General features: G+C 43.6%; 3 protein-coding genes across 6 annotated transcripts; 2 read left to right on the top strand and 1 right to left on the bottom strand.

Moving 5' to 3' along the window:
- Nucleotides 1-54,774: 54,774 nt before the first annotated feature.
- NCKAP1L (NCK associated protein 1 like) lies at nt 54,775-170,855 on the bottom strand. 2 transcript variants are annotated; one of them, XM_069970248.1, is made up of 31 exons: nt 170,674-170,855; nt 164,296-164,406; nt 161,197-161,289; nt 154,777-154,833; nt 153,251-153,393; nt 153,007-153,097; nt 150,795-150,932; nt 149,382-149,430; nt 148,602-148,758; nt 146,556-146,612; nt 144,624-144,720; nt 144,428-144,537; nt 142,747-142,879; nt 141,883-141,964; nt 139,191-139,249; nt 137,726-137,871; nt 136,626-136,758; nt 134,774-134,893; nt 134,230-134,369; nt 133,272-133,403; nt 129,877-130,095; nt 128,714-128,850; nt 118,577-118,674; nt 111,142-111,235; nt 108,676-108,758; nt 107,543-107,623; nt 84,070-84,163; nt 80,685-80,801; nt 79,179-79,288; nt 70,705-70,794; nt 54,775-55,869 (listed from the first exon to the last, which is right to left on the bottom strand). In XM_069970248.1, the coding sequence occupies exons 1-31, from the start codon at nt 170,773-170,775 to the stop codon at nt 55,750-55,752; spliced, it is 3,393 nt and encodes a 1,130-aa protein (XP_069826349.1). In that variant the 5' UTR covers nt 170,776-170,855; the 3' UTR covers nt 54,775-55,749. The 2 variants fall into 2 exon arrangements, with proteins under 2 accessions (XP_069826349.1, XP_069826350.1); XM_069970249.1 differs by lacking the exon at nt 170,674-170,855 and adding an exon at nt 166,684-166,766.
- On the top strand, nt 166,776-187,104 carry LOC138792618 (gametocyte-specific factor 1-like). Of its 3 annotated transcripts, none has more exons than XM_069970251.1 (12): nt 166,776-166,920; nt 177,093-177,190; nt 178,709-178,835; nt 180,477-180,551; nt 180,640-180,739; nt 180,927-181,012; nt 183,622-183,696; nt 183,812-183,911; nt 183,992-184,077; nt 184,597-184,657; nt 185,385-185,438; nt 187,038-187,104. In XM_069970251.1, the coding sequence occupies exons 2-11, from the start codon at nt 177,098-177,100 to the stop codon at nt 185,398-185,400; spliced, it is 819 nt and encodes a 272-aa protein (XP_069826352.1). In that variant the 5' UTR covers nt 166,776-166,920; nt 177,093-177,097; the 3' UTR covers nt 185,401-185,438; nt 187,038-187,104. The 3 variants fall into 3 exon arrangements, with proteins under 3 accessions (XP_069826352.1, XP_069826351.1, XP_069826354.1); XM_069970250.1 differs by lacking the exon at nt 166,776-166,920 and adding an exon at nt 170,719-170,870; XM_069970253.1 differs by lacking the exon at nt 166,776-166,920 and adding an exon at nt 175,993-176,077.
- Nucleotides 187,105-196,802: 9,698 nt separating this feature from the next.
- Nucleotides 196,803-252,150, top strand: LOC138792616 (gametocyte-specific factor 1-like). The gene is made up of 10 exons (XM_069970247.1): nt 196,803-196,888; nt 215,800-215,888; nt 216,714-216,843; nt 218,056-218,153; nt 219,026-219,152; nt 219,496-219,576; nt 220,657-220,714; nt 234,000-234,088; nt 247,658-247,682; nt 249,047-252,150. Exons 2-9 carry the CDS (start codon nt 215,808-215,810, stop codon nt 247,669-247,671), a joined length of 678 nt encoding a protein of 225 aa, XP_069826348.1. The 5' UTR covers nt 196,803-196,888; nt 215,800-215,807; the 3' UTR covers nt 247,672-247,682; nt 249,047-252,150.
- The last annotated feature ends 36,208 nt before the right edge of the window (nt 252,151-288,358 follow it).

Here is a 288,358-nt window from a genome sequence, read left to right as displayed (position 1 = left end):
CAGCCAGTATGTTTTATTTATGCTTCTCACTATGTTCAGTCTCAAATTAGAGATAAAAGCTATTTAAAACATCCTTGTTACAGTGATTTATAAGGTAATTCTCCTGGAAAAGACTTGTCTAGGATAGAAGAGAAATGGTCAGCATGTTTAATGATAAATTTCATCATCTCATACTTAGCCAGGGAAACGTGGAGATTACATGACAGTATAGAGAGAATATGTGCTACTATTTGGTGGGGTTACACACTGTAAGATGAAAGCAAAAGGAGATTTGGGCCAGTGAACCTGCTGATATCAGCCAGCCGCTCTTTACCTTAGGATTGCAGGGCCGTTCTTCATATTCCTGTGGGGTCCGGTATTGTGCAGGTTTTTGATAATTGCCATATGCTAATTAGCGTGTTCGGAGCATTTTATGGGGTTCCCCATGCTCCCGGAGCACCCGCTCAGCCCGCCTAGCCTGCCCCCTCCCGGCCTGCCCTCTATGCATATTCATATATGAATAGTTAGGCCGCTTGTTAGTGCGCATGTGCAGGGAGCAGCCTGTAACAAGCAGCCTAACTATGCATATATGAATATGCATAGTGGGCGGGCCGAGCCGGTAAACGGGGAGTGCCACAAATGCTTCGAACCCACTAATTAGCATATCAGCAATTATCAATAACCTGCACAATACCGGACCCCACAGGAATATGTAGAATGGCCCTGCATCCTAAGGTAAATAGCGGCTGGCTGATATCAGCAGATTTACTGGCCCAAACCTGCTGATAGTGCCACTTTAATTAAAGTCTACATATAAAAAAAAAAAGTACTTCCGTAATTGCAACATTGGAATTACTGTTTTGTTTTTTTTGTTTTTTGTTGTTTGTTTTTTTACAATGTGAGAGGAGACAGCAGCTTTTCTTCAGACTTTCATGGAACACATCATAAGATTTTAAAGTTGTCTACTTTCTATAACTGTTTTACAGCCATCTTTTAAATTGCTTTATAGCATGTGAATCCAGCCTTAAGCTATGTTCCCACACAGTATATTTGCTCAGTACTTTGCAAACAAAACCAAGAGTGGATTGAAAACGCAGAAAGGCTGTGTTCACACACTGTTGAAATTGAGTGGGTGGCCGCCATTTAACGCCAATTAACATCTGTTATTTCAAAACAACGTCCATTGTTTGACGTTAACGATAATCATTTGCCATTTAATGGAGGCCATCCAGTCAATTTCAACCGTGTGTGAATATAACTTTTCTGTGTTTTCATCCACTCCTGGTTTTGGTTAAAAAATACTGAGCAAAAATACTGTGTGTGAACATAGGCTAAATGAGTAAATTGGAGGAGGCAGAACTCCCAAGATATACTGTGGGGTTGATTTATCACTCATTTCAGAGGTATCCTGAACCCATGCGTCAAGGCCTATACTGACCAGCAAGCAGCTAACTCTCTCTGCATCTGATGGCAGATTGGGCAGTACTGTGCAGCCCTACAGACGATCTCAATCACAGGACAATAAAACGTCCCCTTCTTTATCTACAAGCTGCTCCAGATGTTTCCTGCTCATACAGATAAATGCAACTGCAAGTCCAATTCTGAGATATCTTAAAAAAAAACAAAAAAAAAACATGAGGCTGTTGCTTGCTTACAGAACCATTTTTTCCATTATTTGTTTGAGACACATTTAAAGGGAACATTTAAAAAAAAAAAAACTTTTCATCAAGATCCGAGCAACTTAATATACACAATTACAGTATATTGTTTGTAACCAAATACATTTTTGTTGTAACACATCACACTCTCACACTCTCTCCCCTTTCCCAATGTGTCATATTCAATTAAGAGCCTTTTGACAGAAAATGAATCTAGTAGTTGCAATGTGAATTGCAGACCGTGAAGAAGACACTTTACATATAGGGACTGTTGGGATATTGTAACTATTTTGTGTCATATTGGAACTGCAGTGGTGAGGGATCAGGGCAAGTGAGTATGGTTTAATTGTTATTTTTAAAAGGAAACTAATAGCAGGTTACAAGACTCTAACCTGCTGTTATGTTCCCATAGGGCACAGAATGTTAAGAATGAATGTCATTTTCTTACCTTCATCCTCACCACTGTATTAAGTAAATCTTCACTTTAATCAATATGAAAATTAAGCATTTTGGTGGACTAGGGTCCATTCTCAGTACAGCGATCTGCCCCTCCTCCTCTGTAGAATAAACAACATAGTCACTATAGAGCGCTGCTTCAATAGCCATAAGGGGGGCAGGCCGGACAATTTCCCTCATCCTTAGCATCCTGCTTTAGTTTCCCTTTAACACTTACATTCTTACCGCATGTCCTGTCAGGAGAGGTCTTCACTAGGGACAATGACAAGGAAATGCACCACTACCTGTAATACATAGCCTTTCCAGGCTTGGCTGCTTTACCAGAAAGACATTTTTCTAGAAATGTCTTGTGTAACTACATGAAGAATAAATATCTGACACTCTGCTGTGGTTACATTAATAATATAGAAATAGTTGCAGGAGCTTGCCCCAGTAATTTTTAGGGAAGCCAAGATCGAGAGCTAGAGTTGTACACAAGAAAATAGAAGCCTGAGTCAAGGCCCAAGACAAAATGACAGATGGGCAAAGGTTGGTATATGGAGGATGGACTCAACAGGTATACTTAAGATTGTAACTAAAACTATACATCTGCATTAGTATCTTGTTCAGATTCCATGATGTTTAACATAAAAAAAAAAACTGCAAGGTAGAGTGATGCGGCACTGATGCGTGATGGTAGGCACAACATAAGTGTGAACATAGCCTTAAAATATTAGGCTATGTTCACACTACGTAAAACTAAGGCCGTAGTTCTCGCCGCAGAACTACGGCCGTAGTTTTGCGGGGTGGAACATAGCCTTATTTTCAATGGGATCCCGGCCGGAGCACACACAAATCGTATACGCTCCGGCCGGGATCCCATGCGGCGCCAGAAAAAACTGACATGTCCGTTTTCTGTGGCCGGAATTCAGTGAATTCCCTGGAGCGCAACTATGCACCCGGGATCGAAGGCATCGCACTGGGGTGAGCGGCTTTCGGACCGAAAATCGTAAAGTTCCGCTCATCTCTACTAGTGATGTCATACAGGGACATTGTCCCTTTGATTACATATACTAGTTCAGTATTGTTGAGGTGGTCACAATTGGGCTCTGGGCAGTTAGTCATTATGACAGGTTGTAATTTTTAGTAAATAATTGTTATTCTCTGTATAATTAAAATGTTAGACCTTAGGTTATTTTCTTCATTCCATTCTGTCAATATGAAGTGAATACAGAACTATACGGCCAGATAATATATATATGTATAAACAAATTTGTTGCAAAGAAATTTTGGTGTGTCGTTGATTCTATGAATTGACTTTGGCCTACCCAGCCTTCAAAGGTCACCCAACATAAAGCGCTAAAAAATTACTACCATGCTTCCACGAAGACAACCTCATAGAGGCCAAAATGCTTCAGTCACCAAAGGTTTAATATGTGTGAAAGGAAAGCACATTACTGTCCGACATGCCACATTCTATGCCGCTAATGGATGGAGCACAATTGGTCTTCGTTATCATTGCATAGTGGTTTCTGTTCATATTACTATGTTCAATGTCAGCGTGCTATTGAGAGGGGATCTCACCGCAGGGCACTTTGCTGTTCATCTTCATGACACGTTAACATTTGCTTATCAAGTGATGTCACCGAAGGGGCACATTGCTTTCCTCATTCAGTGTTCCATGTCAGTGTTTGAAGAAATGATGATACCGCCATAAAGCCATGGGCGATTAATCTTTGTGATAGGTTAGTATTTAATTATCTACATATGCTACAAAAGGGACATGGTATTATCAGTAAGTTTTGTGACAGGTTAGGCAATGTTCACATGTAGCAGATTATATTAACCATAGAAATTAATAGCACAATCTGTATGCGTTACCTGTAGGTTTTGTACAGTTCCCTTGCACACTTGAAACAGGTTTATTTTCTGCAGACAATTTTCATGATAAATCCATCTTGGGCTATGTTCGCATACAGTATTTTTGCTCAGTAATTTACAACCAACAACAGGAGTGGATTGAAAACTCATAAAAAGGCTATGTTCACACACCGTTGTTTTGAAATAACGGCCATCATTGACTGCCATATGACTGGACAAATAGTGAACATGCTCATCATTCACGACCTGCTTTTGTAAAATACGTTGTTTTATTCTTAGTAAAAATTACCATCGTATTTAGCTTTTGTTTGACTGTGTGTGAACCTAACTCTAAGGTATTGTCACAAAAGGGCACACAGAAGGTAGTTGTCTAGTGATGTCACATTCCATTTGATGACATCACAATAAGCTACTGAATAGTTAATCACTGTGACAGGTTAATATTTACTTATCTAGTGTCACACGTGGCTATCTCTGTGCTCAGGTCTATCGAAATCAGTCTTCCTCAGATAAATTATACATCGTTCAAAGCTAGATTATTTATAACCCTTAATTTATCAATAGATAAGCATATAATCTGCTGTTACTCCCTCTTATATTAGGCAATCCATAATTTCACTATTCTAATTGTAAATTGATCCCTTTCCTACAGAATACTAATGTCTAAATTGCCTTCCTCTACATGTAAAGCATGTTTCTTGGTCATCAGTTCTTGGAATGAATGAAGTCAGTGCCATCCCTTTGTATAGACCACATATAGATGTATGCATGTTAGATCACTTGTAAGGCGTCTGGTTTCCAACAAGCATGATTTTCCTATCCTCTTATTGTAAGAAAACCTTGCACGTTATTTAATAATCTTTGCTACTGAATCCTCCCCATCTCTGCAGTAAACTGAATCCTGTATTCAAGGTCTTACAAGGATTAATGGAGGACAATCTTACATTGAAATTACAGTTTTTTATGCCTCTTTTTTACGCCTCTTTAATACACCTTAAAATCCTTTGTAGCTGCTAACTGATATTGAGAAGTAGCTCGTTTTTAAACTATTCTGTATAGCTATTTTTTTTGTTTAACATGCAGCAGTACTTTTATCAACATTAAATTTCATCTGTCATGTTTTTGCTGACAGTCAAGCAGTGATTAAAATAAACGTCAACTAGATGTTCGATGTCAGTATTTAATTAAATGGTGATCTCACAGCTAGATTTTAGTTGTTGTTTCTGAAAAGTTTAACTTTATTTCCCCAGTGAAGGGCCCAGAAAGAAATAAAGGTCTTTGGAATGCAACAAACCACTATGCAATTAGGTATGCGGCAGATTAATATGTAATTGTCAAATGATGACATCAATGGGGCATATTACTGTCTAGTCTAGTATTCTATTTTAACCCCTCGCCTATGCAACCATAGTTGACCTCATTGACCTGGCCATTTTTCATTCTTGCATTTTCCTTTTTTCCTCCTACACGGCTGGTTGGGGCATTGTTTTTTGCACCACAAGTTGCACCTCTAGTTTCTATTACTATCATATTTGTTTTTGTTTTATTATCTGCAATCCTGTCACTTTTTTCCTCTTTTACGCCATTCACCATATGAGAATAGTATTTTATAATGGGAAAGGAGGGTGATTTTAACTTCTACCGGGCTGTGTCATATATTTTATTTCTTTTTATAATTGACATTCTTTTTACACTTTTTATGTCCCTCTAGGGGACTACTGCATCCATTCATTCATAGGCAGAAAGAGAGAGAGCACCTCCTATTGGTCAGTAATAAATACATGGCATACATAAAACCTTAACCCATTACTCACTTCAGCTTTGCAATACATAGACATATAGAAAACACTGACACCTAGTGGCGAACATTTAGAATACCTCACCACCACTTAAAGATCACCACCAGGTACAGTACATCCTCTTTAATCTGAACCTACGGATCGAACAGTGCCGTCACAGGGAAGCCAGTGCCACGGTCCATTTTTCGGACCACGGCCCAGTTCCCGTGCACGGCGCCGTTCTATGCACCGGAACCGGCCGGTGCTCAAGCACTGGAGGCCGGCCGAGCCACCCCCAGTGGGAGGGAATTCCCTCACCTCTATGACGTGGCTCCATTTATTCTAAGGGAGCTGCGTCATACAGGGGAGGGAATTCCGTCCCACTGGCGGCGGGCCGGCCTACCTCCAGTGCTTGAGCACTGGCCGGTACCGATGCATAGAACGCTGCCGTGCCCGGGAACCGGGCCGCGGTCCGAAAAACTGGTGGTACATCCTCTTTAACCTGAGAGAAAAGGATTTTTGACAGGTGCACAGGAGAGACAAAAACACCTGTAGTGGGATGCCAGAATTTTTCTATGGACACTAGAGCAAAATTCACATTTGCATTGTAAATAATTTCCTACTTATTTCACTCCTACAGTCCCCCTGCCTATATTTCAGCGTTATGTCACTTCTTTTATGTTATGGAACATCAATGGATCTTCAAGGAGGGGCATATTCATTAAAATTCAGTTCAGGGAAGACAAAGAGTGCTGCACCTCACACCTATGACTGAAACTAGTGCCCCTAGGCTAAATAAAAAACACATCAGAATTTTGTGTATGAATTGATCAAGCCATACTGCCCCATGTACCATCGTGCAGGTATCTGATACACATGGGTCCCTACACTAAGTCCACACCGTGCCAGTCAGTGGCTACCAACCCCGCAGGCGTGCATAGTCAGGGATTGGGGGCCATGGGACGGCCCTGCGACCCCCATGCCACAGGACCAGACCCAAAAACACCACACCAGAACCCGGCCAGCACCGCTGGCGGAGAAGGTCGCCCCAAACAGCACAAGTCTGGATGAGGTATTGCGCTCACCATAGCTGCTGCAGACAGAATGGGAAAAGACAGGAGGGATTAAAACCATGTGCAGCGCTCTTTTTCTTCTGTGAACCTCATTAAAATTCAGTGTATAAAACATCTGATTCCTGGAATGCTCAGGAGAGTTAAACATGTTCCTCCTAGCTTTGAGAATGTAGTTTCCATCAATAAAATCTTTTATTATATAGTAATGAAGCTTGAAATAATTGGGTGACATTAAGGAACCTCCAAATTTGTAATAAAGAATGCAGAAGGACATTTATGAGAAACTGAGAAAACTTTTTGTTACCGTCAGTGGGTATGTCTTTACATGTAGAGTAATTCCTAAGTGACAGGATCTAAGCTCACCTCCAGGCAGCTGCAGGAAAGCATAAAGATGTTTATGTAAAAAAGATCACATTACCACAATGATCTAAGGTACGGTGCTCTATGGCCTATAAATTAGTGATTAGTTAAAGACATGGCATATTGATGCATTTACTAGTAGTGAGTAGTGAGTTCACACACAGTTCAATGGCTGCTTATGTAGTAACAAGGAGTGCACCCTAAAGAGTGCAATGTTGTCAAAAGCATACAGCACAGGGAGAAAGCTGATTAGGTGTTTTTTTTTTGTTTTTGTTTTTTGTTTGTTTGTTTTAGACCCATTTAGTAGTACAGTGAACATCCAGATCCATAAGAGTTCTCCTTCTTGAAACAGGTTCCGCTAAGTGTTGAAGTTGTTCTGAGGGAATATTGGCTGATGCAGACAGGATAGCTTCTTGTAGTTGCTGCAAATATAATACAGTAAGGTGCATTGTCCCGCTGACAGCGTCTTTCTGAGTAAAACAGGCGGAAATCCGCGCAGAGACCCCGCTCGGAATCCAGCCTGCCTCAGCGTGTCAATGGGATGCCTCACGCGCCTCTGCTCAAAGAATTGACATGTCAATTATTTTAGCGGAGAGCAGAGGCACGCGAGGCATCCTATTGACACACTGAGGCAGGCGGGATTCCGAGGCTCTGCGCGGAATTCCGCTTGTTTTACTCAGTGTGAACAGACACTTACTGTCTAAACTTCTATCCATAGGTTTCAGAGTAGCCAAGATGTGTCAAGAAAACATTGCCCACCCTATTACATCACCTCCCATACTTCATACACCCTCCCATCAGCATGGCGTAACATTAATTGGACATCAGCATTGTATTGGGCTGCCGTTTACTCGACTGTACACCAACTTATTTTTAAAACTGTTCTTGATATCCTACTCTTTCATCAATGAGTTTTTATATGTACATTCTCCATTGATAATATAACGCATTTTATAAGTATATTAAACAACAGGGTTGCTATTTGTTTTAACCAAGAATTAGGATGGAAAATGTTCACACATAGATCTATTAAAAGCTATCTTTTGCTGTACATCAAGATAGAAGTACGTGCCAGCTAGGACTAATGTCTATTCTCAGTGACAGCATGACATCAGGTCTGAATATTGGCAAGCTATGCTTTGGTTACGTTATAAGTACATTATGTAAAAGTGTGTTATGCCATTGAGTTACGAAAGATGTATAGATTAGGGATGAGCAAGTAGTAAAATATTTGAAAGCTTGAAATTCGATTAAAATAGACTGTGATGCTTAAAAATTCAATTAAATATCGAAACCCATTGAAGCCAATGGAAGATAAATGCTTGTTTCTTGGAAACCTAAATGACAACTTGGAGGTCACCAAGTCCATAATGACACCTCAGACATTGATGCCAACACCTTTGGAATGCAACTGGGAAAGCAGGGGAAGCGTGCCTGGGTGTATCTAACACGCCAAAGTCGCATTATTGCGCCACTATCACGCCTCCCAAAGACAGCGTAACCTCTCTTTAAAGGGGGGAAAAAACCTTCTTTCCTTTACATTAGCGTGAACAGAAAGCCAAATTGTAATAAAAAGAAAAATGTTCCTGCACCTCTTTAAATAGCGTTGCCTATGACAACCACAGATGACATAGGCAAGGAGGAAATCAAATAGCAACCACCGCTAACTGTCATGTTGTTTGTGTTTTGTGTGATGTGGTCGGACACCTTATAAAGAGATGTGGGTCTAGTGGAAGCCATGTAAAAATTGAATTGTAGGCCTTGAGGTGAGCTCTTCAAAATTTGTGTTTCACATATGGCGGCAGGCGATACATAACACATTTAAAATTTTTGTTTAAACCTTGCGCAGAGCCCAACAAACTGTTTTGCAACAATTTGTATGTAACAGGAACTAAACTAAACGCTGGCATATATAGTATGCTTGTAAAGCATTACGCAGAGTGCAATAAGGTGTCTTGCAACAATTTAAATGTAACATGAAATAGGCCAACACAAGTGTTTACATGAGAGTTTTAAACTGCCTACCTGTCTGTCTACTGTAAGTAGCTGATGTCCTGGTAGTCTTCGCATTGTATGGACGGAACTATATGTTGTGCTGTGTAGTAGCCCTAACAAGGGCTTTGGGGGTCTTGTCTGCCTAAAATCTGTGTAAATCCTTTCTGTCCCTACTCCATGATCTCTACCTTAACTTGTCCTGAAACAATTAGAATGTAGGAGCAAATAGATCCAATAAAGCCTATTCTTCACAATAAACAGCAGCTGCCTGTCTGTGAGAATAAGCAGCTGATGTGCTGGTAGCTGACCTATTCACTGTCTATTAAGAGCTTTATATGCTGTGCTGTGTAGTATCCCTACCCACAATCAGCTAAAATCCTCACTGTTCCTACTCCAGGATGTCTCCCTTACTAGGTTTAACATGGCACCTGATGACGAGCAGGAAAAGCCAAGTTCTTATAGTTTGGAGGTCACATAAGTAAGCCTTCCAATAATTGTAGACACTGTTCTCGATATGCCTATGTTAGGCATGTCCAAAGTCCGGTTCCGAACTTTTACGGCCCCCCCAGGTATCCAGCAGCAGCAGATACCTTTGCCACTGCCGCTCTAGTGCACGGAAAAGGAAAGCCGAAATCTTGCGATGTCCGAGATTTCGGCTTTCCTTTTTCGTGCACTAGAGTAGGCCCCGTTCCCACTGAGCAAAGCTAGCGGAATTCCGCAACGGAATTGTCCGCCGCGGAATGCCGTTAGCCTCCCGCTCATAATGGGAGTCTATGGGAGGCATGTTCATTCTTCAGCACGTACAGAGCAGGAGCGCGCCTCTCATAGACTCCCATTATGAGCGGGAGGCTAACGGCATTCCACGGCGGACAATTCCGTCGTGGAATTCCGCTAGCTTTGCTCAGTGGGAACGGGGCCTTAGGCAGATTGATTAAACACCTGTTTAGATTTGTCATACAAGTCATAAAATAAAAAGTATGCAGTTTTCAATAAACTTTGTAAAAATAAAGTTTATTTGCATTCATTTTAATGGTCCAAAGAATGTCAAGCAAAATGGTCGGCCCTCGCACATGTTCACTTCATCAAATTTGGCACTCTTCGAAAAAAGTTTGGACATGCCTGGCCTATGTGCTCCTAGGGCCTGTCACACCCTCTCTGCATAGTTATTGGCTAGAAAAAAATGCTAAGCATGGTGGGAGAAGTAACTAATTTTTACTGCATTTTCGCTTGGATGCTTGATTGAAAACGAATATAGTGCAATATTCGATCGAATAGCTACTTGATCAAGTACTACTCACTCATCTCTCAGTGATTACTGTGTTTAGTTGGTTGATTTGTCATTGCCCCAACTAGCCAGAATCCTGCTCCACACTGACGAGGGGCACATACCCCGAAATGCCTGCCTTGGCAAGCCCTTGTCATGATCGCAATGCTCGCACCTTGAGTTAGACGTTGACAAAAAAGGGGCCACCTTGTTGTTTCCCTATTTATGTTCCAATACTCGCAACCGAGTGGGACTTAAGGGGCTACCTATCAGGGTGGTGTGGTGCTCTCCCCATCATGGAGGCGCCCGTGGCAAAAGGCTAGATATATCTGGCTATCCCGTGTTTTGAGACTTGCAACCGAGGCTTCACGGACTCTTGTTATGCATATTTAAATTTTGGGGGGCATCAGTGGAGACTCTTGATTGAGTACTTCATTGGAATTTTGTCACTGATCTCCTTGGGTTCAGTGATTACTGTGTTTTGTTGATTGATTTGTCATTGCCCCAACTAGCCAGAATCCTGCTCCACACTGATGAGGGGTAAATACAGTACCCCAAAACAGCTGTCTGTGGATGGATGCCGACCTTGGCAAGCCCTTGTCATGATCGCAGTACTCGCACCTTGAGTTAGACGTTGACAAAAAGGAGCCACCTTGTTGTTTCACTATTTATGTTCCAATAGTCGCAACCGAGTGGGACTTAAGAGGCTACCTATCAGCGTGGTGTGGCGCTCTTCCCATCATGGAGGCACCCCGCGGCAACAGGATAGAGATATCTGGCTATTCCCGTGTTTTGAGATTCGCAACCGAGGCTCCACGGACTCTTGTTTTGCATATTTTCATGTCATCAGAAATGCTATGTATTTCATGTCAGCATTATATTTTTTTAAGAATATAATGAGGGTGACATATTCTTCCTTCATACCGAAATTCTTTGGTGGACAACAATTACATTAACCATGTCACTTCTGGTTCTCATATCAACTGTGCAACCCATCAAATGCAATGGTTTGAGTATTATACAGGCAAACTGGGTCTGGTAATGTGGGCTAAGATTGTTGCATTTGTTATGCTTACAAGCCAACATGTTAATCTGTCAGATAAAGAGAAACCAGAGAGTTATTCAGATTAGAAAGGGATTTGAATGTAATGTCAGATTAAAATATCAATTCAATAGAGGGCAATTTGTCTGTGAAATGTTCTGAGCATGTAAATCTCTTTTACTTTTGTGCTCCAAGCCCGTTCAGCCTTATAAATCAGATTATAGAAATTGCAATGCTATTTTTTATGTTTGTAAGATAAGACCATAACCATAACCATTACCCCTAGTGAACTATGAAACCATTCCCTTACCTGAAAGGTCACTCTGGTTATTTATCCTGAACTGACCATAAAATATGTACAAGAGCCCTGACTTAAGAAGACAGTTCATTGCATATGATGGTTGCTAAAAATTGCAATATGATTAAATACTGTATGCCACCTACAGCAAATGAAGGCTATTACAGATGAGCAAACCTCAAGCATGCTATGGCAAAGTTTTTCAGGACTCCCTATGGTGGCATCCAACTTCTGTAGCCGTAAAGCATTCGGGTTCAGAAAGTGTTGTTTAAACCGAACAGTTTGACAGATCCGCCTCATACTATTCCTATGATATGCATCATCCCTGTCCTATGAGATCACTGTTTATACTACTCATGGACTGTAACATCCCAGACATCAATGCTCTAATTCTCTTTGTAATGTGGCTTTACATAATACTGTTAAATTATTGTGTGCACACATCACTGTATTGTGACATCAATGGCCTCATTATTCCTCTATTATGATAACACTATGCATTATTTGTGTACTGCAATACAGTATCCCTATACTGTAACATCATTTTTCGAGATGAGCGAACCGGTTCAGCCGGTATGGGATCCGGGTCGGATTTTCCAAAAAGTCTGAGTCCAATCGGATTAGTTTTTTTGGAAGTCCGCAACAATTTTTTTTTCTTGCTTTCTAAAATGGCAGCCGCCATTTTAGAAAGCAGGAAGTGTTCCGGGCGGGAAAAGCGCTTTCCCATGATGCCTAGACCACATCCAATCGGCAGGGATGTTGCACTAGCCCCTGTGATGTCGGTATTGCTTTAAGAGGAGCGTTCACATGACCGCATGAGGCAGTGTGCTGAGAGACAGGAAGGAGACTGTTACTAGTGCACACAGCTCGTCAGTGACAAAACGCTGCTGCTGCACGCTGCTGTGCTGAGAAGATATTCATTAAACGCAAAGCCAAAAACGATTATTAGGAAAGCGGAGAGGAGAAACATAGAGTGATTGAAAGAGAAAAATAGAGAGGGTGAAAGTTGGATCGGCAGATAGATAGATAGATAGATAGATAGATTAGGCATAGGAGAGCAAAGGGTGCACAGAACAAAAACGCCAGAAAGAAAATAGAAACCAGAAAAGAGTTTTCTCAACCTTAGTGTCAAATATACCTCTAGTGCATGTCTGTAAAATAGAAAAAAGTGCTACACAGATATCCAAGTACTATAGTGGCACCCTTGCGAGAGTGTATATGACATATGTGGTTTCCTGAGACACAAATATATTGTCACCATTTGTGACCTTTTTCCTGCATAGACCCTGTAATGGTGAATATTGAAGTCTAAAAAAAAAAATTTACTTTGAGATATTGAAAAGATAATGATGTTACTGACATGTAGAGCCCTAAATTCAATCAAATACACTACCCCCGTATCATATAGATGCTTTAAACTATGAAATCCGAAGAAATCCAAAATCCGGTCAGAACGAACTTTTAAAAAAAATCCGGAAGTCCGGTCGGAACGAACTTTTGAGAAGTTTGCTCATCTCTAATCATTTTGTGCCCTATACCTGTCCTGCTAAATCACTGTATGCATGATTCTTGCATTAACCCTATACTTTGATAACATTGTGTGCATTACATTATCCAAGAAAAGAATTAGGTTTTCAAATTAGCTAACCAATGACAGATAACCGGCCCACAAGAGACAGCACAGTGATCACATGCAGTGGCGGTCTTTGGCACCAAGCACCCCAAGCGATCGCTTGGGGCCCCCAACATCCAAGGGGGCCCCCATGCCCCGCTCTTGTGCTCAAGACGGCTGGACAGGGCCGCTGCCCCGCTCGCTCATAGTTACATGCAGCAGCACTGACAGGGCGGGAACCATTGGCTCCCTTCCTGTCAGTCACTCTTGTGGCCGCAGGAAGTGTTTTCCCTGCGGTCACAAGTGGCCGCTTTGTCCTTGTGGTGCCGGTGCTCCAGTGACATCACTGGAGCATCGGCGCCAGGACAAGGGGAGCACGGCCTCTTGTGATCACAGGGAAAACCCTTCCTGCCACAAGAGTGAAGAGAAGAGGAGACGCCCGGACCCAGGTGAGTATAAGTGTTTGTTTTATTGTGTTATATACTATATGGGAGGGGGAGCACACAGGGGTCTGTTTAACTGGGGGAGCGCACATCGGGGGTCTATATAAATGGGGTGAGCACACAGGGGGGCTATATAACAGGTGGAGCACACAGGGGGGGCTATATATAACTGGGGGAGCACACAGGGGGGCTATAGACTACTGGGGCTTCACAGAGGGGTCTATATACTACTGGGGGCAGCACACAGGGGGTCTATATACTACTTGGGGCAGCAGAATGGGGTCTATATACAACTTGGAGAGCACACAGGAGTTCTATATTCAAGTGGGGGAGCACACTGGGGGCTATATACTACTGGGGGAGCACACAGGGGGTCTATATCCAACTGGGGCAGCACACAGGAGGTCTATATACTTCTGGGGGACCACACGGGGGGGGCTATATATAACTGGGTGAACACACAGGGGTCTATATACTACTGGGGGAAGCACACAAGGGGTATATACTACTGGGGGGCAGGACACAAGGGGTATATACTATTGGGGGCTGCACACGAGGAGTATATATTACTGGCGGTAGTGCACGAGGGGTATATACTACTGGGGGCAGCACACAGCGGTCTATTGTTGTGGAGCGTGTGTTGAGGGGGGGGGGGCCAGACATAACTTCGCTTGGGGCCCCAGAAATGCCAAGACCGCCCCTGATCACATGACCCCTGCTGCATGGCTGCAGCAGTTGACTGAGTTTCAGGGGGCTGGCTGAGGTGCAGGGGGGTGCAGCAGCAACGGGGGCTGAGGGGGGGGGAGGTTGTGCGTGTACCATACTCACCGGCAGCTGCAGGAGAAAGCACTTTTTTTTGGGTCCCATGGATAGGGGACAAGTATTTTTAAGTCGGCAAACCCCTTTAATGTAAAAAGCCATTTAAATTTGGCCAGGATACACCTGCCTGTGAATCCTTCTTCTCCATCTAGTGAGAGTGATTGACAGATTTTCCTCAGTTTGCATACAGGGACAGCTATCATTTACTGTATGTGTGGGATAAGGAGGACTTACAGGGTTTTTTTTTATATAAGTCCTGGCAGAACATACAGTAAAAGGCAAAAATCTATGTAAAAAATAGAAAATTATATTTCCTCCAGCTGATCATTTTCTCCTCTATTTTATGCTGCTCTCATATAGGGAAGTATAGGAATCCTGAGAGGTTCACTTTCAAGAAAACTTACAGTAGTGAACATCTTTTATCCCTGGAACCTACCCCATGCCCCCCTCTCAAGGTTTTGTTTGTGTATTTGGAGGGGGAGGGTGGATTTTTTTTTCCTGAAAATGAGAATTGGTGATCTAGGACGGAACTAGTCGCAGTGCTGTATCTTGGGAATAGGAGGTTTTTTGCTGTAGAAGTTTTCATTTTTCATTTATTATAAAAGAATAGAACTGTCTAATAGAGGCGAGAAAGGAAATGTCAAATCAGATATAGCGGCTGATTTGGGTTCTTAGAACTACAAGTTTAATAAATGACCACAGCCGTGACAAGAAATTATCATCCTCACATCACATTTCCTTCAATTACACAGAATTATAAATTTTGACGCAATGGTTATCATGGTGGCATTTTGTGGCCGCATATGGTGAACTTTCTATAGACTTTGTCAGAAACAAATGAGAAAAAAAAAAGGAAAGAAAGCTATGCAAATCCTAACACTACAAGCAGGACACACAGTAGAGGTCCTATACCTATCAGAATAATAATGATATGGGAAAAAAACAAGTATTTGTCTGGAGCTTTATAATAAATGTAAACCACAGCAAGATCAATGATCAGAGCAAATGAAGTGCAGAAATTCTAGCTATAGTTCAGAGTTCAAGAATTATTATAATTCATAAATCAATTGTTATTAAAGAGGTTGTGTGCTTTGTACAATCTCTTTTAGAATAGCCCCTGTAATATAAGTTAATCACAGGTTGTTCTACTGCAGAGATCTCAGCAAGAGCAAGTGTGGTGTCATAGCAGGGGCAATAAAGAGCTCAATAGTCTGTTCATGTTATCTATAAATAGGTTATGTCCTAAATTGGTGAGTTCCCCTCCTGTCACCTTCCCCTTAACTTAACACAGTATTTGAAAATGAATTTTCCACATAAATTTCTAGACAACCCTAAGAAAATTGAAGCGATGAAGTGTACCTGTCACCATAAAAATCTTTTGACATGTTAGAGAGTTCAGACCCTGACCAATCAATAGAACAAGCGGCCGCTTTGTGGTCCGCTCCCCACTCTGTGTCAATGAAAAAAACGTGCCTCTGGTGGTACAGCGCAGTACAGGTCTTACTGCTGATGATGTTACAATTTACCTGACCCTCTTCTTTCCCCAGTAATTTTGAAGACCAGAAGTCAGAGCACTCTCAAAGAGATGCATTGGTGATAGGGATGGTACGAACCGAGTTCTGTTCGGGTTCGTACGAACCCGAACCCTCGGTAATGATTCCGGCTGTCTGCCCGCTCCGTGCAGTGGGTGGATCCAGCGGGAGGACCGCCTGGAAAACTGGGATACAGCCATAGCCATAGGCTGTATCCCAGTTTTCCAGGCGGTCCTCCCGCTGTATCCGCCCGCTGCACGGAGTGAGCAGACAGCGGGAATCGATGCCAAGCGTTCGGGTTCATCCAAACCCGAACCTTGGCGGGTTCGGACCATCCCTAATTGGTGATTCTGCGGAAGAAGTTATGTAGCCCTCAGTGGTACCTGAATTGTGCTGTAAGTATACATATCAGCCTGAAGTGGGAAGGGAATAAAAAAAATTGACTGGTTCTTTAAGTTTGTGATACTAAATTACAGGTGGAATCTAAAATTTCTGCTTTAGGCTATGTTCACACTATGTAAATCTACGGCCGTTGTTTTCACTTGGCCGGACATGTGCGCCTGAAACTGTAGTATAAACTGTTGTATATTTTGCTTCCTAGCTTGTTTCTGAGCAGAATGAAACAGGTCATTTATTTGGAATACTGCGCCCGGCCCAATAAACCACACAGAATTTTTTTTATTTCAAAATCAAGTTTAATTTTGCAGAAATAAGTATTCCGTGCACGGCCACATTGAAATCCACGGCCATAGTTGGAACTTTACCGGCCAGAAATAAATGACATGTTAATTTTTCACGGAACCTTGAAAACAACGGCCGTTATCTGATATGTAGTATGCATTGTACGACCGTAGTTCGTATATATTGCAGCCAAGGCATAAACCTCAAAACTACGGCCGTAGTTTTGCGGTTCGGACTACGGCCTTAGTTTTACGTAGTGTGAACATAGCCTTAAACAGTGGCAAGTCCTGATGCAGCCTGCAATTATTGATAAATTGCACATTCTTTTTGTTAGCCATGACCACCACCACTTTTGAATCACTGATATTTTGGGCCTACATTTGGTTTTAAGTGTCAAGTCTGGGTCCTGACAGCAAATCAGCTGTGGCTGGTAGCACCACGTGCTTTGACTCTGGGTGCTGAGGTGTTATGCAGCAGGGGGGCCTTTGGTGATTTGGATCTGTTTCACTTGTCACGGTGGCCAGAAGTGGGGTAACAAACCCTTAGACACATGGGCACTGGCACCTGTAAGGCACTGGAAGATGTGGTGGCCAAATAAGAACAGAGTTCAGTGCTTAAAGAAGCAGTTCACAAAAACTTACTATCCCCCCCCCCCCCCCCCACCTAGACGCTGGCCCGTATACTCACTGCAGCTGATCCGTGTCCCACTGCGCAGCTTCGTTCCGATCCTGCGGTACCGTTCAAATCCAGCGCACGCTGACTTCAGCCGCTGCTGTGACTCCTCGTCTGTGTCCTGTGATTGAATGCCAGAAGCAGGGCCAGCCTTAGGGGTGTGCGACCTGTGCAACCGCACAGGGCGCGTCACCCCATCAATCAAATGGGGCGCCGCAGGGTGAACCCAGCGGCGCCCCCTTTTAATGTCAGACAGGTTCAGAAGTATCTGGGACAGGCAGTATCAGGCAGCATCTCAGACGCTATGTCTGTATCGGAGGAGAGGAGCAGAGAGGAGAGAAGCGCCGGCTGCAGTGGAGCCTGCCCTAGGTGAGTTTATTTGTTTGTTTTTTTTTGTTTCTGATGTTCTATGGGGGCACTTCCATGGGCAGAACACAGGGAGGATTACTATGGGGAGCAAAATGGGGATATTACTATGGGGAGCACAGGGGGGATTACTATGGGGAGCAAAGAGGGATATTACTATGGGGAGCACAGTAGGGTATTACTATGGGGAGCGCAGGGGGGGATTACTATGGGGAGCACTGGGGGAATTACTATGGGGAGCACAGGGGGGATTACTATGGGGAGCACAGGGGGGGAATTACTATGGGGAGCACAGGGGGGGATTACTATGGGGAGCACAGGGGAAATTACTATGGGGGAGCATAGTGGGGGATTACTATGGGGAGCACAGGGGGGAATTACTATGGGGAGCACAAGGGGGATTACTATGAAGATGGCACAGAAGGGGGGGCACCTACTATATACGGGCTTCAAAGAGGGGTCAGACTACTATGTAGGGGCACAGGGGATCTAACTATTATATGTGCTGGAGCAAGGAGCCTAAAATGTTTCTCTGGCAGATTCTGGAGAGAGGATTCATGGCCAGGAGAGAACTGCAAGATGGTCCACGCAAAATGGAGGGAAAACGGAAAAATGAACGACTCTGGTCAGAGAAGACACCTCCTGTAAATCACTCGATGAACGGCACTCTCTTATAGGGTCTGTAGTGACAGTGGGGGAAAGGGGCCCCAAAAGCAAATTCCGTACAGGGCGCCATCTACCCTAAGGCCGGCCCTCGACGGAAGTCATGCGCATTCCATGTATGTTTTTGACCCATCAGCTTACACAAGAACAAAGAAGGAGATAGGAGGTGGGGAACAGAGCAAGCCAGCTGTGCTGGACCACACAGGTATCATTTCAGCAAGTACTGTAAGTTTGTATTTTGACCCCATATAAAATTACTTGTTTAATTCTAGACAAAACCCTCTAAGTTAGCCACACACAATATTATACTGATACCTATGATAGGACCTCCACCAAATATAATGCTTAGTTGCCACGATTCATACCAACTCAGGTACCATGTGTGAATGATATACTGTACACAGATGTGAAGTCTATTCGGTAAACACACCATATGTATGTCTTAAGTTTCCTACAGAGATACCATATGGAAGTTCTTCAATGTGTCATTGTACTGTATTAGGGTTTTTAATTTTAGTTTTAATGGAATTTAGCTGCAATAAAAATAAGAAAATGGAAACGCTACCATGTAATTCTCTGTTAATTTATAACCCGCTGCGGTGAAAATTCTATTCTATGTCTTTCAGGGAAATAGGAACAGAGAGGATCCTGTGCATTTATCAAAATCTGCCAGCTGTGAGAGTTTCCTTTGCTTCAAAGGCCACAGTTTTGTGCAGTAACATAAAGCGTGCGGCCTTTCCATGTGACCACTCTAATTAAATGGTTAAAGACAACATCTGACTGATAAAGGAATAAAGACGGATATTCCCATTGCCCCTGCATTATAAAGTTTGATCACACTTGGGTATTTTATTCCAGGAGCTGCTACCACAGAGATATGGTAATTGCTGCAAAGCCATCTGTTTTCTACTGTGATCAAAGCTTCCTGGTCTAAAAACAATCCAGGCTTTTCAATAAAGGGGGCTGAACCCAAATCATAAACTTATTATGAGAGGCAAATTATTTTTTGGCACAGCCCAATATAAAACATGGCTTTTAGCAGTGTGACAATTCATAGGAAAATGCTGGGGTGGAATGATGGATTATCAGGCTCAGGAATCATACAGTATTATTCCGAATGACTAATGGTCACAACAACCATCTAGTTATTCATCCAAATTTCTTTTGACATGAGTGGAGAACATCTGCTTGCAGCTACAAAGCAGGCTGAGGACCGTTGGATGCGACCAGGTTCTTGGCATAGGCATACCTATCTGTCTTATATTGTACAAAGTAACAAGACCCAATGAGCATTCTACTGATTAGGTATTGTATATATTGAATTTATTAAATATTTTTATAATATATCCTTTCAACTGGCATACTCGCTTTATCTAATCTATCTATCTATCTATCAATCATGCTGAGGATCGACTCCAGCCACCATATTGTCACTGTTATGCCATCAGTCACCCCCGACACTGGCTCTTGGTTTTAACTCTGCTCTTCTCTGGTCACTGCCATACTGCTAATTAATTCCATGTAATGCCTCCTCTGGCCTGTAAGATTCACTTGCACATTCTTTGCCATTTAAAGCGACTCTGTACCCACAATCTGACCCCCAAACCTGCGGATAGCTGCTTTTAATCCAAGATCTGTCCTGGGGTCCGCTCGGCAGGTTATGCAGTTACTTTCCTAAAAAACAACTTTCAAACTTGTAGCCCTGTGTTAAATTGACGTGGCCTAGAGTGACTATGTTCTAGGTTTGCACCACCCCTTAATCCCTCCTCCCCGCCCTCTTCATCATTAGCAATGCCCAGGGTAGCATTTTTCCTATTCATCACCTGTTTGAACACTGCACATGGGCTGGATTGTTAATGCACCTGTCCAGTGTTCACACAAGGCATGAATAGGAAAAATATTGCCCAGGGCATTTCTATTGATGAGGAGGGCGGAGAGGTGGTGCAAGGCTTGGGCACACACACTTTAGGCCACGCCAATTTGACACAGGGCTGCAAGTTTAAAAGTTGTTTTTTAGGACAATAACTGCATCACCTGCCAAATAGACCCCAGGACAGATCTTGGATTAAAAGCAGCAATCCAAAGGTACAAACGGTTTTGGGGGGGGGGGGTCAGATTGTGGGTACAGAGTCGCTTTAAAGGGGCAGTGCACATAAATCAGGACAGAATATCAGAATATTGCTTAAAAGGTTAGTGCGGCGCTCAGCAATTATTAACAGAATAACACACATTACAAAGTTATACAACTTTGTAATGTATGTTATGTCTGTGAATCGCCCCCTTCCCGTGTCCCCCCATATACATACCTGACGCATGTCGACCCCCGTCTTCTGTCGATGCAATCTTCGGGAGGCCAGCTAACTCGCTTCAGCCTGGTGTCAGGAAGTTATGTAGATTTGTATTTTACTTATTGAAAAATCTCAGGTCTTCTGGTACTTATCAGCTGCTGTGTGCCCCGCAGGAAGTAGAGTATTTTTACCAGTCTGACAGTGTGCTCTCTGCTGCTACCTCTGTCAGGAAATGTCCAAAACAGAAAAGGTTTTATATTAGGATTTGCTACTGCTCTGGACAGTTTCTGACATGGACAGAGGTGGTAGCAGTAAGCACTGTGTCAGATTGGAAAGAAAATATCACATCCTGCAGGGCATACAGCAGCTGATAAGTACTGGAAGACCAGAGATTTTTAAATAGAAGTAAAAGAAATCTTTTACCCCCATACACTTTGTACGAATGTCAGCTGAACCAGCCTATGTTTCCAGGTTTAGCCATTGGTATAAAGTATATGGAGGCCTCCCATGAATCAGGAAATGGTGTGCGGTCTTGTACACTTTGATCAAAATGTATTATGTTAGTATTGAATGTGCTGAGAAGCAAAGGATCAGTGCATAGCGTGTAGATGTGGGATCATGTCTATTTTTTTTCTCATAAAATTAATTTCTCAAGATGGCTCATCAGCATCAGAGGGGGCACCAATACCTGATACTCCCACGGATCATCTGTTTGCCACAGCCATGGCACCGCCATACACACTGAAACCCCTTAGAGGAAGATAATACATTGTGGCATAGGTGAGAATAATCCTTCAGCACCACACTTAGTATTGCACAAAGCACCTGTGATTACCCCACTTGGAGCCAATATGCAACATATGCTTCCTTATAGGGCTGTGGAGTGCATAGGGCCAAAACAAGACAGTCCAAATGAACAAATAGAGATAGGTGCTTGGCCAGAGGAAGTGCAATCTTTGCACAAAACAATTGTTGCATGAAGTTTTGTTCATTAATAAAGAAAAAGTTGCAATATTGTTGTGTGTGAAACTCTTCATCTCTTTTTGCTCATTTAGATAATACATTGTGTTGCGGCCATTCTAGGTTACTACAGCTTAGCCATGTTCAACATGGCTACTACACAACGCATGGAGCCATCTGCTCCTAGTTTTATTTCACATGCAAATCTAATCGGCAGGGGTGCTATGTGTTGGCACCGATCTGATATCGATGACCAATCTTAGGGTAGGTTATTGATACATTTTCCGCGAAAACCCCCTTCAATTTAAATAATATAAAATACAAGTGAGTGAAGCCTACTAGTCGCTGCATGTGTTCAATCCACATAAACAATCTAGCTGACACCTTTCTACAGTCCTTTCCATCTCGCAGGATTCACATCCTGAATATTGAATAACCCCCATATATCATCATTCTCTGTTGTTTATTCAATGTCACCCTGCTGCATTTCTCTGAAAAAAGATTTTATGAGTTTTATATATTACAGAGACAACTTTATTATTCTGCAGGGAGCGTATTGTCTGTTCCGGACATTGCTATTTGAGCAAAATATGATAAAAAAAGGACAGATGCTCCAAATCCCTGAACGTGTTCTGTACAGGATGGCAATGTGCTGCTGATCATTATGATGATGGCATTAGCCTACTGGAACATGTCTTCACGTTACATCTTAGTGAAGATGTTTACGCTTTTACAGACTTGGATCCTAATGATCACGGCTGGTAATTAACCTCACAATCCTTTTCCGGTATTTCGGTTTCCTAGCAACATTTGGAAACTTCCAGTGACTTCAGTGCTCCGCTCCTCTAGCTTCAGATTCCAATATCACGATTGTTATGTGTTGCATAGCAATAAAATCACCAAGGTAGTTAGGTACAAGGTAAAGGAATAAGATTTACTCTACTTACATCAAGATTTATTTCTTAGGAATGATTCATATGGAAGATGTTATTGTGGCCACATGTGAAGGGGTTTTAAAAGAAAATAAAAAAATACAACTCACCTCTCCTCGGGCCGGATCTTCAGTCTGCAGCAGCTTCTCCCTGCTGCTGCAGCAGGCGGCTCCTCTCTCCACTCTCAGGTCCTCAGCGGCGCGTCAGGGAAGTGACGTCACCGCTGGGGACCTGATGTAGGTGCCTGCAGACGTGACTGCGCGCGGCATGTCTGCGGCTCCTGAGGGATCACTGAGGCCAGGAAGAGACTGAGGGAATAGCGCGGCAGCCGCGGGCCGCCCACTCAATGGTGAGGAGGACCGGCCCGGGGGGCCCAGCCCGCCCCTGGTCTTTCCCGTTCTGCAGGGTAGGCGACTGCCACTGGGGCCCCCCATGAGTAATAGGCCCCCGGGCAGCCGCCTACCCTGCCCAATGGGAAAGACGGCCCTGGGCTCAGTTGCCCCTAGCAACCAATCAGATTCCACCTTTCATTTTCCAAATAGCCTGTGAGGAAAGAAGGGGGAATCTGATTGGTTGCTAGGGGCAACTGAGCCAGTTTTACTTTACACCTGTTTGATAAATCTCCCCCATTGTATACAAACTGGCACATATGAGACAAGTGAACAGGTCATGGCTCACCTGGTATGGTTGTGTGAACCGCAATGTAGAGCATATACACTGAATAGCACAAGTTGGCCACAGCTAGAGTAATACTGCCGTAACACTACCGGGTATGGAAAGTTACATAAGAAAAAAAGGAATGTTACTCCGCCGGCAATATATAAAAGAACAACTCTTTTATTAATCCACAGGAATAATAAAAGAGCTTTTTGTCATATACAGCCTGCACAGAGAAACTTGGCTTTTCTTCTCTTAACTTCCATAGCAAATGTAGAGCTTAGTGTGGTTACTTTTATAGGCAATTAACTTACAAAAACACCTAAGAGGCCTTTTCAGGACTAGTAGTCTGTCAGTATGACTAAAAACAAAAAGTCATACTCTTGTGGTCTGTTATCTTACAGGGAGAACTTTTTGGACAGAGCAGGTGTAGGACTTAGTGTGTGCTTAGCTAGGTACTAGTGATTAGCTTAAAAAAAAAAATAATTATATAGTTCGAATTTAAATGATAATTGTTTCGTGTGTATGCAGGCAACAATTGAAAAATTGTCCTTGTATTGTTGATTACATCTTTTGAGCTGAACCTAAAATCACTGTTAATAATGTGTAATTCCACATTCATTTACTAATTGTTCAGTGTAATTCCACATCATTCCTCCATTTGTGTACATTTCTGATTGGCTCTCAGACATGAGGAGACACATAGAACACTGTGATAGGTTTAGAAGAGGGTGGTGACTAGAGATGAGCGAACCTGACGGATTTCTGGTTCGTACGAACCAGATATCTCGACATCTGACTCCCGCTGTCTGCCGGCTCCGTGTAGTGGGTGGATACAGCATAATGAACGCCTAGAAAACTGGGATACAGCCTATGGCATACGCTGTATCCCAGTTTTCCAGGCGAGATTATGTGTACAGGGACACAAACACAGGTCTGGGAGGGCTCCGGTGAAAAGAACTGGTCTTGATGCTATGCTGTTATATTGGTCTGCATTTGTCTTCTTTTAAGGACCATACAATTGGAGGAAAAAAATCAATGTTACAAGAGACCACTAAAGGGTGTACTTGGTCTGCAACAATGTTTAATTCTGCATCCTGTTTTGAGTTCTACACCCCACATCAATACCATATTTAGAGTTTATTCTAAGCACGAGTTCTACATTTTGCTTTGCACGGTAAGAATCCATAACTATTATGTAAGTGGTGCTATGCCAGGTTTATCTTCCATCCACATATTGTCTACTGCAGGTCTTTATGCATTTTGAATGGCTAAAAACTTTCTAACATTTATTTCAACTTTAAAAGTTGCTTGAAGCAGCATCAGCATTTCTTAACATCTGTACCTATCCTGATATTATAACAAGAAATTACTTCTCGGCATGGCAACAATATAATCAGAATGCAAAGCTTCCTAACAATGATTTTTTTTTTTTTTTATCTTGAGGCTTAAGGAAAGGGATAGTATTAAGTTTTAAAAATATAACATTATTTCACTTTTTTTTTTTAATCTGTAAGAAACACTTTGCTTGATGTACATTTATGTCACTGTGTTTATGCTTATATAGCCAAAAATATTATGCTTTATAGCTCCTTTCATTACTTAACAGAATTCATTTGGGTCACAGCTTACAAACAACAGTTGGCCTTTCTGCTAAGCTAACAGAGGACCTGTGATGTCTTCAGCAAAATTCACTGCTGCACTGATAAATCAATTTTTTTTGTTCTTAGCCCCCCTTTTACTAATTACTGGCTTTGTAAATTCTGGCACTTCCAAGACTGTCAACTGGGCGGTCCCTACTGATCATTCCTCTAAGGGGAGAGTGATCATGTTCATGTTCTATTGAGAATTGAGCAGTGGTGACCATCTCCTTGATGGAAAAAGGTGGTTACTGTGAGCAGAAAGGAAATAATCAAAGTCCACACAGCAAGCAAAGAGTTAGGGTCCTATTACTACGCCCCGATCATTTTATTAAACGAGCGCCAATCTGCTAGATCGGCGGTCATTTAGTGGACCTATTACAAAGACCGATAATTTGGCAGTAAGGGCTGCATGGACATCGTTAGCCAATAGCTCCCTCTCTGTCAGTGCTGTCGCACGGTAACTGTATGTTACTGTACAGAGCGCAGCAGCGGGTGGGGGGGACCCTGAAGGGGCGCCATGGTTGGGTAAACAGATCACTTACCCATCCCGATGGCGTTCCCCCCTGACAGGCTGTATGTACTGGTCGCACATAGCAAAGGCCGGCCTGCTTGGGGGGCGCCTTTAACCAGTGGGCCTAGTGCAGATGCACCATTTGCACCCAACTGTATGGCATTGCGGTGCCACGGACGGGGCCACATGATTCTTTGCCCGCTCACTGTCAGTGAGTCAGTATACAGGCGCTCAGTATACAGGCATACTGAGCTGCAGCAGGGGTCTGGACAGCTGGCCTCCACAGTCCACGTTTGGACCACGGTCCGTCAGTTGAGCACCCCTGACCTACAGTATAGCAGTAGAGCTGTTTGTCAGCATTCAAAATGTCAGCCCCATCCAATAGTACAATATTGCATCCTCAGCAAAGACCATAGACATAAAGGTCTGTAAATTCCATCCTTGTTGTTTGTCTGACAAATAGAATAATTCTATGAGACAGTAGAAAGTTTTTGTTGTGCAAATTGCCAATGCTTCATCTTACATTTCTGCTTTGTATAAAAATGCCCAAAGGATTTAAAAAAAAAGAAAAAGAAATATTTTTCCCAGTTGACAGAATATGGGTCATTGTTAAAATACTTCTGAAACTATAATCATATTTGCATGGAAGGTAGTGCATTGTTTTGGGAATATACTGTAAAATTCCCATCATTAACAGAAAGCAATAGCCTACTTTGTACTTTATTTATTAAATCTAACTATTTCAGAAACTAACATGTTCACACTGTTTCCGGCCGTAGTGCGAACCACAAATATACGCACGTAGTTTTGAGGTTGATGCGTTCGCTTGAAAGTATACGATATACACCCACACAATGCACACTACATATGAGCTTACGGCCGGATCGTATGTGGCGCCGTGAAAAATGAACAAAACCATTGTTTGAGGACGGAAATGTTGAAACTCACGGCCGTGGATTTACATGCGGTCCCAAACGAAGTACTTATTTCAGCCAAAGTGAACTTGATTTTTCGATCCAAAAGGTTCTGTGTGGTTTACGGGGCTGGGTGAAGATTTCCAAGTAAATGACCTGTTTCAGATCGCTTCGAAACAAGCTAGGGAAGCATAACTGTACTACGGGCGTATGTTCGCGGTTCCTATGCATCCGGCCCAGGGCCGCTTTAACCAGAGGGCACATGGTGCACGTGCACCGGGCCCACTGGTTAAAGGGGCCCCCTGAGCAGGCCGGCCGTTGCTATGTGCGACCAATGCGGACGCACAGGGCTCCAGCCACCAGCCTGTCAGGGTGGAGCGCCATGGATGGGTAATCTACTTACCCATCCATGGCGCCCGCTGCTGTCTCCACCGCTTACAACTTGTATTAGAAGCAGCCAGTATATACAGTAACAGGCATCCCTGTGAATCGGCAGGAATACAAGGCTAGTTTTTTGCACACGATCTTCTCTTGCTGATAACTAAGCATTTAACATACCTCCCTAATCTCTGGCCTTGTAACAAGATTTGAAATCATTTTGGGGCTTAAAGTAAACTTTTCTAAATCTGAAGCTCTCTTCTATAATATCTTTGAATGCTCCAATTCCTCAGTCACTTTAATTTCTCTTTCCATTATAGCACATATTATTATAATAGCTAGCTGACGGCTATAAATGCAGCCGTAAATTCTCCTGGTTGGGTTACTTTAGAAAATCTTATTTTATAGCCATGGGCTATGTTCACACAACTAATAACAGCCATTATTTTACAATGACGGCCGTCAATAATGATCATGAACAATATTAACATATTGATCATTATGAAACAACATCATTTTGCCTAAAAAGACGGTGTGTAAACATAGCCTTAGGCTATGTTCTCACAAAAAGAAAATGACAGCCTTTCTAGACAGCCATCATTTTAGTGCCGAAAGAAAGCCGCCAATAATGATGATGAACATTATTTACTGCCATCTTTTGGCACTAAAATGATGGCCGTCCAGAAAGAAGGCTGTCATTTTTCTGTTGTGGGAACAAAGCCTTATGCTACGCTTGATTTGATGTGGACTGAAGACCTCATACCCCAGGTGGTTCATTTATTGGCCCTGCTTTGTCACTACTAACTTTTTCCTTGGAAGTCCATGAGATTTCAGGCATCCCTCCTAACTAAACCGGCTCTCCTCATGTGCTTTATAGGCAACCCCTCATTTGCACCTGGCCTTAAATGTGTTGCCTTTAACTGTTGGATAGAGAATAGAAACTTTACAAACTACAACTGTCTGGTAGACTATTCTCCACACAACAAATTGTTGAGAAATCTTCTCCACCTCCTGAGGTGTCCTTGAGATGTCAGGTATTTCATTTTGTCTCAATGCCCCTTTGCTTCAGTTGACAGCGACTACCATTGGACTCATATGTGAGTATCTCTAGATGACATCACTTGTTGCATAACTGTATCAAAGAACAATCAGAAATTTAATTTAGCAAAACATCACATAAAGGTTTACTTAGATCTCATTTTGCTTTAGAGGTTGTCGATTGGTTCCCATGCACATATATGGTGGACCTGTCCTTTAATTGCTTCTTTTAAGGATCAAGTAACAAGTTTAAAGTGACTGTACCACCAGACCTAGGCTGAAGCACTGGAGGCGGGCCGCCCCACCCGTAGTGGGAAGAAACCCCAGCCCCTCCATGACGTGACTCCATTAGAATCAAAGGAAACCTATCATAGAGGGGCTGGGGTTTCCTCCCACTAAGGGTGGGTCGGCCCGCCTCCAGTGCTTCAGCCTGGGCCTGGTGGTACAGTCACTTTAATCTCTAATGTCCTTGAAACTAAACTCCCAAAATTGCCAACAGTTCTGTTGTTTGATAACAAACCCACAAAATGTAAAAAAAAAAAACAGGACATATTGTGGCCCAACGGAAAGGATTTTGATTATACTTACTCAATTTATTTTTTGGAGTTTTGAGATTTTTGGTCTCCTCCATGGGACACTTTATTTTCTCTCTTTTTTTAGTGACCTGAAGTTTTCCCCTACTTATTTCTATAGTACTAAGGGCGAGGAGGGGGGTATTATGTGTTTTCTAAAACATTATACTATGTAACTTTTGTTTCTCAATAAAATTTTATGAAACTAAATTAATATTTTATCAGTGCCAGTGATGAAGGAGTGAACCTGACACTCTGAAACGCGTATGGCTAAACATTATGCTCCCACACATGTGTAAGAGCAAGTCCTGTACACCATTTTAACTATTGGGGCCCCATTCAACATATGCCATTTTCTCCAAACAAACAGCTGGTTATACCTGAATATTGCTGCATCAGAAACTGACAAAAAGAGGACGGTGAGAAAATCCAGAGCGCGGCCGCGCAGAGTGTGTGAACTGCTCCTGCCACTACACAAGAACGCATTGCCACAGGCTGGCCCTGATTGCTTCTGCTGCTGTATCTCCATCGGGACGGGTGAGAGGTGTCACAGACACCAGACGCTTTCTTTACTACTACACAACCTCCACCCTAGACAAATAAGCATGTGTCTGTAGAATGTACTTGGACTGGCACTGTGGTACTACAGATCCCAGCAATCCCAGTCATTCCAGTACTGGTATACTGACAAACACACTACAGATCCCAGCAATCCCAGCCATTTCAGTACCAGTATACTGACATACCACAGATACTCACCAGGCTCATGTCTCCGGAGCAGTTTTTGGCAGCAGCTTATGACTAAGAATCCTGCTAAAAATCTACAGTTTGTGATTTTCTACTGTTGGTTATAGACTATCTATGGATTGCTATCATTGTTGCTGATTGATACAAGGTTGCTACCTTGGGGAGCACAAACTGCCACAACTACGTGACTGCATCTGAACTACTGTACACAGCAAGCTCCGTGGCACATAGCTGCCTATTATATCTATAGCTACTCTGCCTATTGCTGTTCGGACATCACCCATTACAGACTTAACCCGCAGTGCTGGTATCCAAATATTCATTTATTTATTTTCCCGCCAGGGCCCATTATATGTGATTTATATATTCTAATTAAATCAGCATTTTATATTGTTATTTTATTATGTTTCAATACTATATCACATACGGCTGCTGTGACTTAGAGGACTATATAATTTTTGTTTACACTTCTTGGTACTCATATGCCACTATAGGTAGGGGCAGACTATATATTTTAACCTCAGTCATTTGCACTTAGACCTGTGAGCTGCACCACTTCTCCCCTTTCGTTCTAAAATTACTATTTTCCCCTCCCCATGACAAGCTATTCTCGTTCTAATGCCTCCTAGGTTCCGACGATTTCTGAACTTCTGGGCCCCCCTGATCACAGACATGAGGCCACCACAGCCAATAATTGGCTGCTATAGGTCACCATTGTGGCTAGTGATTACTTGCAGTGGTCAAATCCATGGCACCAGGAGGTGCAAAGACTGTTAGGACCCGGAGAGGGTCAAAAATGGGAGTTGTAGGAGGTGAGTATGACTTTTCATTATTCTACACTATTTTGACAGGTTTAAAAAATGTATGACCAGACAACTTTATTAAACAATAAACTTCTTGCACCCAAAAGTAGTAGTAAAGTAGTAAAAATACAGCTACAGTGCAAGCTTACTACACACAGCAAGGAGCAGGAGAATAAGTGACATGGGCATGTCTAGAGTCTCGTGGAGGGGGCCCGATCCCTGCATCCTGGATAAAAGTCACTCATATGGAAAAAGGGTAATGTGCTTGAAAAAGTTTGCAGGAACCCTGCCCTGGCTGGTGGCGTCTCACTGCTCATACAGTGTATGAAGCCATATGATACACAGTACTGCTCTCCAAATACTTGTGGTGTAATGTCGCTACAGGGTAGCATGAAGGTCATATTTGCATCAAATGCTTTTCAGAGAATCTATTCTCCTTCATCAGGATTGTCTGGGATCAGGGATAGTCTATCCATGCCTGCCACAGGTAGACTGTACCAGCAGATCAGTCATGGTTACATAGCTGGGATACCAATCAGGCCACCTCACCACTAGTGGCAACTGTTAAAACTGTTTAAATGCCACAATCGCTATTAATCAAGCCATGTAAAGAGTTAAATTCCACCTATGCTGTAAGACTATTTCATGGTTCGGGAAGGGCTTAAACAATACATTGTATGTACCCCCCCCCCCCCCAAAAAAAAAAAAAAAACTACAACTCATCCAACAAAATAAAACTCCTTACAGCTGTGTCGAAAGGGAAATAAAAGTTATAGTCCTTGGATTGTAGTGATGAAAAAAATGCTGGAAATAGGCTGGACATTAAAAAGGTGAAAATAATTGATGATTTTGAAATCTGTCTTTGAAAAGTTGACTTTCCCCATTTTCATAGTGTTTTCTGCTGACATCAGCCCATGTTAATGATAACATATTGTTCTACTGTGTCGCCTGTTTGGATAATTTCCTTAAGCTGCATAGTAACAGATGTGCGGTGAGCTTGCCTCTGTTCTCATGGCACCACTTTGGATCTGCCTCAAGTTTTTCTTTTTATCAGTATTCTATTTATTATCTCTTGCAATCAACTATTAAGATCATATATCAAAGAGTATATTATATTTTCAAAGGCACTTTCATGGCATAATGGATGGATATTATACATTGCATATGTTAGCTATGTGCACTGCCAACATGCACATGCTGCTACTAACATATGACGTCAGCATTTACCCTGAATGTCTCAATAGGAAGTCAAAATGGATTTACGCATCATTACCCAGCCCTTCTAACACACAGTGATTACTAGCATAGACGCCTCATTGTATATAATCATCTAGAGTTAATGTTTTACCCATTGTATAATATGATTCTCTGGGGAACGCTTTCTCTGTTTTTATGAACATACTTTATTAATTCACAAGGATACCACATATTGAAATACTTCCCACCCCTCATTCTATTACCAATATCAATCCCTAGAGTGTTATATGAGTTAACCTCAGAGCTTTCTCTCTTCAACTTGGCAATGCTTGCGGTAATGTAATTACAAGGAAAACCACTTAATCACTACAGTTTTTAGAAAGAGAAGTATATGTGAATGGAACTGCTCTTGGGTTTTTAATTTAACCCTTGGTTTCCTGCACCTGAGTCTGCTTCGAGATATTGTTTAGGTAAATGTGCTAATAATTTGGACACTAGGGGGCTTGTTTGCTGCAGATCTCTTACTTTGAGACCAATAATGAGAAGAAGAAAAAAAAACTTGTTATGAAGCAAGCACATCCCTTTGGTCAAAGATTCTTAGCCTTAGTCCCCTCAATAGATTTGGGTGGTGGGGCAGGGGGTATTGCGTTCTTGTGTCAAAATATGTACTGCAGTCTGAAATCTTATATTGATGACTAGTTTTCAAGGCAAGTTTTATTTATTATGTGCAACTTTTCTTTTGTAATTTTTTGCACAGATTTTTACCCACTCTGAGCAGTCTTGTATGTAAGCTTTGTGTGAACTCTCAGCATTTGATTGCCCGTGGATGAAGACGTTGAATGCAGCCCTAAGGCTGCCTGGAAAACGTGGATACAGTCATAAGTTTCCAGGACTCTCTAGGGCTGCATCCAGCAACTTTAGCCATAGTTACATTTCATTGCAGATTTTTTATTTTTGCTAATTTACTGCTAAAAAATTAGGTGTTAATGTAACATAGAAAATACATAGTAAATGGGAATAGTCAATAGTGACTGTTAAAAAAGACGTCTAGTCATGTGCGTCATATAAGGATTGTACCTTTGCTTTGCCCATAAAATATGCTATTGATTTAAACTCTATTGTAGATTAAATTGATCCAGATTCTCTAAGATTTATTTCAGTAAAAAAAAGTTTTCATATAAATGGTAGTTTTTCCTGCAATATTGCCCAGCCACTAATAAACTACTCATAAACCAAGCACCATTTGCAGTAAAGCTGCATGTCTACTGCAGGGAGGTCACTCTTTGGCCGCTATTAGTGTCTATGCCCACAAACCAATTGACACCACCTTTTCCTTCCCTATGTTTGTGGTTTATACAAGACGACTTTGTAAAGAAGACTGAAGTGTTCTTGTTTTTTTAACATTGTATCAATAGTCTTTACACTTATGTATAACCCATCTTGGAGCCACATAAAGTTCTGCTTTCAGAATGATAAAAGAAACAGACGTCTCTTACAAAAATCATCTAAATTGGTGCAATTTAATCGCTTTTACCTTCTAACAGACACATTGAGCAATAATTGCAGGCTGTCATCATAAAAACTGCTTTCACAATGCATCTCAACATTCCTGCTCACACCACATCCATAAAGACAACATGATTTCTTCAGCTGAAGTGTTTCAGTAAACCCTGTGTTACCTGGATGTTATACCTTCTTTACCTGCTATAGGGGGGATGGAGCTGCAGAGATGTAAATAGTTAAGTCTCAGTGAATGACACAAGATGTTTAATTGCTTTCTCTGAAGCATCTCACAAAACAGGTGAAGTTTGCAGGGCAGAGCTGCTAACACTTAGCCTCCAGACGGCTCATGTAAGTGGCCTGTATGGCAGCACATGCTTACATTATGAGACAGAATTCAGAGGTAGGAAATTATGAGCTACGAACCCCCCCCCCCCCACAGTTTTTTAGACTGTCTATTCATTGCATCTTAAAGCTATGATGCACACAACATACTTTTTATGAAAAGAACGACTGTTGTTTTCAATTTACACAATGGACGTTCTTTTCATAATGCAATGATTTGTATTGAGGTCAATGCTAAAAACAGCTGTTGTTTCACACAATGTATTGAACAATAGGCGCTGTTTGCTACAGCTGTCGAATTATGTCAATTATTTCTGGCCCTTGTCCATAGACTTCAATGCAATTTTTATTCCATTGCGAGTATATAACGCACCATCCCCCTTAACCCGTCGCAGCCTGGTGACTATTTTACCCATCCGCACTCCAGCTTGCTTCTGAGGCTCCCAGCTTCCTGGTGTCCCACTCAGCAGTGCGCTGTCCCCCCGCAACCAGTGATTTGCTTAGTGAAACGTCAGGGTGCATGGTTAAAGGGGTTTTCCAGCTTTTGTGACCGCAGCACTCGGCTCTTTCTGGTGGCTCCATAGAGAATAAATAGAGACATACCCACGGCTGTATTCAAAACAAAGGAGTTGGGGCCGATTTGAAGATCGCCGGGGGGTATGGAAGTCAGACGCCCGCTATCTCTTGCTTCACAGGATAGGGGACAAGTTTAGGCCCTATTACACCAAGTGATTATTGACTGTATCCTAAAAGGCAACAATCAGCCGACATGCAATGTCGGCAATCCTTGTCTTTCAACATGTTGAAAAAACTTTTAACGATAATGGCGGTCTGCTGGCAGTTGCTTCGTATAATAGGAGCGGCAACAGCACCGCCGCTATCTCCTCCTACAGCTCCAAGCACCCTATCCTCCTGCTCTTACCTGCTCGCTGTGGACACTTGTTATAGCACTGACAGTGAGCGAGGAACGAGGAGCAAGCAAGCCTTGATCTGACAGGTCGCCACTTACTTGCCCCTCACCATTGGTCTGTGTAATAGGGCATTTAGTTTTAGGTTGGAAAACCTCTTTAGGGTATATTTACACGGGCGGGCTCGCAGCGAGATTCTCGCTGCGAGCCCGGCAGGTCCTGGCAGTTCCCATACACTACATACTTGCTGCGGTCTAAACGACCGCAGCGAGTATGTAATTATACAGCCCTTAACCCCTTCTGCTCCCCCGCTGTAAGCATACTTTACCTGTCCTTGCTGCACGGGTCCAGCGTCCTGCTCTCCTGTCCGGCCAATTAGTGTGTTGCCCAGCCGCAGCCACTGATTGGCCGGGCTGGAGAGCAGGACGCCGGACCCCTGCAGCAAGGACAGGTAAAGTATGCTTACAGCGGGGGAGAAGAAGGGGTTAAGGGCGGTATAATTACATACTCGCTGCGGTCGTTTAGACCGCAGCAAGTATGTAGTGTATGGGAACTGCCAGGACCTGCCGGGCTAGCAGCGAGAATTAAGGAAAGCGAGAAATTAAGGAAAGATTAGGGTAGACAGCATTGTTTAGCCAGAATCTTCTGCTTAGGACTAACCTTACCCAATGAACATCCAACAGCATACAAAGCTCATCCGCACGTATATCAATCTTGCTGGAGCACAGCACTTTACCGATAAATTGCTGTGATTTATGGTTCATATGCTTAAGCAAAAGAGTATTGCAAAAGAGTATTTCCGTGACGCGACATTTTGGGGTCACCCCCTCACTCACCCATGAGAAAAGGGGATGACCCCAAAACGTTGCATCGCGGCAGAAAGGAATGCTCCCCCCGTAGCTTACATACTCAGTACAAGCCCGAAGCAGTCTAATGTGAAAAAATCATGAGAAATGAAAGCAAGAATAAATGAAATTTGAAGAAAACAAAATGTGAGTCAATACTCTTTTGCTTAAGCATATGAACCATAAGTCACAGCAATTTATCGGTAAAGTGCTCCAGCAAAATTGATATAAGTGAGGATGAGTAAGTAGGCTATGGAAAGCCGAAGTGACTGTAGAGCACACTCATTACAATACTTCATCAGAGACATTGGATATTTCATTCACACAGTATTATTTCCATATTGGGCATACAAAGCTCCACATTATAATATCCATTGAAAGTTCTTGCCATTCACATACAACAAAACCATTTTATTATTTGCCCACATTGGTATGATCTAATGGCCTGTGTTGCTATGATTATTATAGTTCTAGCTGTACGGTCTGAGCAGCATGTCTAGAACCCATCCCATCTATTGTAGACAAAGCGCATAACCCATTCATATGGCAATAACAATAATAATGTACAGTATCAAACATCAGATGTCCTGCTCAACCATAATCATGCCAAAAATCTTCAGTTTGAATACCTGCCCTAGTGGTGTCTTTGGATCCAGGGAGGTGCAGTGAACGCCCAGGAGCTTGTTGGGCCATGAGAATCCAATTCAAACAAAGAAAGGTTGAGAAGCACTCATTCCCTTAAAATCACAATCTTTTATTGATTCATGGGTACAGAATAGTCCACATAAAATACAGCGTGTAAAGCAACGTGTTTTGACGTGTTAGTCTTTATCAAGTATATACACAAATGATACTAAAACCAGAATTATATACAAAAAATAGCAGAGGTAGAGGAGTGTCAAACTAACTTACCCATGCCCTCCTTCCGTTTCATAGGTGGCAAGCAATACATTTTCCCACTTTAGTAGGAAACAAGTGTATCAGTCAGCTGAGTTGCTTTGTGCTTGCGCTGCTAAGGTCATGGAAGTCACCTTGAAACTAAAACATTAGAAATTAGTGCAGGTTGTCCTGCTGCAATGCAGCTACAGGGCGGTCACAAATACTTTGTAATGATTGCATCTTTCTTCCCAAGTTTCTGCTGTGAGATTCCTATCTCTCTAATGCAGCAAGGATACAGAAGGTCCTCTTTCATATGCAGTTTGAGTGCTTATGCCATCACACTTCATCAGAACGGATAGGCTGTCAATGTCATGGATAGATTTTATATGACTTTGTAAATACGCTAAGAAACTAAATGCAGTCCCTCCTGAATAATCACTTTCATTCCCCTACTCTGCCTGTTCATAAAGTATGGGGTACAGGAACGTGTTCTGTCTTACACTCCATGATTAGTAGCTCATTTGGCTACTCTTGGCCTAAAAGTGTTGCCTGTAGGTTATGGAACTGCCTTCTATTCTTTTTTCACTGCAAAAGTTCAACAACAAGTATAGATGTGGACTTTGGCCAGGGACCTTTGTATAACCCTAGGATTTAGTTATGCTCTGCTGGATGTTGTGGCCATCCTTAGCATGGTGCATGTTAAAGACTCAGATTTAGGAACATTCTAAACGTGACTGCCAAAAATAGGTATAAAAGACGGACATTTTTTAATCTAGTAACGTTTTCTATTAACCCTTTGAGGACCAGGCCCAAAATGACCCAGAGGACCGCGCAAATTTTGATCTTAGTGTTTCCGTTTTTCCCTCCTCCCTTTCTAAGAGCTCTAGCACTTTCAGTTTTCTATCTACAGGGCCATGTAAGTGCTTGTTTTTTACAGCAATAGTTGTACTGTGTAATGGCGTCTTTCATTTTACCATAACATGTATGATGGAACCCCAAATATATTATTTATGAAGATATAAATAGGAGAAATCATAAAAAAGAATGCAATATGGTAATTGCAATATGGGGGGTTCCTGTGTCTACGTAATGCACTATATGGTAAACGCGACATGATACTACTATTCTATAGATCAGTCCAAACACAACCATATGCAGGTTTACACAAAAAATGACACATTGGGTGTCATTTTTTCCACCATGATCTCTAGTTTTTATTAATACCATATTCGTGAAGATCGGACGTTTTGATCACTTTTTATAAAAATTTTTTATATATAATGTAACATCAAATCGGTAATCCGCACACTTTTTTCCCTCTTTTCGTGTACACTGTTCGCCGCTCGCAATGATGCTTGTTATATTTTAATAGATCGGACAATTACACATCCTACTGTATCGCAGCGTTTAAGGAGTTAATGACACACTGCAGCATGATCACTGCAGCCTGTCATTAACGGTGAGGTGCCAGCTGCTCACTGCAGCTGGCCCCCTACTGTACCTCCCATGAAACGCGCTCTGCTCTGGAGCGCGCGCTTCATAGCAGGAGAAACACCCAGGACGTACAGTTACGTTCAGGGTTGTCTGGTGACAGACTTCCATGGCGTAACTGTAACTCCAGGGTCGCCAAGGGGTTAAAGTATATGGAAAAGTGGCCATCAGGGCCCATATTGTATAAACAGGCATCTGTAATTCCAGTGTTGAAATTACAGATTTTTCTTATACGATGCGTGGACGGGTGGCGGTTTTTCCATGGACTTTAATAGAGCACATTATTAGATTTTAACAAATTGTGGATTTCTATACCTTTTTTTGACCGTAAACTTTATGTACCAGTGTAGATGAATGGTAACACTCTGCTTTCAGTTTACATAAATGTTTCCCAGTGGAATAGAACAATGCAGAGTTCTATGAAAATAAAATATATATTGTAGGACAGTTATTTTAAAATAAAGGAAAATAAAATATTTAAGGAGGTCCTCCAAGAAAAATAATTGATTGTCTATACACAGGATAAGTTATCAATAGTTGATCAGTACTTGTACTACAGATAGAAGGCGGCCAGGAGCAGTAGGCTCATACTCAGTGGCGGCACAGGGTTACTGCAGCCTTGGATCCCATTCAATTCAATAGGAGCCAAAGCTGAGGTAAAGCAGGGAGCCAATTGCTTCTGGCAATTTTAAGAATACAAAAGAGAACGGATTTTATTTGTTTTTTATGTTTAAAAATTATTAAAACTCACCTCAACAAATACGACTTTTTGAGTAAATATATATTGCTGCAAAAATCCTAGAATAAACTAGAATGCTTGAGTCGTTATGAGAAGAATGAGCAGAGATGCCAGATTCCAACAATCACCCAGTTTTTATCATCAGAACATTTATTGAAAGGCAACTGATAGCAAGGAATATGCAGTCTGGAAAAGTGGAAGTAATAGATAAGGGGTAGTAAGGAAGGGTGAGAACATCATCCATGTTGCCATAGTAAAATGTTCCCTCTTTTCACATCGCAGAAGTAGTCTAGGTCATGGGGTGGAGTGTTGGAAGGGAGGTTGATAAATAGGATATGGGTAGAATTAGGGGATGTTCACACTACGAAATAGGGGCCAAATTATAAGTGGAGTTTGTGTTGCAGACTTTGATTGAAATTCTCATTGATTTCATAGGATTCCATAGGATTTCTCATGCGCAATCCACCATCCGCCCAAAGAAGTAACATGTTAATTCTTTGGGCAGAGGAAATCCTTTGGAATCAATGAGACAGGCAGAATTTCAATTGGAGTCTGTGGCGCAAACCCCTCTTGAAATTCTGTGCCTTTTCCATAGTGTGAACATACCCTTAAATTGAATTTTTCAGGTAAAGGTAGGTCTTTATAATGTCAGACGTTTTATTGGTTATGTTTTTCTTCTTATTCGTTGTTACCTTTATCATTACACTGTCGTTTTCCTATTGTTATATCTTTACTATCTACATTTTGAAGCACTTTCTTTTCATAGAATCTGTGTACAACATTTAATCAGACTGGGCTGCCCTAGAGATCTGTGATGTATAGGATTAACTTGCTTGCATCTCTCGTTGTTTGTTTCGTTGTCTAATAACACTGTGACACAAATTCAGAAAATCTCATTATTCTTGATATTTACTGCCCTTCAGACTATTTAATGCACTTACAAACGCCCTGATGGAAGCAATGGTTGGTCACCCTCTGGCCCCTGTCTGATTCCATACAGTATATGCCTGTCATTCTCAGGAAAGAACCATTGCACATCATCACTGTATAGACTGATTCTTCACCAGCTAATCCTTCTTTATTACCTATTCTTTCACACTGGGAAACTAAGCCTGGATTATCTGTAATTAACACACCTCACTGTTCACCATTAAAACAATATTAAGCTTTACAAAGATTTGTAACACCTGAAGTATTCAGTCATTTATAGCAACTACTGTAATTCATATCACTTGCTCTATAAGGTACATAGGGAAAATCTATACTCCGCAAGTGGCAGTGCTGACCATTTTGCCATTTTTACATGCAGTTCAGCCCACATTCCAGACCACAGAGATCAGACAAGGACAATTTACATATCTCAATAAAACTAATATAAGTGGTTCAAAATTCTAAAAAAAAATGCCACATACTGTATACTAACTACTGCAGACACAGAATTATTATGTAGTACTTAGTAGAGCTCCTCTTCTTGTTATGATCTGCTGCAAATGTCTTCTGACGAACCCATGTGATACAGCAGCGACACGTGTCGGGTCTTTTCCACTGCACTGGTAATAGAAGAATACATGGCTATTGCTCTGTTACTTTAAATTTTCCATTTTACCAAGTTATCACCTATCTTAAAGCGTCACTGTCAGAAGGTTTGGGCTGTCCTATCTAAATGTAACCAAATCACAGTGAGGGGTGCAAAACATATTAAAATATGATGGTCCGTTATCTACCTATGTTGTGTATAGGCAGGTAACTGTCAATCGGCAGCTGGAGGAAGCGGGGAGGGGTGCAGCAAGAATCCTATGCTCTTGCATATTAGGAGAATGTCAGAACAGAATAATGTAAGTAATACACCGAACTGTTCAGCATTTCTGTCATTAGTTTACGCTGCCCTCATTTAAGACAGCATAAACCTAGAGATAGATTCCCTCTAAGGATAAGGACAGGCTCGGACTGGGCCACCGGGGAGCTGGGGGTTTCCCCGGGGGGCCCCTCCCCCTCCCTGCTTGTTGGTGGGCCCCTGCAGAGCAGCGTTAGGCAGAGCAGCCTTAGGTGTGTGCTGCTGTCATCTGACTGGGCCCTGGGTGATGTTTCCCAGCCAGATGACAGCAAGTTCCAGGGCCCCCTGATACAGGCAGATCCGTGGGCAGCTCTCCTAGGGCCCTCAGTGGGCCCCTGCACACTGGTTCTCCTCACCCTGCCATAGATGCTGTTGTCGGGATGTGCAGGAGCAGGAGGCTGCAGCTGTGACAGGAGCTCTGGCTGCTCTTCTCCTCACCAGCCTCCTGCTCCGACTAAAGGGAAAGAAGATCTTATCAGCAGCGCCCAGGAGGTCAGATGTGGCTGCTGAAGAGTCAGGCAGAGGTCAGTCAGCTCCCCCTCCCTCATCTGCTGTCCTGGGGTCCGAAGAGAAAAAGCTCCACAGGTATAGTGGTAATGGGAGGTGCAGGGTGACTATACTGTATGTGTGATGTGTGACTGACTCTGTAGTGTGTGTATATGGATATAATAGTGTGTGGTGTGCAGTGTGTGGGGGGGTGCAGTGTGTGTATATGGATATAATAGTGTGTGGGGTGCAGTGTGTGTATATGGATATAATAGTGTGGGGGGTGCAGTGTGTGTATATGGATATAATAGTGTGTGGGGTGCAGTGTGTGTATATGGATATAATAGTGTGTGGGGTGCAGTGTGGTGTATATGGATATAATAGTGTGTGGGGTGCAGTGTGTGTATATGGATATAATAGTGTGTGGGGTGCAGTGTGGTGTATATGGATATAATAGTGTGTGGGGTGCAGTGTGTGTATATAGATATAATAGTGTGTGGGGTGCAGTGTGTGTGTATATGGATATAATAGTGTGTGGGGTGCAGTGTGTGTATATGGATATAATAGTGTGTGGGGTGCAGTGTGTGTATATGGATATAATAGTGTGTGGGGTGCAGTGTGTGTATATAGATACAGTGTGTGGGGTGCAGTGTTTGTATATAGATATAATAGTGTGTGGGGGTGCAGTGTGTTTATGTGTGACGGAGTCTGCAGCGTGTGTATATAGGTATAAGGTGTGGGGGTGCAGTGTATATATATGTGTATGTGACTGAATCTGCAGCATGTGTATATAGGTATATGTTGTGGGGGTGCAGTGTATATATGTGAATGTGACTGACTCAGGGCCGTTTCTGCCATGAGGCGGAATGAGTATTCCGCCTCAGGCGGCAGATTCTGCGCCCCTGCAGGGGGCGGCAGACAGCAGCCCTGCGCCTGCAGCCGCTCACCTGTCCTGCCGCAGCCGTCCGGTCCCGCCGCCAACGCTTACCGCTGTCCCGCGCCGTCAGTCAGCAGCTGTCATCGCCCTCCAGCGAGTCGTGAGTGCCCGTGGTCAGCGGGGGCCGCGACTCTCTGGAGGGCGATGACAGCTGCTGACTGACGGCACTGGAGCGCGGAAAGGAACAGCGGTGGGACGGGACGGCTGCGGCAGGACAGGTGAGCGGCTGCAGGGTCGGGAGACAGCGGTGAGCGGGACGGGACGGCTGCTGCAGGACAGGTGAGTGGCTGCAGGGCCGGCCCGGGGGGGGGGGGTGCGGGGCGTCCAGGCGCGGGTGATTCGGTTACGGCGGGGGGGGGGGGGGGGGTGCGGGGGGTGCAGGCGCGGGTGATTCGGTTACGGTGGCGGGGGGGGGGGGGGGGGGGGGGTTGTCAGGCGGCAGAAACCCCAGAATCGGCCCTGGACTGACTGCAGTGTGTATATAGGTATAAGTTGTGGGATGCAGTGTATATATGTGTATGTATGACTGACTGCAGTGTGTATATAGGTATAAGGTGTGGGGGTGCAGTGTATATATGTGTATGTGTGACTGACCCTGCAGGGTGTGTGTATATAGGTATAATGTGTGGGGGTGCAGTGTATATATGTGTGTATGTGACTGACCCTGCAGTGTGTATATAGGTATAAGGTGTGGGGGTGCAGTGTATATATGTGTATGTATGACTGACTCTGCAGGGTGTGTATACAGGCATAATGTGTGTGGGGTGCAGAGGGTATATATGTGTATGTGTGACTGACTCTGCAGTGTGTATATAGGTATGTGTGTGGGTGCAGAGGGTATATATGTGTATGTGTGACTGACTCTGCAGGGTGTGCAGGGGCGGTCTTGGCATTTCTGGGGCCCCAAGCGAAGTTATGTCTGGGCCCCCCCCCTCGACACACGTTCCAAAACAATAGACCGCTGTGTGTCCCCCAGTAGTATATACCCCTTGTGCGCTACCGCCAGTAATATATACTCCTTGTGTGCTGCCCCCAATAGTATATACCCCCTGTGTCCTGCCCCCGGTAGTATATACCCCTTGTTTGCTTCCCTCAGTAGTATATAGACCCCCTGTGTGCCCCACCAGTATTATATAGACCCCTTGTGTGCTGCCCCAGTAGTATACAGACCCCATGTGTGCTCCCCAGTTATATATAGACCACCTGTGTGCCTCACAAGTAGTATATAGACCCCCTGTATGTTCCCCCAGTAGTATATAGCCCCCCTGCGTGCTCCCCCACTTGGATATAGACCTCCTGTGTGCTCTCCAAGTTGTATATAGACCCCATTCTGCTGCCCCAAGTAGTATATAGACCCCCTGTGTGCTGCCCCCAGTAGTATATAGACCCCTCTGTGAAGCCCCAGTAGTCTATAGCCCCCCCTGTGTGCTTCCCCTGTTATATAGCCCCCCTGTGTGCTCCCCCCATTTAGATAGACCCCCGATGTGCTCTCCCCCAGTTAAACAGACCCCTGTGTGCTCCCCCTCCCATATAGTATATAACACAATAAAACAAACACTTATACTCACCTGGGTCCGGGCGTCTCCTCTTCTCTTCACTCTTGTGGCCGCAGGAAGGGTTTTCCCTGCGATTACAAGAGGCCCCACTCCCCTTGTCCTGGCGCCGATGCTCCAGTGATGTCACTGGAGCGCCGGCACCACAAAGACAAAGCGACCACTTGTGACTGCAGGAAAAACCCTTCCTGCAGCCACAAGAGTGACTGACAGGAAGGGAGCCAATGCCCCCCGCCCTGTCAGTGCTGCTGCATGTAACTATGAGCGCTCATTACGAGTGCTCATAGTTCAGATGGCAGCAGCGAGTGGGGCAGAAGCCCTGTCCAGCGGTCTTGAGCACAAGAGCGGGGCGTGGGGGCCCCCCTGGATGTTGGGGGCCCCAAGCGATCGCTTGGGGTGCTTGGTGCCAAAGACCGCCACTGAGGGTGTGTATATAGGTATAATGTGTGTGGGTGCAGAGGGTATATATGTGTGCATGTGACTGACCCTGCAGTGTGTATATAGGTATAAGGTGTGGGGGTGCAGTGTATATATGTGTATGTATGACTGACTCTGCAGGGTGTGTATACAGGCATAATGTGTGTGGGGTGCAGAGGGTATATATGTGTATGTGACTGACTCTGCAGTGTGTATATAGGTATGTGTGTGGGTGCAGAGGGTATATATGTGTATGTGTGACTGACTCTGCAGGGTGTGTATATAGGTATAATGTGTGTGGGTGCAGAGGGTATATATGTGTGCATGTGACTGACCCTGCAGGGTGTGTATATAGGTATAGGGTGTGGGGGTGCAGTGTATATATGTGTATGTGTGACTGACTCTGCAGGGTGTGTATACAGGCATAATGTGTGTGGGGTGCAGAGGGTATATATGTGTATGTGACTGACTCTGCAGGGTGTGTATATAGGTATGTGTGTGGGTGCAGAGGGTATATATGTGTATGTGTGACTGACTCTGCAGGGTGTGTATATAGGTATAATGTGTGTGGGTGCAGAGGGTATATATGTGTGCATGTGACTGACCCTGCAGGGTGTGTATATAGGTATAGGGTGTGGGGGTGCAGTGTATATATGTGTATGTGTGACTGACCCTGCAGGGTGTGTATACAGGCATAATGTGTGTGGGGTGCAGAGGGTATATATGTGTATGTGTGACTGACTCTGCAGGGTGTGTATATACAGGTACATACAGCAATGTAGTGCTGGCCGATATATATATATATATATATATATATATATATATATATATATATGTACATACAGCAATGTAGTGCTGGCCTATACAAGCATATATGTACCATGCAGCCTACAAACAGGATACATATATGCTTTTATAGGCCAGCACTACATTGCTGTATTGGAGTAGTACATTGGTAATAACATTGGTCTTTTTTTTTTTATTTGGTCAGTAACAATGTGACTGTATGGTCATAATATAGCAACAAGATTATATATATGTAAAATATGTGTGTGTGTGTAATTTTTTTTTGTTCTATCCCCTATTAGTGCTATTAGTGCTGGGGTCACTTCCATACACTCAGCCATCACAGAGCTATTCTGTGTATTCTGGTCTCCCACTCAGCATCCAGTGTACAATGCACCCAGGATCCTCCTACTACAACAGCTGCAAACACTACAACTCCCAGCATTTACTGACAGCACACAGTCCTCAGGATATGGTGGGAGTTGTAGTATATCTGAATAGAAAATCCCCTAATATCTGGTGCTGTAGATTTATTGATGGATCTTCAGTTGTTAAAGGATTCTCCTCTCTGGAACTACAACTTCCAGTATACCCTGAGAGCTTCATAAGTGTAGGGCATTCTGAGAGTTGTAGTTTGACTAGTTGTGGACACGGATCAATCAGCATAGAATTGGGTCAGCACCAATGGTTCTTCATTGGTGGGCCCCCAGGATCATTTTCCCTGGTGGGCCCCAAGTAGCCAGTCCGACACTGGATAAGGATATTATTTATATGACTCCTGGCCCCACTTATTAGATGGTAAGACCCTTTAATGGGGTTGTCCAGAGAGCAGAAGATGGATGAAGTCTTCTGCTCCCCAACATTTAATCTGCCCTACGTGGGGTGACAGCCCATATTGTATCAGTCTTTACTGTTGTTTCTTACAGCATTTATTAGGCTATATTAATCTTCCACTACCTATGCTACTGAGCCACCTCCTCCCCGGTCCCCCCCAAAAATTGCCCCCACGCTGGATAACCCCTTTAAAGTTATGGCTGATGTGCATCACACAGGGCTCAAGGCCATTTTACTAATCTTTATAGTATTTCTATAGGTCCTTAGTGTATCCAGTTTGCATCCTGCTTTTAAGTTAATAACCAATTCTTTCACCTTGGGCATTGCCTATCTCTGGACTGACAATGTTACCACTACCTCATTGCTCGAGAATCTATTATCACGTGTAGAGTTAAGTCACAATATTCTAAGTGCTGGTAAAGTGCAATTGAACGGCTCTTCATTTTCTGCATGAGATATAGCAGAGGCCCTCTTTCCTCTCTGTGGCCGATGAACCTAACCATAGGGGGATGGGGATAAGAAACACTCAGCAAAGTGCTGTCACAAGAGCTTGGTATGGCACTAAAGTGGTTTTTGACTCTTCCTAATTACATCATTGACTAGAATAAATTATATAATCACATAATCACATCATTTAATGCACATGTAATTTCATACAAAAACTATTTTAGAACTCCCTGCCCTGTGGATCCCTGTGACTGTGGCTACAGGGGAAGCTGTGTTTCTTCATACTTAAAGTGTAACTGTCAAATTTTTTTTTATTGCAGAAATCAGTAGTATAAGCGATTTTAAGAAACTCTGTAATAGGTTTTATCAGCCAAAAAGCCTCCTTCTGTACTCAAGAAGCAATCTCCCAGCCTCCCCCCCTGACTTCTTATCTGTGCATTATCAGGCAAACACGTCTTCATTACAGAGAAGCCAGTGAAGACGGGCTCTGCTCTCTCCATTGTAAGCCTATGAAGGGGGAGGGGCTGAGGGAGATGAGGGAGCAGGAAGAGGTGACATGAAGGTCAGCTGTTTGTAGACTCTCTGGGCACCTAAAACGCTGGATTCTGGGGTCAGAAAGGTCAGTGCTTATCTATGAACTTACTGAGAGAAGATTGCAGGGTGTTGTGCTGTGCAGAAATCCTCCGTGCTCAGTCACTCCTAACAGCCCCTCCCCTCTCCATAGCCACATAAGGGAGACAGAAATCCTGCTTCATCTGATGTGAGGGGGGAGGCTGGGAGATTGCTTTTTCACTACAGAAGGAAACTCTTTTGGTTTATAAAACCTATTACAAAGTTTCTTAAAATCGCTTGTACTGTTGATAATTAATGTTTTTTTTTAAAAAAGACCCTGAAATGACAGCTTTAAATGGATGCAGTGCATATGGTAAGGGGGTGTAAAATGGTTTCAAGTCTTAGCTGATGCTGAATACTGACTGATCTTTGGAACAAAAGCCACAGTAACAGGTCTCCACCATTAGGGTGGGTTCACACGTAACAGAATAGCAGCCAATTCCCCTCCTGCCAATTTTTAATAGGATTACATACTTGCAGCGGAATTGTCATCCCGCTGTGAGTATGTAAAAGTCAGACTCCTTAACCCCCGTGGCCCCATGCATACATTACTGAGTCCGTACTCCGGCTTGCTTTGGGGGCTCCCGACATCTGGACGTCCTGCTCAGCCAATCAGTGTACTGCCCCGCCCCAACCACTGAACAGGACTGAGCAGGACGTCCAGATGCAGGGAGCTCCCAAAGCAAGCCAGAGCACATACCTGGTACTGTTTGTACTGGGCTGCAGGGGGTTAAGGGGACTGACTTTTACATACTCACAGTGGGATGACAATTTCTACATCAGATTTTCAATGTAAGTGCTACAGATCCGGATGAGGATTAACCCCACTGTAACCCCTTTTTCATATGGAATCTGCAATACACACATGACATTTTATTTGTTTATGTAGCAGATTTTACCAAGCAGCTTATGCGATTAAGTTGAACACATAGGGGGGATTTAAAGGAAAAGTTAAATTTTTTGGCGTAAAAGGGCCAGACGCAAATAAATTTATTAGTATAGTAAATGCCTTTTTTGCGAATGAATTTTCGTATATAGCCAATTTACACCCCTTGCATTGGGGGGGGGGGGGTACACAATTCATCATTTTTTGCTCTGAAAAAAAGGAAACATATACCTGCTCAGAACGCACATGGGATTTATGTAGAGGCAATTGACATCCCGCTGTGAGTATGTGAGTTAACTCCCCCGCCGCCCGCAGCCCTGCAGCCTGCCGCCAAGAGCATACATTACCTGCTTGGCGACGCGGCTGCATGTGAGGCTCCCAGCTCTGGTCCCGCTCAGCCAATCAGTGCTGCCGTGTGGCAGGCAGCGGGCTGTGAGTGGTTAACTCAATCCCGGATTTCGCTGCAAATTCGCAGAGTGAAATCCGCTGCGGATCCATTACGTGTGAAGGCACTCTTAGTGACATTTATTCCACTATTTTTAGCTGACATATATTTGCTTATAATGATCAGAAAAATTCCTTCCTAAATAGTTTTGAGAAGTGCCAAGAAAAAGGAACATAACTAGGAGATCTGCAATAATAAAACATCCTGAGACAAATCCGCCTAGGAAGTGGCGGTGGGACCACTTAAGGGAGACGCTGCAGGAGGACACCGGAGAAGTGCGGAGAGGTAAGCATACCTTCTTTATTATATTACATATAGTTATATTATATATATAGTTTTCCCATAATGGATTTATCCTTTAGGGGAAGTACAGTATGGAAAGCTGTTTATAACTCATGAAAACCATAAATACAAGTGTCAGCAGGCCACCAGGGATAACATCATCCCCAGTGAGTAGGAATCATCAGCCTATAAGTGCCTTTACCATGCTGACTCCCCAGGTTGGGTTATCTTGATATAATCCCATTCATCATTGTTGTGACAGCAATATCCATTCTCCACTACATTCAAACACTATATTCGCTCGACTAAATGTGTCTTGGGGCTCATGCATACTATCCATGACATGTCTGTAAAACCTCAACAGGCCTCTGATTTAATGTCTCATGCCACGTTTCATCTTTGTACTTTGTAGCATTGTGTCTAAGGTAAAATATACATTATATAATATATATATATATATATATATATATATATATATATATATATATATGAAGGAACTCATATTTTATCCCCAAATGCAGAAACTAGTTATACCTGCAGTACTGATATAATAAATATCCTTATGGCATCTTCCCCCATCACCTCAGAGCATGGGACGCTGTGCAGCGGCGAGTCTGCGTGCGTTCCAGCGGTCCATGCGTTTCACAGGTGGCCATCTTCTTCCGGTCCAGGAGGAAGCATCGCTGATTGGCTAAGCCCTGCTGTGACGTTCCTTGGACTTTCGGTTTCGCAGCGTGCAAGAGGTGTGGCCGCTCGATGAGGACGTCTCATTGGCAGGAGACCAGTTGACTCTTAGGGTCGGGGGTCAGTTAGCGCTGCACGAGGGGTGCAGTGTCCGTTACGGCCGGCAGCCATTTAAGTGCGGAGAGCGGGCAGTATGGCACCCTATGTGCTGGGCAGCCGGACGCTCTTCTGTTTAAGGTTTTTGGAACAGTGGGTGGGCAAAATGTGTGACTGGACTAAACTCAGGATGTTTACTGACTGTCTTTTGTTACAGATCTCAAGTCAGTCATCCACAGGGAAGAAGAGATCATGGAGAATGAGTGGAAAAGGCCTGACAAGAGTGGAGTTGGGATACAGATTTAAGTCTGTCTACCATCTGGACCCAGCAGAGTCTGAACTCTGGAGTAAACCGAGTCAAGTAGAGACAGCTGTAGCAAAGTTGTCAAAAGTCACCTTATTCCCAGCTGAGGACTCGTCCATTTTAAGAGATGCAATAGACAGAAAATCTGATGTCCTGCTGAAGAAAGCGCACTCTAGGGATGGGGGGTGCAGTGTCTGTCCGTACGCACAGCCGCGTGCCTTTCCACCGACTCCATAGACACCATTCTATGGGCTGGCGTATTCCGCAATCCGCCGAAAGAAGTGACATGTCACTTCTTTCGGCGGATAGCGGAATACGTCGGCCCAAATAATGGTGTCTATGGAGCCGGCGGAAAGGCGCGCGGACAGACAGCTGAATTCCACGGACATTATCGGCAAGAATTCCTTAGTATGAACCCACCCTAATGCAGAAGACTTCAACAAGGCAGCATTGTCTACTGTTCCAGTTCCTGCGGGTCTGGTTGAGCCAGTTGCGAAGGCAGATTAAGGAGAAGGTGCTTAGAGAGGACCTATTACAACAAGTTGCTAATCTAAAGACTGTAGCGGATTTTTTATGCAACTTTCCCATAGATGTATTAAAAATTTCTGCGAAAAATATGGAGCTGCTTAACTCCATAAGGCGTGCTATCTGGATAAAGCTGTGTTTCGGTGATGTGCCTTCAAAAGCCATGTTCTGCAGCCTACCATTTGAGCCAGGTAAGCTGATTGGCGCACAGCTGGAGAAGATCTTAGTACCAACCAAGAAGGGGAAAGGTCTATAGTTCCCACAGTCTTCTAAGAAAAAGCCTTTTAAGTTTTTTCATTCCAAAGGTAGGGACACCTTCAAGCGAAGGTCCTTCCAAAACAGAACTGATAAAAAGTTCAGGAAAGGATCTCAAGGCCGAGTCAAAGGCAAACAGAATGAAGGAGGAGCATCAAAAGCACAGTTCTGACGCCACACCTCCTCTTCAGCAGCTTCCTGTGGGGCGCAAGACTGCTAAAATACCTACCAGCCTGGGAAAAAGTCTCAACAGACCTCAGCCCTCACGTTAATTTAGCCCAACAATGTTATGGTCTCCATAGACCTGATAGAGGCATATATCAGAATCCCCATCCATTCAGAGTCCAGGAAGTACCTCAGAGTTGCAGTGCAAGATGACAAGACAGTCCATCATTACCAACTTCGTGCTTTGCCCTTCAAGTTAACATCCTCACCGAGAGTGTTCACGAAAGGGATAGGAGGCCTTGTGGCCCATCTGAGACTTCAGAACATCCAAATCGTGCCGTAATTGGACGACTGGCTCCTAGTAGCCCAGTCTTGTTCTCTTTTGATGAGTCAGCTACAGACAACGCTGCAGCGACTAGAGTCAGTGAGTTCTTAGGCTTTTGCATAGATTCGGCTCAGATGAGATTTTTCCTGTGGGCGGACAAGGTCGCCTCAATTCTGAGTCAGGTTCAACATCTGATTTAATCACCTCAGATTCCAATTCATCAAGCAATGAGTATATTGGGCCCTCTGACATCAGCGATTGAGGTGATACCCTGGGCAAAAGGAAGGATGAGGTTTCTGCAAAAAGAGATTCTCATGAGATGGAATAGAAGCACTACCTCATTAAAGATGCCTCTAGTTCTTTCCCACCACATCGGACAAGAACTTCGTTGGTGGCTCTCAGCCAAAAAGCTGACACAAGGAAACAGTTTCCTTCCAGTAGATCAAGTTGTTCTGACGACGGACGCATCAGCATTGGGCTGGGGTGCTCATCTGAATCATCTCTGGGTGCAGAGGATGTGTTCTCAGAAAGAGAAGAAACTTTCTTCAAATCTAAAAGAGTTAAAAGCAGTGAGACTAACACTTCTTTATTTTCCCCTCACCTGAGAAACAAGGAGGTCCTGCTTCATTTATACAACACTGTGACAGTGTTGTACTTGAACAAACAGGGCAGAACAGGAGCCCTGCATTGGAGAAGGAGTGTGCCCTTCTAATGAACTGGGCAGAGGCAACAGTTTGAAGTTTGTCAGCATTGCATATCAGAGGATGCTCGAATACTCTAGCCCATCAGCCAAGTCTGAGAACTCTAAACCCCATCAAATAGGAGCTGAACCACAAATATTACACACAACTCGTCTCCATTTGGGGAGAGCCACAATGGGACATGATGGCGACCAGGAAGAACCGCAAAGCAGTCAAATTCCCCTCAATAAATCTAAGAGATGCTCCAGACATTCTGGACACGTTTTCAGTCTCTTGGAAAGAGAAGTGGATCTACATTTACCCTCCAGTAGCTATTCTTCCGAAAGTGCTGAAGAAAATTATGCTAGACAAGCTGCAAGCTATACTCGTAGCACCGTTCTGGCCCAGAAGGGTGTGGTTCCCTCTTCTTCTGTGCCTCTCCAAGGGTGTCTATTGGAAGCTCCCCCTCTGCCAAGATCTACTGATTCAGGAAAGTCTTTTCCATCCTCAGTTATCACACCTACACCTGACGGTTTGGAGTTTGAGAGGAGAAAATTCAGACAGAGAGGCCTATCAGAGTCATAAACACACTCATTGCAGCAAGAAAAGATTCTACCAACCAAGTATACTCTAAGATCTGGAGGAGGTTAACAAGTTGGAGACAAGAGAACAATCACACAGTTATCACTCTTCCGACTTTAATGCAGTTCCTGCAAGATGGCTTCTTCAAAGATCTAAGAGCAAACACTCTACGAGTTCATATGACAGCTATCAACTCGTTTACAGATGGAGAATTTGCAGGCCATCCCCTTATAATCAGGTTCTTCAAAGCACTCAGAAAGTTAAGACCAGTAGTGAAACCGCCTGGATCATCATGGGACTTGACGACAGTGCTGAGGGGATTAGTAGAATCACCTTTTGAGCCATTAGCTCAGGTAGACCTGAAATGGCTGTCATGCAAAGTTATTTTCTTAGTGGCCATAACACTTAAGAGGCTGGGAGAGATGAAAGCCTTGTCTTCAAGAGAGATCTTCTTAAAGTTTGTGCCAGATGGCATGCTGCTGAGAACAGTGTCATTGTTCCTACCAAAAGTACCATCCACAGCAAATGTGAATAGAGAAGTGTTCCTGCAAAATTTCATGACCAATCCGTCATCAAAGGAAGAGCACAAATTACACACTCTGAATGTGGCCAGAGCACTAAAGTTTTACCTGCAAAGAATGAGTGACTTTCGTCAAGATGAAAACCTATTCCTAAAATTTGCCGGTTCCAATAAAGGAAGAAAGGCGTCAAAGGATACCTTAGCCCGCTGGCTAAAGTGTGCAATCCAGGAAGCATACAGAGTGCAAGGTGAAGATCCACCTACAGAATTGAGAGCGCACTCCACAAGGTCTACATCCGCGTCTTGGGCAGAGAGAGCGCAAGTACCAATTACAGAGATCTGTAATGCAGTTTCCTGGGCGTCTTCACCCACAAATTATGAACCACTACTGACTTGACCTACAGAGCAGAGGTCCAGCCTATAGCATGGCGGTCTTAAGTGCCGCAGCTGACCCACCCTTGGTAGCTAGTTAACTCTCTTCTGTGCTGCCAGAGGATAAAGTGGAAAGTGAAAATTTTACTCATGTAATTTTGTTTTCCCTGAGTCTGAAGGCAGCACATAAACACCCACCCTAAATAAAAAATGTAAGCATCACAGAGTCTAGTTATTTACACAAGATGGTGTGGGCATGAGTTTTTTAGGTGGGCGTTTCTATGTTAAGGATAGGAGGAGCTGAATAACCCTTCTGTGCAGCAAAAACACTATATCCGGTATAAATTAATTTTATCTGCTCAAAGTTCTCTTTGTTTGAAAATTTCAGCACATATACATGTACAGTTCCCTTTCAAGAAATAAACCTACCACCCAGTGTGTTGGTAGTAGCGCAAAGTCTTTCTTGACATCCGTACTGAACAATATTATAAGCTGCATAAATAAAAATGTTGACATTTTGGCATTTGCTTTAACATTTAGATAGTTCATCATCTGGAATTATACTACAAGCTCTGTAATTGATTTATAATAATTTCTACTCAGATGAGATCTAGTCCATTTATAATACTTTATAATAAAAAATACTAATTGTAATCATATTTTAATGGCAGCTAGAATGTGCAAATGTTAGGTGTTTTTATTCCTGACCAGTCTAAAATATTGTAAAAATCCAAAGCGTAAAAGATTTCCACGGGCATGCTTCATGTACCTATGACAATAATGGAAATCAGAGTTTCTCTCCCGAGATATCGTAGGTCATTTCTATTCTTGGGGAGAAGGCACTGTCAGACATTTTTCTCAGGTGTAATAGGAAAGAAAAAAAGATTTTTCATGCGCTGTTAACTTTAAACTTGATGCAAGTTTTCTATAGGGATATCTCTGTAAAGACTAACCCTTCCTTCTGCTGCCAAGCACATTCATTAATTCTTACATGACATAGAGCTCATAGAGGAAGGCTGGCAGGACGAGCATCAGCTTTGGGTTGGGATTCTTTATTGTTTTTGTTTAATCCCAAACATATTGCATTTCCAATCAAATATAAAACTGATTATCTACAAAGTGGAAATGATCAGTGCTTACTAGACCTTTGTGGTAAGCTGTTCAATAAAAATTTTTGTCATTCAGGCATTGCACTAAAGGTTGTCATACATTTTCAATAACTGTCAGCTGAATGTTTGTGTGTTTCCTTTGGGGAAGGGAGGGGGTAAACCGCTTCCAGACTACTCTGGCACCAGATTATCCCATCAAGAACCATAGAGCTGGGTGTTGAAAATCCATCATGCCTGATCCTTCTATCTATCAACATCATCAATCATTGGAGAGTCAGGAGGTCTCAGTTTTTAGTGTACAATCTTTGCAAAACAGTGTCCATGAGGACATATATGCAATATGCATTTTTGAGGAAACATCTGAAGGCTACTTATAGACTTAGGAGGCAGCAAAAGCTTTTTTTTTCTGTAGATGTGGATTTGATGGTAGATTTCTGCAGATATACTGCCATCTAAAGATGAGCCACATTTATTAAAGAATATGGGCCACTGTGATAAATCTGATATACTTGTGTAGTCTAAGATTTCACAAAGTATTGGACAGTATTAGTAAATCTGACCAACTGCGAATGTAAGAATCACTGAGAACAGCTTGTGATCAATTAGATACATTGGATCATCTGCCATGAGGCCACTTAAAGTTATTGCTTAAGGTGGCGCCCACTAAAGCTTTAAGGGGGGGAACAACAACAGACAGCACCCAGTGAACGGGGGTCAACCTGGCCCCCAGGTGCTGAGTCTGGCTCTTTAACTGTGAGTGCTCATAAGGAGCCATTGTGCAGTGCAGCAGAACCCAAAGCAGTGTTCCTTAGTGGCTAAAAGGGGAGATATGACAAACTAATTTTTCAAGTGTTGTCAAATTGTCCAACAATCTGGTGATTGACAGATCTGTTCATAAAGATGTTCTACAGCAGATGATATTGTTTCTCATTTGATAGTTCTTATTACACTTCTGAGATGAGTACGGTCTATTCATGATGTATACATCTGCACTAGTGTAATCACATTCCAGTGTAACTAATACAAAAAATATGTTGTGTTAACATAGCCTAAATGTCTGTGTGTCAGTGGTTTGTATCTGTATATATGTTAAAGATGCCTGCCTGTGTGTGTGTGTGTGTGTGTGTGTATCTGTCAGTGTGTGTGTTCAGGCATGGGTCCCCACCATATACTGTAAAAGTGTATGTAACACACCATGTGTGATGCTAGTATATCTAAGCCATACTTTGTAATACCAGTGCAGATAACCAGTGTTAAAAAGCCGGAAACATTGCAAAGGTGGAATTTTAGCACGTATAGATGTGCATAGTTTTATATGTGCGTCTCAGTAAAAGGAGGAATGTGGTGGTGTGATTTGCTTATGGAGGGCTCAGGCATGCACAGGGGTCCTATACAGTCTGTGTCCGTCCCATTATACATATAGATGTAGGCCATTATATCGCGATCAACTGAAATATAAAGTATGCAACAGTGTGAATAAATGGTAGGCCTTATCAAGTGCTTTATTTTATATCATGGTTATAATAGAAATTCCAAAATATTATGCAAAGGTGATTTAATAGGAATTCAGAAATAAAAATACATTGAAGGTGCAAAAAAAACCTGCTGAAAGCTCCCTGCAGCCGCGTACCTCATCTTTCCATCACCACTCGTCTTTTCTTAGCCGGTCCCTTTGAGTAATCAAAACAGAAATATGTACATGAACCATTAAGAGCACTGGGGGCATTCTTGCCCCCCCCCCCCCCCCCCCAGAGCACCATTTGGCTTTCCAACCACCTCCTTTGGTCAAGCCTACCTATGCCTATTCAATTATGCATAAGGAGGCCGATCTTTAGGTAGGCGTGACCGAAGGAGGTGGAGGGCGGGCCAAATGGTGCTCTGGAGGGCCAAGGATAGCCTCCAATGCTGCTAAAGGACTCCATATTTGTTTGATTAAAGTTATTCATTTGCATGATCCTGCAGTGGGTGATCCCCCCATTTATTGACAACCTTTCCCATATGACTGTGTAGCTGTCAATCACTGAGTAGGACCGCCAACTGGACTCATATGCCCAGAACGATCAAGGGCATAGTAAATAAAACACAAATTATATGGAATATTTTCTCATAAAACATATCAATCTGCTCAGCATCTCTTCCTCTATAACACTATGCCCCACATGTTAAATGTGACAGGTTCCCTTTAACTTATCTGCAGAATCCACATAAGAAAAAAGATTAAAAAACATTGAAAACAAATAAAGGTGGATTTTTACAGCTCATAAAATCATTGATCGTAGTAGTACTTTTCCTCAGTTACTCCAATATATATCATTTAGGACATGTAACTTTGTGTATTAGTTTTCAGTGAAGTGTCCAGAAAAACAAATGAGAGGACAGAAGAACAATGACAACTTTGGCATTTTAAAAGCAATGCAGCGTGTGATTTCCTATGGCTGCAGGCGACTATAATTGGCAGCCAGATCCTCCGTGCTTGTTCTGCAGTTATTATTTCGCCTTCGCTCTTGCTGAAAACACTGGTTTGGTTACTTTGTTATTAAAAGTGATAAAGAAAGAAATCTCACAGTGAGAATTATTGGGAAATGATAACATTATTCTTAGTATAGAATGAAGAATGTGGCCCCCGAGGCCTTGGTGATCATTGAAGGATCGACAACAGCTCGGCTCTATATGTTTGTCACTTGATGTATGTATATTTATATGGTAACTGGCACATCAGGAAGACATTATGGTGGGAAAGGTTCGATGGACTTCATGATAGGCATTCCTAAGCAACACATAAGGAAAACAGGATTCCAGCATGTCTACAGTGAGGAAGGAAGATTCTTCCACAATCTGAAATACAAGCAAACACAAAAGTAGTTAGACATAACAATGACATGTAATATCTTTGTAAGAACTCATTATGCTAAAGAATTTTCTAAAGCTTTTCTATTTTCTATTTACCTTCATAGAAAATCTATGAGAGCCGGTCACACATGGACATCTACATGGTCAGATCCTCTAAAAAATCCTACAGGTTGCTTATCTGTTTTGCTGCAAAGGGCACAGTCACTTTACTTTGTATTATGTTTGCGGTAATATTATACACCCCTACTTTTTAGTACAATTATTTTCTTAGTACTATTTTTTGCCCTAGGTGTGGTTAGTGAACTTTCATAGAGGTCATTCTATAGGTAATATGGCGCTGAGCTGATCTCCTGTATAGTTCTGATCATCCAATGTAAAGGTATAAAGATAAGCTACTCATCAATTTCTATCTGAGTGCAGTATAGTAAATATCAGCTCAGATCTACTTTTCCTGCATATACAGTAAGATCTGAATGGACAACTACTGTATATAACTATAATCCAGCCTAGACCAGAAAACTAGCCTTTTAGGAGAACAGCTAACCATACATATCTTGTGTGCCTAATAAAAAAATCCAGGCTTGGGTTTATTTAATTTACTGCTATAAAGGGAGAAAACACATGATCAGGTTGCATTGCAATTTCCAATACTGTAATGAAATTCTTTCATTACATACTACTAGAAACTGATCACACAGTTACAATCCATACTAGAAAGTGCAGTTACAATCCATAATGCAACCTGATCATGTGTATTCAGCCTAATCTTGGTAGAAATGAACCAGAACTTCCCTAGCTTTCCTATGATCCTTTATATTGCCACATACAATAATTGTCTGTATAAGTTAAAGTGCTACATCCATTTCTATGTTTCCCTTTACAACTTTGCTCCCGGCCACACAGCTGCACAGCTTGTAGCCTATTCAGGAAAAACCAGTGAAGGAGACATAGTGCTAAATCAGCTCTGTAGCTACATCATTCTCAGGACCAGTGAGGGTCCCAGAGGTCAAACATCCAGCAATTATAAAACAATGGTATCTCTTAGCCTCCTGGCAATATGCCATCACTTGGAAATACCCCTTTAGACACAAACAAAAATGTCCAACCAAGAAATCTGTTAAAATGAATGTATGTGTCTACATGGTTTACTGTAGGAAGACTTAAGGCCCTATTACATGGGATGATTATCGTGTGGAAAATCATTATATCATGCAGGCAACGATAGAAAAATCACTCATGTGTCATTGATCGTTGATTTAGACTCTAAATAAATTTTAGAGCTAATCCTAAAATCATCGTTAATCGTTCACTAATTCTTCGCTAATCGTTCAATGCAATTCCACATCGTTCATTCTTTTAAAGGGATCAGATGGAGTAAACGATCATAACTAATGACTATTGTTCTGTGTGTTATGATGAATGATCCCACATTGATAATAAACGATCTAGTTTACCATCGTTAACCGTTAAAAATCGATTTGTCTAATAGGACCCTTACAGTTTTGTGCAAAAGTTGTAGGCAGGTGTGGAAAAAAAAATGGTGCAGAGTAAGAAGCCTACAATCAGGGAATTTTTATTCTGCAGCAAGGACCCCAAACATACAGCCAAAGAAGAACAAGGAACCCTGGTAGAGATAATATGGCCCCACAGAACCCTAATCTCGGCATCATCAAATCCGTCTGCATTTACATGAAGGTAAAGATGAATTTGAGCAAGTCTACAGCTAAGAAGATCTGAGCTTAGTTCTCCAAGATGTTGGGAACAAGCTCCCTGCAGAGTTTCCTTAAAATCTGTGTGCAAGTTAAAGAAGAGATCTGACGGGGGGTAAAAAAAATCATTACGGGCAGGGGGTGGGGGAAAAATAAGACACTATGCTTACCGCTCCCAGTGCCAGCACTGTGCCGCATCACGGATCTCCCAGTCCCTGCCCAATGTCATCTTCTGCCCGGGTTCCATGTCACAGACTGCTGGGATTTAACCTGCTTAGCCAATCACTGTTTTCAGTGGTGTCCCGCCCCAGTCACTGAATGGCTGAGCAGGGCATCTGGTTGGTTCGGGTCATGACGCAGCCAGCGAGAAGCTCATAAGACAGCTGGCAGGGTCCAGTATTAGTATGTGTCTCTGCGCAGGCACTGAGACAGGTATCTTTATTTATTTTTTATTTACCCCCTGCCCGTAATGATTTTTTACTTCCCCGCCAGACTTCTCCTTTAAGTTAGGTTCACACTGCGTTTTTGCAGTCCATTTAACGTATTCGTTTAATGGAAAAAAACAGATGCATTTGTTTGCATCCGTTTCAATCTGTTTTTTCTATTGACTTCCAAAAAAAAACCTGATCAAAATGGATTGGGCTTTTTTTTTCTCATTCACTTTGCATTCTGTTTATTGATAAAATAAACTATTGACACTTTTATTTTAAAAGCATTCTTACTTTGAAGCATCTTTTCCTTACCTGCACAGTACTGTATATTTAAGTCATGTTCACACAATGTAAGTTTAGTATTAATCGCGGCTGTTGTAGCTGATTTGTGCGTACGCTATTTATTGATTAGCAGCCGCACAAGCCTTACAGGTCATACAATGGAGAGTGCGGCTCCGGCCGCAATCTCCATTGTCACATTGGTGCGCCCGCATCCCAATACAGCACAAATGAAGATCATCTGTTCTGCAGTACCGGTTGGGATGATCTTCACTGACACAGAACGTCCGGGTCACAGAACAGCCAATGTATCATGCTGTGTGAACCCCGCCTTATATTGTATGGAAGAAAATCAAGATGATCTGTAATGCAGACATATAATCCAAACTAAAGTTATTATGCAAGGACTACTGGTAACACTTCTTTACCCTTGAATTATGACAAACTCTGCTAAGTCACTCGGCACTCCTAAAACATTCTACTCAGCCATGAAAACTAAGCTTGTCATAAAGACACCATAGCGTTTTGCCGCGAAGAACTTGACACTTTAATGTGTTACACACCAATAAGTTGATGGTGTAATATTGTGCAGATAATATGGTTTCCTTGAACCGTACCACAAGGTTACAATAGAAAGTATATTGAAAAAAAAAAAAAAAAAAGTAGATAGGAACACATAACAGAAGTTTGACATGTGCTGGGAATACTGAGTAATGGAACAATGATCATTGCTACATGGACGAGAATGTGCTTAATATATAACCCCTGCTGTGTATTGATGAGAAGTTGCTTGCTATATTTCCCTCTGGACCATGCATAGTCCTCAGTAAATGGGTAATAAGAATTATCATGTGTCTACATAGACAGACAAATGAAGCAAGGGTTGGTAAATATATGTATTGATTTAGACAGCTTTGGTCACTTTCATCCCTACTGTGATAATATAGAGCTGCTCAGGAACAAGCCCAAACTTCATTACGTCTGTCACAGCGAGTGCACATCAGCGCTCTGTGCAGAGGAAAACCCTCATGGAATTAGCTACGTAATCCACTAAGCTGAGAAAATCTCACAGTGCAAACAGAAAATATCAAAATTGTTTAATATATTGGAAATTATTGGTTTTAATTTTTTAAACCTTTTCCAATTTTTTTTTTTTTATTAGTTTGATGTTTAGTGGTAATCTGTTATTAGGCTAAGATGACGTTTTACACCTAAGCTGTCTTCTCTAGGCTAAATGTGGGATCACGTTTACCTAACTGAAAAATATGGTTAGGCATAGATATAGGAAAAGAACCAATAACATGACCAAAAGGCATCCTGCAGCTGCTCTGCCCTCCTCTCTCTATAGTAATTCCGTCCCAGCTTTTCTTAGCTCAGACAGTTATATAATATCTAGGGTTAGCTTTAAAGTAAATCTGTGACCCCCCTGACTGCCCACTGAGCTGGCAGCACCATTGGATAGATAGAAATAAAAGTATTCAATACATATCTCACCTTTATTTAGGCTGGGGAAAGTGTCAAAGAGGTGGGGCTTATTGTTCTCTTGGCTCTAGGACTGCTACGCCTTACCATACTGTATGCCCGCCCCCTGTATAATCAGCCATGTCCACTCTGCATACAGCATAGTAAAGCATAGTGGTGCTAGGACCCAAGGAGTAATAGACTCTGCCTCTTTAAAAATATTCACAGCCCAAATACTTTCATTGATATCTAGCCAGCTGTGAAATCCGCTTAGTCAGGGGGTCACAGATTCGACTTAATGGAGTACTTAAAAAAATATAATTTTATATGCCCTATTACGTCATAAGGACATCATAGAGGATATCCATGGTTTACTACCCCCTCTACTAGCCAGAATGGATTGCCACTAATGTGCTAACATACCACAGCTCTTACTAGGCGGCTTACATAGGCAGAAACAGCTGACTGCTAAAATTTCCAGCGCAAGATGCACAATAAGCGATTGTATGTTGGGTCAGCTTTAACCTCAGAAAGGGTTGTCTTCACAAGTGTGTCTTTAAGAAATATAACTGCAAGTCACTTAAGAGGATTCTTCCTTAATAATACCCCTCTTTCCCCAGTGGCTCAATGTACTATAAAATGTTACTTTTATTCTTTTGGTTTAAAATTAGTGCAATTCACATTATTTCACGTTGCACTCATTTTAAACAAAAAGAATAAAAGTAACCTTTTATAGTACATTAAGCCACTGGGGAAAGAGAGGTATTATTGAGGAGGAATCCTCTTAAGTGACTTGCAGTTAATCTATACCTCCCGGGTAGGGCAAAGGTCCAATACTTTAATAAAACACCAGAGCAAATTGTGACATCACCAACTTTAATAAGTTCCAAGCAATAATAAAAATATGAATGTCTAAAAATATTTACAAACATATCAATGTCTGGAGTAACACAATTATTTGTTTAATTTTATACAGCATTATTGTGTTAAGACGGCCGGACACTGTGTTTTTTTGGTCCTGGATGACAATAAAGCTGTAGGCTTTGGGGTTATAACATGAAAACAACCTTTGTAGCTTTTCTGGGGCTCATATAAAATAGGGTCTAGGCAAATGTTTCCTTCATCAATTGTGGCATAAACTGCTGGACATTCCACCACGAGGCTACTGCAACATTATCGAGAAGGAATGGTGTCCGCGGAGGACCGCCCAGTGGTACCCATAAGTGTCAGAAGTGCTGACAGCAACTATAGAGGGGCAGCTATGCTCAAGTGGCCTTAGGTGGCCCGGTAAAACGACAGCCTTTGCAGATGGGCTGGACTGCAATTTTATACATGGTATATCCCTGTTAGCACTTTGTATATCCGCCAGAGACTTTTATGACTACCTTGATACTTTGAAGGATGTACAACACCAATGATATGCAATATTCTACATGAATCCCCCACCCCTCTATGACGCGGCTCCATTGATTCTAATGGAGGAGCGTTATAGAGGGGAGGGAATTCCCTCCTACTGGGGGCGGGCCGGCCCGCCTCCTGTGCTTCAGCCCCAGCCTTATACCCGTGCATAGAACGACGCCGTACACAGTAACCAGGCCATGGTTCAAAAAACGGACTGCGGCACCGGCTTCCCTGTGACGGCGCCATTCTATCCGTGGGTCAGATTAAAGAGGATGTACCTGATGGTATATCCTCTTTAAAGTTTTCTTGACAGACTATATTATCATGAGGCTCCATCTTGATAAGATTATTTCAATGTTTAGCTATTAAAGAGGTTCTCCGAAGGGATTTTTTTTTAATCAACCGATACCAGAAAGATATACAGATTTGTGGAGTATTCAGGAAGTGGTGTATTCTTTCCATCCAATTCGACACGGTGCTCGCTGCTGCCACCTCTGTCCCTGACAGGAACTGTCCAGTGTAGGAGAGGCTTTCTTTAGGGATTTGCTACTGCTTTGGACAATTCCTGACTAATATGGACAGAGGTGGCAGCAGGGAGCATTGTGCAAGTTTGGAAAGAATACATCACTTCCTGCAGGGCATAAAGCGGCTGGTAAGTCCTGGAAGACATGCATTTCCTAAATAGAAGAAATTTACAAATCTTTCTGATAACAGCTGAGTACCCCTGGTGAAATGAATGTGAATGTGAAAAAGCTGGAGTCAGAGGATTCCATAATTTTTGCTTGGAGTTGTGCACCACTATCTGTGCCTTGGCAATGTCTCAGAGTGCTCCATGGATTCTTATGCAATGCAAGTGTTGGGTGTCCCTAATTATAGTATATAATACTCTGCTCCTAATAAAATCTACATGTTATTTTCTTCAGCACAGCACATTTTCCTTCTGTCTCCTAGCAGCATCCTGGATACTCAGGAAGAAATGTCAGTGTGTTTTCATAAATCTGATTCATGTTTGATGCCATGAAGATTTTAACCTTCTCTTGTCAGAATACATTTACAGTAACTACTATGGTGAAAAAGGACAGGACATCTAGGTCATAAATCATGTCAGTTCGATGGTGATAAATTGTGAACAGTAGGGATATTTTGTAATATTGCCAAATGTGGGTAAAATGTGTTCCTGCTGTGCAGTCATTTTTATCCAGAGGAAACTTTTTGTCACTTAGACCCTATTTTGGGGTTTCTATCTTTTTCAGAAAAAATCAGGTCAGATAATCCATTACGGGCAGTGAGGCTTGACAACTATAAATTAATAAATGACCATCTTCAAGTCCCAGCAGTATGGCTAATATTCTAATAAGGTGATGGCAGGGGGTCTGGTATACCCTCTTTACAAAATGCAAGGGACATTGTATATGTGTACTGTAATACTCTTAGAAAGTACAGTGGTCCCTCATGTTACAATATTATTTGGTTCCAGGACGACCACAGTATGTAAAAAATATATATAAAAAATAAAATGAAGCCCCCTTACCTGGTGCCCAAAAGAGTAACTCATCCTGGCACAGGTAAAGAGCAGTACAGAATCTATAGTATCACATTGTACTGTAGAAAGACACTACAATCACTGCATGCACTTAGGCAATACTGGGGTTTTACCAGTAAAATTGCCACTTTTATTGGTCAAATCATCTAGTTGTGCTACAGATTCTGACTGTCTGTAGCATCGTATGTTGAGTCTGGTCTCAAGTTACGATGGCCCAGAAATGACCATTGTATGATGAAAATATTGTCAACTGAGGCCATTGTAACTTGAGGGATGACTGCATTGTCACCAGATGTGCACCAGATATGTCTTTCTGTTATTATGTGGCAGAAATTAAACTGGGATAGAGACTGATTCTCCTTGTCCAGCTAGTTGGGACTCTTTGGGACAATACAGTCATTGTTATTCTGCTAAAGAAGGCTCTTTAGGGCAATGGGGGAAAAAAGTGAAATAGCTGTCCTGTCTCTCTAGCACCACCTGTAGCTGTCTTTACATTGTCGGACATTAAAGGGGAACTTGGGCGCTAAATAAATATAGAAAATATTCTCACCCACCCCTGAAAGTACTGCAGTTTATTATTGCCATCATCTCCATTGTCACTGGCCTTGCTGCCATTTTGTAACAATGCATCACATAATATATTCCAAGACAGAGGCTTGAGGCTGGCCTAACTTCTATCTATTAGTTAGGCCAGCCCCCTGCAATATGAATGACTATAGGAGGGGTTATTCCCATCTAGGCACAAGGTAAAGTCATAGTTTGCTAATTTATATGCAGATGAACATCAATACTAAGATCAATAGTCACTCATAATATAATGAAAACTATCAAATAGAATGGCTCTGGGATTGTTTTGCTGCCAATGATGAGTGCCAAATGTAGAACATGTATACAGGGAGCAGTAATTTCTATACAGTACCTATAGGCTATAAAATTATTTTTGTACGTACACAGACACAGTCACATCTCCTGAGTATTTCTGTGAATCCACCTAGCGTTCATGTTTGCCATTTTCTGTATATTCTTGCCTGTAAAAACACAATGTTCTGGTGGACCGTTCCTCCGCATTGGGTTTTAGGGACTCTGGCAGGGAAAATTAAGGATCTTCTGCCTCTTACTATTTTCCTAAGCATGGCTGTGGGGGCTCGCACATTAGCTCTTAACTTGTGCTACCTCCTACAGTATCAGCGCTGTCCAGTCTCATTAATGGCACCGACCCTCTGCAGGCATTTGCATTTAAATTGCTTTTGCCTGTAAATCTCTATGCACTTCCCGAATATAAATCTGGAAAGCTAGAAGTGATATAGGAAAAGAAATTTTGAGTGGAAAGAGAAGACAAGGCATAAATCATTGGAGGAAAGAACAGAGAGCAAGTTGGTGTCACCACACAACAATAATTAATATATGAATGTTAATTAAAATACCGGCAATTGAATCTCTGACAAGTAAATTGATATATAACTTAAACAGTTGGTATGTTACATATTCTAAGTCCCCATGTCCTATCGTGACCAAACCCTCCTGGGAAGAACTACTTTTAAATTCTGATAGAGACATACATACGCATATACTTAAAGGGGTTGTCCGGCGAAAAAAAATTATTCACAGAATAACACACATTACAAAGTTATACAACTTTGTAATGTATGTTATGTCTGTGAATGGCCCCCTTCCCCGTGTTTCCCCCCACCCACGCTAGACCCGGAAGTGTGGTGCATTATACTCACCGCATGTCGTGTCGTCCACGGTCTCCGATCGTCAGCAGTGACGTCTTCTTCGGGAGCTTGGCGGATCTTCCCGAGTGCCGGCCGCCCTCTGCAGCGTCATCCGAAGCTCAGCCGCGATTGGCTGAGCATAACTGTGCTCAGCCAATCGCGGCTGAGCGGCTGATGACGCGGCCACGTCATCAGCTGCTCAGCCGCGATTGGCTGAGCACAGTTATGCTCAGCCAATCGCGGCTGAGCTTCGGATGACGCTGCAGAGGGCGGCCGGCACTCGGGAAGATCCGCCAAGCTCCCGAAGAAGACGTCACTGCTGACGATCGGAGACCGTGGTCGGCACGCGACAGGTAATGTATAGCGCACCACACTTCCGGGTACACGGGTGGGGGTGGTGGGACACGGGGAAGGGGGCCATTCACAGACATAACATACATTACAAAGTTGTATAACTTTGTAATGTGTGTTATTCTGTGAATAATTTTTTTTCGCCGGACAACCCCTTTAAGGTCATTCCTAAATAGGTACAAAAACAGAAACTCTTCAAAACTTTTCTTTACAAGCTTTTGAGAAAGTTGCAATTCTTAGAAAGTACAAGACAATTTGATAAAAAGTTTTCCTTCTCACCTCCTAAGATTCATAATATTTTTATTTTTCCACTGACAACCCTGTACTGTATAAAAGGTTATTGTAAAAGTTAAACTTTTTACTGACGTTTCATTTTACCACTTAAAGGAGAAGTTCAGGCAAAATGCATTTTTTAACATGTTATTACATAAGGAAAGTTAGACAAATTTCTAATCTACACTAATTATAGGAAATGCACATAAAGTAGATGAGACAGGCTTCAATCCCCCCCCCCCAAAAAAAAAAAAAACGTGACGTCACGAATCAGAGCAGGGCTGGGTGTAAATCCTTTGAAGCATCCAGCAGGGGGCGCAGTGTATAGAGAAATTACATAGTAAGAATAACTATATTGCAAGTGCCAACAGCCCTATCCACACCACATAGGATGCTTTATGGGAGAGGAGAGGGCGGGGACACACTGCATCACATGAGGATATGCACCTCCTCGCAGTGAGGTTTGGGGGGCACCTGGTGGAAGGGGGTGTTTGGGGGTAAGCTATGGGGTCCTTGGGGGGGGGCTCGGGTCTGAGGTCTGCTGACGTTGGGGGGCAGCCACACTACAGGTGCCAGCAGGCCCCCCGTGCGACAACAGACCCCATACCAGCACCCCCCCCCCCAAGGACCCCTGAGCTTACCCCAGCATACCCCCTTCCCCCGGGTGCCCCCCGAACCACACAGAGAGGAGGAGTATATCCTCCTGTGATGCGGCGTGTCTCCGTTCTCTCTCTCCTCTCCCGTACTGCACCTGGACAAGAGAGAGAAAGAGCAGGAAAATGCCGCATCACAGGAGGACATGCACCTCCTTGCAGTGTGGTTCGGGGGGCACCTGGTAGAAGGGGGTGTTTGGGGGTAAGCTATGGGGTACTTGGGGGGTGCTTCTCTGGGGTCTGCTATCACACAGGGGGACGGCGGGAGCAGCTGCACTACAAGTGCCAGCAGCCCCGTCCTATGAGCCATGGACGGGGGTGCTGGAACTTCTGATGGGGGTAGTTTAGGGGCCTTTAGGGGGTGGGGGTGTTCACTAGGGGGCTGCTGGCACGGGGGCAGCTGCACCACAAGTGCCAGCACCCCCATCCTTTGTGCCGTGGATGGGGCTGCTGGCACTTGTGATATAGTTATTTTTACTACGTAATTTCTCCATACACTGCACCTCCTGCTGGACGCTTCATAGGAATTACACCCAGCCCTGCTCTGATTCGTGACGTCACAGTTTTTTAGGAAAATTAAAGCCTGCCTGATCGTGTAAATTGAGGGAAATAGCACTTTATGTGCATTTCCCACAATTAGTTTATATTAGAAATTTGTATAACTTTCCTTATGTACAGTCATGTCCAAAAGTTTTGAGAATGATACAAATATAAATTTTTATAAAGTCTACTGCTTCCATTTTTAAAATGGCAATTTGCATATACTCCAGAATGTCATAAACAGTGATCAGCTTAACCCCTAGGCGACCTAGGACGTACCGGTACGTCCCGAAAGTCTGTCCCCACACGACCCTAGACGTACCGGTACGTCCTGAGCTATGAAGCGCGCTCCGTTAAAGCGTGTCACCGTTAATGACACGTTGCAGCGATTGCGATTGATTTATGTCTAGTCCTTTGTTTCTTTTTTTGGTCTACTGTGGTTCATATCTAAACATTTAGTGGCACCCCGTTTTCCTATTTATTTTTTGGTAGAGCCACCTGCTTTGTGTTTTCAGTCAGTCAACAATCTATAGCATCATCAAGAACTTCAAGGAGAGAGGCTCCATTGTTGCCAAAAAAGGCTCCAGGGCGCCCAAGAAAGACCAGCAAGCGCTAGGACCATCTCTTAATGGTGCGTTCACACCTACAGGATCTGCAGCTGATTTTCTGCAGCAGATTTCATTTAAATAACTGAACACAGCATCAAATCAGATCCTGTAGGTGTGAACGCACCCTAAGGGTACAAACCCACACACCGTATACACCACAGATACGCAACAAATACGCAGCAAATACGCAGCAGATTTGTTGGTACAGATTTGATGCTGTGTTCAGTTATTTAGACCTAATCTGCTGCGTATTTGCTGCGTATTTGCTGCGTGTTTGCTGCGTGTTTGCTGCGTATCGCAGCAGTAAATACGCTGCTTATACGGTGTGTGGGTTTATACCCTAAAAGTGTTTCACCTGCGGGATCGGCTACCAGCAGTGCAGAGCTTTCTCAGGAATGGCAGCAGGCAGGTGTGAGTGCATCTGCACGCACTGTAAGACGGAGACTCTTGGAGCAAGGCCTGGTCTCAAGGAGGGCAGCAAAGAAGCCACTTCTCTCCAGAAAAAACATCAGGGACAGACTGATATTCTGCAAAAGGTACAGGGAGTGGACTGCTGAGGACTGGGGTAAAGTCATTTTCTCTGATGAATCCCCTTTCCGATTGTTTGGGACATCTGGAAAACAGCTTATTAGGAGAAGATGAAGTGAGCGCTACCACTAGTCTTGGGTCATGCCAACTGTAAAGCATCCTGAAACCATTCATGTGTGGGGTTGCTTCTCAGCCAAGGGAATCGGCTCTCTCACAGTCTTGCCTAAAAACACAGCCATGAATAAAGAATAGTACCAAAATGTCCTCCAAGAGCAACTTCTCCCCACCGTGCAAGAGCAGTTTGGCGATCAACAATGCCTTTACCAGCATGATGGAGCACCTTGCCATAAAGCAAAGGTGGTAACTAAATGGCTCAGGGAACAAAACATAGAGATTTTGGCTCCATGGCTTGGAAACTCCCCAGATCCTAATTCCATTGAAAACTTGTGGTCAATCATCAAGAGACGGGTGGACAAACAAAAACCAACAAATTCTGACAAAATGCAAGCATTTATTGTGCAAGAATGGACGGCTATCAGTCAGGATTTGGTCCAGAAGTTGATTGAGAGCATGCCAGGGAGAATTGCAGAGGTCCTGAAGAAGAATGGTCAACACTGCAAATATTGACTTGCTGCATTAACTCATTCTAACTGTCAATATAAGCTTTTGTTACTCATAATATGATTGAAATTATATTTCTGTATGTGATAAAAACATCTGACAAGCACACATAAAAACCAGAGGGCAGCAGATCATTTGAAAATATAATATTTGTGTAATTCTCAAAACTTTTGGCCATGACTGTAATAACATATTAAAAATACATTTTGCCCGGAGTTGTCCTTTAACATACAGGGTTGGATCAAGTGCCTTTAGCTCGGTGTTCAGCTGAGCTGTCCATTGTGCTGAACACAAAGTTGGAGGCTCTGGATCCAATGGCTATAAACTTATGATAACTTTTGAACCACAAGAGATATTGCAAATCTGATGGTGATGGATTTCAGAGACAATAATATGCTACATGACAACCTTCCCATTGGAAAAATGTGCCCTTGATCCAAAATGGCGGCTTTTATAATGGCGGGCAGCCTAAAAGATACACTGCTTCACTCATCACTTACTAGGGAATTCAGGTATAACATTTTCTCTTTTGTTTCTAGAAAAAAGTCCTGAGACTTTTGACTCACTCTGTATTACAATGTCAATCAAATAATAATAATAATAATAATAATAATAATAATAATAATAATAATAATAATAATATTAATAATAAAAATCAACAACAACAACAACAACAATCTAATAATACAATTAATAATAATAAAAACAACAACAACAACATTGGGAAAAACAAACTGTGCACTGTGTTCTGATTTCTACTTTTTTTATTATTTCTATTTTTTTACCTTTAGAGCTACCTAGATGTGTGACTTTTTATAACTTTTTATAACATGTCTTTTTTGCTTACGCAGTTAATTTTGTTAGATCAATAACATTATATTTTAATAGTTCAGACAATTATACATGCAGCAGTACCAATTATTTTTTTCGTGTTTATATACCAGATCAGCGGCGGCTACTGCACCTCTGTTAATCTGGAAGTTGAGATCTCCATGGATACGGACACACCCTATGAGACCATAGTGCGCACGACCCCCACTGTATCAGAGTGGGGGGTCGAACGCATCACAGTTGAGTGATCGGTGTGATATTGGAGTGGCTGCCAATCTGCATGTTAAAACATTTTCTCCATAGGTCTTTTTTTTTTAATGTGTTTAGCTTTACCTCTACAGCCTCTTGAGTGTGCTGTATGAGTTCTTTTTTCTCGCTACACTCTCTACAAAGTACCTTGTATCTGTTCTATGTATGTACAAACTTTATGGGCTGCCCTCCAAAGATACCCCCCCCCCCCCTTCAGACTTAGGGCTTATTTCCATGTCCCCTAATTTGCTACAGAAGGGGAAGCCCTGTAATGGAGTGTTTCCCCGCCCGGTATGATGTATCAATCTCCAGGGCACTGTAGTGACACAGCAGCATGGCTCTGTCATTACACTGCGGTGGAGATTCAAAGAGTTTCCCTGCTCTCTGCATATTATTGATACATGATGCCGGGTGGGGAAACACTCTACAGGACTTCCTGTATTATACGGGATGTGTGTCAAAGCCCTAACTTATCTTTTCTCTCTCCAAGTAGCAGTTAAATTATAGAAAATTTTAAATGAAAACTATGTAAAAAATTGCTTCATTTTGCATAAAGGAACAAATAATTAAAATATAATAATAAAAAAAAATCAATGTAGGGGTGTCCATAGTCCTGACTATATATAATACACCTTCCTCACCCAGTTTGGGCATTTATGACTAGCAGACTGGCTAACGGCTTGCTAGACATTATGATTAATTGAGTGAGTTTAATAGTTCGCTACTGGTGAATTAAGGATAGAAATAGGTAATTCAGTACTTGTATAGTATTCTACGGCCTAGCATATCAGTCACTCGGGTGTAACAAATGGTAGTTAGAGATGAGCGAACCTCGAGCATGAGTCGATCCGAACCCGAACTTTCGTCATTTGATTTGCGGTGGCTGCTGAAGTTGGATAAAGCCCTAAGGCTATGTGGAAATCATGGATATAGTCATTGGCTGTATCCATGTTTTCCAGACAACCTTAGAGCTTTATCCAAGTTCAGCAGCTCCAGCTAATCAAATGCTGCACGATCGGGTTCGGATGGACTCAAACCCGAACCCGGTTCGCTCATCCCTAATGGTAGTCAATGGTCCTCCAAGTTTTGTAATGTGTGTACTATTACTGACGGGCAATGCCTTTTCTGTCTCTCTTTAGTGTATGTGCTAGGATAGTCTCCTGCTTTACACATTTGATATTCTTAGAGTGTCCCTTTATCATACATCTAGCCAATATATATTTGCCTACTTTATACTGAAAGTGTAGCTGTTGTTTTTTTAATAGGAGTCAATGGCAGACAAAAGCAGCTGTCTATGCGTATAATTGCAAATGCCTGGTTTGGCGGAGTATTTCTCGTGTGATGCAAACACTGTCTTATCTGAAAGACGATTCAGATGAGCAAAAGCATTTTCCTCCTGCCTATGTACCCGCTAATCCTATTATTACTGAGATGGTGCTTTCCCCTTGTGATTTTGTGAAAGTTAAAATAAAATAACCTAATCCTTTCCTCATTGGCGGAAAGCCAGTAAACAAACTCCCGGAGTGCCTTGTTGCTGTGACAGCCGCATGAAGCATCTTTACGGAAGATGTTATTGTAGATTAGCCACATACCCTGCCAATAGGGTGCAGGCAAGCTTAATACTTACAAGATGAAGGAGAAGTAAAACAGACTCTCGGTTCTTGTTTTTTACTTTGTCTGTGTCTTCCCCGAGGCGCAGCAGCATCCCTGATGCCATCTGAAACATGAACACACAAGAACAATGAAGGAAGACTGCAGTTCTCTGATCACTTAATAAGTGCCATTTAAGATTACTATTGTTATTATTATTATTAGTAGTAGTAATAGTATTATTATTATTATAATACATCCATTTTTATGGATAAGAATTTAATATTTGTAATTTAAGGTTATTTTTATCACAATTCACGTCTCTTTGTATAGTGAAAAGGAACATTCTAGATAGAACAAGTATTTCTTTATATAGTGGGAAGACGCTGGAGATGCTTGAAGCGGGCAAGTGCTCAGCAAAGGGGAAATAAAAGATGTAGAATTTCCTATTACTACATTGTTGAGTTGTGATTGTGAATCTAGAGCGAGCTGTTTATTTGGCTGCTTGTTTCAGCTGTTCAGTATTACTTCTGACTTCCCTATAAAACATTTTTTCAGTGGTGAGAGGGAAATAAGCAGCTGCCAGAGCCCTCAGGCAAAGGCTTATCTCCCACGGACATAGGATTAGCATGTTGGGATGGTTTCTCCTTTTCCCAAACATCTGCTGTCAGGGACTTCCCTCCGATGCAAGTTAGATTGTTGGCCAATCCTGCCATAATCTCCTAGAGCTGACAACAATGATCTAATGTGTATGGCCAGTAAGAGGTACACACATTTTAGAGAATAAAATTTCTATAGTAAGTCTACAGAAAGCCACATCATCAAATCTTCCCCAAATTAGTGGGATTTTAGTTGTGATTTCCCTCTGGAAATACTAGATTGTCAATAAAAGCAGTAGATTCATCTTACCAATCCTTTGCAAGTCTCTATTTTCCAACCTATAAGTGTTGACACATGTGAAACTTGCAGCCTGTGACTGCCTCAAGTGGTTACATGTTGAAACAGATTATCAGTGGAGGAAATAAAGGGATCAAAAAGGCCTCAACATGTGTCAGGAGATCACAAAGGCGAGTACACAGTTTTGTTTAAATTTGAAATAACTAATTGCATCAACAGATTTAACTGTGGATTCAAAGGCAATTTGTAACAAAATTCAATTTTCTCCATCCCTACTGAATTTAACCAAATAGAAAAATCTTTTACTATTTGGATACTTCTTTAACTACGCGTACCATGGTACGGATACAAAGGTTGGGGTGCCAGTTTACATATTTGATTCACTCTTGCTGAATTTAAAGGGGAAATACAAAACAAAAATTTATTATTTTTTCCCAATAAAATTTGGCATTCTGTAGATTTAAAACCACATGTAAAACTTCACTTGCTGCAGCACCATTTCTATCTCAAATTTGGGTGTGGTTTAACATAGGCTCCATTTACTTCAATGGAACGGAGTTATAAAAGTCCACCCAAGCTAGAGACTGGAGTGGTACTGTTTCTGAAAGAAAGCAGCCATGTTTTTCTAAGCCTGGATAACCCCTTTAAGCTTTTAAAGGGTACCTCTTATTGCCCAGCAGGATACCCTTTCATTTTTGCATTGTAATACACTTACAATGCAAGTCTATGGGGCTTCTGCAGTTCTGTATACCGCTCAATTTAGGGGTGGCCTACAGACCTGCCAGGGGGTTGAAAGTAAATCCTGCTGGGCAATCCAAATGAGAAGTACCCTTTAGCTTCCTGAATTGGTGACTATACCATGTATAACCATAGATCCAGTGAGAAGTTTACTAAGCAAATTAAACCAAAAAGATAGGTAAATATATTAGATTTTTATATTTCCAACCAGGCTGAGCAGATAACAAGTCAGGTTTTATTAATACAAAACTTCTTCGTGCACTTCATAGCCTACAGTAGCATTAGAACATCCACTGTTTCTAATTTAATACAAATAAGAGTAGTCATCCGCAAAAGTTAAATAGCTTTTACACTTTCTTATCATAGGGACATTAAAAGTATTTTCAAAATGTTTTGTAGCTAAAAAATAATAATCTGCTTGGCTTGTTACAAATGTCACAGAATCATTCACTCAAACACAATAATGCATGAATTAAGACGGAATTATTTCCCAAATAGAAAGCTTCTTCATGCAGAAAAAAAAGCCAGATTTTAGGCACAAATTATTGCCAGGAAATTTAATACAACTATTATTGTTCTGTCACTGTAATCAGAAATTCTAGCAGGAGATTAGAACGTGTCATAATTGATTCTCAGCTGTGAGCTTATTGTTTCATGGTAACTTGTCAGCGCAATATTTCTCTAGAAAAATAATATGTAAAAGGGAATTTAGCCGAATCAACTAGATTCAAAATATTAGCTGTGAATGAATCAATCAGCAATGATTAATGGCTAGGAAGGGCTTGTGTTCGGCATTCACTCAAATACTGTGAGACTACTTTTTTTTTTTCATCCACTAACCGGTTGTTCAAAATAAGTACAATGTAGGAGAGTTACTCAGCAAAACGCACAAGAAGTCTAGTATAAATTATGTAAAAAAAAAAGTGGTGTGTGCCTAATTTACTTATGTTAAGGTGGCCTGGCCATAATCCTTCTATAATTGATGGCCGAATGATCGTCTAGCCATCAGTTATCTCTCCTGTCTGGCCCCCATCTCCCCTTGCACATGACTTCTGCTTATCTCTCCCAGAAAAATTGGATCAGGCAGTGATTTTTCATCATCATGCCTGACCCTTATTAACACCAACATCCTCTGTTGGTGGACAGTTGGGGGGAGCCACATTCACCTTATTCTGACAGCCAAGCCTGCCGCTATTTAAGGGTATGGCCAATTAAAGAATAAGCTGTATGGGGGCCCTTTACCCCTTCTTTAGTAATGGAATGTATCAAAGTGATTGTGGGGCTATGAGGAATAATAAAATGCAACAAATTGTTGGTAGCATGCACCAAAGGATGGTTACACCTTCCATCTAACCTGCCAAATTTATCATGTAGCTTTGTGTCATTGTGACATTTGGCAAGTTTTGGCCTGACTAGTATAGTTTTATCCTGTCTAACTCCATTACTCTATTAATAAATCTGCCTCATTGTGTACAATAACATGTCTGATAATGGTATACTAGTGTTATGAATCTATATTTAAGGGGTACTCCGGCAAAAATCTTGTTCTTTCAAATCAACTGGTTTTATAAAGTTAAATAGATTTGTAATTTACTTCTAATTAAATATCTCAAGTCCAGTCCAAGTCCAATATCTTCCAGTACTTATTGGCTGCTGTATTTCCTGGAGGATGCAGTGGATTCTATCCAGTTTGACACAGTGCTCTCTGCTGCCACCTCTGTTCATGTCGGGAACTGTCCAGAGCAGTAGCAAATGCACATAGAAAACCTCTCCTGCTCTGGACAGTTCCTGACATGGCAGCAGAGAGCACTGTGCACATTGAAAAGAATGCACCACTTCCTGCAGAACATACAGCAGCTGATAACTATGTTAAAACTTGAGATTACAAATCTATATAACTTTCTGAAACCAATTGATTTGAAAGAAAGAGATTTTCACCAATTAAGCTATTTATAGGGGCACCATAAACTATAGTATGTAAAAACTATATTTATTTTAAAAGCCACTGACATAAATATTTATAATACTGCTAATATAATACAATGACAACTGTGACATCCATAATACACCCATAACAGTGCTCCTGTTTGAGTATCAGCCTCCATATTGTGTACCTCCATATTAGTGGCAGCCAGAGAATCTCCAAGTCCACACTTCCTTAAGACCCATTTGTACATGGATCGATTATCGCTAATGAGTGTTCCTAGAAACACTCAATTAGCCAATAATCAGCCAGTGTAAAAGTTTCAGATATCAGCCAATGAGCAAGCAAACGGGTGATTTGATATTTTGTGCAGCTAGTAAAATTTAATGTTATTGGATGCACATCTCTCTGTGTAAATGGGAGTTGTGTGGCCGATAACAATGAATGTTAATAGCCACACAAACAATACAGCAAACTATTTATCATGCCTTATAAAGGCACTGCAAGCGAGTGCCAATCTCACTGATCAGTGCTCATTTACATCTACACATGGCCACATGTAGAGCCATGTGAAAGGACCCTTACAGGGGCTAAGGGTGAAGAGTCACATATCCCTTACACCAGACGTGTCAAACTCAGGCCCTCCAGCTGTTACAAAACTACAATTCCCATCATGCCTGGACAAGTTACGTGTCTGAAAGCAAAAAAAAAAAAAAAAAAATTAAATCTCCAATTTCCATCCTTTTAGATGCTTAGCCCGATATTTAAAGTCAATACAATAAAAAAAAAAGACTCTATTTTTCCTTAACCCCTTGAGGACCGGCGAATTTCCATTTTTGCACTTTTGTTTTTTCTCCTAGTGTTTAAAAGGCCATAGCACTTGCAATTTTTCCCCTAGAGACCCTTATTTTTTGCACCACTAATTATACTTTGCAATAACAGGCTTAATCTTTGAATAAATAACGCTGCGAAACCAGAAAAAATTAAGTGTGTGGTGAAATTGAAAAAAAGAAGCATTTTTTTTTTTTATTTGGGGAGGTTACGTGTTTACGCGGTTTGCCCTAGGGTAAAACTGACTTGTTGTGCATGTTCCTTAAGTCAGTACGATTACAACGATATGTAACTTGTGTAACTATTATTTTATTTGATGGCTTTTAAAAAATTAAAACCTTTTTTAAAAAATAAATGTTCCTTAAAATTACTCTATTCCCATAGCACGATACCAAATATGTTTAATTGTTTATTTTTATTTATAAAATGGGAAAAGGGAAGTGATTCCAACTTTTATTAGTGGAGGGGATTTTTTTATTAAGAAAAAAACCTGGAGGACTTCTAGTATCACTACTCTGATCTCTCATTGAGATCTATGCAGCATAGATCGATGACATCAGTGTTCTATTTCTTTCAGCTGCTGCAGCTTAAAGGGGTAGTGCGGCGGTAAACAATTATTCACAGAATAACACACATTACAAAGTTATACAACTTTGTAATGTATGTTATGTCTGTGAATGGCCCCCTTCCCCGTGTCCCACCACCCCCGTCCGTGTACCCGGAAGTGTGGTGCGCTATACATTACCTGTCACGTGCCGACTCGTCTCCGATCTTCAGTCAGCGATGTCGTCTTCAGCCGAAACCCTCCGTCCGTCCTGAGTGCCGGCCGCCCTCTGCCGCGTCACTGTGCTCAGCCAATCGCGGCTGAGCAGCCGATGACGCGGTCGCGTCATCAGCTGCTCAGCCGTGATTGGCTGAGCCAAACTGTGCTCAGCCAATCGCGGCTGAGCATCTGATGACGCTGAAGAGGGCGGCCGGCACACAGGACGCCCGGAGGGATTCGGCCCGGCCGTCCGAAGACGACATCGCAGACTGAAGATCGGAGACGAGTTGGCACGTGACAGGTATGTATAGCGCACCACACTTCCGGGTACACGGGTGGGGGTGGTGGGACACGGGGAAGGGGGCCATTCACAGACATAACATACATTACAAAGTTGTATAACTTTGTAATGTGTGTTATTCTGTGAATAATTGTTTACCGCCGCACTACCCCTCTAAAGCAATAGAATGCCGAGACGGCATCTGTGCCATTATGGTGCAGACCCCAGCCTGGGACAGATTCCGTCACAGGAGGGCGATCCCTCCCACTAGACACCAGGGTTGTGGAAAATATGCATTTTAAATGAAGCTGTCAACTTTGATCAGACCTTGCCAGCTAATTGCCGCAGTCCAAGGCTGCAGATAGCACCCGTGATCGCAGTGGTTCAGAGCGGGGTCGCTGCACGGCCCCACTCTGAACGCCCTTAACGACGCAAGAGCGTACTTTTACGCCCTTGGTCGTTAAGGGGTTAACAAATGTGTTCTTGATCTTTTTTTTTACATTGGCCTAGCCAGATATCCCTGCAGGGAAGGACCTAGGCAAGGGGAGGCTCCAGTAAGGTGACCACCAAACCCACCATATTAAGTGGCCCTTTCCTAATAACATGTCTATATTCACTTTAGTCCTGTCAACATCAGCAAAGCTAATGTGCACTTTACATTCATTGTCCTAACATATGCATAGTAGGTATAACTGGTGTGAAAACACTGTCAAGATTTTTATGGTAATCTATTTGACTTAAGAAAATGAGTGTGCTCTGATGTGTGTGATGTGAGCTGTGTAATGTCGCCTTCATTTTCAGATGTGCATTTTTCCAGCTCATTAAGTCTGGTTTTGTGCAATTGTTTGTACAGAGGTTTATAAGAGTCCTCTGATAACACCATTTACTGTTCATATTCTTAGGGTGTCCTGCATTTTTAATGAGTCAATGGGTCTCTTGTATCACCATGAGTATGGCAGAATATAATAATGCAGTACAAGAATTCTCGGGGAGAGAAACAAAAACTGACTGGTTCTTTCACAGCTCTAACCGAGGTTGAGCTTATACTATATAGGTGTCAGATGTTCTGTTCGAGGCCTTTGTCACAGAGTCTTACCAAACAGAAAAAAATGCAGCATGCAGGTACTGTCAGCTAACAGAGTGACAGACAAGTGAGCCCTAAACTGGCACCCAGACCTGTCTCCCTACCTACTTACCACACTCTGCCCTTAATGGCAGCGGGTAACTTGGAGACGGTCCCTGTCCTGAGTAGGTGAAAACCCTGAATGAACACCACAAGACAGACAAAACACAATAGAAAAAAGTCGACTCTCCAGGTAATTACTGACAGGTAGCAGAGGTACTGAATCACAGGCAAAAGGCAATGTCAAAACTCAAGAAAAAGTCAGGACAGGCTGCAAACAAGAAAAGTCAGAAGGTCCGGCAAGGGGTCAGAAATAACAGAATAAATCACAAAGATAGGAGCGGGGTACTCTGTGTAGGGTATATACTGCAATAACCAGAAACTACTGCAGTCCCAAAGAACAACTTATAGTGAACGAAGAGACCGGGCCAGAACTAATTGGAACAGGGCATCTGGCATAGCTGTCAGTCAGTGAGCAGAGACATGGCTGAAATAAAGAAACTGGCTGGAAGATCTGTCAGTCACAGAGACAACCAAAACCAAACAAAGCCTAATTCCGAAGTTGCCAGAAGAACTCAGCCGGTGTGTCAGATGAAACCAATAAACTAACTAGAACTGCGTTCAGACTGGAGCCAAGACAAACACTAAATAAACACAGATCATGGCCAAAAGCGCAGCCTCAGTTGTATCCTGCCCATGTGCCTGATGACCGCGCCGACATCTGATCAGCTACATTCATAACAATGCAGCATTTTCTGTCCGGGCTAATCCTGTCAAGTGAACAGAGACCATAATGGTAAACTAATGGAGACCTTTAGAGTAAGTGGGGTCCATCAAGCTCCATTGGTATCCAGCATGCAGATAACTGACTAGCTCTGTTTGCCACTGCACAGAATCAGGGATTGTCCAGTATGGTGCAAATATAAATTTTTTGTGATTTTTTTTTCTTTTGGTCTGATACCATGTATTGTGACATATGTATCAGATCAATATACAGGCTGTGTCTAATAAATGACATTGACAAGGGACATTCATACATTCCTCCCATAATGCATGCCTTCAATCTGTGACAATTTTAAAGGGGTTGTCCAGGGAGCAGAAAACAGCTGAAACCTTTTCTGCTCCCCACCACTCATTTCTTGCAATTCCAAATCACAGAAGCAAGCCTGCAGAAACATGGAGGGGACAGACACATACTGTATCTCAATCATCAATATTGCAGTGACATCATGCAGCTCTTGGAGGGATCAGCATGTTCTCCTGTCCCCTCCACGTCTCGGAAGGCTCACTACCCAGATGTGGAATTGTTGAAAACAATTTCGAAGGAGCAGATGGCTTCAGCCAACTTTTGCTCCCTGGACAACCCCTTTAAGTGTTGTTCAACATTGTTGTGGTTTCACTGCAAAATCTTAAAGAGACATAAAACTTTACAGTGAAATAATGGAGTTCTGGAATCAGGAACCTCTATTAACTCAAAATGACCTAATACGCTATTTAATATGGGTTCCGTGAACCAGACAACTGCTGATGTATTGTCAATTAACTCATAATTCTTGAACTCCTGCAGCTTACACTACAGCCACTTCAGTAACTGCTGTATCTAGTGCTTAGCATAGAAGCTTTATTCCCAATCATTGATATGCCCTATCTATCGCAGTACACATTTCAGATGATTTTCAATCAATTATAAACTGACTTTATGCAAATTCCACTTACTCCTCCATTTCTGTATAGATACTAATCAGCAAATGAGGCATTCCTAATACATGTACAATAACCCTTTCTAGCCCACCTCTCTGCCATCCAACATGTGGTCAAACTGCTGGGTATTTTTACTAAATGAGCAAAAATTGGATCTTGAGAACATGCTCATCTAATAGATCAAATAAAGTGAACATTACTGTCATCCTTAATTGATAAGACTCAGTTTTCCAATAAGAAACTATGCTACTTACCAGTAAGAATTCCTTAAGATGGGTCTCGATGTTCTTATGGTAGAGAGTAAAAAAAGCAGCCGATACTTGAATAATGGCTTTGGCCAGGCAATGAATATTGTTATTATATCCTGCAAAGGTAAGTACAGCTCCGTAAGGTGTATTGTGCTTTGACAGTGATTATAATGTCATCTCTAGTAAGTAGCCTTAACATACAATAGACATGCTTAATTCCTGAGGGGGCGTGGCTTATGCCTTTAGGTTGGCCCATTGTGATAAGAGCGTAGGGCTTAGGCACTGATGATATTACGGAAGCACAGGGCCTACTGTGCCAATGTAGGCCTGGATATACGGCACTGTCCACCAACAATAACATTTTTAAAGCCCACTAAGACAAGAAATCCTTTATACAGAAACATATGAAATGTCAAAATATAAGCTTAAGAATAGTGCTGAGAAATCCTTGCATTAAAAGGGTTGGGCGACAATATCCTTAAATAAGACAACTGCGGACAAACTTTAGATCAAACAGTTGCAAATAAGCTTAGTGGTAACAATTAGAGATGAGCGAACCGGGTTCGGGATAGAGTCGATCCATATCCGAACGTTCGGTATTTGATTAGCGGGGGCTGCTGAACTTGGATAAAGCTGTAAGGTTGTCTGGAAAACATGGATACAGCCAATGACTATATCCATGATTTCCACATAGCCTTAGGGCTTTATCCAACTTCAGCAGCCACCGCTAATCAAATGCCGAAAGTTTGGGTTCGGATCGACCCTTGAGACATTAAATCTTATGGGTACAATATAAACAAGGTGGTAGTGTTACTTTCATCACCATCTGACTTAGGTACTGCACACACACAAGCCTCCAATAAGAATATATATCCATACAAGTCTCCAGGTCTCTGCCAATTTTGACCCTGCTTTCATGGGCTCTACTACCCACAGCTTTCCACCTGTCCCCCATCTGCTAGGTTCTATCACAGTTGCTGGATCTAGCTGCAGCCTCCGCTGGATATGAGCGTAACATTGCTTGCTTGCTCCATTCAGGCCAGACTACAGTCTCAGCAGACTCCACCAGATTTAACCCCTCAGGCCCTGTGTCCCACCTCACTTCTCTTACCCATGACACCTGTACGATGTGAAGCCTCTCCAGCCTTGAGTCCTCCGCCACTTCTCCCGATGAGCAAGACTACTCATTTTCCACCAACGCAACTGCAATGGGGCCCGGGCCCTGGCAGAGTGTGGCTTGCCTCCATGGTACCAGCTGCAATGCTGACAGTTGACCTCCCCAGCAGCATCCCAGATTGGCTCATTGTCTGTGAGAGGCTCTGACACACATAACCCGCTAGACTGTAGGATTCATGGGGCTCATACCATTTCTTCTATGGGGCCCCATGAATCCTAGTTACGCCCCAGCTCAAGGATACATCCTTAGTCCTTGTACAGCAAAAGGTTCTCTTTCATTACAGGCATATTAATAATTTAGGACAGTTTACTAACTGAGTTGAGAATCATCCTTACCATCATTTCGAATGTTGTAAACGGAAAGGAGATCATTAGCAAGAAGTGGGAGAGAGACGGCTATAAACACTTGAAGAAGACAGGCTAACTTGTATTCTTCCTCCAACGAAGAGCTTTCTGTTAAATAAAGAAGGTATATGAAATTGTTGGGGCACAATATCTTTTCTTATAAAGAAAACTAAAAGTAAACCTAAAAAGAAATGAAGGCAGTATATCTTTACATGATGTGGTAAAAAATAATGAAATGTCCTCCCCCATTCAGGTAAAGTAAGCAATCACATAATGCTTTTTTTGTTTGTTGTTCAGGTTGAGGAGATTGTCCAGTTTGGACAAACCTTTTCCCAGTACATGAGCATCTTTCTCCCATTTAAAACAAAAATGAAATGAATGTTTTATCTATAAATGTGTCTTTCCTAATTTTTTTTTTTATTATGGCTCAGTATATCCCATTATGTGTGAAACAAGATGACCAGCATAGAAAAAACATGATTTTGCAACCAATCAGATTCCACCTTTCATTTTTATAAGAATCTGTGAGGAAGGAAACGTGGAATCTGCCAATTCTACTTTACACCAGTTTGATAAATCTCCCCCTTAGTGCTTCTGATATGAATTGCATCCTGCAAAGGGATTTACTAGAATGTCTTGATATTCATGAAAAATTGGCATCCGTGGCTAAATTCAAAGAAACAACGGCCGCTGTTATTATATATTTATATATTTGTTATTAAACGGCGGTTGTCCAATGAAAATGGGCATCATTTTCATAGTATGCGAACACAATGTCTTTTTTGCTATTTCATTTCTTTTTAATGACCATCATTTTATGGTCGTTGAAAAAAAAATAAATTATGGCTGTGTTTTGGAACCAACATGACAGCTGAACAAAAAAGGCCACAAAACAGTAAAAAAGAACATAGCCTTAGTGTGATAACATCCTAAAGGCAGTTTACAAACTTGAACTAAACTCACAAGAAAACAAATTCTTTTACATGGAAAACAAGACACAATCAGTTTTGGAAAGTGTTAGACGAAAAAAGAAAAGAAAATTCAAAATAATGAGCATTAATTGCTGCTCTAGGCGCCTGCTAAGTAGGCATAGTGATGGACACTATGCATGTAATCACGCTGCAGCCTTTCCCTCGGCCCTTTAGGCTTGATTGACACCCTGTATGCTTTATTAGTCATGTTTGCATTATGTGTCCTAATGTTGATTGCTTTTTTTTTTTTTTCTTTCTTTCATATATGGGATTCTTCACCAATTTCTGTCATAGAAAATAGATGCATCTATTATTAGTTTGTACAGGGTACTGTGATTGTAAATATCATAGTTTTACATACCTCCCAACCGTCACGGATTTCGCGGGACAGTCCCGTTTTCGGGGTGCTGTCCCGCGGTCCCGGAACGGCCCCCAGTGTCCCGCATTATATGTGGCCCCAGCGGAAAAAACAATAAATCAGTAACTCACCTGTCCTCCGGTCCCAGCAGCTCCACTCCCGGCAGAGCGCGCACTCCCATCATCCTCCGGGGCGGGCAGCGGGGTACAGAGACACTGACTGTGCCGGAAGTGACCTGCAGCCTCTGTCATGAATCACTTCCGGTACAGTCAGTGTCTCTGTACCCCGCTGCCCGCCCCGGAGGATGACGGGAGTGCGCGCTCTGCCGGGAGAGAAGCTGCTGGGACCGGAGGACAGGTGAGTTACTGGTTTATTGTTTTTTCCGCTGGGGCCACACAAATGGGGGGTATTGGCTACTCTGTGGGGCACTATATGGGGGATTGGCTACTATGTGGGGCATATATGGGGGCATTGGCTACTATGTGGGGCATATATGGAGGATTGGCTACTATGTGGACACTATATGGGGGATTGGCTACTATATGGGGCATATATGGGGGCATTGGCTACTATGTGGGCACTCTATGGGGGTTTGGCTACTATGTGGGGCACTATAAGGGGGGATTGGCTACTATGTGGGCATATATGGGGGATTGGCTACTATGTGGGGCACTATATGGGGGACTGGATAATATGTGGGGCACTATATGGGGGCATTGGCTACTATGTGGGGCACTATATGGGGATTGGCTACTATGTGGGGCACTATATGAGGGGATTGGCTACTATGTGGGGCACTATATGGGGGATTGGCTACTATGTGGGGCACTATATGGGGATTGGCTACTATGTGGGCACTATATGGGGGGATTGGCTACTATGTGGGGTACTATATGGAGATTGGCTACTATGTGGGGCACTATATGGGGGCATTGGCTACTATGTGGGGCACTATATGGGGGCATTGGCTACTATGTGGGGCACTATATGGGGGCATTGGCTACTATGTGGGGCACTATATGGGGGCATAGGCTACTATGTGGGGCTCTATATGGGGGCATTGGGTACTATGTGGGGCACTATGTGGGGGATTCGATTCTATGTGGGGCACTATATGGGGGCACTATATGGGGGCATTGGATACTATGTGGGGCACTATAATGGGGGATTGGATACTATATAGGGCATTTTGGGCGGGATTGGATACTGTATAGGGCACTATTCAGTCAGCAGCATGTGGTGACTGTAGGGGAGTGGCTATGGAGGGTTGCTATGGGGGCGTGGCTATGGAGGGTTGCTATGGGGGCGTGGCTATGGAGGGTTGCTATGGGGGCGTGGCTATGGAGGGTCGCTATGGGGGCGTGGCTATGGGGACCGCGGCGCACATGTCCCTCTTTGCTCTTTGCAAAAGTTGGGAGGTATGGTTTTACTTTTCAAGGCAAATGCTGCAAATGTGTTTATATCAGTATTTTACATGCAGAAGAAAAAGGAGGATATCATGGAAGGTGCTGCATGCGGGTCTAAGAAGAATGAAGATTTATTTGCACTGAACGATGCGTTTCAAGATCGGAACTCTCTCTTACCTGCACTTACCTAAGGAAGACATTGTTCCAATCTTGAAATGCAATGATCCAGCGAGACTTCTCTGCCTGGCAAGGATCAGAGACAGCAGCAATGGGTATCCATCTACAGAAGGATCGCTAAGCTAAACCGGACTGTATACCTTTGAGCTAATACAGGTGTTTTGCCTTCGGTACAACTGTCCTTCTTTCACGATTTTACAACAATATATATCTTGCACATGAGCGCTTTCCCCTCATATTCTTGTATATCAGTATTTTGACCTATAGATATATATCACAATATCATCTTTGTCATTGCTTGCAGGCTTTCCAAATTATTCCATAAAAATGTTGGCCAAGTTCTCAAGAAATAGTTGGCAACCCTGCTGATGATGTACATACACAAGACACCAATTTCTGCATATCATGTATACACCATAATAACATTATGTGATTAGTGTTTACATAGACTGTCTTATAATTACCTGTTTTCATGTTTGACAGAGCTGCAACAAGGCTGGGATCAACATCACATGCGATACCCGCTGAGGCTGCCAACTCGAATATACTGAGGGTGACCTGGGAGAGAGAATGGACCATTTTACTGACCTATAAATGACATTTTATGCTTTATTGTCTCCCTGTTTAATAAAACTGTAATAATAATTCCAAAGTCAAAAACGAATAAATAAACCAAATTACGCAAATGCCCTTCCCCAGGAGGCTGTGAACTAATTGCCTGGTGGTAACCGCTGCAAACAGCTGGGGATGGAAAATCACACTGTGCCATTGTTTTTGCTCAAACATATAATAGGCTGGAATAACACGAGACTCAGTAAAACAGGTCAGTCTTTATGTGCCACATGGGGTTATTTTTTTTCCTCCTGCCTAGTGGAAAATTAGTTCATTACTATTAACTGCCAGCCCACATTCAATTACCCATTAATTCCTTACGACTGTGCACTTGTTCCTTAGTCCCTAAAGCAGCGATGCTGCAGAACTATGCCCATAAAGGACAATATAATGGAAAATAAGTGGGCTTTTCCGAGCAAGTAGTTATTTTATGTTCTGTATTATGTAAAAGCATTTTGCTTTGTTTTACAAGTAGGATCTAAAACCAAAGTGACTATATGGTTTCATAGACATAAGAAAATGTGGGGGAAGCATCATCACATGACTCATTCTGAAATAGCTCAGGCAGCTGCTATGGGGCCCGCCGCATCAGGGGGTCCCGTGGCCTACACCTGCAATACACTGGGCCCCTTGAGCCATCATAATTTAGAGTACCCAGTCGTCGAGCGGCCTCCTTGTGCTATAAATGTCCTCATGACAAGAACTTGCAGGTAAAGGTTATGACTACACATGACTGGTTTGTGGTCAGTTTGGGGGGGGGGGGGCAATCAACAATTTGCTATGGTGCCCAGCTATTTCTAAGTTATGCCCCAGGCAGGGGCGTAGCGAGGATTCACCGGGCCCCATAGCAAAACTTTTTAGGGGGCCCTCCTCCCCTACGCACAAAACAAAGCACTGCGCCTATAACATTGGGTCAGTTACACACTGCAGTACTTAAGGGGTTAAGCAGAAGGACAGAAGGACACACGCTCTTACCTTCTCCCCTGGGCCCACCTCCTGCACGGGCCCCATAGCAATTGCCTACCCTGCCTCTATGGTAGCTACGCCACTGGCCCCAGGTAGGCAAATACAGTCCAAGTCATGAGCGAAACCTGTTTCTCTCGGCCAGAGATTGGAGCTTAAGGAAAAACACGAAGGTCTTGGAATTGCCTAGTCAAAGCCATTCACTCTAACTGAGAATCTATGGCATGACTCGAAGACTTCTGGAGACCAATACAAGGTCCAACCATCTTAAGAACTTAGACGGAAGGACAAAGTTTAGATGTGCTACACTAAAAGAGATGTGTGTAAGAAGTTCTGACTTTAAGGTGGAGAATATTCATGCACATTTATTAAAGTGCTCTGTTTACTGTCTTCTAGCTCTTAAAATATGTTGTACAGTATCCATTTACCTTTTATACCTACCTGTAAAACAGTGTTAAAGAAAAAAAAAAGCTTAAGACAGGTCAGATATGGATTTAACTGATCAAACTTCCTACTTTAAACTATACAAGCAACACTTCTCATGCTGGGGTTCACCCTAGGTTTGTCACTAGATGACTGATACATTATATAGTTTCGTTGATTTTTTTTCAGTAGTTACTACTCCATGTCAAAAGAGACTTCACTCAGCTCCAGAAGGAAGCTTGTTGATATGTCTTGTCAGTTATTACTTAATACTCTCCCTATAAACTTCAGAAAAAAAGCTGCCAGTGCACATCTTCACTAGGGAACTTCTCCTCAAAGAAGATCAGCATAAGGCAAGACAAGCTGTTTAGTATTCCTTCAAACTCTAGACCTTGACAAGACATGTCTGCTATCTCTTAGTCATGTCAAGTTCTCTCTCTCAGTGCAACGCATCGCTAGGCAGCACGCAGCATGGTATCACACAATGCAGACTCTACAGACAAAATCCGTATGATTCTGCTGCCAAAAGACAAAGGTCCGGAACACTACAGCTGGACGTTCGGTTCTTTCCTCTGCGGATAGTATAAAATGTTGTTTTATAGCCACCGATTTGGCAAGCACCACTTCATGCCTGCTGTAATTAAAGAATGGGGTACGATATAAAGTCAAATGGTGGTCTCTGTTGGGGCCTGTGTAAATATGGAATTCATACAAGTTCTAATGAGCTATGTGTGTGCAAAACAAAAGTCAATGTGACTCTAAAATAAAGTCACATCGAAATAAAGAGTCAAGGAGACTTTTCCTAAATCTGTATTCTCATGGTGTCTGACTGTTTTTCCATTATCTCTTTACATCTTCAGATTACTCGCTGGAATAATTTTGCATGACATTATTTTTAACACATTGCAGTGTCATCTTATAACTATTTGTTGATAACGTCGAGATCAGTTGTTACTGGGATAATGCTCCTCATCCACATAACACTTGTGATCATGTAGAAGAATGCATTGACCTTGGATAATAAGTTTCCTAAAATGTCATTCTGTATACGAAAGGAAATACAAATGTCTGTAGCTGGTAAAAATGAATAGGTACTCAAAGTCTCAATCACTTGGTATAATGGAGACAGACATAGTGTAAACTGCATCACTGTTTAAAAATGGCACTGTATCAGTTGATTTAAAACATGGCAGATAATCATATAGTGTGCCTTGGTTTAAGAGTAACTTGGATTGAGACAGTTTTGCAAGAAGAGCTCACAGTTTTTCTAAATTGTAACTTGGTTTAAGAGCATTGCTTTGATATAAGAGCTCCCTGTACTGGACGGATAGGCAGGTGGGGAGGGGCATGGTCTGCATAGTGGGTTCTACAGCACTGTACTCTGACCCAGAAAGTCTTCCTCACCTTCCAAATAGCAGATCCACTTCAGGCTGGGGCTTGCATCAGGAGACAGGACTGTCTTCATTGCTGTAACCTCTCTTTCCCCTGACAGAGTGCTGCATTTATGTGCCCACATCTGGCCCGCTCATTCCTTCATGCTCCCTGCAGTCTCTGACAGCCCGTGTTCCTGCTATTATGTGCCTGCACTTACACTCAGCCATTCACACTGCTGCTATAATTTGCATGCTCTCACTCTCAGCTATACACACTGTTGCATTAATGTGCCTGCACTTACACTCAGTTATACACACTGCTGTTATAATGTGCCTGCACTCATACTCAGTTATACACACTGCTGTTATAATGTGCCTGCAATTACACTACTTTATAGAAAAGTTTGTCACTGTCCTGTACAGCTCTGTGATTCTCACTTCCTGATTGGTCTATGCTGAACACATCTCTTTCCTCATCCCTGTCATGTGACCACACAGACCTCTGACCGCAGCCCTGCTTCTCTATTCTAGCCTGTTGTACTACGCTACTGCATTATGGAAATCTGCATCTCCATTCTGTATCTACAAATTGCTGCTGTTTTTTTTCAGGTGTATGCACTTACTATATATTATACTCCACATTCTGATTGCTATACTGTACAGTGACTTATAAATAGAGATGAGCGAACCGGTTCGGCCGGTATGGGATCCGGTTCGGATTTTCCCAAAAATCCGAGTCCGATCGGATTCAGATTTTTGGAAATCCGCTCCGATTTTTTTATTTTTTTTCCCTGCCATTCTAGAAAGCAGGAAGTGTTCCAGGCGGGAAAAGCGCTTTCCCATGATGCCCGGAACACATCCAATCAGCAGGGTTCTTGTACTAGCCCACCCCCTGTGCTTTAAAAGGAGTGGTCACATGACTGCACCACGCAGTGTGTAGAGAGAGAGGGAAGAAGCAAGCTGCTGTTGTTGTGTAATACAGACTACTGAGAAGATATTGTGAGAAAGGAAAGATTAGGAAAGCGGAGAGGAGAAACATCTAGTGATTGAGAGAGAAATATAGAGAGGGCGAAAGATAGATAGATTAGGCATAGGACAGCAAAGGGTGCACGGAACCAAAACGTGCAGTACAGATATATCTGAAGTCCTATACTTCTCATAGTGTGTATATCACATCCATCTTATCCTGAGAGACTAAAATACCTGGTGCAGGTGTAAGCATTTTATCTTTAAAAAAGTGCTATATATATATATATATATATATATATATATACACACACACACACACAATTTCTATACTTGAACCCTTCTGATCGAAAGTGTGTATATCACATCCCATCCGTCTTATCCTGAGAGACAAAAATACCTGGTTCAGGTGTATAGCATTATATCTTTAAAAAAGTGCTATATATATATATATATATATATATATATATATATATATATATATAGACAATTTCTATACTTGTCCTATATATTACAAGTCCTATATATACAGTATATACAAGTCCTATATATTACAGAAAATACTGTTCTCATCTACCAAGTGTAGAAATCATAATTTGAATATAAAGTCATGGCACAGCGGCAGCAGGAAACCTCACAAAGCGTTTCAGGCAGAGGGCAGGGCAGAGAGCCTGGCTCAAGGAGGAGAAGAGGAAGTAGTGCAGGGAGAGGGTCGGTGGCAGGCCTGAGCTTCCTTTGTTACACCAGGGTCATGTCTACACGTCTAATTCCACAGTGCTGGAGTGGCTGGCTCACACTTCGACGTCCACAAAAATGAGTAGTGAGACAGCCAGCCAGGTATCTGTGGGTACCTTGGGCACGACCCTGACTTGGCACGGGCACGCAGCAATTCCCCCACGTCCTCCATCTGACATCCTCAGCAACATCCCGCTAACTTTTGACCCGCCGCCTGCAAGGGAACTGTTGGCGTCTATGAGCAGCGAACTGCTCTTTGATGAAGATGATCATGTGGGGGATGAGACAGGGGACAATCAAGTGCAGGGCATAGCTGTGTCTGAGGCAATATCAGAGCAGGCCCATGTTAGGCCTGGCAGGAGAGCAGTAGGCAGTAGACGAAAGAGGGCTGGGCAGGAGCCCGATGAGGATGATAGCATCATTCTGGAACAGGATGATGCTACATCGGATGTTACATGGGATCCACGGCAGGATTTTGCTTATTTGACGGATTCGTCAACCGGGAATCTGTCCGCCAGCAGGCCCGCCATAACTAAAAAGCAGACAGGCAGCAGTAGTCAACTAACAAGTCGGAAGCGTAGCCGGAACAAGCAGATGACCACTGGGGAACCCTCCTCCACTGCAGGTCCTAGTATTGTCAGCGCCTGCCCATCCTCGCAACCTGTCTGTACTAGACTCTACACCTCGCCTGTCTGGCAGTTTTCTAAAAAGTGGCCGGAGGATACCTATGTGGTCATCTGTCGCCTGTGCAACAGGCGCATTTAAAGAAGAAAGAGTTGCTATCATGGCACCAGCGCCATCGCTGCCCATATGAAGCGCCACCACCTTTACGCCTGGGAGAAACGGGGAGAAAGTGGGTCACAGCAGGCCCAGGCAGACCCGCGGTCAACAGCAGCAGGAAGCAGCAGTAGTCAGGGGGGCCTTTCACAGAGTCAGACCTCCTCTGTGGACGGGAGTGTGGCTTCACTCCCTTCTTCGGCTGGTGGCCCCTGTGTTGCTGTAGGCAGCCTGGCATCATGGAGTCCCTATACCGGAGGCAGGCATATGCACCCAGCAATCCCGAAGCAGTCAAGCTGAACGCCCACCTGGCCAAGTTGCTGGTGCTCCAGGCTCTGCCGTTTAAAGTTGTCGACTTGGCACCTTTCCGTGAACTGATGTCGTGTGCGGAGCCACGGTTGTAGGTGCCGAGTCGACACTACTTTTCCAACACAGCTATCCCGGCCATGTACAGCTATGTTTGCGAAAAGGTTGCTGACTCACTGAGCTATTCAGTGTTCCTCCCTTGTACCACTTGGGTGTAGCATGGAGGTGTCACGCTGTGCTGCATCTAGCCTGCCTGGGTGAAAGGAGACACACAGGGGAAGAGCTGCACCGCCTGCTTGAGACGGAAATTCTCTCGTCGCTGACTCCACGTTATCTTAAAGTTGGGATGGTGGTGAGTGACAATGGGAGCAACATTCTCTCCCCGCTGCGTCGAGGAGGTATGAGGCCCGCCCCATGTATGGAACATGTTTTAAACCTAATAGTTACACACTTTCTAAAGCCTTCATCCCCTTTACTGACTGTGCTGTCAATGGCTCGAAAGCTGTGTAACATTTTCAGCCATTCAAGTCGCTCTCACCACATCCTCCTCAACCTGCAGCGGAGGAATGGTCTTCCCAACCATCGTCTCATTTGCGATGTAGCCACGCGGTGGAACTCCACCCTCCACATGCTGGACCGTCTCTATGAGCAGAGGAAGGCCTTGACTGATTTCCTCTTGATACAGGCGGACACGGCGACTCCCCTGTGTAACCTGGAGCTCGGCCAGTGGCAGCTCATGTGTGACACCTGCCGCTTGCTACAACCCTTTGAGGAGGCCACCTTTCTGGTCAGTGGGCAAGACACAGGACTGAGCGCCATCATACCCATGCTTCATGTACTGGAGCTGATGTTGACGCGACTCAGTGGCGAGGGGGAAGAGGTCTTGCCACTGTCGCAGCCTGGGTCGCTGGTGGAAGGCTTGGCGGAAGAGGAGGGAGAGGAAGTTGAGGAGGAGGACCTGAACGCACAGGAACTTTTAGGGGAGACGGGTGGAGGAGAAGGAGATGAGCCTTCCTGCCATACCAGATGGGGGCCAGAGGAGGATATGCAGGGCTATGAGAAGGATGAGGAGGATGGAGGCAGTACCCATTGGCAGTATGCTGTGGAGACAGAGGCGGGGACTCCTTCCCACTCCCTGGTGGAAATGGCTAAGCGCATGTTGATATGCTTTCGGGCTGACCCACGCTTGCAAAGGATTCGTCAACGGGACGACTTCTGGCTGGCCACACTACTGGACCCACGGTATCGCAACAAGCTGTGTGAATTCATTCACCCTTCCCAATGGGAGGAAAAAATGAATTATTATAGAGAGCTGGGTGCACAGTTAGTGGCAGCCTTTGGAACACGGCACTCTCATTCACGCCATTCCCACCAGGGCCTTACCAGCAGCACTGCCTCCTCCACATCCTTCTTTAGCAGCTGGGGTGGCATGAGCAGCGGCACCAGTCTAAGCCTGATGTCCATGATGCACGCTTTCATGCAGCCACAGGCCGGGGTAACAGGAGCACCCACACAGCAGCAGGACATGGTGGCACACCTCAAACAGCGACGTCCCTGAACCCCCGGACTACTGGGTGGGAAAATTAGATGTCTGGCCATCCATGTTGACTACTGCTGTGCCTGCCCTTGCTTCCTTGTTGGCTACTGCTGGGCCTTAACTAGCATCCATGTTGACTACTGCTGTGCCTGCCCTTGCCTCCTTGTTGGCTGATGCTGGGCCTTAACTGGCATCCATGTTGACTACTGCTGTGCCCGCCCTTGCCTCCTTGTTGGCTACTGCTGGGCCTTAACTGGCATCTAGGTTGACTACTGGTGTGCCTGCCCTTGCCTCCTTGTTGGCCACTGCTGAGCCTTAACTGGCATCCAGGTTGACTACTGCTGTGCCTGCCCTTGCGTCAATGTTGGCTACTGCTGGCCCTTTATTGGCATCTAGGTTGACTACTGGTGTGCCTGCCCTTACCTCCTTGTTGGCTACTGTGGGGCCTTAACTGACATCCATGTTGACTACTGCTGTGCCTGCCCTTGCCTCCTTGTTGGCTACTGCTGGGCCTTAACTGGCATCTAGGTTGACTACTGGTGTGCCTGCCCTTGCCTCGTTGTTGGCTACTGCTGGGCCTTAACTGGCATCCAGGTTGACTACTGCTGTGCCTGCCCTTGCCTCCATGTTGGCTACTGTTGGGCCTTAACTGGCATCCAGGTTGACTACTGCTGTGCCTGCCCTTGCCTCCATCTTGACTACTGCTGGGACTTAAATGGCATCCATGTTGACTACTGCTGCTCCTGCCTGGCCTCCATGTTGGCTACTGCTGCTCTTGCTTGGCCTCCATGTTGGCTACTGCTGCTACTGCCTGGCCTCCATGTTGGCTACTGCTGATCCTGCCTGCCCTCCATGTTGACTACTGTTGCTCCTGCCTGGCCTCCATGTTGGCCACTGCTGCTCCTGCCTGGCCTCCATGTTGGCTACTGTTGCTCCTGCCTGTCCTTCATGATGGCTACTGCTGCTGCTCCTGCCTGGCCTCCATGTTGGCTACCGCTGATCCTGCCTGGCCTCCATGTTGGCTACTGCTGATCCTGCCTGCCCTCCATGTTGACTACTGTTGCTCCTGCCTGGCCTCCATGTTGGCTACTGCTGCTCCTGCCTGTCCTCCATGTTGGCTACTGTTGTTCCTGCCTGTCCTCCATGATGGCTACTGTTGCTCCTGCCTGCCCTCCATGTTGGCTACTGCTGCTCCTGCCTGGCCCCCTTGTTGGCTACTGCTGGGCCTTAACTGGCATCCAGTTTGACTACTGCTGTGCCTGCCCTTGCCTCCATGTTGACTACAGCTGCTCCTGCGTGGGTTCCATGTTGGCTGCCTTTTTAGTGGCAGCCTTTGGAACACGGCACTCTCATTCACGCCATTCCCACCAGGGCCTTACCAGCAGCACTGCCTCCTCCACATCCTTCTTTAGCAGCTGGGGTGGCATGAGCAGCGGCACCAGTCTAAGCCTGATGTCCATGATGCACGCTTTCATGCAGCCACAGGCCGGGGTAACAGGAGCACCCACACAGCAGCAGGACATGGTGGCACACCTCAAACAGCGACGTCCCTGAACCCCCGGACTACTGGGTGGGAAAATTAGATGTCTGGCCATCCATGTTGACTACTGCTGTGCCTGCCCTTGCTTCCTTGTTGGCTACTGCTGGGCCTTAACTAGCATCCATGTTGACTACTGCTGTGCCTGCCCTTGCCTCCTTGTTGGCTGATGCTGGGCCTTAACTGGCATCCATGTTGACTACTGCTGTGCCCGCCCTTGCCTCCTTGTTGGCTACTGCTGGGCCTTAACTGGCATCTAGGTTGACTACTGGTGTGCCTGCCCTTGCCTCCTTGTTGGCCACTGCTGAGCCTTAACTGGCATCCAGGTTGACTACTGCTGTGCCTGCCCTTGCGTCAATGTTGGCTACTGCTGGGCCTTAACTGGCATCTAGGTTGACTACTGGTGTGCCTGCCCTTACCTCCTTGTTGGCTACTGTGGGGCCTTAACTGACATCCATGTTGACTACTGCTGTGCCTGCCCTTGCCTCCTTGTTGGCTACTGCTGGGCCTTAACTGGCATCTAGGTTGACTACTGGTGTGCCTGCCCTTGCCTCGTTGTTGGCTACTGCTGGGCCTTAACTGGCATCCAGGTTGACTACTGCTGTGCCTGCCCTTGCCTCCATGTTGGCTACTGTTGGGCCTTAACTGGCATCCAGGTTGACTACTGCTGTGCCTGCCCTTGCCTCCATCTTGACTACTGCTGGGACTTAAATGGCATCCATGTTGACTACTGCTGCTCCTGCCTGGCCTCCATGTTGGCTACTGCTGCTCTTGCTTGGCCTCCATGTTGGCTACTGCTGCTACTGCCTGGCCTCCATGTTGGCTACTGCTGATCCTGCCTGCCCTCCATGTTGACTACTGTTGCTCCTGCCTGGCCTCCATGTTGGCCACTGCTGCTCCTGCCTGGCCTCCATGTTGGCTACTGTTGCTCCTGCCTGTCCTTCATGATGGCTACTGCTGCTGCTCCTGCCTGGCCTCCATGTTGGCTACCGCTGATCCTGCCTGGCCTCCATGTTGGCTACTGCTGATCCTGCCTGCCCTCCATGTTGACTACTGTTGCTCCTGCCTGGCCTCCATGTTGGCTACTGCTGCTCCTGCCTGTCCTCCATGTTGGCTACTGTTGTTCCTGCCTGTCCTCCATGATGGCTACTGTTGCTCCTGCCTGCCCTCCATGTTGGCTACTGCTGCTCCTGCCTGGCCCCCTTGTTGGCTACTGCTGGGCCTTAACTGGCATCCAGTTTGACTACTGCTGTGCCTGCCCTTGCCTCCATGTTGACTACAGCTGCTCCTGCGTGGGTTCCATGTTGGCTACTGCTGCTCCTGCCTGCCCTCCATGTTGGCTACTGCTGCTCCTGCCTGCCCTCCATGTTAGCTACTGTTGCTCCTGCCTGTCCTCCATGATTGCTACTGCTGATCCTGCATGGCCTCCATGTTGGCTACTGCTGATACTGCCGGCCCTCCATGTTGACTACTGTTGCTCCTGCCTGGCCTCCATGTTGGCTACTGTTGCTCCTGCCTGGCCTCCATGTTGGCTACTGCTGCTCCTGCCTGGGCTCCATGTTAACTACTGCTGCTCCTGTACTGGCCTCAAATGACTATTGCTGGACCTCCACTGGCCTTCAATGACTACTGCTGCTCCTTCACTGCATTTGTGACCTTTTTCCTGCATAGACCCTGTAATGGTGAGTTTCCTGCATAGACCCTGTAATGGTGAATATTGAAGTCTAAAAAAAAAAATTGACTTCGAGATATCGAAAAGATAATTATGTTACTGACATGAAGAGCCCTAAATTCAACCAAATACACTACCCCCATATCATATAGATGCTTTAAACTATGAAATCCAAAGAAATCCGAAATTCGGTCGAACCAAACTTTCCAAAAAAATCCGAAAGTTGGATTAAAAGCATGGTCTCTGACCGAATTATGCTCATAATCCAAGGCAACACTGTAGTCTGTAATAAAGTGCTATATGGAAGCCATTGTTTCCATAGACTTCAATGGAAACAATTGAAGGCTGGAAATAATGGCCGTTATTTTACTAAAAAAAGACAGTGTGTGAACATGGCCTAACTGTGTTGAATAAAGTTTAAGAAACAACTGATCCGCATAGAATACTTTAAGAGAATCTGCAAATATGGCTTGGAGCAGAACACAGACACTGACTGCAAAAAGTTTAGACTTCTCATTGTCGATTCCTTGGAAAGTAGCCTAAAGGGAACCTGTCACCCCACGTGCCGGGGTGACAGGCTCCCGACCCCCCATTAGAGCCCCCTATACTCACCTAATCCCGCTTCTGGAGATGGTCGGGTCACGGAGATCTCAGCCGCTGCAGCCCGGAGCGCGCGCTGAGAGATGAGTCCAACGCTCATAGAGAATGACGGAGCGCTGGACTCTCCTGTCATTCTCTATGAGTGTTGGACTCATCTGAGGAGTGCGCCGGGCTTCGGGCGCCGATATCTCCGTGACCCGACCATGTCCAGAAGAGGGACCCGGCGGGATTAGATGAGTATAGGGGGCTCTAACGGGGGGGTCAGGAGCCTATCACCCCGTCACCGGGGGTGACAGGTCCTCTTTAAGAAAGTGTGTATGAGGTTATAAAATGTCATGCAAGTGTACTGTGCTAAAATATTTTAAGTTCATGACTAATATCTGAGATAGTCCGGCAAATATAGCTTAATAAAATGACTTATTAAAGTGTTATTTATGGCATATGACAAAATCCCTTACCATAAATGTGCAGCAGAAAAAACACTGCACATCCTATTATTTAGCAAAATTGTGATTTAACTAATAACAAAATAGAATGTAAGATTTTAATAAAACTGAGAGGAGGGATGATAGTGGATCCCTATTTTATTATGCCAAGCCTCAATCAATATGCATATTACTTGGTTCCTTCTCTCATCTACGTGTACTCAATGGCATCAAGTACTGTACTGCGTTAATTACTAAATCCATTCTTCAGAGACGTAACAATCACATATCCACTCCATGATCCTTTCCTAGACCTCACTGATCCCTAAGTCTACTTGCTTGGTAACAGGTTAATAATTCAAAGCTTGAGTAATCCCTTGTCAATCTCGTAGTTAATTTACTTTCTGTAATATTCCCTTATCAACCACTGGAGAAAGGGAAGACATTGAGAGATGGATGTAAATTATATCATTGTGGTAGCTTCAATAACACAATGTTCTCATAAACTGAGAAGCAAAATCACAGTTTTGTGTTTTGACATTCTGACAAATACAGTTGCAAAAAAGGGTATTTTTTCTATGTTAACTACATTTCTGCACTGACAGGTCGCTCAGCCAATCAATAACTTATACGGGACTGCGCTGTGGCCAGTGAAGGGCTGAGCGGGCTGTGACTGCCAAGATGAGTCTTAGAAGTGGCTTCAGCAGCGTTCATTGGGGGACCTGGGGACCCTGCAGGAGGACACTGGTGGTGCATTGTGTGGTGAAAATAACATGTTTGTTATGCTCCTCACCAGGGCAGCAACATAAAATTTTAAAAGGCTAGAGAAGCCCTTTGAAGAGAGATTGTAAATGGGTTTTACTGATGCTATAAGGTAATGACTTGGTGGTCCAGTAATCTACAGTTAGACAAATTGTCTACTAATGGAGTCCACCTTCATGTTTTATTGAAAAAAATGTTCTATGGACAGATGGGACATCATGGTTTGGTGCTGTTTTGCTGCTTCAGGACCTGGACAACATGTGATCATTGATAGGATAATGACATCAAATGTGCAGCAAAACAGAATATAAAGGCAAAGGAAAATGACCTAAAACTAAAGAGATGTTGTGTTATGCAAAAGGCAATGACCCAAAGCACACAAGTAAATCAACTAAAGTTTGGTTTGTGTTTTGGAATGGCCAAGTCAGAATCTGCCCTTAAACCCCTATAAATATGCTATGGTATGACCTGAAGAAGTAAAGGTGCTGAAAAGGTGGCTAGTGGTTAGCACTGTAGCCTTGCAGCGCTGGGGTCCTGGGCTCAAATCCCACCAATGACAACATCTGCAAAGAGTTTGTATGTTCTCTCCGTGTTTGTGTTTCCTCTGGGTACTCCGGTTTCCTCCCACACCCAAAACATACAGATAGGTGAATTTAGATTGTGAGCCCTAATGGGGACAGGGAGCAATAATTGACAAAAACTATAAAGTGCTGCAGAATCTATGTGCTCTATACAAATAAAAGCATAATGAAATTAAAGGGTTCATCTACTTTTTATCTCTGTACAATCCTGTTGTTAGGAATGTGACTTTGCGCTCCTTGGTCCGTGCTGGGCGGCCGAGGAGGCGCTGAGTTTCTGTCTGCACTGAATAAATTGTGTTTTACTTTTCAGCCACACCTGCCTTGCCTGTCAGACTTCTGGCAGTGCAAGGGTTACTGCACTGCTAGGTCTGTTTAGCTGAACTTGGTGCTGGGATCAGGGCTGCTCCAATCAGCTGCTGGACCTAAGCTCTGATCCTGGATAAAAAGCAGCCAGCTCCTCACTTCCCTGCTGGCTATTAGTTCACACTAGTCCCAGTTCCCCTGCTCCTTTACCAGTGGTCCCTGTCCTAATACCCTTGCTATTGCTCTGCCCGTGTTCTGACCTCTTGCTTGACATCTGACTATCCGCTCTCTTTCTGATTTTGTACTGCGTTGTCCGTTTGGTTTTGACTCTGTTAGCTGACCTTTCCTCCATTGTCTTGCTTGTCTGTCTACGTTTTGTGTGTTCACCGACTCCGTGGTTGTCCGTGACCGTTTAGGGTCGTCTATGGCAAGTAGGCAGGGACATTGGTTGGGGCAAGTTTCAGGGTTCATTGTCTTGTCCTTGTGTCTCTAGCCTGGCACCTGTTTACTCAATGTGCTCAACTAATCACATGGAACTGTACGGCTGTTTGTGATAGGAGTTTAATTAGATTTTTTTGTGACTTGGATAACAATTAGAGATGAGAAAACTTACAACAACTTTGGGGTCACGCCTGATGACATGTCAAAAGTTATTTATATTGACAGTGACCCTTTAAAGTGTACCTGTCATGAAGGCGCCATTCCGGATCAGCAGTAAGATCCTCTGATAATCTAGAAGGTCAAGTTTCTATGGATACAGAGACACAATGAGACCATAGTGCATGGAACCCTTATTGGAACCACTGAATCTTGCTGCTGACCTAGAAAAGGGGACTGTCGTGACAGGTACACTTTAACCCTTTCCCGCACGAGGACGTAACTGTACGTCCTCGCGCGGGTGGGGGCGTTCAGACCGCCACGGTCCCGGGTGCTGCATGTGCCGCGGAAGAGCTGCTCTGAAGTCTTCAGATGCAGCTGTCAACTTTGACAGCTGCATCTGAAGACTTAATTAGCGGACACGGCAATCGGACCGTGCCCGCTAATTAAGTCTTCAGATGCAGCTGTCAAAGTTGACAGCTGCATCTGAAGACTTCAGAGCAGCTCTTCCCTGGTGTCGTGTTGTAATGGCGCTGATCCCGGCTCCGCATTCGGTTGCTTCTGGCTGCAGCAGCTGGAAGCAAACGAGTGCCGAACTCATCGATCTATGCTGCATATCTATGCAGCATAGATCTGAATGAGAGATCAGTGCACTTATACTAGAAGTCTCCCATGGGGGCTTCTAGTATAAGTTAAAAATAAAGTGTCATTATTAATAAAAAGCCCTCTCCCCTAATAAAAGTCAGAATCACCCCCCTTTTCCCATTTTATAAATAAAAATAAATAAATGTACATGTTTGGTATCCCCGCGTGCGTAATCGCCCAAAATATTAATTAATCACATTCCTGATCTCACACGGTAAACGGCGCAAGCGTAAAAAAAATCCCAAAATGCAACATTGCACATTTTTGGTTGCTTCAAATCCATAAAAATTGTAATAAAAAGCGATCAAAAATTTGCATATGCCCAGTCAAGGTACCGATAGAAAGAACACATCATGGCGCAAAAAATGACACCTGACACAGCCCCATAGACCAAAGGATAAAAGCGCTATAAGCATGGGAATGGAGCGATTTTAAGGAACATGTATTTGTTAACAATGGTTTGAATTTTTTACAAGCCATTAGATACAATGAAAGTTATACATTTTACATATCGTTATAATCATAATGACTTTTTTTTTTTCAATTTCACCGCACATATAATTTTTTTCCCGGTTTCGCAGCATACTTTATGCAAAAATTCAGCCTGTCATTGCAAAGTACAATTAGTGACTCAAAAAATAAGGGCTCATGTGGGTATGTAAGTGTAAAAATGCAAGTGCTATGCCTTTTAAGCACAAGGAGGAAAAAAACGAAAACGCAAAAACGAAAATTAGCCTGGTCCTGAAGGGGTTAAGGCAGTGCTTCTCAAACTGTGAGGTAGGCCTTACCAGTGAGACACCCCCTAGTTGTTGGTGAGGTTCAGCTGGGGAGCCAGTTTTCATAAAAGTAACTATAATCTGCCCAGTCATTTTGCTGTTTGCAAAAATCTCCATTTTAGCAACATTATTAATTTATTTAGTTCTTGCTTTATTAGTATCTAGAGCTTGGCAGATGGGTGAAAGACAGCCCTAACATGATTTTCAGTTTTTAAAGAGACTTTGGTGAGGCCCAGGCACCCTCTTGGTCAGTCTGGTGAGGCCCAGGCATTGCCTTGGTCTGTTGGGTGAGGCTCCAGTAGAAAAAGTTTGAGAAGCACTGCTTTAAGGCATATTCTCTAGATACACCATAAGGCTATGTTCACACTACCTAAGTTACGTATTAATCACGGCCATTGTTGCCGATTTGCTGTTTCAAATTGGCAACAATGGCTGTGATTACTACGGAACTTACATAGTGCTGCCTTCTAAGGAATCCCGTCCGGAGTGTAAACACATGGTAAACACTCCGGACGGGATCCCTAGAGGCGCCGCTAGAAACTGATATGTCAGTTTTATGTGGCCGCTATTCAGCGGGCACAATAGCGGGCACAGAAAACCTCTCAGTGCACACAATGTTACATGCGGCTGCGGCCGCACGCTCAATTGTGTGAAGTGGGGAATTTGGATGTGGACGCGTATGGATGCGCCTGCATCTGAATTCAGCGGCAGTAAAGATCATCCAGCCAGTACTGCAGTACTGGCCGGGATGATCTTCTTAGACACCGGCCGTTCCATGATGCGGCTGGGTCACGGAACGGCGATTGAGCCGGGGCAGGGGCTACGGATGAGCGGGGGGCCGGGCTGCAAGCAGGGGGCCGGGCGGCGGGCGGGGCTGCGGGCGGCCGGACTATCGCGCGACGACTGTTTACACGGGACGAACGACGATTTGATAACATGTTGAAAGATCAAAATGAACGATTTCTTGTTCGTCGTTTGATCGTTCGGTGCGTTTACACGTACAATTATCGTTCGAATTCAATCATTATGGCGCAAATTCGCACAATAATCGTTACGTGTAAACGCAGCATAAGTCTAAATCTTCAATCTCTAAGATTTTTCTTTTTCTACTCTAGTTACTGCAGGCTGCACATGCAGCATGGTGCGGTCACATACTTTATTTTGGGCACAATATGAAGTCATTTATGGCCGTTCTTTATATCCAAAGAGCAATTACTTATTTGCACATAATATAGTATTCCCCCAGAGAAACCGGACATTGAGACCACACTGATGAGCTCAATTACAGTTGTTATTTTTGTATATAATTACTTAAGTGAATACAGAGAGAACATAATGATCATTCTTGCTTTCCTTTACATTAGTGGCTTTAATTGAGCTTGATGAATCTGGGCATCAAGTGGGCAGAGGTTCTCTTTATTACAGTGGATATATAAAAGTGTGATGCTCTCTTGTGGATGAACAAGAGATTACAATGCTCATACAAAAAAAAGTCTAAAAGGGGGTGGGGTTAGATATATATTTTACTGGAAAATAACATGTTCCTATCCACTGTATTTAGCTTCCTGTAAAGTAGAAATCCGGCAAAAAATTTTATTAAAGTATTGTATTTCCCCCCCAAAAGTTATACAAATCACTAATATACACTTATTACGGGAAATGCTGATAAAGTGTTTTTTCCCCCTGCACTTACTACTGCATCAAGGCATCACTTCATGGATAAAATGGTGATGTCACGACCCGACTCCCAGAGCTGTGAGGGCTGTGGCTGCTGGAGAGGATGATAGCAGGGGGACACTGAGGGACACAGGGCACTGGAGGGACACCGAGCATCCCCCTGACATCATCTTCTCCAGCAGCCACAGCCCGCACAGCTCTGGGAGTCGGGTCATGACATCACTATTTTATCCAGGAAGTGAAGCCTTGATGCAGTAGTAAGTGCAGGGAAAAAAGCACTTTATGTGCATTTCCCGTAATAAGTGTATATTGGTTCTTTGTATAACTTTTGGGGGACAATACAATACTTTTCGCCAGACTTCTCCTTTAAGGAGAAAAGTAAGCAAGTGATATCACTCACTTAAATGTCATGGTATAGAATGATTTCACTCTAGAATCTATAAAAAAATATAGGGAGAGATTTATCAAACATGGTGTAAAGTGAAACTGGTTTAGTTGCCCCTAGCAACCAATCAGATTCCACTTTTCATTCCACACAGACTTTTTGGAAAATGAAAGGTGGAATCTGATTGGTTGCTAGGGGTAAGTGAGCCAGTTTCATTTTACACCATGTTTGATAAATCTCCCCATATTTTTTATGATAGTTGATTGTCTAGTCTTATTTTTAGCTATTTATTTATTGCATTTATGTTATTCATTTTTACAGCATTGACATTAAGCAGTGATGTACAGAGATTGTCATTATTCACACTGGTATAATTTTATTTTTCTTCATGTAGGACAGCTTGACCTATTTACTTTCCCTTAAGGACAAGGTCCTTTGCAAGACTAATATTTTTGCCAGTGCTCAGCCACATCATGTAGTGCCAATTTAAAGGGGTACACTTAAAAAAACTTTAAAAGCAGCCTTTTTGTACTTAACGGCCCGCCCTGAGTGTTTTGACACCTTTCCCATTTTTGGACCCTTTGTTGCTTGGATTGAAGTTTCCTGAATGCAGGGACAATTTTCCAAAACAGCGTCAGACTACAGTTCCCATCATGTAGCGCACCTCCACTATCTGCTCACACATCCTCCCCTCCTCAATCTTCAATCCTCTCTCCCAGTGCCCAGTAACTAGGCACAATGCCACTCACACTTGATTGGCAGTCTGAGCTCTGGGAAGCCAATCAAAGCCAATCAAGCCAATCAAAGCCAATCAAGCCAATCAAAGCCAATCAAGTTTGAGGCAGAGGCACCCTACAAGTGACTGCATGCTGCTGTGACTCCACCCTCATGCCTAGTGACCGCGCACCTGGACGGTGGATTAAAGAATCATATTCTGCTGGAGACTGCTGGGCACAGTGTCAGAGAGCTGTAGTGGAGCCAAGTCACAAGTGATTAATTCCCTTTAAGGGTCTGTTCACACGTACAGACTCGCTGCGTTTTTTTCGCTGTGAGTTTCTCGCACATAAATCCACAGCGATACTGATTGCTATCAAGTCAATGTACAGTATGTGTATTCTCGCTGCGTGTTTGGTGCGATTTTTACATGCGAGTTTTTATTTTCACATTATTTTCACAGGCAAAAAAACGCAGCTACTTTCATGCGATTTTGATGCGAGTTCTGTGCGAGTTTTACGCAGCGAGTCTGTACGTGTGAACAGACCCTTAAGGGTTTGTGCTCACTGGTGCTTATTTTCACTGTTTCTACATCTTGGAAATATGACTTTGGAGAGGAGAGGGGGTAAGTGAAGGTCAGGATCCTGCAATAACGGCAGCATTATGCAGATATTAGTCACTGTGTGCAAGCGTGGCTTTGGCCACACACTATGATCAGGAATTAAACTCGCTCATTCTCACCTTGAAAGTAGAATTAAGCTCCAGGAAACAGAAGGCATGAGCCGTTTTCGTCAAACTGTAAACCCCTTTAAAGGATCACTATGGTTTCATAACATTTTTATAATATTTTGATGAAATGGTCTAGGTCAGGGGTCCTCAATTGGCAGACCACGGAGGCCAGCTGTCCAGGCCCCTGCTGCAGCTCAGTATACCTGTATACTGAGCTGCGCTATTTCCCTCTGCACAGTAAGAATGAGTGCTCATAGTTACTGCGTAGGAGCAGCACTGACAGAGAGGGAGCCATCGGCTCCCTCCCTGTCAGTCACTCTTGCGGCCACAGCGGTCACAAGAGGCCGCTCTGTTCTGTCTCTGGTTTTGGCGCCTCAGCGACATTACTGGAGCGCCGGCGCAAGGACAAGGGAAGAGCAGCCTCTTGTGACCACTGCAGTGCTGCCACAAGACGAAAAGAGAGGAGGAGGCGCCCGGACCCAGGTGAGTATAAGTGTTTTGTTTTTGTTTTTTTTGTTATATGCTATATGGGAGGGGGAACACAGGGGGCTATGTAACTGGGGGAGCACACAGCAGGGGTGCTATATACTACTGGGGGAGCACAGGGGGGCTATACACTACTAGGAGAGCGCAACACGATTTCTAATGATGTTCAGCTTGTACCTTTACCTGACAATAGACCCTGGTAAGTGGACCTTCACTAAAAGTTGTTGAGTACCCCTGGTCTAGGTGTTGACCCCCCAATGACCACTAAAAAAGAGTAGCAGGAGTATTCAGCTGAGAGCAGTGCCCCTCCAACTTTATTTTCTCTGCTCTTCTCTAGAAGAACTGGTTAGTGGTGTATGTGCAGCAGACTTTTACCTGTATTACAGATTATGCAATTCCACCATGATAGTTTAGGGGTTTTGTGTTAATGGGAGGAAAAAGTGTTCTCATGGGGTCTAAAGATGACATTAGGTATTTCTAGCCTATACTTTGTTTTACTTTACTTCATACGGCAATCTGTAAGCTATTTTCTTAGTTAGTCTACTTCTCTGTCAGCCAAACAACTCTACCATCCAGTGTATGACCTTAACACCCTGTGACAACCTAATAATACATACTGTGCCTTCAGATCACTGCTGCACACAACACTATCCAAATCCACATTACAGCTTCTGTCTTTTTCCTAATATCCGCTTCAGTCCTTGTCTTTTCACTGCTCTCGGTGACCCAAATATAATAAATCTATTCATTGTTTGCCGAAGCTGAGCGACAGAGACAACATGAACAGATTTTTACTATTCTGCTATATGAGTGGACACTTTTCTACACATACAGAACGCCCCAAGAACTAATGGGCATTCGGCAGACAGTGGCGACCTGGCAGCACATGGTATTGCTCCTAATTCTCACAGCTATCTGCGGGCATAGAGCTTGGTATGGACGACACATTTCTGCAGCCCATTTGGAAGCACTGATTGTGTACAACAGCAGGTGGCTCGGTGCATAAAGCTAAACTAAAATCCCTATTATAAATAAATGGACTGGAAGAGGTAAGAGGCAGCGTATGATGTTCTAATATGCATTTCTGTGGTCACCAGATTGTTAGGAGCATCAAAGTGCAGCAGTTTTGTTGCAAATGTTCTATTATGCCTGTCACTAGAGTAAAAGCCGTTTGATTCATGGTACAAATATTCCCAGTCTATTACCAGGCAATAGATGGTGAGCATTGAATAATGAGAAAGTGAATATTCATTGGTTATTTGGTTATCACAACCGCTCCAATTCTTTACAATCGCTTGAATTTTCAGGCTGGATTTTAATGAATGTGTCACATATCCACATATCATGAGATACAATGAATCCTGATAGTACATAGGTACAATCAATATTTACTCCACAGCATATGTAGATACACCATGCATGGTTTTTGTACATACAACTGGGTAAAGTTCCTCCTTGCAGCCTACTGCAACCAATCCTAATCCAGGGACACAGCCTGCGGATTTGTTGCATAATGTAAAAAAAAAAAAATATTAAATAACTTGGACCCTTTGCCCTTAATTTAGGCTTTACCAAAGTAATAAAATGGTCCACACTCCTGTCCTGACGCCTGACTGTGACAACACTCCATTAAGCATAGTAAAGGTATCTTGAGCAAACAACAAAGAGGGACACCTCCTAGTGCAGGACCACAGAAACCAAGGTCAACACTAATTACATTTAGTATTAAATAGAAAAAGACCGGCACAGCATGCTTATTAAAACGCTTATGGGGAGCACTATGTGCTTAGCTGGACTTTGTATGCAGACCAACTGTCTATTCACGAGTGGGGTGCTCAGCTATATGGTAGCTTTAGAAAATAGTCACAGTTCATTCATAGAAAGATAGAAATGAAGCGGCACTCACCACTGTATGCGTGCAAAAAAATTCAGTGCTTGTTTATTCGTCCATAAATGGCAAACAAATTTTCTTTAGCAGGTAAGACGCCAACACTTCATGATGATAACAGGTGACAGCTGTTTCGCTTTACTAAGCTTCTACAGACAGCTTAGTAAAGCGAAACAGCTGTCACCTGTTATCATCATGAAGTGTTGGCGTCTTACCTGCTAAAGAAAATTTGTTTGCCATTTATGGACGAATAAACAAGCACTGAATTTTTTTGCACGCATACAGTGGTGAGTGCCGCTTCATTTCTATCTTTCTATGAATGAACTGTGACTAATTACATTTATGTTTAATCCTTACTAGGTTGTGCTACAAAAGGCACTATGGAGCACATAATAGAATGATCCCCTGCTGCATACTAGCCAGCACTGGGCTACTATATTGCTATTTCAGGCTACTTCAATCTGCTGGATATATACTAAAATGCCAGTGCACAGAATAGATTAATAGTCATGTTCTCCCAACATATACTATCTTCTAATGTAGGGGTCTGTGATTGGCTGAGCGGGCAGGTCATGTCCCAAACTCTTGTTCCAGAAGCAGACAGAAGAGACAAGTGGTGGGGGATCCAAAGGAGCTGAACAGGAGCTACAGCTTTCTTTTCTGTCCTGTACAGCCCCATCAATAAATATGATTTTTTTAACCCCAATGGTTTAAAGGGGTTCAAAACGCAGCCTGGGACAGGGTGAAAATGCTGCTGGAGGGAAGACGATAAATATGGCTTCCCCACCCTCCTCTCCACTTGCATTAGTGCCATTTAAAAAAAAAAAAAAAAAAAACATCCTCAGGGTCGAAAACCCCTTTAAAGCCCTCCAATATGCTCTTTACAGCATGATGACACTTTGGACATATTTTTTTTTATCACGTGACAGTGCTTATATTCGGCAGGACAAAAGAGCTGTTCACCTAGAAAGGTTTTCATACCAGTGTAAATGGTAATTTAGAAGCAAACGGTGAAAACATATGCTGCCAATGCTTCAATCGATGATGTGTTGTTCCTAATTGCCTTCTTGCTACATGGTTCAATGTACTTGTCGATCCGAGTCAGAATATCAGAATAAAAAAAGCTGTAAGTGGATCCTATTCTGTGCTCAATGATTCTCCAGAATGCCATCTGATAATTACTGTATAGATCAATGATGCGTGGTACATGCAATTCGTACAGGCCTGGTGGTCAGGAACAAGGGGGGAAGGCAAATACGTACGGCGCAGTTGCCCTCCCTGGGATATTGACCAGGAATGACCATTACTGGAAGTTAAGTGTTCTATCCAACTATAAACAATAGCTGCTTTTTTTATTTTTTTAAATGTGGTGTCCTGTCTATTTCTGGAAGTTCTGCATCTACTGCATGTTATATATATTGTAGACATGTCACTGGTAAAGTGTGCGAGGGGGTGTACATCTCACCTAGGTTACAGCTTAGTGTGAGATGATAAATCTGGGAGAGATCGGTTGCTCAGCAGTGATATGCTGCTGAGTCGTTGTTTAAGTTTTCCGGGCCGGATTTACTGGAATGGCGGATAGGTTGGTAGTGGGATCTGCCATTCCCTCCCCCTCGATCCAGTGTGGGTTTTGGGATCAGGTGAGCTCTGATCCCAATCAGCCTGAGAAGGCAAAAAGCTCACACAGTGTACAGGTCCTTGCTCTTAGCCAGGAGGAAACAGCCTGCATGCTGTAGTTGCTGGGAGCAAGGGATACCACTGCTGCTGGGGATTGTCCATACCCTGCGATACTGTTATCGAAGTGCCAGAGAGGTAACCTGTTTTGTTAGTTAGCGCCCAGACGGGCAAGACCTTTTGTTTTGTTTTGGTCTTTAAACACAGTGTTGCTATATTTCTGTTATGGACTGTTTATGCTACAAATAAACTCCAAGCTGTTTTATAAGTCCAAGTGTGCTGCTGAACTGTGTCCAACACACCATCCCCCGGGAAGATCCTTACAATATATATATACATATATCTAGGTATGGTTTATTTTAGTGCCTGTTATGTTAGTGTCTGTATTCCCTACATATACATTTACCAGCAAAAAGAAAACAGTTTTCTTTCTTTTTTTAAATATATCCTCTACATGTTTTCTTTGCTGTGTCCAAACTTTTTTTTGCCAAAGCTTATAAGGAGAAAATGTCAGCCACAAAGGCAACTTTGTAAAAAAAAAGTCATGTGCCTGGCCTTTGACCCCTCCATGTCTGAATGCAATGAGTGGCTGGTTCATAAAATCCAGGGATGAATGTGAGTCCTCCACAATATGTTGGGTTAACCATCTCTGGTATATATTATGGGCACCTTAATCTCAGGAGCTTCCGCACCAGCATGTGGACAGATCCCTAGAGCATTTACTGAGGAGAAGTATTTTTATCTCTTTCGCAGAATATATATTCAGACTGTGTAAAAGCTGAGACTCGGCATACCTGAATGTCAAGATCAGGAGTGACACAATCCTTAAGGAATTCAATAGGAGACATTATATAAGGACAGTGATGTGTAAAAACCTGCAATAATAAGGCACAGGAGTTAAGTAAGTCAATTAAACTGAAAGAAGGTCAATTAAAAAGAGCCATTAATACTTTAAATTTAAACTTTTGTTGAAAGGGTATTCCCATCTCGGACAATCATGGCTCAGAAGGGAATATCCATCAGGCTTTGGGGGACCAAAGTTTACAGAAGCAGACAAGTAAGCTTGTGCTTTTACACCATTTCTACTATAGGGCCCTGTTTACACTACGGAATCTGTGCCTCTCTGCTCAAAGAATCAACATGTCAATTCTTTATGCAGAGAGGCGCGGAGAGTGGAGGTATTCAAACACAATGAAGGCAGGATTCAGCCAATTCCGTAGTGTGACCGGGGCCTAAGAGTTACAGAAACAGTTTAGAACAGCACACTCAGCTGTTTCCAAAAGTAATAAGTACCTGTGCATTTCATATAATGTGATGTCATGTAGGTAAAAGCCATTTGACTACAGTGTAGGTATTTTTATATCAGTATTAAACTAGTACCTAGTAGTACTTATATTTTAACCTAATTCTGAATATTCTTATGTTCTGTTACCACTCCACTCCTTCTATAATACATGACTTTATGCCCACTAATGTTCAGCCTGCACCTGTGCCCTAGTATAATACTTGTCATTGTTCCGATAATGCACCTGGTACGCTGCCTTCATTTTCATTATACCATGTACATTTGTGTCCCATTACTATATTGCTTGTATTTGTTTTTCCAAGTATTACCACAGAATTTTGCCAGCACTGCATGCAACTAATATATTATGCATAATCCCATATCCAGGTACTGTTCTCAATGTACAGGTGCTGTTTTCTTGCAGTGATGCTAGGGTATAACACAATAAGAAATTGAGATGTACAGGTACCATATATTTGGTAAATGTAACAGGCCTGTTAGTTACTATGCAGGGGCATAGCAAGAGAAGTTGCAGGTGTAGTAGACAATTCTAAGTAAAGAAGTCTATACATCAAATCGAGAGGGTAAATGTTCATGATATTAGGGTGAGTATCTGGTTTTCTGCATTACTCAGACACTCACCTCTCTAAGGCCTTCCAAAGCCAGAGAACGAAAGGACAGGATCACTCCGATGATGGTCATTCTTTTTAACAAGCTTTCTGGAGCTAAACAAGTAAGAGAGTGGATAGGAATCAAAGATATTATTCCACAGGAAAACAGCATAACATTGACATCAGACTGAATTATCGGAACTTTCACTGGAAAACAAAAACATTCATTCAACTGAAACATACTATACTATATAGTTCATTGTCTGAAAAGAAAAATATGAGTAAAGTTTTTTAAACAAAAAAAAACAAAACATAATTATGTTTTATATGATATTATGTGCTTTTAAATGACTTTAATGGTGCGTTCACACCTACAGGATCTGCAGCTGATTTTCTGCAGCAGATTTCAGTTAAATAACTGAACACAGCATGATGCTGTGTTCAGTTATTTAACTGAAATCTGCTGCAGAAAATCAGCTGCAGATCCTGTAGGTGTGAACGCACCCTCAGCTGGTAAAAACACACAGCTCTAATTTTCTATGGGACCCAAATGATCATTCTTTTGTACGAACTCTAAGGATACCAGGTTTTTAAGTTAGCCATACATCCTATATAAGCTGTCAGCCAATGTTTCCTTTGGGCCATAGTTAGTTGACAGCTATCCCTGACAACCTACCATACACATGTACATATACTAATCCAACCAAGCATGTGCTCTCAATGGGCAGAGGGGAATAGGTTGCTGCCAGAAACCTCTAGCAGCAGCTCACCTCCTATGGATCGGGTATACTAAAATTCAGTATGCCCAACCCTTGTTTGCTCGGACCTCTAACATGAAGGAAGAGTTAGGATATCCCCATATACATTAGATCACAGGTGTCAAATTTGTGGCCCTCCAACTGTTGCAACATTACAATTCCCATCATGACTGGAGAACCAACACATTAGCTTTGGGTGATCAGGCATGATGGAAATTGTAGTTTTGCAAAAGCTGAATTACCAGAAGCTTGGCACTAGATGGTCAGCCAGTTCTTTATATAATCTGTACATAAAGTTCTTTACAGTTCTTATATATAATTACAATAGCAATGTTATTAAAATAATTAAAAAAAAGGTCACAGAAGAGATGCAAAGATCAGAGAAACATTATTTTGGTAAATCCACTAAACATTACAAGATTTCTTAGATGAAATATAGGGAAAAGCTGGAAAACTGTATATATTTTATAGGAGTGCAACAATCAATGCAGTTGTAATAAATATAGATCCATTGTTGCTGTGGACACATCTCCAAGGATTTTAATCAGATTGACTGCATCACAACCACAATATAACTTGATAAATACAATTAGGAGAAGGGATAATGGAACTATAATGAATCCTTCTCCTGTTTGCATTCACCACTTGATGTGTACAAACAGCATGGAAGGAGGGTTGTAGGTGGGCTATGGGAACTTTATTTATAGATTTTTGGGGATTTTACGTCATTGATAGAAATATATGTCAGGCATATATGTCAATAGTAAAACCCTGGATACATGGCTGTATCCATGTTTTCCAGGCATTTTCCAGGTGGTCCTCGGGCGGTATGCTCCCTCTGCATGAAGATGGCAGCCTGAAGTACGAAGCAAAACAAATCTTATTCATTCATCTCTAGAATGTACCGACAGGTACATCCCTTTGTTTTTTTATTACCTTAGTCACTCAGCGTTATCCTGATGGTGTGGTCCTTTTTTCCAAAAGCCGCCTGGTTCCAGCGCTCGGCGCCAGTCTTTTCTTGAGCACCGACTCACCTCAGAGCACTGGAAGTAGGCCCAACACTGCCCCAGTGTGACCATATCCCCTCCCCTCTGTAATCCCATTGATTTTAATGGAGTTGTATCAAAGAGGGGAGGGGATTTTGTCACACTGGTGCTCCGAGGTGGGCCGGTGCTCGGGAAAAGACCAGTGCCGAGTGTGGAAACCAGGCGTCATTTCAAAAAAAGGGCCAGGGCCAGCGCCACCAGGATTCCAGCGCTGGCCACTGTGTTAATTCTCTTCAATGGTTTCATTCTATGGTCATAATTGAAGAGGTAATGTAAAAATTTGAGACGTTTTGCTTGTTTTTTTGAGCTTTAAAATGCACTGTGTGAATAGCCGGATACATAACTATAGGCCACAGAGGAACTGATTGAGCACTACCTGTAACTAAAGCAGCTGAGGCAATGGGAGCATATTGTGTATTCTGCTGAATAAATGTGGGACAATTACCTATTGATTACAGTTCAGACTCTATCATTGTCTGCGCCTCCCTTGGTTATACCATGTACTTTCAGCATTGCCATTTGCTATGGCTTTGCAGAAAATCTGTGTTGAGTTAGTGTGCCAGTCAATTGATTAGACTGCTCTTCTGGATAAGAAAAATGTTACATCGGCTGGATAAAAGATGCAATGTATAGAGACATCTGTTGTGATGAGCCCCTTGTTACCAGGAATATCCACATATAATAGTGACTTACAGCTGAGCTTGGCTAGCAGAGATGGCATCAGTTGAGCATTACTAAAGTTGGATCGGATTTGTACCAGCACGTCCATGTTCTCAACAACAAGTTTCTGGAAGTAAAATTAAAAATTTACTCTAGAGACATTCTTAAGACAGTCTATTACTTGTCATAGATGTAATGTTGCATAGACTTATAGGCATGTGCTGGGCAGAGCTGTAATATAGCACCCATAGATGTCTATCAGTTCATGCTGTACTCCTGAAGTAAGTGGGATCAGAGATATCTCAGAGCTGCAAAGTACATCTTTGATAACTAATAACGAACAACAGTGGGTCCGTCAGTTATCTCTCCCACCCACCGCTGTCCTCCCAAAGGAAGCCACAGTGAGAGGCTTATCTCTTCCAAAGGGATAGGACTGTGATTTTCCATCACGCTTAACAGTTTAGAAGCAAATTCTTCAAATTTCATGTACAGTAACAGCAACAATCAGGTACACTAACGGACGACAATGAAATACAAGAACAGATAGCAATCAGGTACAGCAATAGGACAGGGGAAGATCAGGGTAGGAGTTAATTTGTCTTTGCACAGTTTTTTTTAATACTATATGTTTCTTTTAAAACGCTTTTAACCCATCCCCCTACTGCTGTTCAGCAGTGACATTCATGCCCCTTATAACAGGGGCACCAACACCCCCATGACAGAATTCAGCACCCACCTGCCCCTGCAACATTATTAGGGCCATAGATTTCAGCAAAATTCAAGCAGCTGGCACACCCCCTTCCTTTTTGCAACTTACATATGAGGCTCAAAAGGGTCCCTGCAAGTGCTGTCCTCTGTCTCAGTGGTGTAAGCACAGTGAGGATGGCAGCACCACTGAGACTGAGGATGGTGCTTGTAGCACATCTGCATCACTAGCCCAAGCACCGGCCATCTGACAAGAGAGGAGTGGATGTCAACGCTGGATGCCGGCAGGGAGAGGGAAAGGGAAGGGAGAGGGAAGCGAAAAATTCAGTAATTCTTGATAAAAAGTATAGTGTCTCAGTCCCCATATCAAAGCCTAAAATTGTGTGGCTGAGAAATATCTTGCTAAGGCGTTATCCAGGATAAGAAAAACATAGTTGCTTTCTTCCGGAAACAGCACCTAAGTGGACTGCATAGCAACATCTGCACTAGGAACACTAAGCTGCATACACTGATACCAGCAACACTTAAAGGGGTATTCCACTCAAACATGACTCAAACATGTTGCTGTCCATGGTGAGACTAAGAATGCATTCCATACTTATTACCTATTCAGTCTCCTTCTCCCAGTTCTGAGCTTCTGCTTTCTACTGAAAACACCAAAATGTGTGTGAGCCTTTCTCTCTGTCTCCCTCTCCACCTCCCTTCTGAGATAGCTCCTGTAAACAAGTTCCTGACTGGCTTTACCTGCAACATTGTAGCTTCTATGTAAAGTTGGGAGGGTTAATCACAGTGAGTTCATTAGCCTCTTGACCTCAGAATAACCCTCCCAGCGTTGCAAAGAAGCTACAATGTTGCAGATGGAGCCAGTCAGGGACTTGTTTACAACAGCTGTCTCAGAGGGGAGGGGGGAGGAGGAAGGAGGGGGAGACAGACAGAAAGGTTTATACACAGATTTTTGTGTCTTCAGCAGAAAGCATCAGCTCAGAACTGGGAGGAGACTGAATAGATAATAAAAAGAATGGAAGGAATTATTAGTCTCACCCTGGGCAGCAACATATCAAAAGTTATGTTTCAGTGGAATACCCCTTTAGGCTGGGTTCACACTACGTATATTTCAGTCAGTATTGTGGTCCTCATATTGCAACCAAAACCAGAAATGGATTGAAAACACAGAAAGGCTCTGTTCACACAATGTTGAAATTGAGTGGATGGCCGCCATTTAATGGCAAATATTTGCTGTTTTAAAACAACGGCTGTTGTATTGAAATAATGGCCGTTATTTACTGTTATATGGCGGCCATCCACTCAATTTCAAGATTGTGTGGACAGAGCCTTTCTGTGTTTTTGACCCACTCCTGGTTTTGGTTGCAATATGAGGACCACAATACTGACTAAAATATACGTAGTGTGAACCCAGCCTTAGGGTGTGTTCACACGTACAGGATCTGCAGCAGATCTGCAGCAGATTTGATGCTGTGTTCAGTTATTTAAATGAAATCTGCTGCAGAAAATCAGCTGCAGATCCTGTGGGTGTGAACCCAGCCTTAAAGTGAATCTATCAACACATATGCTGATAGAAGTTTTTGATACACACCAATCGGCACAACCGCACTGATTTCAGGATATATGAACGTTTTTCTGTATGAGCTGGTCTGGTGCACTGGCGATATCTCCTAGCATCCCTTTCTTATTATGTGAGGAGATATTGGGGCACTGAGGGCACTGAGGGCACTGAGCCTGCCTCCAGTGCACCTTATAAACTCTTTTACATATATTTTTTTGATTGTACATAAGAAAGACCAGTTTTTATTTAATATATACATGTAGTTATGCTTGGAAGCCTTACCACAATGGACTGTGATATCCTAAATTGCTACTGGCTAGGTTTTACAAGCATATCCTTTCCTCTAGCTTTTATTAAAGAGGTAATATTTCTAAACAAATGGTGGGAAGAATTACCTGCAGCACCGAGCTTTTATGTTCAGCAAAGTGTGTAACAAGCTCACTTCACCGACGTGTTTGTACTTTTATGCAGCTGAATTGAAGCTTCCAACTCTGAAACCGTCTGCGTGTGGGAAGTCTTCCAAGAAGCTGCAATTACTTCTGCATATTTATCTAAGCCTACACATCTAGTAGTCTGCAGTTCTGTATTATGAAGGGAAAACTCTACATTAACAAGTAACTGCTTACTGTCTGGTAAGAATTAATATCTGCAGGATTTTGATGAAAACAATACATAAACAAGACACATGATAGCAGAATACAATCACTAATACAAAGAATTATTTTCTTTTTAAAGCAAATCTTTTACCCTTGACTACCCATGGATCACCCACAGAGTTGGCAGTACGACTGGATAGATATTATTATAAGCATTCAGAACATACCTTTGCTGCCTATGTCTATGTTTTTATTTTCATAAGAAAAACACCTTTATTTAGGCCATGAATAGTGTCAAGGAGATGGTGCCTATTGTACCCTGACCACTAGCACCACTATGTGCTGAATGCATTGTGCACATCTCTGATTATGCAAAGGGCCTGGCACAGTGAGGAGTTACAGTACTAGGGCCACGGGAACCCCAGGCCCCGTTGACATTATTTACAGCCTAAATTAAGGTGTTTTTTTGTTTGCTTTTTGTTTTTGTTTTTTTTTTGTTCTGATTTTTATTTCTTTTATTGGAATTCTTTTTAAGGTGCTTTAAGTTACAAGCTTTTAATTAGGGTACATGAACCTGTTTGCTGTTGATTTAATGCTACAATAGTAAATTATATTAGAGTAAGGTGCCCTAAGGAGAATACAGTTAAAGGAGTTATCTGGCATTAAGTAAGTTAATTTATTGCTGCTGGTATATAAAACAATAAAGAGCCTATACTTACTTGTCCTTGCCCCCCAGTGTCTTGTTACAGTGTTGCCGGTGTCCCCCACTGACTGCAGTGCCTCCACTTCAGAGACAAACTCGCCTTGGGAATGACAGACCGCTCAGCCAATCACTGACTGATTGGCTGAGCGGGCTGTCACTCCCTTGATAAGTTTGTGCCCAGAAAAAAGCTTGGGTTTTCAAGCATTTCATCAGCATTCTTTAGCTATATATAATTTGTATATGCTTATATACATTGTTATATATGGGATATTTTTTATATTATGCCTTAGGGGCTATATACATGGTGATGAAATTGTTTTGTATAGGCTTTTATTTGTTTGATTTGTTAACTGCTGATATAGCAGTCCATTCAGGTGTCTCTTGTTTAATTTGGTTAGGGTTTCAGAGTAGTGCTGCGTTTACACGGAACAATTATTGTTAAAATTTTTGGCATAATGATTGCATTTGAGCTATAATTGGCTAGTGTAAACACAGCGAACGATCAAGTGGCGAGCGAGAAATTGTTCATTTATATCTTTTAACAAGTTCTCAAATCGTCGTTGGTCGTTCGCTAAAAAATCGCAGATCGCTTTGTGTAAACAGTCTTTCACCGATTTACCCTATGTGTGAAATGGGATTAAGCGATCTTAAAACTATAGCAATAACGAATTTTCCAAACGATGTATTGTTCGGTCTAAACGCTGATCATTATAAAAACACATTGTTACTTCAAAATCATTAATCGTTCGATTGGGCGAATTATCGCTCTGTGTAAACGCAGCATTAGAGGCGCTAATGAGTAGGAATGCAATTTGTAATACCACTATATTAAAGAGAATGTACTGTATAATGGGCAAAGATTTTTTCATCGCTCCAGATAATTTCCCTACAGTATACACATCCCTGGCGCACACCTATGTGACTTCAGGGTTAAAGAATAAAAAAATAAATAAAAAATAATAGTAAGACCTACTAGTGACATTGGGTGCAACATATGCCTAACCCCTCTTAAAGCCTTAGGAGCTATATACCAGAACAGAGAAAGGTCATTTGTTGTGTGTCTTAGAGGCTGCAGTAAGGGATTTAGGGTTTATATGGGTTATTTTTTTTTTACCTTTTATAACATTTCCAGATACTAGCCAGTTTTTTTTTAAATCCCAGCCAGCCCCAAAGATTTTCATTTTCTGCTCAAATAAATTGAAATATTTTATTGATCTTCCATTTGTGATCAGAAGAAATTGCAGCAGCCTATTGATGTTTCATTGTGCTCCCTGGAATGTTTACAGTCTATTGATCTGCTGTTTGCGCTATGAAGACATTGCCACGTTTACTTGCAGCAAAGCTTCGACTTTTGTATCACGTTTATTATTCTGACTGTTCTACAGAAGAGAATGAGCGCTCACATGAAAGGCAGATAATCAGTGCCGAAACAAAGAAAATCTGGGGTTTGTTATACTGCTTTATGCGTTACATGCTGACAACTCCAAAGTTCTAACCGGTTAGGTAAAAATAGAAGGATGTCATTCAATGGGGGAGTGTCACTTACAACAGAGGTGCAGTTAGGTTTTCCCTCTCCTAGGGCAAACATATCATTTGACGCCCCTCACGTCTTAACTTGAAAGAAGCTTTATTGCTGTTCCCTGTACAGCCAGTGGCAATGAGCACTTGCTGTGTAGGGAAAACTAAGAGGAGCTTCATTCTCAGGAAGAAAAAAGTAATACCTCCACACCATGAGCGAATATTACCACTAAGAATGTACTCAGTGTCAACAACAGTTCCTGAATAACCATCAGATCGTCACGATATATTACTACATAGTGACTAAATAGTATAGTCATACAGTCACCTAAGAACATTATATAAAGGATATAATAATAATACCTCACACTATTATCAGATATAGCCTCCACAGTAACAAAACAACATCTCATAAAGCCCATATACTGCATACATGAATACAATACCGTTATATCCAGTGTCTAACAGGAGACATCTTGGCTGATTGTAGTCATTCACTTTTCCTTATTGTCTGCATCCAGTCAGAGACCAGCCAGAATCTGCTACATTTGATGTGCTGCCATCCCCTCCGTGATCCGCACCACAAAAAAATAATGCCTGGAGGAGGATGGCGTCAGAGATGACAGGGGCGCATAATCTGACAACTACTTGACTACTTGGCCTGTGCTGGCCAGTTTACACATGTTCGCTGGTTTGTCTTGGAACTATTCGTGCTGACGCCAGGGGAAGAAAGCAACAAGGGACCACGCCACTTCTGGTGAACATGTGTAAGAGGAGGGGGGGGGGGGGGCTGCACTTCTATTGGGCGATCCGTCCTGTAATCCTCCTCCACGATAGGACATGTCCAATTTTTCCATTGAGTGGATCGCGGTGGGGTCGTGAGAATGAATGGATTTGAATAGTTCCTAAAATTAGCCATGATTGCGGACGTGTGAATGCAGCCTAACAGTAACAGTAGTTTTTTCCGTCCCCTATATTTCTGTTCCACTTTGTATCCCACACAGTAAAAGTTCCCCTTGTCTGCCTCCTACACAGTACTCGTGAGCCTTATCCAATAACATTAATGCTTTTATTTATAGTACCATCTGCCTCAATTTTGGTCCCTGTCCCCATTAGAGCTTACAATCTAAATTCATCCATCTGTGTGTTTTTGGAGGAGAAAACTCAAGCAACATACAAACTCCTAGCAGATGTTGCCCTTGGTGGTATTTAAACCCGGGACTGCACAGCTACAGCACTATCCACTGAGCCACCATGCTGCCAGTGTTGCCCCCTTTGTTAATATGTTTTCTCCTCCAAATCAGCAATGTCATCTGTCCCTTTACATGATCACTGTCATTTCAGAGAACTTCCCTCTATTTAAAGTTCAGGGCAGCTGTCCTCTGTGGAAATCCACTGCTGTTTGACCACAGTGCTGCACATCTTCTCCTCCTTTTTCCTTGGCAGCAGCAGGTCAGTGCTTAGTGTGACCCTTTCCTTGCTGCCCTACTCCACTTATTTTTCCTTTTTGCTCACAAAGCAGGCTGAAATTGTGTATCAATAACATCATCTCCCTTTTCATGCACATGCCATGCACTGTACTATAGATCTCCCTAGCCTAGCACAGTGCCAGTCTGATCGAGTGCACTTCACCAGCACTATGTCATAGCTACATCTCCTAAAATGTAGAGAGTAACAAATGCTGTGCACCTTGAAAGGGGCTCAATAACAGCAGCAGGATCACTAAAATTTCCTTGGCATCACTCTTAGGGTATGTTCAAAGTGAGCAAATGTGGAGGAATTCCGCGGCGGACCTCTCCCCTGTGGAATCCTGTCTGCCTTAGTGTGACACTGTTCCTCTATGGGAGGGCTCGCGCGCCTCCGCTCAGAGAATTGACATTCCGCCACATTCAGTGTGAGCATACCCTTAAGGGTTAATCTAAAAGATGTTAAACCAGAAACACACAATGAGAGGAGGTGTAGGCTTCCTCAGCCGCTTTAGGTCTGCTGCCTATGAGATACTGGGACAGGTCTCCTGTACAGGCTTGTGAGATGCAATCACTTCAATGCATTGTACCAGTCAATACTGAGGATCCATAATGTCCACATGCGTAAAGAGGCCTGTACCCTGAATAAGTGTCAGAGAAAGAGGCCCCACAAAGTATTCAGCTATATATGGCATGGTGATCCAGGGCTTGTACCTGAAATATATGGCTCTGGCAATGCTGCTGCAAAGCCTCAAGAGTCATACCAACATGGCTACTGTAATGCAGGCAGTAAATGAGTGATTGCTGTGCATGTGATGTCTGATCGTGCAGGATGACTGACCTAGCTGTATTCCTACATTGTATCAGATATTCATAATGTGTTATTCAGAAAATCCAACAAAGTAAACATATCTACCTTTATCTCTCCAATCTGAGATGTCACATGCCACATAAGGTTCTCACTCAAAAACTTCATCCCATAGGGACCCATCATCTCCGCTAAAGCTTTTATCTCTGGAAGAGAGTTGAAAGAAATCAACAGCATTAAATACATATTCAAATCTAGCAGCACAGATTAGTCACTTTGGATGGCTTATGTTAGCAGTGTGACACCATAAACTAACATTATGTGTGACGTTGAGCAACCAAAGTCACCATGAAGCCCTAGCTGTATTCTTTCTATCTGGCAGTTATATTTACATCTGTGCTGATGAGTGACAGCGGCCAGTGGACGGAGGGAGCTGGTGCTCATGAATATCCAGGACTACTGAGCACACATACATAATGGAGATGACTAGTGTGCGGTGCTCAGAATCCTTGTTATTCAGGAGGATGTCTCCAAATCAGCTGCAAGGAACAATGTAAGTGTTCAGCTTCTCTGTCACTCCTTTGTACTACTCTTGGATAGGGCAGGATAGTCTCTTTAAGGCTATGTTCACAGCACACGAAATGACTGATGTCATTTTGAACTCAAAATGACGGACGTCATTTAAAAAAAAAAAAAAGAAAAAAAGAACAAAACATCATGGGAACATAGCCTAAGGATGGCTGCTTACTTCTGACATGTCAGAAAATAACCTGCCATCAGCTGCACATCTTCCAGTGTATTAGGAGATATACAGTTGACAGGTGATTAACTCAAGGGTCACCTGAACAACCTAGGTATTGTTTGTGCTGCCCTGGCCACATGATTAGTCAGTTTTTGACTAAATAACACTGATCTGTGCAACAAAAGCCCATGCTGTACAGCTTTTTTTCACCCCTAAACAACAGGAATTGTTTGTAATTTATTCAAGGGAGTCACATAACTATAGTCCATACCCTGTATACTATTGTCATATCACTTGCATCCCATATACTTTTTATCTGTGTTTCATTTATACATATTCATGCTGCCACAAAGTGTTGGTGTCACTCTTTCCATCTAATTTGAATTGTAAGCTCTTAAAAACTCTCTCCATTTGCTTTTTTTTATTATTATTTCTTTTGACTTGATTGTTACTTGCCCATCTGTTATGTTGGGGCCATAAGGACTATTAGGGTACAAACCCACTTGACGTATTTGCTGCGTGAATCAGTCTTAAAAATAAGCAGGCAAAACGCAGGTTGGCTTTATACAATTGTTCTGCGTTAAAATACGCAGTTGCGTATTTTTGAAGCGTGAAGCTACATGCGTTTTTCGCACAGGTTGTTAACAACTAATGCTTTGCTAACAACAAGCTTCACGCTTCAAAAACACGCAATTGCGTATTTTAACGCAGAAAAATTGTATAAAGCCAACCTGCGTTTTGCCTGCTTATTTTTAAGACTGATTCACGCAGCAAATATGTCAAGTGGGTTTGTACCCTTAGGCTGGGTTCACACTATGTGAAACACCGGCCGTCCTGTGACACAGCCGGTGTTAGCGAAGATCATACCAGCTGGTACTGCAGTACCAGCTGGATAATCTTCATTTGTGCTGAATTGGGATGCGGGCACCATTGAACACAATGGTAAGTGCGACCGAAGCCGCACTCTCCATTGTGTGACCTGTCAGGCTTGTGTGGCCGCTATTCAACGAAGTTTTTTGTGCGGCCGCTATTCAACGAAGTTTTTTGTGCGGCCGCTAGTGATCCCGGCCAGAGTGTATACTATGAGTATACACTCCCGATGTGATTCCATAGACGGCAGCGCAACGTAAGTTTCCTATTAATCATAGCCGTTGTTGCAAATCAGCAACAATGGCTGTAATTAATAGGAAACTTACGTTGTGTGAACATGGACTTACTGTGTAAGTGACAGTAACACAAGCAATTGCTGTCTTTTCATGTTTTAGCGACTGACATGCCAAAATAGATTTTTAGATAATTTGTATGTCAGGAAGAGTTATCCTTTAACAATACACTGTATCTTAGTGCATGAGGTCCCTGGCTTATATTAGTAAGATTTAGGAAAATAGCAGCCGATCAATCGGGTCTGACTGCACTAAGTAACCATTAGGTTATGCCATTCTCAGCACGTGGCCATATACTTCATTCTGGTCTTGTGCTCCGTGTAATGGATTATACAGAAGATTTAGATTAGAACAGAGAGACACAACAAAAAAGACAATTAAATCAAAGCAAATGCATTTCCCATCAGGACTCGCTATATACATGTGGTTACAATGTGACAGCTATAATGAGTATTTGTACGCAAGGTCAATATTCATCTGCACTGTTCTCACTACAAGGAGGAAGCCACAGTATTTGCTGAAATTTTACCAGCAGAGACATTGAAGGACATTGTCAGGAGGGTTTGTCTGATTTTTTTTTTCATTAGCAAAAACATTAACTATGATGCTTTCTTATATTTTAATATCATACATGATGCAACAATTATTCAGTGACACAGTCAGAGTGCATGGTGCGTATTCAGAGTCTGGACCACTCTATTGCGATGTTACGTGTATATATCTTTACAAGCTACATTTGACGTTATGTTACAAGAGTGTGCGCACTGATCTGAGCCAATTTTCGTTTTTGCGTTTTAGTTTTTTCCTCCTAATGTATAAAAGGCCATAGCACTTTTTTCCCCTACAGACACACGAGTACTTATTATTGCGCCACTAATTTTACTTTGCAATGGCAGACTTAATTTTTGCATAAAAGATGCTGCGAAACCAGAAAAAAATTATATGCGCAGTGGCATTGAAAAACAAACAAAAACACTTTGTTTTTACGCTGTTTGTCCTATGGTTAAACTGACTTTTTATACATGTTCCTCAAGTCGGTAAAACGATATATAACTTGCATGACTTTTATATCATTTGGTGGCATTTAAAAAAAAACTTTTACAGAAAATATACGTTCCCTAAAATCGCTCTATTACCATGCTTATAACGCTTTTATTGTTTTGTCTATGGGGATGTGTAAGGTGTCATTTTTTCCACCATGATCTGTGCTTTCTATGGTTACCTTGATTGCATATATGGGAGTTTTTGATCGCTTTTTATTACAATTTATCTTGATTTGATGTGACAAAAATGCACAATTTTGCAGTTTGGCGGGTTTTGCGCTTACGCCTTTTACTATGCAAGATCAAGAATGTGATAATGCACGCAGCAATACTAAATATGTTTATTTATTTATAAAATGGGGAAAGCGGAGTGATTCAGGCTTTTATTAGGGGAGGGGATTTTTTTATTAATAAAAACACTTTTTTTCTTTTATTGATACAGTAATTAGAAGTCCCCCTGGGGGACGTCTAATATAGCCAGGCCCGGACTGGTAATCTGGCCAGCCGGGCAAATGCCCGCTGGGCTGGCCGGATTACCAGTCCGTGGGCCGCCCGGACTACAAAAAAACCCCAAAACATTATTTTTAAAAAAACGCTGCTGCGGCCCGCTCCCCTCTGCCCGCTTTTGCCACCGCAGCCTTCCTGTCACGCTCGGCCCGCTCCTGATGTGCAATGCAATCCTCCAATGCAATCAACGTGGAGGAGGAGCGTGGGGCCGCTGCGGCTGGCCAGCCGTGACGCACGCGTTGAACATGCACCACAGCCGGCCGCAGCGGCCCCACGCTCCTCCTCCACGTTGATTGCATTGGAGGATTGCATTGCACGTCAGGAGCGGGCCAAGCGTGACAGGCAGGCTGCTGTGGCAGGAGCGGGCCGAGCGCGCAGAGGGCCACAGCGGCAGGAGCTCTACTACGGCCAGGCAGCTGGAGCGGTCTGCGTTAGGTCAGGTGTGTGTGTCTGTCTGTCTGTCTGTCGGTCGGTAGTGGGGGTAGTGTCACCCTCACCGCCTTGCAGCTCTGCCATCCTCCGCACTCTTCTCCCTCCATGTACCGGCACAGGCAGCAGTGACAGAGACGCTGCCTGCGCCCAATGCATCCCGCAGGGGCATCTGTAAGGGGGGGAGGGAGAGAGAGGGGGCCATCTATATGTGGGGAAGAGAGAGGGGGCCATCTATATGTGGGGGAGAGAGAGGGGGCCCTTCTATAAGGGGGGGCATCTATGAAGGGGGAGAGAGAAGGGGGACAGGGGGCCATCTATATGTGGGGGAGAGAGAGGGGGCCCTTCTATAAGGGGGGGCATCTATGAAGGGGGAGAGAGAAGGGGGACAGGGGGCCATCTATATGTGGGGGAGAAAGAGGGGGCCCTTCTATAAAAGGGGGGGCATCTATGAAGGGGGAGAGAGAAGGGGGACATCAATATGTGGGGGAGAGAGGGAGAGAGGGGGGGCATCTATGAGGGGGGAGAGAGGGGGGGCATATATAAGGGGGGAGAGAGAGGGGGGCATCTATATGTGGGGGAGAGCGAGGGGGCGAGAGAGAGTGGGGCATCTATATGTGGGTGAGAGAGAGGGGGCTCTTCTATAAGGGGGGGGGGCATCTATGAAGGGGGAGAGAGAAGGGGGACATCAATATGTGGGGGAGAGAGGGGGGCATCTATGAGGGGGGAGAGAGAGTGGGCCATCTATAAGGGGGGAGAGAGAGTGGGACATCTATATGTGGGGGAGAGAGAGGGGGCCCTTCTATAAGGGGGGGCATCTATGAGGGGGGGGGAGGAGAGAGGGGGGCATCTATGAGGGGGGGAGGAGAAAGGGGGGCATCTATATGTGGGCGAGAGAGAGTGGGCCCTTCTATAAGGGGGGCTGGTTATGTTAGTATATGGTGGTATTAGTGTGTGGTGGTATTAGTCAGTAGCAGCGGTGATGTTAGTCAGTATGTGGTGGTATTAGTGTGTGGTGGTATTAGTCAGTGTGTGGTGGTATTAGTCAGTAGCAGCGGTGATGTTAGTCAGTATGTGGTGGTATTAGTGTTTGGTGGTATTAGTCAGTATGTGGTGGTATTAGTCAGTGGCAGTGGTATTATTATGCAGTGGTATTAATCAGTATGTGTCGGTATTATTATTATAGTGTGTATATATATATTTGGGATTTATATGTGGGCTGGTGGGGTTTGTGTGCCAGGGCTGCTTTTCTTCCCCAGTCCGGCCCTGAATATAGCTTCACTGATCCCTCATAGAGATCAGTATAGTATGCTTTATACAGCACTGATGAATGACCAATGCTCTATTAATGTGGTCTGCTGCTGTCCCCCCACTAGACACCAGAGTATCGGCCATAGAAGACTCTTAAATGCAGCTGTCATGTTTGACAGCTGCATTAAATGGTCTTAATTAGCAGGAGTGACAATCGGCCATGCCCGCTAATAGCCGCAGTCCCGGGCTGCAGATAGCACCCGAGATCGCGGCAGTACAGAGCGACGAGATGGTGTAAATGTATGTCATCTGTCGTTAGGGGGTTAAAAGAAGTGCACTGTGATGGTGTAACAGAATTAGACTCTAATTAGAATTAATTAGACGGCTGCCTTCTTTTCATCACTTAGGGGGCATTCACAAGTCTGCAATTTTGTGGACATTACAGACAGGGAAGGTGATTAATGACAGAGCCACGCAACTCTGTCTTTACAGTGCCACGGCAATTCAAAGAGTTTCCCTACATAGCCTAGCTAATTTTGTCCCGTTAGTTCTACTCCTGATTTTGGTTGAAAAAAGACTGACCAAAAGACTGATGGAAATACCAAGCGTAAACATAGCCATAACTATTAGGGATTTACAGGTTGCTCACTATTAAAGGGGTACTCAAGCTAAATTTATTTCTTTATTTATTTATTTCAAATCAACTGGTGTCAGAAAGTTATATAGATTTGTAATGTACTTCTATTAAAAAAATTTAAGTCTTCCCATACTTATTAGCTGCTGTATGTCCTGCAGGAAATGTTTTATTTTGAGTCTGACACAGTGCTCTCTGCTGACATCTCTGGCCGAGACAGGAACTCTGTCTTGGTTTTTCATGAATCCCCATAGAAAACGTCTCCTGCTCTGGACAGTTCCTGTCTCGGCCAGAGATGTAAGCAGAGAGCACTGTGTCCGACTGAAAATGAAACATTTCCTGCATGACATACAGCAGCTAATAAATATGGGAAGACTGGAGATTTTTTTAATAGAAGTACATTACAAATCTATATAACTTTCTGACACCAGTTGATTTGAAAGAAAAAGATTTTCACTGGACAACCCCTTTAAGATTATTGGTCTTACTGACTGCTTTTGATACTGCTTTGGGGGTAAAAAGGTGTTTTTGCCTTTTTTGAGAAGAGAAAATACTTAGAATATAAATTTTCCACAGAATTCATATATATTTTTAACACAGAATTCAAATATATATTTTAATAGCTGAAGCCAATATAGCTATGGTATCTTATATACCAGTATTAGATATATTCTGTATATTTTTGATTTTCATTAAGAAAAAGTAACTTGGACATAAAATTAAATCTATCATGCCATAAATCTTAATTTACAGTCCATTAGTGTGGAAAAATATTGATCTGTATTTTATGTATATGACTTTGCCATTCAAATTACATGGTAAGTCACCACAGGGTCACAGTGTTTACAGGAGCTCTAAATTGGTTATTACATAATCGTATTTGTGAGATGGTGTATCACACATTGTAAAAATAGACAGACCTCTGTAATGGACCTTTATTCCTCATTTCCACTACAAATTTTATACTATTTTGAGATCTGGACTATTTTGTGGCCGTGTCATTGCATTTGTGTGCCTTTACTGAGAAAAAGCATTGATACTCTTGCTCTACTCTTGCCAAATCAGTTATTATCCTTGGAAAATTAAGAACTGTAGACGAGAACAGTAGTTCTTTTGCAAACATTTACTCCTGTTTCCAACCGTTTTTGTTTTGTTTTAAGACACATTGCTTTAAAGGGGTTCTCCAGTCCAGAAAATCCAAGACCAACCAATACTAACCTAACATACACCCTTGGGACTCCTCCAATGACTCTTGCTGATAGCTGGCTCTTCCCTCATGTAACAGTGTGATATCTATGATGCTTTAGACTGAAAGCTAAAGGGTAACTATATTGTTTTGCGGGCGGCAGCATACATGGTGAAAAAAACTGCCTCACCGCTCCTGCTGCGCTCTCGATGCAGGCACTCACCAGGTATGGATTTCTTCCATCAGTGTTTTTTTATTTGCATTGATTGTAAAGCAACCAAAAGCACTGCCAACAAAACTCTAACCTAATTTAGGGATACGGGACAGAACACACAAACCGATATACAACTAAACGGTCGGCAGCAGGAGGTAACGTCCAAATCAGCAAGCAAAGAGTTAACAGAGTCCAGTCCAGGGTCAAGTAAAAGAAGTAATGCAGTACAGAAGGAAAAGACATAGGCAAGGTCCAGGAATAGCAGAGTAGAATCCCAAGAAGTACAATGGGGATATTGGGGGTGTAGCTGGAGACCAAACATACACTGGCAACTACTGGGTGTAAATGACCAGACTAAATGCTGCCAGAACTCCTGCCCCAGACCCTGACAGGAGAAAGGGGACTGACAGCAGGGCAGAGACCAATAACAGCCAGGGATAGGCTAGTCAAATATGAACACCCACATCCCACCTGATCAAAACTTTTGTCATGTCTGCGCAAAGTATCAAAAGTTTTTTGTTTTGTTTTTTTTACATGCCACGGACACTTTATTAAAAATCTAATATGTAGAATCAGACTGACATATTCCCCTAGATGTGGCTGCTTTACATTCTGACATTCCATACAATGCACAGGACTGTGACACAATACCCACATCCCAGCCACAGCCTGCAATGCCAAACTCTCATTCAAGTGTTATCTAAGTTCTGAAAGGACAGACAATATATTTGTCCCTTCATTTTAGAAGCTTTGAAACTGCAAATTGATTTCGGCAAACCCATCTGACTGCATCCCTTGAAAAAATAATACTTGCTTACTGGTGATAACCTGACAGTATTAAGAAAACAGAAACTTCTAGCATACTTCAATGATTCCTCATAAACACATTCCACAAATCAATAATTAAAAGGGGCGTTGGAAGAATCCGGAGAGATGCAATTGTCTGCTCGGTAATAGATTAGCAGGAATTACAGCTCCCCATCACATGTAAGAGTCTAATAACGAGTGACAAGAATTAAAACTCTGAAAGATGGGAGGGCCAAGTCATTGCTATGGAAACATGCTTCCGGGAATGCGGCTCACATACACCACTGCAGCATCCCAAGTTTTCTCTTGTTTGTCAAAAGTGGGGGCAGGGGCCGTCTGTAAGCATTATTTTCTGCAATATTGTGTACAGGCTGTCCAAGAGGCTAATGGGTTAACAGTGCCTGGGGAGGACACTTCAAGTGCTTACTTAAAGAAAGATAAATGCTGAACGATTTTATGTACCAATCATCTTCAATTAAAACATTACCTAATTGTTTTCTAGACATACAGTACTGTAGGAATTAAGTGAAGCAGATAGTCCATTTTAAGGCCGGGTTAACACACAGTATGACACCAGCCATTCTGTGACCCGGCCATGTCACAGAAAGGCCGTTGTCAGTGAAGTTCATCCCGGCCGGTACTGCAGTACCGACCGGATGAACTTCATTTCTTTAGAATTGAGATGTGGGAACATTTGTGTGCGCCCGCATCCCAATTACCCATAGCCGACAATGTAAAGTGCGGGCGGAGCCGCACTCTACATTGTGTAAACTATAAGTTTTGTGCGGCCACTATTCAATGAATAGCAGCCACATAAAACTGACATGCCAGTTTTCGCTGCAGCAGCTTGGAATCCCAGCCGGAGTGTATAAAATGTGTAAACACTTTGGCTGGGATTCCAATGACTTCAGTGCAATGTAAATTTTCAATTAATCACGGACGGTGTTGAATATGAGTAGGAATAGTTTTTGGATTGTTTTTGAGCAATAAAATATGGGATGGGACTATAGCCCCCCACAAAATCTTTTCATTTGGGATGTATTTTTGTCTGTTTTTCTATAGTAAAAATATATTAAATTATTCTGTAAATTTTGCTTTGCATTGGAAAGTTAGGAATCTGCATTGAAAATATCCACAGCATACCCTGAAAATCACACTGAACTTGTGTATATATATATATATATATATATATATATATATATATATATATATATATATATATATATATATATATAGTATTGTACTAGTGCAGAACTTTTGTGAAGAATCAGAACTGAAAATCTGTGACAAAACAACTTGTCTGAATGTCTGAATATTACTATGGGGTTTAGCAGGGTTATATAATGAATATATATGAATGGTTAGAAATGAAAGAATTTACAGTAAGTTCTGGTTTGCGAAACCCCAAATACTTAGCATTTGACTCCCGGTCGCTTTGGAAGATGGATGGAGCCTTAGGGCTGCCTGCAAAACATGGATATAGCCATAGGCAGGTGGCAGTAGGGCTTAATCCATCTTCTCCAGCCACAGGGAGTCAAATGCCAGGCGAGTCCAGGCGATTTTAAGAAACTTTGTAATTGGGTTTATTAGCCGAAAAATGAATTTTTATCATGAAAAAGCAGTTTGAAGCTCTCCCCCCTGTCTTCATTGTTCTCCTATAGAGAGGGGGAAATAAAACACCAAAACAGGACAAAAAAGAGTTAATCTACAAATACATCACTGGCTATCTCCTCTAACAGTCAGCACTGACCTCTCTGACCTCTGAATATGCTGTCACCCACCCAAGTGTTTGTGCAATCCTTTGTTCTCAGCTCTCTGCTGTCGGTTAACTCCCTCCTCCCCCTCCCCTCTCTATAGAACAGACTGGGTTGTGTCTGATGCAACAAGTCACAATTTCCTGATATTTTGCAGTGGATGACAGAAAGGAGAGAAGGGGGGGACCTGGAAAAAGTCTTTTCAAATGCAGATAATGGAATATTTGCCTAATAAACCCAATTACAACGTTTCTTAAAATCGCCTGGACTATTGATTTCTGAAAAGAAAAAAAAATTCATGACAGTGACTCTTTAAGAAACCCGAACTTAATGTAAAGTGACTCATCTCTGTTGATGGTCTTTCCTAGGGAGGGGCTATCAATGTTAATGCTTTAAAATCCCTTCGTTTTATTATAGAAAATCATAAACTTGACATGTGCAATGTGGGATAAAATGAATAAACACATGCACAGCTATTAGCTGCAATTCTGTAAATAGATTGTAGAGTCACACACCTGATGCATCCGTGTATTCATCAGCATTGAGTCCTTGCTCCCCACTCATTTCTGTGGGTATATCAATGAAGCATCTCATTGTAGGAGAAAACACTACTAACCCCGCGCTAGCCTGACGAAGGAGACCTTCCAGGTACCTTGGTGCAAAAAAACAAAATGAGTACATCTGGAATTTACATTCAGTACAACTTAGATTCAGTGTAACTTTAAGGCTAGGTTCACAGAGTGTAAAGTAGAAGCAAAAAATGGATGTAAAATAAGTAAAGAAAATTGCAGGTTTTTTTATCTAATATTGTTCTACAATGATTTTTATAGAAATACATTTGTGCACGCATATTAAAAAAATGGTTTGTTATTTTTTGTATTCTTTTTTTCTATCAACTTTATTGTAACACAGTATTAGTTAAGTCTCTAAAGCAGAATGCGGTCGGCACCACTAATGCTGTGATAGCAGGTGGGTATGCAATGATTCCAATGACACAGTGATTCCAACAGGGTGCTCCGTAAAACAGAAGAATGTATCATGTAAACAATGAAGACAGAGGTCTGGCCACTTATCGATCTTCTGGAATCTTTATTCAGGCACAATAAACATCAGGGAAGGGAGGACAGGTGGAGGTGCGGGCGTACACCTTCCTCCCTTCCCTGATGTTTATTGTGCCTGAATTAAAATTCCAGAAGATCGGTGAGTGCCCGGACCTCTGTCTTCATTGTTTACAGTATTAGTTAAACTGCCATAGACTATGTTCTCACAACATCTTTTTTTAACCGTATTACGGTCGCCTTTTTATGCAAACTAGGTACATTGCTTTGTGTTTTTTACATGAATAGACTGGTGACAGCACAGGGATGCACAGCATCGGTGAGGCATGAAGCACTGCCCTCCCCTCTGTGACACAGCTCCATTAGAATCAATGGAGCCACACAACAGAGGGGAGGGGAGATCATCCAACTGGGGGCTGACAGGCTTGCCCCCATTGGGATGATGCACTAGTGCAACTAGTGAAAAGTTAAAAAATTAAGAAAAATTCCCCCCACCTTCTCCCTAAATAATAAAATTACATCTAACCCCTATACAAAATGAATTGTTACATAAACATAGAAAATATCATTCAGCTCGTGTGTGGAGGACCACTGGCACTTACCAGTAAATTGGCACTTACCAGTTGGTATAAATTGCAGTAATCGTTTGCTCCCCATTTGCATCTGTTGCCTGGGTTTGTTGCAGAAGGGTATTCCGGATAGCACGGGTAACATCAATATTTACAAGGTAGGCGGTGGACTGCAGAGAGCTGAGATAAGAACGCATTGCACTGAGGACCTCCGAAGGACGCTGGATCTCCCGAGTAGTCGGTTTCCAGTTTACCAGTGAAACCAAGGCTCTAAAACATGCATTGGTCAAGATATTTCAAGCTTGTTGTAATTTTTTTTTTGCATAAATCAGTAGTATGTGTGACTATATGAAACACTGTAAGGTAAAAGGACATTCACCTTCCAACGATCTGCAGTTCTCCTTTCTCTGCTGGCTAATTCTAGTACCTACTCTGCATTGACCTATTTGTACACATAACACTTAATATACAATCCAAATAATATTGCCATTTTATTAGAGTGTTATTTAGGCATTGAAGGTATAGTATTTGGACACTGATCGGAAGTATTGGATGGATTGGCACAGCTATCTGGGGGGGGGGGAGACACTAAGGGTCGTATTACAGTAAGCAATTTTTAACGACTAACGATAATTGATCGCAAATCGTATGAACAATCTTGTAGGGATGGCCCAAACTGAGTTCGGTTCGGGTTCGTATGAACCCGAACCCGAACCCTCGGTTATGATTAACGCTGTCTGCCTGCTCTGTGGAGCGGGCGGATCCAGCGGGAGTTACACCTGGAAAACTGAGATACAGCCTATGGCTACGGCTGTATCCCAGTTTTCCAGACGGTCCTCCCGCTGGATCCGCTCGCTCCACAGAGCAGGCAGACAGCGTTAATCATAACCGACGGTTCGGGTTCATACGAACCCGAACCGAACTCAGTTTGGACCATCCCTACAAGATTGTTTATGGTTAACCTGAAATTGTTCACCATATCACACAGACCGATAGTCGTTAGTTACAATCCTTACTACAATTGTTACTACGATCGTTTACTCCATCTAATCTCAGCAAAAGAAGGAAAGATGTGCAATTACACTGAACGATTAGCAAATGATTAACAATGATTTTAGGGTCAGATCTAAATTAACGATCAACGACACACATGCGATTTTTCGATCGCTGCCTGCAACTACACGTGACAATTATTGTTTAAATTTGAACAATTTAGCGATTTTTGCACAATAATCATCCCATGTAATAAGGCCCTAATTGCTGTCCCCGCGTGCTCCCACTTCCCTCTCCATCGGCTCCATAGGCTCTATTATATGCTCGGGTGGATTCCGCTGTCCGCCCAAAGAATTGTCAGTTCTTTGGGCGGACGACGGAGTCCGCCCGAGCATATACTGGAGCCTATGGAGCCGGCGGAGAGGGAAGCGGGAGCGCGCGGGGACAAGCAGCAGATTCCTTATGGAGTTTTCAGAGACAATTACTCTGTGTGCATATAACCTCAGTGTGGTTCCTAAAGTTTGCTCATCAATACTTATCCCCCTAGTGTCCTCCAGTCTCTGGTGTCCCCAGCAGCCATCAATAGCTCTCCCAACCAATCAGTGACTGAGATAAGACAGCACTGCAGCCAGTGATTAGCTAAGCGGGCAGGCCTCTGTGTTCAGCAAGGGACACGGGAGACCTGGAGGAGCACAATGGGGAAGTGCGGACAGGTGAGCACTTTCTTTTTGTTTTTTTTTTATGTGTATTAAATTGTGTGACCGCCATTTTTACTAACTCTTTCCGAACTTTTGCAAAAAGCCGAATTTTTTGCAAAGTTTGGAATGAAATGCGGTTTGTATGATTCAGTTCTCTAATGGGGGATTATTTGACATTTAGTACTTTATCTTTTATTTGTCATAAAACATATAATGGGTGATATCAGTATCCATATAAAAATGCACAGCTGTTAAATACTTAGTCATTCTTTATATGCTTATAATAATTTAATGATGTTTGCTAAGGCAAAAAAAAAGATCTCAGATAACTAGGGCCTTATTATCCATGAGTATTACTGAAACAAGAGTACCATTCGTCTGAGTATTTTGCCACATGAGGTTCTCTTAAGAAAGTAGGGCATTGTAATTTCTGGTCCACAATGAAGAAAGCCACCATAACAGATATACTGTACAAAAGAATAGTTGGAAACAAAATGGCTCATTGACGTCATAGCTTTGTACAGAAGTAAGGTCTACAGTACATTCAATATCGGAATCAGGGTTGTATTTGCACATGATGCAGTACTGTAAGCTGTGCGCAAATACTACATAAATCCGAACAAATGTCACCCAGTACATGTATTCCATAGTAAACATGTGCATATATCTAATCTTTTGTAGTCCTAAATGTTAGGTAGTCAACATTAGAATGATTATACGTCTCACAGGTATTACCCAGTCACCCCATACAAAGGCATGCTTGGCTGGGGGCAAGGGAAGAGGGGGGGTAAGCCACTGCCAGCCACCTGTAGTGGTGGCTTATCATACTAAGAAGAAAAGAATCAGGTAGTTGAAAACCAACTGCACAATCCTTATTCCACCCACACACATTAGATTGTTGCATGGTCCCACAGAGTCAGCTGACATTTATCACATTTATCTAATGTGTATGGCCAGCTCAACACATGGCAAGATTGCTTACTGTATGTGATACTGTAAATATGGGCTTACATGCAGTAGTCCACTAGAAGCAGTACCTTATAGGGAAGAATACCTCTTTAAAGCGACTCTGTACCCACAATCTGCCCCCCCCCTCCCCAAACCGCTTGTACCTTTGGATAGCTGCTTTTAATCCAAGATCTGTCCTGGGGTCCGTTCGGCAGGTGATGCAGTTATTGTCCTAAAAAATAACTTTTAAACTTGCAGCCCTATGTCAAATTGGCGTGGCCTAGATTACCTATGCCCTAGACCTTCACCACCCCTCTCTCCCTCCTACACACCCTCTTCATCATTAGGAACACCCCAAGAACAATTTCTCCTATTCATCACCTGTGTGAATACTGCACATCAGCTGGATCGTTAAGGCACCTGTTATTGTTCAGGTGATGAATAGGAAAAACCCTGCCTGAGGGCATTCCTAATGATGAGGGAGGCGTTGCAATCCTAGGGTGGACACACACTCTAGGCTACGCCAATTTGACACAGGGCTGCAAGTTTAATAGTTGTTTTTTAGGACAACAACTGCATCATCTGCCAAACTGACCCCAGGACAGATCTTGGAGTAAAAGCAGCTATCTAAAGGTACAAGTGATTGGGGGGGTCAGATTGTGGGTACAGAGTCGCTTTAACATGGCTTGGGGCATGCCATCATTTTCAATCTGAACTATAGGCTATCAAAGGCCTTATAGTTTTGTATGGGTTCAGCATAGTAAATCTGTACAATACAGATGTGTAATGTGGATTATTAACACATACCGTCCAAATCTCTTCTCTATGTGGGAACTCAGGTATTCAACTGGAGTCACCACATGATCAAATATTATGATTTTCTGCATATGATTTAAAGACAGGCAGAGCTCACACAGTGTTAGGTGAAGTTTGTCCATACTAAAAAAAAGAAAAAAAAGGGGAGGGGGGTGAGGTATAAATCCAACTTACTTGTCAATGCAGCTCAAACATGAAAAGAGGAAAGTAAAACATAAACACATAAAATGTGCATTATTTGATTTGAAACTATGCATAAAGGTGGGGGGTCTGCTTTTGTAAATAGAGCTTAAAGGAGTATTTCAGTTTTGGCAAATAAAACATTCATCATATACTTAAAAATGTATAAATTACTTGAAAGCTATCAAGTGAATACACATAGGAAATACAGACCCCCATTCACTTGCATTGGCAGTGGGTGGAATAATAGCAGATTCTTTTCTGGTTCATGTACAGATTTCTCCTGTAAATCATATACTGTAATACTATCTATCTGAATATCACCTTCTGCACACATCTGAATATAGTCTTTTGACCACCAGCACACATCCGTAAGGTTTTGCGGTCTGTAAAACCATGTTTCCACTAAATGTACGGATGGCCTATGGAGTGCCACGGATAGGCTGCCTGCAGTCAAGCTGGAAAGTGCAAGTTCAATTCTTTTTTTCTAATCCAGGCTCTGGGCAAATGCACAATCTACCTCATCCACATCATAAACATTGCCCCATAAACTACAATGGGTCCAATAATACCCGCAACTGGGGGGAAATTTATCATTATGTTTACATGAGTTTAATAAAGACTAGTGTTTCAGTCCCCCCCCCCCCCAAGTTTCTCACCTTTTTATTATACTATTATATAATATTATACTACATTTATATATATACATTAGTGTATATATATATATATATATATGATCTTATATACAATGATGTAACTAGCTACTCACTTTGTAGTTACACTGCGGTCTTTACGCTGACTTTCTGTACCCGGCTTTTCTCTTTCAGGCTCTGCTTTCTTGGGCGCTGCCTTTTTCAACCTCTTGTTCCTGGCTTTGCTAATGGTTGATGCACAATGTTTTGGTAGAAGCTGGAAAATAACACTTTTGATATTATCCTTTAGCATTATCAGATATGCCCAAGATTAGAAAAAACAGGATTTGCTTTTTGTTTTCCTATAAACAGTAGCATGTCTATTAACGGTTTGTGTTTAGTGATGGATCTCTGTTCTTTGCTGTCACAGGAGATAAGTCACATACCTTATTAACATCTGCTCATTGTGAACACATGGTCAATAGGTGAAGCTATGGGTGAGTATGATGCTAATAGCTACAGATGTAGTAGGGTTTACTGGTGACTAACTATCTTTGCAATAAAAAGGTACAATATAAATTTATTGTATAGATAGAATTATTGTTTCTAAATATGACAAATAAATAAATAAAAAATATATAAATGAAAGTGAATGGAAAGATATTTGCTCCAGAGCATTACCTTTTCACTAAGATTACACTGTTCAGCACAGATGTCCATGATACAGCCACTGGTCTGCTTACCGATTTCATCCAGAAAGTTGTTACATAGCCCAAGGCTACAATTCAGCAGATGTGGGGCCTACAGTTAAATCGGGAAACATATTATTCTATAACTATTAAAAAAGGCACAACTATTTGGCAGAGGTGTTACTTTAGGTTCCTGAGCCTCGATGTAAAATCTGCATTAAAGACCCCCAATTTGATTTGCAGTTTATACAATACATTTGAAAAGTCTTCAGACCCCTTTACTTTGTTAGGTTGTGGTCAATTACTCACAACCCTTTAGCAAATTTATTAAAAGGAAACACTAAAATTTTGAATGGACCAAAGTATTCAGAAAGTGGCACAGATCACGAGGAGGGTAGAAAAAAAGGTCTCCTGCACTGAAAGTGTCCAAGAGGATAGTGACTTTCTTAAATGAAAGAAGCTTGAATGGGGGGAACTGTTAAAAAATGTTACCAACAACCCAATTGTCACTCTATTGCAGATTGACAGCAGTTTATGGCCACACATGGGGTACTACTGTACACAGCAGGAATTGTACAGCTCAATGTTAAAAGCTTTCCCTGTGGGTACACCTATGGGGCACCTATGGACACCTATGGTGTCAAAATGATTATTCTATTCCTAAATTAATCCTTTGAGGGGTTTAGTTTCCAAAACTGAGTCACTTATGGGGGTTTTCCAGTGTACTGGTATTATGGATGGACACTGCAAATGTGCATGTTGTCCAAAAGAACTTTCAGCTAAATCTGTGCTAAATATGCAAAATGGTGCTCCTTCCCTTCTGCATCCGGCTGTGTGCTCAGACAGCAGTTTATGACCACATGTAAGGTACTGCCACTCACAAGAAATTTTGGGGTGCTTTCTTGTGAAAGTGAGAAATGATGAGCCAAAAGTCAATTTCACTGAAAAAAAAATTAAATTTTCATTTTTGTGACCTTATGCTAAAAACTTTCACCTGAGGGGTCCAAGTGCTGATTACTGAATTCTTTGAGGGGTGTAGATTTCAAAGCGTAGTCACTTAGGTTTTCATCGTACTGGTATCAAGGGGGCACTGCAAATGTTTATGGTACTCGAAAACAGTTTAATCTAACTCTGTACTAATTGTGCTCCCCCCCTTCTGAACCGTGCCATATGCCCAAACAGCCGTTTATAACCACATATGGGGAAAAGTTAAGAAAAGGGTCTGTGTCAAGACCAAAATTGGCTGCATCTTAAGGGGTTAAAGAACAAGAAAGATAATCCCTGTGTAAAACCCTGATGTGCACACGGCACAAACAGTGTATGAGCTTTAACCAAAATGTTCCTTTAAGAAGTGCCGCTATATTTCCTTCATTTGTGCAGGAAGTATGCAGATGAAAATATTTTTTGCTCAACTTATCCAGAGCTACTTCTGTAACCAAGTCGAAAGGATGTCTAACATTTTTACAGCTAGGACTATGTATTCTGACTAAATTACCATGCAGCACTTTCTTCTCTTCCCTGGTTCCTTATTGCTCCCTACTAACCTGCAAACCTAGCCAACCATTAGTTATTATATAGTCAGCAATTATCTTACTGTGTTTCACAACACGATCACAATCAGAAATATCCAGGATGCAAGACAAAGAAGTGAATAGAGTCACCACTTTATGGGACTGAGTATGAAATCCAACTCAGCCTGCAGCCTTTAGAAACCAGAGGGATTCATTTATTATTAATAAGATAAGCGGTCTTGAACAATAACACATGGAGATAAACGAAACACGAAAACAATGCTGAGGTCAAAAGGCCTATTTTGTTACTTTCAGTGTAACATTGTATCTTACCTCCTCTGGGCACATCTCATGAGAGCTATTTAGGAAGTGGGCACAGGCCAATGGGAAGGCAATGGAGTACCGCAGAGCCGAGGGTTCTTCCATTGTTAGTTGGAACATCTTCTCAAACACGCGAACATGAAAACTACAACATAATGGAAATAAAAATAGCAGAATGGTCAAATATATTCCATAAATCAGGAGACTAATCCCAAAAATAATCTCTATAGAGGAATGTTTGAACGGAGGAGAAGATGATGACCAGCTGGAAGATGGGTGGAAATTATTACAAAAATCATGACATGTAAAATTTAGAATTAAAGGGGTACTCTGGAGAATATATCTACAGTACTTATCAGCTGCTTTGTGTAACGCAGGAAGTGGAGTTTTCTTTCCAGTCTCAAAAAGTGCTTTTTGCTGCCACCTCTGTCCGTGACAGCATCTGCCCAGAGCGGTAGCAAATCCCCATAAAAAAACTATTCTGATGTGGACAGTTCCTGTCACAGACAGAGGTAGCAGCTGAGAGCACTGTGTCAAACACAACTTCCTGCAAGACATACAGCAGCTGATAAGTACTGGAAGACTTGATTTTTAAATAGACGTATAGAAGTTATTTACAGTATGTATATGTGTGTATATATATATATATATATATATATATATATATTTCTAAAACAGTCAATTTGAGAGAAAATGTTTTTCTCCACCATACCCCTTTAAGAGATTAACATATCTAAGGGAAAACCATGTGATATGTTACCATTAGATAGAAAATGAGTTCTCAGTTGTTGATACCTTCTCATGACTAACTGAAACAGATGGTGACATAATACAAGCTTTCAAACCTATGGTCTCCATTAGGCAGGGTTTAGTACCACAATAACTAAAGACTTGCATATTTCTATAGAAAATGATATAGTTCTGATGTCCTGAATTACATCACTTGTCTAATTTCCTACTTTATACCTATTTTTTGAGACAGATACCCAATAACTGAACAGGTAATGTAAAGAAAATTCCTGTGTAGGACAATGCTGTTTACTCTTTTATAATATAAAGATTTTAATAGGAACCGATATAAGGTAATGCTAAAAAAAAATTCTATTGCTAACCAGAAGATGGATAGGTCAGAGGTCTCGGTAATCAGCTCCTCCACAGAGTCCAGCATCCAGGTGTGAAACATTATCAGATTCATTACTTTGCCCAGGTCCTGGTTTTCACGAAGGGATAGCGGTGCTTTTGCTACACTGGTATAGGCCTAAAACCGGAAACAGATGTTAATAGGGAATCATATTTTCAATCCACTACATCAGGAACTACAGAATTTAAGGGGAATAGAAAAGCAGAAAATGGTCTATTGTTTGTATATGGGGAAACCGTTTCCCGTATAGCTCTACAAGGCATTGCTCCAACCTAGCCAGAATCCTGCTCCACACTGATGAAGGGCAACATCCCGATACAGCTGTCTGTGGACAGATACCTGGCCTAGGTTTTCCCTATTCTTACATTGACTTATAGGGCCACTTAATATGGTGGTTTTGGTGGTTTCCCTACAGGAGCCACCCCTTGGTTGGGTCCTTCCTGGAGGGATATCTGGCTAGTCCTGTGTTTCGAGACTCTTAAATGAGGATCCATGGACTCTTTTTTGCAAATTTTTGTATATGGTAACTAAAATTGATCTAACTATTGTAAATAGGGATGGTCCGAAACTGCCGAGGTTCGGGTTCGTATGAACCCGAACGCTCGGCATCAGATTCCCGCTGTCTGCCCGCTCCGTGCAGCGGGTGGATACAGCGGGAGGACTGCCTGGAAAACTGGGATACAGCCTATAGCTATATCCCAGTTTTCCAGGCGGTCCTCCTGCTGTATCCACCCTCTCCACGGAGAGAGCAGACAGAGGGAATCATTGCCGAGAGTTCGGGTTTGTACGATACCGAACCGAACTCGGTTCGGACCATCCCTAATTGTAAACTATGTTGATCTAAATCATCAGAACTCTCATCACAAACAGTAGAGATCCCTATTGTAAGACTATTAGTATTTGCGGAGTACTGGAAAAGCCATGAAAGTAGATCCAAATCGTATTCCAGACCTGACTTGTCACAGCCTGTCTCTGAACTTTGGGAAATGGAATTGCTAAGCCAAGGTGTATTAATGTATAATTTGTTTCATCTATTTCCATTATGAGAACACAACAGGTTTTTAATTTTAATGCCAGTTGTGGCGATGATGCCAATGGCTGAGGCAGAGCTCTTTAATTGAAATGCTGCACATTGTTTATTTATATTTCCTATTACAGAGCAGAATATTTAAAACAAATGAGCAGTCATTGCTCAACACAATGAAGCGGGTGTCTGCCAATAACCTTGTTACTAAACTAATATCATATATTCTATTTGTGACCTCTAGTGGTAAGTAGCAGTACTGCACACTAAAAGACAATACCATAAACAGGTTAGTTGTAAAAGGTTGTTCTTTAAATTATAAAGGTCTGTTTTTATCGGTAAACTGCTATTTACATAAAAAGAAATCAGTGACGATATAGAAGTGTTTAGGTGCCGATCTCAGTTTTATTACCTGTAGCCGGAACCAGTCAAGCCTCAAAGCTGTAAAATCAAAAGGCTGCTTGTCTTCAACTGCAGAGAAGAAAAAATATGAAAGTTTAAGCACTGTTTGACAATAATCTTATACATAAATATGCAGGTCTTGCATACACTAGTAAGTTTTTCAGTGAAATTTGGGACAAAGCCACAGCCTTTATGCAGAATGCTTATAGATAATAGGGTATTGGGTATTCATTCAGGAAGGAACACATTTAGGTCCTAAGTTGTTTTACAACTGACCTTTTCACTTCAAATGTAAAATGTCAGCTGCAATTCACTTTCCAAACTGCTGAAACTCTTAGATAGCTGTTAGGTCAAGGAGACACATGGTACCTTTTATATATCCATCTGTGTTTCCAGAATGTAGCGTAAATCTACATTCAAAAGTCAGAGAGACGTTTCCAATTTCCTGACCTGCTACAAAATGTAACTCCTCCATACTACCCTCCTATCCCTGACCCTGCTTGGAGCTCAGCTTGCAGCAGACTGTCAATAAAGCAGGTTCTGGTACAGGATAGGTAGTCAGGAGTTATTCCAGCTTGCAGCGGATCAGGAGCTTGGAAAAGCCTCCCTGACACTTTGCACTGGAGAGTAAAAGAATTTTTCTACATTCTGGATGCACAGCTGGATCTTACATTATCTTGTTGGTGGGTGGTAGTCAGGGCCATATTTACCACTAGGCACCCGTGGTCCGGTGCCTAGGGAAGCACCTTGCAAGGGGGGCAGCACCAGGGAGCAGGGGGAAGGAAAAACCTTTTTTATTTATTTTTATTTTTTTAGTCTCCAACCTCCCATTTAGAAGGGGGGGGGGGGGATAGGTTTATAGTTGTATTGGTCAGGTCTGGTATGGCTGTGTTAAATGTAATGCCTGAAGCTATTACCTACCAATCCAGTGGTAAGAATTCCAACAGACAATATGCAAATGAAATTCATTTATGTTTAAAGCCATTAAAAAAAAATGAAAAACGTTATTTAGACAATGTTTCCACATGTAGAGAGATGCGTGTGGCCGGAACCACTCTCCCCCACGCTCCACAAGATGGGGCGTCTTCAGGTTTAGTGCCTAGGGCAGCAGCAGCTGTTAATACTGCCCTGGTGGTAGTACAATTTACCAGTTGGTGACACACTGGTGATGTTAGATTCTCAAAGTGGACCTATCAGCAGTTTAACATTAATAAAAATAGGTCCATTACTATCTAGGACTTCTCATGAGGATTCTGGGGGCATACATTAAAAAAATATCTCTGTAAGCCTTTTTATTAAATCAGCCCAACTGATTTGGTTCCCTGGAGCACTGTATAAAGCTCGCAACATGTATTGGCCGCGGCTGCAGAAGCAGCTTTATACCGAAGAAGATTTATACCAACAGATTATCTGACAGATTATTTTAAGCCAAAGCCAGGAATAGATTTGAAAAGAGGAGAAATCTCAGTCTTTCCTTTATTACCTGTTCTCTGGTTATAGTCCATTCCGGGCTTTGGCTCCAAAAAATCTGTCAGATAATCTGCTGGTGTAATAGGGCCCTAAATTTAATCCCCAGGCGGTGGCAAGAAGAGGGGCAGGAGGTAGTCATCTGGGCAGCTCCCGTCATATCTAGTCTCCCTGTCAGCACGCTCAGCAGGGATGAGTGACAGGGAGAGGTGCCAGTAACAGGCCTCCCTGCCTGTCACTCATCCCCGCCGAGTGCGCTGATGGGGAGTGCCATGGGGTGTTCTCCAGCACAGCAAGAGCCTAGTCATCTTGTTCACTGCCTTCATGGCTGTTTTCATACGCCTTTGCCCTTTGATTCACAGCATACATGGAGGCAGATAATAAGAGGAGTTTGGCGAGTTAACGCTGGGTTTTGCTGTGCTTGGGAACGTCCTCTGGGCACTTTAGACTTGCATATTAAGAAAAAGGCACTGGAAAAGGATACAGAGAAAAACAAAAACTATGCCTGGAATCCTGACCACTAACCCTTCCTAAGGCTAGGTTCACACTGCGTTTTCAGCATCCGTTTAACGCATCCGTTTTTTTCAAAAACGCATGAAAAACGGATTGCAAAAAACGGATTCATTTGTGTGCATCCGTTTTTCCATTGACTTCCATTATAAAAAAAAACGGATCCGTTTTTTTTGGCGGACCAAATCGGACCAAAAAACGTTGCTGACCCTATTTTTCTGGACGTAAAAAAAAAAACGGATCCGTTAAACGGATGCTGAAAACGCAGTGTGAACCTAGCCTAACTATGCACTTCTCTTTACCCTTGTTTAACTGCTCACAGCTCATCAAATTGTATAATAATTGATTCACCTGCGTCCAGTATGGTTCATGTAAGTCATTATTGTTTATTTATGATTTTGAGAAACTTATGGCTTATTGCTGATCACTAAAATGAGCGTATGGCCACTTCTTTTTCTTGGCGTCTTCTCCAACAAAGGAACAAGAAAAAAAAAGTGTGCAGAGATTTATAGAAAGCCTCCGTACACCACTCTGCAAGAAAGCTGATCAGAGCTCAGTAAAAATCAAGAGAGGACGGATTTGTATATTCTTCTATGGGACCCCCTCTGTTTTACATCCACTACTGTTTCCTACATACATCACTGGTCCCCAAGAGGAAACCTGTTTCTTTATCACCGTGAAGGGGAGACCAACATCTTACAACATTTACTGAATAAGTGTACTACCTTGTTTTACATTTAGGGCAGACAGTGTGCTCACAAATGATGACATGATCACAGACTCCTCTTCTGGGCAAACAGTCAGGTTCTAAAAGTATACATTCAGAGAATATTATCATATAGTCAGCATGATGGTGATACATTGAGAGCGGTACAGAAGCAAGCAAATCTGAGGAATAGTATGAGAGCAAGTGAGGTGACATGTCAAGCAGAGCAGAGAGCGGAGAAGAGTGGAGGCGCGCGAGCCCTCCCACAGAGATGTGGTCTGACACTGAAGCAGGCAGAATTTAGCGGCGGAGAGTTCCACCAATGAATTCCACCCCATTTGCTCAGTGTGAACATACCCTAACAATATAAACACTTGTCAATGGCAATAACAGAATTAAGTCTCTTAGATATATTGTAATATAGGACATAGAAAAAAAAAAATTATATATATATATATATATATATATATGTACATATATATGTACATATATATATATATATATATATATGTACATATATATATATATATATATATATATATATATATATATATATATATATATATATATATATATTATAGTGGGTTCCACTGCGTTTTTCCTAAACGTTCAATGTATCCATTTTTAATTGGTTGCTTTTAACAGACAGAAAAACATCATCAACACCATTTTGCGTATATTAAAAAAAAAACGCATCCATATCGATTTTTTTTTTTATAATGGAAGTTAATTGAAAAATGGATCCAATCGGATGGCACACAATTGCATCCATTTTAGCATCCATTTTTTCTATAAAATGTATACATTAAACAAATAGGGAAAATGCAGTGTGAGCCCAGCCTTACAAAGTAGAGGACATGTATGAATATGTACTGTCAGTTACCTGTATAACGTCACTGAGGACCAAGGCATCATATTTTGCCAAATACTGTAGATGATATCGCTGAATGATAGGCACGTTCTTCCTCAGCAGTACCCGGACCTCTTCAATTAAAAACATCAACTCTGCTATGTTTCTAGTATGAAAACATAGAAAAGATTCAAATCAAACCTTCTAGGGTATCTGATATATTGCATTGAAAAATCTTAAACTCTATATCCATTAGCTTATATCCTTCTTTTTGACAATAGGCAAAACCTGTAATACAAGGAAAACCTGACAGCTGCATTTAGAGGCTTTGCTCCCGGTGTCCCTGGGGTCTAGTGGGACGGATCTGTGAGATCCGTGCTTCTGGCCGGGCCAGGACTCAGCTTTGTAATGACGCTGATTGCACATTGCACTGGCCTGCAGCAGGCTAAAGCAATGTATCACAGATCTTTTGGATCTTTGCTGTGTATATACACATCATTGATCTCTACAGTTACAGTAAAAAAAAAAAAGGAAAAATGTTTTTTTATTAATAAAAAATCCCCTCCCCTATTAAAAGTCCAAATCACTATAACTAAATAAACAATAAATAAATAAACAAATAAATAAACATATTTGATATCGCCGTGCACGTTATCGCCAGAACTATTAAATTATCACATTCCTGATCTCGCACGGAAAAAGGCGTAAGTGCATAAAAATTCCAAAGTGCAAAATTGCGCATTTTTGGTCGCATCAAGTCCAGAAAAAATGTACTAAAAAGTGATCAAAAAGTCGCATATGTGCAATCAAGGTACCGATAGAAAGTACATATCATGGTGCAAAAAATGACACCTCAAACAGCCCCATAGACCAAAGGATAAAAGCGCTATAAGCCTGGGAATGGAGCGTTTTTAAAGAAAATATATTTGTTAACAATGGTTTGAATTTTTTAAAAGCCATCTCATAAAATTAAAGTTATACATGTTACATATCGTTGTAATCGGAACAAATTGAGGAACATATATAACAAGTCAGTTTTACTCCAGGGTGAACGGCGTAAACATGAAACTCCCTGAAATGAAAACAAATTCCTTTTTTTTATTCAATTTGACAGCGCAAATGATATTTTTCTGGTTTTGCATATTTTATGGGAAAATAAAGTCTGTCATTGCAAAGTACAAATGGTGTCGCAAAACAAGGGCTCATATGGGTCTCTAGGTGAAAAAATGCAAGCACTATGGCCTTTTAAACATAAAGTGCAAAAACGAAAATTGGCTTTGACCTTAAGGGGTTAATATAAAAGTATCATGGGAATGTCCAGAAGTGGGTAGACGTTGGATCCAGATGTATAATTTGACAGTTACATTATCAACGAAAAATTCCGGAGACATGCCCCTAATGTTCCCAGGAGCTTTGCAAACAGTGCAATAGCTCATGGACCCCCATTTACTAGAAATTCCAAAAGTGAACTAATACTACTCAGTACTGTTAAGTTGTAAGTTTAGGCCTTCAATGTTTATGTCCTGGATTGTTCTTACTATCCGTCTTTTGAGCCAAGATTTAAAAAAAAGCAGTATCTTAACTGTACATAGGTCACAGTAGCAAGTAGGCCTAAACAAAGCAACTTTATAAAACATTGAGCACAACAAAGTTTTAGGATGCTTCTGAAATGCCTGATAAATGCCATAAAATGATAGATTTGTGGTCAACTTACACATCTATGTAGTCTTCTGGGGTCTTGGTTTTGGTGACGTTCTCAGCATGGCGTACTAGCCAGTTAATCTCATCACGACAAAAGGATAAAGCCATAAATGCAAACAGAATCTGAAATAGTAGATCATAATAATGGGAGGTTATAAATCATATTTATTATAAAGTATATTATGGAAGAACTATCCTAGAGTCATTACCTTGGGACCTAAGAGGCCTGGTTCATCAGCTAAAATAGTCTCCAGTTCCTTCACTGCCCCTCTGAGGAACAAGCGTCTGGCACGGTGAAATTGGCCACTTTGGAGATAAGTAGTTCATTATTAGTCACAGATCTAGCATGTGCAAAGAATTTCTATCATGTCATCTTATAGATTTTCAGACTGAAATAACAAGGTACAATAGTGAAGACAGTGTTGTACATTCTTTTCTGCACATTTTCTAGGTAGGTTGGGAAGGTCAAAACTCCAAACAAGGTTTCTTTCACACTGCATTAGTTTGGTTAGCATTTTGCATCAGTATTTGTTAGGCTATGTTTCCATTAACGCAACTCTGTACCCACAATATGACCCACCCAAACCACTTGTACCTTCAGATAGCTGCTTTTAATCCAAGATCTGTCCTAGTGTCCGTTCGGCAGGTAATGTACTGTAGTTATTGTCCAAAAAACAACTTTTAAACTTGAAGCCCGTGCCAAACGGGAGTATCTGTGCCCTAACTTTGCACCACCCCTCCGTCCCTCCTCCCCACCCTCTTCATCATTAGGAATGCTCCAGGAAGATTGCCTCCTATTCCCCACCTGTGTCAGCCCGGCACATGGGCTGGATCGTTAAGCACCTGTGCAGTGTTCAGCATGGAGAAAATGTTCCAGTGGCATTCCTAATGATGGAGAGGGTGGGGAGGAGGGACGGTGCACAGATACTCCCGTTTGGCACTGGCTGCAAGTTTAAAAGTTGTTTTTAGGACAATAACTGCATCACCTGCCGAACGGACCCCAGGACAGATCTTGGATTAAAAGCAGCTATCCGAAGGTACAAGTGGTTTGGGGGGTCAGATTGTGGGTACGGAGTCGCTTTAAAGGGAATCCGTCAGCTGTAATTCACATTCCAAACTGCAGACACTGTTAGATAGCCGTTAGGACAAGGAGACACATGGTACCTTTCATGTATCCAGCTGTGCTTCCAGAATGTAGAAAAGTTCTTTTATTCTATAGTAAAAGGAGTCAATGAGCCTTTCCTGAGCTCCTGAAATGCAGCAGGCTGTAACACCTCCTTAAACATTCCAGTTTGCAGCAGATTAGGAGTTTGGGAAAGCCTCTTTGACTCTTTGTGCCACAGACTAAAAGCACTTGACTAAATTCTGGAAGCACAGATGGATAGATGAAAGGTACCATGTGTCTTCTTGATATAGCAGCTACTTACAGTGTCAACAGGTTGAAACATGAATTACTAATTCCCTTTAAGTTTGTCCAGGGCTCCATCCTGGTTACATAATATGAATGGAGCCTAAGCCAAAATTTAGAGAAAAGTGTATGAAGGGAAGAAAAGGGGAGAGGGGTGCTGCATGTGCTGGTACGTCTTATTAGTAGAGAGATATCACATGATGTGAGCACAACACCACTTTACTCTTTATATTTAAATTACCATGCAAGAAGAAGAAGGAATCGACAGATAATAACGAAATTATACATAACATGTTTCAAAGGAAATGACTCTTTCTTTGTCAGGTTCATCCATCAGGACCTGATGAAGAAGGAGGCATCTTCATTGAAACATGTTGCCTGTTTATTACGATAAGGTTCATCTTCATCTTTTTTTTTTTTTTGTCTGTCTTCAGTTAACATCCCAGTTGGGATTACGCCTACTTGAGACATCAGTTCTGTAGGGACTCGCCAAACTCCTATTCTCTCTTCAAACAAAGTATAATGGAAAGATTGATTTGTGCTTCTGTTTTGTTGACCCAATTCAGGTTTAAGCTGGCAAATACTGAAGCAAAATACTGACCTAAATACTGCAAAGTAAAAGTGGCCCAAAGCTAGATTTTAATGTTCAGCTGGAAACTGAGGTTTATACTATTTAGGACTTGAATTTTCTATTATATAAGTATCCGCATAACACTGTACTAGTAAGACTGACCTCTGTGTCATGAAATGTTCTTTGCATTCCTTCACATCCGCTACTCGTTTTCCATAGCTGATCACAAGAGATGACACAAAAAATATCAGTTACTATAAGCAGTGTGAACTGTGTGTAATACACTCTATTTTATCCAAACAATATCTTTTTAGGCAGAATTAATCCTTCCCTGCAACAGTGCAGACTAGTTAAATTGAACAATTATTTTTCAGTGGCCCTGGTTAGTGCAAACTCCCACCGTGCACATTATTTTTGCACAATACTAAGCTTATGCTTATTCCCATTATGCTTTGATTAGAAAGTCTCTAAACAAAACAAAATAGAGTGGGCACTACTAAAATTATACTAGTATGAGAATTGAAGGGGTGCACCTATGCTCTGAACATAATTGTATAATAGGAAAGAACAAAGCAGAGCATAATAACCGGCGCACCCTATATACAACAATAATCAATAATCAAACATGAATACAACATCAAAGCCTAAACGTGCAAAATACGACCTGGAGATCCGGTGCTTAGGATAACTTCGCGTGCAAGACATCCCTTCGCGTGCAAGACATCCCTTCGCGTGCAAGACATCCCTTCGCGTGCAAGACATCCCTGAAGCGAATCGCTTTGTTTGATCAGCGCTCCACTTATCAAGCCGCCGGGCTTCCTGCACTGCTCCGCTCCCTGCCGCACCACTCTGTGTGCCAGGGAAAAGCTTGATCCATTCCTGGGAAACTAGGAAAAGTTTCCCAGGATTGAATCCATCTTTTTTCCGCATCCTGGGAGGAATGGCAGGGAGCGGAGCAGTGCAGGAAGCCCGGCGGCTTGATTAGCAGAGCGCCGATCAAATGAAGCGATTTGCTTTGGCTCATCTCTAGTTGGGCACATGCTTTGTTCTTAGGATGCTGCAGTATGTGTTGTTTTAAGTGTTTTTATGTATTAACTGGTTCAATAAAGCTATTTTATTTTCATATTTGTTGGTGTGCACTTGTTCCTTATATGAACTAGCTTTTTTCTTATTTTTTTTCATTATGTTAGTATGTTTACAGCATGAATAGCACCCTTTAATATCTCATTCACTCATTGGTCGTTGCAACCTTTCTATATTACGAACTATTAAATTGTCACATTCCTGACTTTGCTTGGTAAATGGCATTGGTGCAAAGACCTGTCAAAGCCCAAAACTGCAGATTTTTGGTCACATCAAATCCAGAAAAATTTGAATAATAAGTGATCAAAAAGTTGCATATATGAAAGCAAGATACCAATAGAAAGTACAGATCATGGCGCAAAAATTTACTCCTCAAATAGCCCCATAGACCAATAAATAGAAACCTTAAAGGGATCAGAATACAGCAATTTTGCATACACCTATTTGGATAAGTTTTAATTTTTGAAAAGCAGTCAAAAACGTGTAATCGTACTGACTTGAGGAACATAGATAACATGTCAGTTTTACCACATGGCGAACAGCGTAAAGAAGTATGTCATGCCAAAGTACAATTGATGTTGCAAAAAAAAGGAGCTGATACAGGTCTGTAGGTGAAAAAATGTGCAAGCGCTATGGCCTTCTAAATACAAGGAGAAAAAAAAAAAAAAAGAAACAGAAGTGCAAGAATGAAAATTGTCTGTGTTTTAAGGGGTTAATAAATTAGAAAAGATTTTCAGATTTTCACATTATACATGGTGGGATCAGATTGTACTTTTTGTAAAACCTGGAGGACTGCACACCATGTGACTACAGTATATCATATACTGCATCATTTTACAATGTATCTAACTCTAGTATGATGCTTCTTTATGGCTTTCTTTATGTTGGTACTGCCTCAATCGGTTTGATTAGAACCTGGATGTGGCTGAATCAATGCCATATGAATAGTAGTTACCCCAAGCATATGTGCAGGATACACGATCATGACTATAAGGTCACTCTGTATAATGGTAGTCATGTTGTGTAGATTTAAGGTCACTTTAAATATAAACCAGAAAACTCATTTCTGTCAGCAGTCACAGCTTGGACACCTGTAGTGTAGTTTGCATATTATTTATAACCTACCCTTTTAAGCTGCCAAAGAAATCCTCAGTAACACGGTGAATTAGCAGAACATCATCCCGGACCAGTGTGATACAGTGGGAACCCTGAAGTGCAAATTTCCAAAGCTCCAGGCTTGACTGGTGTGTGTTCAATGCACTGTGCGAAAGCAGAAATCCAACTAGGAACAGAAATATACAACTATTACTGTACGGCCAGGTGGCTGCCGATTTATGTGATTTAAATAACTTCTCTCCAGATGAAACAATTCCCCTATCACTCTGTAGTCTACATTTTACATATCACTGTAAATGACTTAAATTATATCTTAAAAAACCCTACTAGGGTATTCTGAGTTCATAGAGGAGGGTCTCCTACTGCAGCTCCATCACTTGCTCAGAGTGGCATACCCTTTTTATAGGAATCATTAAACTAGGATCTTATGCTTCGCCTTCTTTACTATATAATCACAATTATATGTATATACTATTGACCAAATGGAGATAGGAGACGGATAGGAGACCAGAGGAAAAAATAGGAGACGGATATGCTATAGTGTAAGGTATAGGTGTTCTTAGTTCATGGAAGGGACCTGCTGATCTATAAAAGGTGTTAAATTTAATCCAGCCCATAGAGTTAAATGGAGCAGTAGCATGCAGATCTGACCACTTCTTCCTTTAAACAAGAGGACATGGGACCCCGCTCTTGAGGTCCCAGCAGTTGAGCCCTGACATATGAGTGAATGACAGTGAATGAAATGAATCTTTTGCAATGTATCCCTGACCGAACAAACATAAAACTTACTCAGTATCCATCGCTCCATTGTCTCAAAGGACAAATATTCACAAGGCATCTGAAAAAGTCATAGCATTCATTATTATGATAGACTGGGCCTGGCTGGGAATTGCCAGCAGACTTTAACTACATGCATCTTCAATAGTATTGGATAAATAATACAAGGTGGGAAGAAGCAATTTACAATATATGCATAATTATAGCCTGTCTCCAAAATATAAGCAATTGTGTTGGTAGTCTAATAAATGTGTTACCCCTTATCCCTCATAACATAGGCTTTGATCTCATCTGTGTTGGAGGTTCTATTAGGTGCCTCCATTTTGGTAAATATTCCAGGTAAAATAGTGTTTTACACTATGCTATTTTGTCCCTTAAATTAACAAACAACCAAGCAAACCCATTATAGGTGGAGTCCAGCATACATTGAATCAAATGCAGTTAATGTTGGTAGAGTCACAATACAGCTACATCTTTTGACTAAAAAACAACACATTGGATGGCATTTTTACTGACTTATGCGTTTGATTGTAAGCCATTGATATTTAGTAGTTGTGTTGTGTTGTCTTTAAATGAAGCTTTGGGACTGTGATTTCCCTTCTCTATCCCCTTTTATCCCTCCTACTCCTTTCCCCATCACTGTCTGAAATGCTTTACTGCTTTGCTTAGGCTAATGTTTGCAGGAATGCTAGCACAGTGAATGGTATGAACCAGCACCGCACATATAGGAACCAAAATCCAACTCCACACGATCCGGACTCCACAAATCCGTATAATCAACAATCCAACATATAGAAAAAGTGTGGCACAATCAGTAGTATAGTCTACTGAGCGATATTACCTCATTTTGCAGCGGTATCTTCTTGACACAGTGTCACTCTGCTGAGAGGAAGACACATACTCACAGAATGCAATTTCGTTGCTATTTTGCTTTTATTGCAGGGTATATCGCATTATTATGCTCACAGGCTGAAGTATTTCCATTACACATGCCAAACACTACGGCCTCCCACCGGACGTTTCGGAGGACGGGACTCCTCCTTCCTCATGCGCATGAGGAAGGAGGAGTCCCATCCTCCGAAACGTCCGGCAAGACGATTTAATATCGCTCAGTAGACTATACTACTGATTATGCCACACCTTTTCTATATGTTGGAATGTTGTACAGTCAAGTTATGTATAGATACTGTATTTCTGGTATGTTTGATGATGACTGATTGTATTTAAGTTAAGTTATTTTTAATAAAGACACCGGTAATCAAATGCTGCACGCTCAGGTTTGGATAAACTCGAGTGTGCTTGAGTTTTGCTAATCTCAACTTGATCTATATACTATATATAGTGCCCTTAAATTGTATTCACTCTTTTAGTCCTTGGGAAGGAGAACCACAACATGCACAAAACACTGAACATTTTCTTATTTACCGTGTCTGAAGCAGTTGGAGAAATCATTGCTGCAGGATTGCTAAGGAGGCTTAATAACTGGATCCCTCTCCATTGGTCTGCTGACTGAGACCTCCGGCAGAATAAGAAGTGCAGGGACATCAAGGCATTAGTAACTGTCTATGGGGAAAAAAACATTCAATTATATGGTGAGTTGTACTGTAGGCAAAAAGAGTATACATATGATCCAGTGGTAGTGTGTATTCCCATCAAATCAAGTGATGGCATATCACCATTGAATAGAGCTCAACTGGATAGCCCAGGGAAAAAATCACAGCTACATCAGATTTATATGTGAAATGTACCATGTGTGTCACTCACCTAACAGCTATCTAACAGTGTCAGCAGTTTGCAGCATAAATTGCAGCTGACAGATTCCCTTTAAAGGGGTTGTCCGGCGAAAAAAAATTATTCACAGAATAACACACATTACAAAGTTATACAACTTTGTAATGTATGTTATGTCTGTGAATGGCCCCCTTCCCCGTGTTTCCCCCCACCCACGCTAGACCCGGAAGTGTGGTGCATTATACTCACCGCATCTCGTGTCGTCCACGGTCTCCGATCGTCAGCAGTGACTTCTTCTTCGGGAGCTTGGCGGATTTTCCCGAGTGCCGGCCACCCTCTGCAGCGTCATCCGAAGCTCAGCCGCGATTGGCTAAGCATAACTGTGCTCAGCCAATCGCGGCTGAGCGGCTGATGACGCGGCCACGTCATCAGCTGCTCAGCCGCGATTGGCTGAGCACAGTTATGCTCAGCCAATCGCGGCTGAGCTTCGGATGACGCTGCAGAGGGCGGCCGGCACTCGGGAAGATCCGCCAAGCTCCCGAAGAAGACGTCACTGCTGACGATCGGAGACCGTGGTCGGCACGCGACAGGTAATGTATAGCGCACCACACTTCCGGGTACACGGGTGGGGGTGGTGGTACACGGGGAAGGGGGCCATTCACAGACATAACATACATTACAAAGTTGTATAACTTTGTAATGTGTGTTATTCTGTGAATAATTTTTTTTCGCCGGACAACCCCTTTAACTTTAGTTACTGTAGATTTACCAGCCACACAAACCCTATTTAGCCATTTAATATATTTAAAGGTTTTAAACATGTACCCCTTTTTCTTCTTTTCTACAGACTATATGAAATTAAATCTAGCTCTACCTATACAGCCCAACACTTGCCTTTCATACCGCTTGGTAACACTGGTGGCTTATTTTAAGGCTTAATCACTAACCCTAAATCCTTCTCTTCTGAAGATGTCACTAACAGAGAACTGAACTGTGAAGAAACAGAGGAATGTTTCTCCCCAGGTGCAGTATTTTATATTTGGAAACATTGAACTGCAGTTTTCATTGTTTTCGCAACTTATCTAGTAGGGATCCATTTACATTATCACAATGCCTGTGGTGGGACAGTGCAATGATTGGCTGAGCAGGCTGTCACTGAGTAAGAGACCTGGAGATGCTGCTGAAGGGCTGCGGCAGGAGCGTAGACAGGTAAGAAGGGCTTCTTTTTATTTTTTAACATAGCAGCAGCACTATACAGTATGTGAACTTCTTGCAGTGGAATGAAAATCTGCTGCAATGTTTCATCAGCAATCAGACAAACCTTACCTACCAAAACTTCTCCTGTGTCACAAACATATTTAATAGAACAGGACCCAGAGCAGACCCTTGTAACACACCACTTGTATCCAGTCTCTGCTCAGAATATACACCATTAGTGGTATTCCACTCTAGCTAAACTTTTACTATGTTGCTGTCCTTGCGGAGAACATAACAAACAGCCTATTCTTACCTTTCCGCACTCCGTCAACTAATGTCAACTTTGGGTCCTGGCTAAACAATCCCACCTCCACTTCTGAGACGGAATCGTCTCGGCAGTGACAGCCTGCTCAGGCAATCACTTGACATGGCACTGCCTCGTCTCAGTCAGTGACTGGCTGCCAGAACCGAGATGAGTCAGTTTAAAAAGTGAAGGCGGGATTGTTCAGCCAGGACCCAAAGATGATCTTAAAGGGGTGTGGAAAGGCAAGAAGAGGCTGTTTGTTATGTTCCCTTTGATATCTATCCTTTATTCCTGTGGAACTGTATCAAAGCCAAGCCTTACTTTTGTTACTTTACTATGTAGAATATAATTTCAGAACAAATAAACTATTTTTATTTATAGAAAAGAAAAACTGAATTTCCCTACCCTAGTATGGGGTCCAAATTCCTCACTTAGCTTCTTCAGGGGGTTATCATACTCCAGTATCATCTGACCAAGACGAGCAAATGATGGGTCACTGTAAAGCAAGACAAATGTTCTGAATCATTACAGAAACTTACCTCTGTGACATTATGTCACTAGAGATGGAGTGGAATGTAAATTCCAAGTATACAACAAACTCTTTCCTGCTTGGGATTGTTGGGTGACGTCTTTGAGGTATACCACCTACCTTTGTCCTTGTAGCATTTCAAAAGCACAATTGTAGAGAGCAACAAGTGTTTTTCTGTCATCAATCCGAGACATTAGCAGAACTACAGAGAAGTAAGTGACTATCAGGTCTAGGTAGTTCTTGGTAAAGGTGTAATTTACATTCTGCAGGAGAGAATAAAAATCGAAGTTAAGTATAGGAATCTGAAACAAATACATCTTTAGGCTATGTTCACACTACGTAAGTTCTGTAGTAATCATGGCCGTTGTTGCTGATTTGAAACAACGGCCGTGATTACTACGGAACTCACGTAGTGCTGCAGCCGAGGGAATCTCACATGGTATACACTCCGGCCGAGATCACTATCGGCGCTGCAAAAAAACCTGACATGTCAGAATTCTGCTGCCACTATTCATTGAATAGCGGCTGTAGAGAACCTGTCAGTTCACACAATGGAGCACGCGGCTCCGGCTGCACTCTCCATTGTATGAAGCAGGGAATTTGAATGCGGGCGCACACTGATGCGCCCGCATCCGAATTCAGCAGCAGTGAAGATCTTCTCTGACACCGGCTGGTCATGGAACGGCTGGTGTCTTACTACGTGGGAACATGGCTTTATGCAGTATGTTGTATTACTGCAGGGGCAGTCATTTTTGACAGTTGCCGAACAAAGTCATGTTTGGAGAGGCTGGATGGTCCCTATGGCCTCGTATTATGGAGTCTTGGGCTCTCCACGTATCACAACATTTTCCTCTAAAACCAAGTTGTATGAATAGGTTTGAAGTATGACTTTGGTGAGACTGGGAATGAACCAGAAACTGAAGGACAACAAATACATTAAAGATAAAAAATATATATATTTTAATCAAATAGTGTAAGAAAATTATACAGATTTGTAAATGACTTCTTTAAAATAAATAAATAAATAATAAGATAAAAACCTCAAGCCTTCCAGTACTGTATGCCCTGCAGGAAGTGGTGTATTCTTTCCAGTCTGACACAGTGCTCTCTGCTGTCATCTCTGTCCTTGTCAGTAACTTCCCAGAACAGCAAAGGTTTCTCATGGGGATTTGCTTCTGGTCTGGACAGTTTCTGACATGGACAGAGGTGGCAGCATAGAGCACCATGTAAGACCGAAAAGAATACACCACCTCCTGGAGCGAAAAAGTACTTTACAAATCTGCATAACTTTCTGACACCAGTCGATTTAAAAAAAGATTTCTCTGAAGAACCCCTTTAAGAAAGACAAGAGAAACAGTTGTGTGTAATTGACGCTGTTTGTGCACCGCAGCATGAGGGTTGAGTGTCGTCAACACATTTAAGAAACAGCTATTGCAATCATTTATAACATTGGCACAGCGTGAGCGGGTGCTGATCATACACCGTAAATTTCACCTGCACCCTGCAGTTCCATAACTGCAGCTCAATTTCCTTGCATGCCAAGGAAGTGACTAATACTCTATGCTTCATTTTACAAAATGACATCATTAACTCAAATTAGCAGCTGTTATACAGTCATCCCCAATAGTGGGGGAAATTGCACTTACAATGTCAAAGTAACACTGGCATGCATCAATTGTATTCAGCAATTCATATACATGATCCTGCAAGCAGAGAACAAATACTATTAGGGTTTCCATACAAATCAATTCCGTAGGCATTTCTTGGATATCGGGAGAAGAATGATAGATTATTTTCTGAATAATATCACAAAAAAATTATACAATTAAATTGTATGCAGCGTGAAGATAATTGAAAGACAGCAACCAAACCCATTGTTCGTACCTATAGGTCTAGACTTCAATTTGAAAATTTAGCATCATTATTATCATCATTGATTTTCAATTATTATTATTATTATGGTAATCTACAAACTGAATAGGCTATCTCCATATGAATAAGCATTAAAATAATGCGTAGGGAGAGCTGGGTGAGTTGATTTATGAATATAGCTGAATATTATTTCATTCACTGTATAAAATCCATCTTTGTATATATTTACAGGGAATTCTGAGTTAATACACTAGATCTGGGATATCTATAATTCGAAGCAGATAAGAAGAGCAAGGTTTTTGCGTTTTTGCGTTTTAGGCTATGTTCACACAGTATTTTAGTCAGTATCTTTTCAACCGAAACCTTTTTTTTGGACGTTTGATGACTGTCTGTTAGGATGACCTGCATTTAGAGGTCAAATAACAGCAATTATTTAATAATGATGGTCATGATTGTACAATTAATAGTCATTATTATTAAAAAAGGGACCTTTATTTGGCTTCAAAATAGCTAAAAACGGACGGTGTAAGCATTTGGAGCATCACCCGACAGACCGGAGCACCGTCTCGGCCTATTCAGTCGGCCCCCTCCCATGGCGCCCCCTCTCATGCTGTTCAATATGCGTATATGAATAGGCATAGTGAGCGGCCCGGAGCAACCCCCTCGGCATGGGAAGAACCTGCTGGTAGTGCTGCTTTAGTTTGAGCTATGTGATGTTTCAGTTACCCTGTGGTGGTGTTGCAGACTGAACACTTGCCGACAGGTTATACACAGTTAATCACTGACACGTTTAATGTGGGAGCCCCTTTTATCTAAAATGGATTGCTCAAAGTAGATTACCAACAAGTTATTATTGTTTGTCGGCAGCGCATTAACAGAGGATGTGCTGCAAACCATAATGGTGTACTGGCCTGTCTCCTGGCATCTGCTCTATGCTCTGGGCACTGTGCTGACAGACTCCGCTAACCTTCTTGCCACAGCTTACACTGATGTGCCATCCTGGATGAGCTCCACTACCTGAGCCACTTCTGTGGGTTGTAGACACTGCCTCATGTTACCTCTTTGGTTGAGAGCAATGACAAAGCAGTGACCAAATCACCAGCCAAGGAGTTGTCTTGTTAGCTAACTGTTGTCTGTTCCATTAGCACAACAGCAGAAGTTAATCATAGCCATACAACTATAAGAGTGGGCACACTGGTCTTTTGAAAGCTCCATTGTTCGCTCCATCGCAAGTGACCTCATAAGTGACCACTTGAGAATTAGACCAGAATTCATACTCTGCAATAGACTTCATCTTTACAACTAGGATCTCATCTTCTCCTCTATTTTGTCCACAGGTATGTCAGCCATTGCTCCACTACTACCCATCCCATCCTAACAGACTCTGCCATTTGTATCTGCTCTGTGTATTTTGGCATGTCAGCCATTGCTCCACTACTATCCATCCCATCCTAACAGACTCTGCCATTTGTGTCTGCTCTGTGTATTTTGGTATGTCAGCCATTGAGTTACTATCTGCCTCATCAAATTCTGCTTTGCTGTTCTGTATCTGTTTTGTGTCTAGTATGGCTTCACTGATTTTTATTACCCCTCATTTGGCCTTATGTGTAACATCCCACTAGCCCTGTGCCCTCTCTCCCCAGACTGCACTTACCAGGTCATTCCCCCTGAGCCCTTCCTCTCATTCTCCTCTTTTGAAGTTCACACCGTACGACTTTTCAGTCCATTTTCCCTGAAAGTCACAGTCATCTACCGCCCCCCTGGCTCACCTACTAAGTTTCTTGATCACTTCTCTACCTGGCTTCCTTACTTTCTATCTTCTGATATTCCTGTTCTAATCATGGGCGATTTTAACATCCCAATTAACAACCCAATCTCCCTATCAGCCGCTCAGTTTCTTTCTCTAACCTCCTCCCTTGGCCTCTCTCAGCATTCTAAATCTCCAACCCAGAAGGGTGGGAATACCCTGGACCTGGTCTTCTCCAGATTTTGCCCAGTTTCCCAATTTTCTAACTTTACCACTGATCTCTCAGACCACAACTTCCTCTCCTTTATCATATCAAATTCTCGTCCTCCTCTCGACACCCCGACCTCACTCACATATAGGAACTTACGTGCTATAGACACCCAACAACTGCTAGATATCGTAAAGTCATCATTGCCCCCCACCTCTTCCCTCTCCTGTCCTAATTTGGCTGCCAAACAATACCACGACACCCTCAAAACCACCCTGGACAAACTTGCACCCCCTATACCCCAAACAGCCCGACACAGACGGCCACAACCCTGGCACACATCCAGAACTCGTTTTCTTAGACGGTGTTCTAGGTGTGCTGAACGTCTGTGGAGGAAATCCAAGACAACAGCCAACCTTCTACATTACAAGTTTATGCTTAGAAGCTACTACTCTGCTCTTCATTCTGCTAAGCAATCCTACTTTACCACTTTGATCTCTTCTATTTCCCATAACCCAAAACGTCTCTTTGATACCCTCAACTCTCTCCTTAAACCCAAACCTCAGACACCCATAACTAACCTCTGTGCTGAAGACTTACCCAACTACTTCAAGGACAAAATAGACACAATCCGCCAGGAGATCATCTCCCATTCCCCAGGTAATATTAATCCTATTCCCGCTCACTGTTCCTCCTCATCCCTCTCAGCCTTTGAGCCAGTGACAGAGGAGGAAGTCTCCAGACTCCTCTCCTCCTCTCGCCCCACCACCTGCCCTAGTGACCCTATTCCCTCACACCTTGTCCAGTCTCTCTCTCCTGTTGTCACTACTTACCTTAATAAAATCTTCAACCTCTCCCTCTCCTCTGGCATCTTCCCCTCGACTTTCAAACACTCAGTCATCACTCCATTACTGAAAAAACCCTCCCTAGACCCATCCTATATAGCCAATTATCGACCTGTCTCTAATCTTCCTTTTATCTCGAAACTCTTGGAACGTCTGGTCTATTCCCGCCTAACCCGCTACCTCTCTGAAAACTCTCTTCTTGACCCCCTTCAGTCTGGTTTCTGTCCTCACCACTCTACAGAATGTACCCTTAGTAAAGTCTCTAATGATCTCCTCACTGCCAAATCTAAAGGCGACCATTCTCTGCTCATTCTCCTGGATATATCTGCGGCTTTTGACACTGTAGACCACCAGCTCCTCCTCTCCACGCTCCGCTCTATTGGCCTCAAGGACTCTGCTCTTTCCTGGTTTTCCTCCTATCTCTCTGACCGCTCCTTTAGCGTATCACTTTCTGGCTCCACCTCATCTTCTCTCCCCCTTACAGTTGGGGTTCCTCAGGGATCAGTCCTGGGCCCTCTCCTTTTCTCACTTTACACTTTACCCATTGGACAAATCATCAGCAAGTTTGGTTTTCAGTACCATCTCTATGCTGATGATACCCAGCTATATACCTCCTCCCGTGATATCTCCCCCGCTCTTCTTCAGAAGACCAGTAACTGTCTGTCTGCCGTCTCTAACGCTATGTCCTCCCTATGCCTAAAACTCAACCTTGCTAAGACTGAGCTTCTTGTCTTCCCTCCCTCTGCTAAACACCCTCCACCTGACATCTCCATCTCTGTCTGTGGTGCAACCATAACCCCAACACAGCAAGCCCGCTGCCTTGGGGTTATGTTTGACTCAGATCTGTCCTTCACTCCTCATATTAAATCTCTTTCACGTTCCTGTAATCTGCATCTAAAAAACATCTCTAAAATCCGTCCCTTCCTTCCTGTCGAATCTGCTAAAACTCTCATTGTCGCTCTTATTCATTCCCGTCTAGACTACTGCAATTCCTTACTAATCGGCCTTCCTTCCTCTAAACTCTCCTCTCTCCAGTCCATTCTTAATACAGCAGCCAGGCTCATTTCCATATCAAGCCGCTATACTGATGCCTCCCCCCTGTGCCAGTCACTACACTGGCTCCCTATTAAACACAGGATACAATACAAAGTCCTCCTGCTCACCCACAAGGCTCTCCACAGTGCTGCACCTCCATACATCTCCTCCCTCATCTCTGTCTACCGCCCTACCTGTGCCTTACGCTCCTCCAATGACTTAAAGGGGTAGTTCACCCAAATTTTTTTTCTTTCAAATCAACTGCTGCCATGAAGTGCCAGAGATTTGTAATTTACTTCTATTAAAAAATCTCAAGCCTTCCAGTACTTATCAGCTGCTGTATGCCCAACAGGAAGTTGTATTATTTCGAGTCTGGAGAGCAGGAGAGGTTTTCTATGAGGATTTGCTCCTGTTTTGGACAGTTCCTGACATGGTCAAAGGAGGCAACAGAGAGCACTGTGTCAGACAGGAAAGAAAACACCACTTCCTGCTGGACACACAGCAGCTGATAAGTACTGGAAAACTTGAGATTTTTTAATAGAAGTGAATTACAAATCTCTGGCACTTTATGGTACCAGTTGATTTGAAAGAAAAAATTTTTGGGTGGACTACCCCTTTAAGACTAACATCCACCTTAATCCGCACCTCTCACTTCCGTCTCCAGGACTTCACCCGAGCTGCACCAGTTCTATGGAATGCATTACCCAAGACTGTCAGACTCACCTCCAATACACAAAGCTTCAAACGTGCCCTCAAAACTCATCTGTTCAAGCAGGCTTACCAGGTTCCCTAATTTTGACTCCTTCCCTAAAACCCAACCTCCCCCCCACCACCACACATACACACACACGCACACACACCAAGCATTTAAGCACTTAGACCTGTGCATGCAGGCATTGGCTGGTGACAGGTTCACCCACCCTTACCCGCACTGCTTTATTTATAAAGCTGGCCAGACCATAAGAACAATGATGCACTTTGCCCCTCTGCCATTCTGTCTCAAACCCCCTCCCGATAGTGTGTAAGCTGACGCATGTTCGCAGGGACCTCACTCCTCTTGTATGGATAACTATATGTATATCTCTGTAATGTCTGATTTGTCTATGTATGTACCCCCGGAATTGTAAAGTGCTGCAGAATCTGTTGGTGCTATATAAATATAAATTATTATTAAAGTGATTCACAAGCAGTGTTGCTTCATAACTGGATAGGTTGATTTCATAAAAGTATGATTGACTTGGACTTACGTTGCATTGTTTAAGTGTTCCCGTTTTTTGAGCAGTGTATATATACATTCAAGTTTCATTATTAGAACCACTTCCTACTTTCCACGTCGGTAGCGCAGAGCTCATAAAGAAAGTCACATGTCATGTGCTGGCTAGGTGGATATATAAAATGTACCAAAGGCTGTCTACACATATATCTCTTGTTGCTATCATGGGTAAAGGGTAACTAAGAGTGGCAGTATTTCTGCATCTGTGTAGTTTGTAAACTGTTCGTAGTGCTGCTGTGATGAAAGTGTAGTGTGAGTGGACAAATTGCACCACTGAGAATAAGTGCCATAAAAACTGTGAAGCATCCCTGGCCAGTGATGTGGACTAAGACTTCCATGTATTACCCTGGCCTCCTAATTCTCCAGAACCCAATTGAGCATTTATGGGGCCACCTTGATCATGGTGGGCACTCTATGGATCCTCCCCCATGCACTATGACAACCTACTAGGATCTTGAATCACTCCCAACCTGTTTATCTGCTGTCTGCATTGCATAAGGCGGTTATTCTGGATATTAGCTGGTAGTCATAATAATATGGCTCGGGAAAAAAATAAATAAATTATATATATATATATATATATATATATATATATATATATATATATGTTAGTAGACATTGCACCACCCTTGCCCATGGCCTGTGTCTGACATTACAGCTTATAGCTTGTTTTCAAATTCAGCCAAAAACAATACAAAGAGCAGAGCTCTTTTCTTGTATTAATTTCTTTATTTTATAACCAAATGAGGCTAAAAAAAATAATTAATATAAATAAATGTTTGCTTCTGCTATTATAAGGTGGAGAATAAAGCTACAAAAAGATCCTTAAATGCTGAAGAGTACTAATAGTGATCCAGGAATACACCACATGCAGGGAAGGTTTGATCTAGCCACATTGTCCTATTAACAAATAGAAATACTACTTCAAAGCCAAATTATTTTCCGCATTAAGAAATCTGACATAAAGTTGGCAGCCAACAGAAAAAAAATCTTTGTTATGGTAATGGGCCTGTACATAAAATGCTAGATCCAAGCTAAGTGATAAGAATGCTACCTACATGTACATCTATACCAGTCCATACTTACCCTAAATTCCATCACGTCCAAAAATGTCAGATAATAACCAGTCAGATACTTCACAATCTCAGTTTTATCTTTGTGCACCGGCCCAAGATGTTGCTGAATTCAGGAGAGAAAAATGAGCTGTTAATTAATATTACACAAAGAAGCCAAACTTTTCAATTTTCCAACCCTTATTATTCCTATCACTGATAGAAGTTTGGTATTCATTGAGTATATTGCAAAGGTTACAAAGTACTCCATTAAGGAGATAAGGTGATTTTTTTTTTCTTACAATCCAATGCTTGCAAACAAATAGTCTTCTACAATGAGACAGGGCTATGTGAAGTCTCAGATCTGGGGAAGGGTACCAAAAATATCTCTCCTACACAGAAAGTTCCCAACCAGAATTACCCAGCAAGCTAAGTAATTAAAGGAGAAGGGTCTTGGTAAAAGAGATGACTAAAATCCCTATGGCCATGCAGGCTGGGCTCCAAAGACATGTGCAGATGGGACAAACTTCCAGAAGGTCACAGTCACTGGACACCAATCTGGGCTTTACAGCAGAGTGGCCACAAAGAAACCTTTCCACAGTGAAAAACACATCAAAGCATGCCAGGAGTTTGAAAAAAAAGCACCTAAGGGACTCTATGATTTAAAAAGAAAGACTCTGTAGTCTGATGAAAGCAAGATTGAAAATGTTGACCTAAATTGTAAGCATCATGTGTGAAGGAAACAGGACACTGTTCATTACCTGCCAATCCCACCCCTACAGTGAAGCATGGTGGTGGTGGCAGCTTCACACTGTGGGGGTGTTTTTCAGCAGCTGGGACAGAGAGACTGGTCAGGATTGAGGGGAAACTAAATGAAGCAAAGTACAAAGATATTGCTAAGTAAAACCTGATCCAGAGTGCTCTTGACCTCAGAAAAAGGTCCACCTTCAAACAAAACTCTAACACGCAGCCAAAGGCCATGTTCACACTTTGTAAAACACCGGCTGTTCTGTGACCAGGCCGGGTCACAGAATGGCCGGTGTTTGAGAAGATCATCCCGGCCAATACTGCAGTATGCATCAGTTTGCGCCCACTTCAATTCCCAATTCACCACTGCACACAATGGAGCATGCAGCTGGAGCCGCTTGATCCATTGTGTGCACTGACATGTTTTTAATGAATAGCGGCCACCGAAAACTGACGTGTCAGTTTTTTGTGCAGACACTAGCGATTCCAGACGGAGTGTATACTATGTGTATACACTCCGGCCGGGATTCCCTTCAGCCTCAGCAAAAAGTAAGTTAAGTATTAATCACAGCCATTGTTGCTGATTTGCAATTAATTGCAATTAATTGATGAATTGCTGATTAATACTTAACTTACGTTGTGTGAACATGGCCAAATACTGCCAAAGATGCCTCAACTAAGTACTGAATACGTGGTCTGAAAACGTATGTCAAAGCTCTGTTTGGTTTTGTCTTTATCAGTATGATGGTGAAAAACTCTTTCTTTTTTTCTTTTAGCCCAAAGTTGCAATATAACAAAATTTAAAAAAAAAATGAAAAGGTCTGAACACTTTCTGAATGCATTGCATTGTATGTGCTTCTATGCGCTCCTGAGTTTTGGAAGCTTTCCCCTCCGATGACAAGAAGACTTCCAGCTCTTTGGTTGTGTTTCAGTGTAATGTGGTATTCCCCACATTAAGAACTGTAGGTTCTTTCATAGATAGTACTGCTTCCATGTCCTTTGCTGAGATCTGACTCATGCTGCCGTCTTTCTCATTTATTTGAAACAGGACTATTCAATAGAAGCAGGAAATCCTCCATAAAAAATGATGACGAGAAAACATAGATGCTAACAGATGTGCCATCAGTGATATCTGATCATTTCTATCACTCGTTTACTGAGCCTTCACAATTCTTGAAGAATCACGTGGATGGGCTGCGTAAAAATGATCACTGGAATGTTCATGTGGCCCTTTACATGCATCACTGCCCTGGGGCGAGGTGTGTCCGATAATGATGATTTACATGGTTGCATACAGGATGCGATCAGACCACAAATGGGCATTTTCTTGTAGTCGGCTAAGTGTCGACCCTTTTACAAGAGACAATTATCGAGAACAACCATTCCTAGGAATGCTCATTTGCCCAATAATTAGAATATAAAAAATTGCCTTTACTAATACTTAGACAGAATACATTTAGATTAAAAAATCTTCAAATGCACCATATCTATCACAGTGGCTCATGTTATTTGAGAAATCTGGAGCATGTTTAGACTGTCTAGTCTAGGTTTAGACTGTTACTTAGCTTAAATACAACGTAATGCCCCTTACTGATAAATCATGTCTCTTTACCAGGAAAGCGTCTACAACTTGTCTCGTCTCAACACATCTATAACAAATGCTATAAATTCTACTGTGTTTGCATTAGTAAATGTGCCCTAATATGAATTTTATGTAGTCACCAAGGCCCATACCACTTTATAAGTCAACCGTCCTATCACCCATGCAGCCCCTTGTTTACAGGTATCCCTGACAGTAGTGCTGATTACTGTACTGCCCCGATATCTGGCAATGGCAGAGTACATTTTGGTAACAGCTTTTTTTTTATTATTCTATAAAAAGAAGACTCCTTTAGGGCGACTCGTCTCCAGTTCAGGTGGGGATTCACTTCAGTGGAACTAAGTTGCAAAACCCCACCTAAACTGGTGACAAGAGTCGTTTTTGGATAACCCCTTCAAGTGTGTGGTACACTATGCACCTTACTTTGTTAATCTTGTTGAATGGATAATATTTGATAAACTTATGTATGTATATTTGAACACATATTTATGTATTAATTGTTCAGAATGTATCCAAACATAAAGCAAAATTACCATTGGGTTTTTCTAGTTTAAAAGGATGTGTTGTTATGAACATTTATGAATGCTATTCAAGAATGTGTGATTGAGCCCCTTCTTTAGACGCCTGTTTTTTTTTCTTTTCTTTGACTTGCAGTTGCATGTGCATTTTTACATACACCCTTTTAGTGTTCATTTTCATGATATTAAGGTTGGTGCTATTCTAGTGAAGGTGTCTGAGCTTAGACTGTGAGACGAAACAGAACAGACAATATCACTAGGTAATTACCGTGCTGCTGCGAACATCAATGCTTGGAAACTTCTTGCTGATGTATTTTAGAGACGACTCCATTGATTTATCTGTGAAAAAGGGAGGCTTTGTCTTGGCATCAGAGCACGTCTGTAGAAGATACGAAACGGTTATAAACTCATTAAAATAAAAACTGTGCATTCACAGCAGTGATGTAAGTATAGAAAGATGGCTAAAAGAGCCGACAGCCCTGCAGTATAGGGAAGCAAATTATATCAGACAATACCTTCAAATTGTCTTTTCTATCCCAAGCAAACAGTTCAAATTTATAAAATTGTACCTGCCATAATGTAACTTTGGAAAACTAGAACAATAATAAAATATCATCTGTAAGTCACAAGAAATGGCTGAATGTTGTATTACCCAGGGCAGCTTAAACCCTGCTTTGGCTCAGCTTAAAACAATTATTGGGGGAGATTTCTTAAAGAGGAACTATCAGCAGGTTAGACTAATTTAACCTGCTGATATGTCCCTACTGCACAGGAGACACAGAGGAGGAAAGTTTCTTACCTTCCTTCTCAGCGCGGTTTGTTGAAACCGTTAGAAGCACTGGGACATCTGTTAGGAGCACTGCCGCCACCATAGCGAAGATCTGCCCCCGCCCGAAGTGAATGGAGTGGGCCAGCCAGGGGGCCAGCCAGATCGGTGCTATGGGGGCAGGCGGTGCTCCTAACGGTCTCACTGGACCATGAAGCAAAGGACTAACTACACAAGAAAGGTGCAGAGGAGGAGGGTAAGACACATACCTTCCCCCTCAGTGTTTCCTGTGCAATAGGGGGCTATCAGCAGGTTAGAGTCATCTGTGTAAATCATGGTAATTTAGACATCGGAGGTGGACACTGTTTCTCGCGGCGTGCAACAGGGGTGCATTTTTATAAATGTGCCCCTTTTGAGTACAAATAACCCTATAATAATAAGTAATAACCCTCCTCTTCCCAATTGCCAACCTCAGATGCTGCAAGTTATTAACTCAGCCTAGAGCTTTTATATTATATGTGATAAATCTACTCTCAAATCTGGATTTAAATAAGTTTTGGTACTGAATATGCAGATCCCTATATCTATCATGCTCAGCTATATTATTCAGGTATACACCTCATAGTAGGAAAAGGGGGCCTCATTATATAAGATCTGGGACTTTAAATCCTTGGTTATATCCATGTAAAAGCTGTAAGCAAGCATGTCAGTAAAGCATGCATGTTCATTTTATTAAGTTATATCCCTAATAGGGCACCCATACATGGGGCCTATACTGTTCTTCCATACTTTTTATGTAAACATACAAAGGGCTGCATGGTGGCCCAGGGATTAACACTGTCGTCTTGCAGCAATAGGGTATGTGGTTTCTATGTTCCCCCTATATTTTCTCTGTGTATGTTGATTTCTTTCCACACATCAAAACCCAGGGGAGACAATGGCTGAGTGATGACAAGCTCTGTAAAACACTGCTGTAATGCTGATGCTATATACATGAATGCAATAAATAAGGTATATGCTTTACTAGAGGGCTTTAAAAAAAATTAAAAAATTCTTCTATTTTTAAATATAATGTATGCCTTTCTTTAGATAACATTATCATGTTGGTAATAAAGTTAAAGGGGTATTCTTATGCTATAAAGATGGCTTCCTGGCCCCTTGTTTGTGGACACCAGATTTGATCTCAAAGCTGAAAGTAGCTAAATTACCATTTACTTCATTGTAACTACTGTTCACTATAATTGGATTTACACAACCAAAGTAGCACCCCCAGCAATGCTGTATACGTAGTGATACGTTGGGAGTTACATAAACAGCGCAGCTCGCAGGGCTTCCTGTGGTGGTTGCAAACAGGCTGGAGGAATACCCCTTTAATTATAAAAAAAAAAAATAACACACAGCGGAATCTAGATAATCTTGTCATGTAGGTCATATAGTGTACTGTTAAAAGAAGGAGTAGCACAGAGAGGAGACGGGAGAGGTATGGATACTTTTTTTTTATGACGTACGCAAAATGTAGTTCAGCATGGGGTTTTTCTATGTTAAAATGAAATGCACTGAAACGGATGAAAAAAACACAGCGTGAACCCAACCTAAGAAATGGACAATCCCTTTAAGTTGTCATGCTATTTCACATTATTGAGTTAGCAATAAACATCCCTCGGTGACTTTTTATGTGGCCATAAAACTCCTCAGTAACTTCTAATACTTCTCCAATTTACAGAAGATAGAGCATTGTGCCATGTATCTTCTACTAGCAGAATATTTTATGTAAGATGAAGGTAATAAGTCAATGGAAAGATAATGAATGCTATGCAATGGATAATGAATGCTAGTCACAGTATTCCGTCACAGACATCAAAATAGAAAGAAATTGGCCATAACACAGACAGATCCAGTAGTCCATGCAATCTGTATGTGTTCGTATACAGTATACCACCCTGGCATCATATATCTGAGCCATAGGTGTGAACGCCCAGGCTTCAACTGTCATATAACTGTCTAGCTGCAGTTAGTTACAAGCGCCAACTTACAGCCATGGCATGGTCATGAACCCGGCATTCATCGCTTGTCTGTCTGACACACAGAGATTTGAAGAATTCGTAACATTTTGAGGATTTGTGACAGGTACGTATCTCTCAATACAGCAGGGAACAGGAACTGACACTAACACACTGTCCAATTTCATTATCCTCTTATATATAGTAACAAAGCATCATCTCATTACTGGGCCATTTTTGATGGGATATCATTATTATGATTGAAGAATCAACAAGATGTAGTATTTTCTATAACTTTTTAGATATCCGATTCTGTAAGCATACATGATTCCATAAGACCACTATATAGAGAACAAGAGGCCCTTCTGCCTTATCGTAAGACTGCCATAAGCAGTGTGTGATAGATAGGAGACCTATGTTACAGTATTGGTAATGCAGGAGCTTCAAGTTATTTCTAAAGGTGAAATCACATTTCCTTTCCTGAGTCTCCTTTTAGGCCTACAACACTGAATTATAGTTTTTGTGGCACAATTGCTTGTGTTGCATCAGAGACATACACAAGAACAGTATCTGACTTACACAGCGGTTGTAACTTCCTTCTAAACAAACTTAGTATTCAAGTGGCAGGAAGTGAGAGTTTCTATCACTGTCACACATGAAGTAGCTTATAGCTCTCAGAGAGAGACTAAAGAGCAGTCTTGCTATTGTGATAGCAAAAAATATAACAAAATGTTTGATGGTACATGGCAAGGTTTAACCATCTACTGGCATGGTATGATGAAATATCTGAATAAACACACACACATACAAATATTTTAACAGGATAAGTTGACGTTTCAATCTGTACCATTGTGGGGGACATGTGACACCCTCCGGATCCCCCACAGACGCTGCGGTTGCTTGAACTGCGACGTCTATGGGTTTAAGTGCTGGGGGGGGGGGGAGTGGCAGTGGGAGGAAGAAAGGAGAGGTGTCGCAGACCTGGGGCCACACCAGTTTTACTTGCCTGCTACAGATTAAAAGGTCATTTTTTGCTCTAACCCAGGCACCAGGCACCATTTAAAAAAACATGACCGATAAGAATTAACGCTCATCAAACGGATGGCACTAGTGGTTTGGTGGGGTGGTTTGGTGGATACAGAGTTGTTTTTAATTCCAAAATAACAGTCCAGTGTTAAATTTAAGACATCATGCATGTCAAAAGTTATTGACCCCTAAATGTTATTGAAGTCTAAGGCTATGTTCACACTGCGTATGATTCCGTCCGTAGTGTGAATATATGCACGTAGTTTTGAGGTTGATGCGTTCGCTTGAAAGTATACGATATACGCCCGCACAGTGCACACTACGTATGAGCTTACGGCCGGATTGTATACGGCGCTGTGAAAAATGAACAAGACCATTGTTTGAGGACGGAAATGTTGAAACTTGGATTTCCATGCGGTCCCGTACGAAGTACTTATTTCAGCCAAATTGAACTTGATTTTTCGATCCAAAAGGTTCTGTGTAATTTACGGGGCTGGGCGAAGATTTACAAGTAAATGACCTGCCTCAGATCGCTTCGAAACAAGCTAGGGAAGCATAACTGTAATACGGGCGTATGTTCGCCGTTCGTACGCATCCGGCCGCATGTCTATTTTTCCCACGCCCGTAGTTTCAGCCGCACATATACGGCGGCGTATGAAATGCGGACGGAATCATACGCAGTGTGAATATAGCCTCAGGCTGCACAGACATGGAATGCCTGTAATGGACTCTCCCCCGCCCGGGAAGTATCTGTTACAAGATGCTGGGAGAGGGGGAACTACACAGATATGCGCCGCACTGTAATGACAGCATCACACAGCTGACTCATTATAGCACGGCGCTGTCATTACAGTACGGCGCACATCTGTACAGTTTCCCCGCTCTCAGCATCTAGTTACAGATGCTACAGGCATTACACGTCCGTGTTCCGTGAGAATGCAGCCTTACTGCTGTGACCCGCTGGAAACAGGAGATATAGCCGGGGAGAGTATGTGGCAGCAGTGCAATTCACTCCCCGGCCACCTGCTCTGTCCATCATTAGCAGTATGGGAGATACGGCCAATAAGTGAATATGTCGGCTGCCGCGGTCTCTCCCCGGTTGTATCTCCTTTTCAGAGCGTGTGTCAGCAGGGTGTCACCTGCTGCCATCAATAACCTTTGTCTAATGACATCTCAAAAATGTTTTTTGATGGTAGGTTCTCTTTAAATATTGCAATAGGGTCCCTTTGTACTAGTCTAACACCCAAGTTATCCAGGGACAATGATGTTGCTATGTCTGGCAGTCTCCATCCTGTGGATACATGAATATATACCTCCTACAAGTCCAAGATTTTGCTAAACATTTTAATGCTAAGTTTATCCTAATTGATGTAACTGCTGTCACCACAGTGGTCCTCACGGCGCTGAGAAAGAAATATATAAATGGTCCCAACAAGAAATATGGGGAAAAGATGTTCCAGGTAAAACAACCTCAAAAGACAAGGGGGCACTGCCTCCGCCTGGAGAAAAAAAAAGGTTCAATCTCTGGAGGCGACAAGCCTTCTTTACCATGAGGACTGTGAATCTGTGGAACAGTCTACCACAGGATCTGGTCACAGCAAAAACAGTGGAGGGCTTCAAAACAGGCTTAGATAAGTTCTTAGACCAAAATATCAATGCATATGTATAGAACCTATCATCATCCCTCTCCCTTCCCTGTATCCATCCCCTCCTTGTATATCCCTCTTCCCAGCATCCATGCCCTCCTTGTATACCCCCCTTCCCTCCATCCTTCCCATCCTTGTATATCCCCCTTCCCTGCATCCATCCCCTCCTTGTATAACCCCCTTTCCTCCATCCATCCCATCCTTGTATATCCCTCTTCCCTGCATCCATCCCCTCCTTGTATACCCCCCTTCCCTCCATCCTTCCCATCCTTGTATATCCCTCTTCCCTGCATCCATCCCCTCCTTGTATACCCCCCTTCCCTCCATCCTTCCCATCCTTGTATATCCCCCTTCCCTGCATCCATCCCCTCCTTGTATATCCCCCTTTCCTCCATCCATCCCATCCTTGTATATCCCCCTTCCCTGCATCCATCCCCTCCTTGTATATCCCCCTTTCCTCCATCCATCCCATCCTTGTATATCCCCCTTCCCTGCATCCATCCCCTCCTTGTATAACCCCCTTTCCTCCATCCATCCCATCCTTGTATATCCCCATTCCCTGCATCCATCCCCTCCTTGTATAACCCCCTTTCCTCCATCCATCCCATCCTTGTATATCCCCCTTCCCTGCATCCATCCCCTCCTTGGTTGAACTTGATGGACTTGTGTCTTTTTTCAACCGTATTAACTATGCAGCCTAATGCGTTGTGTTTAAGTACTGTGCCACCCTTCTGGGAAGAACTGTTATCGTCATTCAATTGTTATAAGCCTCGACTTTTTAAAGTAACTACATGTGTGTATTTTTGCAAGCCCCACTGGGTGAGAGGCAATGGCCTCACCTCCTTCCTCATCGCAAAGAAGCCATGGGCCTGCCATCCGCTGTAGACAGGGCGTCCCCTACACATACTCATCAGCTGTATCCTTGCAGGGCGTATTTAATTCTATGTTTTATCTTAGTTAACAATCTCACGTCAAAGGAGTTTTTTTTCTTGATTTACACTACTATATTGTGTAAATGTGATTATATTTATTTAAGTGCCAAACATCTGAAGCTAAAGACATAATTCTAAAAGACAAGTAACAGATCAGAGGTTTGATGGTCTTTCTTTCACTGTTCTAGAGTGGGAATTTTTCACAGGGTAAAACATAGCTATAAGGAGCTCCCTAAATACACTTATGTAGCAAAACTTTAAATGTTAAATTCTTACCTTTTTGATGTTATAGATGCGGATCAATACCCCTTTGCCTCTGTCATTTAGTATCATGAGCTTTTCAGCCAGTTTATGTTGGTATGTTGATCCCAAAGCCATCTTATGCTGTCAGAGTCAATCAAATACACAATTAGAAGTGCAGCGACCACTGAAGACAAGACAAGAGTCTGAATGTAAAGTACACGGACTGGCAAGTGAGGCAACTTCTCCTTTCTTTATGAATTTCTGCACTTGTGATACAGGAACGCCCACAGATCTTTAGGCTTAAACACACAGAACATAGAAGCTGATGTAGGACTTCTTCACCACCCCACTTCCTCTTTGGGTCTGGGTGACTGTGCTGTGTCTTCTGTAAAACGTTAAAAACTTCCTCATCTTCAGATATGTGCTTTACTTTGTCTTTTTTTCCTGATCTAGTGCTTTGAGACATAAAAATGATTCTTTTTTCTCGAATGATCATGAAAAGGACATAAATGAATGCAGTACGCAGACTTTGGGGGACAGTTATCAAAATGTGCCCCTGGCGTATCTCCCGTATCCCCCGATCAACTGATGGGCGGGTAGGGGCTGCAAGGAGGCGTGGCCTCCTCCCATGCATTATTTATCAAGGGAGGGAAAAATTTACACCGGGGGGGGGGGGGGGGGGGATTTTAAAACATGGTGTAAAGTGAAACTGGCTCAGTTGCCCCTAGCAACCAATCAGATTCCACCTTTCATTTTCCAAAGAGTCTGTAAGGAATGAGAAGTGGAATCTGATTGGTTGCTAGGGGCAACTGAGCCAGTTTCACTTTACACCAATTTGATAAATCTCCCCCCTGGTGTACATTTTTGCACAATTCCTGCACCAAGCGCAGGTCCCGTCGGACCCACTAACAGGCGTGCACCTCTTATTGAATTGGGCAGGGTAATTGGGGACGGGGCATAATTTAAGTTGATTAATTTCATAAATCTCCCCATTTGTTTCAATGTGTACATGCTTTCAATTCTTAATGAGGTTGTCTCTCTGTTAAATATCATATTCATTGTATAGACCATTAGAAATAAACTATGGTTGCCTCTAAAATGCTTTAGGGTACAAACACACTTGCCGGATCCACAGCGAGAAACTCGCTGCGGATCCCTTCCCTGTGCTCTCAATAGCAGACAAACTGGCAGCAGAGATGTAGATCCGGCTGCGAGTTTGTCCGCAGCCCGCCCCGTTAACCCCCTGCTGCCGGAGACTATACATCACCGGGTGCCCGCTCCTGCTTGCTTGGGGGCTTCTGGTGTCTTCACGTGTCTTCTGGTGTCTTCACGTGGCTCCTGGTGTCTTCATGCCGGGAACCGCCGAAGCAAGCTGGGACCCGGTAATATATTCACTTCAGCCAGTGGGGGGTTAATGGGGCGGGCTGCAGACAAACTCGCAGCAGGATGTACATCCCTACTGCGAGTTTGTCTGCCATTGAGAGCTCAGGGAGTTCCTCGCTGCGGATTTGGCAAGTGTGTTTGTACCCTTAAAAATGATCCAATTTAGAGTTATGACATTTGCATAGACAGTATAGTGCCAACTGATGAGTATAGCAATGTCAGCGTCAATGAGCTGAGTGCTGGAGGACATACATGCTCAGTTAGTCTTAGGACCAGTTCACATGGAGTAAAATCAGCAGAATTCTGCTGCGGAATCCCGCCTGCTTCAATTTTACACTGTTTCTCTATGGGAGGGCTCGCGCCACGGCTGTTCGCTCAAAGAATTGACATGTCCGATTTTACACAGTGTGAACTGGCCCTTACGGGAGGCTTTATAAATATTGATCCTTAGCTCACTACTTTGGACTAATGGAACAGACCGTCTGCACTAGTATAGCAGTATAGCTACAGATGTAGCCAGAGTAAACATGATTGTTGGTGTACTACTCTTTTTATGTGGCACACTATATATGTAAGTATAGGAGTCGCTCACTTAAAGGGGTTGTCCAGCGAAAATCTTTTTCTTTCAAATTAACTGGTGTCAGAAAGTTATATAAATTTGTAATTTACTTGCATTAAAAATCTCATGTCTTCCCGTACTTATCAGCTGCTGTATGTCCTGCAGAAAATGTTGTTTTATTTTCAGTCTGAGACACTGCTCTCTGCTGACATCTCTGGCCGAGACAGGAACTGTCCAGCGCAGGAGAGGTTTTCTATGGGGATTCCTATAAAAAGCCTTTCCTTCTCTGCAGAGTTCCTGTCTTGGCCAGAGATGTCAGCAGAGAGCAGTGTCAGACTGAAAATAAAACAACACTTCCTGCAGGACATACAGCAGCTGATAAGTATGAAAAGACATGAAGTTTTTTAATAGAAGTAAATTACAAATGTATATAACTTTCTGACACCAGTTGATTTGAAAGAAAAAGATTTTCGCTGGACAACCCCTTTAACATTGCTGGGCCGTGCCAGATGTGATAGGATCCAGCAAGTATTTTCTGCATTTAGTGAACAGCAATGAATATAGCATGTCATTCACTAGACCAGGTGTGAGTGGTGATGTACACAATAAAGCATGGCAGTGTCTGTAAGTAGACTCCTTCAGCACAGGTAGTCAGGAGGGACTATACATACTGTCAGCCTCCACAGAAAAAGGAGACTGGTTCAGCTAAAAACACAGCACACCAACATAGACCCGACTCTTGAACAACCTCTTTAACACCTGAAATAGGCTGTATCCTAAAGTGGCAGCGTGATGCAATTCCCAGCTAGCAGTGCAGTCCATCAGAATTAATAATATAAGTCTATGGGTGAGCTGTGAATCTATCCACAGCTATATCTCCTGACCAATGCAAATCTCAGCAGTTAGACCTGCTCAGTGGTTAGCACTGTAGCCTTCCAGTGCTGGGGTCCTGGGTTCAAATCCTGCCCAGGGCAACATCTGTAAAGAGTTTGTGTGAGTTTCCTTCCACACTGAAAACATACAGATAAGAGAATTTAGATTGTGAGCCCTAATGGGGACAGGGACTGAATTTGAAGAATTATGTAGAGTGCTGTGAAATGAGTTGGCACTACACAAGTCAAAGGCAAAATTATTACGCTCTGATCAATAACTTTTAACATGTCAACCGATACTTTTAGTGACACTGCCCATTTAAATATTATTGCTTTACATTATAAGTAAACTAAAGTAATACAATGAACTAGAAACTGCATCACATATGGTAAACCAGAGATATCCTGAAAAATACAACAAGCAGATTAAATCTAGTGTTGAGGGTCCCTCTAGTGGGCACAGTAGACTATTACAAGTACACAGTAAATTGGGAAATAATGGTCTTTATAGATTATTTATCAATGCAAATATTAATGTAAGCATTAAAAGGGACATGGGCAACAACTGTTAGATTATTTAACTCCACTCTGAGGAGACTGCACTGAGGGAATGTTTCTAAATAAATAAATATTTATTTCTTATTCTTAAAGGGGTACTCCGGGGATTCACATTTTTTGCTAATTCATTGGTTAATTTTTTTTTCTTTTTATGATCCTGAAAATTCACGTTCTACAAGGTCATATCCAAATAGGCCCTTTTGGTACTACATCCGGCTTCCATTAAATGGATATGTTAAACGGACTGCAAAATACACAGTATGGCCCTGCCCACAGGCTATGTTCACACATAGTATTTTCTGACTGTCTTTTTTCAACCAAAATGAGGAGTGAAACTGACAGGGCAAAATTATAATGGTAAGATTTGCACAGCTTCTGTTTTCAACCTACTCCTGATTTTGGTTAAAAAAAAGACTGACCAAAAGACTGACAGAAATACTATGTGTGAACATAGCCTAAGACTGCAGAAGGAACCAGAGACTGATATGAATTTTTACCATCAGTATAAAAGAAATAAATTATTAATGTACTGAATAAAGAACGTAAAGCTTCCTACCCCCTTCCTGCAGAAGTTATCCAGGACCTAACTGCTTATGAGTACCTATGGGTTCATGTGTATTGTTTACTTTGTTTCCATTACACAGTTTATAATTTATATACAAGGATAGGCTATGTTCCCACAAGGTAAAAATGAGGCTGTATTCACATGCTTCATGTTCTGCGCAGAGCACGGACGTGAAATGCATGTAATGGACTTCTTCCCCACCCGGGCAGCATCTGTGATAAGATGCTGGGAGCGGGGGAACTATATTTATATGTGCCACACTGTAATGACAGTGCCGCACGGCTCCCCCGCTCCCAGCATCTAATTACAAATGCTGCCCGGGTGGGGGAGAAGGCTGTTACATGCATTTCATGTCCGTGTTCCGTGCAGAGCACGGAATGCATGAATGCGGCCTAAGGGCAATTAACCATTGTCAACCATGATAACCATCATGATAGTTAATAATGGACGTTATTTGCCCTTATTTTTACCTAGTGGGAACATGGCCATATACTAAACTGAGCAGGGATCCTCAAACTTTTTCTATTGAACCCTGACCCCACAGACCAATGTGATGTTTGAACCTCATGAGATAGACCATGGGTCTCCAAACTGAGGCCCTCCAGCTGTTGTAAAACTACATTTCCCATCATGCCTGGACAACCAAATCCAAAGCTTTAGCTGGCCAGGCATGATGGGAGTTGTGGTTTCGCAACAGCTGAAGGGCCGCAGTTTGGAGACCCACAAGATAGACCAAGGGCCTGGGCCTCATTATCTGTGGTGGAAGTCCATGCAAAAATTTTAAATACTTCTCCGGCTATTTTCCATTTGTCTCCTAAACACTGGACAATATTAACCCTTTAACCCATTATGACGTCTGGGGATGTCATAATGGTGTTAGGTGGTACAGAGAAGGCTTGCAACTCTCTGCACAGTGCCACCCCAGCTAATTAACCGTTTAAATGCTGCTGTCACAACTGCTCAAGTTGCAATTTGGTTGTTAAAAGAAAATACCTGAACCTCAAGCAGGTCATGCAACTTTTAATAATGTGAATGCTGGCAAAGTCGCATGCAATTTGCGACCTACAGCCAAAAATCCATTTAAATTAGATTTTGGCTTACTATCGTGTCACTTTAAGTTGCATGCACAGTAGTAAAAACCACATTGACCATCGTTCGGTTGTGTTCACACATTGCGTTTCATTGCTGTAATGCCTCATTCAATTGCAGTACTAATGATTTAATAATACAGTACTACAATAAAGGTCCAAAGTGTGTGACCATAGCCTTAGATGCAATGTCATAATACAACAATCTTCTAGGCATTGTGCAGCCATAGCCTAAAACTACACGCTATACTACAAGAAATACTACACATGGACTGAGCCCTGCAGTTAGGAGGGTTTAGTCTGAACACTACGGTAACTCTAGTGGAGCCAATGAGCTGGAATGTAACGATTTATAGCTGAGGCCAGAGCCCTGCTACTTCATAGTATCCTTTGTGTGTGCTCAGTATTTTAGGTAAGTGTGTCCTTGTGGAATAGGAAATGTTTGTACTTTACATGTAGGGAAAGTTACTATTTAGGTGCCTGTATGTTTAAAGAAGAATCTCAGATCTGGCCGCACAAGTGACCAGGATTTTGTAAGGTTCTTCTTAGTGGATGTTTAGCAGTCCTTTCCCTGCCCCCACTCCCTTCCCAGTCTCATTTTTCTCTCTTTATCCGGTTACACATGTGTATCACAAGCTTGTTTTGTGCTTCTGTTACATATGTAGCTGGGCCAGGACGAAGCATGGCTATAATACATAAGCAAAAAATGCACATATTGTTGTGTTTTGTTTGTGGAGATATAAACTATTACAGCTGATGATTTTAGCAAAGTTCAACAAATTCATAAATTTATGTTAATGGTGCGTTTACATGGAACGATTATCGTTTGAATTTTAGCAATAACTATTGCATTTCAGCGATAATCGGCTCGTGTAAACACAGTGAATGATCAAGTGACAAACGATAAATCGTTTGTGATCTTTAAACAAGTTCTCAAATCACTGTTGGTCATTCACTGAAGATTTGCAGATCGCTTTGTGTAAACAGTCTTTCAACGATTTACCCTATGTGTTAGATAGGCTTAAGCGGTATTAAAACGATCACAACTATTGTTTTCAAACTAAATATCGTTCTGTCTAAATGCTGATCGTTATAAAAAAAAAAACATGTTGTTACTTCGAAATCGTTAATCATTCAATTGGGCGAATTATCGCTCCATGTAAGCGCAGCATTAGGCGAACTGATTAGATCTTTTGATGCAGAAAAGCATTGATACATATGCCCTGGTAAAGACGAAAGGGTGTGTGTGTGGGGGGGGGGGTGAATACTTTGCAGTTGTGGCTAAAAAAAATAATTCTGTTCATATAAAAACTGCATGCAACTCTTAAAATATTAGTTTAGTTGGATTAGATGAACAATACTGGTTCTGTTATGGAAGCATTTTCCCTTTGCTTTTAATAAACCTCTGTCTTTGCTGTTTTCCTTAGTTCCCATGGATTCAGAAGGTCTTCTCCAGTGCCCATATGATAAGAACCATATGATTCGCCCAAGCAGGTTTCCATACCATCTTGTAAAATGCAGAGAGGTAAGTGTGACTTATTTGTAAAGACAAGAGGTGATGACCACCCTGTAGCAGAATGGTGCAGCAATGTGCATACACAGTCTGCTGCAATTTGCTTTAAAGGGGTGCTCCAGCGTGGGGGCACTTTTTTGGGGGACCGGGGAGGTAAGTGGACGTCTTTTATTTCAGCCACCTCCTCCCCGGTTCCAGCGGCTGGTCCCGCATCACGGCGCTCCGGTGCCCGGTTCCCGGCTGCTTCCTGGTGTCTTAACGCCGCCCGAGACGCTACGTCTCAGGGCTGCTCAGCCACTCAGTGAAGGAGGCGGGATCCGTTTGAAGTCAGCTCGGATCCCGCCTCCTTCACTGAGTGGCTGAGCGGCCCTGAGATGTAGCGTCTCGGGCGGCGTCAGACACCAGGAAGCGGCCGGGAACCGGGCACCGGAGTGCCGTGATGCAAGACCCGCCGCTGGAACCGGAGAGGTAAGTGGACGTCTTTTATTTCAGCCCCCACGCTGGATAACTCTTTTAACTCTAAGTAGAACTCTGGGTAAAGGTTATAATCCAGGGCTGCTAGAGGGTGTTGGCAACATAATAAAGTTATACTTACCTGTCCAGGTGCACCTGCAATGCAGCATCACCTGCCAGTCTCCTGTAGCTCCTGGTTCTGTGATGTCATGGCCCCACTCAAAAATGCCCACTCAGTCGGTCAGTGACTGGCTGACCGAGTAGTTCCTCGGGTGTCATGATGACACATACCTGGGAGATTCAGGAAGCTAAAGGCTGACAATGAGCTGGTGGTGATGCATTGCAGATGGACTAGCATGGGTAAGTATCACTTTATTATTCATGTTTCCACCAACCCCTGCCTGCTCTTTTTTTTTTTTTTTTTTTTTTTTTTTAACCTTTGCCAGTAGCCCCCCTTTAATGTATCTTATGAACAAGATTAGCAACGAAAAAGCAAACTTAAAGGAGAAGTCCCATAAAACTGAAAAAAAGGAAGAAAGGCAGGGGTGTGGGAGAATAAACAAAGTAAACTCACCTGTGCCTCGGTAATGCCATCCTGCTGTCATTTTCAGATGGAATCTGGGTACGTCATGTACCCGGCTCTTCCAGATGCATCGTCACAGCCTGGCTGAGTGCTTGTCCTCACAGACAGTCAGTGACTGTGGTGGTGTCCCATCCCAGTCAATGATTCAATCACTAGGTTACATGATCTTACAGCTGGAAGAGCTACAGGTGTCAGGCAGCCAGCTACAGGTGTTAATCAGCCAGACCATATACCTTGGGATCAAAGGATGCTGCCCTATACAGATAAGCTAATGTAGCCACTATAGATAATACGTGCCATGCTAAGCAGCAACAGCTACAGACAATGTATATAACTTTAATTATAAATGCCATGCTGGGTAAAAAAGCATCTAGGAAATCCACATTGTACCACTGCAGAGGCCATGTATATGGAAAGGTGATCTAACACTGCTCTTTTACTGATCAAAAATGGTGTATTCAAGTAGGTTGTCTCCGATTCTTTTCTTTTCACAGAATAATAAAGATGTAGCAAAAGTGCTGGCCACTTGTCCATTTAATGCTCGTCATAGGGTGCCCAAGAAGGAGCTTGACTTGCACATGCAAAGCTGTGAGAGTAAATGTCCTCTGGAGCCACTCCCAGGTAAATTCTTCTATACTTCCATTTAAAATGACTTCACAATTAATGGGTAAATTATGTCATACAACTCAATCGGGATGATACTAGCTACTAGCCAGACTAGTAGCAAGACAGATTCCACTTTTTTTTTTTTTTTTTTAATTGAAGATTTGTAGGTTGGGATGGGGTTGAAGTCCGCCCCCCCCCCCCTACCCCCTTTAAGAAGTCGATGAGGGGGAGGATGTAGGATGTAGTCAAAATTTTGACCATTCACTCCTGCTTTATGATGCAGTCCACTCTGCCGCTGCTTAGGGGGGTCTGTGGAGACCTAGAGAAGCAGGATCCCCTCTATTGTGTATGAAAGCCATATAAGGCTCCTATACACCCTACAGACTGGGCATCACTCTTCAGCTCAGGGACAACTAAAAGTTGCAGAAATCTGGTGAAAAATGTCACACACACCCCCCCCCCCCCCTTCCCCCAATACAATCTCCATATTAGACCCTGCCGCCTGCGTTATGAATAGAGCCCCGGGTCGGCACATGGCCTGCAACACTTTTCGTCACTCTATAGATATGAATAGAGCCGCGGCCCAGGTGCCGACCTGGGACTCTCTTTATAACAGAGCTGGCAGTGTCTGATACGGAGATCGCTGGGGTTTCAGGGGGTCGGGCCCCCCGGGATCTCCTACTTTCCGGGTTAAATTTTCCCAGAATGCCTCTTTGAAGACCTATAACTTACCAAGTGCCAGGGTGAGACACAGCTGACCCGCATCACAGTCCCAACTTCCAAATGACACTGGATCTACGGTATATGGTGTATAACAAGCCCCTCTGGGGACTGGTAGCTGTACATCGGGGGTGCAAAATTAGGTCGGAGACAGACGAATTGTATAAAGGAAGTGGAATCTGCACTCGCCCCTTATGTTGAATCAGCTCAGTTTATTGTGGTATCCACGGGGAGGGAGGAACAACCGCTGCTATACGCGCACTGGAACGGCAGTTTCTGGTGAACACACCCTTTATCGAGCCTACTACCTGGTCGACAAAAGGGTATGTTCGCCAGAAACGGCTGTACCAGAGTGCGTCTAGCACCTGTTGCTCCCTCCCCGCTACCCCTGGATACCGGAATAAACTGAGCTGATTCAACATACGGGGTTAGTGCTGATTCTACTTACTAATATAGTGTTTATCATCGACTGTACTGGCTTCAGCGTGCTTTTGCTTGATTAACCCTTGACATATGAAAATTGAAGACGTACACTATATGGTAGTCTCTCCAGCCTCACTGAATTAATCACGATTAATCAGCCTTTCCTGCTTCGGAAGACTTGACTGGTCTGTCAAGCCCTGCACCCTGAGTGATATCTGCCTTGTGCTTATTAATGCCACAAGCGGAGAAGCAGTGGTGGACCCTACATAGGGCTGTGCCTTTTTAAGCTGGAAACCCACAAGTATCTGGGACCTTGACATGGTGTGTGTGATGTTAGTAGTACAGTATATAGTGGTGTGAAGCAGAGCGATCAGTTTAAGTATATGGATGTCTGCTCTTTTTTTCTTCAGGGAATGCAACAGTGGAGATATTCTGGATTCATATTGCTGACTTTGTCAGCTATTTCTGTGCATATTAATGCTTTAAGTTTTACACCTGTAATTTTATTGGCAGATAATGCGTTCATCAGAGAACCTGAGCGGATATCTAGCTGGCAGAGCCCTCCAAGTGAAGAAAACTGGGAAGATGGTATGACTGCACTATGACTATACATACTCACATCTGCATCATGAGAACCTCCCTTCATACAGTAACACTGAATATTTCTCTCCAACAGAAGATTCTTCTTTTACCTCTTCTCCTTTTGTTTTAAATGAATTTGGAAACTATCAACCTTACAGCACACATGAAACTGTATATAAGGAATATCCACCCAGGTCAGTGCTATACATATTTATAGTACAGTGGGACCACCTAAAATTGCATTAAAGTTTCCAAAATAGTTGGTCTTTTTAAAGATGATAGGTGTGCATAGTATATAGTAACTCCGGTCTGAATGTGGAGGTGGTCTAATAAAGAGGCTTCATAATCTTGTAGTTCTGACTACCATGTTATCTGTTTTAGAGCTACAAGTGGGGCAAGTTGCAGTGATCAGACAAATCACTGGAAACCTGGAGTGTCAAATGGCCGAACTTTGGGCTCCTACACAGGTATGTGTATTTGTATTTCCCTCTGTTTCAAATTGTAATAGATTCTGTATACAAAAGTGTATATCGGCATGTACAGCAAAACCCAATACAGTATTGTAGTAAAATGGTCTTCTAAAAAGGTAGGGGGGAGGGCAGTTCTTGGATGTATATTAACTAAAAATTAGTCCTGGCACTTAAAGCCCACATGTCTTATCCTCCCCCACATATCACAGATTGCAGTGTACAATACATGCTAGTAAATACGGCTTTAATTGGTCACCCCCTCACTACTCCCTTTAATACGTGAACCCCACCATCAGCGCATGAAGGAAAATAAAGACACAGCCAGGACCGTATTTACCACTAGGCACCTGTGGTTCGGTGCCTAGGGTAGCACCAAAGAGCAGGTGGAAGGAAACAATGTCGTTTTTTTTTTTTTTTTCTTCTCCAACCTCCAGTTCAGACTTGCCAATAAATCTGTCTTTTCAAGGGGGGTGGGTATTGGTCAGGTCTGGTGTGGCGGTGGTAAATGTGACGCCTGAAGCTATTGCCTACCAACCTACCAATCCTGGGGTGTGAATTCCTTCAGACAATATGCAGACGGCTCTAATCATTGATTCAATGTGGAAATTTTTTAATGTTTTATACCGTTAAAAACCACGAAAAAACGCGATTCTGAGACCACACTCCCCAAAATGGGGCATCTTCAGGTTTAGTGCCTAGGGCGGCAGCAGCTGTTAGTATGGCCCTGGCCACAGCATGAAAACTAAGCATCAGTCATACTACCACCATATGTATATTCACATGTACTTAAGCCACTCCGGATTTCATGCTGCAGATATTAGATATTTAAATTAATGTAAATGGCAGCATCAAATACACAATGGATTACGTATGAACATGCCCTTGAAGGGAATCTGAGGCCCATGCCAGGTACACAGCTGCAGATCCCAGCAGACAGATGCGGGGGTGATGGTTTCCCTTTAAAGGGGTTGTCCGGCGATAAAAAATTATTCACAGAATAACACACATTACAAAGTTGTTATACAACTTTGTAATGTATGTTATGTCTGTGAATGGCCCCCTTCCCCGTGTCCCACCACCCCCACCCGTGTACCCGGAAGTGTGGTGCGCTATACATTACCTGTCACGTGCCGACCACGGTCTCCGATCCTCAGCAGTGACGTCTTCTTCGGGAGGCCAGCGGATCTTGCCGAGTGCCGGCCACCCTCTGCAGCGTCATCCGAAGCTCAGCCGCGATTGGCTGAGCATAACTGTGCTCAGCCAATCGCGGCTGAGCAGCTGATGACGTGGCCGCGTCATCAGCCGCTCAGCCGCGATTGGCTGAGCATAACTGTGCTCAGCCAATCGCGGCTGAGCTTCGGATGACGCTGCAGAGGGCGGCCGGCACTCGGGAAGATCCGCTGGCCTCCCGAAGAAGACGTCACTGCTGACGATCGGAGACCGTGGACGACACGAGATGCGGTGAGTATAATGCACCACACTTCCGGGTCTAGCGTGGGTGGGAGGAAACACGGGGAAGGGGGCCATTCACAGACATAACATACATTACAAAGTTGTATAACTTTGTAATGTGTGTTATTCTGTGAATAATTTTTTATCGCTGGGAACCCCTTTAAGGTTCTGTCACTTCTAAGGTTCTGTCACTTCTATCAGCAGGTTATGTTTGTCTAATCTGCTGATAGTTCCCCCTTAAAGAAGTACCGCTCATCTTTTTATAAACTTTTATAATTGTCCTTCATTAGCAGCTGAAGTGTCACTGAGGTGGAACAAAGCCCCAGCAGTACAGCCCTCCCCTGCCCCTTCCTGCTCTGACATACAGGGCGATGCGGCTGCTGCCACTGTGACACTTCAGCTGCTTATAAAAAGGACATTCATAAAAGTTTACAAGCAGTGATCATAAATACAAATAATGAATACATCTATCCTATCTATTTTCTATGTTTGATAATACTGTTTATCTCAAGTCATGCCTACCAAATAATACCAGTATACAAGAATGAAATATCACCATACAAGTTACTAACCAAACCCAGTATACAAAGACCGATACTTTCCCTTTAAGCAGTAAGGGCCCATTCACACTGAGAAAAGGTGGCAGAAAGTCAAGCGGAGCCTGTGCCGGAGATGCCGCTTGGAATTCAGCCTGTCCCATTGATTCAATGGGATGTCTCATTCTCTGCCCAAAGAATTGACTTGTCAATTCTTTGGGTGGAGGGTGGAGGTGCACAAGAAACACCATTGAAACAATGGGAAAGGCTGAACTTCAAGTGGCGTTCGTTACACAGGCTTCACTTGAAATTCCATCACTTTTACTCGGTGTGAGTACGCCCTAAGATGCAATACACTATACATGAGACATTTACTGTGCCATACCCATATAAAACTAGGCCAATAGGAAACTATTTACAGCCGCACTACAACCTATATTACTTTAGCAGTACGTAGACTATCAGCGGGATGCAGCAAGTATAGTGACTAAACCAAAACCCAATGCATCTCAAAACGCCAAAACAATATATATAGTACTATATACCTAGGTGGTGACTTATGTTATACATGTAAATCAGTGTAATAACTGCATAGAACTCAAGGTATTTTATTGACAGGTGATACAGTGATGCAAAAACCAGAGCGTTCATCTAGCTGGCAGAGCCCTACATGTAAAGACAGCTGGCCCGTTGGTATGCATGCACCATGACACTATACAGTAAATGTACTTATTGGGGTCATATGCACCACGAGAGAATGTCACTACATCATAGTCATAATAATTAATATATATATTTTTATGAATAGAACGGTCTTCACCTGCCTCTGCTCCTCCTGTGTTAAATAAACTTGGAAACCATCAGCCATACAGCGCACGTGAAACTGTGTATAAGCAGCCTCCCCCCAGGTCAGTGTAACCTGTCAGTGGCGCAAACAGATGTGTTGTAGTGTTCTTATTTTTTTATTTATTTGTTTTTTTTTCTCTAGTGCTGCAAGTGGGGAAAGCCGCTATAACCAGAAAAATCCCTGGAAACCTGTAGTGCCAAATGGCCAGCCTTCATATGCTTATATAAGTATGTGTATTGGTAATATACCTAACCAGCTGTATGGTTCATACACTTTTCCTGCTTCTTTAAGTATAAATTGGCACATGGTTAGACGTTCCCTAACACATGTATACATAATAAGAAAAGTAAACTGTCAAAGAACCATGTTGCTCTCTTTTATGGGCTTGCTGCATGGATTTTTAATCCATGATGGATCTGCCTTTTTTTTTTTTTTTTTTTGAAGCCTCATAAATCAGGACATTGAACACTATGCATCTTGCAAGAACCACATTCTACTGTATATGCACCTACAGAAGTCTGGGAGTGTAATAAGGGTCATAGCCAGAAAGTAGTAATAAAATGCAGGTCCTTGGTTGAGGGGAAAACAATCAGTATACATAGCATATCATGGAACTGTGAATTATACAACACCTGCGGGGTGGGAGTTCTGGAGGAGTACTGTATGTTTATTTCTAGAGTCCTGGAAGCATATCTTCTATCATACCCTGTAGTAATAGTATCTCCTGCTCTATTCTTCTTTTACAGGTGGATCTAGACCACCTAACCACCAGGAACCTTCCTATTCAAATGATGGAGATTGGCCAAGGTAAAGCACTGCAATAATAGTTATGATGCACTACGGGTAGAAAAGATTGTAAACTACTTGCAATGGTATATCTGTCTTGGTGGAACTTCTGCAATAGCATTTTCTACCAAACCACACTAAGGGTCCTTCCATGAAGTGATTTTTGACAATAAACGTCCTCAAACTACCGCTATGGTGTATGACCTGAAATCGCTTACCCAGAACGATGATCGGTACTTATAATCGTTCTTGCGGTCATCCTATCATAGCTGCTGCACTCACTTCAGAGGGAACAACCTAACTACATCCTATTACACCAAACAAGTTTGCACAATTTGCAAAATTTGCAAACTATCAACAATAAAAGGGGTCCAAATTCTATCAAGCAGCCAACAATATATATATAAGTTTTTCTTCATTGAGCGGATTGCGAATTTAACACGCAAATGGCCCGATAGAAAGCAATTGGCTAGACAATTTCACGGGGTAGGTGAATAAGGCCTAAAGGTCATTAGTTCTGTAGAGCCTACTGGGGCTGTGAGACATAAGCCCAGCGGTTGAATGGTGCTAGATAGGGGAATTTTATGAGTTTTGTGACTGGTTATGAAGTGGAAGGTTGGCTGCAAACCAGCTTCAGTGCCTTATCTAAGAGTTGGAATCGCCAATCCTGTTGTGTATTTTACACTTTTAAACCATGTTTGGCTCCAATCATATGCCATTTTTATTTATATTTTATTCCATCCCACAGGCTTGGTAGGCATTGAAGCCAATCTGCACTGGATGTAGTGGGCACTGGAAAGACGTAAGTAAATGCCTACAGCAGCTTAAAAAACATGTTCAGCCTAGAAATTAAACTTTAAGCCAGAAGTGTCATCTTCAGACTTGTAGAGCTCTATCCCTCCATAATGTTTCACTTGTCATGCCATGGATGAGCTTCCCTCGTATCTCCTACTCTCCATCAGATGAAGCCTGTGCTCTTCATGAGATTATATATATATATATATATATATATATATATATATAATATATATATATATATATATAATTAGGGCTGGGCGGTATACCGCAAAAATACCGATACCGTCACTGGCGTCGGTTAACCGACTTCAACTTAGCCAGGACGTTAATTGTGGTATTTTTGTATTTTTTTTTTGTATGTCCCTGCGCCCGTCCTGTCAGAGCCCCACACACGCGCGCGCACACACACACGCGGCCCGGCACAAGCGCTGCACGTCATGTGCAGGGACGCCGGTATCTGTGCGGGAGCTGAAGGAGCAGCAGGGCCCAGGTGACCACCCGCACCACCCCTGTCTGGTCCAAGCGACCTTCCCCCTGACCCCCCCCCCCCCCCCCCCCCCCCCCCCCCCTGTCCTGCCGCAACGTCCATGCGCCCACCACCCGTCCGGTCCGGCGTCCCTGCTCACTGAGGGGAGTACAGGACAGCCGCCCTCACGTGCTGCTGCTCCTCCAGCTCTGACATGGCCACGTCCCTGCACACACAGGACAACGTGTGCAGCGCTCACCGGCCGGGTGTGTGTGTGTGTGTGTGGGGGGGGGGGGGGGGGGGCGCTCAGACGGAACTGTGCTGTCCGAGCGCTCCCCCCACCCCACCCGGCCGGCGAGCGCTGCACACGTTGTACCTCCTGTATAGTAATGCACCCCAATCCATCCCCCCCCCCCCCTATAGTCATATACACCTATCCACCCCCCATATAGTTATACACGTATTCCTAAATTACCCCCTGTGTATACACATCCTGTAGAGGCTGTATACCTGTATATACACATCTAGGTCTCTGCAGAGACCCCTAATAATGACAAATAGTAATAATGATAATAGACTAACCATGGGTTGCTGTTCAGTTTACTTTTTCTAATCAAAATATCGCCAGTTTGGCATGGCAAGTGGGTGTGGTTTGCTAAAAGGGGCGTGTCATAATTATCGTTGAATTATCGTTACCGCGGCTACATGTGCGATAAACCGCGATATTGATTTAGGCCAATATCGCCCAGCCCTAATATATATAATTATGCGTAATCCCATATCGTAAGCATAAAATAATGTCCTGCACAGTATACTGTCAGGTTCGTAATGTGATATGGTTCCCCCATTGATTTTAGGGCCATAGATGCCAATCATGGTTGTTGGAAGGCAGCGAACACAAGCCCTGATGGGCACACCTATAGGGCCACTTGGTAGACCCAGTCTTCAGGAATGCTTGTTGTTAAACACAGGCATACATAGTACATTGAACTACAATGCAGTATATATTGTCAGAATTGCTGTGGTCCATTACCACTTATAAATCTGCCCTGGAATTACAGACTAGTAAATATGGCTTGATATTAGACCTAACTGTATTTTTGTACAGTAAGTAGTAACTATTTGTTCTTTCTTTAGGCTTCTGAGACACACAAGGATCTAAGCAACATTTTAACCAAACATGAAATTTGTTTTTATACATAGTATTTTTTTATCTGCTTTTAACAACTATATTCTAATAAATATTTTAACTTGATCCATTTTATCAAACGTTTCTTTTGCTGTTATGCACTGCACCCTTACTGTAATGCCCACTACTTTGCTGGGTTAACACTGTAAAATGTTGGTGTGAAATAAGATGTATATTAAAATCACAACACTACTTTTTTTTCTGTGTAAAACTGAATTTTCACTTTGTTCAGTACATTGCTGCATGTCCCATGTGGCTAAGCAGGACAATATAATACTACTATATAGTGGGTAGATGCCATATCTACTCTGGTGCTCTGCAGAGCACCAATCACGCTGCATGCCATACATAAGAGCCCTGATCAGATGCAGAATACATAATTAAAGGGGTAGTCCGGACAAGGGACTTGAGCAAGGGAGGAAAGTGTGCTCACTTTATTTTTAAATAACCAATTACTGGACGTTTTGTGTAAAAAGTTCATTGCCCTAATTGCCCTTTCATTGCCCTTTGATTGTGGTATTACAGCTGCCTTACAAGTTAAAGGGGTTATCCAGTGAATAAAATCTTTCAAATCAACTGGTTATAGAAAGTTTTATGTAGATTTGTAATTCCATTTAAAAATCTTGTCTTCCCATACTTATCAGCTGCTGTATGTCCTGCAGGAAATGCTGTTTCTAGTGTGTCACAGTGCTCCTTACTAACATCTCTGTCCTAGACAGGAACTGTCCACCGCAAGAGCAAACCCCATAGAAAATCTTTCCTGCTGTGGGCAGTTCCTGTCTTGGACAGAGGTGTCAGACTGAAAAGGAAAACATTTCATGCAGGACATACAGGAATATGTATGCACCATCAGAGCACAAAAAATTCAAAGCTCAGCATGACATCCTGCAATTAGTTTCACTCCTAAAGAAGCTGCTCTGATCTTGTGATATAGCACCATCTAGTGGTCGTTATATTTACAGGTGTTAAAGGAGAAGTCCGGCGAAAATTATTTTTTTTTATATGTTATTACTTATGGAAAGTTATACAATTTTCTAATGTACATTAATTATGGGAAATGCTCATATACTGCTATTTCCCTTAATTTGGTGTATCAGGAAGTGTTAGAATTATCTCTGAAGCAGTGACGTCACGACCAACGGTGTAATTCCTATGGAGTGTCCAGCAGGGGGAGCTCTATATATAGAAGTCAATGAGTACCATTGACTTCTATATATAGTGCGCCCCTGCTGGACACTCCATAGGAATTACACTGTATGTAATGTAATGTAATGCACTGTACTGTTGTGACTTTATGAATACATTTATGGAATACTTTGGGGAGCAAGTGTCCTTGCTCCCCAAAGTATCCCATAAATGTATTCAATGAATACATTTGCAGGGCACCGAGCAGGGAGGGAGAGAGGTGCCATCTACCTCCCCCCTCCTTGCTCGGTGCTGGGAACATATACAAAGTACTACTCCCCCATTATCTGCCCACCCCCACCCCGGCCGGGAGCACGACGCTTCCTGGTGTCCCCGGCCGGGGTGGGGGCGGGCTGACGCGGCCGGCATGAGCAGAGAGCGGCGGCCAGGAACGGAGCGGGCGGGTAGTTGGGAGCGGTGCGGGCAGCGGGGAATCAGCGGCGCGATCGTAAGTTTGATGCCGGGAGGAGGAGGGGGAGCGGCGGGGGGCATGAATAGCAGCCCCTGTGTGAGCGGCGGCGCAGGCGGTGATAGGGATAGCAAAAGGTACTACTCCCCATTATCTGCAGATAATGGGGGAGTAGTGCTTTGTATATGTTCCCAGCAAGGAGGGGGGAGGTAGATGGCACCTCTCTCCCTCCCTGCTCGGTGCCCTGCAAATGTATTCATTGAATACATTTATGGGATACTTTGGGGAGCAAGGACACTTGCTCCCCAAAGTATTCCATAAATGTATTCATAAAGTCACAACAGTACAGTGCAGTACATTACATTACATACAGTGTAATTCCTATGGAGTGTCCAGCAGGGGCGCACTATATATAGAAGTCAATGGTACTCATTGACTTCTATATATAGAGCTCCCCCTGCTGGACACTCCATAGGAATTACACCGTTGGTCGTGACGTCACTGCTTCAGAGATAATAACACTTCCTGATACACTAAATTAAGGGAAATAGCAGTATATGAGCATTTCCCATAATTAATGTACATTAGAAAATTGTATAACTTTCCATAAGTAATAACATATAAAAAAATTTTCGCCGGACTTCTCCTTTAATACACATATTTTTTTTTTGACCCACTTAGAATAAAAATGAAATCAGTAAATATCGGTTACATTAAGGGTAGCTTCACACTTACCGGATCCACAGCGGATTTTACGCCGGGAATTCGCAGTAAAATTCATTTTCATTGTGGATCCTGGTATAGTGAAGGTCTTAGGGGGTTACAGAATGAAAATTCCGCTACGGATGTGACCCAGCTCCTTTAACCCGCCGCCCAGGCCCGGAGCATACATTACCTGCTTGGCGCTGCGGCTGTGTGAGGCTCCCCATCAGACAATCAGTGCTGCCGTGCACTGATTGGCTGATGGGGACTAACAGGAGCCTCATACAGCCGCACGCCGACCAGGTAACGTATGCGGGGAGTTGGGCTACGTTCACACAGAGCAAAAGGGGTGGAACACGCGAGGAAATATTTCCGCCTGAAATCAACTGATGCTGAATTCCGAGCAGAATCCCTGCGTATTCCGCTTGGAAAGTGTTCAGCTCGTAATCAGCTCTTGGAAAATTCAGCGCGGAATACTCGAGGAATCCGCATGCATTCAGCGCTGAAATTCAGCGAGTAAACTAGACTATTCCAGAATATATACTAGAATCCTCCCCCCCCCCCTTTTTTCCCCCCATTTCCGTGCTGATTAAGCGCGTAATTTTTCGCTTGTATTCCGCGCTGAAACAGAAAATCAGAGCTCCATTGGTTTGTATAGGCTTCTGCTAGCGAAAGAATGAACATGTTCATTCTTCTGTCAGAAAGCAGATTAGTTCAGTGCGGAAATTCCATCGTGTGAACTGCAGAGCAGAATTTCCATTCAACACAATGGAAATTAGCGCTGCATCTCTTTTAACGGCTGAAATTTCAGCGCAGAAATTCAGCTGCTTTTGCTCTGTGTGAATGAGCCCTTAAAGGGGCCGGGTCACATATCCGTGGCGGAATTTTCATTGTGACCCCATAAACCTTCACTATACCTGCCGCGGTGCCTAGCAGGTATGTATGCTGCGGGCCGGTGCAGTGGGATGTGGGGGGTTAAAGGGGCTGGCTCACATCCACAGTGGAATGAAAATTCCGCTGCGGGTATGTGACCCCATAGACCTACCAGGATCTGCAGCGGATTTCACGCTGAGTTTGGTACGTGTGGAGCTACCCTAAGTTATTTTCTGTAGTTTAGTAAGATATATATATTGCACATACAGGAGAAAGCCGCACGTCCAAAACCTCATGAAGCGGGTGCTGTATGAAATCAGTCCCCTGGCTTGGGGATCCCCAATAGTATGCACAGATATTCTGCAGCACACCAGCATAGGTGAAAAGCTGAAGCATTTATTACAAAGGATGTAAAAAATACAGAGATGGCATATCTGTATTTTTTACATCCTTTGTAATAAATACTTCACCTTTTCCACCTATGCTGGTGTGCTGCGGAATATCTGTGCATATATATATATATATATATATATATATATATATATATATATATATATATATATATATATGCAAAAAAGGGGTCCGTGGAGCCTCAGTTACGAGTCTCAAAACACGGGAATAGCCAGATATTCCTCTCTCCAGAGAAGGAAGCCCATTGCCAAGGGGTGCCTCCTGTTGCAAGCTTTAGGACCTAAATAGGGAAACACCAGGGTGGCCCGTGTGAGTCAAAGTCTAACTCTGTGGCAAGTATAACGACATAAGACAAGGGTTACCAAGGCTAGGCATCCATCCACAGACTGCAGTTTCGGGGTATTTGCCCCTCGTCAGTGTGGAGCTGGATTCTGGCTACTGGGGCAATGATAAATAGACCAACAAAACACAACAATCACTGAACTCAGGGAGAACAGCGAAAAATTCCAATGGAGTACTCATTTACGAGTCTCCATTGATTGTCCCATACAAAATTAAAATATGCAAAAAAGGGGTCCGTGGAGCCTCAGTTACGAGTCTCAAAACACGGGAATAGCCAGATATCCCTCACTCCAGAGAAGGAAGCCCATTGCCAAGGGGTGCCTCCTAGTGGGGAGAGCACCAAACCACCCTGATACGTAGTCCCTCAGGTCCTCACTCTGTTGCGAGCTTTAGGACCTAAATAGGGAAACACCAGGGTGGCCCCTGTGAGTCAAAGTCTAACTCTGTGGCGAGTATAACGACATAAGACAAGGGTTACCAAGGCTAGGCATCCATCCACTGACTGCAGTTTCGGGGTATTTGCCCCTCGTCAGTGTGGAGCAGGATTCTGGCTACTGGAGAGAGGGATATCTGGCTATTCCCGTGTTTTGAGACTCGTAACTGAGGCTCCACGGACCCCTTTTTTTGCATATTTTAATTTTGTATGGGACAATCAATGGAGACTCGTAAATGAGTACTCCATTGGAATTTTTCGCTGTTCTCCCTGAGTTCAGTGATTTGTTGTGTTTTGTTGGTCTATTTATCATTGCCCCAGTAGCCAGAATCCTGCTCCACACTGACGAGGGGCAAATACCCCGAAACTGCAGTCTGTGGATGGATGCCTAGCCTTGGTAACCCTTGTCTTATGTCGTTATACTCGCCACAGAGTTAGACTTTGACTCACAGGGGCCACCCTGGTGTTTCCCTATTTAGGTCCTAAAGCTCGCAACAGAGTGAGGACCTGAGGGACTACGTATCAGGGTGGTTTGGTGCTCTCCCCACTAGGAGGCACCCCTTGGCAATGGGCTTCCTTCTCTGGAGAGAGGGATATCTGGCTATTCCCATGTTTTGAGACTCGTAACTGAGGCTCCACGGACCCCTTTTTTGCATATTTTAATTTTGTATGGGACAATCAATGGAGACTCGTAAATGAGTACTCCATTGGAATTTTTCGCTGTTCTCCCTGAGTTCAGTGATTGTTGTGTTTTGTTGTTCATATATATATATATATATTAATATATATTATAAAAAAAAAAATTTTATGGTCTATGTGAGTTTTAACTCATGTGTGTTTTTTTTTTTTGTTTTTTTTTTTAATCCCCATCCTACCAGCAACCAGTTGTATCTGGCCTTTTTGTGCATATTCCCCATCCTTAGGAATGCTCTCCAGGCAGGATTTCTCCTATTCACCTGTCTGAATACTGCACATGTGCCCAGATTGTGGGTACAGAGTCGCTTTAACAATCAAGCAAAAAGAAAAAAACACCCAATACTCTGTCATCACAGGGTCTTTTTAATGAAGCTAAAGTGTAATACCACACACAACCAGAGGACAGGTGCAGTGCTGTATTTTTGCAAGAAAATAGCTGTACTTCTAATCCTAGATAACTCCTGATTGATGCACAGATGTCCAGGTCACAATGAAGCAGTGTTCCTCCTTGCTGCCTTAGCGCTGTAACGTTTTTATTTTTCCCCAGACGGGGCTTGCTGGGGTGTCTTTCTTTTTGTTTATACAGTTTACCATGCGGGAACAGTACTATTATATCTTGTTAGGAAAATACAGCACAATGTGCTAGCTATGTATGTATGTGTGTGTGTGTATATATATATATATATATATAATATATATACATATTTTTTTTTATAATGGAAAAGGTCATTTAAACTTTTATTGGGAGTTTATTTTATAAGGGTTTAAAAAAAGAAACAAATTTTTACACTTGTCAGACCCAATTAGTGCTTTATCCTGTCACTGACTTCTGTCAGCAATTGCTATAGATCGCAGCATTTAAGGGATTAATGACAGGTAGCTGCATGACCACGGCTGCCTGTCATTACCACCATCTCACATTAGGGCCCGTTCACACTACGGATTCGGTGCGGAGATTTTGCTGGGAACCTCTGAGTCCGCAGACTCGGCTAGGTCTTTGAATGGGTGTTCTCTGCTGAAAGAACAGACCTGCAAGTGCTTTGAGTGGAGGCGTGCAAGTTCTCACATTCAAAGACATAGCAGGACAAAGGTTCCTGGCGGAATTTCCGCACCAGATACGTAGAGTGAACAGTACTTAGAAGCTTCTTCAGTGCAGCAATGTATATATGTATGTCCTACTGCCTGAGGCAAGCACAATAGGAAAGTGTGTATATATGTATTGTGGACGTGAAGGGGTTAAAGACCAACCAAGCATCTGCTGCAAACTCCCAAATTTTTAACATCTACATACCTGGGGAAAAGGGTTGATGAAAAATTCTTACTGTCTAAATCATGGGTCTCAAACTCAATTTACCCGGGGGCTGCTGGAGGTAGAGTCTGGGTGAGGCTGGGCCGCATTAGGTTTTCCACAAGAAGGGGACTGGGGGGTGACAGAGGGGACTGGGGGTCTCTGAGAGGGGACTGGGGGTCTCTGAGAGGGGACTTGGAGTCTCTGAGAGGGGACTGGGGGTGACACAGGGGACTGGGGGGAGCAGGGGTGACAGAGGGGAGCTGGGGGTGACACAGGGGAGCTGGAGGGTGACACAGGGGAGCTGGAGGGTGACACAGGGGACTGGGGGTGACAAAGGGGACTGGGGGTCTCTGAGAGGGGACTGGGGTGACAAAGGGGACTGGGGTGACAAAGGGGACTGGGGGTCTCTGAGAGGGGACTGGGGGAGCAGGGGGTGACACAGGGGACTGGGGGTCTCTGAGAGGGGACTGGGGGTGACACAGGGGAATGGGGGGAGGTGGGGGTCACTGAGAGGGGACTGGGGGGAGCTGGGCACACACCCCTCCTCCTCCTCTAACCCCCGGCACCGGCGCTCTCCTCTCAGACGCACATGCAGCTCCTTGATCTCTGGAGGAGGAGGCCGCGAGGACTGCAGGGTGAGGTGATCGCATCGCTGCAAGTCCTGGGGCTGTAAAGCAGGATTGGGGGTCTGCACTGCATCCCCCGCTCCTGCTGAACAGCCCCAGGACTTGCAGCGATGCGATCACCTTGCAGTCTCCGCGGCCTCCTCCTCCAGAAACCGGGGAGCTGCATGTGCAGCAGGGACGCTAGGGGGCGGCGGCTCTGCTAGGCGGCTGTAGGCCCCTGCACCGCACACCTTCCCTTCCACCACCACCACCGCCGCACACCTCTCCGTTGTCTTCGGGAGGCCGGCCAAACAGCTGCAGCCGTCCCTGATGCCGGCCCCCCTCTGCCACGTCATCAGCTGCTCAGCCGCGATTGGCTGAGCATAAAGTTAAGCTTAGCCAATCGCGGCTGAGCAGCTGATGAGGGCTGCACTTACAGGAAAGCTACCATTGAGGTGGGGGCCGCAAACTAGTGTCCCGAGGGCCGCAGTTGGCCCGCGGGCCGCGAGTTTGAGACCCCTGGTCTAAATAGACAGAATGAAATTAAACTGTAGGGTTAAAGGCTTTTTACATGGGCTGAAAATAAGACTGTCTTGTATTAACCCCTTTATGACCCAGCTCAAAATGCCACTGCATAACCCCTTTAAAGGGGTTATCCAACGCTACAAAAACATGGCCACTTTCCCCTTACTGTTGTCTCCAGTTTGGGTGAGGTTTTGAAACTTAGTTCCATTGAAGTAAATGGAGCTTAATTGCAAACTGCACCTAAACTGGAGACAACAGTAGGGGGAAAAGTGGCCATGCTTTTGTAGTGCTGGATAACCCCTTCAAACCAAGTAGATGCTCTTAAAGAGGATGTACCAGGTACATCCTCTTGAATTTAACACACTGATTGGGGAAGCCGGTATGGCTTCTGTTTTTCGAACCGCGGCCCGGGGCGCCGTTCTATCCAGCGGTACTGGCCGGTGCTCAAGCACTGGAGGTCTGCTGGCTCGTCCACAGTGGGAGGAAATTCCCTCCCATCTATGACGTGGCGCCATTAGAATCAATGGAGCCGCGTCATAGAGGGGAGGGAATTCCCTCCCACTGGGGACGGGCCGGCTGACCTCCAGTGCTTCAGCACGGCCAGGTACTGCTGGATAGAACAGCGCCTCGGGCCGCGGTTCGAAAAACGGACCGCGGCAACGGCTTCCCCATGACGCTGCCATTCTATCGGTGTGTTAAAATCAAGAGGATGTACCTGGTGGTACATCCTCTTTAAACAAAGTCACAATTTTGAAAAACTGTGAGCTCTTAAACCAAAACGCTCTTAATCCAAGTTACTCTTAAACCAAAGTACCACTGTAATTATTAGATATTGGGAGTCAATATGGAAATTTGAAACAAAAACCTACATGGTATTATTTTGGGCAATGGCAGTTTTTTGTTTATTTTGTTGCATTTTTCCTACCACAGATCTCCTATATATAGGTTGAACGAAAAACTAAAAAAAACTTTAGTTTTTTTTTTATGTTTCCCCACCTTAAAAACCTCAGGAGAAAAAATATATGACAAAAAAGGAGGCAGTTTTGTGTGGCATTTCACATGAAAAGGAAGCCTTAGGGTGGCTTTACACAGAGGTTCGTCTGACAGATTTTTGAAGCCAAAGCCAGGAATAGATTTGAAAACAGGAGAAATCTCAGTCCCTGTTCAGTCAGTTTCTGGCTTTGGCTTCTCTGTGTAAAGGCACCCTTAAGCCCTCTAGCCACATTTGCAGACCCACCCGAATGTGGACAGAATGCAGATGAATTCATTTCTATCGTACGTGTGTGTTGGAGTCCTGATCTGTGCTACTGCAAAAAAACAAAACAAATGACAAGCCATAGTGCAGCCTGTATTTATGAGATGAATTTGTTAATGAAGAGGTCTGTGCCACCATGGACAGTTTGTGGATGCCCATGCGTAGCTATGGACAGTGCAACAGATGTGTGAACTTGGCCCTAGGGTATGTGCACACTATGTACCCTAGTCCCACTGAATTCTATGGAAAACCACTTACAATTCTGCTTTAAAGGGAACCTGTCACCCGTCATTCCGACACTGAGCCCGCCCAACACCCAGTAATCGTCGTCGGCAGCCGTGGGCTCCAGTCATTCTCTATAGGCATCGGACTCATCTCATGTAATTTGCATACAACGCGCGCTCACCTTCCGTCGCGGATATTCCCGTTCGGGGACCGGGTCCAGGAGCGGGACTTGCAGCAAAGGGTAAGTATCCAGGGCTCCACCAGGGGTCGGACGGGCTCAGCATTGGAATCCTGGGTGACAGGTTCCCTTTAAGATGTAAGGTCACTTGTTGATGAGGATTTTTACCACTATTTTTTCACTTTAAAAGTCCACCCCAAGTCTGCATCCAAGCATTTACTGGATGAACTACCTCTGTATGAGACTTTAGCCTATGTCTAAAGCTCCTAATAGGATCAGTGAGGCAGATGTGAAAAGGAATTAAAAAAGCAAAATGCAGGACATCTCTTATGAATAAACACAATAAAGAAACACTATAAGGGTGCGTTCACACCTACAGGAGAAAATCAGCTGCAGATCCTGTAGGTGTGAACACACCATAAATGTTTTCAATAGCTGAACACAAAAAATACTCTTCTTCTGTCAGTCCCTATGGTAACTGGGCGGTAAGCCATCCCTCACACGTGGACCAGGCGGCCGCCATGACACCACACGTATTGTTTACCAGCCACAGGCCGTGCTGGCTCCGCCCCTTCAGTGGCGCCACGTGCAGGGGGCGTGTCCGGAAGCAGAGGAGCGCGGCCGCGGTACGTGACAGAAGGAGACGCGAAGGCGGGAAGCGTTGCAAGGGTAATGGCGGCACACGGCTGGGGAGGGTACATATAGGGCGGGTAATGGCGGCACACGGCTGGGGAGGGTACATATAGGGGCGGGTAATGGCGGCACACGGCTGGGGAGGGTACATATAGGGGCGGGTAATGGCGGCACACGGCTGGGGAGGACACATATAGGGCGGGTTATGGCGACACACGGCTGGGGAGGACACATATAGGGCGGGTAATGGCGGCACACGGCTGGGGAGGACACATATAGGGGCGGGTAATGGCGGCACACGGCTGGGGAGGGTACATATAGGGACGGGTAATGGCGGCACACGGCTGGGGAGGACACATATAGGGCGGGTAATGGCGGCACACGGCTGGGGAGGACACATATAGGGGCGGGTAATGGCGGCACACGGCTGGGGAGGGTACATATAGGGACGGGTAATGGCGGCACACGGCTGGGGAGGACACATATAGGGCGGGTAATGGCGGCACACGGCTGGGGAGGGTACATATAGGGACGGGTAATGGCGGCACACGGCTGGGGAGGACACATATAGGGCGGGTAATGGCGGCACACGGCTGGGGAGGGTACATATAGGGGCGGGTAATGGCGGCACACGGCTGGGGAGGACACATATAGGGGCGGGTAATGGCGACACACGGCTGGGGAGGACACATATAGGGCGGGTAATGGCGGCACACGGCTGGGGAGGGCACATAGGGGCGGGTAATGGCGGCACAGGGGTGTTAGGCTGCCTGGTAGTCAGAATACAGGAAAAGTTGTAGAAGTCTGACATGACTGGTTTTTTTATTCATGCCCTGTCTGTGCTGAGACTTGTAGTCCCGGTACTGGGTGACAATACTTTGTGTTGGACCTGTGACCAGGTGATACATGAGGGGCAGTGGTGACTACACTACTAGGAGGGGAGGAAGGAAGTCAGAGTTACAGCAGGGTTCTTGTAGTCGGCCCATGAGGTGATCCCCAGTCTAGTACCAGTCCTAAGGCACAGTTCACATTCCATATGATGCAAGCTGTGTGGTACATCAGTGACCGGGCCTGGAGGGAAACCAGCGTATACAGCACATTCTGCATCCTCCACATCTGACCATGCTCTGTGTATGTGTAGCACTGTAATAATCTGTTATGCTCCAGAAACATGGGGGGTTGGCACCAAATCTACAACTGCAGATTTGAAATACTGTAGTTTTTTTTCTCAATATATTATACATGTTTGCATCCCTTGTGACTGCACAATGTTTAAGGGTAGCTTCACACGTGCCCGATCCGCAGCGGATATCATGCTGCGAGTTTGCAGCGAAATCCGCTGCCTGTATGGAACCCGGTCCCTTTAACCCCCTCCACCCCGGCCCCCGAACATACGTTACCTGCTCAGTACCGCTGCTGTGTGTGACGCTCCCCATCAGCCAATCAGTGCTGCCGTGCAATGATTGGCTGATGGGGGAGTTGGGAGCGTCGGACACAGCTGCGGCGGGGGGGAGGTTGGGGGTGCGCCTAGGGGTTAGGGTGACTGTACCACCAGGCCCAGGCAGAAGCACTGGAGGCGGGCCGACCCCTCCATGACGTGACTTCATTAGAATCAATGGAACCCTATCATAGAGGGGCGGGGGTTTCCTCCCACTAAGGGTGGGTCGGCCTGCCTCCAGTGCTTCAGCCTGGTGGTACAGTCACTTTAAAGGGGCTTGGTCCCATACAGGCAGCAGATCCGCTGCGTGTATGGGACCCATTCAGCTTCACACTACAGGATCGGGTACGTGTAAAGCTACCCTTAAAGCGGTTGTCTGGGATATTTTAATAAACTTGCATTGCATTGACCTCTGTGGGTGTGGCATATTCTACATACACTTCTATTTTTTATTTAGAGCGCTTACTGTGTTCTCAGGCTCAGTCACATGACCACTCTGCCTGTGTTTTCTTTACTTCCTCTGATGTCACGTTCCCTTCCTGTTTCCTATTTCTGCCAGTGAGGGAACAGTGAGTCATCAGGTGGGCGGGGTTATGCGTCCACATTTCTTTAGCCACACCCCTAACATCTGAGCCCAGAAGAAACTGCAGCAGTAAGGACAGCATGACAGGCTGCAATCTCTGTACAGCACTGCAGCATAGGTTGTAGCTATAAACAGTAAATAAAGGAACTATGGTGGTGAATTATCAAAACTGATGCAGAGGAACAGGAAAGCAGTTGCCAATAGCAACCAGTCAGATTCTAGGTTTCATTTTTCAAGGCCTTTTTAAAAATGAAAGAAGCAATCTGATTCTTTGCTATGGGTAACTGCTCCCTTGCACAGGCTGTGATACATCTCCCCCTATATTGTTACTATTGGAGTGTAAGGATGTACAGTGTTAGGGCAGCGCTGCTGCTGTGTGTAATATGGAGAGGGGAGAGGAGACTTCATCTCATGTCAGTCACCATGTCATCTATCAATCTATTGCTGAGGTAACAGAATCCTGCCTCATTAAAAAAAAACCCACCTGTAGTATTGCTACTGTAGTGTATATGTAACCCAGGATTACAACTCCTAACATGTACATGTGTGCTGGGGTTTGTAGTCCTACAACAGATAAGAGTGGGAAAAAAACTAGTTGATTTGATAAGTATTTAGCAGACACTGAGCCACCATGCTGCTCAAAAGATACTTGTAGTAATATAGACATTTTCCTGCCTATGGGTAGAGTGGGCAGAGCTATATTCAGAGAGGAGGGGGTGTAGCTACAGGCTTGCAGAGCTGTGATGTCACTGCTGACCCCGTGACATGGAAGTTCTTTATGTATACAAACACAAATCTAAAAAGCAGCAACAGAGGAGGAGGCCCAGGGACACAGAGGTGAAAAAAGTTTAGAGAAAACCACTAAGGGAAAGGGACAGATTACAAATTATTCCCTTTTCCAATAAGAAAAAAATGTTGGACAACCTCTTTAACCCTTTGAGGACCAGGCCCAAAATGACCCAGTGGACCGCGCAAATTTTAATCTTTGCGCTTTCGTTTTTCCCTCCTCCCCTTCTATAAGCTCTAGCACTTTCAGTTTTCTATCTACAAGGCCATGTAATGGCTTGTTTGTTACAGGAATAGTACTGTGTAATGGCGCCTTTCGTTTTACCATAACATGTATGATGGAATCCCAAATATATTATTTATGAAGATATAAATAGATGAAATCATAAAAAGAATGCAATATGGTAACATTTGGGGGGTTCCTGTGTCTAGTAATGCACCATATGATATATGGCTTTTTAATTAAATCTAGGGCTGGGCGATATTGGCTTAAATCAATATCGCGGTTTATCGCACATGTAGCTGCGATAACGATAATTGAACGATAACTATGACACGCCACTTTGTAAGCCACACCCTCTTTTTGCAAGCCACACCCACTTGTATGTGCCAAATTGGGGATATTTTCTTTCTAAGGATACAAACACACACGGCATATATGCTGCGTATTTACTGCTGCGATACGCCGCAAATACGCAGCAGATTAGATCTAAATAACTGAACACAGTATCAAATCTGCTGCATATCGTAGCAGTAAATACGCTGCGTATACGGTGTGGGTGTTTGTACCCTAAAAAGTATTTTAAAAAAACCAGTAACTTACTGAGCAGCAACTCAAGGCTGTGTATTTAGTCTATTGTGACTATTATTTGTCATTATTAGGGGTCTTAGCAGAGTTATACAGCTACATACACACAGGAAGGGACAAGTCTCTATATATATACACACAGGAGGAAGGGAGACTGCCCCCCTTCCTCATGTGTGTGTATATACAGAGACTTGTCTCCCTTCCTTCCAGCCAGTTACATGTGGTGACTAGGAACTGAAGGGATAGCTAGAGCTAGATGAACTGAGACAACTCTGCTATTCCAGGGACATCCAGTGTTACATGTGGTGACTAGGAACTGAGACAGCTCTGCTATTCCAGGGAAAGCCAGAGCCTGAGTGTAGATGAAGAAACCGCTCTCTCCTTTCGCCTCTGGTGTCAGGTGTCAGTGATAAGAGACAGAGCACCTCAGGGAAACTAAACAAGAAAGCGGCTCCTCCGTGCACTAACATGCTGCTACACAGACACTGTCCCTTTCCCTGGACACAATGGGAGGATCTACAACCCGGCAGAGTGTGCCTCCTGAAGACCGGTGTCGGCTAGGAGTGACAGGGGAGGGCTGTGTGGACGGCAGCACAGTAGTAAGTTTACCTCCTGAAGGCTGCTGCTCCTCAGTCACACGGATGGGGGATAGAAGGGGGGCCCCAAGCAATTTCCCTGTTTGATAGGACGGGTCCGGCAGTGACAGGAGGGGGATGGGGCAGCGCTGTCACCCGAGCAGCAGTCCGGTCCTCAGCCTGCAGACCTCTGCTCTGTGCCTCATTCACTGCCCGGGGAGTGCAGGACACTAGACACTCCGAGGCTGCACTCGGCCGCGGGGCTCCACCGGCTCAGTGTCCGCATCTTGGGGCCCGGGAGGGAGATAAGCCAGATCCCTGGGCTATAGTGTCAGTGCTCAGTGATCCCCCTCCTGTCTCGGGCCTCGGATAAGACTCCTCTCATTCGATCAGCTGCAGCCACATCCTGCCTGGCTCTGACACGCCGACATCCCTGCATCTGCACATACAGCGCACAAAACTGTGAAATACCGCAGATACCGTCCTGGCAGAGTTGAGGTCGGTTAACCGACGCCATGGACGGTATCGGTATTTTCACGGTATACCGCCCAGCCCTAATTAAATCCTTTTTTTTGGCAATTAATTATTAATAAAATGGGCCTATTGTGACGCTTATAACAGTTTTATTTTTTCACCTATGGGGCGTCATTTTTTCCGCCATGATCTCTAGTTTTTATTAATACCATATTTGTGAAGTTCGGACGTTTTGATCACTTTTTATTTTTCCTCTTTTCGTCTACGCTGTTCACCCTTTGCAATGACGCTTGTTATATTTTAATAGATCGGACAATTACGCACGCTACGGTGTATTATATATTTATTTTTATATGTTTTATTTATATAATGGGAAAGGGGGTGATTTAAACTTTTAATGGGGAGGGGTTTTGGGGTGGTGTAATAGTGATTTTAATTTTTTTTTTTTTTTATACATTTTAAAGCGCAACTATAAAATATTTTGACCATTCAGTTTTAGTTAGCTTAGGTCATGATAAGACTTTTTGCAATATACATTAAAGGGAACCTGTCACCCCCCGTGCCGGGGTGACAGGCTCCCGACCCCCGTTAGAGCCCCATATACTTACCTAATCCCGCCGGGTCCCGCTTCTGGAGGTGGTCGGGTGACGGAGATCTCAGCCGCTGCAGCCCGGCGCGCGCGCTGAGAGATGAGTCCAACACCCATAGAGAATGACAGGAGAGTCCAGCGCTCCGTCATTCTCTATGAGCATTGGACTCATCTCTCAGCTCGCGCGCCGGGCTGCAGCGGCTGAGATCTCCGTCACCCGACCACCTCCAGAAGCGGGACCCGGCGGGATTAGGTAAGTATAGGGGGCTCTAACGGGGGTCGGGAGCCTGTCACCCCGGCACGGGGGGTGACAGGTTCCCTTTAATAACCTAAAATGAACAGTTTTTTAAATACATAAGGCTGATTATGCCCTTATAGCCCTCTCTGGCTCTGACTTATTTCTGCATTCCTGCTGGACACGCCCCTTCCCTGGAGATCCGTACTTGTACTTGTACTCCGTAGTGTACAGACTCTGACAGGAGGATCAGATAACAACCCTGACACAGAGAGAAACAGAAACAAAACCTCCTCCCCCCCCCCCTCCTAGCAGCACGTTCTCCCCTCTCCCCTCACAGAGGTGACTAAGCAGAGCTGAGGGTGTTGTGTGTGAGGAGCAGCACAGGGGAAGAGCCGGATGGAGGGACAAGTGTATGCAATGCCACCATGACTCCAATGTACTGCATGAAGGAGAGTGGGTGAGTCACTGAGGGGAGGACTACAAGTCCCAGCACAACACAGCTGTAGTCCTTCCATAGTACATATAACATTCACTATCAAATGTCTGCAGCAGGTGCCCCCACCTCCATGGCTGACATTATCCTACAGTGTTATGAGAGCAGATGACTGTATCTAATCCCACTGTGTGATACCATCTGCTGGGGCTCTGCATCTAATCTTACATTGTGATACTGTATGCTGGGGCTGTATCTAATACTGCTATGTGTGATACATCTGCTGAGGTGCTGGTCAGTGAATGGAGGGACCCAGCCAGAGAGATGATGGATAGGCCACGCCCACTTTCTCTCAGCCAGAAGAAAAATTCATTTATTCCTCTGAGCCAAACAACTGGGGATAAGTCAGCGAGCGCACACGCTATCAACACAGTTTATGGCTCTTTTTAAAGGGTAACACATGGGCTTTTTATTTGAGGAATTTCATTTTTTGGCTACTGAAATTATAGTTACGCTTTAAGTCCCTTCGGGGGACTTGTACATACATTTCATTTTATACACTGATCATTGCTATGCCATAGGCATAGCATTGATCAGTGTTATCGGCGCTCTGCTCATTGAGCCTGCCTGTGCAGGCTCACTGAACAGATCGCCGATCGGACCACGCAGAGGCAGGTGAGAGACCTCCGTCCGTCCGTTTTAACGATCGGGTAAGTGACAGGGGACTGGGGATCGCAGCGTTTAAGGAGTTAATGGCACGCTGCAGTGTGTCATTAACTGTGAGGTGCCGGCTGCTATGAAGCACGCTCCGCTGCGGAGCATGCTTCATAGCTCAGGACGTACCGGTACGTCCAGGATCGTCTGGGCACAGACTTCCAGGACGTATCGGTACGTCCTAGGTCGTCTAGGGGTTAAGGAGAAGTCTGGCGGAAATTTTTATTAGGGTACCTTCACACCTACCGTATCGCAGTAGAAAATCCGCTGTAGATCCGCAGCAGATTTAACTAAATGAATGAACACAGCATTAAATACGCACTTACAAATCTGCTGCGGATCCGCAGCGGATTTGACAGTGCGTATTTAATGCTGTATTCATTCATTTATTTAGATCTGCTGCGGATCCGCAGCGGATTTTCTACTGCGATACGGTAGGTGTGAAGGCACCCTAAAAGTATTTTATTTACCCCAAAAGTTATAAAAATCCTTAATATACACTTATTATGGGAAATGCAGATGAAGGGCCTTTTTCCCTCACTTAGTACTGCGTCAAGGCTTCATTTCCTGGAAAAAAAATGGTGATTTCACGACCCAACTCCCAAAGCTATGCGGGCTGTGGCTGCTGGAGAGGATGATTATGACAGGGGGACACTGAGGGACACAGGACACTGGAGGGACACAGAGCATCCCTCTGCCATCATCCTCTCCAGCAGCCACAGCCCGCACAGCTCTGGGAGTCGGGTCGTGACATCATCATGTTATCCAGGAAGTGAAGCCTTGATGCAGTAGTGCAGAGAAAAAAGCACTTTATAGGCATTTTCCTAATAAGTGTACACTCTGTGATTTGTATAACTTTTGGGCGGCAGTACAGTACTTTAATAAACATTTTCACCGGACTTCTCCTTTAAGTGAATATACCATCAGGTACATCGCTTTAAGATTTTTACATCAATAGACCGGCGTAGTGATGCCAGTGCCACAGTCCTTTTTTTTAACCACAGGCCCGGTTCCCGCACACGGTGCCCGTCTTATTCTGGTCACTGTTTTGGCCTTCCAGCTCCCAGGATGTCGAAACCCCTCCCCTGTATAACACAGCTCCATTGATTTTAATGGAGCCGTGGAACAGAGGGAAAGGCAGATTGTCACACTGGGGTGGGCGGGCCTGCCTCCAGTGCTTCAGGTCGGGTCGTTGTACATTGATTTCAGTGAAACAATGGCCGTTGTTTGACATTCACTACAACGGCTGTTGTTCATACTTTGTGTGAACGTAGCCTATTCCCACAGTTTATAACGGTGTGTGTTTTTTTTCAAACAGAAACCGTGTGGTGGGATATAAAACCTCCCTCCTCATGACAGAGACAGTATTTCAGAAATGTGACATAAAATAGTGGTTTTATTTCGCCTTTTTCAGTTTTTCCTTCAACTTCTTCTACCTTCCTACTCTGCAATCACCCCATTGACACCATTCATACATCACAGTGCTGGGGGAAGCGGCTTCTTGTGGCTCGGAGGTATAATGCTGCCTCTGGCCACAAGAGTGATTAACAGAGCGGTGAGCCAATGGCAAATGCCGCATTTAATTGTGTGCACTCCTGGATCTTATACAATTAACCATTTCAAGACAGAGCCCTTTGATGCACGGATGTCCGGGTCAAATTAATGCTATGTTCCTCCCCACCTTCTAAGAGCCATAGCGCTTTTATTTTCCACCTACAGGGCTGGTTGGGGTGTCATTCTTTGCGCCATGACCTCTAGTTTTTATTAATATCATATTGGTGGAACAGAAAAAAAATGTTGATAGCTTTTTATTCATTTTTTTCTGATATATAATTTAAAGAAAAAAAATCAGCAATCCTGGTGTGTGTTTTTTTTGTTTGTTTTAGTTTGCAGGAACAATAATGTCAGGTGAAGGTCCAAGCTAAACATCAGTAATAAACGTGCTGTTTTGTTAACTTTTCACAAACGTTGAACTATTTACACACAGAATTGATGCTTATAAGTGGGGAAACCGGCATTTTTTCTCATACCAGCCCTTATATAGACCCCCTGTGCTCTTCCCCAGTAGTATATAGCCGCCCAGTCGTATATAGCCCCTCTATGTGCGCTCCCCAAGTCGTATATAGCCCCTCTGTGTGCGCTCCCCCAGTCGTATATAGCCCCTCTGTGTGTGCTCCCCCAGTAGTATATAGCCCCCTGTGTGCTCTCCCAGTAGTATATAGACCCCCTGTGCACTACCCCAGTAGTATATAGACCCCCTGTGCACTACCCCAGTAGTATATAGACCCCCTGTGCTGCCCCCAGTAGTATATAGACCCCCTGTGCGCTCCCCAGTAGTATATAGCCCCCCCCCCCTGTGCGCTCCCTCAGTAGTTTATAGCAGGGCTGTGGAGTCAGTAAGCTGCAGCTTCGACTCCAACTCAGACTCCTGAATTTTATCAGGACTGACTCCGACTCCTTCATAAATGGCCGGTCAGATACCAAGGGAGTTATTTATCACACTGGCTCAGCAGCTACTCCCTAATGTCCTACATGATCCTGGTGCAACTTCTGAGTGAATAAAGGAATACTGTATATAAAGCAGATAGTCCTGTGTGTGCAGCGGATGCAGCCAGTCTCCAGCCTCCATGTCCTAAAAAACTCAGAACTAGACTAGATGGAGCAGGAGGTCTTTTCCTGCTGACAGTCTTCTATGTTTCTAACTAAATATTCACCATACACAAAGAAACACGGCTAACAATGCCAGATACCTGTGATACAGAGGGGTCAGCCATTGTGATATACAGGGGGTCACACACAGTGATACAGAGGGGTCAGCCATAGTGATATAGAGGGGTCACACATAGTGATGTTGAGGGTCACTGTGGGGGCACGCAACAGCACACACACACAGCCTGCTACAGCCATAGCATACACATGCAGCCTGCTGCAGCCATAGCGCGCACACACACTCATACACACAGCCTGCTGCAGCCATAGCACGCACACACACACACACAACCTGCTGCAGCCATAGCGCGCACACACAGCCTGCTGTAGCCATAGCACACACACAGCCTGCTGCAGCCATAGAACACTGAAGAAAAACACACAATCTTCTCCCAGAGGGAAAACACCACACTGAGGACAGAGGTTACTGCTGCACTACTTATGTCTTCTCCTCCTCCTCTATATTACACAGGATATCTTCTTATTACACTGCTGCTCATATACAGTCATCCAGGAAGAGAACAGCACAGATCTCCCCCCACACAATGGACTCTTCCAGCTCAGAAACAAACTGCCAAATAGTGACCAACAACTTTTCTCTGACCACCCTTATCTAATAGGGACAGTGTCCTATTAGAATGTTTCTTATAATATATTGATGAGCAAAACTTACAAAATTCATATCAAAACTCAATTCTACATTTTTTAAAGATTTTTTTAAAGCTGGAGTCGGTACATTTTTTTCCGACTCCAGCCAAAACTAGCTCCGACTCCACGACTCCGACTCCACAGCCCTGGTTTATAGACCCCTGTGCGCTTCCCCTGTAGTATATAGACCCCCGCTTTGTGCTCCCCAGTAGTATATAGCCCCCCTGTGCGCTCCCCCAGTAGTATATAGACCCCCTGTGTGCTCCCCAGTAGTATATAGCCCCCTTGTGCTCCCCCTTCCATATAGCATATAACATAAAAAAACACTTATACTCGCCTGGGTCCGGGCGTTATCTCTCCTCTTCCCCTCTTGTGGCCGCACTGCAGCGGTCACAAGAGGCCGCTCTCTCCTTGTCCTGGCGCCGGCACTCCAGTGACGTTACTCGAGCTCTGGCACCACAGACACAGAGCGGCCTCTTGTGACCGCTGCGGCCACATGTGTCCCTGAGCCTAGGCTTCTGTAAAATAAAAAGTTACAGTTCTATATCTGCTTGCTGTCAGTGAATGCAGACATATGTAACGGTCTTTGTGTCACAGCTCTGCATATTAAATGTGTTTTAGATGTTCTTAGAGTCTGGATGGAACTAGAATGTTTTCATTCAGTCAGCAAGCAGAGATCTAAGCCTACACAACATCCCTGACCCCGGTAAACACGTGCCCGTTATGCATCACATATGTGCGCTTTGGCTCTGCTACATCAGCTAGTATGGAATACATATTGGGGTGATGTAATTCAAAATAAGTGAAAAAAAAACAGTCCTGTGTTTACTGTGCAATAGTAATGAAATCAGTGGGCAGGAAAGAAAGCAAAGGGGGTGAGTCCGCAAATGGGCCAATCAGGAAAATGCATGATGGGAAATGTAATTTCCTATCTAGATTGTTTTTTTTAGAAAATCGTGTAACTCAGGATTGGCTGCAGCTAGAAAGACAGGAGATAGCTCAAAATACTCAGGGCGACTTCATTTTTTCACTCTTAGGTGGTTAACCCCTTAACGACCGCGGGCGTAAGTGTACGCCCCCAAAACCCGTGCCTTAACGCAAACGGGCGTACATTTACGCCCGCGGTTTCCCCGATCGCTGCGTGTACACACGCAGCGATCGGGGAAGATGGCCTGCTATAATGTATAGCAGGCCATCCCTGCTTGTCGGCACGGGGGGTGATTAACCCCTCCCGTGCTGACGATCGCCGCTATTGGCTGATCAATTCAGATCAGCATATGGCGGCGATCTGCAGCTTTCCGGGTCATCGATGGCCCGGAAAGCAATGGCGGTCGGTGCTGTCCGAGGACGACACCGACCGCCATTACTGTTAAAAGTAACGGTGGCCACGGTGCCACGTCCCGATCGCCGGGACCGGCCGGCCGATCACGGCGATATAAGTACCCCATGAAAGGGTTAAATACCTGCTGTGGACACCTCAGCTAGGTAGCTGAGGTGTTCAGAGCAGGTATTGACCCATACTCACCGGATCCAGCGTCCCGATCGCGTCTTCCTGGTTATGAACGCGTCTTCCGGGTTACGAACGAGTCTTCGTCGGCGTCTTCGTCTTTTTCCGGCGGTCCCCATCGGTAATCATCAGCTCCAGCGTCGTCAAACTTCGGCTTTTTCCGGAATTGGCGTTCTACTGCCCCCTAGCGGCTGATAAGTGTATATAATATACATATCAGTAGCTATAGGGTTGAAGAAAGATTTTATTTTTTTTTCCCAATTTTTTTTTTTTCTATTTTCCGCACCCTATCGCCGCTGAGTGCTGATCAGCATCGCACGTAAGTGCGCCGCTGATCAGCAACTCCTCCTTTTTGGCGTAGAGTGTTTTTTTCCTATATCCTACAGCCACAGTCTGCTTATAAGTGCCGCACATAAGTGCAGCATTTATCAGCAACTCCTCTCTTGGCGTAGTTTTTTTTTTTATACTTAATGTTAAAAAAAAAACATGTAAAAAACACCATTACGCTACACGGAATAAAGTTTTACACTACACCACTACATACCCCATATACCAATCCCCGTATAAAGATGGCCCCCAGGGTGTTTTCGGTGTCGGACGCATACGCTATTATTGCCTCCGACACCGAAACAGCCAGTGAGGATGAATGGGGGGTCCTTCGTTCCTCCATTCATCCTCATCCTCATCATCCAATGACGTATCTGGGGGTAGCGTAGCGTACGCTGCCCCCCAGACACTTCTTTTCCGCCAGTACCGTCCCAATAAGAGATCACGGTATGGCGTGAAATTCTACAAACTCTGTGAGAGTACCTCAGGGTACACTTACAGATTTAGGGTACGTGCACACTGCGGAATGGAGAAGGATAACCCTTTGTGCATTCCGCAGTTGGCACCCACCGGCGGACTGATGCGGGCGCGCGTCTCCACCCGTGTCATAGACTCCATGTTATGCTTGGGCGGATTCCATCGTCCGTCCAAAGAATGAACACATTTGACGGAGAGCGGAATCTGCCCGTGCATAGAATGGAGTCTATGACACGGACGGAGACGCGCGCCCGCATCAGTCTGCCGGTGGGTGCCAGCTGCGGAATGCACAAAGGGTTATCCTTCGCCATTCCGCAAATTGTATTTTTTATTTTCACGGCACATGTTCTACATATGTGCCTGTTACCAGTGGGGTCCATATGCTCACTGCACCCCTTGTTAGATTCCTTATGGGGTCACTTGTGGGGGGTTTCTACTGTCCTGGCAGCACAGGAGCTTTGTAATTGCGACATGGCCTCCATCCTCCATTCCAGCCTCTAAGTGGCGCTCTGTCCCTTTGGTGGCTTGCCCTGTGCCCATATGGCACATTATGTCCACATGTGGGGTATTTTCGTACTCAGGGGAAATTACCCTACACGCTTTGCGTTTATTTTCTTTTTTAACCCCTTGTGGAAATGGAAAAAAATCAAGGCTAGACCAACATTTGGTGTAATTTGTTTTAAATTTTTACTCTAAATCATTAATCTTGTCTTGATTTTTTCATTTTCACAAGGGGCTAAAAAATAAAAAAAACACAAAATTTGTAGAGCAATTTCCCCTGAGTACGGAAATACCCTACATGTGGACATAAAGCGCCATGCGGGTGCAGGGTAAGCCTCCAAAGGGAGGGAGCGCCATTTGGTTTTTTGAGGCTGGATTTGGCTGGAATGAATTTCGAGGGGCCATGTTGCATTTAAAAGGCCCCTGTGTTGCCAAGACAGTTGAAACCCCCCACAAGTGACCCTATTATGGAAACTACACCCCTCAAGGAATGTAACAAGGGGTGTAGTGAGCATATGGACCCCACTGGTGACGGGCACAAATGTGGAACAATGTGACGTGAAAATGAAATATTACATTTTTTACACTATAATGTTGGTCTAACTAGGGCTGGGCGATATGGCCTAAAATTTATATCACGATATAATTTGATGCATGCACGATATATCACGATATATCACGATATATAAAATAATTTTTTATATAATTTTTTGTGTGTATACTCACCCCCCCCTTGCCAGTCATCAGCCTTCCCCTGTGCCAGTGATCAGCCCTCCCCTATGCCTTCAGCCCCCTTTGTGCCAGTTATCACCCCCCTTGCCAGTCATCAGCCTTCCCCTGTGCCATCAGCCCACCCTGTGCCAGTGATCAGCCCTCCCCTGTGCCATCAGCCCCCCTTGCGCCAGTCATCAGCCCCCCTTGCCAGTCATCAGCCCCCCTTGCCAGTCATCAGCCTTCCCCTGTGCCATCAGCCCACCCTGTGCCAGTCATCAGCCCTCCCTTGTGCCAGTTATCACCCGCCTTGCCAGTCATCAGCCCCCCTTGCCAGTCATCAGCCCCCCGTTGCCAGTCATCAGCCCCCCGTTGCCAGTCATCAGCCCCCCCTTGCCAGTCATCTCCCCTCTGTTTTCCAGCCATTTCATGTGCCAGCCATCATGTCCCCCCAGCCAGGGCCATCATCAGCCCCATGCCAAGCCATCTGCCGCCCCCGACCCCTCTCCTACTTACCTTTCCTGCAGGGCTGGCTGATGGAGTCCGCGAGGTGAGACGGGCCGCGTCTTCTTCCCAGCATGCACTGGGAGACCTGACGTCACACGCATCAGCGCGCTAGCGCGCTGACGATGCGTGAACGGAAGGCCCTGCAGCGCGGTACCACGGAGCGGTAAGTGAGAAGCTTATTCACTACCACTCCGTGGTATATCGCGATATGACGATATGCCAAAAATCTATATCGTCAACCGAATTGATGACGATATTTTGGCATATCGTTTATATCGCCCAGCCCTAGGTCTAACCTTGAATTTATCATTTTCACAAGGGGTTAAAAGAGAAAAAAACACACAAAATGTTTAGAGCAATTTCCCCCGAGTCCGTAAATACCCCACATGTGGACATAAAGCGCCATGTGGGCGCAGGGCAAGCCTCTTAAGGGAAAGAGCGCCATTTGGATTTTGGAGGTTGGATTTGGCTAGAATGCATGATGAACGCCATGTCGCATTTACAGAGCCCTTGTGCTGCCAGGACAGTGGAAACCCCCCACAAGTGACCCCATTCTGGAAACTACACCCCTTAAGGAATCTAACAAGGGGTGCAATGAGGATATGGACCCCTTGATGACGGGCACATTTGTGCCGTGAAAGTGGAAAAATGAAATTTTTCACTTTCACGTCACATTGTTCCACATTTGTGCCCGTCACCAGTGGGGTCCATATGCTTACTGCACCCCTTGTTAGATTCCTTGAGGGGTGTAGTTTCCAGAATGGGGTCACTTGTGGGGGGTTTCCAGTGTTTTGGCAGCACGAGGGCTCTGTAAATGCGACGTGGCCCTTGAAATCCATTCCAGTAAAATTCCAGCTTCCAAAAGCCAATTGGCGCTCCTTCCCTTTGGAGGCTCGTCCTGCGCCCGCTTGGCACTTTATGTCCACATGTGGGGTATTTCCGTACTCGGGAGAAACTGCGCTACATGTTTTGTGTTTTTTTTTCCTTTTATCCCTTTGTGAAAATGAAAAATTGAAGTCTAGAACAACGTTTTAGTGTAAAAAATACTTTTGTCTTTTTTCACGCCATATTGTTGGGAAAATCTGTGAAGCACCTGTGGGGTCCAGATGCTCACCACACCCCTAGTTACATTCCTTGAGGGGTGTAGTTTTCTGAATGGTGTCCCTTTAGGGGTGTTTTTTAGGTTTTGGCACCCCAGAGCCTCTGCCAACCTGAAGTGGTACTGTCAGAAATGACCAAATATAACGGAGCCATTGAAATGCACTAGGCGCTCCCTTATATCTGAGGCTTGTGGTTGCGTCAAATAGCGCAATAGGGTCACATATGGGGTATGTCTATAAACTGCAGAAACGGGGCAATAAATATTGGGGTGCATTTCTCTGGTAATAAGTTTATAATTATGAAAAATATTGGATTACAATAAAATCTCTGCACAGAAAATTAAAATTTTCAAATTTCTTACACACTTAGCTTTTATTTCTGTGACTCCCCTAAAGGGTTAAAAAACTTTCTGGATCTGCTTTTGCAGAGTTTGGGGGGTGCAGTTTCTGAAATGGGGTGCTTTGTGGGGCTTTCTAACATACAGGCCCCTCAAATACACTTTAAACCTGAACAGATCCCTAAAAATATCTGATTTTGAAATTTTACTGAAAATTTGGAAATTTGCCGCTAATGTTTTACGCTTACTATTGTCTAAAAAAAATGAAATATAGTTTAATAAATGCCGCCAACATAAAGTAGACATGTTGCTAATGCTATTTAATATATAATTTATGTGGCATAACCATTTTCTGTATAAGCAGAAAAGGTTTAAAGTTGGAAAAATGAATTTTTTTACAATTTTTCACGTTATTTTGGTTTTTTTCATAAAGATTCGTTATAAGTATCGACTCCAATTTACAAGAAATGTGAAGTACAATATGTCACGAGAAAACAATCTCAGAATCAGCCGGATAGGTAAAAGCATCCCGAAGTTATTAATGAATAAAGTGACACATATTCATAAAATTTGCTCCGGTCCTTAAGGCCATTTTAGGCCCGGTCCTTAAGGGGTTAAGGCTAGTACATAGTATTTTGGCCAGTACTTTTGTCAGTATTTTGATCAGTATTTTTAGCCCAAACCAGGAGTGGAACAGCCAGACATTATAATGGGAAGATTTGTACATGTATTGTTTTCAACCCACTCCTGGTTTTGGTTGAAAAAAGACTGACCAAAATACTGATGGAAATACTATGGGTGAACTTAGCCTAAGGCCAGTTTCCCACATACCGCATTGCAGCAGATTTCACGCTGCCATACGCTGTAGTGTCATTTCCTATGAATCTACATTCTCACAGTGAATTTTCATTCTGCTGTGTAGCCCCTGCTCATTTAACTCACCACTGCCGGGCCAATACATTACCTGTCCACGCTCCTGCCTGCTTCTCTGACTCCCTGATTTCCCGCTCAGCCAATCAGTGCACTGTCCCGCCAAAGCCACTGATTGGCTGAGCAGGACGTCAGAGCCAGAGAAGCAGGTGGGATTGCGGCCAGGAAATGTATTAGCCCGGCACTGGTGAGTTAAAGAGAACCAATCATGGCCGAAATTCAAATTTTTTTTTTTTTGCTAATTAGCTGTACATTTAAATTTTATTAATATTTGCAAATACACTTAATTATTTTTATAACTGTATTTTTGAGATATACACACTTTACTTTCCTGTCTCGCGCCGGCTCTTTTCAAAAGAGCCGGCGCGAGACAGGAAGCTCCCGTCATGCAGAGTGGCAGCAATGCCGGGGGCGCCGCCATATTGATGACGTCACTTTGCGTTCCACCGCTGGAACGCAAGTGACTAAATTAAGATGGCGGCGCCCGGCAGCGGACAAGAGGATTGGGTAAAGTATAAGATACAGACTGCAAAGGCAGTCTGTATCTTCATAAATAGACAAAATGAAGATACAGACTGCCTTTGCAGTCTGTATCTTATACTTTACCTCATCCTCTTGTTCGGTACAGCAAGGCCGGCCGCCGCCATCTTGAATACGTCACTTGCGTTCCAGCGGTGGAACGCAAAGTGACGTCATCAAGATGGCGGCACCGGCCTTGCTCCACCGGAACAAGTGGATTAGGTAAAGTATAAGATACAGCCTGCAAAGGCAGTCTGTATCTTCATAAATAGACTTCATAAAGATACAGACTGCATTTGCAGTCTGTATCTTATACTTTACCTACTCCTTTTTTCCGGTGCAGTAATGCCGGGGCGCCGCCATCTTGATGACGTCACGCTGGAACGCACGTGCGTTCCAGCGTGACGTCATCAAGATGGCGGCGCCCCGGCATTACTACACCGAAGAAGAGGATTAGGTAAAGAATAAAATACAGACTGCAAAGGCAGTCTGTATCTTCAGGAATAGACTTAGGGAGAGAGGACCTTTAATAATAGGGACAGTGATTTTTAGGTGATAGGTTCTTTTTAAAGAGAACCAATCATGGCCGAAATTTTAAATTTTTTTTTTTTGCTAATTAGCTGTAAATTAATATTTTATTAATATTTGTAATTGGAATTATGTACTTTTATGCCCGTGATTTTACAATATACACATTCTCTTTTCCTGTCTCGTGTTTCAAAAGAGCCGGCGCGAGACAGGAAACTCCCGGCGGGAAGGGCTCCCATGAGCCTTTGCCGTTGCTCTGTAAATACACAGTGATCCCGCGCTATACAGCGCGAGATCACTGTGTATGTCTATTCTAACTGGGCCTATTAGTATGTCCCTGAAGATACAGACTGCCTGTGCAGTCTGCATCTTATGCGTTTACCTAATCCTGTATAGCGGAGCAGTAAGGGCAGCGGCGGCGGCCATCTTGATGACGTCACTGGTGCGTTCCAGCGCTGGAACGCAAGGGACGTAATCAAGATGGCGTCCGGCTTAGCTGAACCGCTACAGAGGACTGGGTAAAGTATAAGATACAGACTGCACAGGCAGTCTGTATCTTCAGAAATAAACTACATGAAGATACAGACTGCCTTTGCAGTCTGTATCTTATACTTTACCCAGTCCTCTGTAGCGGTGCAGTAAAGCCGGGTGCCATCTTGATTACGTCCCTTGCGTTCCAGTGGAACGCACCACTGTGACGTCATCAAGATGGCCGCCCCCGTCCTTACTGCTCCGCTTTACAGGATTAGGTAAAAGCATAAGATACATACTGCACAGGCAGTCTGTATCTTCAGGAATAGATTTAGGGAGAGATAATCTTTTATTATAGGGACAGTTAATTTTAGGTGATTGGTTCTCTTTAAGTAAAATAAAAAGCCGTTGTGAAAATGTAAATTAATAGGAAATGACGCTACAGAGCATCGCAGTGGAACATGCAGCATGAAATCTGCTTCCATGTGGTACGTGTAAAACTGGCCTAAATGTGAATTTGGTTTGGAGTAAATTTCACCCCCTTTGTTGACGGTGGTGATATCCACTGTAAAAATTCATGACAAAACCTAAGTAGAATGAACAATACATGGAAAAGGTCTGCAGCATGTGGATTTATGCTGACCTTTCAAAGGCCCTGTAGAGGATCAATGGAGTTTAGGCTCCAAAGGAATGGTAAGCGCTCTATTTATTGTGGGGATGATTGTGTCTCCATTGTTGATACTCCAGAGATCAGCTTATTTCAGTCCTATAAATAGGGGATAATAAGCTCCTGAGGTTCAAGTACCCCATTTAGACTTTTTGAAAAGTGTTTTGCTGGTAAGTTTGATCAAATGCCTAACAGCAGATGATGGGGTTAGCAGATCTGCATAAAAGCTACAGTCTGAAAGATTTTGTGGCACCTGCTATTCCAGGTTTAAGATTTTTGTGTTAGTATTGATCTAGTTAAAACCACACATCCTCAACTGCATATCTTATACTCATGTTTTAATTGTCATTTGTTAACTTTTTTTTGTAGATTAAAACATGGATTACGTTCTTTGTCCGTATAATGCCGAGCACAAAGTCCATGGCACCGAGCTGGGAATGCACCTTTTGACCTGTCAGGTAGTGCTCATTCTTGCTAGGGAACCATTGTCTGTGCTGTTCTGTGTGTCACTTCCCTAAATCTATCAGCTGCAATGCACATTTCAAACTGATGACACTGTTAGATATCTGTTAGGTCAAGGAGACACAGGGTACCGTTCATAAATCCGTCTAAATTTTATAATGTATGGGAAGGTTGTGAGGAGGCATTCATAAGCTTGGGGTCACCTCTCTGCTACTGCGAGCTCCACCCCTGGCATAGCCTATTACAGTATATAGTTTGTCAGTGTAACCGTCAGTATACAAATGCATTTTATCAAAGTAATTGATATTAGAAGTAGAAAATAAATTAAAAACAGTGAAGAAACGAAGACCATTTCTGAATAAATTATTTTGCAAAAGTGTAAAAAAAAAAAAAAAGCATTAAGTACATTGCAGTTTGAAAAGTTATTAAAAAAATTAAAAAAATTACTTTTTTTTTTTTAATCCCTCTCCACAAAAATAAGATATAAAATACTAGTTCATCCTGCAAAAAAATCACACATATTCATAAAGAAATAAAAATGTTACATCCAATGCTCTTGGAATGTGGTGTTGCTATTTATTTTGCATTTTTCCTAAGAAGAAAAAAAATTGTCAATTAGGTTAGGTCAGTGAGTAAATATGGGTATGGGTATTGTTAATGTTATCCTTCTAGCACCTACCTTCATCTGCAGCTCTATACCTGGTATAGATTCACTTAGAAGTCTTCACTTCAGAATACATTATGTGGTCAAGATGTTTGCTCTGATTTCAGCTTCTTTTTTAATTCTTTTTTTTCTTTCTAAATCCTACATTTTATTTTAGAGCAATAAAGTCACAGATAAGCCGATAGGTCCTCAGCAGCCCACCAAGAAGAAGGCAAAATGGATAGCACTTTCACTTAAAATGCAACAGGAGGAGGACCAAAGGGACTTAGAACAAGAAAACGTGCTTGGTAAGTCACTAGTATTGCAGAGAGATCTTACTCGAGTCATAAAGAATCAGTTTTGAATGAACATGATGGAACCCATTGACATAATGGGTCTGACTCTTTTTGACAGGAAGAATAGCACTGCAGACTACACTGTTTTGTGTAAAGATAGTGGAGTGGAGACAAAGTGATGGTGAGACTTTGGTCCACTTCAGTACATTTTTAAAGGCTTGTTCTCCCCTGACACTTTTCATGTGGTTGTATAGTAGTCCCGCTCCTCTGATGCAGGTTTCTGCCTGCTCCATGTCTTGTTACTTTATCAGACTACATTTCCCAGTATATACTAAGATTATAGTAATTAGAGATCATTTAAGAGGAGCTTACATTAATACACCATAGAGAAATATTGGTATCAAGGGCACAGTGGCCAAAAAGAGAAAGGGTTCTAGCTATAAACTACACCAACAATAATAAAGTGCTGAACCACACAATAAATAACAAACAATTGAAAGCTTTATTCTTTAAAAACATAAAAATACAAATGTCCAAATGACATGAATGATGGTTTGCAACTTCTAACACACAAAGCGGGGCTAGAGGTGGAAAAAGCACTGCTCCAGTATCCGTACTCTTTAAAGGGCAATAGCGGAGCAGCAAAAATTAATTCTCAAATACAGGAAAAAGCATATATCACAGTGCAAGTGCCAGTAATATAGATAATCAATGTATAAGCTATACCTGTAAAGCGTTAGGGACCGTGTGGCTAGTGTTAGCGTATGGGATAACAAGCTGATGAGACAGCTACTGATCCCAAGAGTGACCAAGGAAGGATTGGCTCACCCCACATATGCATGGCCAGCACTCCGTGGGGCTTCAGAGCATTGCCAAGCACAACTTATTCTGGGAGACATTTCACCTCCATTCTCATGATCAGTAGGGGTCCAGATATTCAGTCCCCCACTGATCAGCTAGTTTCCCCTTATCCTGTAGGTAGATGATAACTTTTTGAAATGGGAATGGAATAGAATGGATGTGTTGAGAAATTAGCTGCTCACCTTTAAATTCTCTACTGGGTCTCCGTAGCCCCACTGTCCTTTGATTACTATGGCACAGTAACAATATCTTGTCCTGACAGGTGACCCCCTCAGCCGTTTAACAGTGAGGTGTTGAACCTACTGACATAATTCAGTATACTTAACATATTTTTTTGTGTAAATTTTATTTTCTATTTTATAGGCCCACAGCATCCTGATAGACTAATACAATGTCCATATGATTCCAACCATCAAGTAAGAGCTTGTCGTTTTCCTTATCACCTGATAAAGTGCAGGAAGGTAAGTGTTTTATGTATAGATGGTAAAACACTTTACAGTATGGTTTGACCCTGGGAAGCCTTATGAATTGTATTTGCTAAGTATTTTGGGAATAGTCATCAGTCTTGTCTTGGAGAAAAAAATATTCTTGTTGCAAACTGCTGAGTCTGTCTGTGCTTCCATAACTTATAAAATGCTTTACTTCTCCTGTGTATTGAGCTACTGCAAGCTGGAACACATCCTCGCTCCCTCTCCCATCCTTGGCCGTGCTTGGTGCTCAGCTTTTAGCTGACTGTCAGTCACAGTTTGAGGATAAAATTGGAATGCCATAGCATACTGTGATTTTGAAATACTGCCACAGAGCTAAAAAGGGCGAATATAAACCCCATTACCAAAAACATGTAGATATTTTTTCCTATTTCCACATTGACTCCTGGCTGACATCTGGCTTCTGCATGCAAAGCATAAACATAGAGATAGCGGCACTCTAGATAATTAATATGGGTCTAGCTACTTGCTGGTCTCAGTCGGAGTACGGCTGCAACAGGCCACTCCTTTCACCTAGCGTCTGCTCACTCTATGTCCGCACTATGTCCAGTTTGTTATAAAGAAAAATAAAGCTTCAGAAGACAACTTTGGTGAGTGCAACTATCTTTTTACTTTGTCTGAAAAAAAATGCAAAGTGTTTTTTCAGCCCAAGGAAATTTTCCAGCTTTAGGTATTGTTCACACAGTTTATAATCAAAAATCGGCAGCACGGGATGGAATAGGAATAGTACTATATCCCTGAGCTTACTCACAGCCTTTATTAAGGGTACATAAATGCACCTGAAATGCGTGTTTTTTTTTTATTGTATATGTTTTCGTATTATGAAGTGTTTTCATTTGTTCTAGAATAACACAGAACTTGCCAGTCAGTTTGTTGTCTGCCCATTTAATGCCCGTCATATGGTACCTAGAGGAGAACTTAGTTTTCACATTTCCAGATGCGATGACAAACGTGGCATTGAACAAGACATTGGTAAGCTGCTAGTGGGTGCCAAAAATTAGTGCCTTAAAGTATCAGAGCTTAGAAGAGTTTCCTGAATCTGAATATATCCCTAAACACAGTAAAATGTTTTGTCAAAATTTCCATAGATTTAATAAATCACTGGATACAAACATCTATGTGCTTTAGGCCTAGATGCCCTTAGTCATGACTCCTAGCTAATGACAGCGAATTGGGTGCCGCATACATGGGTTTTTAACATGTAAGCCAGTTTGAACTCTTTACCTGGTAGATCCTTGTGTTATGACTGTTTCTGTGCATATGATGTCTTAGTACAGTTTTAATTGCTTTTGTAACATTAAATTCCCTGTTTTAGTTGAGGAAAAGAGCGTGTACAAGAGAGATGTGAGCCCAAGTCGATGGAATGCTCCTCCATCTAATGAGAACTGGGATAATGGTACTTAATAGAATTTTTTAATGTTGCTTAAAGAGTACCTGTCACTAAATATATCTTATGACAAGTCATCAGACCAGCTGGGATCAGAAGATAAATCCGGGGTGAGAGCGTGGCAGCCATGCCATTCACTACCTGGCGGTATCTCCGTAATTACTAATTTAAACTGTTTAGGTCTGGTCAGAATTATCAGCTGGCTGGGGAGTGGATCGCTCTGCTGACGCGTCCTCTCCTCAGCTATATCTCCTAATTACAGTGGGTGTGACCCACTGGGATCAATAACTTTTGACGTGTCTGATGTGTGAAAAGTTATTTTTATTGACATTAACTCTTTAAAATAGTCCAGTAAAAAGAGTGGGAGGCCAAGCCTCAGCAGACTTTAAAGGGGTTATCCAGCGCTACAAAAACATGGCCACTTTCCCACTACTGTTGTCTCCAGTTTGGGTAGGGTTTTGAAACTCATTTCCATTGAAGTAAATAGAGCTAAATTGCAAACCGTACCTAAACTGGAGACAACAGTAGGTGGAAAAGTGGCCATGTTTTTGTAGCGCTGGATAACCCCTTTTAAGTGAATTTGTGAACTGCAAGAGACATCAATGTGAAGCTGTAATTGATGCTCAAGGGGACATGACTAGCTGAGACATTGACATTTTTGTTAGGTTATATCCACCACTGTTGCTTTTTCTTTCAATAATTTGTCTTAGATGAGGAGACCACTGCATGCTTCTACTTAAATCCCCTACCTTCATGCTATAATGTCCCTGTAAGCTTAACTTTTTACAATTTCCATAAATTTCACCTGCAAGCCAACTATCCTTAACTTGTGTGAGTAGTTTATGACTGTTTTCTTTACTTCTCCAAGTAGATAAAAGTAAAAACTTAGCATTTTGTCCTTTAGAACCTCTCATGTACCCTAATATATAGCCTATATTTATGTTTAAATCCTCAATCCATTCTCTGATGTTCACTAGCTTCTTGTCTTAACTTAGTTATTTCTTATTTTTAAAAATTTCTAATAAAATGTTTAGCTTCTGTGCCAATATACTTAGTTATAAATTAAAATACATGCTTGCTTTCTCTCAGATGTGCAGGATGACAGAAGCACTTTTGTGTGGGGTACACCTTCTTACCAAGGACCTAGGTAAGTGATGAGAAGGCTTAGAGTGTGTTAATGATTGAGGCTGCATCCACAAGTCTATGATATATGGTCCATAAACTGACTGTATATCACAGACTGAACTCTTACGGGACTCCTGGCATCATAATTCATAGCTCTGTAACAGCTAAAATTCTTTACTGCTGAACTGACATGGCTGAGTCAATACAGTAGAAAGGAACTTTTAACTGTTTCGGAGCTTCTGTAAGAGTTCAGTCTGTGACATACAGTCAGCTTACAGACCGTATATCATGGAGGTGTGAACGCAGCTTCACACGCTACGAGTTTTGCAGCGAGATCCGCTACAATATAATGTCCTGGCAGCGCCTTGTGAATACATACTCGCAGTGGATCTTTCAGACCGCTGCGAGTATGTAAATCACCCGCCCCTTAACTGGCTGCCACTGTATACATTACTTGTCTTTAATACAAAGTGACAAAGATGAATGTTTAAGATGAATATCAACTCTTGTGTTATTTGTCACAATATATGTTTGTGCAAATTATTTAACTTTTATATGTGTACAGATGCATAACTATTAGTGATGAGGGATCATGCTCATCCGAGCTTGGTACTCATTCGAGTATTAGGGTACTCGTTACTCGGACATAGGGATGCACGATGCACCGAAATATCGATACTACTATCGATATTTCGGGCCAAAAAACGATTCGGTACCAGGATTTCCTGGTATCGATACTTTATATTAAGCTGCCTAATAACGCAGCTTAATATAAAGTATAGAGCAGTGAACATGGCCGGCGGCTAGCTAAGCGCCGGCCATGTTCTCTGTGTGCTGCCCTCTGCCCCCTGGCGTCACTTCCTCCTCCTCCGCCCGCCCCTTCCTCCGCTCACTGCAGTGAGAAGTTATAGCCGGCACACAGCGATCGCTAGTGCCGGCTATATAACTGTGCAGATGCCGCTGTCACAACTGACAGCGGCCTCTGACCCATCCTGAGCCTCTCCAGAAGCAGTGGGGGTCGGCTACTATGTGTAACAGACCCCCGCTGCTAATGACCCGCAGCCCGTCACACCGCAGCCTCCTGTCCCTCCTGTCATGCAGCCGTCCATCTGCGGCGCTGTTCCTATGCATATTCATGTGTGCACACTCTCGGTGGCTGCGCTTCCTGACCGGCCTGAGTGTGCACACATGAATATGCATGGAGGAACGGAGACCTGACAGCTGGGAGCTTCCCGGAGCTGAGGGGAGGGGGGATTTGTAAAGGGAGCTAATTTAAGGTGGAACAGACAGCCTGAATCTTGGCCAGCAGCAAAGGTTAATCTTCCTGCTGGCCGAGGTTCAGGTTGTCTGTTCCACCTTAAACTCCCTTTACAAATCCCCCCTCCCCTCTGCTTTGACAAGCCTCATGCTTTGAGTGGTACCGCAGTAAGTGAGAGCAGGGGATGTGTGCAGACATTGCAAACATCCCTGCCCTCTGGTGTGCCCCCCCCCACATCCCTGCCCTCTGGTGTGCCCCCCCCCCCACATCCCTGCCCTCTGGTGTGCCCCCCCCCCCCCATCCCTGCCCTCTGGTGTGCCCCCCCCCCCCACATCCCTGCCCTCTGGTGTGCCCCCCCCCACATCCCTGCCCTCTAGTGTGCCCCCCCCCCCACATCCCTGCCCTCTAGTGTGCCCCCCCCCACATCCCTGCCCTCTAGTGTGCCCCCCCCCACATCCCTGCCCTCTAGTGTGCCCCCCCCCCACATCCCTGCCCTCTAGTGTGCCCCCCCCCCACATCCCTGCCCTCTTGTGTGCCCCCCCCACATCCCTGCCCTCTAGTGTGCCCCCCCCCCCCCCCCCCCCATCCCTGCCCTCGGGTGTGCCCCCCCCCCCCCCCACATCCCTGCCCTCTGGTGTGCCCCCCACATCCCTGCCCTCTGGTGTGCCCCCCCCACATCCCTGCCCTCTGGTGTGCCCCCCCCACATCCCTGCCCTCTGGTGTGCCCCCCCCCACATCCCTGCCCTCTGGTGTGCCCCCCCCCACATCCCTGCCCTCTGGTGTGCCCCCCCCCCCCCACATCCCTGCCCTCTGGTGTGCCCCCCCCACATCCCTGCCCTCTGGTGTGCCCCCCACATCCCTGCCCTCTGGTGTGCCCCCCCCCACATCCCTGCCCTCTGGTGTGCCCCCCACATCCCTGCCCTCTGGTGTGCCCCCCACATCCCTGCCCTCTGGTGTGCCCCCCCCCACATCCCTGCCCTCTAGTGTGCCCCCCCCCACATCCCTGCCCTCTAGTGTGCCCCCCCCCCCCACATCCCTGCCCTCTAGTGTGCCCCCCCCCCCACATCCCTGCCCTCTGGTGTGCCCCCCCCCACATCCCTGCCCTCTGGTGTGCCCCCCACATCCCTGCCCTCTGGTGTGCCCCCCCCCCCACATCCCTGCCCTCTAGTGTGCCCCTAACATTCCTGCCCTTAAACCCCTGCCCTCTGACAGGAACTGACCTGCCAGGCAGAGTAACCCTCTCTTGTCTGTCCAGACCTGGCAGCCTTCACCAGCTCCCTGCAGTGTGGGGGTTGTAGTCTGTACCCAGTGGCGGATTAAATGTACCCTGGGCCCTGGACTGTTCACCCAACCTGGATCCCCCCCGTCAATCCGCCCACTACTGCCCCCCCCCCCCATGCTGTCCCCAATAAACACAATGTTTGGTCCCTTGCTGCACAGAGGATGTCAGGAGAGGAGGGGGCTGATCTTATAGGGGAGGTCACAGCAGCACAGAGGATGTCAGGAGAGGAGGGGGCTGATCTTATAGGGGAGGTCACAGCGTCACAGCAGCACAGAGAATGTCAGGAGAGGAGGGGGCTGATCTTATAGGGGAGGTCACAGCGTCACAGCAGCACAGAGAATGTCAGGAGAGGAGGGGGCTGATCTTATAGGGAGGTCACAGCAGCACAGAGGATGTCAAGAGAGGAGGGGGCTGATCTTATAGGAGAGGTCACAGCAGCACAAAGGATGTCAGGAGATGAGGGTGCTGATCTTATAGGGGAGGTCACAGCAGCACAGAGGATGTCAGGAGAGGAGTGTGCTGATCGATAGGGGAGGTCACAGCAGCACAGAGGATGTCAGGAGAGGAGTGTGCTGATCGATAGAGGAGGTCACAGCAGCACAGAGGATGTCAGGAGAGGAGGGGTCTGATCTTATAGGGGAGGTCCCAGCGTCCCAGCAGCACAGAGGATGTCAGGAGAGGAGGGTGGTGATCTATAGGGGAGGTCACAGCAGCACAGAGGATGTCAGGAGAGGAAGGAGTGTGCTGATCTTATGAGAAGTCACAGCAGCACAGAGGATGTCAGGAAAGGAGTGTGCTGATCTATAGAGGAGGTCACAGCAGCACAGAGGATGTCAGGAGAGGAGTGTGCTGATCTATGGGGAGGTCACAGCAGCACAGAGGATGTCAGGAGAGGAGTGTGCTGATCTATAGGGGACGTCACAACAGCACAGAGGATGTCAGGAAAGGAGTGTGCTGATCTATAGAGGAGGTCACAGCAGCACAGAGGATGTCAGGAGAGGAGTGTGCTGATCTATGGGGAGGTCACAGCAGCACAGAGGATGTCAGGAGAGGAGGGTGCTGATCTATGGGGAGGTCACAGCAGCACAGAGGATGTCAGGAGAGGAGTGTGCTGATCTATGGGGAGGTCACAGCAGCACAGAGGATGTCAGGAGAGGAGTGTGCTGATCTATAGGGGACGTCACAACAGCACAGAGGATGTCAGGAAAGGAGTGTGCTGATCTATAGAGGAGGTCACAGCAGCACAGAGGATGTCAGGAGAGGAGTGTGCTGATCTATAGGGGACGTCACAACAGCACAGAGGATGTCAGGAAAGGAGTGTGCTGATCTATAGAGGAGGTCACAGCAGCACAGAGGATGTCAGGAGAGGAGTGTGCTGATCTATGGGGAGGTCACAGCAGCACAGAGGATGTCAGGAGAGGAGTGTGCTGATCTATAGGGGACGTCACAACAGCACAGAGGATGTCAGGAGAGGAGTGTGCTGATCTATGGGGAGGTCACAGCAGCACAGAGGATGTCAGGAGAGGAGGGTGCTGATCTTATAAGGGGGGGGTGTATTTTTTTTCGAGGTATCGAACTGGTATTGAGTATCGAACTAAAAAATCAAGTATTGGTATCGAACTCAAAATTCTGGTATCGTGACATCACTACTCGGACAAGCATCTTGCGATACTCGAGAAAATCTCATCACCCGTTTCCTGTAAGTTTGGCCGCTATTTCTCAGCCAATAAACATGCAGGAGACTCTTTGGTACATCCTGCGATCATGTGGGACCCATACATGTCGATAGCAGCGATTGGTTGGCCAGATCAGATGACCTTGCCATATAAAAATTGCGGCCGGTAGTGCTCGCTTCAGACGTATGCTGGAAGAGGTTAGGGACAGAGCTGCTGCTAGTCAGGGAGAGCGTTAGGGAGGAAATTAGCGTTCCAGTAGGCAGGGAATACTAGCCAAACAACCAAACAGCCCTTGTAAGGGCTTCAAATCGTTTTTTAAATTGTATTACCACAGACTGCTGGCTGGGACTTGCAGTGCAGCTACCACAATTTCAGCAGCACACTGTGGTGATCGGCTGCAGGCAGAAAGGGGACATTAGGTGTTGCATACAGACCCCTAAGAAGTGCTCAGTACTCTTTTATGATTTTGTGGCTGGTGGTGCTGCTGTAGTACATTGTATTGCTCTGATTTGTAGTACACCTGCATAGAACTTCACTGCTCATTGTAAGGGGGTGTCACAGAGTGTATTGGTGCAGCCACCACCAGATTGTATCCCACAGCCCCCAAAAACTAGTGGGACCACTAGTATATTTCCAGATTTCTGTCTTTCTTACTCAAGCCATATCTAAGTTCACTACTTCTTGCACAGTGTAAAGTGGTTGTCACAGAGTGTATAGGAGGAGCCACCAACAGATTGTATCCCATAGCCCCCCAAAAACTAGTGGGACCACTAGTATATTTTCTGATTTCTGTATTTCTTACGCAAGGCAACTCTAAGCTCCATACTGTGCAGTGTCCATAAAATGGTGAACCCCAGGGGTAAGGGGCGATGCAGTTGGCAGAGGCCGTGGTTCAGGGCAGGGTGACACAGCAGCACCAGTTGAGGAGGGAGCAGTGGCACACCGTAGACGTTCACTTCCTAACTTCTTCTTGCAAATTACAGGGTCTCAGGGTACACCACAATTGAAACCGCAGCAGCGTGAACAGGTGATCACGTGGATAGCGGATAATGTGTCCAGTAACTGATGCACCACCCAGTCTTCCACGCAGTCAACCCACGCTACCCAAGGGAGTGGAACCCTTGCTCCAGTAGCTCAGCCTCCTTCCCCACAGCCTGGCCCATCCAGGGAAAGAAGGGATTCAGATCCAGCACTACCACCATGCTCCCTGGAACTCTTTTCTGGACCCTTCCCTGAGTCTTGGCAACCGGAGCAGTCGATCTGTCCCGATGCCCAAATTATGCAGCTCATGCAGTCAGTGGGTGATGAGAGTGGGGACTTGCAAGCTGGGTTGGAAGAGATGTCTGATGATGACGATGAGACCCGTTTGTCAGACAGTGAGGTTGTTGTCATGGATGTAACTCAAAGTGGGGAGCAGAGTGAGGAATTGGAGGAAGAGCTGGTGGATGAGGAAGAGGTGACTGACCCGAGCTTGGTGGATAAGCCTAGTGAAGACAGTGCTTCTGAGGGGAAGTTCACCCGCAGGACCGGTTGGAAGAGGAAAAGGGGTGGGTAGAGGGAGAAGCAGGGGCAGAGCGAGTAGATCAGCAACTGTTTCACGGAGTCAAACTCCCGTGACCAGGCCTAGATGTTCCCAAGTCTGGAGGTTTTTTAAAGAATGTGCGGATGACCGACGGACTGTTGTGTGCAACATTTGCCACACCAGGATCAGCAGGGGAGCCACCACTAACAGCCTAACCACTACCAGCATGCGCAGGCATATGAGTGCTTAACACCCCACTCAGTGGAACCAAGGCCGTTCAGTGAGTGCAAGTCGCACCCCTGCTCCTTCCAGTGTGTCACGTGCTGGCTCTGTCAGTCCCACCGCCCAGGCCCCAGGCACAAGCGCCTCCCACCCTACACGCACCCCTTCACCTCCACTATGCTCCAAACCTTCCATCAAGGTGTCCAAGCACAGCGTTCAACTGTCCATGCAGCAGACCTTTGAACGGAAGCGCATATACACTGCCACTCACCTGCATGCACAAGCCCTAAATGTGCACATAGGCAAACTGCTGAGCTTGGAGATGCTGCCCTATCGGTAGAGACAGAGGCTTTTAGGAACCTTATGGCTGTGGCTGTCCTTCGTTACTCTGTCCCCAGCCGCCACTACTTTTCACGGTGTGCCGTCCCAGCCCTTCACCAGCACGTGTCAGATAACATCATTCGTGCCCTGACCAACACAGTCAGTGACAAGGTCCACCTAACCACGGACACTTGGACAAGTGCTGGCGGGCAGGGACACTATATCTCCCTGACGGCACATTGGGTCAACTTGGTGGAGGCCTGGACACTGGTTCCGCTCATGTGCTGCCCACACCGAGAATTGCGGGGCCTACCTCGGTGGCGGTCTTAATGATTTGTATACCTCTTTAACCTCCTCTTCCTCCTCCTCCTCTCTATTACCCTCCACAAGCATGTCGCCACCATTTCGTTGCGCTAGCTGCATCAGCACTGTGGTGGGTAAGCGCCAACAGGCAGTGTTGAAACTGCTGAGCTTAGGCGACAAGAGGCACACGGCCCAGGAGCTGTTGCAGGGCATCACGGCGCAGACAGATCTTTGGCTCGCGCCACGGAGCCTCAAACCAGGCATGGTTGTGTGTGACAATGGGTGGAACCTGGTGGCGGCTCTGCAACTCGGCAGCCTCACACATGTACCATGCCTGGCCCACGTGTTCAACCTAGTGGTGCAGCGGTTCCTTAAGACCTACCCCAATTTGGCTGACTTGCTCACCAAGGTGCGGCGCATTTGTGTGCATTTCCGCAAGTCAACCACGGATGCTGCCACCCTTAGGGCAGTGCAAAGGCACTTGCAACTGCCGACTCACAGACTGCTGTGCGACGTGCCCACGAGGTGGAATTCCACCTTCCAGATGGTAGTCAGGGTTTACCAGCAACGCAGAGCCATTGTGGAATGCCAGATGTCAACCTCGGTAAGAAGCGGTAGTCAGGTCAGTCAGCTACCTCAAATCTACAATGAGGAGTGGACGTGGATGTCTGTTATCTGTCAAGTACTAGGCCCCTTTGAGGAGTCAACACAGGTGGTCAGCGGCGATGCCGCCATCATCAGCCTCACCATCCCGCTGCTGTCTGCTTCAAGCCTCCTGCTCAGCCTGAAGTCTGAGACTTTGCCTTCGTCTCAGGAGACGAGTGAAGAACATCTGCCGCTAGATAGCCAGACCACCCTGACATCATTTTCTCACCACGGAGTAGAGGAAGAGGAGCAGACTGCTGCCGCGACTGAAGAGGTTACCCATGCTCAATCCTTAGTTGTTGAGCGTTTATAGCCTGAAGAAGAGAAATTGGTGGAGGAGGAAATTGAGCCTATTGAGGAGAGGGAGTTCTTGCGTGTTGGGACCCTGGCGCACATGGCTAACTTTATGTTAGGCTGTCTTTCCCGTGACCCTCGGGTTAAAAATTTTTATGACAACACCGATTACTGGGTGTTCACCCTCCTTGACCCTCGGTACAAACAGAACTTTTTCACTCTCATTCCTGGCGAGGAACGCAGTATGAGAGTGAATCAATATCAACAGACCCTGGTGCTGAACCTGAAAATGTACTTCCCATCTGACACCACTAGCGCCAGAGCACTAGAGGACGTAGTTCTGTGGTCCAAAGAGCGGAGGAGAGGAGAGGTGAAGCTGGCAGCTTGTCAAGGGGCAGGGGAACACTCTCCAAGGCCTTTGACGGTTTCATGGCACCCCAGCAAGACTATGTCAACCGTCCCCAATCTAGCCAGAGTAGGGGGAGGCCTGTAGAAAGATGGTGAGGGAGTACTTTGCTGACCATACCAACGTCCTTCCCGATAACTCTGCTACATACAACTACTGGGTTGCAAAACTGGATTCGTGGCCCGAACTGGCGCTTAACGCCTTGGAGGGGCTGGGCTGCCCTGCCACTAGCGTGTTGTCAGAGCGGGTCTTCAGCGCAACTGGCGCCATCATCACTGATAATCGCAACCGCCTGTCAACTGACAGGCTGACGTTTATAGAAATAAACAAAGCCTGGATTTCACCTGAATTCAATTGTACACCCGGGAAGAGCAGCTCAACATGAAGATTCTTGGTATCTCCTCTCCTCCTCCTTTAATTCTCAGCCAACAGCCAAATCTCCTTCCGCCATGCTGTGTCTGGCCTAATTTTTGGGAGGCTCACTTGCTTTCTCACGCACTTTTAACAGTTCTCTGTGTCCTCTCTGCCATGCTCTGGCGTCATTACGTCTGTGGAGGAGCGGGAATGGTTGCCGGGGGCCCGCTGATCGCGTCCCCAGCAACCAGGCAGCTGTGTTATCATTTTTTTTTTTCTGTGTAGCCTCGGCCAGGGCCAAACCACCCCCGGTCGATCGGCATCAGGTGTACCCTTGATGGTGACTGACAGCTGGCCTAGCCAGCACCTAGGTTCGTGTTCACTATAAATCCCAGCCCCTGGCCTCACTCCAATTTTTTGGAAGGGTTACTTGCTTCCTCACTCACTTTTAATGGTTTTTTGTATGCTCACTGCCATGCTGTGTCTGGCCTAATTTTTGGGAGACTCACTTGCTACCTCAATCACTTTTAATTATTCTCTGTGTCCTCACCTCCATGCTCTGAAGTTACTATGTCTGTGGAGGAGCGGGACTGGTTTCCGGGGGCCCGCCGATCGTGTCCCTGGCAACCAGCCAGCTATGTTATCTTTTTTTTTTTGTGTGTGTGTGTGTGTGTGTGTGTAGCCGCGGCCAGGGCCTCACCACCCCCGATCAATCGGCATCAGGTGTACCCTTGATGGTGACTGACAGCTGGCCTAGCCAGTTAGCTGTCAGCACCTAGGTTTGTGTCCACTATAGTTACATACATAGTTACATACATAGTTAATACGGTTGAAAAAAGACACATGTCCATCAAGTTCAACCAAGGAGGGGATGGATACAGGGAAGGGGGAGGGGTGATAGGTTCTATACATATGCATCTATATTATTTTGGTCTAAGAACTTGTCTAGCCCTGTTTTGAAGCCCTCTACTGTTTTTGCTGTGACCAGATCCTGTGGTAGACTGTTCCACAGATTCACAGTTCTCATGGTAAAGAAGGCTTGTCGCCTCCGGAGATTGAACCTTTTTTTCTCTAGGCGGAGGCAGTGCCCTCTTGTCCTTTGAGGGGGTTTTACCTGGAACATCTTTTCCCCATATCTCTTGTAGGGGCCATTTATATATTTAAATAAGTTAATCATATCTCCCCTTAAACGTCTCTTCTCCAGACTAAACAAATGTAATTCTTTTAATCTCTCCTCATAACTAAGATGCTCCATTCCCCTTATTAGTTTAGTTGCCCGTCTTTGTACCCTCTCCAGCTCTAGAACATCCTTTTTATGAATCGGGTTCCAAAACTGGACGGCATACTCCAGATGAGGCCGCACCAAAGCTTTATAAAGCGGTAATATTATATCCCTGTCCCGAGAGTCCATGCCTGTTTTAATGCATGACAATATCCTGCTGGCCTTAGAAGCCACTGACTGACATTGTGTGCTGTTCTGTAGTCTATTATCTACAAGTACACCCAGATCCTTCTCCATCAGCGACTCTCCCAGAGTAACTCCCCCCAGGACATATGATGCATGCGGGTTATTAGTACCCAGGTGCATAACTTTACATTTATCCACATTGAACCTCATTTGCCAAGTGGACGCCCAAACACTCAGTGTGTCTAAGTCATCCTGTAACATCTGCACATCCTCCATAGACTGTACTGTACTACAAAGCTTGGTGTCATCTGCAAAGATAGAAACATTGCTGTTAATTCCATTCTCAATATCATTAATAAACAAGTTAAACAGAAGAGGGCCCAGTACTGACCCTTGGGGTACACCACTTATTACCGGGGACCATTCGGAGTAGGAATCATTGACCACCACTCTCTGGGTACGATTATTAAGCCAGTTTTCAATCCAGTTACACATTAAATTTTCCAAACCGATACACTTTAACTTACCCATCAGACGTCCATGAGGAACTGTGTCAAACGCTTTTGCAAAATCCAGGTACACTATATCCACAGCCGCGCCGCCATCCAGGCTTCTACTTACCTCTTCATAGAAACATATTAGGTTGGTTTGACAGCTTCTGTGCTTAGTAAAACCATGCTGGTTATCACTTATAATACTATTAGCCACTACATATTCCTGGATGTAGTCCCTCAAATAGTTTCCCCACAATGGACGTTAAGCTTACGGGTCTATAGTTACCTGGGGAAGTTCGAGAGCCCTTTTTGAAGATCGGCATTACATTTGCCTTACGCCAGTCCCTCGGCACAATACCAGTAAGCAAAGAATCACGGAATATTTCATACAAGGGTAGTGAAATTACAGAACTGAGTTCCCTAAGAACTCTGGGGTGCAATCCATCAGGCCCTGGAGCTTTGGTTACATTGAGTTTGTTTAATTTATCTTGGACCATATCTATAGTAAACCAGTTCAGTACATTACATGTGTTAGCAGCACTGGCCCCACCCACCTCAGTACTGGCCCCACCCACCACAGCTCCATCCTCTTTTGTATATACAGAACTGAAGAACCCATTAAGTAACTCAGCTTTCTCCTGATCCCCAGTTATTAATTCCCCGTCGCCATTATTTAGGGGTCCTACATGCTCTGACCTTGGTTTTTTTGCATTAATATATTTGAAGAATTTTTGGGGGTTTCTTTTGCTTTCTATAGCTACCTGCCTTTCATTGTGAATTTTTGCTGCTTTTATTACATTTTTACAGGTTTTGTTGACTTCTTTGTAATGTTTAAATGCTACAGCTGACCCCTCTGATTTATATTTTTTGAATGCTCCTTTTTTCTCATTTATAGCCCTTCTAACCTCGGTTGTAAGCCATGTGGGATTGGATTTTAACCGTTTATATTTGTTACCCATAGGAATATATTTGGCAGTACAGTTATTTAATGTGGATTTGAAGATTTCCCATTTATTAGCTGTATCCGTATGTGACAGCAGCCGCTCCCAGTCTATGCCCTGAAGTTCTGCCCTTAACCCAGGAAAATTGGCCCTTTTAAAATTAAGAGTTTTTGCCTTCCCAACATGTTTTTCTTTTCTACACTTTAAGCTAAAAGTCACTATATTGTGGTCACTATTACCCAGGTGTTCATGGACAGTGACATCCCCAACCAGCTCAGCGTTGTTAGAAATAACCAGATCCAACAAGGCATCACGTCTAGTTGGCTCCTCCACAAACTGGCCCAGAAAATTATCCTGCAGGAGGTTAAGAAATTCCCTCCCCTTTGTGGTTTTAGCTGAACCGTGACCCCAATCTATATCTGGGTAGTTGAGGTCCCCCATTATCACTACTGTTCCCTCCCGGGCAGCCCGCTCTATTTGTCTATTCAACTGGCCATCTACCTCCTCAGTAATGTTGGGGGGTCTATAGATTACACCAAGAATAATTTTTTCACTCTTTACCTCCTTCTGTAGTTCTACCCATAATGCTTCCACATCATCACAGTCATCTCCCACTATTGCATCTTTTACACTCACTTTAATATCATTTCTGACATACAGACATACTCCTCCTCCCCTTCTGCCCACCCGGTCCCTTCTGAACAACGTAAATCCCTGAATATTGACAGCCCAGTCATGTGAGGAGTCCAGCCATGTCTCAGTCACACCAACCACATCAATGGACTCCACCAGAACCAAGGCCTCTAGCTCCCCCATCTTGCTGGCTAGACTTCTGGCATTAGTAACCATACACTTTATATTACCATCGAGTTTAACCGCTTCATTATAAGAAATGGGATTTATTACTGTGCTGTGGCTACAATCATCCCCACTGTTCATCCGCAACATATGGATCTCCCTATGCACTCTTTTTATCCTCCCCCCACAGGACCTTTCTCCTCCCTCCTCATTGTTCTGTCCCCTCTCTAACCTATCTGCCACTACATTACATACTACATTGTCCTCCCTCACATCCCTAGTTTAAAAAACCCTCCACCCCTTCTAGGATTCTCTCCCCCAGCACAGCGGACCCCCTTCCATTAAGGTGCAAATTATCTGCGGAAAACAGATTGTACCCCAATGAATCCTAGCCCCTGGCCTCACTCCAATTTTTTGGGAGGCTCACTTGCTTCCTCACTCACTTTTAATGGTTCTCTGTGTGCTCACTGCCATGCTGTGTCTGGCCTAATTTTTTGATGGCTCACTGGCTACTGCTTCTACCTTGGTCACTCTGTCCTCACTGCCATGCTGTGTCAAGGCTAAATTTTGGGGTGGTTCATATGCTACCTCTGTTTAAATGGTTCCCTGTGTTCTCACCGCAATGCTGTGTCAGGCTAAATATTAGGGTGGTCAATATGCTACCTCTGTTTTAATGGTTCCCTGTGTTCTCACCGCCATGCTGTGTCAGGCTAATTTTTTGGGTGGTTCATATGCCTACCTCTGTTTTAACCAGGCTTTTGCCCAGAATTTGGCATAATGGTGCAATTTGGCAGCCTCAGAGGCATCCATACATGCTGCCCCTGCTTTTTCCTGTCCATTTCCGTAGTGTTTCCATCATTTTCTGAGGTTGACAGGTTTTCACACGACCTTCCCTCTACCGAACTTGGGTCCCCTGCAAAAATGTTTGAGTTTCCCGTTGACTTCAATGGGGTTCGTTACTCGAAACGAGCACTCGAGTATCGGGAGATATTCGTCTCAAGTAAAGAGCACCCGAGCATTTTAGTACTCGCTCATCACTAATAACTATTCCTTGTTCAAACAATTTTTTTGTAACATTACATCACCTTGTTTATTATGCCCCCCTGTCCCCGCCTGATTGATTTCGCTGAATTTCTCTTTTAAGTACTCTCAGAAATAACTTTATTTCGCAAGCTTTTTTGTTGCTCTTTTCTATCCATTGTTGGCAGATGCTATGTGTGTATGTGTATATATATATATATATATATATATATATATATATATATATATATAAAATATCCAGCAAGGCCACTGCTTTTTGAGTGCAGGGGGGGGGGGGGGTGGGGGTTGGGCTGTACTGAATCAGATTAATTTCTTATTAATGTCCCTTTTTTCTCTTTGCAGTACTGGAACTCTGATGGATCCAAAAAATAGTCTTGGTTCTAACTTGCGTGCACCTAAATCTCTGCCCTATGTCCTGCCATGGAAAATGAGTAAGCAACTGCGGTGGCTGCAGGCCAGTTAACTCGTATTGCTGTAACTTCATTTAGCGTTTAAATCTATGCAACTTTAAAGGATTATTTGAAAATTTGATGCATTAAGTGCACATCACAGGCTCCAATAGTGCCCAAACCATCACGTACAGGAGGACACCTGTCATTAAAAACTAACCTACAGGCACATTGACAAAAGCCCCTATTCCACGGGGCGATGCAGAGGCGCAAATGAGCACTGTCAGCGCTCGTTTGCTCCTCGTTACCCGCTCGCTGCCGCCACTATTCCTCCTGTCGGCAGAGATCGGTTGAGTGTGAGTTGCTGCCCAGGTGATCGCTAGATCTTGCGGGCAGCCTATAGAGAATAGTAGCGGTCTGTTGCCTCTTATTCCACTTAGCAACGGCAGCAGATCGCTGCTATCACAGTCGCTTGTTTTTCAACATGTTTGAAAAACAAGCGACGCAACGATCAGCTGACATGAACGATGTCGGCTGATTGTTGCCCTCTATTTCACGGGACAATTATCAGCCGATATTCATTCCGTGGAATAGGACCTTAAGATCGGAGAATGAGAGAACAAGATCTAAACAAAAGGAATAGAGACTCGCTTTGACTGTCACTGATGTAATTGCAAAAGCCAAATGGCAGTTGGATTCTAATGAAGGCAACTGTGAAGTATGAGAACTCTGATTTCTGCCATTTCTGTGTTTCCTTCTACGAATATATACATACACTGGTACCTTGGTTTAAGAGTAATTTGGTTTAAGAGCATTTTGGTTTAGGAGCTCACAGTTTTTCGAAATTGTTACTTGGTTTAAGAGCATTGCTTTGGTTTATGAGCTGGGTGGGAGAGGGGCATGGTCTGCATAGCCGGGTCTACAGCCCTGTACTCTGACCCAGTAAGTCTCCCTCACCTTCCAAATCATAGCAGATCCACTTCAGGCTGGGGCTCACATCAGGGGACAGGACTGGGGGGTAATCTCTTCATAGCTGTGTCCTGCTCATTCCTTCATAGTCCCTGCAGTCTCTGTCCGCCCTTGTGTTTCCCATCTTCTCCATTACTGTACAGTAACTTATAATATCACATATTCTGCTGTTTCTGAATGTTTGTTTCATTAGTTTCACATGTTATTCAGAATAATAAATCTTTATTTTTGGGGTGTGGAACCAATTGTCAGCATTTCTATGATTTCTTATGGGAAAATTTGCTTTGATTTAAGAGTGGATTTGGATTACAAGCACGGTCCCGGAACGAATTATGCTCATAATCCAAGAAACCACTGTATTTTGAAATATTTAGTGTGTGCTTTTTAGATAAATATTAAGATTTGTGGAAAACATCACTTCAAACTAATTTTTTTTTGTTGTTGCATTAAATGGTTTTTCCACTAGGTGGTAGTGTAGATATATTATATAGTAAATCATGTTACAAGTACTTTTTCTGTATGTCTGTATTGTTGTGTTGAATTTGACAGTTTGCTTTTGTTTAACCAATCTCTAGTCAGATATACAGAAACAAAATTTTGCCATGTCACACATTACAAGAGCTCTGCTTAACCTCTTAAGGACATATGACATACCCGTACGTCATATGTCCCCAGGAGGTGTTCAGAGCGGGGCTGCGCGGCGACCCCGCTCTGAACCGCCGCGATCCCGGGTGCCGCGTGTAGCCCAGCACCATGGCTATTAGCGGGCACGGTCTGATCGCCGTGCCCGCTAATCAGGTAATTGGAGGCAGCTGTCAAAGTTGACAGCTGCCTCCGATTACCGGATGCAGCACTTCCCTGGTGTCTAGTGGGGGAGATCGCTCCTTCGGGACGTTGTCCCAGAGGAGCGATCTCTGTACCTGCTGCCGGCCAGGTTCCGCTCCAAGATGGCGCCAACCCCGGCTCGGCACTCGTTTGTTTTCGGCTGCAGCAGCCGAAAGCAAACGAGTGCCGATCTCATTGATCTTTGCTGTATAACTATACAGCAAAGATCTCAATGAGAGATCAAGGTGTATATACTAGAAGTCCCCCAGAGGGGCTTCTAGTATATGTGTAAAAAAAAAAGTAAAAGTAGTGTTATTAGTAAAAAAAAGCCCCCTCCCCTAATAAAAGTCAGAATCACACCCCTTTTCCCAGGTTTTAAATAAAAATAAATAAATAAACAAATATGTTTGCTATTGCCGTGTGCGTAATCACCCGAACTATTAATTAATCACATTCCTGATCTCGCACGGTAAACGGCGTCAGCGCAAAAAAATCCCAAAGTGCAAAATTGTGTATTTTTGGTCGCATCAAATCCAGAAAACAATTAATAAGAAGCGATCAAAAAGTCGTATATGCGCAATCAAGGTACCGATAGAAAGAAAACATCATGGTGCAAAAAATGACACCTCACACAGCCCCATAGACCAAAGGATAAAAGCGTTATAGGCCTGGGAATGGAGCGATTTTAACCCCTTAGCGACCTATGACGTATCTCATACGTCATGGGGCCATGGGGGGTGTTCAGAGCGGGGTCCCGCCGGGACCCCGCTCTGAACGGCGCTGATCCCGGCTGACACGTGCAGCCGGGCAGTGCCCTATTAGCCGGCACGGGTCCCGCAGCAGGCCATAGCAATCTATGACCGATCTGATCGATCTTTGCTGTGTATATACACAGCATTGATCTCTATGAGAGATCATTGCTGTGTATATACAAGTCCCCCAGGGGGACTTCTAGTTAACCTCTTAAGGACATATGATGTACCGGTACGTCATATGTCCCCATTAGCACTTCAAAGCGGGGCCGCTTTGAAGCGCCGCGGTCCCAGGTGCCGCGTGTAGCCCGGGACCGCCGCTATTGCCCGCTAATTAGCTAATCGGAGGCAGCTGTCAAAGTTGACAGCTACCTCCGATTACCGGAGGCAACCTTTCCCTGGTGTCTAGTGGGGGAGATCGCTCCTCTGGGACGTTGCCCCGGAGGAGCGATCTCCGTTACTGATGCCGGCCGGGGACTCATCCAAGATGGCGCCGTCCCCGGCTTGGCACTCGTTTACTTCCGGCTGCAGCAGCCGGAAGTAAACGAGTGCCTATCTCATTGATCTCTGCTGCATATCTATGCTGCAGAGATTTCAATGAGAGATCAAAGTATATATACTAGAAGTCCCCCAGGGGGGCTTCTAGTATAAGTGTAAAAAAAATAAATAAAAATGTTGTTTATAGTAAAAAGCCCCCTCCCCCAATAAAAGTCTGAATCACCCCCCTTTTCCCAGGTTTTAAATAAAAGTAAACAAATAAATAAATAAACATGTTTGGTATCGCCGCGTGCGTAATCGCCCGAACTATTAATTAATCACATTCCCGATCTTGCACGGTAAACGACGTCAGCGCAAAAAAATTCCAAAGTGCAAAATTGCGCATTTTTGGTCACATCAAATCCAGAAAATTTTTTAATAAAAAGCGATCAAAAAGTCGTATATGCGCAATCAAGGTACCGATAGAAAGATCACATCATGGCGCAAAAAATTACACCTCACACAGCCCCATAGACCAAAGGATAAAAGTGCTATAAGCCTGGGAATGGAGCGATTTTAAGGAACGTATATTTGTTAACAATGGTTTGAATTTTTTATAGGCCATCAGATACAATATAAGTTATACATGTTATATATCGTTTTAATCGTAACGACTTGAGGAACATGCATAACAAGTCAGTTTTAACCCAGGGCGAATGGCGTAAAAACACAGTTCCCCCAAATAAAAGAAATGCGTTTTATTTTTCAATTTCACCACACTTTGAATTTTTTTCTGGTTTCGTAGTGTACCAAATGCAAAAATTCAGCCTGTCATTGCAAAGTACAATTAGTGACGCAAAAAATAAGGGCTCATATGGGTTTCTAGGTGGAAAAATGCAAGTGCTATGGCCTTTTAACACAAGGAGGAAAAACCGAAAACGCAAAAACGAAAATGGGCCCCGTCCTTAAGGGGTTAAAGGAAAAATAAAAGGAAAAATGTTTTTTTACTAATAAAAATCCCCTCCCCTATTAAAAGTCCAAATCACCCCCCTTTTCCCATTTTATAAATATAAATAAACATATTTAGTATCGCCGCGCATGTTATCGCCCAAACTATTAATTAATCACATTCCTGATCTCGCACAGTAAACGGCGTCAGCGCAAAAAAATTCCAAAGTGCAAAATTGCGCATTTTTGGTCGCATCAAATCCAGAAAAAATGTAATAAAAAGTGATCAAAAAGTCGTATTTGCGCAATCAAGGTACCGATAGAAAGTACATGTCATGGCGCAAAAAATGACACCTAACATAGCGCCATAGACCAAAGGATAAAAGCGCTATAACCATGGGAATGGAGCGATTTTAAGGAACATGTATTTGTTAACAATGGTTTGAATTTTTTACAGGCCATCAGATACAATAAAAGTTATACATGTTACATATCGATTTAATCATAACGACTTGAGGAACATGCATAACATATCAGTTTTACCATATGGTGAACGGCGTAAATGCAAAACTCCCCGAAATCAAAACAAATTCCTTTTTTTTTTTTCAATTTGACAGCGCAAATAATTTTTTCCCGGTTTCGCAGCATATGTTATGGAAAAATAATGCATGTCATTGCAAAGTACAATTGGTTTCGCAAAAAATAAGGGCTCATGTGGGTCTCTAGGTGAAAAAATGCAAGCGCTATGGCCTTTTAAACATAAAGTGGAAAAAGCAAAAGTGCAAAAACGAAAATTGGCTTTGACCTTAAGGGGTTAAGGAACGTATATTTGTTAACAATGGTTTGAATTTTTTTACAGGCCATCAGATACAAGAAAAGTTATACATTGTATACAACTTACAACGCAAAAATTGATGCTAGACAATACCTTCAAAAATCAATACTTACAACAATACTTATTGTTACACATATAGAAAATATATATTTAAAAGTAGGGAGATACGAAAAATACTACAGTAAATGCATCAGATGGCTCACAAGGCAGATGGGATAATGTATGTCCCATATACACACATAAGTAGATGATAAGTCACTTAATCCCAGGGGGGTAGAGGTAAATAAATCGTGCTAAGTAAAATACTCCAAAGTACTGTAATCAGTGAGATATAAATACAAATATATATATATATATATATATATATATATTTCTATTCGTCCTACGGCAGCACAGGAAAACAATTGGGGGTTAACATGAGTTTCATCCTACCAGGCAGAAGAAACAAATGATTAAAGCATGCACAGGTGACGTATATTACCCTGATTATCATGCTATAAGAGGTCCCCAGAAAGCACACCACACAGGTTTTTTGTTTCTTCTGCAAGGCAGAAGGCAGTTTTTGTATGTCCCTATTATTGTTTCTAATTACTGTTATATTTTTCCTTTTTTCTTTAGGTGCCATTTAGTGGGCTCTGTTCATGCCTGGCATGTTCAATTCCCCTATAATATGAACTTATATATACAGGAGTATATATGTTATGGAAGCTCTGGCCTCGGTTTGTCCAGACTATCTTATCACTGGGTAAAGCTCTGGCCTTCTTAGTCTAGCTGGCCATCTTTATAAGCTATCAGGTGGCTCTGTATACGGTGTCCGTATGTATGCCCTGTATTAGTTCCCTAAATGCCGGCTCCCTCATCAGGAATCGGAGTTGCTTACCCTCCGTTAGCTGATTCACTCACCGCAGCTGCAAGGAAGGAGTCGGAAGCCGGATACAGCGGGACGATCTGGCGTCTCCATGCGAGTGAGTTTGCGGCTTCCAGCATGTCCCGCCTGTCGGTGATTCTGCGGCCATCCCAGCCAGAGTACGCCGCGCGTCTGCTGTGAGTACTTCCTTGTTAGGCCGGTTCGTCTCTCATTGGCGGACTTGGGCGGCGCAGGTGCAGTCAGAGTGTGGATCCGGCGCATGCGCTGTGCCTTTCCTAATAATATTCAAGATGACGCGGGTGGCGCAGGCGCAGTCAAGGGCGATTCCGGGGCATGCGCACTGCACTGTCGATCCCGCACCTCATTTAAACTGTGAGTCACCTAGTAGGAGGTTGCAGCTCTCTGTCAGGCAGCACCTCCGGTGATCACAGAAGGTACAAGGAGGTCTTTTGGCTCCCATTTGTTACCTGGCCCTAGTAAAAATCTCACTATGATATTTTTCCTTTCTAGATGGCTGAAGGAAATAGGTCCAGAAAGCGCTCAAGAAAGGAGAGACATAGACTCTGCTCCAAATGTATGCAACCTCTACCAGATGATTGAGAGCGAGACACTTGCACCTATTGCTCTTCTCATAGGAGCACTGGATTTCAGGATGAGGCCAAAGAGTTCTTTGGCTGGTTTAAAGGCCAGCTATCATCTGCCTTTGCCGAGGTGACCTCACAATTACCATCCAGTAAGAAATCCAGAAAGGACTCTATTACTTTAGTCTCTTCTGAGGAGCCATCTTCTACCTCTCAAGGCTCAGATACGGAGTCAGATTACTATTCCAGCAAGACTTATGGGGCGGTCTCAGAGGATCTTTACCTCTTTAATAAAGATAAAGCCTCACAGTTCATTGACAGTGTTAAGGAGACAGTGGAAATGGAACCAGCCTCCTCGAGCCTACCCAAGAATGAGGCGCTGTTCTGTTTTCCTAAAACAGACAATACAGTTCTTCCCTCTCATTCTCTGCTAATGGACTTCATGCAGGCTGATTGGAAGAAACCTGATAAAAAGATGGATCCAGGCTCTCATTTTAGGGCGATGTATAGGCTGGAGCCCATGGTGTCAGAGGAGTGGGAAAATCCTCCCGTGGTGGATCAGCCAGTAGCCCGTCTTTCAAAAAGATCAGTATATCCTGCAGAAGAACCCTCTCTTCTTTCAGATGTGATGGACAGAAAGGCAGACTTCGCCTTAAAAAGAGTTTATGCTACAGCAGCTACGTTTTGTAAAGCCTCGATTGCCAGTAGCCAAAGCACTTCGCCTATGGTTAAGCCAGCTGACCAAGGATCTGTCTCAAGGGGTCCCTAGAGATATATTGCGCTCTCTTCCGGATATGAAGAAAGCAGCTGAATTTTTATCAGACTTCCCCATTGATTCTATTAGATTCAACTCCAAAATCATGGCCACCTCTACAATAGCAAGAAGGGCTCTATGGCTTAAACAGTGGGGAGGAGATGTTCCAGCAAAAAGTCATTTTTGCTCTCTCCCCTTCCAACCTGCTAGTCTCTTTGGTCCTCAACTGCAGAAGATTCTACAGTCTCTAAGCTCTTCTAAAGGAGTTGCCTTCCCACGTCCTCTTAAAAGGAAGGGCTTGCAGCAGTTTCGGAGACAGCAGAGGAAGTCTCCCCAGTATAAGAGGTATAACCAGCAAGGAAGACAGTCAAAGTACGGTAACAGACGCAATTATCAGCCATCTTCACAAAAGAAGAAGCCCTTTCAAAACAAAGAGAAAGATCAATGACGCCAGAAGAGATGTCCCTGTAGGAGCAAGGCTGCTTCATTTTGCTTCTGCATGGATGACAACAACTTCAGATGTGTGGGTCAGATCAGTAGTCTCAAGAGGCTACTCCATAGACTTTGCCAATCTTCCCCCAAATCACTACTGCACAAATCCAGGAAAGCCTCTACTTCTACAACTAGTAGAGGAATTTGTTCAAAAAGGAGCCCTGGAGAAAGTGCCTTCCCATCAGCAGCGATCGGGAGTCTATTCATAGATTTTCGCAGTACCCAAGAAGGAGGGAACCTGGCGGTTAGTGATAGACCTGTCATTTCTAAACAAGTATATACTTCCGAAACACTTCCGGATGGAAACGATCAGGTCTGTAACAGCTTTTTTACAGGAAGATGATTGGGCCGCAACCTTGGATCTCAAGGATGTGTATTTGCATATTCCCATACTGAAGGCCCATTGCAGATTTCTCAGAGTGGCAATATGGCAAGGAAAGACGGTTCGACATTTCCAGTTTACTTGTCTCCCGTTCGGGATATCCTCAGGCCCGAGAGTCTTCAGCAAAGTAGTGGTCATCCTAGCAGCGCACTTGAGACTCCAAGGAGTCTTCGTCGTCCCGTACTTGGACGATTGGCTCATCAAAGCCCAATCAGAGGAGCTTCTCCGCCAACATATCAACTTGGCAATAGCAGTGCTTCAACAGCATGGCTTTATTCTCAATCTAGAGAAGTCCAACTTACAGCCCTCAAGGAGATTCAAGTTTCTGGGATTCCGCCTAGACTCAGTAGCCATGAACATTTTTCTTTCCACCGAGAGGGAGAACAAGCTCTTCAACAGCATCACAGATCTTCTCTGCGCATAATGTCCTTCAATTTGAGTGGGAATGAGAGTTCTGGGTCTGATCACCTCATCTCTAGAGGCAGTCTGCTGGTCCAGAGCCCACATGAGACTCCTTCAGCAGGACCTGCGCTCTCAGTGGGATCGTCACCAGTCTTCTCTGGACAATCCTTTCTCTCTCTCCAGCAACACGGGAAGACCTAAGGTGGTGGTTGAGGGCAGACAAGATTTCATGCGGGAAGAATCTGTCCAAGGCTCCCCAACTAATACTTACCACAGATGCCTCCAAGCGGGGATGGGGAGCTCATGTTGCGGATGTTTGGGTGCAGGGGACTTGGTCCATAGAGGAGGCTCGGTGCTCGTCCAACCTGAGAGAGCTGAGGGCGATCCACAGGGCTCTAATTCAGTTATCCCACATAGTCTCCAATCACAGTGTCCTAATACAGTCGGACAACCTTGCCGCTGTTTACTACGTGAACAAGCAAGGAGGAACAAGATCTCCCCTGTTGATGAAGGAGTGGCAAGCCCTGATGTCTTGGGCAGAAGATCACCTCTTAGAGATCCGTGCAGTTCACATCAAGGGGTCCACCAATGTCACGGCAGACTGGCTAAGCCGTCATCAGATTCAGCCAGCAGAGTGGAGTCTACATCCGGAGTCATTTGCCTGGATAGTGAAGAATTTCGGCCTTCCAGAGATGGATGTGATGGCAACTGCGAACAGCAGCAAATTACCAACTTTTGCCTCGCTCAACAGGAGGGATTCCCCGGATGTTCTGGACGGCCTCTCCTTCAGCTGGTCCAGACGCTTCCTATACATCTTCCCACCTCTCCCACTGATAACCATAGTTTTGAGGAAGATCCAGGAGGATCAGGCTCATGCGATTGTGGTTCTCCCATTTTGGCCCAGAAGGGCGTGGTTTCAACGCGCGTGGGATACAAAGAGATTCCGCTGCGCAGAGATCTTCTGAGTCAGAACGGTCTTCTCCATCCGTCTCTAGAAACCTTGAGACTCACCGCCTGGGAGATGATAGGCAGACCTTGAGAGACGAAGGTTTGGCTGAAGATGTAGTAGACATTCTTATGTCTTTCAGAAGACCTTCCACAATTAAGGTCTACGACAGAATTGCGCGCATTTTCAATACCTGGTGTTCTCAGAATAATGTAACCTCGCCGACAGTTCCAGTGGTGCTGAAGTTCTTACAAGAAGGGTTTAAGAAGAACTTAAAGTATAATACTTTAAAGGTTTATTTTTCAGCTATCAATTATCTTTTCCAAGGTCGGTTTTCCAACCAAGTCCTAATTAAAAGATTCTTCAGGGCAGTGAAGAACCTACGGCCTACGGTGAACAAGCCCATCGCTTCATGGGATCTTTCTATGGTTCTAGACGGGTTGACCCTACATCCATTTGAACCCATGGAGGAATCAGACATCAAGCTTCTCTCGTGGAAGGCTCTATTCCTTGTTGCGATCTCGACAGCGAAGAGAATTGGAGAAATACAAGCCTTCTCTTGCAAGCCGCCATATCTCAGAGTTAGCCAGGACTTTCTGATACTACGTACATCACAGGGATTTATCCCTAAAGTACCGTCACCAGCCAATATCTCTCAGGAAGTCTTCCTGCCAGCATTATGTGAGAATCCTCAGGGAATGGAAGAAGTGAGATTACACTGTTTGGATGTGAAGAGAATTATCTTGTTCTATCTTCAGCAAACTCAACCTTTCCGCCTCTCTGATTCATTGTTTATACAATATCAAGGTCCAAACAAGGGTAAAGCAGCGTCCAAGGCCTCCTTGGCTAGATGGGTGAAAGATGTTATATCCTTCTGTTATTCCAACCAAGGTTTGCAACCTCCGGAAGGGATCAAGGCGCATTCCACCCGATCCACGGCCACCTCTTGGGCTCATCTGGCTCAAATCTCGTTGGATGATATCTGCCGGGCAGCCTCATGGTCAACTCCCAACACCTTCATCAAACACTATAAGTTAGATGTGATCACCAACAAGGAGGCGTCCTTTGGCAAAAGAGTGCTGGAAGTAGCTGCTTCTTCATAAACCCTCCCTTTTCTTTGATTGCTGTTCAATCCCAATTGTTTTCCTGTGCTGCCGTAGGACGAATAGAAAGTTTAAATTTACTCACCGAAATTTCTTCTTTCTATGAGTCCGTAGGCAGCACAGCATCCCGCCCTATTAAACGATTTTTTGTTATTGCTGCATAATAAACTTGTGTGGTGTGCTTTCTGGGGACCTCTTATAGCATGATAATCAGGGTAATATATGTCACCTGTGCATGCTTTAATCATTTGTTTCTTCTGCCCGGTAGGATGAAACTCATGTTAACCCCCAATTGTTTTCCTGTGCTGCCTACGGACTCATAGAAAGAAGAAATTTTGGTGAGTAAATTTAAACTATATATATATATATATATATATATATATATATATATATATATATGCTGCAAGTGCAGCTACAGAAATATGCAGGGTACAAGATGTAATCGGAAAAATAAATATACTGAGAAATATAACAGGGAGTATACTTAGACCTCAGGGTACAGAGTTTTTTCTGCCTGGTAAGACCACTCACCCAACGCTGCGTTTCGCTACACAAGCTTTATCAAGGGTCTTGTTATACAATGTTATACATTGTTTTAATCGTAACGACTTGAGGAACATATATAACAAGTCAGTTTTACCCCAGGACGAATGGCATAAAAACACATTCCTCCCAAATAAAAGAAATGCGTTTTTTTTTTTTTTTTTTCAATTTCACCACACTTTGAATTTTTTTCTGGTTTTGCAGTGTACTTTATGCAAAAATTCAGCCTGTCATTGCAAAGTACAATTAGTGACGCAAAAAATAAAGGCTCATGTGGGTTTCTAGGTGGAAAAATGCAAGTGCTATGGCCTTTTAAACACAAGGGGAAAAAAGCGAAAACGAGTTCTCAGGAAACTGGATTTTCTTGCTAATACATTGCTTTATTAGAGTTGTACTACTTTGTTATATAATTTTATTAAAATGTATAGTTTTTTTTAATGTACATATTCACTTCCGTTAGCTGGCAACAGTAAGGAGCGACACGGTATTGTGACATTGTGTCAGGAACTGCAGAGCTAAGAAGGCCAGCAGTTCCCAATCCCCTTTCTCTGATAACATAGCCTTGTAATTCCCTACACAAATGTTGGTGGCAGCAGAGGGGGCTGTGTCACCTTTTACTGCTGCCAGTCAACTAAAGTATATATGTAAATTAACTGTACTTTTACTTTAATAACATTATATAACAGTAATTTAGCTCTTCTAAAGCAATCTATTAGAAAAAAACAAATGTCCATGGAGTACCCCTTTTGGTGGGGGCCCAGCGGTCGGGCTCCGTCTGATCCACTAGATCAGGGGTAGGGAACCTTGGCTCTCCAGCAATTGCAAAACTACAACTCCCATCATGCATGGACAGCCAAAGCTAAAACTTTTATATAGGCTGCCCAACAATTGCAAGAAATATTATAAATTTGTGTCAGCCATATCTTGCCCTGTAAGCCTACCATTTCTTCAGTGCTGATGCTATGGTGGTGGTGTATTTGGCATCTCATCGCTCCTGGAAAATAAACAGAGCAGCAAGGACCCCTTGAGTTTTGGTGATACAGTGGGTAGAGTGTTTAAAAGGTGTACTCCATTATCTTCTGCCATCCCATAGAGTTTGAGTGGAGACGCAGTGCACATTTTTGGCTGACACTTCATTCAAAAAGGGACGACAGGACCCCTGTCCGCATGATCCCTTGGTCGGATAATACACTTACTTGCTTTGTAATGGCACACCACATTGTATCATAAAATGTACTGCAAACCGCTGCAGCCGCAGCTTTCACTCCGATTCTGACTCCTTCATAAATGACCAATTAGACACCAGGGGAGTTTTTTATCAAACCAGCGCAAAGACGACCTGGCTCAGCAGCTTCTTCCTAATGTCCTACATGATCCTGGCAAAGATCCTGGTAAAAAAGGCAAAGATATAAAGCAGATTATAACAATGCCAGATGCAACTGATATAGAAGTCGGAGACCCAGATTTATCAGCTCTCTGTTAGCGTCCTCACTCCTGGATCATCATGGCCCCACAGGAACTACCTGCTCAGCCAGTCAGTGACCGCAGCGATGCCCCGCCTCACTTATCGATTGTCTGAGCAGGCATTTCTGAGTGGGGCCATGATGACATCATAGTGTCGAGATCCCGGCTGAGGACCATGAGCTGTAAAGTGGCTTTGCACGGGTACAGGGTGGGGTAATGAGGACAACTTATTATGATAGCCCCCCCCCCCGTGCCCCCTGGATTTTTCCCTGTTGCCCAGAATCTCCTTTAATTTCTGCCCCTTTCTCTCTCTAACACAAACACAGCCTGTTGTAGCCGTAGCACTCTGAAGAAAGAGACACAATCTTCTCACAGAAAGAAAACACCACATTGAGGACAGAGTTTATTTATTACTGCTACACAACTTATGGCTTCTCTATATTTCACAGGATATCTTCATAGTACACTGCTGCTCGTATACATGCATCCAGGAGGAGAACAGCACAGCTCTCTCCCCCTGTTTCTCATAAATAAGGTCCTTAGATTGATAGAACATAAAATACATTGAGTAATGAATTCAGTAACAAAAGTTTTTTTTTAAGCTGGAGTTGGTACATTTATTCTGACTTCACAGCCTTGCTACGAATACATGCAAAACACCAGGCATTGTGCTTCAGGACCCACCTGTTTTGGACGCCCCACTCACAGATGAGAGATGCCAGGCATGGATCTAATGGCATTTCCAGAACAACTAGGTCCAGACTCTCCCTTTCCCTACCACTGTGGAAGATCAAGTTGAAAGGAATACCAGTCACATGTGATATGCCAATGCCATGCCAGCCTCATTCTTAACATTGTCCCATCTAGCAGTCAATGATCTCTCACGAAAAGGGGCATTACCCAAAAGTAGCATCTAAGAGCCTATTTTATAGGGTAGCAGGGGAAACCCTGTTACATCCGCTTGTGATGTGTCCCAGTGTCTAATCAGATCGTAACTCAAACCATTTACATGTTTACCTATGGCCTACAGCAGTGGGTTAGCCAATGAATATTCCTAGCCAAACTGTGTCATACATATTTGTATTAATACATGGTGATTGCTGTCACGTCCTTAAGAAAATGTATGTTTTCTATATTGATCATGTACTGTCCTTTTCTGAGTTCTCATAGGCTTGATTTAAATGAGTATAAATAATAGGAGCTGTTTAAGTAACAGTCCAGTATTTGGTTTTCTATTAAACTAATATTGCATAATCTTTTTTCCCCCCAGATAACAAGGCTTGATTTAGTGTTGTGTAAGTATTTTTATTTGTGGGGGGTGGGGTGGGGGGGATTACTTTATATGGGAACTTTTTCTGAGAACAGGATCTGAAATTGTCATCTAAGTAAAGTGTGCCAATATGCTAGCCATTCTTTTGCATGCAGGTATGAGACCAAAGAGATGACACCTTTTACAATGGTGCCATCATTTGCATAGACGGTGAACATTTTCAGGCTTTCAGTGGTTATCCCTCCAACCACACTGTATTATGTTTACAAAACCTTTCTTTTGTAGCCAAAATTTTTGAAAAGCATCTCACATGTCCAAGTTATATTGTATAGCTGCAAGATGCATTTCGACCTCAACAAATTTTGTTCACAGCATATATTGAAAATACGTTATGAACAAGGTCTTTGAAAATAAAATATGTCTTGCATTTATACACATGTAATCTTGGACATGTGAAATATAGTATGCTCTTTAAAGATTTTATTGCTACTAAGGAAACGTTCCCTTAGTTCATACATGTTCCATGTGCCGCTGACCAGTGGCAGTCTATAGCTTGTATAATTGACTAAATGGTGTAAGTTGCTTATGTTTTTTACTTATCTTCTATACACAGAATATGGTGCAAGTATGTGATATCTAGTAGTCAGACTGCTGGGACCATAAGCTTAAAACAGGGTGGGCCCTGAGCTTTTTGTCGGATATGGTCACTGTAATTCTGTTTGTGGTCTGTGGGGACTGTCTGAGCACTCAGGACCAATATAAATCTGTTGCTTTTTGCATAGTGATATAAAATACACATGTTCTTTAATGGTGCGTTCACACCTACAGGATCTGCAGCAGATTTTCTGCAGCAGATTTCATTTAAATAACTGAACACAGCATCAAATCTGCTGCAGATCCTGTAGGTGTGAACGCACCCTCAATGTGTTACCATTTTGCAGTCATGATATGCCTGTCCTAGGGTACACAGATTGCTCAAAACATGGATGAATCTGCTACAGAGAAGCACCTGAGAGGATTTTAGCAAGCCTTTTCATCTGTTGGTGCTGCAATCTGGTTACTTAACTGTATCTTAATAAAATCAGTGGTGCACAACCTGCAGCAATACGGCGGCTGCAGAACTACAATTGTAGTTTTGAAAAAGTTTAAGGGCCATAGATTGTGTCTTACTGCTGAAATGAGCGTACACAGTTGCCTGAGGAGTTTGCGTGTTTGTGTTGGAAAACTATAGCCATCACATGTGTATGGTCTGTTGCAGCTAGTACAGACTACTACGGTATTTGCAGACTTAACAGAAGATCTAATTGTTTGCAGTTCAATATGGGCAGTAAGAAGCAGTGCTTAATTTTTATGCGTCTTTTTTTTTTTTTTTTTTTTTTTTTTTTTCAGATTCATGGACCTATGAGAAGGTTGATCTTGCACTTCAAGTTAGGATTCAAGTTTTCTGACAAATCTGTTGCAGTTTGTGTTTAGAGGTTTTTTTTTATGTCTACATCGAATGGATGGAGCAAAGCAATACCTACGCTGACAAGCTGCAGAAGCAATTAGTCATTTGTACTTCAGATAAATACTTTCACTATTTGAATGCTGTCAGTTGTATGCAGGAATATTGTGATTTCATTTAGAACTTATTCTAGAACATGATGCATGGTGTTAAGGTAATGTTACACATTAGGCTTTATAGAAAGTTAGTTTGCTTGGATACCATGACCTAAACATTTCTGTTGGACATGTTTGTATACCAGTGTGGAGTAACACTTTAGGCCGGGACCAGTTGCAGGCTGTATGTCTATGTATGTGATTTGGTGGTGTCCCTAGAGAGCCAGCTGTTTTGCTTCTGAGGAGAGATAACTGGTATACAGTGATGTTCACTGCATGCTCACACTCAGTGATAACATTTTTGAGACTCTTTGCCGATAGATGTTGCTGATTTATGGGGTCACACATTCAACATTTAATCCAACCCATGAAGTGTTAAAATGAATATCTTGTTTTAAGTAATTGTGAAAATAATAATTAAAAGTTATTTTTTTCTGTTGTGCAATGTAGTGATGCTGCATAGTCAAGGACATATCTTTATTGTAGTTGTGTAATCTGTTATTGAAGCAAATAACAGATATTTTTTTTGGTGTATGTTCTCATCAGCCTAAAGGGCAAATGATCACAATAGCTTATGGGTCATGGAGCACAATAGTGATGCAAATGCATACTAAATATTGTGAGAATTTCTATGTTCAGCAAAACTCTGCAGGAGTACAGGAAACGGTATATGGAGGCAGAGGAAGGAATACAGTTGTACTTCCTGTTCTGTACATATAGCCAAAAATGCAAGAGTACCTTGTTAATTCTCCGGAGACTTGATTCTAGTAGTGGTGTCCTCCCGAAGGCCAAAGGTTGTGACCGATGCAGGCCATGAACTAGAAATGGCAAGAATTGATTTTTGGTTTTGGATAAAAGGTCTTCTTCCTCTGTTTAATAACTTGGTGTGATGTGGGTTTTTTTTTTGTATTCTGCTTTGTGTTTTTCAGAAAGAAAGAACTGTATAGGAAAGCCCCCAACGTGAGGAGATGGTTATATGACACACGTCATAAGGAAATGATTTGCAGCAGGTCCATTTTCAGCTTACTTTCCTAATGGTTGAAAGTAAATAAGCAAAAAAGTCAGGCCCCTTTAAATAAGTGCATCTAGGAGACGCTCTAATGCTTCATCAAGTGCATATGTTTGCTTCGTGGCCTTACTCAGAAAGGAGGTATTTACTTAAACTGGCCTTTCTTGAGGAGCATACACTTCTCAAAGTTAAATTTTAAAGTTGCCCGTGTGGCAACCTTAGATTTCTACTTTGGAGCTAGTGTAGATTTCAGCCACAATTTACTCCTGTTAGCATGCATAAATTGTATTAAATTTCGTGCATGTGGGAGGTCATGCCCCTTTCTTTGTGCTAAGCGCCACCCACTTTATTCTAAACCCTGCCTACTTGGTGAGCATGGCGTAAAGTAGTAAGAAATGTGAAATTATTTGTGCTAAACCACCTTACACAAAAATGTGCAATTTTTGAAGTCGGGCGTAGTAGTTAATTAAATTCCCCCCGTACTGTGGATGTAATGTTAAAGCCTTTCTTACATTGTTGTTCTACTCAATGGAGGAAAAGTGTAAAACATTTTAATGTTTCAGATTGCTCTAAATCTACAGAGAGACCCATTCTTTAAACTGGGCTGCAAAGAGGGTAATAAAAGTTTAGTTGTTGTGGGTTTTTTTTGTTTTGTTTTGTTTTTTTTTTTAAATAAAGAAGCACTTTTATTTTATATTGAAGACCTGGCTGCAGGCTTGCCTGTATACTTACCTAGGATAATCACTTTCCCACTGTGTTAGTCTGGAGCTCCAACACCAGATCCTCTTCACATCTCTTCTGACTGACTTGATTCTCAGAAATCACTGTCTTCGAAGCGTCTCTATAAGTGTGCTCTTCATAGAGATGCATAGAACACACTGACTTCCAAAGTCTCTTCATTCAAGACAGCCAGTGGGGGTCAGCAGGATTTGAACGATGTTGTAGCCCCGACATAATGCTGCTCTGCGGACGAGCGGTTAACCTGGTTGACTATACGAGTGAGAAAAGAAAAAACACCGGAGTGTCTCTTTAAAAAAAATAAAACACCGGAGTGGTTCTTTAAAGGGAATCTGTCAGCTACAATTCAGGTTCCAACTACTGATGCTGTTAGGACAAGCTGACACATGGTACCTTTCATATATCAGTCTCATTCCAGAAGGTACAAAGAGTCAGAGTCTTTCCCAAGCTCCTCTAGTGCAGCAAGCTGTAACACCTCCTCCTCTCCTCCCATACCTGATCCTGCTTGGGACTCAGCTTCTAGATGTCAATTAAGCAGGGAGGTGAGAGAGAAGACATTCCAGCTGTTGGGAGCTTGGAAAAGCCTCTGCCTGAAAATAAAAGCATTTTTTCTACATCCTGGAAGCACAGCTGGATATATGAAAGGTTTCATGGGTCTCCTTGACCTAACAGCTATCTAACAGTGTCATCAGTTTGGAACCTGAATTACAGCTCACAGATTTACTTTAAAGGGTTTTAGAAAATGAAAATCAAATCTTGTCTAAATGCTTTGTTTACTTCTAGTGCTTTCACTTTCTTTTTCCTGCTTAAGTAAAATAAGGACCTGTAGGTAAGGGCATGTGTTGGCATCTTGGCATGGATCTTTACAACACAGATCTGTAATACAACCATGTACATAACTCATTGGTTTTAAACTGCTGTATAATGGCTGAAGCAGGGGCTGAATAATGCTCTTTCTCCTTCCATCCCCAGGTCCAAATAATAATCAAGTCTGTAGGAGAAAGATTTAGCACTACAGGTGCAGACACTAGTGTAACTGGTCACTGGCTACTCTTTAGTTTGTAGGTTGGTTTAAAAAGTTAATCTCATTGTAAGTGGCTGCATTTGTCAAATATCTGTATACAAATAAAAGCATTTTGACATCTTCGCTTTGGTAATCTTCTTATTTGTTTTGTTTTAATATTTACCAAACTTTAACAAAACTCTTTTAGGTTATTTCATCGGAATCTTGGACCTCTCAAGTCAACTTTTTCTTCAATAATCTGAGCTTAGACTATATTCACACTATGTAAGTTTCATATTAATCACGGCCGATTTGCAACAACGGCCGTGATTAATATGAAACTTACATTGTGGTGCCGTCTATGGAATCACGGCTGGAGTGTATACACATATTATTCATTCCGGCCAGGATCTCTAGCAGCCTGACAAACTGACATGACAGATTTCTGCGGCCGCAGAGAACCTGTCAGTTCACACAATGGAGCATGCGGCCGGAGCAGTGGGGAATTTGGATGCGGGTGCGCCCGCATCCGAATTCAGCAGAAGTGGAGATCATCTGGCAAGTACCGGCCGGGATGATCTTCAGTAACACCGGCCGTTCTGTGACCCGGCCGGATCACAGGATGGCAGGTGTTATACATTGTGTGAACATGGCCTGATACTGTATGATTTGTTTTGTTAGGGAATCCTATGAAGTGCAATTCCAAACAGGAGCCGGTCCCATCAGTGAAAGTGAGCTTATCTATTGCTCTCTTAGGCCCCGTTCATTCTTCAGCGCGTACAGAGCAGAAACGCGCGCCTCCCATAGACTCCCATTATGAGCGGGAGGCTAACGGCATTCCGCGGCGGACAATTCCGTTGCGGAATTCCTCTACTTTTGCTCAGTGGGAACTGGGCCTTAACCTCTAGAATGTGTCTTGGATTATGGACTAAGTAGTCCTCATGTACACAATTTTGGTGCACAAATCTGTATTGTCTCTAGAAAAAAAAAAGCTCTTTTTCTATGCCTAAGGGTACTGATGCATAGGAGGCATTGTGCTGACAGACTGGGACCTTGCACATCACTGTTGTAATTGGTGTTAGGGCTCCATGGCAGCTTATATGGATGCAGCAAACACCTTCCTTTACCATTATCCTGACTGTCAAAGCTTCGTCAGTCATCAAAGCTATGATATAATGTGTAAGGTAACAGAATTGTGATTTTTAGCTGTCCTAGATGACGATCACAGATTGTCATCTGGATAAACACCCGAGAAGATGCTGCAGGGGGTATTGATGAGTCATTGACCCAAGAAAGTGAATTAAGGGTTTCCCCCAAAATATCTATATTGTCATGTGCCTAAATTTACTGCTGGCACAGGGATATTTTTTTAAAAGCTCTACTGTAAAGTAATATATGGCCTAGGACCACATTTCATTTCATGTCCACACATGGACCCCTCTTATGCAAGGGCCATGTGTACATTTTTGGGCTTTGTACCTAGTATGGAACCTGTGTAGGGGCATACTAAAGTATAGTTGTATTTATGCTGCACAGCCATGGCAAGGATGCAGTTTAACATTATACACTAAAATGATAATGCAAGATGCCCACCTTACAGTATGATGATCCCCATTTTGATAGAGAACAAAAGTGCAGTAGATTAGAAAGTTGCTAAACATTTTTTAATTATTATTATTATGCACAGGTTACACTTTATTTATACAAAATGATATACATTTAAAGGACAACTCCGGCCAAAACTATTTTTTAATATGTTATTACTTACGGAAAGTTAGACAAATTTCTAATGTACATTAATTATGGAAAATGCACATATTGGGCTATTTCCCTTAATTTAGTAGATCAGGGAGACTTCAGATTCTCTAAAAAGAGATGACGTTACGAACCGGGGGTGTAATTACAATTGATCGCCAGCAGGGGCGCACTATATATAGAAGTCAATGAGTACCATTGACTTCTATATATAGTGCGCCCCTGCTGGACACTCCATTGAAATTACAATGGATGTGTATGTATGTATGCTCCCCAAAGTATTCCATAAATGTAATCAATCAGTAAATAACAGTAAGCACGCCGCCACCGAACGCCCGCCGAACTGCCGCTCTGGACTACACTCAACTACTACTCTCATCAGAGAGAGTAGTAGCTGGGTTCTATTGCCGCTGATGGGCGCAGGGGGAGCCGCTCATCACTGTGCAGCTCTCATCCCCCTCCGGCCAAACTTTACTCTATGTGATCGCTGAATCCCCGCCCGGCCGCCGCTCTCTGATCACGCATGCCGGCCGGGGACACCAGGAAGCACCGGGAGCCGGCATACGTGATCGGAGAGCGGCGCCTGCGGGGATTTAGCGATCACATAAAGTTTGGCCGGAGGAGGAGGGGGATGAGAGCTGCACAGTGATGAGCGGCTCCCCCTGCGCCCATCAGCAGCAGCATTAGCGGCGATAGAACCCAGCTACTACTCTCTCTGATGAGAGTAGTAGTTGAGTGTAGTCCAGAGTGGCGGTTCGGTGGCGGCAGCGGCGTGCTTACTGTTATGTACTGATTGATTACATTTATGGAATACTTTGGGGAGCAAGGACTCTTGCTCCCCAAAGTATTCCATAAATGTATTCAATCAAAAACACTATTACACGTACATACACATCCATTGTAATTTCAATGGAGTGTCCAGCAGGGGCGCACTATATATAGAAGTCAATGGTACTCATTGACTTCTATATATATAGTGCTCCCCTGCAGGCGATCCATTTTAATTACACCCCCGGTTCGTGACGTCATCTCTTTTTAGAGAATCTGAAGTCTCCCTGATCTACTAAATTAAGGGAAATAGCCCTATATGTGCATTTCCCATAATTAATGTACATTAGAAATTTGTGTAACTTTCCGTAAGTAATAACATAAAAAAATAGTTTTGGCCGGACTTTTCCTTTAACCTGGCTAGATGTTCAGGATAATTTTATTGCAGATTATTATAACAAAAATTCAAGTTTAGGTTCCCATACACTTTCAATAAGTGTCGGCTGAATGATCGTTCAGTCAACAGTTATCTTTACCAGGGGTAAGCCACAGCCAAACTGCTCTGGCAGAAGCTTATATCAGAGAACAAAGGGATTATGGTGCATGTACACAGACAGATTTATCTGACAGATTTTTGAAGCCAAATCCAGAAATGGATTTGAAGGGGGGGGAATCCGCAATCTTTCCTTTATGACTTGTTCTCTATTCATAGTCTGTTCCTGGCTTTAGCTTAAAAAATCTGTCGGATAAATCTCTCACACACACCTCAAAAATGCATATATAGCTTTTTAAATGTGCTTTTAGAGCCCACAGCACACTTTCCATACATGTTTCTCTATACTCCCTGCCTCCCCCGTGTAATCCATAAAGTAACTTTATAAAACTGGCGCCCGGTATTACCACAAATTACATCAGGTAGTCACCTGGGCGGTGTTCGGCTAGATGGTAGTCACAGTCAGTCCGGGTCCCCTGGGCGTTCTTCGGCGGTAATCACGCCCCTCTGGGCGTGATTCAAATCACCCAGTAGCTCCGCCGTCACTCGGGAGCGCGCCGTGCACAACGTCGGCGCGCCTATGTTCTTACGCCGCCGCGCATGCGCAGTACAGCCGCTCCCATTCAGGCTGTACTGCGCCTGTGCAGAATAGCCTCGAACTCCGGCTCGCACTGAGTTCGAGGTTATTCTGCACAGGCGCAGTACAGCTTGAATGGGAGCGGCTGTACTGCGCATGCGCGGCGGCGTAAGAACATAGGCGCGCCGACGTTGAGCACGGCGCGCTCCCGAGTGACGTTGGAGCTACTGGGTGATTTGAATCACGCCCAGAGGGGCGTGATTACCGCCGAAGAACGCCCAGGGGACCCGGACTGACTGTGACTACCATCTAGCCGAACACCGCCCAGGTGACTACTTGATGTAATTTGGATACCGGGCGCCAGTTTTATAAAGTTACTTTATGGATTACACGGGGGAGGCAGGGAGTATAGAGAAACATGTATGGAAAGTGTGCTGTGGGCTCTAAAAGCACATTTAAAAAGCTATATATGCGTTTTTGAGGTGATTGGTTCCCTTTAAAGAAGAGAGTGTTCTTTCAATACAGGTAATGGGGGATAGGTTTTTACTACAGGGAAGCACAATCCTAATAAATAGCAGGCACTGTACATTAAAGCAGCAAGTGTGCAACACACTGACATACGTCTTCTATTGGAGCCAGTTCCCAAAATACTCAAGTGAATCTGCTATCAAAGGGTACTGTTAGCAGTGGCGCCGCAATGATGAGGCTACCTGAGTCGTCTGCCTCAGGCGGCGCCACTAGCTGTCATCATGGGGTCGGCATTCAGTGGCAGATTATAATATGGGCGGTTCGGGCGGCCGCCCACATTATAATCCGCCACTGATTGTACCATGTACCGGAGTCCCCCCGCGCCCGGACAGCATCTGTAATTAGATGCTGGGAGCGGGGGAAACTGTATTCATATGCGCCGCGCAGTACTGAATCAGCCGCGCGGTGCTGTTACTACAGCGTGGCGCTTATGAATACAGTCTCCCCCGCTCCCAGCATCTAATTACAGATGCTGTCCGGGCGCGGGGGGTCTCCGGTACCGGCATTCCACTTCCGTGATCCGTCAGGATCACGGAACGTGGGAATGCAGCCTTAGTCCCCCGGTTGATGTGCTACTGCCGGAGGTGTCCCGTCCTATCCCCCTGGCAGCGCGCGCATCAGAGAGCTCCCCATGCGCCGGAAGTCACAGCCACAGGTGCACGGGGAGCTCTGATGCGCGCGCAGCCGGGGGGATAGGACGGGACCAGACCAGAGAGGCTCAACGGGGGAACGGAGGGTAGGTGAGTTATGTGCTGTTTTTGTTTTATCTGCTGTGCAGGGGGGGGGGGGGGGACCATATATAAGGGAGAGGGAAGAGGGGGACCATCTATAAGGGAGGGGGGAAAGAGGTCACCATCTATAAGGGGGGGGGGGAGAGGGGGACCATCTCTAAGGGAGGGGGGCCATCTATAAGGGGGGGGAGAGGGAAGAGGGGGACCATCTATAAGGGAGGGGGACCATCTATAAGGGAGGGGGGAAAGGGGACCATCTATAAGGGGGGGAAGAGGGGGACCATCTATAAGGGAGGGGGGAAAGAGCGGACCATCTATAAGAGAGGGGGCCATCTATAAGGGAGGGAGGAAAGAGGGGGACCATCTGTAAGGGAGGGTGGAAAGAGGAGGACCATCTATAAGGGAGGGGGGGAGAGGGGGACCATCTATAAGAGAGGGGGGCCATCTATAAGGGGGGGGGGGGAGGGGGACCATCTATAAGGGAAGGGGGAAAGAGGAGGACCATCTATAAGGGAGGGGGGAGAGGGGGACCATCTATAAGGGAGGGGGGAAAGAGGTCACCATCTATAAGGGAGGGGGGAAAGAGGGGGACCATCTATAAGGGAGAGGGAAGAGGGGGACCATCTATAAGGGGGGGGGGGAGAGGGAAGAGGGGGACCATCTATAAGGGAGGGGGAAAGAGGGGGACCATCTATAAGGGAGGGGGAAAGAGGGGGACCATCTATAAGGGGGGGGGGAGAGGGGGACCATCTATAAGGGGGGGGGGGAGAGGGGGACCATCTATAAGGGAGGGGGGAAAGGGGACCATCTATAAGGGAGGGGGGCCATCTATAAGTAGGGGGGAAGAGGGGGACCATCTATAAGGGAGGGGGGAAAGAGAGGGACCATCTATAAGGGAGGGGGGAGAGGGGGACCATCTATAAGGGAGGGGGGAAAGAGGGGGACCATCTATAAGGGAGGGGGGGACCATCTATAAGGGAGGGGGGGAGAGGGGGACCATCTATAAGGGGGGGAAGAGGGGGACCATCTATAAGGGGGGGAGAGGGAAGAGGGGGACCATCTATAAGGAAGGGGGAGAGGGGGACCATCTATAAGGGAGGGGAAAGAGGGGGACCATCTATAAGGGGGGAAGAGGGGGACCATCTATAAGGGAGGGGGAGAGGGGGACCATCTCCTAAAGGATCAGCACCCTCCTCTCCTGACATCCTCTGTGCTGCTGGGACTTCTATAGGATTAGCACCCTCCTCTCCTGACATCCTCTATGCTGCTGGGACCTCTCCTATAGGATTAGCCCCCTCCTCTCCTGACATCCTCTGTGCTGCTGGGACCTCTCCTATAGGATTAGCACCCTCCTCTCCTGACCTCCTCTGTGCTGCTGTGACCTCCCCTATAAGATCAGCCCCCTCCTCTCCTGACATCCTCTGTGCAGCAAGGGACCAAACATTATGTTTATTGGGGGCAGTGTGTGGGGGGGCAGTAGTGAATTATAATGTGGGCGGATTGACGGGGGGGGGGGGGGGGGGGGGGGGGGGGGGAGGGTCATCCTATAGTTCGCCTCGGGCAGCAGAGAGGCTAGAATCACCCCTGCCTGTTAGGTATATTAATAATCACATATGAATATAATAGTGCACACCAAAAACTGCTGACAAGTCACAGGCTGATCTCCGTCTTGCGGAAGCAGCAAATGAAGTGACGAGAGGAAGTTACAAAATACATCATCCTCTGCCTTGGAAAGACTCCTTTCAGCAGCTCCCTAGTTTATTGCAGCAGGTCTCCACTCCTCTGTTTATGATTTTAATGGAGTCACGCACACAGGGAAACTATGAGAAGCACAGGGATCATGCATCATGTACATTTTTTTTTTCATCATCAGCTACTCATGCTACCTAAAGGCACCTGTAAGATACTCTAATATTCTTAATGCATATTAATACAGTACATTACACCAAATGTCACTGACTGGTTACAGACAATATATGCCACTACCACATCACGTTAGAGAAAGGGCAGGAACTATGATTAGGCCTAGCAAAGAATACTTTCTGCAGTTCAAGGTTTTATGGTCACACAATAAAGGTTAGAAATACACTACAATAGGCACCCTTTCCTTAAAGGGGTAGTGCGGCGGTAAACAATTATGTAATGTATGTTATGTCTGTGAATCGCCCCTTCCCATGTCCCACCACCCCCGCCCGTGTACCCGGAAGTGTGGTGCATTATACATACCTGATCCGTGTCGCGCCCGTCCGCCATCTTGTGCCAAGACGTCATCTTCAGGAGTCCGGCCAACCCGCTCCTGCCGCCCCTGATGCCGCGCCCCCCCCCCCCCGCCGCATCATAACTGTGCTCAGCAGCGATTGGCAGTTATGCTCAGCCAATCGTGGCTGAGCAGCTGATGACGCGGCCGCGTCATCAGCCGCGATTGGCTGAGCACAGTTATGCTCAGCCAATCGCGGCTGAGCATCTGATGACACTGCAGAGGGCGGCTGGCGCTAGGGACGGTCGGAGCAGTTCGTCCGTCCATCCTAAGATGATGTCTTGGTACAAGATGGCGGATGGGCGTGACACGGATCAGGTATGTATAATGCACCACACTTCCGGGTACACGTGCGGGGGTGGTGGGACACAGGAAGGGGGCGATTCACAGACATAACATACATTACAAAGTTGTATAACTTTGTAATGTGTGTTATTTTGTGAATAATTTCTTAGCGCTGCACTACCCCTTTAAGGCAACTTCTAGGCACAGAACTACCTCACCTATAGGTTAATTTAGCCCTGTAACAAAAGTAGATATTTTTCCATCCAGTGTCATATGCCAGTATAACCTAAAGTCTGTCTTAGTACTTAGTTCTTGGTTTTCATGACATAATTACAGAGATGAAATATGGGAATTCTCTAGTTTGTACGTGGCACAGTATTAATAATTGCAAGTTGACTCAGAGGGGGCATCAAAAGTAAAGCAAACTGGCGCAGTTCCCTGGCAATAACCTCATTTCAGTATGAGTCAGCAAAGGAAAAAATGCTTTCACTAGAACGGTTCCAACAAATAAGCTTTACACGTTGTACCAAAGGAACGGTGCGATCCATGGCACCAGAGTTGTTTTTGATTTGTATCTAGGCATGGCTTACCTTCCAGCTCATCTCCTTTCAAGTAAAAAGCTTCTATGCACTCATAAGGGTATATTTTAGTTGCACTGTATTTTGTTGCTCTTCTTTTGAGCCTGAGGCTATGTCCACATACAGTAAAAAAAAAATACTACACTGTGTCTGCACTGCTGGGCAATTTCCCATTGGCTTCAATAGAGTACATAATTATATAGAACACATGGCCTTGTTTTTACTTTAAAATGATGTCCATTGTTGTATTTTAGGGTATGTGGTCATAGCCTGTGAACTTTGTACATTTTGAAGTCTTCTGGGGTCACAGTAGCTTATGATCAGAGCCACTTACCCATCCTTGTACATTGACCTCTGTGCAGATGACAGAGCATGCTTAAAACTAGTCCATTGTCTCCTAATTAGTAGGGGCTGCTGTAAAGCATATCTATAACCCCTGTGCAGAAGGTTCAGCCAACAGGACGGCCCCCATAACAATGTATAAAAAAAAGGTTACATAAAAAAATTAGTATCTGGCTCTAATCAGTAAAAATAATGACACGTTCCCTGTGGTGGTATGGTCGCATGCAGCTGATTGGTTGCAGAAATATCTGTGACTGTTCTATTATTTTTATCTGAATCTGGGTTTAAAGAAACCGTGTATGGAATGTTTTTTGGTCACTTACATTTTTGCATCAAAGTGTGTGAATATACACTTATATGGTAGTCCTGTCTCATTGAACAACTGGAATGTCAAGAATGAGGCGTTCTGGATTGTTATCAGGAACCAATCATTTAGAATAGCCTGTACCATACATAGTGTATGTATATACTGTATATTTACACAAAATATGGCATGCTTTACATTATACATTGCTTGCATGGGATTTTTTCAAAAACAAAGATGAAACAATAGATTCAAGGTTTATATTAATAGTGTGTCTATAAGGCTTTGTTTATACTTAAAGGGGTAAAAAAAATGTTTTTTTTTTTTTTTTTTTTTAAATCAACTAGTTCATACAGATCTGTAAATTACTTTTTTTTTTTTTTTTTAACTTTTAAACTGCTCTTGACAGTTCCTGACATGAACAGAGGTGGCAGCAGAGAGCACTGTGTCAGACCGGAAAGAAGACACAACTTACTGCAGTACATACAGCAGCTGATAAGCACTAGAAGATGAGGCGTGGGGGGGATAGATTTTTTTTGTTAAATAGAAGTAATTTTCAAATTTGTATAAGTTTGTGGAACCAGTTGATTTGAAAAAAGAAAAAAAACCAACATTTCTGGGGTACCCCTTTAATAAGTGCCATACATGTGGGTATACAGACAGAACTGTATGCCTGCATATACTATGCTAGGTCCATTCAGTTCACTGAACTGAACCTGTTTTACTACTTAGTGACAGATGGTGTGACTGAGAAAGACTCATAACTCAACTGTGTTGATCCAGAAAAAGAGCCGAAAACCTGTATGAGTGAGATGCTAGTTCCCTCCTTACTTCAAATATGGCAAACCCTTGGATTAATGTCCCACTTCCAGAAATCTGTCCATAACCTGTATAGGAACATCCAGGCCTCCTTGAATCAACCATTCCATAGTTTCAATGCTCTCCCAGTAAAGAATGGCCTTCTGTGATGATGTCCTCTTGTTACGGTAACACGTCTAGGTACCAGCTGTGCTTTCGAGCCCTATAAAATAACAGTATACAATTGAAAGTGAACCACATGTACTGTAGTCACTAATAGACTACAATCAGTCCTTTGAACTCAATGGACCCGCTGTGAATCAGCCAGGATATAGTCATATACCCTAAACATAGGGAACTTATCAAGTGTGACAATTGACTAATGCGATAAAATATCCCATGCAGAAAAAAAATGTTCTGTCATTGCTCGGTATGGTGCAATATAGATGAACGATAGGGAATGCTGCATTTTAAAGATACTCTATGTCTCCTCTGGCCGGTTACTATAGTAGAAATATGTTGCTTGTAAATGTACAATGTAATGTTATGAATGTTTTCAAGCTTTTGCCTCCTTCCTTTGTCTTCTCTGTTTCTTTATTCGGATTTGCGTGTACACTCACCTTTTGAGCTACGCTGGAAAACATGACCTCATCCTCTCTAGACAGCCTTATTTCCTCACTATTTCGGCTATGTGCGATAAACCACCTAATCTGCTCCTTTCAGTAAAACTATGATATGAAAATGATTTCTTTAGCAGACTTAATTTGTCTTTATTGCTTGCAACCAGCCTTGTCAGCTATGTACAGCTTTCTTGTGCTCAGAGTTTGCAGTGGAATAGATGAAATAAAAGGATTTACTTTAACATTCATAATCGGTTACTGTTCACATTGAAATGTTCTGAAATGCACTGATAGATGATGTTGGTGGTGATAGGGGTCAGGCCTGCTAGAAAATCACCACCTGGCCACTTTGTTCTTTTAGGGCCAGTTCACATGGACTAAAACTAGCGGCCAGCCTCAGTGTCATAGAGGCAGTCTGCGGGTGGGCTCACATGCCTCCTCTCTCTACCCTCCCATAGACTGCCTGTATGACACTGAGGCTCGCAGGATTCCGCTGCGGAGAGTTCCGCCATGAATTTCCGCCAGTTTTAGTCTGTGTGAACCGGCCCTTACCTCTCCCCTCCCTATAGAGAACACGGGAATGCTGGGTTGTGCCAAGTGTTACTATGTATGGGGAGGACGAGGCCAGCTAGGAGAGATAAATGAATGAAATAATTCATTATTAAAGGTGTATGGCCACCTTAAAAGAAGGAGAGATTCTGACCACATGCTCACACATCAGATTATAGTAAGGCATTTTTATGTCCATGTGTGACAAGGACATTTTCATTGACTAAAATGATTGCTTTTTGGGGTGAAACCACCTTGCTTTTGAGAAATAAAGATGCAACTACTACCACTATGACCCTATAAAGTTCAGACAAGGGGGGGTCTGCTTTGGATCGCTCTTCCAAGCTGACCAATTGTTACGGCTTGCCTTTCTTCCAAAAGCACATTAATATGTCAGTGCTGTAAACATGTTCAAGTACTCTAGTAATCCCAACGTATATGTGAAGGGTGGTCTATGATCTGCTACATCTCCACATAGGCTCAGAGCGCCTGGTTGCCTGCCTATTTAAGGACAGCAGGTTATAGAAGTTGGCTGCTGTCACCGTTGGGCTGCTGACTAGCCATTACATCATAATCTCTGCGTAAACAGATGAGAGGTGACAAAAGCTTCCTCTCAATCTTCAGCACATTGTATTTCCCTCCCAATAGTAGAAAGTACGTCTTTCTGCCTTGATTGCAGCGCTCTAAGGCTGATGTGTTTGAGACTGAGCAGAGCTGTCCCAGCGAGGGGGATCATATACTGACACTAGGCAGGTGCCTGCCACATAAAAGCACCACTGTACTGACAGTTTAGTAAAAGGTTTCTTTATGGAGTCTGGGGGCCCTGTGCTGTACAGATTATTTTTGCAAGCTTTATGTCCAACAAATTATAAGGCAGAAAAAGTTAGGTCACTGTAGATAGAATTTCAGAATTTCAACTTTTTAAAACTTTTTTTAAAATTTTTAAATTGTAAGATTGTGGTACCTGAATTGTGGATTGTGGTTTAGCACTTCTTTAAAGGGAATTTACCATCAGGTACATTCGTTTTAAAGTGACACTGTCACCCCCATTTTTCATTTTTTCATCTTTAAAAATGTTTAAATCACTAATTTTGCTCTATCCATACCTTATTTCACATGTTTAATCATGGTGCTGGTTGATGAGAAAACTGAACTTTGATGAGCTTGTTATTGCGCCACTGGGCGGGGCCTAGCCTCTGAAGTGCCACATCGCTCCGCCCACTACACCGCCATTGACCCCGCCCCCTTGGCTACGTCATCTCTCCAGGCTGCCGCTCCTACTTGTTTGGCCCTCCCAGCCTTCACCTAAATGTTGGGATGTGCGCAGCCACATCACCCAGCGTAATGCGCGTGCGGCCCCGTCATTTCTCGCGCAGGCGCACTGGGTGAGTGCCGGGTCCGTCCACAGCCAAACTGTGCGTGCAGTCGCACAGCCCCCGGATTTTAGCAGGCGCCGGCATGGTGGGGCTGTCTGAATGTTCGTCGGCGTCCTGATGCCCCCTGAGCTCTCGCTGCGGCTGTGAAAGTCTCCTCACAGCCAGCAGCGAGGCACTGAGTTAGTGCGCAGGCGCAGTGCAAGTAGGATGGCCGCAGTTCAAAACAGGACTGCAGGACTTTTGAACAGGACTGCAGTTCAAAAACAGGACTGCGGTACTGGCTTCCCCACGCCGGCACCGTTCTATTCGTGTACAACACTTAAAGCGAATGTACCTGATGGTACATTTGCTTAAAATTCACATAAAACAGCAATCACACATAGTTGTTGCAGTCTACACTCAGGGCCCTATTCCACCGGAAGATTATCGTTCGCATAATCGTTAACTATTAACGATCTCAAACTACCGCTATTGCGAAAGACCTGAAAACATTCATTCTTTTCCATGAAACGATAATCGTATTTGCGATAGTTTTTTCTTCGCTATTTCTTCGCTATTGCGTTCGTATCTACTGTGAACGACCGAACGACGTCTTATTCAATACGAACGATTTGCGAACGAGCAACGATAAAAATAGGTCTATGTCAATGGACTACCAGTGCAGCAGAAGTGCACAGACATGGCGGTACATTATATAGACATCTGTATCACTTTCAATGTCATTTTTATTAGAACATAATTTTCCCTATGCGTAATATTACTTATAGTGACTGTACCACCAGGCCCAGGCTGAAGCTGTGGAGGCGGGCCGACCCACCTTTAGTGGGAGGAAACCCCCAGCCTCTCTATGATAGGGTTCCATTGATTCTAATGGAGTCACGTCATGGAGGGGCTGGAGTTTCTTCCCACTAAGGGTGGGTCGGCCCGCCTCTACAGCTTCAGCCTGGGCCTGATGGTACAGTCACTTTAAGGGGTTAATGATGCTGTGTGTAACACATTTTTATAGAATAAGGGAAATAATATATTTCTTTGCCGGGCAGCTCATCCTGTATCATTGATGAGGAAAAAAAGAGTTGTTGTTTTTTTATTTTGTTTTTTCATTCCATGATCTGAAGACCAGTATGATAAGCAACACTTAGGAACAATCCCAGCAGTCATGGTCACAATAATCTCCAGCCTCTTATGCCCTGACGCTCAGTGTCCTGTCACCACTCACATCTCACCTTCCTCTTCCTCAGTCATATAGCAGCAGGATGACCTCATCTTTTTCTCTGTTCCAACCTGTCTTGTATCTGTTTCTGCGTACAGCTTCACACATCTTAAATTCAGTTTCCTATATTCTCCAACTGTCCAAATCTGATCTCCTCTTGCTACAAGCTCAGCCTTTACTTAACCCTTCCTTAAACCTCCTTATTATGTTATATATCAACTATTTAACACTTGTATTTGACTTGACGTTGTGTACTGTTATAGTAACCCCAGAAATATGTAACATCTTGTTATGGAGAATGAGTAGTTCCATGATACAATGTAATTAGGAAGACTTTATTCTCTGCTATTTGATTGGCAGTGGACTGCCTGCTGTCTTATATAGCACGGCTCCCCATATTAGGAGGTATGTTCTGTGCTGCCCCTAACACCTTATTTGGCTTTTGAAGTATAAATCCTCAATCTAAGCACCAAGCCAAGCATTATTCAATCACCAAACTAACGTTCTGCAGAAATTTGGCTTACAAGGGAGCTAGAATCATCCTATGAATCTGCAGTGATTTCTTGGGAAATATTCTGTGAAGCCAGAATAGAAGTTTTGTAAATGAAATGGTATAGATTTCAGTTACTGGGTTTGAGATCAGAAATGTTATTGATTATGATTAATGAAATCAATAAAATATTTTCTAAAAGTAGTTCTGTGCGATAAATGGTAATGTGCACAAGTGGAGTGCTACAGGGGTCTGTTCTTGGTCCTGTTCTTGTAAGATGTTCTTATATGTTCACACGCCGGAACAGACTGGCCGTTCCGTGACCTGGCCGGGTCATATAACGGTCAGTCTTTGCAAAGATCATCCCAGTACCGGCCAGATGATCTTTCCGGGCACAGTGTTCTGATGCGGGCGCATCAGCGTGTGCCCGCATCAGAACTCTCATAGCACACAATGAAGCAAGCGGCCGGAGCCGCTTGCTTTATTGTGTGAACTGACAGGTCCTTCTACGGCCGCAATTCACTGAATTGCAGCCTCAGAAAACTGACATGGGATGTGTGTATACGCTCCTGCCGGGATCCTATAGAAGGCAAGGCAGTGTTCTACACTGTACAAAGTACAGCCGTTGTTGCCGATGGCTCTTAATCCAAGTTACTTTTAAACCAAGTACTGTATATATGTGTGTGTGTGTGTGTGTGTGTGTGTGTGTGTAATATGCCCGGTACTATTGTTTGTAAAAAAAAATTATATACCCATCTATTCTCTAGGGCAGTCATATCAAACTCTGGCCCGCGGGCCAAATCTGCCCCTCAGTACACAGATTTAATTGCATCTCTCCCACCGACATTGCATTAGGATTATAATATGGTTGGTCCAGACAGCCACTCGGACCGCCCATATTATAATCTTGTAGGCAGTTTTTAGCCTGCAGCCTAGGAGTATGTGAGCAGTGTCCCGACACCGGCAGCGCAGTGACATAATTGCACACGTTCTGCGCTAGCGGCGCAGAAAAGGCTACTGGGACAACCTGTTACCTCTGGATGGCCCCCCCGAACCCATCCTACCCCTGGATACGGCCCCCCCGAACCCACCCTACCCCTGGATACGGCCCCCCCGAACCCACCCTACCCCTGGATACGGCCCCCCCGAACCCACCCTACCCCTGGATACGGCCCCCATACTGCGGCGGGAACGGCAGGATGGGGTAAGTATAGGGGGCTGTATCCAGGGGTAGGGTGGGTTTGGGGGGAGCCATCCACAGGTGACAGGTTGCCTTTAACAACTGTTCTAGGGGCTGGCTACTATATAATAGACTATGGGGGAGGGCTAACTGCTATATAAGAGACTATGGGGGAGGGCTGGCTGCTATATGACCCCTATGGGGGAAGGCTGGCTACTATATAAGAGACTATGGGGAAGGGCTGGCTACTATATAAAAGACTATAGGGAAGGGCTGGCTACTATATAAAAGACTATAGGGAAGGGCTGGCTATATATGAGAATTTGGGGAAGTGTTTCAAAAACTGCAGAGGGGCAGCAATGTTCTTATTGAAGAATAACAATTTTCTCCTTATAATCCTGCAGTGCACAATATTGCTGATTAGTACTCCTGATGGTGGAACACTTGCTAATGTAAGAAAAGTCTTTTGCGGGTTACCTTGGGGTCTTTTATGATCTTGCAGACTATTATACTCCTTGCACTTGGAGTGGTTAGGGTTGGTTGACCACTCCTTTGTTGGTTGACCACTCCTGTGGAGGGCATTGAATTTCCTTTATATATACACAATCTATCTGACTGTGAATCTGGTGGAGTCCAAACGTTTTAGAGATAGCCTTGTAACCTTTTTAATCAACAACTCATTTTCTGAGGTTCTCTTTTTGTTTGTGCCATGATACTGTACATTTCCACAGACGTGTTGAGAAGATCAGGCTTTGATAAGATCCCTGTTCTTTTAATAAAACAGGCCGCCCCCTCACACCTGATCATCATCCCACTGATTTATAACACCTACAAATTACCTGCTAATCCTTAGGCTGCTTAGCGTGGCTATAATAATCTATAGCTGCTGTACACATTAATCTGATGTAGTTATAGATCAAATTGATGCAGAAATATAGAAAATTCACAAACTTTTAGCACCACTGTACATCTGTGATAAGTCATAGTGTGTCTGTTCAGCCAGGCGTGAATATTTGCACATGAGAATTATTAGAAACCTGTAAGGTTGGTAGGAGAAATTCTTCTAATAAAAGAAAGCAGATAACAGAAGGCAAAGGTTACACAAACTGAGTGGCAGTGGAACAAGTCCAGTTCTCCTGCTGTTCAGTCTCATGTACTTATCAGAATATGTCAGATCACAAACTGTCAGAACATGCCATGTATGAGAGCAGTAAAGAGGCTGCTCTTGTTTATTATACAGGGCTTAGGTTACACTTATGGGCTATGTTCTCACTATGGGATCATAGCATAAAAAGACGGCCTTCTGTTAATAATGACAGCAGCAAATAATGGTCATGATCCTTATTAGCTGCCGTCATTATCAATAGATTCTCGATATAGGACAGCTTGTTCCCATAGTGGGAACATAGAATTAATCATTAAAAAAAGGGATGGGGGGGGGGGAATATTAAAAGGATTATCCAGAGAGCAGAAAAGATCCTACCACTTCTCCCCTTTGCACTCCACTTTTACCATCTCTGACCATCTCTGGTAACTTCTGAGACAAGAGTGGGTCTTGTGGGCATTGATCCATAGCTGCCCAATGTTACTAATGTTACTGCAACATCCGACAGCTATAGGACATTGTGTGCAAGAGTTTCGCCCGCATGCTATACCCTTCACATGTTCCCGCTCCCCTCTTGTCTTGAAAGTTATCAGCAAAAACGGTCAGAAGGAGGAAGTGGAGCGTGTGTCCTGCAGGAAGTAATTTTTTCTTCTCTGTCTGACACAGTGCTCTCTGCTGACTTCTCTGTTCGAGACAGGAACTGTTCAGAGCAGCAGAAAATCCCTGTAGAAAACCTCTCCTGCTCTAGACAGTTCCAGACATGGACAGAGGTGGCAGCAGAGAGCACTGTGCCAGACTGAGAAGAAAACCTGATAATTTCATGCAGAACATACAGCAGCTGATAAGTATGGGAAGACAAGATTTGTAAATAGAAGTAGATTACAAGTCTGTATAACTTTATGAAACCAGTGGATTTGAAAGAAAAAGATTTTAACCAGAGTACCTCTTCAAGTCCACTGAGTTACCATTCCACATGGATTGACGGCTTTGGTCCCAAGTATATAGCGGAGCTGCACAGCTCTCTAGCAAGTAACCTTATCACCTCTGTCTGCTGATGTACAGGTTTCATCAGGTGCCGTATGTACCAAAGCTGTACTAAAAGCAATACTTCTAGTGAAGGAATACCTCCATACATACAGCATGTAATGGAACACGCCACCAATTTTCTCTGTCAGCCTCTGAGCCTTTAGGCCTATACTAAGCTGATAGCCATCTGAACAGTGTTACCAGAAACCCGTCAGTCTGTCTATAACAAGTACCCTCTGACAAATGTCTATCGCAAATGGAAACATTTGGATCATTCATTAGCACCATGTATGCATTTGGTCAAACAAGAGAACAGGTGTTGGAAAACTTTGGCACAACTTCAATAGTTCATTCGGCTTGTGGTATATGGAACAAACCTGAGAGATGAGAGAACATGTGCACCTCAATATTGTTACAGTACCCGCCATTAAACAGCTTGCAAGCTTTCATGGTGATGACAGCTTTGTATATATCTGTGAAATTCTTGTATAATTCAAAGGATTAATCATTTCCTGAATGGGGGTCTTCTAGAGACAAGGAGTCATTGAAGAGCACCAAGACGCTTGGATCCCTGCATGTGTCTGATAAGCTAGGCATGGAATAATTATTCTCTGCTCAGGGAGCCTCCACTGTTCTAAGCATTTAGTTTAGCACTAGGCAGTCCTACAGATCATTGCTCCTTTAAACAAATGTTGGCATTCTGCTGCAGACAGCAGCCCGGAACAGCACTGTTTATCCAGCATGTCTTGTGTATAAACGTAGCTACATCTGTTCTGGCTCTGTGTCTGTGGGTCTCCTTGGCCCTGTCCAAACTGACATCTGTTACGCCACATTAACAGGGCTGAAACATTCCTTGAAAGCTGTGACCACCTGCAAGCCCGGACTCCCCATGACCATTATTCACCAACCTCTGTCTCTCCACTGGCAAATACATCCTCTATTTCATTGGGCCCATGTGCCCTTGAATTTGTTCCTGGTGGTCACAGTAGTCTTGAAGTCAAGAGAATTGAAATAGTAGCTGAAAACAGTAGTTATAAGTAACAGCTTCACGATGGCTGAAAAAAAAAAATCCTCTGCTTACAAATAGTAAATGTAAAGCATAAACAATCTGACAAGATAATTCACAAGTAGTATATTATATATTGCCTACAGCTGCTGGTTGGTGTAAAGTTTGTTTCCCAAACATAATACTGTAACACGAAAATAAAACCAACTAATGTAGCCGGGATTTTTAACGCTTTCATGACCTAAAGAATTTTTGTGTTGTTACCTTCCCACATTCTGACATATGCCAAGTTCACACTAAGTAGAAAAAGAAGAGAAGAGTAAAATTAACTGGACAAAAAGCATAACACTAAATGTGACCTTTCCTCCTGATTTGGTAGACACTCTGAAGGCCTCCTACCCCTTTAAAGGGCAACAAGCTTCCTTGTGATACCTCAGGATCCATATCCCTGTTAACCCAGATGATACTTAGTCTATTACTTATAACTACTTCCACTGCTCAAAAAATTGCACAAGACCTGCAAATGTGGGGTAAGAAGGAGCTCTCATGGCTAGGGAGAATAAATGTTCTAAGAATCAATATCCTTCTTTACCTGTTCTAAACTATACCCAGCTTCGTCCCGCAGGGATTTTTTCTAAAAGTGTGGAAGGAATTTCATCTCTTCATATGGGGGTCTAAGCTGCCCAGGATAGCTCGCTGTATCCTAATGATGTGTAAGCAGTTGAGTGGGTTGGCACTACCGCATTGTCTCTTCTACTATGGAGCAGCAGCCCTTCCTAGAGTTGTGGACTGTCGGCACAATGCTCTGGGTTAAATTGGAAAAGGTCATTGCGCCATTGAACCCATTTATGTAGAGAGGAAGCAATAAAAAGCCATAAAAATGGGGAGCAATCTCTTTTTCTTAATACCGACTCTAAAACATGAAATATTGCATATAATTCTACTCGCTTCTCGGAGGGGAGATGGACCTATTCCCCCTCCGTCGCCCAGAACACTGATATCACTCCTTGATTTGGCTTCTCTGGAAAACAGTTCCCATACTCTGATGCACAGACCAGGGCTTTTTGCTACGAACACATAGCAAAAAGCCCTGGTCTGAGCATCAGAGTATGGGAACTGTTCTCCAGAGAAGCCAAATCAAGGAGTGATATCAGTGTTCCGGGCAACGGGAAGTCCGAGGAGTAGAATTATATGCAATATTTCATGTTTTAGAGTCGATATTAAGAAAAAGAGATCGCTTCCCATTTTTCAGGCTTTTCATTGCTTCTTTCTCTACATATCCATACCGGAAACTTTTCCAAGGATCCGGAGGGTGTAGCGATCCCGGCTGAACTGACTACGAGCTAATACTGACCGTTGTACTGTAGTGGGTGGTGGAGTTCTGCCACTCACCAAGGGTTTACACGGAGCGATAATTCGCCCGATCGTGCGATTAACGATTCGAAGTAACGATTTTTTTTTATAACGATCAGCATTTAGATGGAACGATATATCGTACAGAAAATCTGTTTTGCGATCGTTTTTCGATCGCTTAAAGTGACACCGTCACCCCCTTAGTGCATTCTGACATCTCTACACAGGTGTAAAGGGTAAATTTTGTGTTTTTCATATCTTATTTCATATCATACGTCATGGTGCTTGTTCAAGTAAAAAGTGTCCTTTTATCAACTGCAGATTGTATTAAGTGGGCGTGGCCTCGCGGCACTAGCGCCACATAACCCCGCCCACAACGGCACGGTTGGCCCCGCCCCCTTGACGCCCATTGGTTGTCCAATGTAAAGGGGGTGGAGTCTAGACCTTTCGGCCAGCCTGTTCCAATGGCCGGCGAGGGGGCGGGGCCAATTGTGCCGTTGTGGGCGGGGTTATGTGGCGCTAGTGCCGCGAGGCCACGCCCACTTAATACAATCTGCAGATGATAAAAGGACACTTTTTACTTGAACAAGCACCATGACATATGATATGAAATAAGGTATGAAAAACACTAAATTTACCCTTTACACCTGTGTAGAGATGTCAAAATGAACAAAGGGGGTGACAGTGTCACTTTAAGCCTATCTCGCACATAGGTAAAATCAGTTTACACGGAATGATTGGCGGATTTTTTGCGAACGACGATTTAAGAACATGTTAAAAGATCAAAATGAATGATTTCTCGCTCGTCGTTCGATCGTTCGCCGCGTTTACACGTACGATTATCGTTCGAATTTGATCGTTATCGTGCAAATTCGCACAATAATCACTCCGTGTAAACCCAGCATAATGGTGCGTTTACACAGGCAGATTTACCTGACAGATTTTGGAAGCCAAAGCCAGGAATGGATTTGAAAAGAGGAGAAATCTCAGGCTTTCCTTTATGACCCGTTCCCTATTTATGGTCCGTTCCTGGCTTCAAAATTCTGTCAGATAAATCTGCCTGTGTAAACGCACCATTAGTTTTGGTTTTTAAGTGTATCCAAAACATTTTTTGACAGAGACTTGCCGCTCCCAAAGTATTTTTTCAGTTTTATTATTGAACCCATTTAGTATTCCCTGGCTTCCCAATAAAGGCGCTGTTAGCTGCAAACACATAGGACTGGCCTATCATTTCCCAGTCCCTGGCGCGTATAAGCAAAGTACACCTGCCTAAACTAAACCTGTTCCCTAGAAATGATTCTCTAACCCCTACCCTAAGGAACCCAGAGTCCCCCCCCCCCCCCCGGGGCATATGTGCTTCTGGTTTCTTGGGCAGTCAAGCTGGGTTTGGCATGGCGTTCAGAGATATTACGTCAGGAGACTCCCTCTTATCTTACGAAGTCATAGTTCCAGAAGCAGCTCGCTGCAGCAGCAGATAGATGGAATATTATCAGATGAAGCACTTTGTCACTGCTAATAAGGAGCGCCTTCAATTATTCAGACCCCTCACAACCTTTGAGAAAGTGTGATGTCGGGATACAGTGCAACACAGACTGTTGTTAGTCATTCAGGGGCTCCTGTTGGATGCTGTGCCGGACACTGCCCTGACCTATAATGAGGATTGGGAGCGGAACCTTGGGCACAATTTCTCTACTACTTTACTCTGTGCCATAAGATGTCAATCTTGTGCAGAGATCCCATACTGATGCGCTGGTATAGGGTGCCATCACTCTTACAGAGGTTGTACCCAACAGTCTCGCCTACTTGCTGGAGAAGTGGTCTTGCCAGAGGGAATTAGAGCCCTATTACACGGGACCATTATTGTGCGAAAAATCGTTATATTTGAATTTAAACGATAATCATTCTGTGTAATTGAGGCAACGATCTAAAAATCGTTCGTATGTCGTTGATCATTGATTTAGATCTGAACCTAAAATTATCATTAATCGTTCGCTGTAATTCCACATTCATTCACTCAAGTTCCGCATTTGTTCACTAATCGTTCAGTGTAATTGCACATTGCCCATTGTTTTGCTGGGATCAGAAGGAATAAACGATCATAGTAACGATTGCAATAACGATCGTAGTAACGATCGTAACTAACGACTATCGTTCTGTGTAATATGGTGAACAATTTCAGGTAAACGATAAACAATCTAGTTTGCGATCGTTTATCGTTAGTTGTTAATTGGTAAAAATCGCTCCATGTAATAGGACCCTAAGACTCACATCTGGTGGGGCTGCTCCATCCTACAGCCCTTTTGGGAGAAAGTAACTGATAACTGATAACAAAAAAGGTTACAGTGTTTGTCTCTCCAATGACCCTGCCCTCCTACTTTTGTCTATGCTACCAGGCCCTATTAAAACGTTGGCCAAGAGGCTCCTGCACTTCCTAATCTTGACAGCTAAATCAGTGATTCCTCTGGAAGACCACCCACAATAACTGAGTTGTGTTCTTGACTTATGCTGTTTGTCTGCAAACCTGACACATCTTTAGACTGTCTAGCCATTGTCTGCAGCATCTATCAGATGCCAAAACTGTTTTTGAAGCCACACCTTTCTTTTGGCAAGTTAGGGACGTTTCCGGTAAGCAGTGCCCCCTTTTTGTGTATAGCGCAAAAATGTCTAAAAATTGGCTAAAACGTATTGGAAAGGGCATACAATATAGATGAGCAATTCTCAAACACGCTCGGGTTCGCCTGATTACCAGTGGCTGCGGAAGTTAGATACAGCCCTAAGGAGTCAAGGAAAACATGCATACAGCATTTAGTAACTAATATAGTTACATATAGCATTTAACTCAGCTGTTCTTTATAGATAACCTTACCCATCCCTTAAAGGGCGATTTCATATGAGTAGCTAAAGGTACAACTGAATACCCAGAATAGCCATTCCTCCCCTACATGTGCCTTTTTAAATTGGAGAAGGGTTTCTGGGTAGCTCCCTTAGCACCAGAGCACTGTAGTGACTGTTACTTCTGTGCCCTCCCCCCCATTGCAGAGCGGACTTCTGTACCAGAGCCAGATTAATACAAAAGTATTCCAATAAACAGGCTTCCTTATCAGAGAAGAATAAGAACCCATATATGTAATACTTATAAGCTGATAAATCCTAGAGTCTTCTTGTCTGACTCACACTTTTATTCAGGATGACAAAGAGCAATGTATAAACAGCCAGAAAACTGTTCACCATAACAAACTGTAACATGTCTCTCTGGGATTACCTATTATGTACAACAGGGCTTCATGTCCTAGGTAGCAGGTCACTGTAAAGTACCAAGGTGTCCTTAATAGGAAGCATGGCAGTATACGTATAAAAGATACATGTTTACACAGACTGCAATCACTATGATTTATAACTTGTATGTTTGTTCTATTTAACATCAATGCCACGATCAATGAAGTATAACTTACCTTAAAGGGGTTGTCCGGCGAAAAAAAATTATTCACAGAATAACACACATTACAAAGTTATACAACTTTGTAATGTATGTTATGTCTGTGAATGGCCCCCTTCCCCGTGTTTCCCCCCACCCACGCTAGACCCGGAAGTGTGGTGCATTATACTCACCGCATGTCGTGTCGTCCACGGTCTCCGATCGTCAGCAGTGACGTCTTCTTCGGGAGCTTGGCGGATCTTCCCGAGTGCCGGCCGCCCTCTGCAGCGTCATCCGAAGCTCAGCCGCGATTGGCTGAGCATAACTGTGCTCAGCCAATCGCGGCTGAGCGGCTGATGACGCGGCCACGTCATCAGCTGCTCAGCCGCGATTGGCTGAGCACAGTTATGCTCAGCCAATCGCGGCTGAGCTTCGGATGACGCTGCAGAGGGCGGCCGGCACTCGGGAAGATCCGCCAAGCTCCCGAAGAAGACGTCACTGCTGACGATCGGAGACCGTGGTCGGCACGCGACAGGTAATGTATAGCGCACCACACTTCCGGGTACACGGGTGGGGGTGGTGGGACACGGGGAAGGGGGCCATTCACAGACATAACATACATTACAAAGTTGTATAACTTTGTAATGTGTGTTATTCTGTGAATAATTTTTTTTCGCCGGACAACCCCTTTAATAATGTTTGTAATACTTGAGTACAGTAACCTCCAACTGTGTCTGAGTCATATAAATTATTCAGCTATATCCAAGTCCTTAAGCCTTGAAGGGATTTTCCTGTTTTATGTTTGTAATGCATCATCCTTGTTTAGAGTTTACCTCCAATTATAAACACCTTTCCATAACATAAACATAATAATATACCTTTTATCGGAAATGCCTCTTTCTGCTGTTATCCAACCCCTTTCTCCTCTTAGCTTCAGGTTCAAGGTGGTGCTCTCTGTCATAGCCTCATCAGGAACCTTAGCGTTATCATGCCATACATAATAGTTCCTTTATTTATATAGCACCAACTTATTCTACAGAACAGATCCCTGTTCCCATGGGGCTCACAGTCTAAATTCCAAATTCAGTAATACTCAAAAAAGGGGGGAAAGAAGTATGTTAAAAAATGGGATACCAACCACATATATGGAAAATGCTTTATTAATGCATCAGTATAAATATGACAACAGATTCTTACCCAGGAAAACAAAAAAACACTCAAATTAATATAACCAATATACGGTGTTCACTCAATATGCAATAATGTAACGACCAGTCCTATATTTAAAAGGTATGTACCATGTAAACAGCGGAAAGATGATAATGTGCAACAACAGAACCAACAGCACTAATACAACAGAACCAACAGTACTATTATAAAGTGCAATATTGTGATGTAGAGAGAGACTGTATGACCAATTCAGCAGAGAGATGGTAGCAGACCACAGGACCTTACAAGTTGCATCTCTGTGCAGAGACTTCCTCAGGGGTGTTTTTGGAGTGTGGGAGGAAACCGGAGTACTTGGTTGAAATCCACACAAACACAGGGAGAAAATATAAGCAAGTGTAAATGCTGACTTAACATTTGAGTGTTTTTCTTTTACCTTAGCATTTCTAGCACTTAGTAAATTTCACATTTTATATATATATATATATATTTTTTTTTTTTTTGTCATTACATAAATATGTTACTGTCATTTAAAAAAAAGAAAAGAAAAAAAAGTCACTTGTGAACATACTCTATAGGGAATCTGTTACCTCTGTATCATGCTCAGAGCTGCATATAGGTTTATGGTGCGTTCACACCTACAGGATCTGCAGCTGATTTTCTGCAGCAGATTTCATTTAAATAACTGAACACAGCATCAAATCTGCTGCAGATCTGCTGCAGATCCTGTAGGTGTGAACGCACCCTTAAGGTTCTCCCATTCTAAGCTATTTTGTTTTATTGAAACAAATGTAGTTCAATGATGAGAATGTTATGTACAGGCAGATCTGCAATAAGCACATTGTTTCTGCCTCCTTGCTCAAGCTTCAAAGTTAGTGATATAGAGAAGTAGTAGATATATGATGTATCCACAGACTTAGCACCTGGGAGTCTCCTCCACATGCCTAGTGCTGACACTAGTATACATGAGACACTACTATAAAAGGAAGGATAAGTGAGGACTACTTCTGCTCCAGCTTTGTCCTGTGACGCAAAAGGAAGCTCTTTATCTTCCTCCGTTTTATGCACCATAATTAGAACACAAACCGTTTCAAATAATAATAATACCGTTAGATGTGATAGAATTCGCTGGCACAATGAAAAGGCTTGAACAGATATTTCTAACCATTACACTTGGCCAGATGCCTAGAAAAGAGAACAGAAGAGTGCTGGACCACTTTAAGATATGTTTTTCTCCTCCTAGAGTAAGGACAAGTGTTCTCTCATCCATATTTGAAAAGTAAATCTTTACCAACGGATGAGCATAAGAAATACATTTATTATCCTGAGACCCAGACAAAGACAGACCAACGGCATCCTATGTTCAGTTGAAGCTGAGACTATGTGACTGTTCTTCCTTTGGTATAAACTTAAAGAGGTTGACTAGTAGTCAGAAAATGGCTGAATCCTTCAGTGTCCCAGTGCTCGCTATTCACTCACTACGCAGCCATTGGACATCACATGCTTTCACCCACTTGTGATGATTAGGGCATGTGCCCCCTCTTCTCTGACCACTCCTTCAGCATATCCCTCTCCGGCTGTACTTCTCCTATACCTCTTATTGTTGGGGTTCCTCTAGAATCAGTCCTGGGTTCCCATTTTTTTCTCCTTCCATATAGCCCCCATTGGACAGACCCTCAGCAGGTTTGGCCTTCAATACCATCTCCACGCTGATGACACCGAGTTATACACTGCTTCCCGTTACATCACCCCTGCCTTCCTACAAAATACCAGTGACTGTTTATCTGCTTTCTCTAATATTATATCATATTATATTATATCTTACTCTTAAGGCCCTATTCCACGGGCTGGCTGACAGGAGCAAACGAGCACTATTAGCGCTAGTTTGCTCCTCGTTCGCTGCTCGCTGCTGCCACTATTCCACGCAGCAGCAGCAGCGAGCGGATGAGTCGGGGGGGGGGGAGCTGCGGGGGGGCTGCCCGGGGGACCGCTGATCGTCCGGGCAGCCCATAGGATACAGCAGCATCGTTGCTGTATCAGTCGTTTGTTTTTCAACATGTTTGAAAGACAAATGACGCAACGATCAGCCGACATGAACGATGCCGGCTGATCGTTGCTGTCAATTCCACAGGACGATTATCGGCTGTAACGGCCGATATAGACAGAATACGGCTGATAATATTTCCGTGGAATAGGGCCTTTAGGGCCCTATTACACGGGACGATGATTGTGCGAAAAAACGTTATATCGTTATATCGTTCGAATTCAAACAATAACCTTTCTGTGTAATTGCAGGCACGATCGAAAAACCGTTCGTATGTCGATGATCGTTGATTCAAATCTCAACCTAAAATTATCGTTAATCGTTCGCTAATCGTTTGCTGTAATTCTTCATTCCTTCGCTTAAGTTCCGCATTTCTTCACTAATCATTCAGTGTAATAGCACATTGTTCTTTGTTTTGCTGGGATCAGAAGGAATAAACGATCATAGTAACGTTCGCAATAACGATTGTAGTATTGATCGTATCTAACGACCATCGTTCTGTGTAATAGTCGTTAATCGGGGTCCTGTTACACAGGACGATTATCGTGCGAAAAATCGTTAAATCGTTCGAATTTAAGCGATAATTGTTCTGTGTAATTGCAGGCAACGATCGAATAATCGTTCGTATGTCGTTGATCGTTGATTTAGATCTGAACCTAAAATTATTGTTAATCGTTTGCTAATCGTTCGCTGTAATTCCACGTTTGTTCGCTCAAGTTCCACATTTTTTCACTAACCGTTCAGTGTAATTGCACATTGTTCATTGTTTTGCTGGGATCAGAAGGAGTAAACGATCATAGTAACAATCTCATTTGCAGTTGTTTATCGTTAGTCGTTAATTGTTAAAAATTGTTCAGTGTAATAGGACCCTTAGGGTACTATTAGACGGGCCGATAGGGGCCCGATAATAAATGTAAACGAGCACCGGTCGGCTAGATCGGCGCTCGTTTACAGGGCCTATTACACGGCCCAATAATTGTTTAACAAGGGCTGCAGGGACATCATTACCAATGTCATTGCAGCCCTTGCTAAACTAGTATACATTACCTATGCCGGGTCCAGGGCTCTTCCTGCTCCTCTTCTCCCCGGGTCCTGCGTGCTGCAGCTTCAGAGTGGTCTGTCTTAGCTGACAGGCCACTCAGCCAATCACTGGCCGATGCAGTCCCGGCTTGTGATTGGCTGAGCGACCGTCAGCTAAGAAAGGCCGCTGTGAAGCTGCAGCGAGCGGGACCCGGGGAGAAGAGGAGCAGGAGGAGCCCTGGACCATAGATAGGTAAGGTATTCTTATGCAAATCGTTAGCCGCCGGCCGCGCACTGCTATTACACGTAGCGATGTGCGGTCGGTGGCCGACAATTATAGGTCTGAACCTATATTAACGATCAGCTGATGACAACCATCATCAGCTGATCATTGTGTTTATTACACAGAACGATAATCATCCGGATAGGGCCGATTCGGCCGATTATCGTTCTGTGTAATAGTACCCTTACTGTTGCACTGGTCCATTCTCCTCTTGCCTTCCGTACTAATCTGTCTTTATCTCTCTAAACTCTCCCCTCTCCAGCAAATTCGGAATGCAGCAGCCAGACTCATCTTCCTCTTCAGCCATTACACCAACATCACCCACCCCGGGCCAGTCACTGCACCAGTTGACCATTGTCCATTCAATCCAGAATTCAGTTCAAACTCGTTACCCATAAAGCTCTCCATAATTCTGCCTCTCCATACATGCCTTCAGGACTTCTCTCGTGCTTCACCAGTTTTCTTGAACACTTTACCGAAACACATTAGACTAATTTCCAACACACACAGTTTCAAGTGTGTTCTAAAGACTAAATTTGACTTTTCTTCTGCTGTCCCCTCACCTTTTACTCTTTATCTCTGATGGTCCCCCAACACTCATATGCACTTTCCGTTTCTATGTACAATGGCTGGACCATTTGCAAACAAAGCATTTATGGCTCTTGTGTCACCCTCAGTACTCCTAGTCTGCAACCTCTTGCGAGCAGGTCCCTCATTCCTTCTGTATTTTTATTTGTTTAAATTTTGTAATGTATGAATGAACTGTGCAGAGAAAAGCGTTGCAGAATCTGTTGGTGCTGCACAAATAAATATTATTATTATTAGAGAAGAGCGAACCTCGAGCATGCTCGAGTCGATCAGCACCTGAACTTTCTTCATTTTCATTAGCGGTGGCTGCTGAGCATGGATAAAGCCTTAAGGCTATGTGGAAATCATGGGTATAGTCATTGGCTGTATCCATGTTTTCCAGACAACCTTAAAGCTTTATCCAAGTTCAGCAGCCCCAGCTAATCAAATACCGAACGTTCGGGTTCGGATCGACTCGAACCCGAACCTGGTTCGCTCATCTCTAATTATTATCCTTTGCATTTTGGAAGGTTTATTTCCGAGATGTGGAAAAGTTGGAAGAGAATTCCCAGCAGAAAAAGAACACAGGAACACTCAAACCATGTTGAACTTTCCTGTGTATGGGGTGGACAGATGGTGGGCAGGAAATATAACTAATGGCCCATCTTTCAGCCATCAGTTATTGAAGGTGTTGTATGCATTGTATGCAAGTAGCTAGTGCAACTCCACAAACAATACTTAGGTTAGACATTGGGAAGCCTTACTTGGACCCACAGTGGTAAGAAGATTTCAATACTGTTAACTGAATTGTGGCACAACCTGGGCAACTGAAGGGACAGTCATTGCCAAGCGTGTTGTGGCTCTATACAAAAAGAATAAAGACTGAGGTTTTCTTACACTTACAACACTTTACACTTTACAAGTGTTTGCAACATTCCAGTAAAGCAGTGGATCACACCCATTACTTTCCCATAAAAAAGGGTAAATATACCTAAGAGAATGTTTAATGCCTATTTCGTTAAATTAATGCTGGATGAATCACAGCTGGGGGTTGACAACACAACTAAAACACTATGCAAAAAAATGTGTTACCTTTGAAGTAGGTAAATAAAAATGACAAAAGCAGGTACACAGGTGACTCATGTCCGTCGGGTGCCAGTAAGCGTGTCAGCTATTTATTAACTTTCATGTAAATATTCAAAGCAACATGTTGCAACTCTTAATGTTCCAGAGGCAAAATAGTTTCTGTCTGGAATGCTGGTGTATCATTCACAGAAGCGACACAGAGTTTATACCAAGCAGCAATGGTAAACATTATCAAACCAAGGGTGGGGTAGGCGGATGCCCACATACCCTATGGGCCCGTCTGAGTACTCTGCCTACAAATGCCCAATCAGTCAATCATGTGGCAAAGCTTACAAACACATACATGGTCTAGAGACTGACTTCTGCAAGGGAGCCTGTGAGTTCATTGATGATACGGTTTGAAGTTTTAGGTTTGCATGCTCCAGGTGGAGCTCCAGGTGGAGCATTTACAATGAATGGTGGTTAAAAAAAATATATATACAATGAACTCTAGGTGTTAGACTCTGAAAATGGAAAACACCATTGTACGTTGGTGAAGTGGGAGAATACAGGCACAGGTTATGATCAGAAGCGAATGATCAGACTGGTTACAGCATGTGTCACAGCAGTGGTATGAAGAAGAGCATCTGTGAACACAGAACATATTAAACCTTCTGCAAGACCTGGCAAGGTTCCTTCTTCTAGGTTGGGCAATTGAAAATCAAATAAGATGTGTTATCTGGTCTGTTGCTACACCTTGCTACATGCCTTTCCATGACACCCCGGACGTAAGCCTCTCTGGCCTGTTGGGCATGTGTGTGTGTGTGTGGGGGGGGGGGGGGGGGTCAGCGTGGCATGGTGGGGAGGAGGTGTGATCTCCTCCCTCACTTAATTTTTCATGGTTTACGATTGCGTCACCATGATAAATTAAGCGCGGGAGGGGCCCACCTTGCAGTTCAAACCATAGCAGAATTCTAGGTGTAGATCCTGTGCCCACTGCGTGGAAAGAGGCATGCGTCCCTTAGTGAATTTTGCGGACTGCATGGGGATGGGGCTTTATTTAAGACTTGATAAATCCCCCCCCCCTTGTGTATACTTTATGGAGCCATGGATGTGTAACAATCCTTAGTGACAACCTCCATAAACAGGGAATTATGTACTTTGCTCTGTACTATGGGTCCAGCCCCTTCATCTAAAACTAGCCAGGAGCTCTGTAAGAATGTAGGAGGGTCATCTTCATCTGCCAGCAGCAGCCATGTCAGGAAACCCATTGCCACCAGGATCAGTCACTTATACCATTTAAATTGTGATTGTCAGAGAACTCACTAGAGTATTGCAAGTGGCAACTAGCCTACACCTCTTACCTAACTTTAGGGAACATGCAATTCAAAATGACTGCAGCAACAAAAGAACAGTCCATCCCCTGGGGCCCAGTTCTATCCAGGAACTGTCTGTGCACTTCAGTATTATACAAACAGCACAGTCCTCTCAGGAACAGTTTTATCTTGTGGCGTTGTGACGCCTGGTTTACAGGAATCTTAAGAGCGCTCGGAGGTTTTTTGTTCACTTGTGCGGCTGAAAAATCTTTGATTCTTATGAGATTAGAAAATCAATTGGACCTGAAGCTTTCTCTTCCATTGTTGAGCTTGTCTGTTTAGGAAACAGTGTATGTTATAAAGGAAACTGACCACAAACACCCTACAATATGGAGGCAGCAGAAAGTAACATGTTCATTGTAACAGATAAGCACTGTTATCTATTTACTGATAATATTACACACACATTCAGATCCCTGCAGTCCTGACACCCCCTTCCTTTTAGGACGCACAGACTGTGTTAAAGTGTCTGTACCATGCAGAGCGGTGGCATGGAATCCCATGATACTCTTCCCACTGGTCTGTCAATACACTATGTTATCCAGCGCTAGATTACTACTATTATTACTGAGTGCCCCGTCCCAGCAGCTGAGAGGTGGTGTGCTCTTTTCCCCAGTCCCGGACAGTCAGTACAGGATTCACCTGTCTGGGGAGTGCAGCGGTGAAGCGGTAATGCAACTTTCTGACGGTATGCAGTAATCGGTGGACAAACACCTCTCTCCCCTCTCTCTTCTATTGCTTCACCTAAATTTCTGTTCTGATGCTGTAATGTTGGGGCACCGCTATTTTGGTGACGTCACTTTGTACCAGCACTTAAACTCACCGCGGGAACGCAGTGACGCCACCAAGATAGCGGTGCCCCAACATTACAGCATCAGGACAGAGATTAGGTGAAGTATTAGATACAGACTGCAAAGGCAGTGTCTATCTTTATAAATACAATAAGGGACAAGTACACTTTTCAAATAGGGTTACTTAATATCACATGATAAGGGTGCCTTCACACGTACCGTATCGTTGTGTATTTATCGCTGCAAGTTTCTCGCACATAAATCCACAGCGATACTGATTGCTATCAATCCAATGTATGTGTATTCTCACTGCGTGTTTGGTGCGATTTTTACATGCGAGTTTTCATTGTCACATGATTTTCCCAGGCGAGTTCAACACCACAAAAAACGCAGCTACAGTACTTTCATGCGAGTTTTGTGCGAGAAATAAACAGTGATACGGTACGTGTGAAGGCACCCTAAATTGGCAAATTTGACAATTTAATTGTTGGCAAGTATGCTAAGGGTACTATTACACGGAACGATAATCGGCCGAATCGCTCCATGTAATAAATAATGCTACGTGTAATAGCGGTGCGCGGCCGGCAACTGACGATATACATTACCCATCCACGTTCCAGGGCTGCTCCTGCGGTCTTCTCCCCGGTCCCGCTCGCTGTAGCTTCAGAGCAGAGCTTCAGAGCGGCGGCCCCGGCCTGTGATTGGCTGAGCGGCCTGTCAGCTGACAGGCCACTCTGAAGCTAGAACACGCGAGACCTGTGGAGAAGCGGAACGCAGAAGCAGCCCTGGAGCGTGGATAGGTAATGTATGTAGTTTAAACGATGTCCCTGCAGCCCTTGTTAAATGATTATCGGACCGTGTAATAGGCCCAGTAAACGAGCGCCGATCTAGCAGATCGCTGCTCGTTTACAGGTATTATCGGCCCGTGTAATACCACCCTAACACTACAGATGTCCTACACAGGTGCTCACTATACAATAGCACAAGGGATGGAACAACCAAGGCTAGCACCCTTCTCTCCTACAGCCCCATAGCAACCACTGATACTCCCCTATATTATGTACTTTCAGGGCCGGTTTTAGACTAGATGTGGCCCTGGGCAAAGTTAAAGGTGGGGCCCCAAATGCTGAAATATTTTAGCAACAATTTAAGGTCCCCATATATTTTACTCTTTTGTTGGTGGTACCTGTTGCTCCTGGTGGGTTCGGCCATCAGTGTAAGGTGTATGGGGCTCTCTGGACAGTCCTCTGACAGATGATATCAGTGGACATAGGGGATCAAGCTTGATGGAAAATCAATGCCCAACCTCTTTGTTCTAAGAGAGATAAGCCGCCATCAGATCTGTATGGCTATGGCTTTACCCTCTCATAGAAAACACAGGAAAACTCAGATGTGCCAAATTTCTGTGTATGGGGAGGACGGGACCAGATGGGAGAGATAACTGTCAGCTGAAGGAATGTTCAGCCAGCAGTTATTGGAAGTGTACGGCCACTTTTAAGGCCGTATTACACGGCCTGATATTCTGCAGAAGTGAGCGCCAATCTGGTAGAATGGAGCTCGCTTAGAGAGCCTACTACAGCAAAAGCTATGGAGGAGATTTATCAAACTGGTGTAAAGAAGAATTGGCTCAGTTGCCCCTAGCAACCAATCAGATTCCACCTACTTAGAATCTGAGTAATGAAAGGTGGAATCTGATAAGTTGCTAGGGGCAACTGAGCCAGTTTCACTTTACACTATGTTTGATAAATCTCCCCCTATGTGTATATATACAGTATATCATTAGTGATGTGTGTGCAATCCTTGCTGTATATAGTAAACAATAAAGATATATATACTACCTGATCACGTTCCCCGGTGTCGTCAGGCCATGTCTGTGATATATACTACCTGATCATGTTCCCCGGTGTCCTCAGGCCTTGTCTGTGATATATACTACCTGATCATGTTCCCCAGTGTCCTCACAGAGCGATAGCGTCCTAATTCGGACAATTTTCGCTCCATGTATTAGGGCCCTTACTCAGTTCAGAAGTTTACATGCCGCTACATGTCAGGACTACCGCTACATGTCGGTGTAAATTTAAAAAAATCACTATAATCAGGACCAAATATTACCTACATACCGTTATTGAAGAAAACACACTATATATAGGCCAATATTACCACCATAAAAGTGACCGCCCCATAATGACTCTATATACACTATATACAGACCAATATTACCGCCATAGAGTGACCACCGCATAATGACTCTATATACACTATATACAGACCAATATTACCGCTATAGACTGACCACTGTATAATAAATGACTGTATATACACTGTATACAGACCAATATTATGTGGCTGTCACCCTATGGCTGTACTATTGGTGTATATAGTGTATATATAGAGTCATTATGTGGCAGTCAATCTATGGCAGTAATGACTCTACGCTATATACAGACCAATATTATTGCCATAGGCTGACCCCTGTATAATGACTTTATATACACTCTATATACAGACCAATATTACCGCCATAGAGTGACCAATGCATAATGACTCTATATACAGATCAATATTACTGCCATAGACTGACCCCTGTATAATGACTCTATATACACTGTATGCAGACCAATATTATGTGGCGATCACTCTATGGCTGTACTATATATACTGTACTGTGGCTGTACTGTATATAGTGTCATTATGTGGTAGTCAATCTATGGCAATAATGACTCTATATATACGCTATATACAGACCAATATTAATGCCAAAGAGTGACCACTGCATAATGACACTATATACAGACCAATATTACCGCCATAGAGTGACCACTGCATAATGACTCTATATACAGACCAAAATTACTGCCATAGACTGACCCCTGTATAATGACTCTATATACACACTATATACAGACCAATATTATGTGGGCGATCACTCTATGGTTGTACTATTGGTCTGTATATAGTGTGTATATAGAGTCATTATGTGGTGGTCACTGTATGGCGGTAATATTGGTCTGTATATAGTGTCATTATGTGGTAGTCAATCTATGGCAGTAATGAGTGTATATATATACGCTATATACAGACCAATATTAATGCCAAAGAGTGACCACTGCATAATGACACTATATACAGACCAATATTACCGCCATACAGTGACCACCACCTAAGGAGTGAATACCACCTTATTTTTTTCTCAATAAAATACACCGTATTGCCTTAGTGATGTCATCATACACTATACATAGGAGCTGCAGCAATTACATAGGACTGATGAGGCCGGAGAATGGCTGCAGCTCCTATATACAGTCTATTCACCTCAACACTTGGAGTCAGCAGTGCTTATACACACACACCATTATATATATATATATATATACACACACACACTCACACACCCATGAAAACACATTATACAGATACAAACCATCCAGTCCACACACTATACACATGACATGTAACACACACTGCATTCATGCATTATACACCTACATTCATACACATTACACACTACATGTACAGAATACTTACTCCCTCTAGCATGCTGGTTGTAGTGGTGAATCCCCCTCATGTTCCTTGCAGCAGCAGCAGGCTGTCATCCTCACCGGGCAGCCCTCTCCTCCATCGTCCCGACAGCTCCACACCAGAGCAGGAAGTCACGTGCAGTGAGAGGAGCTGGAGGGAGGGGGAACAGACACCGAGACCAGCGTCCTGCAACCTCTGCGTGACCCCTGATAGCAGCAGCCAGGGATCACTGCCAGACGCTGGAGGACGCTGTCTGTGCTCTCCTCTCCACTGGAACTGCGGTAGGGGGCCCCTGGGGGATGGGGGCCCTGGGCATTTGCCCTGCTTGCCCCCCCCTAACGCCGGCCCTGTGTACTTTATTGCTTTTTGGTAGCTGATGTGTAAAGTTTATAAGCTCAAAGAAACATCTAAATACAAGCAATAGTTTGCTAAACAAAGAGCCTGCTGGATTCAGCAGGGCAGAACATGTGTTAGTGCACGGTGTATATTACTGAACAGAAATATTACAGACGAGTCCTTGTGTTCCATTGTGTACTTATTACTAACTGAAGATAAATATGTCCCAAAATAGATCCTCATATTCACATGGTTTTCATATGGTAAGACTGTACCCTGAATGTGCTTAGTAATTCAGCAGTCTTTTCCAGTTTGCATTACAGACACATGCCACTAGGGGCAGTAGACAACTCCTTGATTCTTCTGTCCTCATACTAAGGCACTGGTGCACTGAATTACATTGTAGGTTTGCCCTCAGTGTAGGAGTTTCTTGCTATATTTGCTTTTACAAGCCTTTTCATAGCAGTCTGCAAAGAGGACACATATAAAATTCATAACACAGTCTGATATGATCCGATAAGCTAACTGGGAAACCACAAGGAATATGAATACCTCTGTATTATGGACCTGCCATGCTTCTAAAAGGAGCCTCTCAGGCTGGAATCACACCTGTTCTAATCTTTGAGCTTAACACAGGACTGAATACAGAAAATATACATTTTTGCTTCTTTTTTTTTTATCCATTCCTGGCTTTGGCTTACAAAAATATACCAAAAATCACGTGTCATTCCAGCTATAGGCCTCCTCCATGCACCCTTTTTCCCTGAATTTCTGTTTTCATTGCATTTTTTACAAGTGTCTTTTACCTTTTCTTTATCTGTAACATATGTTTCTGGTGTTTTTCAAGTCCTATAGAGAAGCATATGGACAAAACACCAGAAATGTCTAGGGTGCCATGTCTAGGGTATGCTGTGTTAAAAAAAATCACTATAAACTTTCACTTAACATCTGGGCACAACTTTTTCTCCAAAAATGAGGCACAAAATCTCACACAAAATAATTTTTTCCCCAAAAATGCTGAGCTTACAGCATATATATAGGACCTACTATGCATTACGTATAATTTTAGATGGGAGGTTTTCTTTAGGTACTGCCAGACCATAAAAGCAGCAGCAGTCTCATTCTCCCAGTATATGTTGGGCTTTATCTTCAATTAGATGACTGGAGAATTGTCTTGGAATATTGGAAGAAGCAACAGAAGAAAACACTCGTAACTCGATCCCCAGCCAACTATATCCACTTCTCTCACCAGCTGCTGTGCCCTGAAAATCACTGTAGGGATATGAAGAGTCACTCCTGGCATCTGCTTTCATTCCAGCAGCCAGTGCAATGGTACCGTTGGGACAGGCAGTGTTAATAGATCATTGTCAAATGTCATGACATAGCATTCTTCCATTTGCCAGTACTATGTTAATATGGCCTGTTGCCCAAGCCTCTA

Source organism: Dendropsophus ebraccatus, chromosome 5 (assembly GCF_027789765.1).
Source record: "Dendropsophus ebraccatus isolate aDenEbr1 chromosome 5, aDenEbr1.pat, whole genome shotgun sequence".
NCBI lineage: Eukaryota > Metazoa > Chordata > Amphibia > Anura > Hylidae > Dendropsophus > Dendropsophus ebraccatus.
Note: the sequence above shows the minus strand (reverse complement) of the source record. Positions and strands in the feature narration are given on the sequence as shown.

Excerpts from the sequence above, each read along its gene's own strand:
- LOC138792616 (XM_069970247.1), top strand. The coding sequence starts at position 215,808 with ATGGATTACGTTCTTTGTCCGTATAATGCCGAGCACAAAGTCCATGGC. Across the intron at positions 215,889-216,713 it reads TGCACCTTTTGACCTGTCAG|AGCAATAAAGTCACAGATAA; the intron begins GTAGTGCTCATT and ends ATTTTATTTTAG. Across the intron at positions 220,715-233,999 it reads CCTTCTTACCAAGGACCTAG|TACTGGAACTCTGATGGATC; the intron begins GTAAGTGATGAG and ends TTCTCTTTGCAG.
- LOC138792618 (XM_069970250.1), top strand. The coding sequence starts at position 170,729 with ATGAGCTTTTCAGCCAGTTTATGTTGGTATGTTGATCCCAAAGCCATC. Across the intron at positions 177,191-178,708 it reads ATCTTGTAAAATGCAGAGAG|AATAATAAAGATGTAGCAAA; the intron begins GTAAGTGTGACT and ends TTCTTTTCACAG. Across the intron at positions 180,552-180,639 it reads TGAAGAAAACTGGGAAGATG|AAGATTCTTCTTTTACCTCT; the intron begins GTATGACTGCAC and ends TCTCTCCAACAG.
- NCKAP1L (XM_069970248.1), bottom strand. The coding sequence starts at position 170,775 with ATGGCTTTGGGATCAACATACCAACATAAACTGGCTGAAAAGCTCATG. Across the intron at positions 164,407-170,673 it reads GCATCTATAACATCAAAAAG|ACGTGCTCTGATGCCAAGAC; the intron begins GTAAGAATTTAA and ends TATCTTCTACAG. Across the intron at positions 161,290-164,295 it reads TTGATGTTCGCAGCAGCACG|CAACATCTTGGGCCGGTGCA; the intron begins GTAATTACCTAG and ends TCCTGAATTCAG.